At 40.6% G+C, this 238191-nt stretch overlaps 2 protein-coding genes and 2 long non-coding RNA genes across 5 annotated transcripts; 2 read left to right on the forward strand and 2 right to left on the reverse strand.

Moving 5' to 3' along the window:
- Positions 1 to 24672: 24672 nt before the first annotated feature.
- LOC140487837 (uncharacterized) lies at positions 24673 to 60891 on the forward strand. The gene is made up of 3 exons (XR_011962950.1): positions 24673 to 24772; positions 60315 to 60397; positions 60584 to 60891. It is a non-coding gene; the product is annotated as an uncharacterized lncRNA (long non-coding RNA).
- Positions 25208 to 29178, reverse strand: cldn5a (claudin 5a). The gene has a single exon (XM_072587133.1). It carries the CDS (start codon positions 28961 to 28963, stop codon positions 28313 to 28315), a length of 651 nt encoding a protein of 216 aa, XP_072443234.1. The 5' UTR covers positions 28964 to 29178; the 3' UTR covers positions 25208 to 28312.
- LOC140487836 (uncharacterized) lies at positions 34513 to 75818 on the reverse strand. The gene is made up of 3 exons (XR_011962949.1): positions 75655 to 75818; positions 47811 to 47889; positions 34513 to 35600 (listed from the first exon to the last, which is right to left on the reverse strand). It is a non-coding gene; the product is annotated as an uncharacterized lncRNA (long non-coding RNA).
- A 3623-nt stretch (positions 75819 to 79441) lies between these two features.
- On the forward strand, positions 79442 to 208924 carry LOC140487838 (septin-2). 2 transcript variants are annotated; one of them, XM_072587134.1, is made up of 14 exons: positions 79442 to 79588; positions 88833 to 88995; positions 91183 to 91235; positions 104058 to 104157; positions 106911 to 106997; positions 108772 to 108895; positions 133492 to 133626; positions 135347 to 135464; positions 159994 to 160095; positions 161218 to 161363; positions 174063 to 174146; positions 184445 to 184502; positions 201400 to 201510; positions 206267 to 208924. In XM_072587134.1, exons 3-13 carry the CDS (start codon positions 91215 to 91217, stop codon positions 201478 to 201480), a joined length of 1056 nt encoding a protein of 351 aa, XP_072443235.1. In that variant the 5' UTR covers positions 79442 to 79588; positions 88833 to 88995; positions 91183 to 91214; the 3' UTR covers positions 201481 to 201510; positions 206267 to 208924. The 2 variants fall into 2 exon arrangements, with proteins under 2 accessions (XP_072443235.1, XP_072443236.1); XM_072587135.1 differs by lacking the exon at positions 91183 to 91235.
- The last annotated feature ends 29267 nt before the right edge of the window (positions 208925 to 238191 follow it).

Consider the following 238191-nt stretch of genomic DNA (forward strand, 5'->3'; position numbering starts at 1 on the left):
GGATGCTGCCTAACCTGCTGTGCTTTTCCAATACCATGCTTTTCGAATACTGTCAGTATGGAGAGTGTATCTAAGTGAGCATCATTGAGATAAACCTTACCCAGCCTTAAGTTCTTATTATCATCTGTACCCAGACAGAGTTGCTAACAATACAAATTTTAAATGTTTAGCAAAGCTTAGGAAGTGGAAGTTCAAATTACTCCATGGTAATTGGGGAACTCTAAATTCAGTTAATTATTAAAATCTTGAATGAAGAACTAGTCTCAGTAATGATAATAAAACTACTGGATTGTTGTAAAAACCCATCTGGAATCTACCATCTCTGCCCGTTTAGGCTTGCGTTGATAAGGGGAGGTAGGGGTATTATCTCTGGACTGTTGATCCAGATAGTGTTATGGAGACCTGGGTTCAAATCCAGCCACGGCAGATGGTGGAATTGAATTCAATAAATATCTAAAATTAAAAATCTAATGATGACTGTGAATCCATTGTCGATTATAAGAAGGACCCGTCTGGTTCACTAATGCCCTTTAGGGAAGGAAACTGCCATTCTTACCTGGTCTGGCCTACATGCGATACCAGACCCACAGCAATGTATTTGACTCTTAACTGCCCTCTGGGTAATCAGGGATGGACAATAAATGCTGCCTAGCCAGTGATGCCCTTATCCCATGAATGAAAAAAGAATAAGTAGCAAGTAATATTTGTGCCATAGAAGTGTCGGGTAATGACTGTCTTTCCTTGATAGGTAAGCATTGCCATCACACATAGTCATGCTGAGGTTACCATTGACTGTAACTGGATTAGCTATATAAAAAGGGTGATAAAAAGGAGCAGGTGACAAAGGCAGAGTGTATGGTGAAGAATAACTCTTCCCCTTGATTCCCGCAAAGCCTGCCCACTGACTACAAGGGTAGCATGTCATCATGCTCTTACTTGCCTGAATGAGGGTAGCTCCAACAGGACTCAAACTCCACGCCATCTGGGACAAAATAGCTTGTTTGACCAATATCCCTGTTTTGTATTCAACAATAAATGCTACCTCTTGCCAGCGGTGCTTCCATACCCATGGATTAATATAAATAAATTATTTTATATAACAAAGCAATTTTTCTCAAAACATTTAATTCTTCACCTATTTATCCAGAAGGGAAGCAGTCTTCCTTGTTTGATGCAATCTAAATGTGCCAACATTTTCTTAAGAACTTCAAAGAGGTGGGAGGACATTTAATGACTTCAAACTACATCAAGTTGTGCAGCTGTTTCCTGACTTCCTGATAATTGGCAGTATGGCAAACTAATATTCATTTGTGCCTTACAATCCACATTCTGTGTTAATTGAATGTTGAGAAAAGATATTTCAATTGCATTCGGCCTCCGCACAGTCACTTGACTTGGTGCCCAGAAAAGTCTCCACTGTTCAACAGAAGAAATTTAACTCTTTCCACAGAAAATTTAAGAGATTATAGTCTGACCTCTTCAGGTAGTTTGAATCCACATCAAATTAGACTCTTTCTTAATCTTTTACTGTGGTGATAGAAATATGGTTTTGTAAACTTGTTTGTATTGATGTACAAGTTTGAATTATACTCAGTGGATTTCTGATCTGTGTTGAGTTAGTTGTTGTTGGCATGTGTGGTATTTGACACGCCAATTGGCCTCAGCACCCTTTGGAAAAATTGATCCAATGGCTGTCTTGGATGAATCAAGACCAGAATCAGACTTGGTTGTGAAGCATCAGTGTTAAACAGCCTGCGAAGGCTCACAGAGAGATTTTTCACAAGAATGGCCGACCTGGAGTGTGATCAGCACTCAAAGAATTATAGTCCAGCCAAAGTCAACACCTTCAGCAAGGAAGAGGAGGAAATCATTTTTTATGGCATTTGTTACTATTGATCCAGGAAAAGAAGGAACATGTGACAAAAAGGGTCATTCACCCCATCCCGACCCTTTGCCAAACCTTTACCTTTCAAGGACCACGTGCAAATACAGAGAATGTTGCTGCTCAGCACATTAATACAGTCTTATACATTATCTTCATCTCTGTTGCCATTCTCAATACGACAACAGTAATGTGTATTTATACAGGAGCTTTAATATAATCAAACCTCCCAAAGTACATCTGAGGACAACGATGGAACAACATTTGACATTGAGCCACAAAAGATCAAGACAATATGTTTATATAATGACTTTTATGCAATAAACTGTTGAAATGTGCTTCATAAACACATTTATCAAAAGAAATATTAGTGCAGATAACAAAAATGACTTGCATTTTTGACAATACCAGGATGGCCCAAAACCTTTTTGCAGTCAATGACATATTCTTGAAATGTAATCACAATTTTAGGAGCCAATTTTTTTTTAAATAGAATCCCTACAGTGTGGAAACAGGCCCTTCGGCCCAACAAGTCCACACTGACCCTCCAAAGACAAACAGCAATGTGATAGTAATTTGTTTTGGTGATGATTGAGGAATCATTACCTTGCCAAGCTCCCCAACTTCTCTTTGAAACAGTGTTGTGGGATCTTCTGCATCCACCTGAGAGGGAACACAGGGTTTTGATTTAGATTCTCATCTGAAACATGGCAACACCACTAATGAAGCAATGCTTCCAAACTGTGTTGACTCAGATTTTTGATGAGGTCCTGGAGCTGGAAGATCACTGTGAGCTGTCCTCACTTTCTCCTTAATACAATTATTGACATATGTGCAACATTAATAGTTAGAACAATTGCAAATTTATTTCAGCAGGTACCAACATGTACGAAGTATAAGCTTGTCATTCCATTCTGTTTCCCTCTTCACAATTATTTTATTGAAAATGCCAATCTGGTGATTCACTGAAATTTCTTACCTGGATCTGATGTGAAATAGTCTACTGAACAGAAACTGACCCTTCGGTCCAACTCATCCATGCTGACCAAGTTTCCCAAAATAAACTAGTTCCATTTGCCTGCATTTAGCTTCCCAAATTCCAGTCTCCTTACTCATGCTGTGATATACCCCTCATTGCTTGAAGTAGGAACATTGACTGCCATGACTTTATATTGGAACTCTGAACCCACAACATTCAGCAAGAAATCACTGGGAGATTCTTCCTGATTTAGAGCTTCTGACGTGATTCATCTGGCTGTGGTCCTTCACCTTTCCTATTTGCTGAATAAGTTCTTTTTAATTCAGTTGGTGGATATATGTGTTGCTGTCTCGGCAAGCGTTTATTGCCCATCACAAATTGCCATTAAGAAGGTGATGGTTAAGCCACATTTTGCTAATGTAGTCTGTGCATTTGGAATTTCCACAGTGTTGTTAGGAAGAGAGTCCTAGGTTTTTGATTCGGCGAAGGCATTATGATATAATTCCAAATGCGAAGGCTCAGAGAGGTGGTAATGTATTTTATAGATCTGCTGCCCTTGTTCTTCGAGTTTGGAGAGGCCATGGGCTTGAAATGTGCTATTGAAGGAACTTTGTGTGGGTCATACACACTGCCATCACTGTGCCTTTGTAGATGCCATGTGAATGGTCATGGATAAATCAGGCAAAGTCTCATTAACTCCAAGGGGCCGTGTTGTGAGCTCCTTAGATATAATAACAAAATAACAATAATAGAACATGCTGCACTGAGAAAAATTGTCTTAATGGTACTGTGAAGGCATATGACTTAACCTGTCCAATGCTTCGATAAGGAGTGCGCTGTTTCCAACACGAATGAGAAGTTAATGGATGGATGGCACCTGGAAAGAACATAGTTCAGGGTAATAGCCAAACAGGATGAAGGTCAACAATAGGGGATCAGAATAATGGTTTCTGCAGGGAGCATCATTTTCATGAATTATTTTGTTTTTTTCTAGTTGAGGGAGAATGAAAGATATGAAGCTGAACCAGTCATCATTTTACATGAGCTTAGATGCAGACTGTTGCAAGCTTAGGTCAGGATGTTAGAATGTTCAGACTCAAGGGTGTAAAAAATAAATATTACTGCCCACCATTCAGATCCAGTGTAATTCCAAATGCTTCAATAAAGGAGGTTGACCACAGCAGATTTTATACAATTCAGGGTAATCTTAGTTTTTTGTAATAGTGTTTAATATTAATCAACATATTTTTGTTAAACTTATTGGTAGATTTGTAATCCAGCAGAACACAGAATATAATCACTAAATATCTGGTGCAATTTACTAGGACTACAATAGAGACTACAATATCTCATAACCACAATATGGCTTAGAAGTCAATATGATGGGAACTGAGCAAGGTTGCCTGCTACAGTTTTCCAGTAAATTCTGTTAGAAAAGACACCAGTAAATGGTGAGTGAGGACAATGATGAGTTTGCTAGTGGAACCTGCCATGCTTGAACAGTTTTACTTTTTAAAAACATAAATTGTTCGTGTAATGTGAGCATGGCCAGAAATGTCAGGAGGCACCACAGAAATGCACCCAAGGAAGAAAAACTATATGAAGCGGAGGACAAGGTCACTGTCGCTGCCAAAGGAAGTCAGGGACAGCATACAAGCAAAAGAAAAAGCATATGATGTGGTGAAGATCAGTGGGAAGCCAAAAGATTGTGTGCACTTTAAAAACCAACAGATGACAACTATAAAAGCCATACGGGGATGAAGATGAAACATGAGGGGAAGCTAGCTAGTAATGTCAAAGAAGGTGGCTCAGTGGGGTGGCACGGTGGCCCAGTAGTTAGCCCTGCTGCCCCACAACATTAGGGTCCCAGGTTCGATTCCAGCCTCGGGCGTCTGTCTGTATGGAGTTTTCACATTCTCCCTGTGTCTGCATGGGTTTCCTCCGGGTGCTCTGGTTTCCTTCCACAGTCGCAAAGATGTGCAGGTCAGGTGAATTGGCCATGCTAAATTACCCATAGTGTTAGGCGCATTAGTCAGAGAGAATTGGGTCTGCGTGGGTTACTCTTCAGAGTGTCGGTGTGGACTGGTTGGACCTAAAGGCCTATTTCCACACTGTAGGGGATCTACTCTAATCAAAAAGGTAGCAAGATTTTTTTTAGACATATAAAAGGTAAGAGACAAGAGTGGATATTGGAACACAGGAAAATGAGGCTGGAGAAGTAGTAAGGGGCATCAAAGAAATGGTGGAGGAACTGAATAGGTACTTTGCATCAGTTTTCACAGTGGAAGACACCAGTAGCATACCAGATCTTCAAGGGAGTTGTGGGCGGAGGTCAGTGTAGACATCACTTGAGGAGAAGGTGCTGGGGAAGCTGAAAGGTCTGCAGGTTAAAAAATCACCTGGGCTAGATGGACCACACTCCAGAGTTCTGAAGGAGCTGAGGAGATTGTACAGGCATTGGTGGTGGATCTATCAAGAATCACTGGAGTCAGGGAGGGTCCCAGAAGACTGGAAAATGGTTAATGTAACACCCCTATTTAAGAAGAGAGGAAGGGAGACAGTAGAGAGGAAACTATAGGCTGGTTAGCCTGACCTCGATTAATGGTAAGATTTTAGAGTCCATTATAAAGGATGAGATTGCGTGCACTTGGAAATGCTTGGGAAAATAGCACTGCTTCATCAAGAGGAGGTCATACCTGGCAAACCGGTTTGAATTCTTTGAGGAAGTAATGAGTAAGGTGGACCAAGGACAGCCAGTGGGTGTGATCTATTGGATTTCCAGAGGCCTTTGACAAGGTGCTACATGGAAAGCTGCTAAATAAGGTAAGAGTCTACAGTGTTAGGGGAAATGTACTGGCATGGATAGAGGATTAGCTGACTGGCAGAAGGCAAGGAGTGGGGATAAAGAAGTCTTTTCCAGGATGGCAGCTGGTGACTAGGGGAGTTCCACAGGGATCAGTATTGGGACCAGCACTATTCATGTTATACATTAATGATCTGGACTAAGGAACTGAAGACATTGTTGCTAAGATTGTGATGACACAAAGATAGGTGGAGGGACAAAATATTGAGAGGATGTTGCGGAACGACTTAGAAAGGCCAAGAGAATGAGCAAAGAGTGAAAGATGGAACACAATGTGAGAAAGTGGGAGGTTATGCACTTTGATAGGAAGAATGGAGATGTAGATTATTTTTGAAGTGGGGAAAGCTTCTGGAAATCTAATGCACAAAGGGACTTGGGAATTTTACTTCAGGATCCTCTTACGGTTAACGTGTAGGTTCAGTGGCCAGTTCAGAAGGCAAATGCAATTACAAGAGCAAATATGACTGCTGATACTGTAAAAGCGTCTGGTCAGACCACGTTTGGAATATTGTGAGCAATTTTGTGTCCCATATCTAAGGAAGAATGTGCTGGCATTAGAAGGGGTTCAGAAGAGATTTGCAAGTTGGCTCCAGGAGACGAAGGACTTGTCATATGAGGAGCAGTTAAGAGTTGAGTGTGTACTCAATGGAGTTTAGAAGGATGAAGGGGGATCTGATTGAAACTGGGATGCCTGGATAGAGTAGACATGGAGAAGATGCTTTTCTAGTAAGAGAGAGAAGGACCTGAGGGCATAGTCTCAGAGTGAAGGGACGACCTTTTAGAACGGAAACCTTTTAGAATTGTTTGTATTGGAGATGTCATTGGGTATGAATTCCTGGGTTACGGTTCAATGTATATTTTGGGACATGATATCTCAAATCCAATGGTAACTTGGAAAAGGTGTAATGAAACAAAGAACCGTGGATGTAAAAGATCTCAAACAAAATCAGAAATTGCTGGAAAAACTCAACAGGCCTGGCATCATCTGTGAAGAGAAAGCAAAGTTAATGTTTTGTATCCTGTTCTGAAGAAGGGTTAGTGGATCTGAAATATTAACTCTGCTTTCTCTCCACAGGTGTTGCCAGATCTGCTGCGTTTCTGCAGCAATTTCTGTTTTTATTGAAAAAATGTCACTTCACTGTCACAGAGATAAAGAAAAGGTGAAGCAATCATTATATTTACTGCCAGTTCTTTGGTGTTTTACATCGGTATTTGTGTGGCTGCAGGCTAGTATGAGGCAGATTATTGTGTTGTGCCTTTATTCCATCTTGTTTGCTTGACCAAATTCTCTTTGATTATTTCTTGCCTGTTCAGTAACCCACGTTTCCTTTCAGGGCCCCTGTTAAACTTTACTTTCCACTCTCTGAATCTTTGGAATTCCCCTCTTGTTTATTAAAACATTTCCAGCAGGTCAGCAGAAAAGAAAGAAATCTAAGAAATTCTGCTATGGGCTGGAATTCAACACTCTGGGGTTGGGGGCGGGGAGAGGAGGAGATTGAAGTACTCTCGTGTGGAAAATGAAGATTCTTCCCATCAGCAAAGGTTCACACTGGGTCCTATAGACTGACTTCTACACAGATATCCTGCAAAATGTATTGCAAGAAGTTCCATCCACAAGACTACCCAGCTAAACCTATATTCTTTTTAATTTATTCATTCATGGGAATGTAAGCATCACTGGCTAGTTCAACATTTATTGCCCATCATAATTACCTTTGAGAAGGTGGTGGTAAGTAGCCTTTTGTTAATTCACTCGCAGGATGTCGGTGTCTCTGACTAGGCTTTCCCTTTTATTGCTCACCCCTAATTTCCCAGAGGGCACTTAAGAGTCAACCACATTGTGGCTGTGGAGTCACATGTAGGCACTAGATCAGGTAAGGATGGCAATTTCCTTCCCTAAAGGACATTAGTGAACCACCTAGGTTCCTCCTCTGACAATGGTTTCATGGCCATCGTTAGACCCTGACTTCCAGATTCATTATTGAATTCAAAGTTCACCAATGGGAAGGAGGATTTGAACCCAGGTCCCCAGGACATTAACTGCCTTCTGTATAATACTACCAGGCCATTGCCGTTCCAGTGCTGTGTTATGTAGACACCTAGATTCCTGTTAGGAATGAAGTTCCAGATTTCTGATTTAGTAATACCAAAGGAACATGCAAACAGTTCCAAGGCAGTATGGTGTGTAGCTCTGTGGTAAATGTTCCTGTGCTTCTGCTGCCTTTGTTCTTCTTGGGTGGGGACAGAGGTCACTGATTTGAAATATGCAGTCAAGGAAGCCTGAGTAAGTTTCTACAGTGCACCTTGAGGACAGTAGACACTGTGTGGTAGCAGGAGAGGAAGTGAATATTTAATGTCCTGAATGGTATGTCAATCAAACAGGTTAGCATGTCTTTCCTGGTGTTGAGCTTCTTGAGTGTCATCGTTGCTGCACTAATCCAGTCAAGGGGAGAGTACTGCATCCCCTCTTGCCTTGTAGATGATGATATGCTTTTGTGAGTCAGGAGGTAAGTTACATGCTGGAGAATCTAAGCTTCTGATCTAATCGTGTAGCCGCTCTGGTTATATAACTACTCCAGTTGCACTTCTGCTCAATGGTTACCTTCGAGATGTCACCCATGGAAGAATTCATTGATGACAATGATGTTGAACATTAAGGGTAGGTGGCTTAGTTCTCTGTCATTGGAGATGGTCATTTGTGTGATATGAATTTTACTTGCAACCATTGGCCCAAGATTGACTGTCATCCAGAATTTATTGCATGTAGATGCAGATTATTTCAGTGTCCGAGGAATTGTGAATGGTGCTGAACATTGTGCAATCATCAGCGAACTTTCCCCACTTCTGACCTTATGAGGGAGTGAAGGTCTTTGATGAAGCAGCTGAAGATAGTTCAACATAGGACACCACTCTGATGACCTCCTGAGGAAATGTCCTGGAATTGAGATGACTGATGACCAATTATCTTCCTTTATGCTATGACTCTAACCAATGGAGAGTTTTCCTCTGATTCTCGTTGATTTCAATTTTGCAATGACTTTTTGGTGCCACACTCATTCATATGCTGTTTTAATACTTAAAGCAGTCACTGCCCCTCACTTCTTGAATTCAGCTAGTTTGTTCACATTTGGTTTGATCTCAAAAGCTAAGTGTCCCTTATAGAATCAAAACACAGCATCAGCGAACAGAATTTTTTTTTTGAGTAGGTGCTACTTGATAGCATTCCTATTGACATTTGCCATCATTTTGCTAATGATTAAGAAGAGCCTGAAGGGGTGGTAATTGGTTTATCTTCCTTTCTCCTGACAGGACGTAGCTGGGCAATTGCCCACTGGGTTGACGCCAATGCTATAGCTACACTGCAGCAGTTTGGCTAGGAGTGCAGCTATGAAATGTAGTGTATGCACACCCATGTTGCCATTCAGGGAGAGTTTCACGTGTTTGATAGAATGATGATGAAGAAATGGGAATAAATTTCCAAATTAAGATGGTGTGTACCTTGGTGGAAAATCTGTAGGTGGCTTTGTTCCCAAGTGTCTTTGGCATTTAACTTTTCCATAACTGACCCACAGGTTTGGAAGATGCAAGGCATATCATCTTAGTTGCATGGGAGATAATAGGAATAATTAAAACTAGTGCAAGAGCGTCAGCTGCCTGTTATACAGTTTTCCAGAGATTTATTTCATTGGAGCAACAGTAGCATTGTAGCAGGCTGAGGCTGGACTGAATAGTTCTTTTTGTTTAATTACACTTCAGACACATCAATGCTAAATATATGTACACATTTGTATATGATTATGAATATATACATGGTCAGTGTACAGGATGTTGGTAAAACATTCAAAATAAGTACTGTGAGCCCTGGTCACCTCAAGCATAAGGATTCAATTGCAATGGTCATTAGAGGCAGAATGATTTTCCTGAGACCTATGTTTCCATGAATCAAGTGACATTATGCTGGGTAACTGAAAAAATATCTATTCTCACCTGATGTATTGACTTTAAAATACATAGCTGTGCATGGTCTTATTAAGTTCGACAATGGTGGTCTTGAGATATGGTTGTCAAGAGGCTTTGTCAATTGACTAAGCGGAATTATCAAAATCATTGTAAGATTTGGATAGAATATTTAGGAAGAAATCGAGGTACAGAATATAGAATGAAACATTTAATGCAAAATAGGTGATTTGTTAGAACAGATACAATTAAATGTGAATGATAGCCATTACAGGAGATATGGTTGCAAGGTGACCAGGGATAGGATGAGGGGTGTCTGACATTACGAAATTACAGAAAGCTGGGAAAAATCGATGAGATAGCCCTGTTAATTAATTATGCTATTAGTACAGCAGTGGGTGATAAATTTTGTTCAAAGGAGCGAGGAGAAGAATCAGTTTGGTAGAAATAAGGAATAGGAAAGTTAAGAGGCCAAGTGTAGGAATAGTTACAGGGGCTCAAACAGTATTTACAGGGCAGGAGACATTTTACAAGAAGAAATAAATGGGCCATATAAGAGGATACTGTAATAATTATACACAACTTTAATCTATTTGTAGATGAGGTAAACCAGACCAGTGAATATAGTCTAGAAAATAAGTTCATAGAATGTGTTTGAGAGAATTCTTTAGAGCATTGTCGAGGCAACCGGAGAATAGGCTATTTTAGACTTAATAACAAGCAATGAGACAGGATTAATAACTTCATGGTAATGAATCCCACAGGTAACAATAATCATAATATGGTAGAAACCCACACTGAGTTCAAAGGACAGAAACTTGATTTAAGACTAGCATTTTAAATGCAATTATAATGGCAGGAAAGCAAAACTGGTTAAAATGAAAAGGGTATCTCGGCTAAAAGACAGGATAGTAAATATGCAGTAGCAGACTTTTAAGGACATATTTAACTTTCTGCAAAGATTTATCCCAGTGAGAAATAAATCAATCTTTGAGAGGGATGCATCAACTATGGCTAAATAATGAAATTAAGGATAGCATCAATCTGTACAATTTTGTGAGGGGTAGAAATGGGTCAGAAGATTGGATAGATGTTTATGACCAGCATAGAATAACTTTTAAAAAATGAGTTTGAGAGACAGATAACAAATAATATGAAAATAGGTATTGAGTATTTAAAAAGGAAAACAGTAACTAAATGTTAGTCTTCCAGTGTGTGAAGTCTGGGGAATTGTGAATAGAAAATCAGGAAACTGCAGAACCATTAACAAGTATTTTCTGTCTGTTTTCTCTATAGAAGACATAGAACCCCTTCTAAAGACAATTGACCATCAAGAAATGAAGGAAAAGGAGGCACTTAAAACAATCATTATCACTAGAGAAAATGTGCTAGGAGAACAATTAACCCTAAAATCTTACAAATCCCAGGATTAAAGAGCATGCATGCTATGATTATTAAGAAGTAGATGCAAAGATAGTGGGGGCTTGATTATAATTTTCCCAAGTTCCTGAGATCCTCAAAATGACTCAGTTGATAACAAAATAGCTAATTTAACAGGATTATTCAAGAAGGGAAGTAGGCAGAACATGGGAAATGGTAGGCCTTTTGGCCTAACATCTGTTATAGGGAAATTGTTAACCTCTATTATTAGGGAAGTAATAACAGGATATTTCGAAAATCAAAATGTAATCAAACAGAGTCAATGTGGTTTTGTGAAAGGGAAATTGTGTTTAAGTAAAGTATAAGAGTTTTTTTCTTGAGAAACTGATAAGCAGAGCAGATAAAATTGTTACCTGTGGGTTTGCAGTACTGAGATTTCCAAAACTTGTTTTGTAAACTGCCACATCAGCTGTGACAATACTAACTGAATGCTTTTCGTGTGGGATAACACATTAGGATAGACAAAGGATTAGTTCACCAATAGGAAACATAAGCAGGGACAAATAGGTCTTTTTCCAGATTGCATCTGTAATCAGTGGAGGGCCACAGGGATCATTGCTGGGTCCTCAACCACTTATAATCTACATCAATGACTTGGATGTAAAGATAAATACCTTTGCTGATATCAAGATGGGGAAGAAAATAAAGAAATCATCACCCCTTGATTAGGAGAAGACCTTTTCATCTGGAAAGGGATTAAGAAGGATTAGGTGAGAGGACACAAATTTGCGTTTTTAGTGTAGTGTGAAAAAATGTAAACACTTCTGCTTTGACAGGAAAAGCAGAATGCTATTTAAATGGAGAGAGATTTACAGAACTCAGAGGCACAGAGAAATCTGAGTTTACTGACATATGAAGGTCAAAACGTTAGTTTACACATACAGCAAGTGATCATGAAGGCAAATGTAATCTTGGTTTTTATTGCAAGGTGTGATGCAATATAAAATAGTAGATAATTCCTTTAGCAGTTGTACAGGGTTTGGTGAGACCGTGTCTGGAGTACTGTGTGCAATTTTGGTCTCCTGATTTAAGAACAGATATAATTGTGTGAAAAACTCACTCTTGGGATGAAGAAAATTATAACAGGCTGGGCCATTGGACTGGAGAAGAATGAGAGGTGATCTTATTGAAACCTGAGGGAACTTGATGGGTTCTGAGAGGATGTTTCCTTGTAGAAGAAACCAGAACTAGGAGATTCAGTTTAGGATGAAAAGGTCTTCTCCTAAACAAGGGGTGAAAATTTCTTTATTTTCTCTTACAGGATTGTAAATTTGTGCATCTTTGATCCCCAGAAAATAGTGAAGGCTGAACCATTGAATTAATTCAAACCTGACCTAGATGGATTTTTGTTTTGGTGAGGGATAGACAGTTAGGTGGAGCTGAGACCACTCTCAGATCAGCCAAGATAATAATTGAACAGCAGAGCAACCTTCAAGGGCTAATGGCTTGCTGCTCTTAGATCCTGCCTTTCTATGTAACCAGTGCACTCCAATTTAAGGTGATTTGCAAACCAAGTTGGCATAGAGCTGAAGAATGTGCCTGACTCTAAAATGAGTATGTGTTTGTCATGGCTCCTTTTCCTTAGATACGCGTAATGTATTAGCATGAATACAAGATTGGTTAACTAAGAGAAAGCAGAGAGTGGGGATAAACAGATTTTTTTTTGCTTGGCGATCAATGGCTCGTGGTGGGTCTCAAGGATCAGTAGTAGGACCCCAATTGTTCACAATATACACAGATGATTTAATGTTGGTGACCAAGTGTAGTGTGTCAAAATTCAAAGATGACACTAACATGAGTGGTAGAGCAAAGTGTGCAGAGGACACTGAAAATCTGCAGAGGGACATAGATAGGTTATGTGAGTGTGCAATTGGAATACAATGCTGGTAAATGTGAGGTTATCCATTTTGTTTGGAATAATAGCAAAATGGACTTATTTAAATGGTGAAAAATTTCAGCATGCCAGTGCACAGAGGGAGCTGGGTGTCCTCCTGCATGAATCACGACAGGTTGGTTTGCAGGTTATTAGGCTGATGAATGGACACTCCGTAAGCAATGTAACCTGTATGCCTCTGTCCAAGTCTTTTTGATCTGTACATCCTTGCTTGCTATGATCTGTCTGTATTGCTCGTAATCAAAGCTTTTCATTGTATTTAGGTGACAATCGGTACACGTGACAATCGGTACACGTGACAATCAATCAACCACTGCCACCTCCACATCATGATGTTATTAACTGGCAGAGGCGGCTGGAGGGGCCAGATGGCCTCCTTCTGCTCGTCCTTCTTATGTTCTATGTTCCTGTGCGTTGCGCTTCATGAGTGTATCATTCTGAGAATTATTCTGCAATGAGTTGGTTTAAAGCTGCTCTGTTTGAGGAAGAAACCAAACACAGCCACCAAAGTCGTCCTGAACAACATCCATTGTAATCTCCAGAAACTGCTGCTAATTTATGGGCAGCAAGCCCCCCCCCCCCCCCCCCCCACCCCCAAAACAATTGTGAAAAATGAGCAGAGCATCTTATTTTGGTTGTGATATTATTTGTGATGTTGATTAGAGCAGTGGGCAATCTTCACTGCGCTGCGGTGAAAAGGTCAGCTTCCGTTTGAGGGCAGTCTGAGAGGTCTCAGTCTCAGATGTGACAGCGTTCCAGACAACCACCGGTACCTTCTTCTTGTTTGGAATACATTCAGTTCCTCGCCGCCACCGTTTTCCTCTGAAAATGGCTTAGTCCATGAATAAACCTGCTTGACTTTTTAGTCCGTTAGAAACTCAAGTGATGTTAATCAGCAGTTAACATGCCCTGGGTATGGCGTGAATGCCAGGGCTAACCATAAACAAAATGCTATTGTTTCTCCGCGGTGCTTCAGTGTGCACACAATTCTCGCCAGTTCATGGGAAGTACGGAATCACCTTGGGAGCCAGCTTTTGTATTCGCCACAACAGAATGTATCTGGGGAGAGGTGGGGGATTTTGCGCCAGACTCCTGGCTCCGTTATAATGTGCGCAGGGATTATTTGAATGGTGTTGTGACCATCTTGTCGCTTTGTTATTGCAGTGCTCAGGTCTTTTTTTCATTAACTTGTGATCCAGAGGGCATGTGGACGCCGAGTGGCAGATTTACACCCACTCACCCCAACCCTACAGGGAGTTCACTCTCTCAGACTCAATAGTCGGTGGATTCCTTTTGAAATTCGGGATTGTTCCAGATAATTCCCTCCCTCAGTGAGCCTTGACTACGGCTGTCCACGAGACAGACATGTAATGGAAGATTGTGAAACGGTCACAACACACAACAGCAATCTCGGTTTGTTCAACATGTATCAGTTGCATGCATGGCACTGTGATCTTTTGCTATAAATTCTGTGTTTTATAATCCTGCTCCAACGCTCCCTGATGAAGGAGCAGCACTCCAAAGCTGGTACTTGCAAATAAACCTGTTAGACTTTAACCTAGTGTTGTGTGATTTTAATCTTTTTATTTGCAATTTAGCGGTGTCCTTTATGCTTCTGCAAACTCAACTTCTTGATGTTGAAACCCTGTGTTTGAGCGTTAACCCCATCGGTGTGTCTTCCAATAAAGCCATTTCTCTGTCATTAAACAGTCCTCGCATTCCCCACTCCCTCCCCGCGGAAGTCTCCGTTGCAGATGACTGACTGACGCGGTGCAATTAGCAATGGTGATTTATCATTGACTGGATAGACACAGGAAAACAATCGGAAACTTGCAAGGCTGTGTTTGAATAGACTTGTGAAACCGCACCTAAAGACCTTGTGCACCCGAAGACCATGTGAATGATGACAAGGGGAGATTTTGAATGAGTTTTTTTCCCCATCAGTTCTCCCACATTCCCTTTATATATATATATATATATATATATCCTTGCATCCCTTTCTCTCCTGTCTGCCATTGTTTTAATTCTGGATTAGTGGTGCTGGAAGAGCACAGCAGTTCAGGCGGCATCCAAGGAGCTGCTCCTCGGATGCTGTCTGAACTGCTGTGCTCTTCCAGCACCACTAATCCAGAATCTGGTTTCCAGCATCTGCAGTCATTGTTTTTACCTCTGCCATTGTTTTAATGCCTTCACTTCTTCCTCCTCGTGTTTACTCCTTTGTCTCTTTCTTGGAATCTATTGTCCTCCAGATTTTTGTCCTTTAATTTCCTCCTTTTCTCTATCACGTCCCTCGACACTTTTTTTTAAAGAAGAGAAATAATTGGCGAATGGGGCCCACTAACTAACCCGTGAACTCTTTGTTCGGATGAAGCCACTTTTAACTTTGCTCTGGGCCTTCTCATTTGCCACAAAGCTGTCACCTGCAACTGGTATTTCACACCATTGCAACTGAGCTCCCCCTTCCTTTAAACCTTATTAACCGATGCATATATATGTTTTAAAATCTAAATGCTTCAGGAAGGTGGTTGGGAATCCATGCTCTGAATCTGGCTCATGCAACCCTGACCCATTTTCTTGAGAGTACAATCCGCCAGGTCATGTAGGAACTGACACTTGGAAAATGCATCTGTGACCAAATTATAAAGCGCTGCCTGTCTCCAGGCAACGGGGCAAGTCTCTACGGTTGTCATGGCATCTCTCCATTTCAATGACGTTTTGGAATGAAGTGTTTCTTTATCTCGCTGGAGTCTGAAAAGCTTTTTTAGAAATTGCAGCTTTCAGCGAATCTGGACTGAACCTGATGCAGTGCCAATGCTCCTTTCCCTGGGATAATCCCTCTCTTTCTAAAGCCTCCTCCGCTTTAGAGCAACTCCCAACCCCCCATTCAACCCCCAGCGCTATCCGTCCCACCCCCAGCCCAATTTCGTCAATTCCTTTGTCCAGTCGGTTAGAACTCACACCAATTCAATTTCAGAAGTCACCAGGCGACTGGAGCATGCAAATATCCACTCGGTGATTAACAAGTTGCAGTTTTTTAAAAATCCTATTGCAAAAACAAAATACAGTGGCTGCTGGATGCCTGAAATTAAACAGCACATCTGGAGCATCTGTGGAGCAAGAAACAGAGTTAACCTTCCGGTTCTGTGATCTTTTAACAGAACTGGGAGATATACAAGGGAATACAGCATGGAAACATATTCTTTAGTCCAAGTACTCCACGCCAACCATGTCCCCAAACTGAAACTAGTCCCACTTGCCTGCGTTTGGCCCCTATTCCTCCAAACCTTTCCTAGTAATGTCCTTATCTAAATGTCATTTAAATGTTGTCACTGTACCTGCATCCACCACTTCCTCTGGATTTTCATTCCACACACCAACTACACTCTGTGTAGAAATGTTACCCCTTGTGTCCTTTTTAAATCTTTCTCCTCTCACCATTAAAAAAAAAGCTCTCTTGTTCTGAACTCTTTCTCCTCAGGGAAAGGACCTTTGTTATTCACCTGATCCGTGCCCCTCATGATTTTATAAACCTCTATAAGGTCGCCTCTCAATCTGCTACTCTCTAGTGAAAAATGTCCCAGCCTATCCGGCAACATTCTGGTCAATCTTGTCTGAACCCTCTCCAATTTAATAATATCCTTCTTATTACAGAGTGACCAGAACTGCATATGATACTGCAGAAGAGGCCTCACTAACATCTTGTAAAGCTTCAACATGACTTCCGAACTCCTATACTCGATGGTCTGAGCAATGAAGGCGAGCATGCTAAACTCCTTCTTAACTACCCTGTCTACCTGTGACGCAAATTTCAAAGAATTATGTACCTGAACACTTCGGTCTCTCTGTTCTACAACACTACCCAGACCCCCTGTATAGATCCTGCCCTTCTTTGACCCAATTGATCAAGATCCCTTTGTATTCTTAGGTAACCTCCTTCGCTGTCACCACACCACCAGTTTTGGTGTTATCCACAAACCTACAACCACACCTCCTATGTTCTCATCCAGATAGTTTCTTGACTATCAAGGGTTACGCAGAGAAAGCGGGAGAATGAGGTTAAGAAACTTATCAACCATGGCAGAGCGGACTCAATGGGCCGAATGGCCTAATTTCTGCTCCTATGTCTTATGGTCAAATAATTTATATAAATGACAAATGAAAGTGGACCCAGTACTGACCCCTGTGGTCAGTAGACCTCCAATCCAAAAAAAACCCCTCTATCACCACCCTCTGTCTCCTTTATAGACAATTTTGTATTCAAGTAACATGCTCACTCTGAATCCCATGTGAACTGACTTTACTGATTAGTCTATCATGCGGAACATCCAAGTTAACAACATCTACCGCTCTGTCCTCATCAAGCTTTTTGGTTACTTCTCCATAAAGCTCAATCAAGTTTGTGAGACTGGATTTCCCTCACACAAAGCCATGCTATCTCTAATCATTCCTTGCCTGTAAATCCTATCTTTCAGAATCTCCCCTAACAACTTACCTACGACCGATGTCAGGCTCACAGACCCGTGGTTCCCAGGCTTCTGCTCACAGCCTTATGATAGACTCTAAACAAATACAAAGGGATGGAAAGGAAGGCGAGGAGGTAAAGTAAGCTGGTTAGGTTGGAAAGTGGGAGTGATTGATGACACACAGCAAAAGGAGGTGACGGAATAAGGAGGGAATAAAAGATGGGTCTGGACCAGATGGAATTGGGAAATGTAGTCAGTCGGGAAAGAAATAAACTGCGATCTGGGAATAATCTTTGATCTTTAGTATAAAAGCTTATTGCGTGCTTTTTCTTGCCTTATACGTATCTCTGCATTTGCACAGAAGAAAAAGGTGTCGAAATATATCAAATTAAAAATCACACAACACTAGGTTATAGACCAACAGGTTTATTTGGAAGCACTAGCTTTCGGAGCGCTGCTCCTTCATCAGGTGATTGTGGGGTATAAGATTGTAAGACAGAATTTATAGCAAAGGTTTAAGTGCGATGTAACTGAAATCATATATTGTTTGTTAAGTCTCTCATCTTTTAGAATGACCGGATTGGTTTCAGTTCCTTCGTTTGTAAATCGCAGAACTCTTTTAAAGTTACATTCTCAAGGGAACTTTAACAATTGGTGTCATGTCGGCCCAGCTAATGCACTGAAGGTGTGGGGTGCCCTGTGTGAGACTGTCTGTGCAATAATATTCAGGCTGATTCTAATCTAAAAAACGGATTTACAGAATCTTACATGGATTTATGCAGTTTTTGAGGAAAATAAAATTCTGCAAGTACAAATTCAGCTCACAAGCTTATGTGTGTATGTGTGTGAGTGTGAGTGTAAAGGCGTATAAGTGTGTGAGAGGGTGCGTGTGCATGCGTGAGTGTGGGAGTGCATGTGTGTGCATGAGAGAGAGCTTGTGTATCAGAGAAGATCTGCATTGGTATATGGGTCTGTAGGAGTGTGTGTGTGCCTGTAGAAGTGTTGTGTAGCAGTGTGTGTGTGTGTGTAGGAGTGTCTGTGTCTGTGTGTGTGCCTGTCTGTGAGTGTGCATCTGTGTGTGTGTGTGTCTGTGTGTGTATAGTACAGTGGGGTCAACTGTAGTGTGACATAAACCCAAGGTCCCGATTGAGGCCATCCCCATGGGTACCGAACTTGGCCTTCAACCTTGCCTGTCCCGAAGTGCGACTCGGAGGATGATCAGCCGAAGGTCCGAGGTTGAATGTCCTGGGACATTCAAACTGGCCAAGCAGAGGCTGATAGCCATGTTCGGTACCCATGGGGATGGCCTCAACTGGGACCTTGGGTTTATGTCTCACTGCAGGTAACCCCACTGCACTACACACATACGCACACACACACACACACACAGAGACGCACACTCATAGACAGACACATATACTCACAGTCACAGACACAGAGAGACTCCTACACACACACACACCTACAGACACACGCACCTACAAACACACACACACACTCCTACAGACCCATACACTCACGCAGACCCTCTCATACACAAGCTCTCTCTCATTTGCCCACACATGCACTCCCACACTCACACGCACACACACCCTCTCACAGACTTATACCCCTTTACACTCACACACATACACACACTCTCTCACAGACACTCATAATCCGCACCCTCCACTCCCCCCCCCCCCCCCACCCCCACCACCAGACACCCACATGCGCGCATGCACACAAGCATGTGGGTGAATTTGTACTTGCAGAATTCCATTTTATTTTGCTCAAAAACTGCATACACCCATGCAAGATTCTGTTAATCTGCTTTTTTAAGATTAGAATCAGCCTGAACATTATTGCACAGTCTCACACAGCGCACCCCACACCTTCAGTGCATTACCTGGGCCGACATGACACCAATTGTTAAAGTTCACTTGAGAATGTAACTCTAAAAACGTTCTGCGACTAATATGTGAAAGAACTGAAACCAACATGGTCATTCTAAAAGATGAGAGACTTAACAAACAATCCAGGTTTTTTTCAATATACGATTTCAGTTACATCTCACTGTAAACCTTTGGTATACATTCTGTGTCTTGTGATCTTATATCCCAAAACCATCTGATGAACGAGCAAGGCTTTGAAAGCTAGTGCTTCCAAGTAAACCTGTTGGTCTATAACCTGGTGTGGTGTGATTTTTAACTTTGTTCAGCCCAGCCCAACATTGGCATCTCCAAATCGAAATATATCTGACTTTCCCCGTATTTACTTACTAATCAATCTATTCAGCCATGTTACTACACACCACTGGGACAGGTGGGGCTGAAACCCCAGTCTCCCCAACTCACTGCACCATATTCCGTGCTGGTGATGTCTTTATTTCTCTTTCACCGCCTCAAACCTCAGTCCAGCCTCAGACGTTACTGAAGATACTGACTCATCAGCTAGACCATGAGAATAACAACCATTCAAGAGCCCGAGTTTCAATTTATTTTTCGTCACTTTTAAGGAGGAAAATACGACTGCAAGCAATAGAAATTTGAACTATAACGTATTTTTTTTGTTTATCGAAGGGCTTTTATCTTTGCTGTCGAACTCTGTAACTTTATAATGAGGTTAATAAGGGCAATTATGTAAGTCCCACCTTGAGAGAGTAAATACCTCAACTCTAGAGTAAAGCTGTCACCTCAAACACAGTCAGGCAGCATACGCCTGAGCAGACAGTCCAAGGCGACCAAGACTCATAATGTCATTACCTGGGTGATGGTCAGTAACTCTATTAGCATGCGGTATAATAGGGATCCTGAATTATAAAAAAAGTGTTGGGGGAAACTCAGTATGTTTGGCAGGACTGTTCGACAAAGAAACAGAGTTAACGCTTCGAGTCCAAAATGACTCGTTTTCCTATCCGGGATTGCATTCCTTTTCCCACTATAGGGTTTACCAAATAAAATGTGTGATTTTTAATGTGAACGTTACGCTGTCGATACGCACCCCTATCGTTTCACAAAATTTCGGTTTTCTGGTGATTCACAACAACAGAAGAGCAAGATATGGCAGATGCGGAAATGTGAAGTAAAAAACAGAAAATGCTGGAAATGCCCAACGGATTTGACACAATCGTGGAGAGAGAAACACAGTTGACGTTTGAAGTCGAAGGGGGAATCTTTACTAATACTGTCAAACAAAATATTATGACTAACACTTACAAAATATGTTGATCTTCCGAATTTTGCTTAAGTTGTCAACTCATTTCGTCGAACGGAAACTCTTGGAATTTGTGCTTTCTTCCAAAATATATTGTACTGCGTCTGAGTTCACATCATTTCTTCAACGTTATCCCAACTCCGGAAAAAAACAGTGATGGACTTATGGAGCTTCTCAAGGTTTAATTATACTCTCAAATATACCTTTTCCCTTTGATACACAACCTTGGTTAGGAACCACATAAAATGACTTTTATTCTCGGACACAGACCCTTCGGTCCAACTAGCCCATGCCGAACATAAACTAGCCCCACCTACCTGCTCCAGGCCCATAGCCTTCCAAACGTTCCTATTCTCGTACCTATCCAAATGTCTTTTAAACATTGCAATTGTACCCACCTACACAACTTACTCAGGAAATTCATTCCATCTGCGAACCAAGATTCCAAGAAAACTTATTTTCTTGGAATCTTAAGGTAAATTATCCCCGAGACAGTAACTTTTCCCAATGTATCTTAGCATTCCCAATTTCACCTTGCCAGAGGATGGCCTCACGGAGTTTGATATCTGGGATAAAAGTGTTTATAATTAATTAGGAGGTCATTCTTAGGTGTACAGTAGCTCTAGTTGTGCATTTTGTCTTGAAGATTAACAAATATTCCTGAACGGATTTACAAAATCTTTAAAAGACAACATCTCAAATCCAAATCATTGCCTTCTTGTTGATGTTTTAGACATTTCTTTGAATTTGTAAAGCTTCTCGACTCACGTTCACCAGCATTTTTCAAAGATCACTTTGTAATTCGGTGAAGCATTCTTTTGTATCAAAGAATTAGTTTTGATTCCGTTATGCGTTATAGTTTGATGGTGAAGGTAATAACCTTCTCAATGGCTTCCGCTGATGCAGAGTAACCGGTTGTGATACCACGAGAATGGAACTCCCGACCCAATGCTTAGGGTGTGGGTGATGGTCTAACTGTGGGCACAATTTGGATAGTTCCTCGTGTTCCACTCATGCAGCACGTGGTCATTTCTTCTCTGGTCTGTTGTGAAATGGTTGAAACTTGCCCTGATTTTCCCTGGAGAGTTGAAACGCCGGATAGCATCACTCAGGACAGTTACAAGGGCTTGGTGGGTGATGCTTACTATCAACCAGGAGATCTACCACCAAGAGGTGGAGTTGTTAACTGTATATAGAGTGTGGACTGTGATCGAACAAAATAAGCGCATTTTTTTTCTCAATCTAAGAAATTGAAAACTGCAAATTCATGGAATCCCGACAGTATGGAAGTAGGCCATTCAGCCCACCGTGTCCACACCGACTCACCAAAGACCATCCCAACCAGACCCACCCCATCGCTGTAACCCATCATTTTCTATAGCTAATCCACCTATCCTGCACACTATAGCACGGCCAGTCCACCTGATCTGCACACCATAGCACGGCCAGTCCACCTGACCTGCACACTATAGCACGGCCAGTCCACCTGACCTGCACACTATAGCACGGCCAGTCCACCAGACCTGCACACTATAGGACGGCCAGTCCACCTGACCTGCACACTATAGGACGGTCAGTCCACCAGACCTGCACACTATAGGACGGTCAGTCCACCAGACCTGCACACTATAGCACGGCCAGTCCACCTGACCTGCACACTATAGGACGGCCAGTCCACCAGACCTGCACACTATGGGACGGCCAGTCCACCTAACCTGCACACTATAGTACGGCCAGTCCATCTGACCTGCACACTATAGCACGGCCAGTCCATTTGACTTGCACACTATAGTACACTACAGTATAGCACGGACAGTCCACCTCACCTACACATCGTTGGACTGTGGAAGCAAACCGGGGCCACCGTGCTGCTGCATTGTCAGGTGTAAAATTGTGTGTCTGCAATTAGAGACATGGTTTCCAGTCATTAGAATTTCATTGTGGACACAATGAAAGGTGGCTTACCACAGTTTAATGGGTTAGTTAACCACAATATTTCCAAATTAATTAAAAGCATTTTTAATAACTAGACACAGATGAAACGATCAAAGTAACACACCCTTATCCAAACTCTGGCAATCGATGGCAATTTTCTGTGTTCTTTGTTTTGCTCCTTTCTTTCAACAGGAGTATAACTAAAAGAAAACACAAACTGAATCGTTACAATATTCTCACACTGATTTTTTCTACTCTGTAGACTCTTTAAAAACATTATCCTGCAGCGTGTGATCACAGGGAAGGAACTGAATCTTACACTTATCGTTAATTCTGTTTAGTGCTTTCGCACTTAAAGCCAACTTACAACCAACGAAACCACATTTGGAAAACAATCAATTGCAATCAAGACTTACGGAGTTACCTTTCAAACATGGTAAGGAGGTGCCGGTGTTGGACTGGGGTGGACAAAGTTAAAAATCACACAACTTCAGGTTATAGTCCAACAGGTTTATTTGGAAGTTCAAGCGTTGGACGCGCTGCTTCTTCGTCCTGCCCCACTTGATGTCCTTCCGAATATACCCGTTGAACTATACCCAGGCGTTGTGTGATTTTTAACATTTCAGACAGATTAATGTAATCAGTTTGTAACTTCTCTATTGGCTGTGATACGGCTAGAGGGCATTTTAACACTTAGATCAATAACCTACTGCATACATACCAGTCAAAATTAAGGAATCGCGTTGTCATCGTTATTATAGTGGGTAAGGTGCAGCCAGCTTGCCCACAGCAAGGCCCTACAGAGATGAGAGGAATTACAACTTGATCTGTTTTTTGGCGGTGGTGGTTGAAAGTTAAATCAATTTCAGTTCTTCCAATGCTGTAATGGATGATTAGATCCACAGAGCTGACAAAACGAGAGACCTCAACTTGCTGTTTTATCAGACATTCCCTTCACAATATTGCATTCACCAGGTCAGTAATCCATTGAAGCCTCGTGTTAGAGTATGTGTTCACACTCATTGGGTGCGTTTTAAGGACATCATGTTGCAACCACTGGGCCATATTGGCAATTGAGAGAAAGGGAAGCAAGCATTAATCTTAGAAAAATGATGGGTATGTAGCTGGAGAAGACTAATTCTGTACTATAGTGTGCAGGTCAGGTTAGAATGTAGGACGCTTTTGAATGTGAGAGTTAGAAATTGATCAATCTTATTTTATCCAACCAGCAGAATTTCCCCAATTCCTTTGATGCCCTGATGTGAACTAAGGCAGAAGTAATCTGCAAGTTTAAGAGAAATTGAAATTATTCATCTCAACAATTAACTGAATGAAACGTATTAACCCATTTGGTAAACTCCCTTCCGCACAGTAATAAACAAGCACGCCAGAAAGCTAACCATATCGATGTCCTCCCAGGAGTGCTGCTGTTTTCACATCACAGGAGGGATCGCTGTGCTAGGTCCACTTTTGTTTGTCGTTTATGTAAACGATTCGGATGAGAGTACGGGGGAAAGGCCGGAAGTTTGCAGATGCCACCAAAATTGGTGGTATAGTGGGCAGTGCAGAAGGTTATCTAAGATTACAAGGAGATGCTGAACAATTGGGTCAATGGGCTGAGGTGGGGCAGATGGAGTTTAGTTTGGATAAATGTGAGGTTAAACAAACAAGGGCAGGACTTACACAATTAATGGTAGGGTCCTGGTTGGTGTTATCCAACAGAGAATCTTCGGCGTTCAGATACATAAGTCTTTGGAAATTGCGTCACAGGTAACCGGGGGTTGGGGGGCGGTTAAGAAGGCGTTGGGCACCCTTGTCTTCATTGGTCGGACCATTGAGTTTCGGAGTTGGCAAGTCCTGCTGAAGTTACACAGGACGCTGGTGAGGCCTCTTGTGGAGAACTGTGTGCAGTTCTGTTCGCCCTGTTATAGGAAGGAAATTAGTAAATTGGGAGGGTTCAGAAAAGACAACCAGGATGTTGCCGGGAATGGAAGGTTTGAGTTACAAAAGGTGGGCTAGGAGTTTTTTTTTCACTGGAGCCTACGAGGTTGAGAGGGGTAAACCTTACAGAGGTTTATAAAATCCCGAGGGGCATAGATAAAGTGAATCGCACGAGTCGTTTCCCTGCGGTGGCGAGTTCAAAATTAAGGAGCATATTTTTAAGGTAAGAGGAGAAAGTTTTAAAAAGGACACGAGGGTTTTTTTTTTAACACAGAGAGTCGTTCATGTGTGGAATGAACTGCCAGAGAAAGTGACGGATATCGATATAGTTACAAAAGACAGTTGGAGAAATACATGAATCGGAAAGGTTTGTGGGGATATGGGGCAAATGCAGGCAAATAGGACTAGTTTAGTTTGGGAACATGGTGGACATGGTCTATTTGGACGGAAGAGTCTGTTTCCGTGCTGCAAGGCGCTTATGTCACTAAACAGAAAGTGCAACAATCTCCTGTCTCTGAACGTTATTATCAAAATTGCTTCAGTCTCAACCTTTCCACATTTCAGAGCTATTAGCAGGGAAAAGTTGACGGGTCCGGGGGCGGGGGGGATGAAAGACGTTCAGCGGTTTCTCAACAAACTCAGCAGACAGGCGAAGGAATAACAATGATTTGTTTTAATGTGTATATTGTGAAATGGTATACAATGGCATAGAAATCATCGAACCTGTACATTAGTCGGTCAGCGTCCATTAGCAAAAGTGCAAACGGTGAAGGCAGAGGGTTGCAATTAATTATTAGCCATGTTGCTAAAAGTTGTTATCGATGGGTTTCGTGAAGAACCGAGATCAATCTGACCGGACAACGTCCAGGTGCACGCAGGCCTTTTTAACCGTTGACGGCTCATTATGACAAGTCCCGCTCAGTGTTTGGAACCTTGTCTCCGTTGGCCCAGGATCAATTCTGTCACTGAATTAGGAAGGAAAACCTGGAGGGCGAATATATGTTTAAAATCCCCTATCCCACATACAGCTGATGAAGAATGTAGAAGCGCAAATACTCCATCTATGTATAAAATAAATCAAAGGTTTATTTGATTTATATATATAAAATAAATCAAAGGAACCAAACCGGCAGGCCTGGTTCTTTCCAGTCTGGGAAACACGCCCACACGGTACAGACGACCTGCAGCAACAGCATTTTGGTTTTTGGGATGGAATCTACAACCAGCCTAGGAGCGCAATCCAGAAACACGTTGTGCAATAGAATCTTAGCGGATAGGAACATAATTTTGAACCGACCATGGGATGATAAAGTTGCGGGGCAGGTGGGACTTGAGGGCGCAGAGGTAGGAAGAGTATCAAGGCGCCACAAGATCTCATGGGTCAGGACAGCGTGGATTCACTTCATTTTTGGTTGACTTTTTCGCCTCCGGTTTCCCTGAGGGAGATTGCGTCACTCGGGGGGACACGCCTTACGGTGGAGAGCCATCAATAATTTAAAGGCTCCTTGAGCCCCCTCATCCTGTGACTAAAATAAGGGCAGCTGAGTTGGGAGTGTGGGGCAATGTAAGACAGGTTTGATTTAAAAAAAACCTTGTTGGAGGGCATTTGTTAACGTCTTCAATGGTGGACAATGTAGGGCTTTACTGGAATAATTTATTCCAACAATGTGCTGAGGAAAGGTCACTGGACCCGAAACGTTAACTCTGATCTCTCTCCATAAATGCTATCAGACCTGTTGAGCTTTTCCAGTAATTTCTGTTTTGGTTTCTGACTTCCAGCATCTTTCGGCTTTGGTTAGTATAATTTAATCGAATTGGGGGCAGGTAGCTTGCAACTGCACTTGGGAAAGTGGTTTTGCCGGGACACGTCGGGGCGTCTTAGGTCATCCAGAATGCTAAACCATTTAAATTGGCTGTCTTTCATTTTGGGGTGGCGGTGTATCAATGGTCGAAAAGAAATTGGCTCCTCATGCGTACTTTCCTTCCTATTCAATGTCTTGAGGACAAAAATTGGACTCTGCGCGTATTAGGCTGCCAGTTCTGCATGTCCCGTTTGGCCCCGGCGTTGAAACGAAGTCTAGATTAGAGTGGTGCTGGAAAAGCACAGCCGGTCAGGCAGTTTACTCAAGTGCTGCTAGAGCTCGGGCTTTGATTGGGGGCGCTTTGCTGGATTGGGCTGGTCTGAGCCGGTTCTTGGGGGGGGGGTGGGGGGGGTGGGATTCGGTTTCCTAGTGAGAAGTGGCATCGCCGGTAACCATGGTGAGAAGCCGCTCGCCAGCCACTCACATGGGTATTTCTGCTGGCCATTGTCTGATTCTGAATCAAAGACAGAAGCTGCCGGGGGCTGGGGGGTGTAGATGTAGGGAGTCTATGGAGCAGAGTGAGGGGGGATGGTGGCTGATTCTCCGCCTCCAGCTCACAGAAATTGTGTAGATCAATGTTGGTACAAAGTGGCAGAAACCTTCAGAAAATTGAGATTAAATTTAAAAAAAACTGGACGTGGCGCAGTGGTAGTGTCCCTTCCCCTGTACCGCGAGGTCCATTTACAAGTCTCATCTGCTCCAGAAGCGTGTAATAACAGGTTGATTAGGGAAAAAATTATTAATCGCGACATTAATACTCTTCCAACCATCAACATGCATTTTTTGTCATCTCTCACTCAGTGATGATACAGTCCCAATATGCACGCCGCCAGCGAAATGACTGTCCCCATCACATTCACTGTCGAGGGAATTTCTCACATCCCAACATTTACTGCATGTGCACAGCGCGCTCACTGAATAATACTGTCTACATTAATACTGATCACAGGCACGACTTACTGGCTACATCTCAAGTTCTGTCTCCCATTCTCTCTGTGTCTTTCGTTAATATTGAGCTCGGCATCTGCAGAGAGCTGCTCACTGCCGGATTGACCAGCCGACAGATGGGTGTCTGAATAAAGGAATCACACTTGGGGTGGGAGGTAAATCTGTGAAAATAAACAGCGGCCAACCGCTTGCTCCAAAGACGGCAAAGAGAAGCGGTTGTGGGGTCGATCGCCTGCAGATTGGATGGCGAAGTCTAATTGGGACAATTAGACGGCGCACAAACCAGACGGCGAGCTCACTCTCCGCCGAGATTTGTCTCGAAATGATAAGCCTAACTGCACTCAGTCCCGAACGGACACGAAAAACTGACTGCAGTTAGCTCTACCATTAAGAGACAGAACTCGACACACAGTTTGGTTAAAGTGTCAAATGGGAGACCTACATCTATGAACTGATGCCAGGTTTGGGTTGAAGCTGTGATGACCGATAGCTAAAGGCGGTGACGGAGACACACTCTACCCCCTTCCACATCGAAACGTGCGGATGAATCCCACCGAAAGCCCCGCACCCTGATCCCCAACCCCTCCAGAAACCGGTCTGGAACCCAGTGAAGGCAGAGGCTCGCTCGCACTTTTCACTCATGACCTGCTGACGGAAAACTCCATTCGCAAATCAAACCGCACAAACTCCGAACGACTGCTCCAAGAGTTCTTTTGTTTTAACGAACACCTAACTTGTTGCAAACTTTCTCTCGGGGGCGCGCGTCTCCAAAAGTTAAATCAAAGCTGTAGATGGATAAAGGACACCAGTTTTGTTTTGTTCTCTCTCGTTTACAATACAAATTCATTAAATAAAAAAAAACTGCCCGAAATCAGCAGGAGTAAAGGAATCAGGTTGGGAGCTCGGGTTTCCCCTGGTTGTCCAATGCTGGTCTCCCCAGGCTCTCTGCGGTTTCACACATAATTCCTCTTGTCATAGTCCCCGTTCGCCGATGCTCTCCTCGGGGCCGTGTACTTGACGGCGAACGATGACTGGTCTTGCTTGGGGGGACAGGAGCAACAGAGCAGCGAGCCCCCGATGAAGAGGAGAGCGCTGGCCGTCCAGCCGACATACAGGGCGGCCCCCATCTCCCGCTTCTTGGAGACCGGCACCACCGGATCGTAGAAATCTCGGACGATAGTGTTGGCCATCCAGCAGACCGGGATGAGAGCGAGCAAGCCGGCCACGATGAAGATAGCCCCGCCACTGATGACAATCCGAGCCTTGGTGGTGACCCCCTCGGTGCAGTTGGTGCACTGGGCGCCCAGGATGGTGACCAGTAAGCCAATGAGCCCCAGGATGGAGGCGATGACGGTCAGCGCCCGGGCGGCCTGTTGGTCCCGCCCCAGAGCGAGCAGCGAGTTGTAGACTTTGCACTGCATCTGGCCGGTGCTCTGCACCACGCAGTTCATCCACAGTCCTTCCCAGACGGTCTGAGCGACGACGATGTTGCTCTCGATGAACGCTGTGACTTTCCACATGGGCAGCCCGCACGCCAGCATCACCCCGAGCCAGCCCAGGACGCACAGTCCCAGGCCCACAATCTCCAATCCGGCCGATGGCATCCCCGCGGGCGACTGACAGATTCCAGGCGAAGGCTGCTCAGTGTCGGCGGCTCTCCGCGCCTCCCCTCCGCTCCTGGCGAATGATGGGCATCGCTCCCGCGCTCCTCAGCAACCTCCCCTCCCTCTGTCTCTCTCTCTCTCTCTCTCTCGGCTTCACAGTGAGACCCCGCGGGCCTCGGCAACTGGATAAGAAAAGCCAAGAGGACGGACTCAGCCCACCAATCGCAGCCAAGCCCTGAGCCCGAGAAACCAATCCATGTCCAGAAACAACGGAGCGATGCTGACCACTGCACGCGGGCGGTGAGGAAAAGGCGCTAGTGCAGCACCAAAACCCAGAGAGAAGTCAGAATTCACACTCCTCTCACCCCGCCCAACTCAAACTCCGAGTGAAATTTTTAAAAAAATCTTCAAAGGCATGTTGGAAGAATAGATGACTATGTAACACTCAGACAGGACAATGAGATGGTGTCATGAGAGTGATGATTTTGCCCCAATGGGCACTGGGATAAATCCCATTCTCGGTTATATACGGCCCCATTGGGAATTGGATTAAACCCCAATCTCGGTTATATACAACCCCAAATAGGCACCTAAACCCCATTCTCGGTTATCTACAGCCCCATATGGGCACTAAAATTCTATTCTCGGTTATCTACAGCTCCAAATGGGCAGTGGATTAAACCCCATTCTCGGTTATATAAAGTATAGCTGTCTCGTTTGAGTGTGAACATAGAGTAGGAGAGGATCCGAAGGCAGAACGGCCAACAATGCACATGTATCTAACACGGAGAGAACGCTCGGATAAAAGTTTCACGGCTCTTCACTGAGGGGTAGTGCTGGCCGAGCCACTGGAGGGGCGGCTAATGATCAAAGTGTTGGGCTACAAGATGCGTCTTAAAGGAGGAAAGGAAAAGAAGGCGCGAACGTTGCCTGATCCGCTCATCATTTCCAGATGTAGTTTTGCTTTAATTTTTCAATACTCATACAATCGCCTGTGTTTACTTACTAACGCACAATGATAAAGCGGGGTGGAATGACGAGAAGCGGATCAGTAGGGGAGCAAGTTCAGATCAGTCAGAAAGTAGTCACAGAAGGAAATAAGTGTCTATCGAAATGGATTAACGGTGAGATTGTACACCCAATCACACACGTCCACATTCTCACATACACGCTCCTTCATTCATACACTCGATTACACACACTCCTTTACACAAACTCCTTCATTTACTCACACACAATTATACACACATCCACCCACTATTCCTCACGCACACCCAAGCACTCATTTATTATTACACACCCAGAGACACGCACACAATCCTTTACGCTCGCTATCCCACACACTCATCCTGCCCACAGTCATTGGCACACACACTCGATCATGTTCATTCACTCACACGCACAATCACACCCATTCACTCACACACACTCACACAAAGGGATCAATGATGTCAATTCACACTTTACTGACAAAGTAGAACGTGTACTGACGCTGCGAGTTTGAGAGTTGAGACTGAGCAAATTCTAAGAAGAATCAATGATGAGAATATGGATATCGGGAAAGGGGCGACGAGGGTCTGTCGTTATGTGGAGAACTGTAGGAAAAGAAACCTTTGGAAATGTTCACTATAAATTTATTACAAATACCAGAAGCCTTACAGTCAAGGTCCAGACATTGGTGTGCGCTGTCTTCAGCACTGGATATAAGAGGATTAGACAAATTCTTGCTCGGGCTATTTTGACGCCATGCCAATACTTTCAGGGCCCAGGGAGAGGTCATTACATCACGCGGAGGCAATAGAGCCGTGTGTGCTTCTGTTTGAAGCCTCGGTTACTAATGGTTAAAATTCGGAGTTGGGTGCCTTCCCAAAGAGTGATTACCAAGAATCTGCGCGAACTTTATTCGCCTCCCTTGTTTCCATTTTAAAAGGGAGCAAATGAGGGAAAATAAAGTAAGGAAATCAGAAATCCCCGCTCCCGGACAACGAACAGAAGCTGGAAACGGAACGGCGCTTCCGGAGCTTCACAGCGGCTGCTTGTAATTCACGTGAAGGAAATCCAAGCGGCGCAGACTGATTCCTGTCACCAGAAACCTGCTGGAAATACATATTAGGAACGACAAGAGCCTCTCTGCTCGCCTGTCAGCTTCATTGTGTTGCTGCAGTCAGTGTAGGAACCTAGAGAGAGGACCAGCAGAAACCGGCAGTGTCAAAAAGAGAGAATTCGATTAGCTTTACTTTATTGATATTAAAGAAATTCGTAGTAAATTCGCCACTTTTGTGAAGTGGATAGTTACAATATCCTGCAGAGATCCTGAGCGGTTTGTGTTTTGCTCACGAGTGGACAGCAGCGACCACAGAGTGAGGACAAGGTCAATGATGTAGAAATTCTGGATCATAGTATCCTGGAAGCAGGCCATTCGGCCCATCGAGTCCACACCAACCCTCCGAAAAGAATCCCACCCAGACCGAGCCTATCCCATAACCCTGCATTTCGCATGGCTAATCCATCCAACCTGCACGTCATAAAAATCGAAAGAACTGCGAATGCTGGATATCGGAAACAAAAATAGAAACTGCACGAATGCTGCCAGACCTCCTGAGCTTTTTCAGATTTTTTTATTTAAGTTGCACATTTCTGGAGAAAAATGTACCCAGACATGTGGAGAGCGTGCAAACATTCCCACAGACAGCCGCCCGACGCTGGAATCGAACCCCGATCAGTAGCACTACTAATCACTGAACCACCCTAAAAGCGTCACGGGGACAGAACTAGGGACCATTTCACACCTCCACTCTAACACTCTCTCAACTCCCAACTTCGGCAAATACCGAAGGAGGATCAACTAGGCGAAAGTGGATACTGCAGATGCTGGAGATTAGAGTCAAGATTAGAGTGGTGCTTCGGGCAAGTAGAGACGTTTCGAGCAGGAACCCTTCCTGATGAAGATCGGTTTTCCTGCTCCTCGGATGCTGCCAGATCTGCTGTGCTTTTCCAGCACCACTCTAATCTTGACCGAAGGAGGATCACCGGACCTCAAAGGCTAACGCTGTTTTTCTCTCTCTCCACAGATGCTACCAGACCTGCTGAGTATCTCCGGCGGTTTCTGTTTTTGTTGTCAATGTGGGCAGACGTTGCTGTATAACATTGGGCTTGATTTGGAGATGCCGGTGTTGGACTGGGGTGTACAAAGTTAAAAATCACACAACACCAGGTTATAGTCCAACAGGTTTAATTGGAAGCACACTAGCTTTCGGAGCGACGCTCCTTCATCAGGTGATAGTGGAGGGCTCGATCGTCCTGATGAAGGAGCGTCGCTCCGAAAGCTAGTGTGCTTCCAATTAAACCTGTTGGACTATAACCTGGTGTTGTGTAACATTGGGCTGTGGCTCTTCACTCAGACCGACCTCTGCTGCTCATTGCCTTACATGGGCACTAGCTCCACGCCAACAGCTGGATTTTACAATCTGCCTCTATAATCCCAAATTCTACAACATTAGTCACCCCTCTCCCATTAGAGGGATAACCTGGGAGAAGCACCTGAATTTTATTTCAGATCTTCTAGGCCACTGCCCGAAACTCTAGAACTGACTCCTCACTACCTTCGCTTCCTGATTCTTTTGTTTTAAAATCTCTCTATTTGACCAAATTTCCGAGTTTTGGGCCTGCGTCTTTCTTGTTTGATTGCATTCCTATGAACACCTTGGAACATTCTCTGAGGAAGGGTCACTAGACCCGAAATGTTAACTCTGATTTCTCTCCACAGATGCTCTTAGACCTGCTGAGCTTTTCCAGCAATTTCAGTTTTTGTTTGGAACTATGCTAAAGATACCATATAAAGACAAGCTGGCGTTACAGTTGGAACCGGAGATTCCCCTTGCGGTTTTAATCAATAGAACGAGGAAAAGGAAATCTACATCAATGCCAAATGCTCAAGATGTAAGAATCAGCTCCGAGCTGGGGTAGTGAGGGGCAGGATGTTCAACTTCGGGACACTTACAGCTTGGGAACGCTGACCAAGCGAAGCCACTCAAAGGACAGCTTGGTGATCACACCCACTCATTGTTTGGGGGGACATTTCCGTGCTGTATGACTACGCAACAGACTCTTCAGTCCAACCAGTCCATGCCGAATATAATCCCAAACCAACTGATTTGGAGATGCCGGTGTTGGACTGGGATGTACAAAGTTAAAAATCACACAACACCAGGTTATAGTCCAACAGGCTTAATTGGAAGCACACTAGCTTTCGGAGCGACGCTCCTTCACAATCACCTGATGAAGGATCGTCGCTCCGAAAGCTAGTGTGCTTCCAAACCAACTAGTCTCACCAGCCTGTTCCTGGCCCCTATCCCTCCAAATATTTCCTATTCATGAATCTATCCAAATGTCTTTTAAACGTTGTAATTGTACCTGCATCCACCACTTCCTCAGGAAGTTCATTCCAACTGCCCTCTGTGTAAAATATTTCCCTCCTCTTTTTAAAATATCTCATTTACCTTAAAAATGTTCCCAATTTGAGGGAAAAGACAACTACCACCAACTCTATCTATACCTCCCATTATTTTATAAAATTCTATCAGGACACCTCTCAACATCCTATGCTCGAGTGAACAAAGTCCCAGCCGATCTACCCTTTCTTTATAACTCAAACCTTCCATATCGGGCAACGTGGGGTTAAATCTCTTCTGAACCCTCTCCATCTTGATAACATCCTTCCTATAACAGGGCGACCAGTACTGGATACAGTATCCCTGGATAGGCCTCACCATGTCCTGTACAGCCTCAACATGTCAGAATCATTGGTGACCTTTAAGCGGCAATTGGATAGGTACATGGATGGGTGCTTAAGCTAGGACAAATGTTCGGCACAACATCGTGGGCCGAAGGGCCTGTTCTGTGCTGTATTGTTCTATAACGTCCCAACTCCTATACTCAAAGGACTGAGCAATGAAGGCAAGTGTGCCAAACGCCTTTTTAACCATCCTGTCTATATGTGAGGCAAACTTTAAAGAACGGTGTACCTGCACCCCTAAGTCCCTCTGTTCTACAACACCAACCAAGGCCTTACCATTAATTGTATAATCCCGACCCTTGTTGTTGGATCAAAATTCAATACTCTGCCATTTTGAACGCCATCTGCCACTTTCAGCCCATTGACCCATTTGACGAAGATCCTTTTGTAATCTTAGAAGACCTTCTTCACTGCCGACTATCCCACCAATTTTGATGTCATCCACAAACCCATTGGGTGCGGGCTACACTGTGCTTACTTCTGGCTGAATGGCCGGACAGATATCACGTTTGATTGGTCAGATAAAAAAAATCACATGAGCACAATGATTTTCCGCCCTCATCCAAGCGAACTCTCAAGAGATGTTAGCCACTCAGAATATTATAAAACGTAGTACTTTAACTATGTGTTTCTGGTTTCATGAGCAAACGAAAGCAAAACTATTCCTAGATTGGATACTGTGTGGAATTATAATCACGATTAGGTTTGTTATTCAGTTGGAGATTGTGAGTTGCAACATTCTGCATCTGGTGGACTTCGTTGTTACAATGGAACGTCTCTGTAATAGTTTTGGTTTAGAGAACATGAACGTGACATTTTACTGCCGAACATTATTTGCAAGTTAGAATTAAATTCGTAACGAAACCCATGTAGGATGCCCTCAAAACAGCATCCTCTACTTATAAAGGTGAAGTTGTCCCACTGTCTCATTAGAAAGAAAGAAGCACGTGGCGGGTGCGTGGTTGGATAGTTGAACCTGAGGGTACCTGAAGATTACCTCAGCCGGTCGGGGAATTATTAACGTAGACTACGTTGCAGACCATCCGTGATTATCCATTCATCCAACTGAGTTCACCAACTCTCTGCCCTTTACTTATATATATGCATAAATAGAGAGGTAGGGAAAGACAGAGAGACATAGTTTCTACAATGTTGCAACACATTTCTGCCCATAAAAAGATAAACCGTTCCAAAAGTAGCTAATACTTTTGCTACTTTAAATGAATAGAAGTTCATTTTAAATTCGTGAAACGTTGCCTTATTTACCATTTAACGGGGTGGGGCTTGATGGGACCGGAAGTTCCGGTTTAATTAAAGTGACAACAGATGACACCATGGAAGTCATTGTTTGATTAATGATACAGATTAGTGCAATATTATGAGGAAAATGTTATTGTGACGTACAGTTAATAAGAAACAATGATCTACTCAGGGAAACATACAGACCCAGAATCACAGGGACATTTGTAAGACATAGAGTGGAAACTAATGATCAAGGCATCTTGCGAGTGTAATGGAAACAAAACAAACAGAGAACGCGTGAAAATATGATTGTGCAAAGTTTCTTGCGTGTGATTTTAGTGCTCGGCAGCGAAGTAACGCTCTCCAGTAAAAGTCATTTCATGGCAGTTGTGCTCACAGCATTTCCCAAACCCTCTCTGCTTTTGACATCCAGCAACGTTACATTGTGATTCCTGTTACACTTATCAGCTGCAGCATGCATGTGTGGAATGGGGCAGAAAAGATCGGGAGGGCTTCCACCTGCAGCAACGAAATCGTTGTCCCAAATGCAGATCTGAAGAAAGTCGCTTCCTCGACAAATTGGTCACGTGATTTGCAAATCTGCAGGTGGAACAAATTAAGAAACCAAAAGGCAAAGTTTACCAGATAAAACCATCAGTTGTACAGCATTGGTTTCGAAAAGCATAAAATATATGAAAAATGTAGAACAACGAATTTTTCTACCATAAGACACGTGAAACGACAAAACGTCTTTTTATGCAAAGTGACGAATGTTTAATCTGCATGGTAGACAAAAGACACATTTTGAGCTGTAGCTAGATATACCGTTTCACACATCTCTGGAAGATCCAGTGCTCAATTCTTTGTCTCTGCAGCATTTATTGATCTAAGCTACCAGTGGCTCAGTAGAGGTCCAATTCAAAGTTAAAGGGAGTATGAGTGAATGGAAATCGATCGATTCGGTGAAGGTAATAAATGGACTGGAAAAACGACATGAGGATAACAAAGGGCAACAGATCCACGGCGTTGTGTCCGGGCCAAAGTTGAAACTGACACATTCTCACAGAGCGTCCTGAATCTTTGGAAGTCTTTTGCTCAGGGGGCAGTGGACGCAACGTCTTTGAATATTTCTTAGGCAGAGTTAGAGAAATCCCTGATGGGGAGCGGATGAAAGATTATGGGGAGTGGATAGGCAGAATTAGGCAGTCATCGGATCAATAATGATATTATAGAACTGTTCCAAGAGTACGGAGGTCTACGAGAGACAAAAAAAAGCAAACGTTTATGCCTTTGACCAGCAACAACAACTGAAAAAAGTAGCTAGTTTGTAACTGTCAGGATGAAATAGACAATTTACGCTTTCTATAACATCATGTGACAAGTTTGTCGCAGTTCATTGCCAATTGAAAAGCTTGCAACTGAATGTGAAAATGAAAAAAATTAAAACGTCTTTGATGAAAAGATGCCAGAAAGACGTCGGCCTAGGACAGCTCCGCGGGAACTGTGAATGCGGAGGAGTTGGAAAGCGATTTAAGTATGGAAAGATAAATATTTGAACAATTCGTTAGCAATAACTAGCCATTCTGTAATACACCTACATCTCTGACGTTGGCTTAACCTTTTGAACGTTGTAGGGGTTGGCCATTTGTTTTTCAATATTGAAGATCAGCAGCAGAGAAGTGAGATCTCAGGTTCAGGAGCACAGTGCTTAAGGTAGACTGTGTCTGCAGATGTTACATAAACTTTGCATGTGTTTATTTTTCTATTGCAATGCACAGTGAACAGGTGTTACACCCGAAGTGCCAAGTGTTCCCTTTTTATTAACTCACCGGATGTAGACGTCACTCTCTGGGCCCGAACCATTGTCCAACCGAAGGTGTCCGTGGAGGTGATGGGGACCTGCCTTCTTGAAGGTAAAAACAATGACTGCAAATGCTGAAAACCAAATACCGGATTAGTGGTGCTGGAAGAGCACAGCAGTTCAGGCAACTGCTCGTTGGATGTTGCCTGAACTGCTGTGCTCTTCCAGCACCACTAATCCAGTACCTGCCTTCTTGAACCGGTCCAGTGTGCATCCATAATGCTTTGATGGACGGAGGTAAGGGATTTTGATCCAGCAGCACTGAGTGAGTGGAGATATATTTTCAAAGTTAAAAGTCACACAATACCAAGTTATATTCCAACCGGTTTATTTGGAAGTACAAGTTTTCGGAGCGCTGCTTATTCGTCAGCTCTGAAAGCTTGCACTTCCAAATAAACTGGTTGGACTATAACCTGGTGTGTGATTTTTTAACTTTGTCCACCCCAGTCCAACACCGGCACATTCACATCATATATTTTCAAGTCAGCATAGTGAATAACTGCGAGGGAAACCTGCAGGTTGTGGTGTTACATATATCTGTTATTCTTGTCTTTCGAGATGGTAGTGGTCATGGGTTTGTAAGGTGCTGCCTGGGGAGCCTTGATGAATTTCTGCGGTGCATTTTGTAGATGTATACACTGCTACTGAATGTGGGCAGTGGAGAAATTGAATGATTGTGGATGTGGTGCCAATCAAGCAGCTACTTTTGTCTTAGATGGTATCAAAGTTTAGATTAGATTACTTAGTGTGGAAACAGGCCCTTCGGCCCAACAAGTCCACACCGACCCACCGAAGCGCAACCCACCCATACCCCTACATTTACCCCTTACCTAACACTACGGGCAATTTAGCGTGGCCAATTCACTGTGGGAGAAAACCAGAGCACCCGGAGGAAACCCACGCAGACACGGGGAGAACGTGCAAACTCCACACAGTCAGTCGCCTGAGGCAGGAATTGAACTCGTGTCTCTGGTGCTGTGAGGCAGCAGTGCTAACCACTGTGCCACCGTGTCGCCCGCATGGTGATATTGTTCTTAAGTGATATTGGTGCTGCACCCACTCAAGTACTCCTGACTCAAGTATTCCATTGTACTCCTGACTTGTGTCTTCAGGACGTCAGTTACACTCTGCAGGATTCCTAGCCTCTAACCTGCTTTTTTTTTTAAGCCATTCACACTTATGTGACTGGTCCAGTTCAGTTTCTGGTCAATGTTAATCCGCAGGATGTTGATAATGGGACACTCTTTGATGGTAGTATTATTGAATGTCAAGGGACAATGGTTAAATTCTCTCCTATTGGAAATGGTCATTTCCTTGTACTGTGTGACACAGATATTACTTTCCAGTTGTCAGCCCAAGCATGGATATTGTCCAGATCATGTTGCATTTGAACATTGACTGCTCCAGTATCTGAGGAGTTGCAAATGGTGTTAATCATTGTGTAGCCATCAACAAACATTTCCATTTTAGAACTTTGGATGGAAGGAAGGTCATTGATTAAGCATCTGGGGATGGGCCATGTAGGGAACACTTGATTTCCTGAAGATTCCTGTTTCATTTACCACAACCACCTTCCCTTGTGCCAGATACGGTTCCAAACAGCAGAAAGCTTTACCCTAATTCCAACAGACTCCAGTTTGCCAAAACCTCTTGATTCCACATTCGGCTTTCAGCTCAAGGGCAGTAACTCTCATCTCATTTCTGGAGTTCAAACTTTTGTTCATGTTCAGACCAAGGCAATATTGAGGTCAGAAATAGTGTAGCTCTGGAACCAAAAGTGAGTGTCAATGAGCAGGTTATTGCTCAGCAACTGCTGCTTGAAAACACTGTTGATGACACCTTCCATTACATTGATGATCAAGATTAGCCTGGTTGGGTCATTATTAGTTGTGTTGAATATATCCTGTTTTTTGTATACCCTGGACATTTTACCACATTGTTGGAGAGATGCCAATATTGTAGCTATACTGGAACAACTTGGCCTAGGGGGTGTGGGAAGTTCTGGAGTGCAGGCTTCATTTATTAATATTATTTATTAGTATTGGAATGGTGCAGCATCCAATGCCTCGAACTATTATCATGTAGAGTGAATCAAATTACCTGAAGACTGGTATTAGTGATGCTGGGACCTCAGAAGGAGGCAGAGATTAGATTAGATTAGATTAGATTACTTACAGTGTGGAAACAGGCTTTTCGGCTCAACAAGTCCACACCGCCCTGCCGAAGCGCAACCCACCCATACCCCTACATCTACCCCTTACCTAACACTACGGGCAATTTAGCATGGCCAATTCACCTTTCCTGCACATCTTTGGACTGTGGGAGGAAACCGGAGCACCCGGAGGAAACCCACGCAGACACGGGGAGAATGTGCAAACTCCACACAGTCAGTTGCCCGAGGCAGGAATTGAACCCGGGTCTCTGGCGCTGTGAGGCAGCAGTGCTAACCACTGTGCCACCGTGCCGCCCATAAATTTGCATTTCTGGCTAAAATTGTTGTGAACGATTCAGCCTTACCTTTTGCAATGATGTGCTGGGTTCCCCCATCATTAAGGATGAGTATGTTTATGGGGCGGCCTCCTCCTCCTCCTCCTCCTCCTCCAGTCAGTTGTTTCTTTGTCCACCATCATTTCACGACTGCAGAAGCTACATTTCATCCCTTAGTTGCAGAATTATTTAGCTGTATCTCTTGCTGCGTATACTGTTCAGTTTTGCAAATAGTCTTGTTCTGTAGCCTCACTAGGTCAACACCTCAAGATTAGGTACACCCACTCCTGCACTGTGTATTGAACAAGAGTTGATACCTGGCTTGATGTTAATGATAGAGTGGAGGATATGCTGGGCTATGAGGTTGCAGATTATATTGGAGTACAATTTGGGTGCTGATGATGGCTGACAGTGCCTCATGGATAGTTAGCCTTGAGTTGCTAAATCTATTCGATGTCTATCTCTTTTAGCACAGTTGGTAGTGCCACAGAACACAATGGAGTGTATTCTCAATGTGAAGATGGGACTTTGTGTCTGTTATGTGTTATTGTTGTGGCGTATGCCGGAACAAGAGTTCCTTTAAGTGATAAGTCATGTGACCCCTGGTGAGTCATCAGCAAGATTCTGCAGACTTGTCCTGTGCTTTTAAAGAGCACACAAAAAAATCTCCCACTTCAGTTGCATCCAATGTGCTTTGGAGCCTAGTAATGCCCAGTATAGAATAGTCTTAAGAACTGTACGGTGGTCACTCTTACCATACTGTAATGGATTGATGTATCTATGACAAGCAGATTGCTAAGGATTAGGTCAAGTATGTAGTTTCCTCTTGTTGTTTCCTCACCATCAGCACGTTCAGCTACTGACAGAGCATATTGCAGCACTGATGAAAGAACTTGAGGACCTTAGGCTCATCCGAGAGAACGAGATCTTTCTGGATAAGACCCTCAGTGAGGTTATTACACCGACCATACCAGAAAAGAGCAGAAGAGAGCAGACGATAAGGAAGACAGAAAGGAGACAGGTGCAAGAGACCCCGGGGGAAGTACTTGTCAGGAACAAGGTGAATCTTTTGGAAACAGTAGAGACAGATGACACTGCCAGTCCGTGAGGTGGCCAGGTCTGTCAATCAAAAGTTGGCGTGGAGGCAGAGTGGAAGAGTCGGACGTCGCACAGAGCCGTGGTAATAGGGGACTCCATAGTGAGAGGAACTGACTGGGGCTTTTATGGCAGCAGGCGGGACTTAAGGATGGTGTGTTGCCTTCCTGGTACCAGAGTTAAAGAAATCACAGACAGAGTGCAGGAAATCCTTAAGGACGAAGGTGAAGACCCAGAGGTGGTGATACATGTCGGCACAAACTATGTCGGGAAGAAGAGGAGGAACATACTACAGTGGGACTTTGAAGAACTAGGAAGAAGGCTGAAAAGCAGGATGTCCAGGGTGGTTATCTCTGGTTTGCCTCCAGTTCCTCGGGCTGGGGAGGCCAGAAACAGGGAGATAATGGACTTGAACATGTGGCTGGGCAACTGGTGCAGGAAGCAAGGGTTTAAATTCTTGGATCACTGGGGTATATTTTGTGGCAAGCATAAATTCTGCAAGAGAGACGGTTTGCACCTTAATAGGTTAGGGACCAGCATTCTGGCAGGCAGGTTTGCTACTGCAACACAGCTACATTTAAACTAAGTAGCGGGGGGGGAGGGGACAAACTGGATGTTTAAAAAGGAAATTGAAGGGAAAGTTAAAACAAGGGAAGTCAAGAAAGACAACTGTATCAATGAGACAGAAAACTCAAAAAGGGATCATGCTGTAAGGTTGAGTGAAATAGGAGTTGATGGGAAGGGTGAGGGCAGTAACAAATTAAAAATACTATACATGAATGCACGAAGCATTAGAAATAAGATGGATGAGCTTGAGGCTCTTTTGGAAATTGGCAGATACGCTATTGTGGGGATAACCGAGACGTGGCTTCAAGTGGACAGGGCCTGGGAAATGACTATTCAAGGCTACAAGTGCTATCGTAAGGACAGACTGACGGGCAGAGGGGGTGGGGTGGCCCTGTTGGTAAGGGATGATATTCAGTCCCTTGCGCGGGGGGAACCTAGAATCAGGGGATGTAGAGTCAGTGTGGATCGAGCTGAGAAATTCTAAGGGTAAAAAGACCTTCTTGGGAGTTATCTACAGGCTCCCAAACAGTAGTATGGATGTCGGATGTAAGTTGAATCAGGAGCTGAAATTGGCCTGTCGCAAAGATGTTACTACAGTTGTTATGGGGGATTTCAACATGCAGGTAGACTGGGAGAATCAGGATGGTATTGGACCTTAAGAAAGAGACTTTGTGGAGTGCCTCCAAGATGGATTATTAGAGCAGCTGGTGCTGGAGCCTACCAGGGAGAAGGCAATTCTGGATCTGGTATTGTGCAACGAACCAGAATTGATCAGGGACCTCGAAGTGAAGGAGCCATTAGGAGGTAGTGACCATAATACAATAAGCTTCAATCTGCAATTTGAACGGGAGAGGGTACAATCAGTAGTGACAATATTTCAGTTGAATAAAGGGAACTATGGAGCTATGAGGGAGGAGCTGGCCAAAGTTCAAAGGTGCAATACCTTAGCAGGGATGACAGTGGAGGAACAATGGCGGATATTTCTGTGTATAATGCAGAAGATGCAGGATCAGTTCATTCCAAAAAGGAAGAAAGATCCTATGAGGAGGCAGGGGTGGCCGTGGCTGACGAGGGAAGTTAAGGAACATATAAAGTCAAAAGAGAAAAAGTATAACATTGCAAAGATAAGTGGGAAAACGGAGGACTGGGAAGCTTTTAAAGAACAACAGAGGATTACTAAGAAGGAAATACGCAGAGAAAAAATGAGGTAAGAAGGTAAACTGGCCAAAAATATAAATGAGGATAGTAAAAGCTTTTTTTAGGTATGTGAAAGGGAAAAAAATGGTTAAGTCTAAAATTGGGCCCTTGAAGACAGAAACAGGGAAATATATTACCGGGAACAAAGAAATGGCAGAAGAATTGAATTGGTACTTCAGATCTGTGTTCACTGGGGAAGACACAAACAATCTCCCAGAGGTAACAGTGGCTGAAGGACTTGAACTGAAGGGAATTTATATTTGCCAGGAATTGGTGTTGGAGAGACTGTTAGGTCTGAAGGTTGATAAGTCCTTGGGGTCTGATGGTCTACATCCCAGGGTACTGAAGGAGGTGGCTCGAGAAATCGTGGATGCATTGGTGATTATTTTCCAGAGTTCGATAGATTCAGGATCAGTTCCTGCAGATTGGAGGGTGGCTAATGTTGTGCCACTTTTTAAGAAAGGTGGGAGAGAGAAAGCAGGAAATTATAGACCAGTTAGTCTGACCACAGTGGTGGGAAAGATGCTGGAGTCTATTATAAAGGATGAAATTATGACACATCTGGATAGTAGTAACCGGATAGGTCAGAGTCAGCATGGATTTATGAAGCTGAAATCATGCTTGACTAATCTTCTGGAATTTTTTGAGGATGTAACTCTGAAGATGGACGAGAGAGATCCAGTAGATGTAGTGTACCTGGACTTTCAGAAAGCTTTTGATAAAGTCCCACATAGGAGGTTGGTGAGCAAAATTAGGGCGCAAGGTATTGAGGGCAAGGTACTAACTTGGATTGAAAGTTGGTTGGCTGATAGGAAACAAAGAGTAGTGATAAATGGCTCCATTTCGGAATGGCAGGCGGTGACCAGTGGGGTACTGCAGGGATCAGTGCTGGGACTGCAGCTTTTGACAATATATGTTAATGATATAGAAGATGGTATTAGTCATAACATGAGCAAATTTGCTGATGATACTAAGCTGGGTGGCAGGGTGAAATGTGAGGAGGATGTTAGGAGATTACAGGGTGACCTAGACAGGTTAGGTGAGTGGTCAGATGCATGGCAGATACAGTTTAATGTGGATAAATGTATGGTTATCCACTTTGGTGGCAAGAACAGGAAGGCAGATTACTACCTAAATGGAATCAATTTAGGTAAAGGGGCAGTACAAAGTGATCTGGGTGTTCTTGTACACCAGTCAATGAAGGAAAGCATGCAGGTACAGCAGGTAGTGAAGAAGGCTAATAGCATGCTGGCCTTCATAACAAGAGGGATTGAGTATAGAAGCAAAGAGGTTCTTCTGCAGCTGTACAGGGTCCTGGTGAGACCACACCTGGAGTATCGTGTGCAGTTCTGGTCTCCAAATTTGAGGAAAGACATTCTGGCTATTGAGAGAGTGCAGCGTAGGTTCACGAGGTCAATTCCTGGAATGGTGGGACTATCTTATGCTGAAAGACTGGAGCGACTGGGCTTGTATACCCTTCAGTTTAGAAGACTGAGAGGGGATCTGATTAAGACATATAAGATTATTAAAGAATTGGGCAGTCTGGAGGCAGGAAACATGTTTCCGCCGATTGAAGCTTATTGTATTATGGTCACTACACTGATGAGTGAGTGCCGAACCAGAGGACACATCTTAAAAATACGGGGTAGACCATTTAGGACAGAGATGAGGAGAAACGTCTTCACCCAGAAAGTGGTGGCTGTGTAGAATGCTCTGCCCCAGAGGGCAGTGGAGGCCCAGTCTCTGGATTCATTTAAGAAAGAGTTGGATAGAGCTCTCAAGGATAGTGGAATCAAGGGTTATGGAGATAAGGCAGGAACAGGATACTGATTAAGGATGATCAGCCATGAACATATTGAATGGTGGTGCAGGCTCGAAGGGCAGAATGGCCTGCTCCTGCACCTATTGTCTATTGTCATCAGCCAAAGACCTAGTCAAGCTGCTGTGTCCCTTTAGGACCTAACCAGCTTGATCAGGAGTGTTGCTGCTAGGACATTCTGTGTCCTTGCCACCCTCAATGCTTCCTTCAAGTGAAGTTCAACATGGAAGTGTACTGCTTCATCAGCTGCTGTGGGGGGGGGTGGGATTCTCAGTAAGAGTCGTCCTTGGCTATGCTTCACTGATGCTATGACTTTTTATAGGATCTGGAATCAATGTGTCCTAATCATTTCTTGAACAGTTCTCATCCTACTCATTTTGATTGCTATGAATTAAAATTATTGATGAATCAAATCAGTTATTAGGCTGCCTAGTGTCCACTTACTGCTTCTTCTGAGAGTGAAGGAATGTACACAATTAAGACAAACAAAGGGCTTCCCTGTTCCAGTCCCTAATTTTCTTCACAGCATTAGTATGTATAGAACAGTCAAGGCCCAAGAGAAGCAGGTGACCAGACCTTTTAAGGTAGAAACTCATACCAGTGTATTCCGATAGATATTAGCAGGATACCTGAATTTTAACACCGATATATGTGTAACTGTAGCCCAACCTGCACCTACAGAAGAGACAAATGGGAGTGGGGAACCAGTGAGAAAAAAAATTGCCTAAGTAATCTCCTTTATGACATTGCATTCTTGTTTGCACGAGGTACTTCCTGTTGTCCTTGCTTTTCTCACATTTATTTTTAAAAACTCTTATAACAAGGGCTTCAGTGGTAAGGCCCTAATTGTCACTGAAGAAATGCTGATGTGTCTTAATCAGTGTCAGGTGGTAGAAGTGGTCCTCCAATGTTATTAGGTTGTGGTTGCTGGATTCATGACCCAGTGACCATGAGGATATTATATGTATTCAATTTGGGATGATGTGTAACTTGTATGCGAACATATGAGGTAGTATTACCCATCCCATAAAGCTGATGGATATTGCAGGATTGGGAGGCAGTGTTGCTGCAGTGCACCTTGCTGATAGTGTCTCCTATGGCTACAGTGTGTGACTGAATGATATCCTGCTCAAATATTTGCCCAATTAGTTTTGGTCATGTTCATGGCAGTCACTTGTAGAAGCTCAATTTTGGATTCAAAACAAAGATGGATAATTGTTGGATATTAAGGATATCGAGAGATATGGATATCATGTGGAAATATAGTGCTGAGCAGAATCTGTCATGATGGTACTAAATGGTGTTGTAGAGTTCAACAGCACACTAAAAGGCCCTTCTGCCCATCAAGTCTGCACTGATCAAAATGAAATGCCTAACTATTCTAATCCCATTTTCTAGCATTTGGCCCATAGCCTTGCATACCTTAATATTTCAAGTGTACATCTAAATACTTCTTAAAATGTAATGTGGGTTTCTGCTCTATCACCCTTACAGGCAGTGAGTTTCAGATTCCCACCAGTCTCTGGATGAAAAAACCTCTAGGCCAATGTGCATCAATTTTGTTGTGGGTGAACTTCCACTATTTGTTGCACAGAATGAAATTAATGAACACTTAGAAAAGTATGGGCTAATCAGAGAGAGTCAGTATGGATTTGTAAAGAGCAAATCAAGCTTGATTAACTTAATTGAACCTTTTGAGGGAATTACAGAGTGTGTAGATGAGATCTCCTCTAAACCTCCTGCCCCTTTCCTTATATCTGTGTCCCCGGATATTGACCTATTCACCGAGGGGAAAAGTTTCTTCCTGTCTACCCTATCTATGACCGCAATCATTTTAAACATTTCATTCATGGGCCCCTTCAATTCCCTCTGCTCCAAGGAAAACCATCACATTCTGTCCAATTTCTCTTCATAACTAAAACTCTCCAGCATCATTCTGAAAAATCTGCTTTACACCCTCTCCATCCTACCATGTGGATTCCAGAAGTACACAATTAACTGTGGACTAACCAACGTTTTATGCAGTTCCAGCATAATCTTGCTGCTCTCAAATTCCATGCCTCGGCTAAAAAAAGGTAAATTTCCTTCTTGAACAAGTCATCTACCTATCCCATTAACTTAAGGGACTGGTGGATATGCACACCAAGGTCTCTTTGATCCTTAATGCCAACGTCCTACCATTTTTCATGACTGTTTGTCCCTTGACTGTTTGTCCTGCCCAAGTGCATCACCTCACACATATCTGGGTTGAATCCCACTTGTCATTGATCAAACCATCTGACTAGTCTGTTTATATCCTCCTGTAGTCAGAGGCTATTCTCCTCACTATTTACCACCCCACCAATTTTTGTATCATCTGCAAACTTATAGATAACCTGCCTACAATCAAGTCTAAGTCATTTATATATACCATAAATAGCAATGGCCCCAGCATCAAACCCCGTGGAACTCCACTGGAAACAGGTTTCTAGGTGAATTGGGCTCAAAGCCTACTCAGTTTTCTATGCTCATATTTTGTTGCAAAGCATCACATGGTCTTACAAGCAACTTTGAAACAAAAACAAACCACTGGCTTTTCAAAACTTCCCAATTTTTAAATCTTCTTTTGATTCATCAGTGAGTAGTTACAATATCTAGAGGGACTGTCTTATGAGAAGAAATTGAGCAGATTGTTCTCTATTGGAACAACTACAGGGACAATGAAAGACAACCTTATTGAAACATACAAAATTTTTAGGGGATTTGACAGGGTGGGTGTGGAAAGGTTATTTCCCCTTATAGCACACATCCTATTATTGTTCATTTTTTTGTTTTATGTATTACTTCACATTCCACCACCATTCTGTCATCTACACACACTATAATTCCCTCAAAAGGTTTAATTAAATTAATCAAGCTTGATTTACTCTTTACAAATCCATGCTGACTGTCTCTGATTAGGCCATACTTGTCTAAGTGTTCACTAATTTCATCTTGTGCAACAAACAGTGGAAATTCACCCACAACAAATGTTGGCTTAGAGGTTTTCAGCTTACCTCTTTTCTGAATTTAAAAATGAGTTGATGTCAAGTGTGAGTCAAGCTACTTGAAACAACATTTCATTGATCATAGCTTACATTTACAACGTTAGCAGAGGCTTGCCAAATTATTTTAATGAAGGCTGTGAACCTCAAATGTGTTCCATATTCAAGCTTTACTACATACTTTCCAGGGCCAGTCTGGCAATATTTAGCCTTTCCACATTAGCAAATGGGGAATGGTGCAGGCCTGAAAAAATAGGTTTGTAGTAATCAAAAGGAGTAGAACCACATCTGATTGAGAATATATGCTTATGCCACAGAGTTATGATCATTGGGAAATGTATAGGATTTGATATCCAGTCAGGGCGAACCAACTGAGAGAGAGAAATGAAGGAAGACCTATAATTAAATAGTGCCTTTCAAAGTGCTTCACAACCTATAGAATATTGTTGAACTGTTCTAACATTGGAAAGAGAGCAGTCATTTCCCACAAGTTGCAATGTGACCATGGCCTGACAATATTTTAGTGATGTTGGTTTGAGCTATAAATAAATGGCTAGGCCACCAGAGAAAATCAATTTGTTCTTCAAAAAAACCCCTCATATTCATATTTGTGATTCAGGTGTCCGAAATGCCTTAAGGCTCAATTGGAGAAATATCCAGGTTTCTCGCTCCTGATTCTGCATGCAACGATGACATCAGGCAAGAAAACAATGTAGACAATTATAATATTAATAGCCCATGCAGTTAAATCTTTTGCTCACCCTTAATGCAGGACAGGTACTTGCTGAGTACCAGGTTAACAGTTGACTGTAATAAGTAGATCACAGATTGCACCAATGTCTGTAGGAGGGTAGAAAACAAAGAAAACTGTTTCAATGGTATCCATAATCACATTTTTATAAAAAAAAGGTGAACTTTTAATTTCCAGTGTGAAGGCTTCTAGGTTAAGCTATGTCCTGGGTGTAGGCTGCATATCTGCCATTGGAAATGTTGTCCAGTATCAACAACAGAAGAAAATAAGACAAATAAACACAAGAAAATGTTAACATTGTACCAGTACAATTAAAAATAAACACATTGCAGTGAGTTTGTCAAAACTTGAAAGGGAAGGGATAGTTTCATGTTTTGGAAGAGATTCTGAACAAACAAAAAATGACGCCTTAATTGGACAACAGTTCCTCTTTATAGAAATGAAAACACCTGCAGCACACTTCTGGAATTTTTCTATTCGGGTTCCCAGCACTAGCGGGTTTTCACTTTTATCTTACAAAGACAGGATTTGATGTAAATATATATGATCTACAGAAATGTTTGTTTGAAACTAGCCACAAACTTACAAACTGCAAGGAAAGCAAATTGAATATTTCCAGGGTCTTCCTGAAATAGTCCATCCACTTCAGAGACAAACCTACCAAACAAGCTGACAACATTTAAATCTGAGCACCCCTTCATTAATTCACTGCCTGGCAAGTTAGACTACAATAAGTGTTAATGTTTCAAAGATGTTCCTTACATCAACAGACCAGTCAGAGGCGGAGAGATAAATCTGAAGAAAGAAATTTCCTTAAAAGGATGGAAGACAAAAGCCAGCTCCACAAAGGTGTCTGTCACTATTTCACCATGTCCTTTACAATCAGTACCATAATAACTGAAGAGAAATGCAGAAAGCACGGTCATTATCTATCTGCATGCTCTAGCTTTTCTTATGCTCAACGTGGATTCTGTTGTATATTGCAAGACATTGGTCAGACTATACAGGTATCCCCCGCTATCCAAAGTAGAGTGTTCATGAAACCATTCGCAAGCCAAAATAGTGTAAAGTGAAGGAGCAATTCCCATTAGTTTGAATGTGAAAGATTTTTGAACGTTCCCAGACCGAAGTAATAACCTACCAAATCAAACCAAATAACACATAAAACCTAAACTAACACTAACATATAGTAAAGGCCGTTGGAGGTTGAGGTGGTGGGACGTACAGGAGACAGGGGTGTAGGCGACAAAGGAAGAAGGCAATCTTTTAACATCTCAGCGTTGTCTGAATTCATCGAGGCAGGCAGGTCACTAACGATTACACTTTCTTCTACGTCTGCCTGCCTCGATGTCAAAGGTCAAGCATTGTCATCTGCTGATGTGGAAGGCTTAGAATACAACAGTATGCTGGACTGCTTAGCTTCACACATTCTTCTATCACACAGTTCTTTGTAGGCACTCAAAACATCCTGCAACCGTGCCCTTTCAAAATTAAAGTCATGCTTTTCCGCAAACATTGCAGCACTGTCAATCGTAGCAAAAATCTCATGCAAGTGCTTCACATTCAGTTCCTGGACAACTTCACTTTTGGACCATTTGCATTCAGTTTCGATTCATATCCTTTCCTTTTGGAATTGCATCAAGTTTTCATCTGTCAGTTCTTGGTCATGGGATACCAAAACCTCTTCAACATCACCTTTGTCAACTTCCACAGACCCAGCATCATTAGCCAAAGTCACTGTACTTATTGCTTCTGGTTCTCAGCCTTTAAAATCATTCACTGCTTCAGGACACAGTCTTTTCCAAATGCCATTTATCATGAAGACTGTTAGAATATCGAGAGCATCTCCAAGGTTAGCAATTGCCAATTGTATATTGCACTGTTTCCAGATCTCTTGCAAAAGTGCTTCGGAGTTGCCCTGTCTGTCAATAGCACTTACAATAAAAGGCATCACACTTTGCGTATAGTAAGCCTTAATTGTGGCTATTAGGCGTTGGCCACACGGTTGCAGCAACGATGTCGTATTCAGCATTAATAACAAACACTACTGTTAACGCCATACTTGGCAATGCCAGGTGGATGAGCAGCACAGACAATTACAAGACACCTATCATCAAGGTTATTTTATCGACAGTATTTTTCAACTAAAGGACTAATGTATCCACTCATGTACTCAGAAAAAAAATCAGTTGGGTATTCCAACCGCTTGGGTGTGAACGAAACACAACAGGAAATATATCCGTATCAACACCTTTAAGCGCCCTCAGATTTTCTGAATGGTACATTAGTAGAGGCCTAAGGACAGCATCTTGGTGGCATTAATAATAGGCATTAGGATAAACCTGTTCTTTGATGTTTTGTGTCCCTTAGCCTGCTTTTCTTCTATTGAAATAAATGTCTTGCTTGGCAACTTTTTCCAATAAATTCCAGCTTCATCACAATTAAACACTTGCTTATACGAATAACTACCTTCGGTAATTACTTTCTTCAGTTCATCTGGGAACTTTTCGGCAGCTTCAGTGTCAGCTGAAACACTCTCTTCCGTAACCTTAAAGCTAGGAAGCTGCCCTTACCTAAAAAAAACACGATCAAACCACCCATGACTACCTTTAAATTCCACTTTCGCAACACTTTCATCACCACCTTTCAGTACTTTCTGTTTCAGCTTATTAAAAAGACTGACTGATTTCTCCTTAAGTATAAGATAACTTAACGGAACAGTACACTTTGTACACCCATCAATCCAGTCAAGCAATAGACTTTCCATTTTATCCATGACTAGATATCAACTAAAAGAGACCACTCTGCTACTAGCAGAACCAATAGTAACTTCGGCAGCTTTCAAGATTCTTTCTTTCTGCTTGTAAATAGTACAAATGGTGGATGCAGGCAAGTTCAACACAAGCACAATATCTTCATTTCATTGACCATGATCAAAATGCTTAATTACATCCAGTTTTACACTAAGTGTAACAGTCTCACAAGCTCTCTCAGGCACTTCTGATACCTTAGGACACATCTTGCTAATAGATGCACAAAATAAATCGAGATAAAGCACAGATGCTCACAGATACAGTTCAAAGCTAAGGCGGCTTGTTGCTAAAATGCTGAGTGTAGTTTCCAGGGAAGGTGTTTGGCGGCATCAATCTCGCTGCATGCACTTTTTCATAAAAGCGAAAATCCTCTTTCAGTGAGCATAAACAGGTACTGAAGTATGTCTTTCGTAAAAGCGTTAAGCAAACTTCGAAAAGTGGGGGATACCTATAGTTAGTTTTACGTCATTGTTGTAATGGGCCATGCAACATTTAGAGCTCAGCAATCATCAGGATCATTTTAGAGATATTTGAAACCCGAGGATGCCTCAAAGCTTTTTACTGCCATAAGAAAAGTACTTCTGAAATGTAGTTGCTGTTGCAAAAAGGGGAAACAGCAGTTAATTTATGCATTTCAAAGTCCCAGACACAATTTTTCTTGAGTGATGTTGATTGAGGGATAAATAATCACCAGTGCACCTGCTGAGAGAGCGGATATGAATTGTAGTTTGGTTGAGGCATTTCTGGAGAATGGGAATCAGCTAGTAATCCTGCTTTTCTTTGCTGTCCATTCAGGCCCGTTCAGGGAGACAGGGTGGTGACAAGATCAGGCTTGGCTGCAAGGCCCAGAACTCACTATTACACAATTTTGTCGTTATCTTACTGTGCTGTTTGTCAGTTGAATTCCAGTGAGAACAGCTGGCCACAGGCCAACTTTACTTATAACTGAAGTGCAGGATTGTGCCTAGTGGGTCTGGATTCAGTTTGGCTCAATGAATATTGAAGAAAATAGATTAGTTAATTTTCCCCATGCTATACTTGCACTTTGTCCTGAGATTTTGCCCTTAGACTCTAATATCATCTGGTTGTGAAGTTCAGGGTGATAGTGATAGCAATATCAAAACTACAAATTATTTATCTTTTATATTGGGTTTTACAACATCACACAACCCCTTCAAGCTTCCCAGCCAGTTATATACTTTTATAGTTATTTTTGTAATGTTGGGAATTTTGCTTTAATTTGTCACACACTAAATGCCAAATATTCAAATGCCCAGTAGACTCATTTAGTCAGAACACAAATCCAATTTGCAATATTTTATTCAGGCAGCACTGATTCTTTTAAATGAAAGATACCAGACTGGGCACATTTGGATTCAACAATTAGCTCGCAGGAATTTGCAGAATATTTCAAGAATGTCTCTGCAAGCTGTTCCTCTACAGCTCAGAATGCACTTCCATCTGTAGGCTGTAAAATTGTGCCATCAAGAAGTGAAAGGAAACCAGCTGAGGGGAGGTGCCATAGATGGAGAAGGGTTCAGAACTGGGGTAGAAATGTAAATTGGAAAGGGAGTTCTTTATGAGATGCGAGAGGTATGTAAACCAGGAAGAGCTTGCAGAATTGTGGAGTTCAAGACAGGTAAAACTAAGGAGGAAGAATGAAATGGAGGGGAAAGTGGAATTATGGGAAAAGTGCACAGATTGAGAGAAATTGAGAATTTGAATGGAAATGTGCAGATATTTTAGTTGTCTAAGAAACAAAAGTTCAGCAGAGCAGTGACCAGTTGTGCGGGTAAGAAAATTAACAAAGAGAGAGTTAGAGATACAAACCAAAGGTTAAAGAAGGACAATTTTTAACTTGCTTGTAAACGCCACAGTCATCTTGAACCTGCATTGACTCCTCCTTCTCTGTACAGGCTCAGGATTTGGGGAGGGGCTGAAGGGTGGACACAGGTTCAAGCTTGGGGTTCAGAGATCTCTCTTTACCGATCTTTGAACAAAATGTTCTTGTGTAGTCTTACATAATATCCTATGCTATTTATCCATATTTGGCTTTAAATTAGCTGTACTTTAAAAGTGTTTTTTTGTCTAAGTGTCAGAAGTGTAGCCAATATACAACCCTTGTACTGCATTTCAATGAGTCCTGACTGGCTTCCTTGTTGATGTTGTTGCCAGCATTCAGAAATGAATTGTGTGAGAAGGCAGCTTGATATGCAACCAACTCGTCTTTTTTGTTATTATTCTCAGTGCTTTCGTAGCCTGGGGGATGTGGGCAAATTCATGTAGCAGATTTTTTCTGCTGACGTTTCAAAGTGGTCACGAAGGTATATTCGGGAAGTGCACCCCATGGAAATGCATTGTGTACAGTGTATTTGTCCTGATGCATTAATGGTAGTTGAGTGGAGGAGGGATCAGCAGTCTTAGAAATTTTAATCTTCAGCCAACTGGTGTTCATTTTAATAGAGTTTGGGACGTCAGGCATTAAAGCGACCACAATTCAAACAAGCTGGACATTAAAAACGGCAGTGTAACGTAGTGACCAGATAAGTGATCCTTAGGTGGTTTCTTTCTACCAAGAAATCTTTTCTCTTCTTCCCGCCTCGCTATCACAGAACTTCCCTTTTGTTGTCCATTTCATTTGCATAAAACCCATTACATTTCTATCTTCCTTAATTCTGAGGAAAAGCCTTTGATCTGAAATGTTAACTCTGTCTTCTCACAGGTAGTGCCAGACCTACTAAATATTTCCAGAATTTTATAACTAATGATGGCAACCATTCAATGAAAGAACAAAGCAATGTAAAATAAACATGGATTATTACCAGCTTCAAACATTTCTGATTTTTTAAAATCTTGGAATTCTTTGTACCAATTTACATAAATAACTTGTTTATCTTCTGCCCCATGGGCTTGCCCGCCTGGAATACTGGAAGACAGAGGATCTGTAGGATACCAGGTAGTTCTGGTATACAAAATGTTCCATGTTGACCCACCATCGGCATCTGCAGAGGCCTATGTATGGCAGATGGGGTGTTCATGAAGGCTTCTCTCCACAAATGAGAAGCTAACAGGCCACTAACAGAAGCACACGGTTGACTAATTTTATTGTTGAATGCTAATTCAGAAGCAGCTCAAATAGAGCTAGTCATGAGTTCAACAGTGCTGCATTTAAAAATGTGAGGAAAATGAAGAAGGTTGTACTGCAGAATAGTCAAACAAAAGCCTGACATAGTTTGCTCACAGAATCACAGCTTTCAGCTGAATACTTTAAACTTCTTCATGACTATCTGTGGATACTTGCTGTCCCAGGACAAGATAGACAGTACAGTGGTCAGGAGAGATTGACCCTGCAAGTCCTCCTGATTTACCCCAGACCTCTAAATTTACAACCTGGACTCTGCCTGAGGATGTAGAAAAATTGCCTAGGGATGTCCTATCTACAAAAAAAAAAGGAAAAATTCATCCCAATCAATTAATTCCTCAGCAGTTAACTCTTAACCATCAGCAAAGTGAAGAAGGTGTCACTTACAGACTTACAGGGTTAACACACCAGACTTGCACATCAATAATCTTGTCACCAATTGTGTTCCATCAGGTCTACTCCAGACCTCAGCCCAGATTCGTCCAAAAGTGCTGAGCTTCAGTGGTAAGGTGAAATTTACAATACCTGTCATCAAGGCAGCATTCCACTGAGCGTGCCATCAACAGGCTCTCGTAAAACTAAAGAAAATCAAATTGGAAAAGGACTGTTGGGAGTGACATCATCATTCATTATATAAGAAGTGTTTCCTTGTGTCACCATGGATCCTTTTCCCAATCATAATAAATCAAATGTTCCCTAGTTCTTGATTATTCAGTTAACATAAATCACTTTCCCCAGCCACTCTGCCCAGACACCACATAATTGTGAAAATGTCTATCACCTCTGCTCTGAATCTTCTCCAAGGATAACAACTGTAACTTGCAGTCATAGAGTCATAGAAATGTACAACACTGAAACAGACTCTTCGGTCCAACTTATCCATGCCGACCAGATATTCCAACCTAATGGAGTTCCACTTGTTAGCACCTGGCCCATATCCTATTCAGAAACCCATCCAGATGCCTTTTAAATTAGGAATTGTACCAGCCTCCACCACTTCCTCTGGCAGCTCATTCCATACACGCACCACCGTCTGCATGAAAAAGTTGCCCCTGAGGTCTCTTTTATATATTTCCCCTCCCACCCTAAACCTATGCCCTCTAATTCTAGACTCCCCCACCCCAGGGAAAAAACTTTTGCTATTTATCCTATCCATGTCCCTCATGATTTTATAAATCTCTATAAGGTCACCTCGGCCTCAGACACTTCAGGGAAAACAGACTTAGCCAATTCAACCTCTCCTTTTGGCTCAAATCCTCCAACCCTGGCAATATCCTTGTAAATCTTTTCTGAACCCTTTCAAGTTTCACAACATCTTTCCAATAGGAAGGAGACCAAAACTGCACACAATATTCCAAAAGTGGCCCAACCAACTTGCTGTACAGCAGCAACATGACCTCCCAACTCCTTTACTCAATGGTCTGACCAATAAAGGAAAGCATACCAAACACCTTCTTCACTATCCTATTTACCTGTGACTCTATTTTCAAGGTGCTATTATGAATCTGCACTCCAAGTTGCCTTTGCTCAGCAACACTTCCTAAGACCTTACTATTACAAGTCCTGCTAAGATTTGCTTTCCCAAAATACAACACCTCGCATTTATCGAAATTAAACTGCCATCTGCCACTTCTCAGCCCACTGGCCATCTGATTAAGATCCCATTGTAATCTGAGGTAACCTTCTTCAGTGTCCACCATGCCTCCAATTTTGGAGTCATCTGCAAACTTACTAACTATACCTCCTATGATCACATCCAAATCATTTATATAGATGATGAAAAGTAGTGGACCCAGCACTCTACTGGTCACAGGCCTCCAGTCTGAAAAACAACACTCCAGCACCACCCTGTGTCTTCTAAGTCCAAGCCAGTTCTGTATCCAAATCATTAGTTCGCCCTAGATTCAATGAGACCTAAAATTGCTAACCAGTTTCCCATATGGAACCTTGTTGAATGCCTTACCGAAATCCATATAAATCACGTCCATCACTCTGCCCTCATCACTCCTCTTTGTTAATTCTTCAAAAAACTCCAAGTTTGTGAGACATGATTTCCCATGCATAAAGCCATGTTGACTATCCCTAATCAGTCTTTGCTTTTCCAAACACGTGTACACCCTGTCCCTCAGGATTCCCTCCAACAACTTGCCAACCACCAACATCAGTCTCACTGGTCTATAGTTCCCTGCCTTGTCCTTACCACGTTTCTTAGATAGTGGTACCACATTAGCCAACCTCCAGTCTTTCATGCTTCTAAATGTTCCAATAAATTGCATTATTCTGAGTTTTGCCCCATGGTCTGGAACAACATAATAGCTGTGTTGTGTGAACAGTTGACAATCTTCTGCACTACATAATGACTCAGACACCATAGTCAAGATCACTAAGCAATAAGTCTATGAGTCATACTTATGAGTCTGACCTGAGGCTTTAACGACAATACATTCAGGTTCTGCTCAAAAGAGCATTCCAAGTAACTAAAGTCATGGAACAGCAAATACAAGACTGCTGTCTGATAGGGCTATTTTCGCACTAATTGGCCTGAATCGCAAAATAAAGTGGAACAAGCAGGTGACCGAAGATGAATATTTGAGATATAGTGCTTACATATTTATGTTCACTTTAATCATAGAATCAAATAAGCCTCACCGCATGCAAGCAGGCCATCTGGCTTGAAGTCCACACGAATTCTCTGAAGAGCATCCCATCCAGACCCAACACCCTACCGCTATCCCTATAACTCTGCATTTCCCATGGTTTATACACCAAGCCTGCTCACCTCTGGATACTATGGGCAATTTAGCATGGCCAATCCACCAAACCTGCACTTCTTTGGACTGTGGGAGGCAACCGGAGCAGCCGGAGGAAGTGCACGCAGAAATACGGAGAATATGCAAATTCCACACAGACAGTCACCCGAGGCTAGAATTGAACACAGGGTTGAGAGGCAGTAATGCTAACCACTGAGCTATTGTGCCACCCAAGGTGGCCAAAAAAGAAAAATATTTTCTTGAGAAAAGTACTCAGCTGATGATAAACAAAATTTGAGCAATGAAAGAACCTTATCTGGGTTAAATGGAGGGTTCGGATTAGGGTTACAACTGTAAATCAACATACACAGACTTGCACTTCGTTTCTGCAGTTCCATGCAGAACAATGGGCAGCAATCATAAACCAACAATAAGTAAACACTGAAATTGAAATGCATTTCTATAAGGAATACAACAATTATTGCAAGGTCGATTATGGCAAACAGAAAATAAATGGCAGAGTTTTAAAAAATTAGAGTGGGAAAAGTGTGGACAGTATCATTCCAGAGGGGCCTGCATTTGGGTCACTCCGGTTTACATTATATATTGTAATTTGGCATAAAATAAATGGAACAATATAAAAGTACGCTGACCGACGCAGACTGGGAAACAACAAATTCTAACAAAGTTTATGGAAGACTACAGGTAGTGCATGAGCAGGGTGAACAGGTTGGTATCAGATGCAGGTTAAAGTTGAAAATTGTGGAATGAAATATTCGGAAGAGAGGTTATAATGAATTAAAGGAACAGAGATTTAAGTGTACACATGCTCTAGCCATTGTGACATGTTATGAGAGTGGATATAACGTCATGTGGATTTCACTCATCAATGATGTGATACTAAACAACCAGCACTTAAAGTGGTCACAAAAAGAATCAAATTGTAGATAGAAAAAACTAAAATATCAATTTTCACAGAATGGATAGAATACCAAGTTCTTTGCTACAGAATAGCTGTCCTGAGAAGAGATTTTTAAAGGATTTGGGATGCAAGCAGGAAAGCAGAATTAAATCAAGCGACCCTCACAGGCAACAGCAATACAAATTTGATGAGCCAAATAGCCTGGTTCTATGCCATCTGACAGAGCGCCACCCGCAAACAGCTGTACTTCCTGCACAAATGCTGAAGGAAACAGGTACTACCGAAATGTCTTAAATACAAACCTCCCCTTAACACCCCACTAGCCAAAAGGATAGCAGAGCAAAATGGCCGCAGAATGCTTAGAGAAATGATTAATGATGCCCACAACAGACTTCGTAAGTACAGCTGGGTAATTTTGCGCCAAAAAACTTCAATCACTAATACAACAGACTATGAATGGACAGACACAGTACAAAAGCCATAGACATTTGACAGCAACAAACATAGAAAATGAAAAAACTAGACCTGCAGAAAAAACTAGACAAACCTACACAAAATAACAACACAGAAGCATGGATAAAAAAATCTTATCTGACTGACCCTTAACAGACGCTGAAAAAGCTGTCTTAGTAAGAGGATTAAATTACAACTTCTGGGATGCAGACAAGAAAGGTTTCTTTGCAGCATTAGAAACAACACTGAAAGACAACCAACTCACAGAGGAAACCCAGCAAACAATCAGACAGTCGTACCAACATTAAGCAGGAGAAAGGAAAGAAACACACTCTATACAGAAGAAAGGACAGTGATAGAAAAACTAAAATATAAGATAAAAATATTGTTATCCTACCTGCAGACAAAAGGACGCTTGACAGTCATTTTAAATCAAAGAGACTACATTGAGAATGTGAACGCACTACCTGCAGACACCAACACATACCAACAAGTGGCGATAGACCTGACCCCACAACTAGAGAACCGATTCATAGCCCTACTCAAAAAACTTCAGAAATCTGGAGAAATAAATAAGACCAACTTCCAAAAAATGAAACCAGATGGATCCAACACACCATCTTCTATGGATTACCCAAAATTCACAAACCAGGAGCACCCCTCAGACTCACAGTCTCGCTACCTTGAACACCAACTTACAGATTGGCCAAGGAAATACACCAAAGACTAAAAAAGTTAGTAGAGGACTCACGCCACTCCATCCACTCCACCTAAGAATTTCTGAAGACCACACCAAGGTAGCAGAGGATGAAATAATGGTCTCTTTTGATGTAACAGCCCTGTTCACATCCATCAACATCAACGTGGCCAAGGAAACACCGGCTACATTATTCGAAGGGCCAAAAACACAGACACCAAACACCAACTTCATCAGCAACGACAGTATTGTCAAGCTAGTGGACCTATGCTTTACTACCCACTTCATCTTCAACAACAAAACGTACAAACCAATGGAACACCCATGGGATTGCTGATATCGGGGTTCTTAGCAGAGGCAGTCATGCAGAGACTCGAATAAACAGCTCTGCCAACCATCCAACCCAAGCTTTGGGTCCGCTATGTGGATGATACCTTTGTCATCACTAAATGAAACAAATTAGAGGAAACCTTCAAGACCATCAATAATACCCTTCCTAGCATAAAAATTCACTAAAGCAGGGGAAAGCAACAACAAACCGCCATTCCTAGATGTCGCAGTAGAGCGAACAGCCAATGGGGAACTTCAAGCCAGCATCTACAGGAAAACAACACATATGGACCAAATATTGAACTACAGAAGCAATCATCCCAACATCCACAAATGAAACTGCATTAGAATATTTTCTCAACGAGCCACCTCACACTGCAGCACAGAGGAACTATGCAGAGCAGAGGAAAATCACCTATACAGCGTATTCAAAAAGAACGGGTACCTAATGAACACAGAGTGCCGATTTCTCATCAACAAATCCTAACAAGTGGACAAAACCCGTCCAAAAACCCAGCCACTTTCTCCTACATCAAAGACATCTCAGAAATGTCTGCCAGACTACTTAGACCCCTTGGCATCATGATAGCCCACAAACTAAACAGCAGCTACTGAACTTGAACTTTAACTATACAGACAACAAGCAAAACTAATGTCATTTACAAAATATCTTGCAAGAACTGTAACAAACACTACATTGGACAAACAGGCAGAAAACTAGCCACCAGGATACATGAATATCAATTGCCACACTCTCTCAGTAGTATCCTTACATATGGATGAGGAAGGACACCACTTCAACTGGGCCAATGCATCCATCCTAGGATAAGGCAAACAGAGACACACACGAGAATTCCTAGAAGCATCATTCCAACTGGAACTCTATCAACTAACACATTGACTTGGATCCCATTAACCACCCGCTGAGAAAAAGAAAAGGAAATGACATCACCATCAGAAATTGTGTCACCACAGGAAATGACATCACAACCCTGGGAAACTCAAACATATAAATACAAAGCGGGCTACACCACCAGTGCTTTATTTGAAGATGTTACCTAGTATGGTAACGAAACATCTGAAAAATGAATGTTCCAGTTCAGCGAGCAAACCTACATCCAGTTCTGAGCTTTTTCAGCAATTTGTGTTCTTGTTTCTGATTTCCAGCATCTGCAGTTCTTTCGATTTTTTTTATTAGAGAACAGGCTAACCGAGAGGGGGTATTGTGCAATGAGAAAGGATTAACTGACATTCTTTAGCCGTAGGTCTGTTAAGAGAGAGTGACCACACAGTGAGAGAATTTTTCATTAACATGGAAAATGAAGAATTTGAATCTGACACTAGGGTCCTGAATCTAAACAAAGGAAACTTCACAAAGACCATGTATTTTTATTTTGTTTCTTTTAGAACTGTGGATTGAAATGGAGAAAGAGCTGTTTTAACTCCAGTGATTGAAAGGATGGCTGCAGTTTTGAAAAGGAAGTAACCTGGTGAGTATTGTAAAGAAATGCTCAAACAAGCAGTTATTTAAAGTTTGACTTGCAGATTTGGAGCCAAGGAGATGTTTTGGTGTTGCTTTTATTGGTAACGAGAAGTTGATTGGTCTATGAACTAGTGATCGGTTATCAATGACCGAGACCTTTTTGCCTACTAACAACTGTGTGATTGATTCTCAGGTTAATGAACAGTTTGGAGCTGGGCGCAAGTTCCAATGAGAGAATGAGCAAGGGAGAGAGACAGAGAAAGGGAAGTGGTCAGTTCTTCCCTAGCTTGGGAGTGGTCTTCTGTTCTCTGCAAAATTCACTACAAACCTGAAGAAAATGAGTTTATCCTTCCTGCAACAGTAGTTGTAAGCTTTTACTTCTCACTGAAAATTCAGAGACTTTTGATAGGGAAACTGGCCATCTTGTGTCTCTGACCAACCAGTGGAAGCATCCAGAGAAAGATGACTGAAATGTGCTGGCCATCAGATGAATAATAAATATCTCAGCCACAGAATCTGGGAACAAAGACTACTAAATTGTGTTTTCAGTTTTTCTCCTCTGTCCATGATCTATTTTACCCTGTCAGTTTGTCTGTCTCCATGTGTGTCTGGGGGAATTTATAAAGGGAGTAGTGTTTTCATCAGTCGTGATATATACTGATGTTTTATAACTATTTACCCATACCTAGAATTCAATTACTTGTAATAAATAGAATGTGCAAACCACGTTTCAAGAATTACTATCAATCTTGCCCTGAAAAATAGGTAAATTGGGACCTTTATGTACTTTTAAAAATCTTTAACTTTTATGATGATTCTGGGAATAGTGGGGTTGATTTTCAGCATGCTAACACCATGACTTGTAACATCTATGAGGGTATGAACCATGAGCTGGCAATGATGAATAGGGAAACCTTACTAAAAAGATTGGTAGTGAATAGACAATGGCTAACATTTCAAGAATGTACACATGAATTACAACAATTATTTTTTCCTATCTGCTGCAAAAACAGGAAAAGTGCTTCAAACACGGCTTACAAAATAAATTAGGGATAGTATTAGATCCATAGAGGGGATAGAAAAAACAGCAAGCTTGAGGATTGGGCACAGTTAAAGTTCAGCTAAAAAGGACAAAAAGATTGACCAAGCTGGGGAAAACAGGCCAAGAGAGTAAACTTGCAGGAACATTAAGGGTTACAGAGTAGGCTATTTAGGATTGAGATGAGGAAACCTTTTTTTCAGTCAGAGGTTGGTCAATCTGTGAAGTTCACTATCACTGGAGGTCAGGTGACTCAGTATGTTCAAGAAGAGATTCATTGTTTGTAAATGTTAAAAAGCATCAAGAGTCACAGAGAGAAAGTGAGGATATGGAGTTGAGAAACAGGATCAGAAGGAGACAGTAGGGTCCAAGGGCCAAATGGCCTACTTCTGCTCCAAATTTCTATACACTCCTCATCTTCCAACACTATTCCTTTTCCTCTCACTCAGCTAACATCTTATCCAAGGCCACTGCAGAGCACTTTAAATAAATTATTTTTGGAAGTTTATGGACAGCACATGAAGTGCATCATTCTTATCAAAAACTCAGTCAGTTAAATGTGATTTGTATTGTATGAGTTTATATTGCCTTTCCTTAATTAATTCTCCAAATCACTGTTAACTTTGCTTCAAGTTATTGTTTCTAAACGCTTTATTCAACAAGTGAAGTTAAACTGACTGTTCTATAGTTGTTTGGCTTATACTTGCAAGCATTTTAAACAAGTGGAAAACATTTGCAACACTCCAGACTTTGGGCACCACTGCAATATATGGACAGTGCTGCTCCTAATTACTTCAGTATCCTTGGGGTGAAAGGAACACCTGGCGATAGCATCATTTGAAGAATGGGCCAAAGGACCACTTGAAGTTGGTCAGCAACATCAGACTTGGGAGTTGGAGAGGCATTGGATTTGCAGGGGAGCGCCTTGCAATGAATGAATATAAATCATGAGTGAGTCCTGAGACTGACACCAGCTAACTGGGAATCAGAGAAACATGCCACTCAACTGCTTTGGACCAGCTCATGCTAAATTCCAAAGGAGAGAGCACAATATAATGCTGACATTCATGGAAAATCTGTAAAGTCATCAGCTGATTTTAAAAAAAGCTTGTTATTATGTCTTAAAATTGCTGCAATTGCGAGAGGTGTGTTTTTTTAAGAGCAGTTGTACTTGGATTTAACTGAGAAACAGCAGGAATAAGATAAAATCAGGATCAATTCAACAAATAAATAAGTACAGTAACCTCCTTGGTATGCAATAGGTGCATATGGAGGGTGCCAGTGACCTGAATCTGCCAGTTGTGTCAGAAAAACTAGTAATAGGTGGGAGAACACAATTCATTGTTACCTCAAGATGACAGTGCATTTTAAAAACGAGTGGTAAAAACCAATGGCTCCCATGTGAATCTGGGAATTCTTACTCTGAATACACAGTGGAACATTTAAGGTCAGTCTTGGACTAGCTTTAAAGATGGCATGATGACATTATTGGCCATTTTGAATGGAAATAGTTGCCTAATCTTGCTGTTTGTAGAGTGAACCTCTCGGATGGTAAAGATCCTACTGCTGCTAAACATTTTAACCTCCTAGTTCTTCTTCAGTGTAACAAGTGTGCTTCATCAATAACCTAACTTCTTCATCATAAGGTCTAAAGTTGTTTTTTTTTTGATTATTGCATATTTATCAGTATCACTTAAGACTCTTCAGATACAGAAGCAATTTGCATCTAAATATAGCAAGACCAGGACAATATTCAGGACAATATTAAACTTTTGTCACACAAGTGTCAGGTAACTAACATCTCCAAACAAAAAGAATCTAACGCTTGTCCCTTGACATTCAATGGTGGTATCATTGTTGAATCACCCATTATCAATATTCTGAGGGAATACCATTGAAAAGAAACTAAACTGGACTAGCCGTATAAATGCTGTGTACAAGAGCATGAGATATGCTTGAAATCTTGTAGCAAGGACCTTATAGAGATTTATAAAATCATGAGGGGCATGAATAGGATAAATAGACAAAGTCTTTTCCTAGGTTGGGGGAGTCCAGAACTAGAGGGCATAGTTTTAGGGTGAGAGGGGAAAGATATAAAAGAGACCTGACAGGCAACGTTTTCATGCAGACGGTGGTACGTGTATGGAATAAGCTGCCAGAAGAAGTGGTGGAGGCTGGTACAATTGCAACATTTAAAAGGCATCTGGATGGGCATATGAATATGAAGGGTTTGGAGGGATATGGGCCAGGTGCTGGCAGGCGGGACTAGATTGGGTTGGGATATCTGGTCGGCATGGACAAGTTGGACCGAAGGGTCTGTTTCCGTACTGTACATCTCTATGACTCTATAACTCACCTTTTAACTCCCAAAAACATGGCCACAAGGTACAAGTCAGATATACCCTCCATTTTCAAATAAATTCTTTAAAATTTTGCCCAGAGTCTTTGAGTATTTTAAAATCACAGGCAAATAAATTCTTGGGGTCTCAAATCATTGGTGCTAGCCAGGAATGTGGAATAATTAGCTCAGCCATGATCTTACCAAAAGGCAAAGAGGCTTGAAGGGTCGAGTGGCCTACTGTTGCTCCTAAATTACATGGTTGTTTCTATGTGTTTTCCCCAGCTTACCATACTCCGCTACAGATACTCACCAATCAGTTGCTCTTTTTCTGCTGACATCACTTTCTTACAGGGACAATAACTGAAATGTTTAACTAAAATCTTATCATATTATGAAATCTTAAACTATAATTTCCTGAAAATATTTAGAACCTTCTTGTGTTACTATCCCATTGGTATTTAACTTTACCAATATCCCTTAGATCACATTCATTGATTGGGCACTGATTGTAATTAAATAGGTTTTGTTTTGCCAGTCTTCCATCTCATGAAGTGATAGTATTTGCTTAGTGGTCAGCTCTGGATTAAATAAAGTCTGGTCTGACTAGGAGGCCCACTTTGGTATGGAGTCTCTGTTAAAATCTGTTGCAGGTAAATGTACCGAGAAGCTGCAGAACTTGCTGACCTTTTTTTTTCAAAAAGGGGGTCTCTTCTCATCCATTCTGACTTTCATTACCTCTTCTGATCACCAGTCATTGTTTCCTAGTTGTCTCTGTCAATGTCTGTGATTTTCCTACCTTGGTGCCCTTACAGTGAAGATGGGAATATCTAGCCAGTTGTGACACAGTGTGATTAATGTACAGAAGGCCTTTTGGCATACATAATGTTTCAAATCACCAATCCTATCTGATCTATGGCATACATAAAGGGGAACTTTTAGTTTCTCAGCAAACTTGATCTGGTTATGGAAACAATATTTTAACTTTGAACAGAAGTTCAAAGTGCTTTGAGAATTCTGGAATCGCAACCAATTCCAGCAGTAAGGTTGTTAGTATTGTTAATGAAACTATCAGTGTCAGTCTGGTTCTGTTTGTAGAAGATGTGCCTGAGTGAGAAGGTTGGTTAAAGCCCCATTCCAAGACTTGAGCACATAACTTAGGTTGGCACTTCACTAAGGGAGTCTTGCATTATTAATGATGATAACCTTAGATTGACAGATATTAAAATGATGCACTATGTACTTGTTTTATTAGTTAAGGTAGATATTAGAGATGCTGTAGTAATTTCTGCAAGTTATTTTTTTTCTTTCCACATTTCTGGGCCCCCGCACACATAGAACACCTATTGTGTGGGAACAGGCCAGTTGGCCCAACAAATCCACACCAACACTCCGAAGAATAACCCACCCAGACCCATTCTTCTACCCTATTACTCTATATTTACTCCTGACTAATGCACCTAACCTACGCATCCCTGAACACTACAGATAATTTAGCATGGCTAATTCACCTAATCTGCACATCTTTGGATTGTGCGAGGAAACCGGAGCAGACACAGGGAGAATGTGCAAACTCCAGACAGACAGTCATGCGAGGCTGGAATCGGACCCGGATCTCTGGTGCTGTGAAGCAACAGCGGGAACCACTGAGCCACTGTGCCACCCAAACCTTTGAGTTTAAGACTATTCTTTCAAGAAAAGTTCAGTTTGAGGCACATAATAGATTGCAATGAATTACTCTAAACTGCATTGCTCATTGTAACAATACGAGGCACAGTATCCTAGGACACCACATTTAGATGGTGCAAAGAGCAGAAAGAAAGCTGATGTAATTCTCAAGTGACTCAGCTGCCTGTCAGAAGTTGGCACACCAATATGCAAAATATAGTACCCTGCTCAACAGATTTGAATAAAAAGACAAGTTTATTTTAGTTTGAAGTTGATCTGTTTTTTTTTGCAGCATCCCTCTCTTCCCTCCTTCTCCCACTTCCGCTGTGGCCTCCCAATCTTCAAACTCCCAAGAAACATAAAAGAAGCTTAGTTGCCAGGGCAATTTGTATTAGAGATAATCAATGAAACAAATACTGCAGTCATTTTACGCATCGCAGTTGGCACCAACAACAGCATGCTGAGAGTGCATTTAGCTTCCCTTTTTATGACAATGGTTGGAGTATTTTTGACTGAAATACCAAAAGATTCCTTCCATTGCATCTTCAGTACTGAGTAGGAAATTGATTTTAATTCCTCATCCAAAGGAGATCACCACTTTGCTTAACTGGAAGTTGTTACATTAAAAAAAAATATGTTGCATTAAATTCTGACTGTGCTGAATTATGTACAGTGCTGAAATTGAAATTATCTGAAAATTCACTTCCATTAAATACAGGACAGTATATTCTTGTTAAGATGAAAGGAAAGACTGGTAGGTATAGGGAATGCCAGTGACTAAAGAAATTGAGGGTTTGGTTAAGAAAAAAAAGGAAGCATATGTCAATTATAGACAGGATAGATCGAATTAATCCTGAAATAAGTATAAAAGCAGTAGGAGTATACTTAAGAGGGAAATCAGGAGGGCAAAAAGGGGACATGAGATAGCTTTGGCAAATAGAGTTAAGGAGAATCCAAAGGGTTACTACAAATACATTAAGGACAAAAGGGTAACTAGGGAGAGAATAGGGCCCCTCAAAGATCAGCAAGGTGACCTTTGTGTGGAGCCGCAGGAGACGGGGGAGATACTAAACGAGTTTGTTGCATTAGTGTTTACTGTGGAAAAGGATATGGAAGATATACAATGTGGGGAGATAGATGGTGATATCTTGAAAAATGCCCATATTACAGAGGAGGAAGTACTGGATGTCTTGAAACACATAAACATGGGTAAATCCCCAGGATCTGATCAGGTGTACCCGAGAACTCAGTGGGAAGCTAGGGAAATGATTTCTGGGACCCTAGCTAAGATATTTATATCATCAATAATCACAGGTGACCTGCTAGAAGATTGGAGGTTGGCTAACACGATCCCCAATCAGTCCTTGCCTTTCCAAATACACATACACGCTGTCCCTCAGGATTCCATCCAACAACTTGCCCACCACTGATGTCAGGCTTTATGGTCTATAGTTCCACGGATTGACCTTACCACCTTTCTTAACTCTCCCCACTTCACAGCTATTTGAAAGTAGAGTTGTAGGTAGGTAGGATAGTGAAGAAGATGCTCGGTATGCTTTCCTTTATTGGTCAGTGTATTGAGTACAGGAGTTGGGAAGTCATATTGCGGCTGTACAGGACATTAGTGAGGCTACTTTTGGAATATTGCATGCAATACTGGTCCCCTTCCTATTGGAAAGATGTTGTGAAACTTGAAAGGGTTCAGAAAAGATTTACAAGGATGTTGTCAGGGTTGGAGGGTTTGAGCTATGGGGAGAGGTTTAATAGGCTGGGGCTGTTTTCCTTGGAGTGTCAGAGGCTAAGGGATGACTTTATAGAGGTTTGTAAAATCATGAGAGGCATGGATAGGATAAATAGACAAAATCACTTCCCTGGGGTGGGGGAGTCCAGAACGAAATGGCATAGGTTTAGGGTGAGAGGGGAAAGATATAAAAGAGACCTAAGGGGCAACTGTTTATGCAGAGGGTGGTACGTATATGGAATGAGCTGCCAGAGGAAGTAGTGGAGGCTAGTACAATTGCAACAGTTAAAAGGCATATGAATAGGAAGGGTTTGGAGGGATATGGGCCAGGTGGGACCAGATTAGGTTGGGATATCTAGTCGGCATGGATGAGTTGGACTGACGCATCTGCTTCCGTGCTGTACATCTCTATGACTCTATGCCCATCTTTGGACTGTGGGAGGAAACCTATGCAGATATGGGGAGAATGTGCAAACTCCACACAGACAGTCATTTGAGGATAGAATCGAACCCACATCCCTGGTACTGTGAGGCAACAGTGCTAACCACTGAGCCACCGTGGCAATCCTAAGCGCTCCGCCAAAAAGTATTCTGTTCCGATAATCCGTACATTATTGTGGCGCATTGACAACATCCGGTGATCAGAATAAATACAAGTGAACGAGACCTGCTGGCTCAAAATCCTGCAATTCTCTCCCTAAGGGCATTGTGGGTCTACCTCCAGCACATGGCCTTCAAACCATCTTATTAAAAACAGGTACACATTTCCTATTGCTTTGGAACTGGCTTGTGCTGACTAGATGTCCAATGGTCAGCTTTGGAAGAGTCTCTCTTTGAGTTAAACATTGGGAAGGCTGCATGTACCATTTCTGGCCCAAGGTCTTCTCCCTAATCAATCTCAGCTTGAACCAATTTGCAGGTCTATTTTTTTCAATTCTGATCAGCAAATTTCCAGTACCACCTCCCCAGCTTGACGATTTAGTCACCTCACAATAATTCCCAACTCTGCCTTTACATCTCCTGCTGAATCTTAATCTCTCCACTTTTTCTACACTTCCAGGCCCTGTGGCCCCCAATGCAGTTCTTGCAGGCCACCTTTACCACCCTCCATGAACTCCAATTTCTCCAAAATCTGCTGCACATCTCTACATCAGTACTTACTGTTTATTCATCACCTCCATTCTTACTAGTCTCTAGTATTAGTTTCTTATCATTCAAAACAAAATCCTCATCTTTAAATCATGCCTGAATCATGGCATTCCCACCATTGGCAGTAGAACTTTCAGATATTGAAGCTCTACTCCCTGGAATTCCTTCCCAAAACACATCACTGATAAAATAATGGATCACCGTCCTAATCTCTACTTTTCTGGCTTGGTGTTCCATTAACACATCTCTGGAATGTACTATAATCTTTTATACTTGCAGCATTTTATTAAGTATTTTAATCCATTACCTGGCTTGGTACTGAATTAATTCAATGAATACAAAAGGGATTGAAAATCTGCATCAGTCATTGAAATTATGTTCCTGTGTAGTTAACATGTTGCAGCTAATAATGAATTTATTGTTTGGTTTGGTACAAGAGGGATGTGAGATTTGTTCAGATTGGCAGATTTTGAAATATTAAGAAAACAAAATCATTACTTATGAATATTGTTTTGTTCTAGCAGAGTTGTGGAGTTTTTATTATTTTCTGTAATTTTAAAGCTTAATTCCTATTCTAAAATTACAATTAATTATACTTTTATCAGTGATAAATTTGTATCACAGTGAAAAGTGTAAAGTAAGGTGATAGTGGGCTGCTATGATCACCTGCTGTGGGCGCAGTTTGATATAACTGTGTGTGTTAGACTATTTCAGGAGGGCAGATAAGAGGTGGAGTGCAACAACACAAAGCACAGCAGGTTTCCTTCCCTAAAAGGATATTATGGAGATGTTGGATTTTTTTTGGACAATCCAATAGTTTCACTTAGTCCAGATAGTTTTTCCAACAGAATTCAAATCCCTAAACTATTACTGTGAGATTTCAATTCATGTCATGTGGACTTTTAATTTAGATCTTTGAATTACTCATGCAGTAGCATAATCATTGCAACTGAAACTTACTTAACCAATATTAAGTCAAGATTCTTCCTGTTCTGTGTTTTCGCATTGGTTTACTGGTTAAGTCATTGAGGATGTCCTGTTTTATTCAATGTACACTTTTCAAAGATAAACAGCGATTCAAATTCACTTTTGAACAAAGATGTTTGAAGATGTGGTAGAAGGCAACAGTTAATTCTGGCAATGGAGTGATATTAGGGTGTGGTTAAGAACTGCATTATTTGAATTATATCTCTGAATCATTAATCACCGACAGAACTTATATAAACATTATATTTTCGTACCAGTTTTTTTCCCCCCAAGAAATGCGGGTGAAGAGTGAAGGTCAGTGCAAAAAGGGAGGTTTCCCGTTAGTTCAGCAAATTTCTGCATTTTGTGGTTGAGCACATACTCCAGGGTGGTCCCTTCTTTAGTTCCCTGTTTGTGCTGAGTTAACTGACCTCAGCAAAGTTGGTGGGGAGACAGTAGAATTTACCACAACACCCATGGGGCTATTATGATAAGTCAGACTTTGTTAAAGGACTCAATTTTCTGAAACGGATTTCCAGATTTTCTGCCACAACTTTGGCCAAAAATGGCTGTAACGCCATTTCTTGGGAATTGCTAATGTACTGCAATCACAACTGCAGCAGATTGGAGAAGCCCTGCAGAAGTTCAAGGCCACTGGATGCAACTTTTATACCACTATTCCTGTTGAGCTGGTGAGGACAGATTTGACCTTAGTTGCAATGGTCCAGTTGAAATAAATTAATAATATTAATTCTGGCAGCAAAGGGAAACATGGGAATATAGAAAATATAGTAGGCAAAAAAAAACCCCTCACATCTTAATGGGGCTGCACGGTGGCTCGTGGTTAGCACTGCTGCCTCACAGCGTCAGAGACCCGGGTTCAATTCCCCCCTTGGGCAATTGTCTGTGTGGAATTTGCACATTCTCCCCATGTCTGCGTGGGTGCTCCAGTTTCCTCCCACAATCCAAAGATGTGCAGGTTAGGTAAATTGGCCATGCTAAATTGCCCATAGTGTTAGGTGCATTAGTCAGGGGTGAATGTAGGGGAATGGGTCTGGGTGGGTTGTTCTTTGGAGGGTTGGTGTGGACTTTTTGGGCCAAAAGGCCTGTTTCCACACTGTAGGGAATCTAATCTAATCTGCTCTGCCATTTGAAATTTTGGCTTATCATCTACTTCCATCTTGCTATCTCCATGTTCCTTTTTATTAGCATCTAGAAATCTATCCATCTCTGCCTTGAACTATTCAATGACTGAGCTTCCATAATCTTGCAGGTAGAGAATTCCAAAGATTCTCTGCCTTCTGAGAGAAGAAATTCCTCCTCATCTCAATCCTAAATGGTTTGCCCCTTGTTCAAAGATTGTACCCCCAGTTTTAGATCCCCTGCCAAAGGGCAGGAAAAAAAATCTTCATCTGTCCCCCCATGTACTCTTTTAAGAATATTGTAAGATTCAATGAAATCACCTAGTGCTCCTATTTTCTATGTTACAATGGCTTCCATTGTACATTGGCATCTCAATTTCATAACTCTTGTTTCTCACAGTCTCACCCCTTCCCACATCTGCACCTCTTCCTGCACTGCTCTCGGAAAACTCAAGAATTATTTAAAATATGAATGTAGGCTCTTATGCATCATTCATTTCTTTTATTCCAAAGTGGTCAATTCATTATCAGGTAAACCCTAAGCACTTGAATTTTGTCCTAAACTCTGTCTCACTCTCTCTTCATTTAAAATACTGTTTAGGAACTACTTCGTTGAATTAGCTGTTTGTTACCTTTCCTAATATGTCAATGTTAGGCTCATTTTCTTTTTTCTCATGTGACACACTTTTGAATTTCTGGCGTGTTAAACACACAAGATCACAATCACAATCACAATTGTGATTATCATAAACCAGTCACTGGATGAAGTCAGGTTGGAGTTTTACATACAGTACAGTAGACTAGAGGAAAATGAAAATTGAAGTTTTAAACAATTTCACTTGGAAAGAATGGGTTAAGTTGATGATGTGATGTTTCTTCATTTCAATACAATGAAATATAAACTCTCATAGATTCTGTGGATTATTCTACTTTCATTGTTGAAAAACATTGTTCTTCGTGCATCCCAGCAATGGTGAAATTCTGTTATTTTTCCTCAAGTTTTCCTTTGAAACCACACGGTCCACTCAAAGAGTTCTCATTATAAGCCTCAGATATTGAACCAACTATTGTGGCACTTGTGGTAAGAGGCAACAGTAGCTTTGTAACTGAATGAAAAGGGTGATTGGATGATGGCAACAGATGGATTGTTGGATGGATCCCCCGAGAAACAATGCTACTTGAAATAGTAACAATAAGATGTGGAATCTGTGAAGAAAATGCACATCACTATGAAATTGGAAAACAAAATGCTTGTGACAGTGTTTCTTTTTCTAATCTCTTTCTTGGTTTGTTATTTTTCTGGTGACTCTTATCGCCATTTTGCTTCCTGACTAAGACACAGAGTTACTTGCGTTCCACTTTTTTTTCTGTCGATTGTTCTTTTGCTTCTGCTCAAACAGCTTTTTGGAAATTATCTGCTCTTCATATTTTCCCTATTTCATCTTTTTCTCCGCTCTCAGGATCACAGGGTTCTGCACTTGTTGCCACAAACCAGAGATGAAATTTATGTAAAGTGATGACTACTTCCCTCCCCACCATTCACACTTGTAAGCATTGAATTGTGCTGGCATGCAGTTTGTGAGTTGCTGGATATCTGCCAGATCTTGTTGAAATACTAACCTTCAAGCACAAGACCAAGGAGCAAATGTCATTAAGCTCTTTGCCTTGGTGATATAGAGGATTAGAGGGAAGCAAATGGGAGGGAGAGGATGTAACGGCTAAGAATTATCCTTTCCTTTTCAACACTTGTCTGATTATTTCCTGCAGGGTGCAATGGACACTGTTTGCTGATCAAGGGAAACATAGGCTAATTTTTATTTTAGACTTAAAGTTTGATTGTCAGGGCCCAATGCACCTCCAGGTCATCAGTTAAAAATGGCCCTAACTGCCTGCTCATCTGAAATCAGTAGAAAACTCGAGGATTGATCCTGGTACCTCCCAGTAAATCTTGTTGCACCACACTTGTTGCATATGCTTAGGTTCCAGTGTCTAACTTGCCTGACCCAATGTAATAGTTGGACCTCTGGCAGTGTCTCATGTACTTTTCTTGTACTAGTGCATATTTAAAATGGCAAAGTGTAAGAAGGATATGAGTTTCAAGAATTGCTGGGAAAACGACAAGTTGGTTTCTCATCAAAAACCAGAAAGCCCTGGAAAATCTAATAGTTGACAGTGATATTTTCAAAATGAGGTCAATGTCACATGTTTATTGTTATCTGCTAAATAATAAAAGCACCATTCTTTTAATGTTACTTTTGTAATTTTACAAATCCCTAGCCTCTATTCTATTAGTCCTCAGACTGTTCTTCTTTATTGATATGAAAGGATTGAGATGTACACAGTTGCTATAGTTATTTTTTTGATTTTTTTTTGTGCTACATTAATAATCAAGTTTCTTGTGCAAATCAGTCACACTGTAATCTCCCACGAGTGGTGCTGCAATGATATTCAGTATGGAATCCCACAGATCCTTTGCTTCCTTCATAGTGATACTTCAATGATTCATCCACATGCTTCACAAATGCCTGACAGAGCTGTTTAGCTATGTGTTTTTTTTAATTAAGGTTAAAATAAATTGAAGTAACAGATTAAAAAAAAGACAGATGTATAACTTTAAAATTGTTACAGAGTTGCTCCCTGATCAACTGGCCTTGCTTCACTTGTCTCGACTCTCCATGCATCACATCATATGAAGTCTGCTACCATATGCAAAACATATGGTCAAAACTGAATAATGCAGCTCAAATAGCATTGTGATCTAGATGTCTTCAGCACAATTGTACTTAATAGAGTCATAGACATGTACAGCATGGAAACAGACCCTTCAGTCCAACCTGTCCACGTCGACCAGATATCCCAACCCAATCTAGTCCCACCTGCCAGCACTTGGCCCATATCCCTTCGAACCCTTCCTGTTCATATACCCATCCAAATGCCTCTTAAATGTTGTAATTGTACCAGCCTCCACCACATCCTCTGGCAGCTCATTCCATACACGTACCACCCTCTGCGTGAAAAGGTTGCCCCTTAGGTCTCTTTTATAGCTTTCCCCTCTCACCCTAAACCTATGCCAGTTCGTTCTGGACTCCCCAATCCCAGGGAAAAGACTTTGTCTATTTACCCTATCTATGCCCCTCATAATTTTTTAAACCTCTATAAGGTCACCCCTCAGCCTCCGACGCTCCAGAGAAAACAGCCCCAGCCTGTACAGCCTCTTCCCTGTAGCTCAAATCCTCCAACCCTGGCAACATCCTTGTAAATCTTTTCTGAACCCTTTCAAATTTCACAACATCTTTCTGATAGGAAGGAGACCAGAATTGCACCCAACATTCCAACAGTGGCTTAACCAATGTCCTGTACAGCGCAACATGACCTCCCAACTCCTGTACTCAATACTCTGACCAATAAAGGAAAGCATACCAAACACTTCTTCACTATCCTATCTACCTTGACTCCACTTTCAAGGAGTTATGAACCTGCACTCCAAGGTCTCTTTGTTCAGCAACACTCCCTAGGAACTTAGCATATTTTGCATCAGTATTTACTGTGGAAAAGGATATGGAAGATATAGACTGTAGGGAAATAGATGGTGACATCTTGCAAAATGTCCAGATTACAGAGGATGAAGTGCTGGATGTCTTGAAACGGTTAAAGGTGGATAAATCCCCAGGACCTGATCAGGTGTACCCGAGAACTCTGTGGGATGCTACAGAAGTGATTGCTGGGCCTCTTGCTGAGATAGTTGTATCATCGATAGTCACAGGTGAGATGCCGGAAGACTGGAGGTTGGCAAACGTGGTGCCACCATTTAAGAAGGGCGGTAAAGACAAGCCAGGGAACTATAGACCGGTGAGCCTGACCTCAGTGGTGGGCAAGTTGTTGGAGGGAATCCTGAGGGACAGGATATGTACGTCTTGTAAGATGTGGGAGTTTAATGAGAGTTTAAGGGTTACTGTGGACTATATCTGCCATTAATGCTGTTGGATGCGAATCAGCTCAGATCGAGTGGATTGGTTGGAGAGACAAATAGAAGCGATGAGGAATTTGCAACAGCAACAGTATGTGATGGGTGGCAGTTATACTTAAGAAGTAGTTCACTAGATTTTAAGTTTGCTTGCTGAGCTGGAATGTTGGTTTTCATGAAAACCAACTTTTCAGCTCAGCAAGCAAACTTACAACCTGAACCTCAACCTGAGCTACAAATCTTCTCAAAGATCGCAAGTGGTCAATAAGTTGGACCAAAATGCAAGGAACTAATGTGCAACTATAGAAGAGAACAGCTAGAACCCTGTTGGAGAAATTCAGCCCAATGAATCAGAGACCAGAAATGAGGATCGCAGTGAAATTGACAAGCGGATTATTAAACAAAGTGGTATCGTGGAAGATAAATTGACCAGGCTGACACAGAACTGATTCTCTGCACAGATGGTCAGAATGCTCTTCACCGATCAGAAGGTGCAGGCAGGCTTTATAGGGGTACAACACAAAGGTGATAATTGTAAAGCAGTTACAGTACAATAGTGAAAATTGTAAAGCAATTAAAACAAGAATAAATCGAATGGAAATTAATCAAGCGTCTGGCAGCAGCAATTCACTCGTAATTGACACAGGAGATTCCAGCCATCTCTTAAAGTAGGTGAGACTGTCTTCTGAAGGATTCTTCATTCTATTTCTCATCCACATGACTATGTGTAAATATCCCTTCTCCTGGCATTCAGGTGTGTCCATTGTGTTCCTCCTCCTAGCGAAGGCTTCCGGGGTCTCTCGGTCTGCCTCTTTATGTGGTACCTATTTCAATGGGAAATGAGCCTGTCCTTAGGGTATTGGGACCACAGTGCCAATCGGGCTGGGAGCTTACTGTGAAGGTTGTTTGGGAAGTGTATTCTCTGGTATGGGAGTAGCTTGGCCATGTCTGGTTTCTATGTTATCCTGTTTGGCGTTGTGGGTGTGTTCTGTGTGTGTTGGCAGGCTTGATCTCTGTGTTTCGCAGACCATCTTCTGTGTTTTTTGTGTAGTCATGCTGTGAGTGGGCAGGGTAGGAAATCTTTCTCCCACAACCCTCATCATGGATATCATACAAGACTGGTTCCTATGTGTGCAGCATAAGTTGTCACAAGTGCAAGCAACAACATAGTTTTACATGTATGATATAGGTTACTTTACAACATGCAACTGCAAAATTAGATTTTCACCGCTTGTGAGGAAATTAAATTGTACTCACAGAATGATGGGAATCTGGAACTCACTGCTGTAACAGTGGAAGAGGTAGAAACTCAACATTTAAGAAGCATTTTGATGCTCACTTATGATACCAAGGCAAATAGGTTAAGAATAGTAGGCCAATAGGTGTTTGTTTTTGTCTGGCACAGACTCGATGGGCTGAATTGTCTGGAAATAAAGAAGAGGAACCAGGTGAACGTGGCAAACAACATAACACTGAAACTTTCCAGCTCAGAACTAGGTATCAGCTCAACAGGGTCTGATTAAAGTAGTGTGACTTTTCCCATGCATTCCAATGAACACTTTGTGGAAGCAAACACCAAAGTGCATGGGGTAGTATACCAGTAATTCTTTTCTTGCACCCATTGTTCTGCTAAAGTGATGCATGGATGAAAACATTTGAGAATCCTATTTATATAGTATTTATAATATAAAACATCACAAGATACTTTACAGGGAAATTACAATTCAAACTTTGTTACTGAGCCACATTATGAGAAATTAAGTTAGATGACAAAAGCTTGGTCAAAGAGGTAGATATTAAGGAGCATCATGCATATTGGAAGACAGGTAGATAGATCAAGAGATTTAGGGAGGAAATCCTACAGTTTAAGGCCTGGGCAGCTGAAGCACAGCTACCGATGGTGGACTGATAAAACCCGGGGATGTTCAATAGCATAGAAATAAAGAAATGCAAATACTTTGGAAAGCTATTGGGCTGCAGCAATTATAATGATTGGGATGAGTAAGGACTTAAAAACCAGAATGAGAGTTTTAAAATCAAGGAATTGCCAATTTAAGAAAAAGCTCAGATGGTTGATCAACAGCTCTTAATGCATGTTAAGACACACACAGCAAAATCTTGTGCCATCTCAATAAGTCATGAGAAATGATAATGAATTATTTTATCAACGATACTTTCTTGTTTAAGTTTTAAAATGGGACTTTACTGAACTAGAACATGACCACTGTCAATCACATGCAAATTGACTATAATTTCAGGAAGTTCCAATCAGCATTACCACGAAAAAGCTAAAACCACGATCCACCTGGAGTTTTATAGACCTTCTAATGAGTGGACATTGCAGTCAAACAAATACCAAATAGCAATGGACACGATATCTCCCCAGCAGAGACTGAGAATAAATGAAAACTTTAAAAACTCGTCATGCCTGAAGAAGCACTAACAGCTCACCATTTATTTCATGCATTAAATAGCGGGTTTCGACTGGAGGAATAGAAGCTTTACTTCATTATATTTGTGAAGGTACTAATGATTGCATTTACCTCTTAAGGTGAATACTGGACACGACCAAAGCAATAGAAGAGTTTCGAGTTTACTGTTTACATTGAGTCTACTTGCAAAGCCTTACATTGAAAGCCAGACTCTAAGATGAGCCACATTTGCCCCAAGTTCAATACCTGCTCAAACGTAGTTCTCTGGAAGATTCCAATAATTGCAGGAACAGTGGATTAAGTTTGGAAACCATGATCTTGCTGTTCCTTTGTCAAATTCAAAGGAATTTTGAAACTTCAGCCAACTGCACTGACATGAAAACTCCTACAGAAAAGAATCTTGACCGGGGCAATCACTTTCTCAACTCATAAAAAGTCAATGAATTAATATCTGGCTTATGTTATTCTTAATTATAACCTTTTCCTTTCCCTTTTCTTGTTTCCTTATATGCTTTTATTAAATGTTGTGACAATCATCCACCAATTTTGAATGCATGTTTAAACGATACTTCTGTTGTAAATCTTGGTAAGAGTTTGTTGGACATCATTTAAAAACTTTCACAATCAGAAGGTTTGGGAGAAACAAAGAGCGCCCTATTTCAAAGGGAACTGAATGATATTAAAAAAAACTCAACTTACAGTCATATCAGAAGAAAAATGAAATCATTCAAATTATCACCTCCCTTTCCATAAAACATGATTGATCACAAGCTTACAGAAATTAGAATGTAAGTGGCTGGCCACCATTCTATTGGAATTGTCAAGTCCAGAGGCAACAAAAGCATGGAAGATGGTTTCAATAACAAACAGGACAATGCAATATTATTAAGATGGGAAAAAAAATGACACGCATGAGGCCAGAAACTAACTTTGAGGTTAAAAATGACACCTAGGTTGAAAGCAGTCTGATTCAGCTTCAAACAGTTGCCAGAAAGAGAGGTTGATTCAAGTGACTACAGAACAGAGTTTGTGGCAAGAACTGAAGTCTTCCCAATATTTAGTTGGGAGAAAAGTTCTGTTCATCCTGTACAGGGGAAGGCTGACAACTTAGAGAGCATGGAAGAGTCCAAAGAAGAGATGGCAGGATAGAGTTGCTGTCCAGTGCCTGTATGGAAACTGATCCTGATGTTGCGACATTTATGAATATTTGTAGGCTCAGGTTGTGGTTCAGGTTGTAAGTTTGTTCACTGAGCTGGGAGATGCTGTTATTCTAAGACAAGAAATAGGAGGGAACCAAGCATGAATCCTTAGAGGACACCAAAAGGTAACAGTGCAAGAGAAGCAAAAAAAGCCATCTTGGTGAATCTCTACGATTAGATAAGAATGGAATCAGCTGTCACAGTTCCACAAAGCTAGATGATGGTGTGTAGAGGTGTTTGGAGAAGATATTGTAGTGACCATGGTCAAAGACTGCAGGCAGATCAAGAATGGAAAGTTTGCTTTTGTCATCATTTAGGATATTATTTGTGACTTTAAGAAGTTATTTCACTACAGTGATAGGTCAGTAACTTGATTGGATGAAGTCAGAGGTAGAATTCTGGGTAAAATGGGAATTGAATGGGAAATGGGAGGTGATAAAACATTCAAAAGCTCTGGAGTGGAGGGGAAACTTGAAGATGCCACTGTATTACACAAATATAGATATATTTTGTTAAGGATAGCAGTGAATTTGAAAGAACAGTAAAGTACCTGAGGAGGGTCAATTAATCATTAACAGTATCTGCCAGCACAGGAGTCAGGAAATGGAATTCAGTAGTCAGCAATTTAAATGTATAAGTACAAGTTGTAGGACTGGGGTTCCACAGATAAGGTGAGTTTGGAGAAAGCATCACGGGAGACAGGAGAGAAACTCAAGAAAGATGCATCTAAGGACCAGGATAAAGAAAGATTTTTGGGGAAGCTTGACCTGGTGAGCTGGGGAAAGGGAGGACACTGCCAGCAACAGTTGACAGTTCCAAACATAAAGACAAAAATACTCAAGCTCATCTCACTTAGAGGTGGAGATAAGGTTCAAGGACATGGAATGTTTGGAGTTTAGTTCCCTATCGAGAAAATTAGACAGGATTACCTTTGCAATTAAGATAATCCTGGAAAAGTGAGCTTTTTTGGCAAAAATGTGCACGTGAGAGAAAGTAGTTTAGTGTTTTGAATGTTCTCGACTGATATGGTGGTGAACGGCTAGGCCAGTTGTCCAGCAATGTATTTGGATATAGTCCAAGAGATTTCAATATTTTACCACCTGCCTCTCATATACTCAACACGTTAAACACCTTTTTTTGTATACCACAACCACATGAGTACATAAATATACATGCAACTGTGAATGACACTATGAATTTCAATTTGAGGTAGTATCCTGGTGATTCCAGAGTAATGGACAATGTCTTTCCAGTATGACAGGCCTGTCTCCTGTAATTGGAAATGCTTTCTGACTTAAGAAGACAGACCTAAAAGGATAAGCAATCCAACATATAACATTTATTCTTATAACCAACACAATACCTCCGCCGCGAAGGCTGCCGGGATACTGGATGAATGGTGGCGCGGAGCGTGCCGGGATCCTGGAGGAGAGTCTGCGCAGTGCCTGACGGGATATCAGCTGTGTGTCCCAGAATCTGGCTCCTTATTCCGAGTGAGGTTATTGTGCGGCCTCAGGGAAACGAGTTATATAAAGCTGGGGGCACTGGCTTACCTGTTGGGTATGTACCTTGTAGCGTGGTCGGTTGCGAGGGAGCGGAGTTACCCTGAGGCCATGACATGGACGGCCGAAGGCTACATAGGGAGGTCCGGGATAAAGAATCTACCCGCCTGAGAGAGGAATGTGGGAGGAACACTGAGGGATGGGTGGGGAAGTAGAGGAAGTGAGGGTGGAAATACCTAACGTAAGAAAGAAAGGCTTAAGGTGAGGAATGGAAAAGAGAAACTACAGATTAGCGTGAGACAAAGCAGTTTCTAATAACTTCATCCTTCCATCGCCTCTCTTTTATGGGTTACCTCTATATCACCACTCTTGCCTCATTCCACTCCTGTCTATCCCAAACAATCAACATTACCCCTTCCATCAGCTTGAACGACATTGTAATCATCTCTGTACCCCTTTGTGTTGGTGTTTGCATTACGCGAGGCTAATGATAAATCCGATTTAGCTCAACTGTCACTGTCCCCGACTGCTAGTTCGACATCAAATTTTGGAACTCAACGGCAGCAAGGCCGAACTAAACCTCTTCCCTTCAATGTGCACCTTTGGTGCTAATTTTAATGGTGTCCTATCCTGTTTGCTCAGACTGCCACCTCTCATCCATTTGAAAGAAAGAACTCCATTCATAGGGCATTGTTTATATATTGTAGATGTCTCATGCATGTCTTAACAGTGCAGGTACTTGAGGTAGATTGCTGACTTCCATTTCCAGATGATGAGCAGTCTATTCTCCCTACCTCAGTCAAGACTGATCCTTTGTCACATAAAGGAACAGTTTCTCCATTGACAGCCATCCATTGTTGTTTTCTGAGCTCCACCCTATATGAACTTGAACCCATTTGGAATTCTGCTGTTTGCACTCTGATCTGCATACACATTCCTGTGTGTATACCTCTGGTTTCCAGACTACAGCATTTGATTTCAAAATTTTCACACTTGTTTTTTAAATATCTATGGAGATTTTCTCTCCCTGTTTCTCCCTTATTTACTCTAATCAATTGTGCATTCCTCCACTTTGAGCAATGGTAGAGGTTTTAACTGACCCATCCAGGGTGCAGATCTTCCTCTTATTAATGTTGATTTCTCTTTGTTGTGACTCTTATTTTTTGAAAATCTTCAGAAAACTCAAATTCTGAATATGTTATTATCCATTTCCTAAGTTCTGATGTTCAACTCTTTCCTGTTATGAGCCTTTGGACATGAAGTGAAGGGTAGTGTATGAATGCGACTTGTTAGTATGTGGTGGTATCACAAACTGTTGAGAAAATCTGGCGTTTCAGTAGCAGATGTAATGCAGAAAAGCTGTGAGGAAACAGTCAAATTTTAATCTGGAACCATATTTTCGACAACCCTCATTTTAGGTAATGATCAAAATGTTTCATCAGTAATTTGCACCTTTGTCGCAGGACAAGGACTGTTAAGATCAAAATGAGTTGAACATTTGGCTTTGATTTTGATTTACTACTTTTGTTTTCTTCTTGCTGTAAAGTGAACTTTGAATAAACTTCAAAAGTATAATCAGAAAATCTCAAGAAGAAGTTGTACACAATTTAGTTGATGGACCATATTGTGCTAGGCTGGTTGTAGGCTGTAAGTTTGGTTTGGTCTTTCTGCAGTGAATGCATTAGATATAATGTGGAAATTAACCAGGAGAAAGTAAGGACTGGAGATCAGAGTTGAGAGTGTGGTGCTGGAAAAGCACAGCAGGTCAAGCAGCATCTAAGGAGCAGGAGAATCGATGTTTCGGGCATAAGCTCTTTATCAGGAATGAGGCTTGTGGATCGGGGTTGAGAGATAAATGGGAGAGGGTGGGTAGAGGGGAAGGTAGCTCAGATAGTGATAGGTGGATGAAGGTGAGGGAGAAGGTGATAGGTCAGAGGGGGGAGTGATGGGCAGGTTTGGAGTGTTGTGCTGAATTGGAGGCTTGGGACTGGGATAATGTGGGGGAAGGAGAAATGAGGAAGCTGTTGGAATCCACATTTATCCCATGTGGTTGCAGGGTCCCAAGGTGGAATATGAGGTGTTCCTCCTCCAGGCATCGGGTGGTAATGATTTGGCGGTGGAGGAGGCCCAGGGCCTGTATGTCATTGACAGAATGGGTGGGTGAGTTGAAGTGTTCAGCCACGGGGTGGTGGGGTTGGTGGGTGCGGGTGTCCCAGAGATGTTCACCAAAACCATCTGCCAGAAGGTGTCCTGTCTCCCCAATGTAGAGGAGGCCATACTGGTTGCAATGGATGTAGTAGATGACATTGGTAGAGGTACAAGTAAATTTCTCACGGATGTGGAAGGATCCCTCAGGGCCTTGGACAGAGGTGAGGCGAGTGGTGTGGGCCCAGGTTTTGCACTTCCTATGGTGAAAGGGAAAGGTGCCAGGAGTGGGTTGTGGGCCAGTGGGGGGGGTGTGGACCTGATGAGGGAGTCGTGGAGGGAATGGTCTTTTCGGAGCACTGATAGGGATGGGGAGGGAAATATGTCTCTGGTGGTGGGGTTTGTGTGGAGGTGGCGGAAGTGGTGAAGGATGATATGTTGTATGCAGAGGTTTGTGGGCTGGAAGGTGAGCACGGGGGAGGGGGGGTTCTGTCCTCATTTTGATGGGAGGGGTGGGGTTTAAGGGTGGTGGTGCATGAAGTGGAGGCGATGCACTGGAGGGCATCTTCAATCATGTGGGAAGGGAAGTTGTAATCGTGTGGGGGGGGGGGCAACTGGAACTTTGAGGTGGAATTTGTTATTTGGGGAACAGATGCGGTGGAGGCAGAAGAATTGGGAATAAGGGATTGCATTTTTACAGGAGGTAGGGTGAGAGGAGGTGTAGCCAAGGTAGCTGTGGGAATCGGTGGGCTTGTACGATATGTCTGTGGTTAGTCAGTCACCAGAGATTGTGATGGAGAGGTCCACGAAGGGGAGGGAGGTTTCCAAGATGGTCCAGGTGAATTTGAGGTCTGGTAGAAGGTGTTGGTAAAGTTGATGTACTGTTCAACCTCCTTGTTGGAGCATGAGGCGGCACTGATACGGTCATCGATGTAGCGGAGGAACAGTTGTGGGGTGGTGCTGGTGTAACTGTGTAAGATGGACTGTTCCTCATATCCAACAAATAGGCAGGCATAGCTTGGTCCCATGCAGGTGCCCATGGCTACCCCTTTGTTTGGAGGAAGTGAGAGGATTGGAAGAAGTTGAAGTTGAGGACCAGTTCAGCCAGGCAGATGAGAGTTTCAGTGGAAGGGTACTGTTTGGGACAGTGTGAGAGGAAGAAATGGAGGACTTGGAGACATATAATGTGGAAACCCCTAGTCAGGAAAAGAACCCCAGAAAATAAGGTGGTTCCATGTAATGTAGAAAATAATTATATCTATGTTTTCTATGGTAAAGATATTGTTTTCCTTAATGCTTGTATGTTTTTATATAAGCAAAATATTTTCAAACCACAATAAATTAAGCTGCAGAGGAATGCATCGCATGATTGACTTACTTTATTTGTTTTGAATTGGGTAGGATTCTTTGATTCATAGCAGCTATTTGCAATCTATTATCTGTTTGTTCCAAATATTCTGTTCTGAAGGTTGTGACCTTTGTCTGTGAATAGTTCACCAATGCATTGCATCAGTGGCTATTCTTTCTCGATCTGCCTTTCTTGATCTGTCAGCATGCTATTCCACCATTGACAGATATCATAATTTAACTCTTAACCTTGCACTTGCCAGGTGGGATCAGTAGATTGTGATTGGGAGTAGATTCCTTGCCACATCAGTCCCTTTTAGTGTGCAAGGGCACTGGGCCAGCATTTCAATCCAACTACTTTCCAGGCTAAAATCAAGTACTTCAACAGACTTGCCAACAAACTTGTAGCTATCTTGTTTGTAGTGTATGGAAGGTGTCACGGTGGTTCATTTCTCTGTTGAACCATTAGATGAAATAACACTGTAGGGTTTGGTTAATCCAGATTACTTCAGTAGATATTACATAATATTTTATTGTTATCCCTATATCTTCTATGCTCACTGAGCTCTGATGGTTCAGACTAGGTCAGGCTGAATTTGTACAGTTGGCAATGTGCTGAGTGAGGCTAGAATTTACTGGAGTATGAGTTCCTGTTGTCTGATGTTCACGTCATCTAAAATATTCTAAGTATGGCAAGTGGCTCAGAAATATGAAAGGCTTAATGTTCAGTTTTTGGAAAAGAGGCAAATAACCCAGTTCAAAAGTGTAATTTTGTATCCATCCGAGCAATGTGAAACTGATTCTGTCACTTTTGTCTCATTGACTGTGATAAATTAGTATTCATCTCAGAAAAGTTTAAATCCTAGCCTATTTATTGTATCAATATGTTTTCCTGATTTTTTTGGTAGATGGTGTTTGTAGGGCAAATCAAGTATCACAGGAATGTTGTCCTGAAGCTCTGCTTAACACACATTTGTGTGTGGACCCTTGGCAATTTGACTGAATGAGATTTCTTTTTATTGTATCATTGAGAGATTTGGGCAGAATTAACTGATATGCAGAACATCTCATAAATGATGAGAGGGGATTGGCAAGCTTTGATATCCAATGTGACCTGGATGTCCTCATTTTTAAATCACTGGGAACTAATCTACTTGTGCATCACACAATTAGGAAGGCAGGTGGTACAAAGGCCTCTATTGCTACAGGACTTGGAGCTACGATTGAATAAAGCACTGGTGAAATGCGTCCAGAATGTCGAGAGATGATTAGGGCTCTTTAGTCAAGGGTATGTCCTCCATCGAGGGAGCACAATGAAAGTTCACCAGACTAATGTTTGGGTTTGTAGGCCTGTCCCCTAAAGAGATATTGAAGACACTGGGTCTTGATGCTCTGGAGTTCAGCAGAATGAGAAGTAATCTAATTGAAACTTGCAAAATTCTTAAAGGACTGCACAGCATGGCTGCAGAAAGGATGTCTCCCGAAAAATGGTGTTCTCGAACCAGGGAACACTGTCTCAGAATAAGAGGCAAGCTATTTTGAACCGAGATAAGGAAGAATTTCTTCACTGAGGGGTTAGAATCTTTTGGAATTCTCTCAGCAAAGGCATTTGAAAGCTTAGAGTCATTGGATATGTCGGGACAGAGATTGATTTCTAGGTACTAATGAAAGCAAGGGATATGGAAATAAGCAATACTAGCATTTACAATGTGGAAAATTGCCCAGATGTATCCTGTTTGCAAAAAACAGGACAAATCCAACCTGACCAATTACTGCCTCCTCAGTCTATTCTCAAATCATCAGGCAAATGATGGAAGGTGTCATCAGCAGTGCTATCAAGCAGCACCTGCTTAACAATAACTTGTTTAGTGATGACTAGTTTGGGTTCTGTCAAAGTTACTCTGCTCCTGACCTCATTATAGCCTTGGTTCAAACATGGGCAAAAGAGATGAATTCCAGAGCAGGGGTGAGAGTGACAGCCCTTGTCAGAAAAGGTTATATTTGACTGAGTGTGGCATCAAGGAATCTCAGCAAAACTGGAATCAGTGGGTTGAGAGAAATTTTCTCCTGGTTGGTGTCATACTGGGGCACTTAGGAAAATGATTGTGTTTGTTGGATATTAGTCATCTCAGCTGCAGGAAACCTCTGCAGGAGGTTCCTCTTGGTCCAACCATCAATGACCTTACCTCCATCATAAAGTCAGAAATGGGGATGCTTGATGATTGCACAATGTTCAGTACCATTCACAACTCCTCAGATACTGAAGCAGTCCATATTCAAATGCAACAAGATTTGGACAACAGCTGGTTTGGATGGAAAAGTAGCAAATAATGTTTGCTCCACACAAATGCCAGGCAATGAGAATATCCAATAAGGGAAAATCTAACCACTGCCCCTTGATTGTCAATGGTGTTGCCATCACTGAATCCCCCACGATCAATATCCTTGGTGTTGCCATTGAGAAAAACCAACTGGACTCACCATATGTGCAAGAGTGGGTCAGAGGCTAGGAATATTGCTTCAATTAACTCATCACATGACTCTGCAAAGCCTGCCTATAAGGCGCAAGTTAGGAGTGTGATGAAATACTCCCCACTTGTTTGAATGGGTGCAGTTTTAACAACACTCAGGAAGCTTGATGCCATCAAAGACAAAGCAGCCTCCTTATTTGGCAGCATAGGCACCATCATCTACCCCCTCCACCATTAGTGTTCAGTAGCAACAGTATGTACTATCTACAAGATGCACTGCAGAAATTCACAAAACATCCTAAGACCGCACCTTCCAAATACATTGTCACTTCTATCGAGAAGGACAAAGGCATTGGATATACCTGCAGGTTCCTCTCTAAGCTACTCACTATCTTGACTCAGAATATATCACTATTTCTTCATTATCCTTGGGGTGAAAATCCTAGAATTCCCTCCCTAATGTGCATTGTGGATTTACCTACAACTCATGGACTGCAGCCATTCAAAAAGGCAGCTCATCGCCACCACCTCAAGGGCAATTAGGGGCAGACAATAAAAAACAGATCGCCACCAAAGGTCATTTCCGAACAGTGTATTAAAAAAAAAGCAATAAGATCAGTCATAATTTGAATTAGTAGAACATGAGCTGCTATCTTCAGGCCATTCAGCCAATACTATCTTCTGAAGGTAAGCAGGGAAGATGATGTAGTCAATAATAACCACGTTCGTGAGCTAAAATTAAAAAATAATGGGCATCTGAAGTGACTTGAGTTCCTAAAAGCGCTCTCATGATCTCTAATCTGCAGTTACTGGATTTCAAATAAAATTAAAATAAATTACAGAGGTGAGAGATGGGCAAGAGATAGTTTTGATGTTGCGTTTCAATCTTCATGAAATGTTTGAATTTTAATTATATAAAATTTTATTTGTTGGAAATGTAATTGTTTCTATTCCCATAATGTTTTGAACATCTTGTGTATCTTGTTGCAAAATCCCATTGTTAGATTACTTTGTGAATACAAAGCAGATGTAGTTAAGTCTTATTTCCTTTTTTTTCCCATTGCTCCTTTTTATGCGTTTGTACATTTGTGGTTTGCACCCCTTTGGGAGCTGAGCGCTTGAATGTGGGATCTCACTCCATTGTGCAATATAGTTGAAATCTGAGTTTTTGTTTTGATGTTTCAAAATTGCTTTTATTGAATTTTAACAACCACAGTTGTTTCGTTAGCTTTATTTTGGAAGAGCATCTGGTAGGTAAACACATTTAATTTATTATTCAGTCAGTAAGGAGTAAGGACAAACAATGACAGCATAGTTAACCATGATTCTCAAAAAAAAATCTTTTTAAGCCAGCAATTCTACTGGAGAGTAGCAAAAACAAACCTTAAATTGCTATTCGATAGAGGTAAAGGGCAAGACTGAAGTTTGTCTTAACCATGTATTGGGTTCTTCTGGAGTCTGTATTATAGACTGAAATTAGTGAATTGTAGAATGGTGTGGCCTAACTAGAAATTAAGAGTAAGGGTTTGTTATGAATAGGTCATATCTAACTTAATTGATGTAATTTTCCAAGCATTGACATTGTACTGGGATAATTTCTGTTGGTAAGAGTCTGTTTTGTTTAAAGGCAGTGCATTGACTCTCACAAACTCATCTTGGCAGATACATTAATGCAATAATGAGGTACATGCTGTCTTTTGGATAAGATTTTAAACTGAAGGACTGATCATTGATTTGACCAATGTCATGAGAACAAATTATCTACATCACAGTGTGCACATTGGAGACTGTGTTTCCCTGCATAACAATAGTGACAGTGATTCACAAATACTTAATTTGACTCTTGAACATCCTGTGATTGTGAAAGTTGTTATTTAAAGCAAATTATTTCTTTTACTGCGAACTAGGCAGCACATTAAGTCATCCTAATATCCTTCAAATGATGATACATTGTTAATGATACTGGAAGAAAGACGATAAATGGGAACAGACAATGTTAAATTTGTAATCAAAGTTTTTCAAATTTGTGCGCATTTATAAAGAAAGGAATAATACCAACTTGTTTCCACAGGTTGGCAAATAAAATTTGGGCAAAGCTCAGAATTGCAAATGGAATGAAAGAGTTGTGTGTCAGAAGGAACACTGAAGCAGTTGCTTATTAGAGCATAAATACTTTACCACAAACAGCGTTGAGCTGAGACTAATAATATTGTTTAAAAAGGAACTCGTTTTTGAAAAGGCAGAGCTTTGAAGAAGTCAAGGGAAGAGCAGGGAAATGGCATAAAATTCATTAATTCCTGTTAAAGAGCAAACAAGTGCAGTATACAGATATAGTGGATTCTTGGCAAAGCTTGTCTCTATACTGTAATCTTAGTGGTGCTATTCTCAGTTAAAGTTTCTTTCTGAACTAACTGAGTTGGGGACCTTGGAAGCCAGTAAATGGCATGAAGCTGTTTAGTGATGTGACAAACCAGTGATTTATCTGTACACCACAGTGCTGCGCTTAATGGCATAGCTGATTCTGAAGACTTTTAATGCTAGGTGACAGTTCTCTTTGGCAGCAGTTCACCTCATGGTGGCACCATGCTTGTGACCCATGAAGTGCATAAGCATGAGTGTCAGCATTTGATGGTTAAAAGTACCAGGATATGGGAATGTTACATAATGATTGCTATTTTGCAGTAGATGTTAAATGCTTCTTAAAATGTATAACTCTGTCGCTTAGCTACCTGAGCCTAGTGGGCTGGCTTCCAGGTCTCCGCTGTGTTGTTTCTCAGGATGACATTATGGGACAACACAGGTTTTGTTATTCATTTTAATGCAGGAATGCAACTATTAGTCCTGGGAAAATAGTTGCGTTTTTCAGGACTGCTTTGGCATAAACATTCAAACACATTTGAAAGTGTATGCTGGCCTCAGTATAGAAGGGAAATGCTCTGGATATATTGTATGTGTTGGTTCTTCAGAAAGACTGAATGTGACTGTGGGTATTTCTTCTTTCAAAAATGTTAAAACTTAAAATATAATTTAGCATGCTTTTCTCTACTGTTGGGCTGAAATTGTTTTCTTATTTTTCTAAGAGAATATTTGATTTCAAATATTAGATGGGTCTCCAGTTATTCAGCTTGTGTGATATTCAGTTAAGAGAAACAAACTAGTGGGTGGGAAGTGCAACTGTTTGTCTACATGAACTTATACAGTAACCCAAAATGTATGCTACCACCAAAAATGAATTTCTACCTGTCGATTTGCGTATGTGGTAGGACCCCAGTAACAGTATGTCGACATGTAAGTCATAAGTAGTAGTAACATTTTTTTTTCTTTTTTCTCTACTGCAAGGTTGCTGAGGCCAACTGAGTACCCTGATTTCTGTCGCTTAACTCGCTAACGCTTGGGAATCGGACCTAAAAGCTGTCTGAAATCTGTTAACTACTACAGAACATTAATCAATCAACTGGAAAGCTTTGCTTCAGTCTTTGCAGTGAACAACAAAGTATCAGAGGTACAGGAAAATCTTATAAATGATAAAAGAGAAGAACATTAACCAGGCTAATCTATTTTTGAAAAAAAAATTGTCTGCTTGCATGTTTTATTACTTTGTGACCACAAATTATAAATAAACCAATTAAAAGGCTTTTGAGATTGTGATTCGGTTGTTTCTCCCTTGTCCCAGCTCTGTCCCTGGGTTGAGATTGCTGCTCCAAGTGCTACCTGGGATGCTGGAATTATCATGTGCCAAGTTTAGAGTCAGCTGCTGCTACAAATATGGGCATATAGATTTGTAAAGGAAACATAAACCTAGGCACAGCATGTGTCACTTAAAATAGAGATTGAATTACATCTGCACTCCAATTCAACTTTCCCTGCTCTCTAACACAGCTTCACCTGAAGACTGAACTTAGTCATTGCATAACATTGTATAAGAAGCACTTAATTTTTTTTAATTTATAAATTTCCCCATCACATTTAAAAATGAGGCAATTTATAGTTTTTGCTGTGAAAGTGTTGTCTATGAAATGCCTCAGGACAATTTTGTGGAATGTATTGTAAAAGAAAATGACAGTTGTTTAAGTGCATCTATGCTGTGAATGAGCACTATGTGATGGTGAAACCCACTGAACCTTGGAACTCCAATAGCGTGATTAGTTTGGAGATTGCACTAGGCAATTACTGACAGAGCCTCACATTAAACAGTGTAGTGTTCTCTAAAGCATATACATGTGAAATATGAAGTATTATGTAGAGGAAATATTATATGCAGTCATTCCTCTCTATCTGCAGTGGTTCTGTTCTGGAGAATTCCCTGTGAATAATGAAATTCGCGAGTGTGGAGCTCATTAAAAATAGGTTAAAAATCATGGATACGCGATTTGGCCCACAGTTGTTAACTTTTGTTATTTTTAGGTGTGGATAGGTGAATTTTCCATTCGTGATTTCGTGGGCACAGGGTACTGTAGACTCTCTAATTGTGTCCATGCACCAAACTGCCAACTAATCCGCTGAACTGTTGCAACTATTTCATTCCCATAAGCCTTGTTAGTCTGCTGAGATGATGTGGAGGTGCTGGTGTTGGACAGGGGGTGGACAAAGTTATAAATCGCACACCAGGTTAAAGTCCAACGGGTTTATTTGGAAGTACTAGCTTTCAGCGCTGTTCCTTCCTCAGATAGTTGTGGAGTTTTATCTTACATGTGAGATAGCCAGTGGGATTTTGCACCAACTTAGCAGTTGTCAGGAATGAAAAAAATAAGTGTTTTTTATTTCTAGAATGCTGTGTAACGTGGGAATTCCAGGTTGGTTGTGGAGCTAGACTAGCGTGGAAAGCGTGTTTTACAGAATCACAAACCTGTCCGTTATAGAGCCTCCTGTGCTTTTCACAGTCTGAGAATGCAGCAGGTGTTCTGTGCTGTGACCAGCTTCTCAAAATACCCTGTATTTGCTTATGATAAAAAATATATGAGCTGATATGCAACAAGATATAATCTTCAAGGTAAAGTAAAGGATAAAATTAAATCTCAAGTTGATATTATTCTACCTGATTCACCTGCATTTGGTTATCTGTGCAAAGAATGGACAAAATCACCAACCTATTAACTTAAGGAGGTGAGGCAGTTAGTCATGCTAGTACTAAAGGTTATGTCAAAACATTAGCAGTAATATCATTCGGCAATGACTACATATTCAAGTCAAATAACATAATCTGACATTTATGCCAAATCTGCAATGAGAAATGTTGTGTTTCTCTCTGCTAGCTCAGTTATGATATATATCCTGAGCTTTAGTGCTGTGGTGAGGTCTTGCCTAATGTTCCTGTAGTAGTTTTGAGCGCCTCATCCCAGGCCAGAATATGCTAAGATGTGCTTTTATTACAGCCCTAATAGTGGTTCTGAGCAGAAGTTTTACTTTGGGAGTACAGCTGGTGCATTTGATGAACTGAGTGGCTATCAGTTCCATTTCTGTGCTTTGACCTATAGCTGTTAGTGATTTAATTGTACCATTGTTTGTACTGAATCGGAAATAACATGGTGTCTAAACATGTAATTAATTCAGAAATTGCCTTGTGACTCTAATTTGCTATGCTCTATCCTGAAGATGTGCCCAATCCATTTTATGAATGCTGAGATCCTTGATCTATCTCTTAATATCTTACGTGCTTTTATTTTTTATTTGTATTTTATTTTTCGTGCAGGTTGTTGTAATCTGTGAAATTAACAGCCCAATATGTCAACTGAAAAGGCAAAGGTGAGTTAGTTTACTGTGTAGCAATATAATTGCACTTCCCACCCTGATTCTGGAAGAAAACAGTAACAACTTCAGTGTTGCACAGTGAATTACTTTTATGTGTTAAATGGTCTGGGGTGACTACTGAAGAATGATATCAATGATCATTGCACTGTGTTAATGTGACATAGTTTGGCAGATGTGCTTGTTGTTTGCATGTGAGGGGATTACAGTTAGTTTAGTTTTAGTTTATGATCTGCAGACAACATAACAGGAAAGGTTGGGGCAGATGGCATATTATAAGTAATGGTCTTGAGTTTAATGTCACATATAACAGGAGGAAAGGCATGAATTCTCAAATCATGCTTGTGCTTAACCACTTCATTTAGGGAGACAGAGGTTTGTATTCCAATTCTGGGTTAATGGGAGAGAGATGATGGGTCTGCTCCCATAACAGATTATCGTACGATAAAAATTGAACTCTGAATTGCGCATCCACATGGCCAATTTCTATTTGATTTATCTCACTGTTAACTATTCTCTACAAACAAAAGAATGTGAAGGAAGAGCTGGAATTTATCCTTGATTCCCTAAAATTAATGTTTAGGCTATGCTTTATCTAAAACTGATCTATGATGAGACAACATTTTATTTGTTCAAACCTCACAAACAGAATAAAAGACCTTGTTGACATTTTGGATTAATTATCACAGTGCAAGTGTGCACTGGTTCCATGTACTCTTCTGTATCATGAACCTGAATCCAATCCCCTCTATATTAAAAAAAAACATAACTGGAAATTCTGAGCAGGTTAGGCAGCATCTGTAGAGAGAGATACATTTCCATAAAGGTTCACACTGTATTTCGAGGACAGCTATGTTTGCTGATAAGAGTGCATATGCACTCTATGCCCTGCTTAAACATGTGGGTGGGGAGAACAGGGACAGATGGGAGGGAAGAAGGAGCAGAGAGGTGGGAAGCTTGTTTCTGCAAACCCCCCCTGGCTTTTTACCTTCTCCTCCATCACCACTCCTTGCCTCCTCCTCTGTGCAGGAGGTCAGTAAATATAATAAGAGGAAAAATTTGAAATAAACCACAGAAGAGAAGCAAAATGGATCTGATAGGTTGTGAAACTGTTGAACACAATGCTGAGTCTGGAAGATTGTTAAGTGCCTAATAAAGAGGAGGAGTGCTGCTCCCCATGTCTGTGTTGAACTTCACAAGAACAAAGCACTTGGCAGAGGACAGAAATATCAGCATTAGAGTAAGGCAGAGAATTGAAATGACAGACCACCAGAACTTTAGTCAAGCTTATGGACTGAATGGGGGTGTATTGTAGAGCTGTCACCCAAACACTTGCCAGTATTTACTCTGTCCTCTCTGCTATATTCGTTGCATCTTTTCTATTATAAAACACTTGATCACCTCTGCTTCACTGAAAAATATCTATTGCAAACAATACACAAGATTTCTGAGCAATCGTAAGCCCATTATAAGATCCCATATGAGTCTGATGCGAAGCTCTGTCCAATCTGGAAAACGTAGCAGCAACTGTGGAATGAGCTTCTAGAAGAATTAATTCAGATTAATCAGGTTCATTCAACAGTGCACACAATAAGCTTCTCTTAAATTGTCCGTGTTTGAGCTGACATGATTAATGACCATTTTTAAACCTACTTTTTGTCTGAGATTCCTCTTTTTCTGTAGAACATTATGCCGTTTTACTGTGCAGTTAAATAACTGACATTTCTTGATGTACTCTGAGCCTTTTGAAAGGTTGTTTTTTCATAGAAATTTGCAAATTCAGTGTTATTCAGGCTTCCATTCATTGTTGAGAATTCCAACTCTGGAAGGAACCCCTATGTAACCTCTAGGAATGGAAATCATTGCATCATTGCATCATTGTAGTTCAAGTATCACAGTCAAATCAACAATCGCCTCCATAAACTAGTTCTCAATTATGCTCAGCAGCTGCAGTGCATGGATCATTTCTCAATTCTTGACTTGATGAGTGAATTTTGTTATTCTTTCCATCTCAAAGGCATTCAGTAACACTTTAACAAATCCTGGATCAATAAATAAAAATCTATTTATGAGCAGAGCTTCAGATTGTGAATCATAAGAGGCCCTAATGTAGCATATTGTTTGTGCTTTGTCCAATCATTCTTTACCTTGCATTTGCCTAGCTGACCTCACATACATTCTTCAGGTCTTTTTTCCATTTTACCACAAACAACTTCCTTTCACGACTGTGAAATTGGTTATACGTTGTGACAACCATTAACCTGGAAGAAGAACAGTAAGGAAATTTGCAGTATTTAAAACGTGTCTGTGGGATGTATAATGTTTTTAAGCATATTTGTTTATCTTTTTAAGAAAAATGCAGTTTAACTTTCTGGGACAGAAACTAGTTGTCCATACGATTTAAGCAGCTCTTGAGTTGGAGGCAGTACCAACAAGAAAAAGATATTATGACAGTTTCTTAGTTGATTGTCACAAAAAGCTGGAAGCAGAAGAGAATTAACATATAGATGCTGGAGCTCCGAGGCACTGTTTGAGTGAGCTAAAAGAAGTCTGATGTTGGGTAGGCTGTGAAAGTAGTTTGGAAATATTCAAAGGTTAGGTGATTTACCAAGAGTGACCAAGTAGTGAATTTGGTGTTTGGTTTTGGTCAGATAGAATGTTATTCTGGAGAGCTATACCATCGGACTTTTGTGATCCCAGGGTAGTGAATTTGTAGAAATGTGTATTGTTGATGATAAATGTAAAAGCTGTTGGGAGTAGGACTCCTGACCGACACTGTATAAATAAAGGAGATCAAATTGTAGAGCTATATAGCTACATATTGTCATCCACAAGCAATATCCTCTCGTGTGTTTGTTTAATTTGTATCTTTGTTGTATTGACTGTTTAAAGTGAAATTTGCATTACAACAGTAGCTACATATTTGATCAACCAAATAGCTTGGTTTTGGAGCAGTTAGTAACTCTACAATGAGACATAAGGCTTAAATCTTCACTGGAAGAGAGCAGTTCCACCCAAACATTCTCACTATTCACTGAGGTTCCCGATATTGTGTGACAGGAATCTGAGGACCTTTGATCATCTGCCCTGACGGCTTCTAGTGTGTGCAGTAGTCATGAAGATAAACTCTGCTTTCATGAATTCAGTTGTCTGTGTTATTATGTTGAATTTATATCTTGGGACAAAATATATTATAGAAGATATTGCAAGATGTAAAGTATTAGTTCAGAAATTTTCTTTTGTAAACTATGTCCAGCTTTTGGCATTTTCAGTGAAAAAGTCAATATTCCTTTGGGTACGTAGTACTCAAATATGTAAATTATATGTTAAAATTATCGTTACTGGGATTACTATCTTTGTGTTCTCCTTTGTCAGCCATAGCTCATAGTCGCACTGATGAGTCAGAAATTTATGTTCCAATTTCTCTACATGATTTGAGCGCAAAAGTCTAGGGCTGATGTATGTCAGAGGTGTTGACTTTTGGTGAGGTGTTAAACCAAGATCCTCCTGTCCCCACCAGATGGGTATAAAAGATCCAATAGCATTACTTCAAAGAAGAGCAGGGAGCTTATTGATGTTCGTGAGCAAATTCTGATAACTACTTTGTCCAAACAGCCCCAAACTGGCCTTTGCACATTACAGTAACAACATTTAAAGTATTTCATTGACTCTAAAGTACTTTCACACATGCTGATGTCATGGAAATAGCTAGACAAAATACAAGTCTTCCTTTTTCCCATCTTGCATCTTGATGCCCCATATGGAGCAAATTTTCTGAGCAAAATTTACCAGCTGATGTCCTCTGGATCAGGTAATGAGCAACAAAGGAGCTCATCAGCTGGTTTACCCACGGTGAAAATGGTCCTTGCTAAACAGGTTCAGGACAATCCAGGGCCTCAGTTACAAACTGTTTATATCTTTCACTAATTCATACGCAATGCTGTAATAGCTGAAATTTGCAATATCAGTGCAATATGTAAAGTTTTTTTTTGCCCGTTAATTCATGAATGACTACATTATTTCTGATTCCTGTTAAAGTGAAAGTTACAAAGAGTAAAATTTTGTTGGTAATTTCTTTGGGGGTCATGAAGTAAATTTGGTTATCTTGATTTATGGTTCCCCAGGACGATTGTAACAGCATTCTTGAGAAAAAAGTACGTTTGTACGGTACATCAAACATGAGTGGATTGTGTTCAGCTTTTCTGGTAAACCACAATTAAAATCATATCTTTTGTGTTTTTATTTAATTTCCAAGTTGGTGGAAAATTTCTGTGTCGTGTGTTGTTTCATTGTCACTTTATAGCATTACATGAAGACACATAATCAAACATTTAACAGTTTCAGAAGCTGAAAGTGTGTGGGTAGTATGATGTAGACAGATGCTAACTTAGTGCCAAAAATGAGTGAAGACTTGCTTTCCATAAAGTTATATTATGCTTAAGCCTCTCTGTATTATCATTGGTATTCCTTGCAGTGGGCTATGTCCATTCTATTTATTTCCCAGCCGTATACAGTGGAGTAATATGCAGTCAGTTCTGCTATAACGTGGTAGTTCCATTTTCGTGTCAGAAGAAAATTGAGTAATAACCATTTAAATTAATGGGGTTGGAATCGCTTTATAACTAATACACTTTAAAAGCTTGCGCTTTAGGAACAGTGCCCCAATTTGTCAATTGTGTTATAGTGAATTTGCATTAATGAAATGCACGTTACTGCAGAATGACATGTAACAACTATGGAATAGTCCAATACAGAAGAAGGTCATCTACTTCATTGCTTTTTAAAAGAGCTAACCAAGACTCAATCCATTTAATCTACTTCCTTTTACTTTCTATATCCTTTGCAATTTTGCCATGATTGAGTCTTTAGCCAATTAATTTAGCCAATGAAAGTTAATCTCAGTAGACAGCATGGTGAAGAAGGTATTTGGTATGCTTGTCTTTATTGCTCAGTGCATTGAGCAAAGGAGTTGGGACGTCATGTTGCGGCTGTATAGGACATTGGTTTACTTTGGGATTACTGCATTCAATTCTGGCCTCCCTACTGTAGGAAGGATGTTGTGTAACAGGGTTCAGAAAGAATTTATAAGGATGTTGCCAGGGTTGGAGGGTTTGAACTAAAATGAGAGGCTGAATTGACTGGAGCTATTTTGCCTAGATCATAGGAGGCTGAGAGATGACCTTACTGAGTTTTATAAAACCAGTTACTATGGCTCCCTGATAAGTATGTACCAGTCAGGCAGGGAGAAAGTTGTCGAGCGTGGGAGCTGTGGTTTACTAAGGAAGTTGAATCTCTTGTCAAGAGGAAGAAGGCGGCTTATGTTAGGATGAAATGTGATGGTTCATTTAGGGCACTTGAGAGTTACAGGTTAGTCAGGAAAGACCTAAAGAGAGAGCTAAGAGGAGTCAGGCAGGATCAAGGATAACACTAAGGCTTTTTATTGGTCTATTAGAATAAAGTGACTAGAGTAAGATTAAGGTCAATCAAGGATAGTAGTGGGAAGCTGTGCATGGAGTCAGAGGAGACCGGGGAAGCAGCAAATGAATACTTTTCGTCCGTATTCACACTCGAGAAAAAAATGTGGTCGAGGTGAATACTGAGATACAGGCTACTAGACTAGATGGGATTGAGGTTCACAAGGAGGAGGTGTTAGCAATTCAGAAAGTGTAAAAATAGATAAGTCCCTGGGCCAGATGGGATTTATTCCAAGATTCTCTGAGAAGCCAGGGAGGAGATTGCCAAGCCTTTGGCCTTGATCTTTATATCGTCATAGTCTACAGGAATAGTGCCAGAAAACTGGAGGATAGCAAATGTTGTTCCCTTGTTCAAGAAGGGGCGTAGAGACAACCCTGGAAATTATAGACCTGTGAGCCTTACTTCAGAGTGGGTGAAGTGTTGGAAAGGGTTATAAGAGATAACTTAAGAGATTCCCTTCAAAGTGAACAATCTTCCTAGATCTTCCTCCTTTGGAATTTTGTCAAAGAAAAATGCTGAGAATGCTGGAGATTTGAAATAAAAGCAGGAAGTCTGCGACTGAGCAAGTTTGGTGGCATATTGCAAATTTCTCAAGTTGAATACTGCTCCCCCAAGTCCACGTATATCAGAAATAGTGGGTCTAGTACCAGATATTGGAGAAGACTATATAAACCTCCAAATTTCTGATCACCTAATTATCACAACTAAGTTTCTTCTAAGTTGAGTGGCTGTGCAGCTGCTCTGAAGGTCCATGCAGGGTGATCACCATGCCAATGATGTTCCCAGCATTGACTTCTTATTTGGGATGTTGCTGCCATGCATGGATCTTGGAGTCCCATGCAGAAGAACCAAAACAGTTAAAGCGATTGTGAACCACAGGCCTCTGTTTTCTGTCCCTTAACGTGGAGGAGCCGGTGTTGGACTGGGGTGGACAAAGTTAAAAATCACACAACACCAGGTTATAGTCCAACAGGTTTATTTGGAAGCGCTGGCTTTCTTAGCACTGGTCCTTCATGAGATAGTTGTGGGGGGAACAGTGCTCCAAATAAACCTGTTGGATTATAACCTGACGTTGTGTGATTTTTAATTCTGTCCTTTTAGGTGTTTTTTTTGTTTCTGCTCTACAACTAAGCATTCCTGCTGATAAATCTGGTATGGACTTTTAGAAAGCATATATAGAATGTCGAGTAGGCACACATTTTACCCTCTCCTGTTACTCCAACAAAACATTCAAAGGCAGTTTGCTCTGAATTTCATGTTAGCTCTCTTTAATCAGTGCATGGTTGTCTAAGTGGCTGTTAATTTTTTTCCAGAGTTTCTAGTATCATTCCCAGGCATTTGAACTAACTGACATGTAATTACCAGATTTAGCTTTTTTCCCTTATTTTAAAAGCATGTACAACATTTGTGTTCTCTGACCATTCTCTCGTGCATTTTGCATAAGCTTTAGATATGATCTACTTTCCTGTAGAAGCCCTTCTCCTATCTGATTTTGACTATGATAGTGTATGTGGTGTAGAATGGTAAACATATCTGAGAGGGTAAATAGTTAATCCCTTTCAATAAGATGTCTGAAAAAGATATGATTTTGCTGTACATATTTCACTCCTGACTGATAAAGATCAAACTAATGTTTCCTAAGACTTGGATGAAAACTTATAAATTAGTTAATTAAGAAGTAAGATCAATAACAAGATTAAAACAAGCATTGTGTTTTTGCTGCATTTTAATACATTGAGTTTTAAAAACAAACTATTTTTTGTAATCTTTCTAAACAATTGGGATCTCATTTTGTAGAACTCTTTTAAGTACAAAATTAACCATTTAAGTTCTCCATTAACCATCATTATCTTGTGATCCTCCACAAAAGGAACTAAACTTCCAAGTTTCATTTATGTGCTTGATTCCCGTAACCTTAGTTTGTATGGTACTAGATGGTCAGAAATTGTAAATTGGTTGTAAAACGGTGAAAAACTAAGTTCACAGGTATTGGGACAATCACCTCAAAAGCAGAAAAGCCATTTATACAATTTCAAAGTAGTGAAGTTGAGCATCTTGCTCAAGGGAATAGGCCACATAAGACCATAAGACGTAGGAGTGGAAGTAAGGCCATTTGGTTCATCGAGTCCACTCCGCCATTTAATCATGGCTGATGGGCATTTCAACTCCATTTACCTGCACTCTCCCCGTAGCCCTTAATTCCTTGCGAGATCAAGAACTTATCAATCTCTGCCTTGAAGGCATTGAAATTCCTGGTTTCCACTGCGCTCTGTGGTAATGAATTCCACAGGCCCACCACTCTTTGGCTGAAGAAATGTCTCCTCATTTCCGTTTTAAATTGACCCCTTCTAATTCTAAGACTGTGCACACAGGCCCTAGTCTCCCTGCCTAACGGAAACAAATTTCCAGCGTCCATCTTTCTAAGCCATGCGTTATCTTGTAAGTTTCTACTGGATCTCCCCTCAACCTTCTAAACTTAATGAATACAATCCCAGGATCCTCAGTCATTCATCATATGTTAGGCTTCCCATTCCAGGGATCATCCGTGTGAATCACTGCTGGACACGCTCCAGTACCAGTATGTCCTTCCTGCGGTGTGGGGTCCAAAATTGGGCACAGTATTCTAAATGGAGCCTAACTAGAGCTTTGTAATGTTTGAGAAGCACATTGCTGCCTTTATATTCCAACCCTCTTGAGATAAATGATACCATTACATTTGCTTTCTTAACCACGGACTCGACCTTTAGAGAATCCTGGATTAGCACTCCCAAATCCCTTTTTCTTTGGCTTTCTGAATTTTCTCGCTGTTTAGAAAATAGTCCATGCCTGTATTCTATTTTCCAAAGTGCAAGACCTCGCATTTGCTCACATTGAATTTCATCAGCCATTGCCTGGACCACTCTCCTAAACTCTCTAAATCTCTCTGCAGCCTGCCCACCACCTCAGTACTACCTGCCTGTCCGTCTAACTTCATATCATCGGCGAACTTCATTCAGATTATTAATATATAAAGTGAAAACTGCGGCCCCAACACTGAACCCTGCAGGACACCATGTGTCACCAGCTGCCATTCTGAAAAATAATATTTTATCCCAACTCTCTGCCTTCTGTCAGAAAGCTAATCCTCAATCCATGCCAGAGGATCCAAACCCACGCAATGACTATAAACAGATATACATGTAGTCAGTAGCATATTGATAAATATTAATTCTTCACCAAAAAAAAAGCTTTGTTACCTAACACTGAACAATCCTCAAACAAATGTCAGTGCTTATTTTGAAGTGGTGTCTGTGTTCTGAATACTGAGCTGTAAAGATAGTATATTCCCCATAGAAATTGCAGGGAATTCATTCTTAGAAAATAGAAATTCACTGGAGTGGTCTTAAAAAAAATTTAAATTGTTGAACTTAATCACATCTGAGAAAGTGGTCACTAGATTTGTACTCAGCAGGGAACTAGCCTAACCACGGCAGATAGATATCTGCAAGTGTGGAGAGGAGCTCTTCTCCAGTGTTGTTCATCTATTAGCTTTCAGTATTGTTGCCGTAGAGGAAGGAAAGTGTCATGTCAATAAAAGCAGTGTTTGTAGAGTGTAGGTTCATTGTAACTTGTAAATTTAGAAGCAGTACATGTTTACATGGCTGGACTTTGATTTGTGCAGAGTAATTTGTCTTATGAACTGATAATGATCTGCTAGGGATGGGAGAGCGGAGGAAAGAGGGTATTGCACTTTTTATCTTCAATAGACGACATTTCTTTTTGTGTGACACTTTTCTAGTTTTCTTTTCCTCCCAAATTTTGATTTATTGTCTTATTTGTGATCTAACAAGTGATTGTGGGCAATTGTTTGTTCAGATTTGTCTCCAAGTCCTGTATCTTTCTATCTCTGTAGCAATGTTTTCCCTGGCTAAACTGTTGGATTTACTGTCTCCCCATCAAACAGTGTGTGTGCTTTTACTCAAACTGAGATTTATGACCTTGACAAATAATTGGGGAAAACCCTTGAATTTTGTGTAGAGGGATATTGTGATGTATTAATTCATGTTATTTTCATAGACTGAAATGGTTAATTTGATGGATGTCTGTTTTCTTGTGCTCGGAATTGTTTTAGCTGTTGCTAAGGTATCTTCTATTCATTGCGGCGCTCATTATGATGCTGACTGCTTGTTTTGTTTTATCACTGAGGGAACATGGAGTGCTGCAGCACAGCAACCAAAAGTGTTTTGACCTTGTTTTAATCAAACAAAATTGTTCTAAATGTATTTGACTGTTTTTCTTCCATGCTTATGATCCACATATTTGCATATCACAGTCATTGAGAAGTTTGAGTTAAGAAAATCTTGTCAACCTTAAAGACATACAGCATTTCTAGAAGCTAACTCTGGTCTCGTCAGCACAGAATGTATAATACCAGCATGAAGTTGAACGTAATACTTTCATGTAGTCATGTGGCCGTCTGTTGTTTCATAAATTGGAGGCTAACTGCAAAGTTGCAAAGATATTTTGGAATGGCAAAGGTATTCTGAATGTGACTAAGTATTAAATGTGAGTCCCAGTGGATGGATTTAAGGTGCAATATGCTTTTACAAACCTTTTACTGAGCTTCAGATGAAGGAAGTTTAAGTGATTGCATAGTCATCATTTTATGGTGTTTGATTTAATTCCTAGAACACTCAATGTCAAGAATCCTAGCACAGAATCCTACTCAAACAGAAAGGAAGCAATTTTTGTTGATAAATAAACTAGAAATCACTTTGTTAAAGGACTTGTTACACTCCTTGTTCTACAGCTAAGCAGTTGGCAACTTACACTGTACCCCTGAAATTGAGATTCTCAAAGGTGCTGAAACAATAGGCTTCAATTTCATGAGCAGAACTACAGCATACTTTCAGAGGAAAGAGAATTGTCTAAGATTGTCACAGAATCGGATGTTAATTTTTGTATATTAGAACTGATATTGTTGGTGGGGAAGATTTCTTTTATTAATTGTCAAATGTTTGTGTTGATAACTAGAAAGCAAGCTGCTTGAGGTAACAAATCAGTCTGGATCTGTTTCAACCTAAATGTAAAAGGAACCTGTGAAGAAACTATTTGCTTTACATTTTGAGACCAGATATACAACACCACGATCATATTCTGGGGCTGTTCAAACATGTTACAGTAAGGTCTGATAGATCCTGAGAAAATAGTGGTGTACAAGCAAAGTACTGCAGATGCTGAAATTTTAAAACGAAACGCACAATGCTGGAGAAACTCCAAAAGATCTTGCAGCATCTGTGAAGAGGGAAAGAGTTAATTTTTTGAGTCCAATATGACCACCTTCAGAGCTTTTCTGAAGTTTTGGAATTCAGTATTGAGTGCTGGGTGCTGTAAAATGCCTTAGCAGAAAATGAGGTGTTGTGCTTCATTGGAACAATGCAGTAGGCCCAAGACAAATATCATGAGAGTAAGAGGGTTTATTGAAGTGGTAAGCAACTGGAATGTTGGAGTCATTCCTATGACTGAGCAGAGGTGTTCAAAGAATGGTCATCTAGTTTGTGTTTGGTTTTGCCAGCGGAAAGGAGACCTCATTGAATAGCAGGTTTAGTAGTCTAGATTGAAAGAAGTATAGTGTAGGTAAAACATTGCTTCACCAGGAAGCTGTGGTTAGAGCCTTGGAAAATGAAGAAATGAGCGGGGGATTTCATGTCGAAGGTGCCATGGGGTGGGTGAAGACGTGCTAGGAGTGATGCAAAAGTGGACCAGGTTGTCGTGGAGGGAATGGTTCCTGCTAAATACTCACAGTGGAGGCGGGAGAAAGATGTGATTGGTGGTGACATCCTGCTGGAGGTGTCAGAAGTGGTGGAGGATGATTCTTTGGATGCAAAGATGCATGAGGTGGAAAATGAGGACAAGAGAAACCCTGTTGTGGAAAAGGGGGAAAGGGTGAGGACAGAAGTGAGGGAACTGGAATGAACATTGTTGAGGGTCCTGTTAACCAAAGTGGAGTGGAGGGGGCATCCTCAATTGAGGAAAAAGGACATTGTGTCAGAGGCATCTGGTGGAAGATCCCAAAGTTGGAATAGTTACGACAGGGGCTGAAAAACTGGGAAAGTGGAATAGAATGCTTGCAAGAAGTAAGATGTGAGGAAGTGTAGTTGAGGTAATTCATATAAATCATAGAATCCCTACAGTGTGGAAACAGGCCATTGGGCCCAACAAGTTCACACCGACCCTCCGAAGAGTAATCCACCCAGACCCATTCCCCAACCCTATAACTGTCTGCTTACCCCTGACTAATGCACCTAACCCACACATCCCTTAATGCTTTGGGCAATTTAGCATGGCCAGTTCACTTAACCTGCAAATCTTTGGATTATGGGAGGAAACTCACTCGGCCACTGGGAAGATTTGCAAACTCCACAGAGACAGTCGCTCAAGTCTGGAATTGAACCGGGTCCCTGGCACTGAAGTAGCAGTGCTAACTACTGAGCCATCGTGCTGCCCATAATTGTGGAAGTTGATTGGGGGCTTATAATGGATGTTGGAAATGGACAGCCTATCCCCAAAAATGGAAACAGGAGTTGATGAAGCTGAGGAATGGGTCAGAGACGGACCAGGTGAGGACGATGTGGCTGGGAAAGCAAGCTTGGACAATATACCTTATCCAATACTAGGAGGGAGATAGAAAACAACAAAGCTGTACAAGCCAAAACACTCAAATCAAATTTGAACTGAAGCAGAGTCATATCTGCCTCAAAATTTTAACGCTCTTTCTCACTTCCCAGATATTGCCAGATCAAGTGAGTTTCTCTAGCACTTTTTGTTTGTTGTAGTAGAACAGGAGAGTTGTATTGCTTGGTGTCTGCTGTTGAAGGCACTTTATCATTGTTAATAAATCTGGCATGAACCTAAAATAGTCGAGATCAAAATGCCATAACAATGGATGACAAAAGCTACTGTGTTGGGTATTGCTGGTGCAATTGAAATGCCATAGCCATTGGTCTAAACTATAATCAAAAGGAATTTCATCTATGATAGACTTTTGCAATGTTTTATACATCCATTTCAATAACAGACAAAATGCTTTCATTGGCTTCTGTGTGGTCAGGTTGAAATTTTAGGGTGGGCAGTGAATAGTTGTAGTGCATTGTAAATCCTTTGATTGGAGTCTAGCTCTTTAAGTTGGGAAATAGGAAGTGAATGCATTGGGTTGTTTCAAGATGTGAGAGCAGAAAGAGGAGGCAGAATTAAGCTCTGAAGGGAGCTAAAGGAAAATGTCTTGTGCTGCTGTACTTTTCTGCTGTGATTTCATTTCAGTTTGCCAAGATAATTGAAGATTGCAATTGTTCTCTGTTTCTGCAGTTTCCAGATGTTACTGGCTATGTGGGATTTGCAAACCTTCCCAATCAGGTCCATCGGAAATCAGTGAAGAAAGGATTTGAATTCACGCTGATGGTTGTTGGTATGTTATGCTGCCTATTGAGATTATAATTACAGGTGCATTCTTGTACAGTCTGTTTAATTTTCATTGCTGCTGAGTATTGTTTGAAATAATGATATTCATGAATATTAAGGGAGTTGTGGTAAATCTTAGAAATGTAAAATTAAAAAAAAATATTCAACAGCAGTCGTCGTTTATAAATGTAATTATATTTGAATGATGTGAATGAGGTTGAGGACAATGCCCATTAACACTCAAATGCTTGACATCTAAAAATGCCATTCTTATTTTTGTTGTCATACTTCCCACAGCAACAAACTCTGAAGTGGTTTTGTTGTTGTCTTGAATGGGTGCAGCCATTGGGAAGTGACCATAGAGTGCGTGAGTTTAAAGATGAAATCAATTTTTATATGAATGTATAAGCTGCATGGAAACCAGTTTTTTTTAATATCTTTTTATAAGAAATCATGTTATTCATTCATCTCAATTTGCATGTTGAACTAGAATGAACATTGAATTGTTCTACTCATTAAACTCCAACCTGTTCTAAATTTCCCCTGCATGCATGCACGCACAGAGAGTGAGAGACAGTCAAAACAAAAACTGGGTATAAAGAGTGGAGATTGAACTGCCTTCTCAGTCTGTGGTCTCTGTTCATGGATTGTTTTGGTTTATCAGGATGTGCTTCTCTGTGATCCTCCTCCTGCTTTCATTTGTTTGCAGGAGTTACAGGTTGGTGGGTTGACATTTATAAAGTTCTAGCTTACTAATTAAGAGCCATAGCTTACACCAACTGCAGAGAGAAGGGACCCGCTCCTAGCCTTGTAGAGATCTCATTCATACTCTCAAACTGTTCCCTGTCTGGGGGCCAATTACATAATTGGTAGTGTTCTTTAGTCTGAGCCAGGAGGTCTGGGTTGAAGTCCCACCTGTTCCAGGGTTGTGTAATATCCTTGGATGGATTGATTAGAAAATAGCTCCATAATCATATGCAGGTAGAAGACCTTGGTCATTGCTCTGAAGTATTTTGACCTGTCATCAATCAGCACTTGTTGCTGACCGAAGCTTTATTCGTACACACCCCTTGACTTCAACAAACAAAGCTTCCACTATTCCTTGACAGCAGCTGTGTAAACAGCTCTTACAGTGCATTGTCAGGTTACTTTTAAAAAGTGTAGCAGTCCTTCAACAATCCTTGATTTTTATAACTGTTCTTTTCCCAATTCAGTCCACAATCAAATTTACAGGAAAAAAATAAGATGATACAGTCTTTACATGATAGATTGGTAGGGCTCTTGACACATCTATGATGTATATTGCTAATAACTGATAGTGGTAAAGTGGAGTGCTAACAGGCCATGCAAGTCTGGTAGCAATTGCTTTCGTCTGCACTGGCCCAGTTGAATGCTGAATTATTGCTGTCACTAATATATCGCTCCTTCATGGTCCTTATTGTTGCTTCAAGTAGAATAATTATTAATCACGATTGTTTGTGTTGATGAAAGCTTAAACCTTGTTCAATCAATAATTTACTAAGTTTTAGTAGGTTATTCATGCCATAATTACTATTGAACAACCTCTGGTCCTGACAAATTGCATTCTTTCAGAGAATGTGTAAAAGCTATAATTTCCCAACAAGTTAATTTCTACAAATTTTCAAAAAGTAATTCCATACGTATGCTATAATTGTTATTTCACATTCTGTGGTGATTTAATGGTGATTTATATTCCTTTTTTAAATTTTTGATTCCAGTAGTTAAACACAGCATGCCACCAGTTTCTCCAGGGCAGTAAGGGATGGGTAATGAGTGCTGCTCTTGCTAGTGACACCAGCATCACAGTAAAGAATCAATCAAAACTTTCTGCATTGCTGTTTGTGAGAGTTCCTCAGTTTGTTTGCCAGTCAGTCTGATCAGTTGGGCAGCCTGTCTGCTTTCTGTTGTGGTGTTAGATGACAAAAGCAACAAATTGAAACATGGAAAAGACAAACTCTATGCTCTGGACTTCACTAAATCTTTGTGGGCAGCTTTGCTTAGTCAGCAGTGAATGTCATTGTTTTGACGCTGGCTGCAAAATCCGGGCCATTATTGATAATTGGGCACGGTACACATCTTCTATTTGCATATCTTAATTCACGTTGATGAGATTTTAACACATATTCTTTGTTTCTGTAAAAAGTCATATCAACATTGTTTAAACAATTTTATACTCTGTGGTTTCACTGTAGTTGCAATTCTATGGCTGTGTGATGTTTGAGATGTCTTCTCCCTGTAGTTGCTATCTTGCACTCATGACAAGAACTTTCAAAGGCTATGCATAATGCCATGCGCTTTTTAGTAGTAATTGAAAAATGTGATTTATTAGTGATCTTTTTAGATAATATCAGATTCTGTGTAAGACAGCAAAAGTGTTTCTGATTTTTACTTTGTAGCAGTCCAAATGATACTGAAAAGTGTCCATAACTTGCTTTTAACTCAGCAAATTGAGAGTTCTATTCACTTAGTCTTGTATAATTGAACCATTGTAATTTGAAATATTACATTAGTCAGATTGTTTATAGCTCACTATCACCAGTGTAATGTAGGAGATCTCCATCTGGGATAAAATATTTTAAGTTATCAGAATACAATTTCTGTCACTCTGGTAAATAAATTGAACAGCACCAATTGTTCCTTTCTGTTCATTTATTTTTAATGCCTTTTTCTTTATATTTGTATATAATTTCATTTGCCTTACATTTTCTCACTATTATTTTGCCATGTTTCTTCTCTCAGGTGAGTCTGGTCTTGGAAAGTCAACATTAATCAACAGCCTGTTCCTCACTGACCTCTATCCTGAGCGCTATGTACCTGGGGCTGCAGGTGAGTCAATTATTGGAGAGTTTCATCAAATTGCATCTCTCAAACATGGGAATGGTGTCACAATAACAATTTTAAGATCAGTATACAGCAGTGTTAAGATTTAATTGCTGGTTTCTGTTGTGTTAGTAGAAATTGGAACAGACATTCAGAAGTTTTAGTTGGGCCTCTGAAAGAGGGAAGGAAAGATTGTGTGGGCTGTGCTCCTTTATGGCTATTTAGGAGATCTATCCTGAAATATGTTTATGTATTGATAAATACTGAGGGTTGTATGACAGTCTGTAGTTAAATAACCAACCTGCTCTTGCAATCTGGGTTCAAACTGGCAGAATAGATGTTTGACACTGGAGGGCTACAGGTGAATTACACCTGCACCCCAGAAACGAACTTTTCTCATGAAGGAGAAGTGAAAAGAAAGAATCATTTTGCTGTCAGGAAAGGTTTATTGCTGCAGTGCATTTGGAGCTGCTGTTTGTGGTTTTCCTAAAGTGTTTCAGCCTTGTTTGGATTTATAGGTCAAGGCTGATGAGCTGTCTGTCATACTGAAATCCTGTTGCTGAGTGTAATCTGATATCTATAGTACTGGTTATCAAAACTTCTCCATGTGTTTGGAATTAATGTGATCTTTTCAAAATATCATTGTTTTTCTCAGATAATTTGATAATTTCCTGCAGCAAAGGCGTTGTGAGGTAGTGCCATGTTAACTAAACATTTATGTTGGACCCTTTTCCCATATTTCTAAAACTCAAACACCCTCCTCAAAACACAAAAGTGGTGAACATATAATGAACAACAAATATGGAATCAGGTGGGAATAACTTATTCTCCAGAGTAGTGTGATTTACGTGTGTACAAATTGATGTGATGATTCAGATAATATTTTGCCTTGAATTTGGCTTGTTATGGTCCCTGATTCCTTTCAACGCACCCTGAGATATGAATTTCTTACAAGTTGCAAATCTGCACGTTTGAGGAATATAGTCTTGATAGGAATATGTTTACATTCATGTGGCTAATGGTAATTAGTAGTTTGCATAAATCAGGATAACACCTGTCTTAACTAATTTCATGTTGGAGTTGACCTCAGAACCAACACTTTGCAGGAGAGAGACCGGTAGTTTTTTTTTCTTGCCCCCCCCCCCCCCCCCCAACTTAATTCTTTCATTCCACAGTGCAGGCATGCCAGCCTACACCCAAAATGATTTGAGGATTTGGACACGGTCCAGTATGCGAAGCCACACTTAAATTTAGGAATCCGTGTGATGAAACAGATCATGGTATACTGATTACGTATAATTACGTAACTCCGACTTTTCTCAAGTGATTACATTTTTGGCGACAGACAGAAATATAACAGGACCCTGAACGCTGCTGCTTGTGACTTTAAATCTTTTCCTTCAGAATTAACAAGGAAATAAAAAAGCCATGTGTTTAAGAACAGATAAATTTCACCCATAGCACAACGAGCTATAAAGAGCCAAAGAAGGATCTAGCTGATAAATGCTTTTCTTTAAGAAAAAGAGTTTGAATTGAGAAAGTTTTATAGGGCAATTCAAGCTAACATAGATGACTATATATAACTTTTCAGCTTCTCCATTTCACAATATATTTACCTGTTAAAATTAGAAATCAAACATTAAACAAAGTCTTTACTGGTGTGGCTTCCAGAAACTATTGATTTTGGGAGTTACGTAATTATATCATTGGCTGTTTTGAGTAAACTTGGAATGGAGTATGTCTAAGCTGGTGAATTTAGTGTGAACTTTTATTTTCATAGAAAAGATTGAAAGAACAGTCCAAATTGAAGCTTCAACAGTGGAAATTGAGGAGAGAGGTGTGAAACTTCGCCTGACAGTTGTGGACACACCAGGATATGGTGATGCCATTAACAGCCAAGACTGGTAAGTTACCAGTTACTGAAATAAGATCAGTTAATGAACAAGTTTTTTTTTCCCCTTGTTTGTGGATGGACTTGTTAAGCAGCTGAAGGTTCACACTCTTCATTTTAATTCAGTGAAAGAGTTGATACCAGCAATGATGTCGTGGAACTGCATGACAAAGTACTTAAATGCAGTAAAGATTGCATTGCAGTAAAATGAACCACATAGTCAATTGGTTGTGTGAGAAGTTGTTGTTTTTTGTAATGTACTTTTTGTTGTTGAGCACCAAAATTGAATGTGGAAGTGCTTGCGATTTAATGTTTTGAGTGATTGAATCACAGAAATTTACAGCACTGAAGGTAGCCGTTCAGGTCACTGTGTGTCTGTGAATGTTGACAAAGAACTATTCAGCCATATCTCACCTTCCAATTCTTATTTTATAGCCCACTTTCAGGCAGTAAGTACTAGATCCCCGCCTTGCAGTGAAAACATTACTCCTCAACTATCCTCTCATCCTTCTATAAAGTATTCTTTGATCCCTGGTTACTGATCACTTTGCTGAAGGAAATGGGTCTTTCATGTCCACTTTTTTTTGGTCCTTCATAATTTAATGCACCCCAAATTTTCTCTTAACCTCTTCTGTTCAAAAGAAAATTGCCTTAATTTATTCAATCTTGCCCCTCCGTGAAAATTCTCCATTCCTGGCAGTATTCTTGTCAATCTCTTTATCTTCTCCGGTGCAATCACATTCTTCCCGTTAGCATGTTGAGCAGAACTGTATAGAGTATTTAAGCTGTAGACTACCTAGTGTTTTAAACTTCTGGCATAAAGGTCTCTGCTGTTATATTCTATGCCTTTGCTCACAAACAAAATTATCCAGTATGCCATGTATTCACCTGCAGAGATCTGTGGCCATGCACTCTAAGGACCCTTTGTTCCTTGAAACATCCTACTTTCCCACCAATTGTTTTATATTCCTTTGTCTTGTCTTTTTTTATTCCTAAATTACCCATTCTTGTGTTTCTTCAGGCTGCTTCCATTTGCCATATCTCTACTCATTGACCGCAGGAAGGTAACAATAACAAATTAATCGTTTGTGTTATCAGCAAAGCATTTTAAATCAACCCCCAATATTGTCATTGAGATATACTTGTGTTCTGAGAAACCCTGCTGGAAACAACTATTAACTATTGCCTTGCTTTTTGCCACCAAAGTAACTTTGGATTCCATTTTATTTACTTGCACTTGGACCCAGTTTTAATTTTTCAAGATAATTTGCCAGCAAAGCTTAGACAAAATTCAAGTTGATTCCATTTAAATGTGCCATCTCACTGACCTTCTTGTTAAGCCCCTCAAAAATTCAATCAAGTTAGTCAGATGTGATCTTCCCTCAACAAGTTAAGGTAATTGCTTTCCTAAATGCAATAGTTACTGCCCCACAGATTTTTTTTTAAACAACAGTAGCAGTGTTTTGATATCGCATATCAAACAAGAGAAGGTTGAAAATGAGGATCTGAACTCTGCTGTTTCCTTCCTTGATTCCATTAAGAGCATGGCATAGATCACCTTAATCATTTTTCTCTAAGAAAGTACAAAATTAATAGACCAGAAACATAACTTGAGAATTTGGAGAAGATTTGTAGCTTGAGTTGTGGATCAGGTTGTCAGTTTGCTTGCTGAGCTGATGGGTTTCTTTTCAGATGTTTTGTCACCATGCTAGGTAACATCAGTGAGCCTCCGATGAAGCATTGGTGTTCTGTCCTGCTTGCTATTTACGTGTCTTGGTTTGTTGTCGTGTGTAATATCATTTCTGGTTCTGTTTCCAAGAGGTTGATAAATGGGGCCCAAATCTATATATGTGCTAATGGAGTTCCTGTTTGAATATCAGGCCTCTAGGAATTCCTGTGCGTATCCTGTTCCAGGATGGATGCACTGTCCCAGTTGAACTGGTGTCCCTCTTCGTCTGTGTCTATGGATAATAGTGATAGTTGGTCACTAGAACAGCGGTGGTGTTTAGAGATGATACTAAAATATTGCAGTATATCAGGCAAACCACACTTAATACTGTGTTCTCTTCCAGTCTTCACACTGAGGCACTTTGGAGTCAATATAGAGAGGAGTAGCAAAATTGGTTCAATGGACAACAGGGAGATGGGGTGGAAAAATTTGATAATCTCAGCCTTAGAAGAATGCATTTATAGCATAAAGATTTGAAAATATAATCACTGCTCCAGTGGACTTGTATGTTTGTTGTGAAGAATTGGCCCGTTAAGCCTGTGGGTATTCAAGTCAGTTTTCAGAGATTACATGGTTTCAATACCAGAACATCTGCAGGAACACTCATTATTCTGTGGCCAATTAATTAAATGTGAGGTCCATGCATGTGCAGAATAATAAAAGCTGATTGTGAATTACAGCCTTATTTATGTTCCTGGTTGGGTTTTGAATCCATGATGTCTGTTTAGAATTTTATTGGATTCAGTGAAGTAGGATGATGAGAGTATACAAGGTTGACTGTCTTGCAGGCACCTGCAGTAAATTATGAATTTTGCCTTTCCAAATGTAAACTGTCTCTGGAGACTATTTTATTTTATGAATAATGACCATCAACATTTCAGTCATAATAACAGTTTTAGCTGATGAATTTGGAAATATTATCTATGTGCAAGTGCTGTGTATTTTCTACGCAGTGTATTGATATACAAATATTTGTTTTATACAAAGAATTGTGTGCTCTGCTGAACAAAACATTTTGTTGAAGCTTTTCATCTTGCATTCATCAGGATATTTGCAAGAATACCAGAGTAAAGGGAAATGATATTGTATACTCTGATAAGAGTACTTTTTTTTTAGAAAGTGGACTCTGGTAGATGTGTTGCCATATATCAAGTTAGGTGGTGATTGACGGTTAACTGCCAGGCCTTGTTTAAATTTAAACCTGATAGATTAACTTTGACTGATCAAGGCATTATCCTGAGGAATGAACCAGAGAATGGCTGTTGCCTATTTGAGGTTAAAGCAGTCATAATCTGTAGGTGTTTTCTGTTTGCAAAGAACAGGGCCCTCTTCACTAATAAACATAGCTTTCGATGTGTGCAAGTGCACTATATTGTGACCCTGTTGAGAGTGTGGTGCTGGAAAAACATGATAGGTCAGGCAGCATTCAAGGAGCAGGAGAATTGACGTTTCAGGCATAAGCCCTTCCTGATCACCAGCATCTGCAGTCCTCACTTTCTCCTATATTGTGAGTCTGACTAGCAATGTTAAATTGGTTGTCAGCATAATTTCTAACACACTGGTTTGTTTCGGAACGGTTCAGCTGCAGAATGGCATGTAATCACAGGCTGATTGGGTATGTTCAATATCTTGCCTGTTGCAAAGAACTGAAAGGATATACTGTTTGATGCGATCAGCTAGTCTTTGGGGCTTATGATCTACCAAACTGTATAATAGACATAATATCCTTATGGCTGAACAGCAACATCCTCTGCAACTGGTTTGTAGCAGTATGCAATAGCTAGCATCAAACAGCTAGCTTAGTCTGTGGCTAAAACATTTGGAGATATTTTACCATTCCAGAGTAATGTGAATTATCAGTTTTCCGACTAAATGTGACACCTTGATCTTGTTCATCAACCTGTATAATATGCAGTAAGAAATGGCTTTTCAGGGGAGACATTATTTTGTTGGAAGGCTCTGATGCACCCATTTTCAAATTCAAGTTTGCAAGATAATTTCCATTTCCTGATGTGTTAGTTGAGGAATTTGCTGGGGGTTCTCCACAACTGTTAACCAGAGGCCTACAGAGGCAATAAATGTATTGGAATTTCTACAGTCCGCATGCTATAAGACTGGCTTTATCAGCAAGCTGGTAAATAGGACCTGAGCTATTTGCTTACCATTGAAGCTTGATGCAGTAATAGCCTGGGCAAGGCTATTCTGTGAGACAATGGCAACCCTGATCATATTGTATTTCACAGTAAATCTCTCAAATCTGTGAAATGACCTGGTGCCACCACTTTTTAAGGTCTGAAATTTGCCCAGTCTACCTCAAAGTAACATATCTCAAAAATGTGCAGTAGTATAGATCGTTTTCCTTTTCAACCCCTTCCCTTCCCTCCCCCAATTCCCAAGCAATCGTGCGAGCAGCAAATTATCAGATCATGTAATGCCTCAGCTTACTGCTTGTGGGATTGTACGATGTACAAATTGATTGCTATGAAGGATTTGGGACATTTTAAGAGAATAATTGAATGCTGTACAAATGTAACCTTGAGTGCTTTATTTTCAATAGGGAACTTGTCCGGCTTAACTTGTCAAAGTTCAATCTTCTGAGGGGGGGATCCTTTTTATAGAAAAATTTAAAATTATGATAAGATAGAAGCAGGGAGGTTGTTCCCACTGGCGGGTGAAGCTAGAACTAGGGGGCATATCCTCAAAATAAGGGGGAGCAGATTTAGGACTGTGCTGAGGAGGAACTTCTTCATGCAAAGGATTGTGAACCTGTGGTACATATTCCTCCAAGTCTTTCCGATTCATGTATTTATCCAAATGTCTTTTAAACGTTGTATTTGTACCCACCACTTCCTCAGGAAGTTCATTCAACACGTGATCCATCATCTGTGTTTAAAAAAAATTTCCCCTTAATGTCTTTTTAAAATCTCTCTCCTCCGAGTCTTGTGCCCCCTAGTCTTGAAATCCCCTATCCAGGGAAAAGACAACTACAATGAACAGTTCCAGATAATGTATGGATGTGCGATGTTTGGGATTCTCTAGTCTTGTATATGATGATTCAGATATTAGGTATTCTGATTGTGCAAATCCTTTGTGTGAAAGGCAGTTTAAATACATTTCTATTAGATTGCAACATGATATTAAATTTATCTTTAAATGATTAAATCCACATCTCCCTCTGATTCTGACAATGCAACTTAAACTAAGATGAAGCCTTTGTTTGGATGGGTTTGACAAATAACGTGTTGTATTGAGACAACTGGCTTCATTGCAATATTTCAGGAGTATTGCCCATTAAATTCTGGAACGATTTCATTCGTCGGAGTCTGATAAGGGAGTAGCTACTAAGTTCTCACTTGCTGCCAGGATCACAGGCTTAGGGCAACAGTAGCTTTGATTGCTAGCTCAATTTGCGAATCACTGGGCAAAGCGAGCTGGAGGAGTATCAGAGGGTTAGGTCCTTGACTACTTGTCTAGCTGGGATGCAAGAACTGTCTGCGAAACTTGGAAAGGAAGCAGGCATGAGGATCATTTTCTGACTTTGAAGCCAGTTAGTCTAGCTGTTGCTGACTTGACTTGAGAAATATGTAGTGGATTGAAATTTATTGAAAGCTGTTTCTTTCATTGATTCAGCATAAATTAAACTAGCTTGTTGGTTTCTAATTGGCCTCAGCTCGCTAGAGTATTTACCAGTCAACCTGCTGGAACTTAGGTCAAATGCAGCTAAAAATGTATGAGATTAAGGGTTTCACTGTTCTGAATCCAGATTGCGCTATCTGATATGAATGGTTATTGAACAATAGAGGATCATGAAGAACTATGGAGGCATTCATATCTCTGAGATTGAGCATATCTAGTGCTATTAAAATGTTTGTGATGTCTACCTACTTGGGTTATTGTCTAGCTCCCAATAAAACAAGATGCCAACTGCAAATAATGTTGTCTTCCCTCCCTGTATCCCAGTTTTAGCACTGGTCTTTACTATATTTGATCCTTTATTTGCAGTTTTCCCTAACCAGATAAGTAAGTCCCATACAATTGGTATATTTTGTTCTGTTGAAGGATTTCCTGATGTCTGGCTCTTTTTCTTTCTCAGATTTTGATTAAAAATAGAGGGGGTGAATGTCTAGAGAGGGAATATTCTGTTTTATGCTCCTGTGTATTTTTGTTTTAAAAATACATATTTGTTTTTTTTTAAAAGTAGAATTTAAAATTTGCAGTCCCAACAGAGAACAGCACATCAGCTTTCAGGCCAGAGCAGCTGCAGTGATATTTCTTCCCCGTTTTCAGGGAGGCTAAATATTTGATCATTGAGAGAGTAAATCTGAAGCTGTCTGTGCTGGAATTCTCCTGGTATTGAACATGTAGCAGAACACAGCTATTAACATGTGTTTTGAGTTTGGGTGTGGCTGAATTGTAGCCAGAACATGATAAAAAAAAGTGACCTCACTCCACACACAACTGATCAAGGCTGCTTCAGGATGCAGGTGGCTCCTTCCCCATTGGTGTTTTTGGTGGCAGTACTCCAGTGGAACTCAAAGTAATGGCCTGTGTTAGATCTGTAAATTTGTTTTTATTCTAAAACACATTGTCTCTCTTTGCTCCATGTTTTCCTAACAGCACTGTTTTTTTAAAGTTGAGATTTAGTTCCACAGATGCTGGAGACCCTCCAATACATTGCTCAAGCGACTATGTATGAACTTCTAATATATATGAACTGACTGTGGAATGTAGTTAGAATATTGCACTTGAATCTGATCAGATTGTTATGTGAAATATGTACATAGGCACAAATGTTCTTTTGAGGATAGATTACTAAATGTAAGCAGCAATCTGTGCCTTTTTTGAATCCAATTGTTTCTGCTTTTTGAACAAATAACAAAGAAAATTTACAGCCCAGGGACAGGCCCTTCGGTCCTCCAAGCCTGAGCCAATCCAAATCCACTGTCTAAACCTGTCATCCAATTCCTAAGCATCTGTATCCCTCTGCTCCCCACCCACTCATGCATCTGTCCAGATGCATCTTAAATGAATCTACCGTGTCTGCTTCTAGCACCTCTGCTGGCAACGCATTCCAGATACCCACCACCCTCTGTGTAAAGTACTTGCTGCGTGTATCCCCCTTAAACCTTTCACCTCCCGTTATTGAATCCCTCACCCTGGGAAAAAGCTTATTTCTATCTACCCTATCTAGGGCCTGTTTCCACACTTTGTAAGTAATCTAATCTAATCTAATACCCTTCATGATTTTGTAAACCTCAATCAGGTTCCCCCTTAACACCTTTTTTCTAATGAAAACAAACATAACCTACTCAACCCCTCTCTCAACTTGAGTTCAGTGAAATATGTAGTATTGTATTTTGTTATATCCTGACCATATTCTGATAGATATTGAAAATATTATATACTTATAAAAAAAAGTCTCATTGCCTACTGTTGGAAAATGTGGTTTGTCCATTGTTTTATATTTCGCAATATTTAGTTAAATCAACTGTTGATCTTTATGTTCAAACATGAAGGCTTGTGTCAGAATGCACTAGGACTTAAAGGGTTGAATTAAAGTCAGGTTGCATAAATGTGATTTCCATTCTTGATTTTCCAAGGTTACAGGTGACAGATTTGAGATGTGTGGCATGGTGAAATGATTTGATTAGGTGCGTACAGAGAAACCCTGCAGTTTGAAGTCTTCTGGAACAAGGCAATATAATCAGAAAATTGGATCAGCATCTTTTGGAAGTGAAATCAGCAGACTGTTTTTCACTTAGTAGAAATGTGAAAATCTTTTCCCTTTATTACAATTCTTATTACAAAAGGGTATTGAGGAATACAGAGCAAAATGTGCCAATATACTTTAGGTACAGATCAACCATGATCTAATTAAATGACTTGGAGATGCCGGTGTTCGGCTGGGGTATACAAAGTTAAAAATCGCACAAGACCAGGTTATAGTCCAACAGATTTATGTGGAAACACTAGCTTTCGGAGCGCTGCTCCTTCATCAGGTGGTTGTGCACAACCACCTGATGAAGGAGCAGCGTTCTGAAACCTCGTGCTTCCACATAAATCTGTTGGACTATAACCTGGTCTTGTGTGATTTTTAACTAGTTAACTGGCAGGCTTGAGGTTGGCTAATGTGGTGCCACCCTTTAAGAAAGTTAAAGGACAAGCCAGGGAACTATAGACCAGTGAGCCTGACCTCGGTGGTGGGCAAGTTGTTGGAGGGAATCCTGAAGGACAGGATGTGCATGTATTTGGAAGAACAAGGACTAATTAGGGATAGTCAACATGGCTTTGTGTGGCAAACCATGTTTCATAGACGTGATTGCGTTTTTTGAAGAAGTAACAGAGGATTGATATGGGCAGCAGTGGATGTGATCTATATGGACTTCAGTAAGGCGTTCAGCAAGGTTCCCCAAGGGAGACTGGTTAGCAAGATTAGATCTCATGGAATACAGGGAGAACTAGCCATTTGGATATAGAACTGGCTCAAAGGTAGGAGACAGAGGGTGGTGGTTGAGGGTTGCTTTTCAGACTGGAGGCCTGTGACCAGTAGAGTGCCACAAGGATTGGTGCTGGGTCCAATACTTTTCATCATTTATGTAAATGGTTTGGATGTGAGCGGAAGAGGTATATTTAGTAAGTTTGCAGATGACACCAAAATTGGAGGTGTAGTGGACAGCGAAGAAGGTTACCTCAGATTACAACAGGGTCTTGACCAGATGGGCCAACGGGCTGAGAAGTGACAGATGGAGTTTAATTCAGATAAATGTGAGGTGCTGCATTTTGGGAAAGCAAATCTTAGCAGGACTTGTACACCTTACTGGTAAGGTCCTAGATAGTGTTGCTGAACAAAGAGACCTTGGAGTGCCGGTTCATAGCTCCTTGAAAATGGAATCGCAGATAGATAGGATAGTGAAGAAGGCATTTAGTATACTTTCCTTTATTGGCCAGCGTATTGAGTACAGGAGTTGGGGGTCATGTTGCAGCTGTGCAGGACATTGGTTAGGCCACTTTTGGAATATTGCGTGTAGTTCTTGTCTCCTTCCTATCAGATGTTGTGAAACTTTGAAAGAATTCAGGAGAGACTTAGAAGGATGTTGCGAGGGTTGGAGGATTTGAGCTATAGGGAGAGGTTGAAAAGGCTGAGGCTGTTTTCCCTGGAGTGTTGAAGGCTGAGGGGGTGACCTTTTACAGAGGTGTATAAAATCATGAAGGGCATGGGTAGCATAAATAGACATGATCTTTTCCCTGGGGTTGGGGAGTCCAGAACTAGATGGCATAGGTTTAGGATGAGAGGGCAAAGATGCAAAGAGACCTACGAGGCAACGTTTTTCCACAGAGGGTGGTACGTGTATGGAGTGAGCTGCCAGAGGAAGTGAAGGAGGCTGGTACAATTGCGACATTGAAAAAGCATCTGGATGGGTATATGAATAGGAAGGGTTTGGAGGAATATGGGCCGGGTGCTGGCAAGTGGGACTAGATTGGGTTAGGATATCTGGTCAGCATGGATGAGTTGGAGCGAAGGGTCTGTTTCCGTGCTGTACAATTCTATGGCTCTGTGACATTGCTGAGCAAGATGAGTTTTTCCAACAATCAACAGTGGATTCACGATCATCATTAGACTCTTTCTTTCGGATTTTACGGAGTTCAAATTATGCCATCTGCTGTGGCAGAGTTTGAACCTGGATCGCCAGAACATTAGCTGGGTCTCTGGATTAACAACCTAACGACAATACCACGAGGCTATTGCCACTCTTGCATTGCATCAGAATACTTTAGGTAAATGAATCAATACGTTGTTTTGCTAGCGTGTTAATTTCCTTTGCTTCCACTCAGTGAAGACCATTTATATCCATGTATCTTCCCCTAGAGTAATTCGTTTTGCTTCTGGCTCATCTGAAGTCAAGCTCTCCAGTAGTAATTTCACCGTGAATTGTAGTGGTTATTCAAGCTTTATGAAGTTTGCTAAACTTGTATTTACAGCTTAACTGTATTTTACTCCTGTTGGGCTGCTGAGAAAGCAACATCAATGGAGAAATCAATGATTTGCAATACTGCTTTCCCTGCTGTAATATGTTGTAATTTGTCCTGATGTGGTTGCATACCAGCCCTGTATGCTGCTACCTTTTGTGGTTAGTTACACAAATATTCCGCTCTGAATTAACAATCTTAATGCCAATATCACTCGGTTATTGCCACCCTTGCATTGCATCAGATAATTTAGGTAAATGAATCCATTCGTTGTTTTGCTAGCATGTTAGTTTCCTATGCTTCCACTCCGAGACCAAGTTTGCATTCTTTATACTATATTTCTATCTCTGATGGTAGCTAGCTGTTGACCATGGTTCAGTGGTAGCACTTTCTTTTCTGAGTTCAAAAGAAGCACTTGGGCTTCAGACTGACTTCAGCATACACTCTAGGCTAACACTCCATGTTGAATGCTACATACTGAATGCTGGTTTTCAGGTAAAATATTAAACTGAGGAGCTGTCTCTCCTTTTTGATATAAAGTTCTTAACGTGTGATTTAAAGACAAGTGAGGGATTTCTTCCATGGCCAATATTTATCTCAATAGTATCATCAAACTGATTATCTTGTAGTTTTCATATTTGTATGTTGGCATATGCTGTGCTTAAATTGGCTGCCATATTTCTGACATTCAAATAGAGATTTCACTTCCAAGATACTTAAGTGGCTGTCTTTGGGATATCCTGAGATATTTTGGGATATCCTGAGAATCTTGAATGGTATTTTATAAATGCCAGTTACTTATTTCTCTGGTGATGTACTCAGTCTGCCAGCAATGAACTACCAAGGTAAAGTTTGAGATGATGATCTGAGAACACTGAATTTCTTTTCGGAATTAAGGATCAAATTGCGAAACTGTACTGTTATAAGGGTTGGAGAAAGTAAGTGCTGGAAGTCGGATAATATGTGGGCTGGAAGAGCATAGCTGGTCATACAACATCAGAGGAGCAGGAAAGCTGACGACCTAAAAGACCTGATCTGAAACATCGGCGTTCTCCGATATTGTCTGACCTGTTGTGCTTTTCCAGCCCACATTTTATCAACTCTGTTACAAGGATTAGCTGCTAGATATATAATATTGTGACAAATTTTTCTTTTTTGTAAGCATTCTTATTGTGTTGCAGAAGTCAGCAATCTGTGAGATTAAAATATTCAAGGGGCTGTTATTCTTGGCTGCTCAAAAGTATTATTTACATGCAATTCTGCCTAGAAAAGGGACTGGACTAGTTTCAAAGTTTTTATTAGGTCACTCAGGCCAGTTCACTGGTCACTGCAGAATTCAAAGGTTACTGGACTGAAACAATGAATCAGTATGTGCATAGGTGAAAGTGAGGACTGTAGGTGCTGGAGATTAGAGTGGAAGAGAGTGGTGCTGGAAAAGCACAGCCAGTCAAGTAGGTCTGATGAACAGGAAAATCAACGTTTCAGGGTATAAACCCTGATGAAGGGTTTGTACATGTGCATTTGTGTGAGAGTGCGAGTGAGAGAGCGTAGACTGCTGGGAAGGCAACTGAATTGCACAGGTTCTGTGCAGGGGACCCATTAAGAAGTCCGCAATGCAGTAAATGTTAGTGTCAGCAGTCCGGAGAAGTCCTGGGAGCTGTGGTGGCTGTGGGATAGGGGTTGAAAAGCCCACAAGCATTATTTGCTTGATGCAACTGAAAGTTTAGTGCATAGACAAAATGATAGAGGGGAGCTTAGACCCAGGAAAGAAGGATGTTCAGTCAGGACAAAAGCAGTCATTAAAACAGTCCATGACAGATCAATTCTTCCAAGAGGGTTTCAAGGCCACATCAGCAAAAGTGAGGAACTGTAATTCCTTGTGAAGTTTAATGAAATTTGACAATCCAGCATGTCTTTAATATCTCAGGGGATTGCTAATCAATCTGTGTGATATAACTTGACTTAATTTGCTATTTAATATGTTGTGGAGTGCTTAATTACAGTCGATAAAATATATCTCCCACATTCTGGGTGTTAGAATAAAAGTTATACATCTATTGTAGATTGTATGAATATTCTAACTTGTATAGGAATGTTTATTGTTTGTTCAAACTGTGGAACCTGGTAGTTTTATTCTTTTAGTATGCCTTTTGGATCTCTTGTGCTGTCTACTTTTAACAAAAAGAAATTACTGATCCTTAATTAGATGATAATATAACTTTAGCTGTAGGGTCTAGGATTGTAGCAGTATATATCATATTCTCTCAACTTTAAGGGCAAACCTTACAAAAGCTGCTGAAGGTGAAAAATGCCATCACCTCAGAGTGCACTGCAGGAAATCCTAAATTGCTTATACACTTTGAGGCTATTCATTTCAGTGGATAGGAAAGTGTGGAATTTGCGCACTTCAACAATAAAGGCACCATTCCAGAAGTACTTATCAAAATCCTATCAAAACTACAATACTTTGGCTGTATTTTGTACATTTTGTTTTCTAGTTGGATGTCATTGGATGCTTGGAAAATATTGGAAACTTGACAGTGAATTTGCACATAACAATATGTCACAAGCAGTCACAATCTAAATGATCAGATAATCTGTTTTATAACTGTGCTGATGCAGAGAGTAAATATTGGGGAGAATTCCCCTTTAATTTCTGTTCAATGTTAAAATAGGAATATTTCTATTCTGATCAGGACTCTCAATATTAGAAATGGCTCTCAACATTGACATACAGAAACCAACTATGGACTATTGACCTGTGGAGGAACAGCCATATCTCCAAGGCTAGATTTATTAACATAGGTTGAATTCTAAATTCTGCCTGGGGTTGAATTTATCATCTAAAGTAGGTGTGCTTGCACTTGATCTTAGTAGGGGTGTAATTAAGTCCACTGGTGAAGTTAGACTAACTGTGCTAGTTGTGGGTGAAGTGGTGAATTACTTTACTTGATTTGTTTGTTTGGAAGTAATTCAGTCAGTGATTTTAATCCTTGACCTTGAGTAAGCTCTTGGTAGGCAGACTGACTACTCTTTGTTCCTGAACTGATGTTTTAAAAGCCAGTGGAAGGCTGTACTTGCAGTGACTATTCTTGTCAACATATATAGTTCCAGTAACCATGCTGCTGAAATGAGTGAACTTGTTGCCAACAGGTTCTGGTCATGGACTGAAAGCTTGCACTTGCCTGGAACAGGCAAATACATGACTACTTTTGTTTTCTTCATGCAGATTGTAAGGTAAAAATTGGATTGCAAGTCCATGCAATGATGCTTGTCCCAGCTCTGAACTGGCAATTCGTGCACAATAATCAGCAAACAGAAAATCTCGAAGTACATCCTTGGAGACTTGGGGTCCAGGAACGTTGTTAGATTGAGCAGCTTCCTGTCCACACAATGTCCGATTTTGTTTCCACAATCACTGTTATGGGAAGCATCAAAGAGTATTGTGGATAAAAATATGCTGAAGAGGCTGTTGCAGTCCAATTTACCTCCAGTGACTGGAAATGGGTCCAAAGACACAACATGACCCAGGACGTATACAAACATGTTGGCATGGTACTGTTGTGATCAGTTGTTTAGGACAGCCAGGTTTCTGCATTCTCTAAATGCAGACACCCTATCAGAGAATCTTTTTCTGAAAACGCAGTCTCTTGTAATAGATCCTGGTCAAGATGAGAGTGTATAAGGTATGAGCAGGTAAGGAAAGAGTTAAGTTTAGGGTTGCTTGACCAAGACTCAGTTAGCATGACTTTGACCAGGTAAGAACTTGCTGTTAACAATGAGGTGCTGGAGGCAAGGGTAGTGCTTTAACGAGGTAAAGAATATCCATTGTGTAATGCCAATTTAATGAGATGTGGAACATCCTTTGTGTAATGCCTGATGGCTTAATCTTTACTGTTGATGCTCACTGATTGTAACAGTCACCCAATCAATATAGATGTTGCTTTATTTGGAGGCTGCTCCCTGTAAGTGACTATATAGTTCCTTAAGAATCTGCTGTTCGAGAGAAGACCGAGAGCTCATGTCTTTGTGTACATGGGAAATTGGTCTCTCTCTCCATGGCTTGGAGTAAAGGTCAAGAAGGTAGAGCCATACTGTGTCTCTGAGTGTTTGCTTTGACTGATACAGGGGTACAGAAATGGGACGCCAGCGATGTTGCTGTAAGCAGTTGAGAAAATCTCTAAACCTTTGCTGGCAATAGCGAGAGAGAGAGACACACACACCAGATTACTCCATAATCGTTGCAAGCTTGGCAAGTTATTTTCCTTTGGTGCAGGTAGTCATTGGAGTGGCCTTGATTATGGTTGATTGGTTTTTAGCGCCTACATAGACAGAGAGAACAGTGAACTTGATCGAGCATTGATCTACAGCCTCAAAGACCAGCTAGAACAGAATCAGTTCATGGATCTTTGCTATCTTACAAGAGTTTGATGACGTTTATTGTTTTAAGTATTGAGGGAAATTTGTCAACAGAATAGTTGATGGCAACCTATTGATTGCTGCTTCTTGAATAGATGAAGGCCAATTTGAGGATGTGTCTAAAGAACCCTGCCCACCTCTAGAATTTATGCTTATTCAGTGAATAGTTTTGACTCATTGAGGATTGATCCAGTAAATTGGGAACTGTGGACAGAGTACAGAACATCATAAATCTATTCCATCTGTACATGATTAAATATATCTATTTTGTTATTCAGCCAAGTATTTTGCATCTCTCTGAGCTCATTTCTCATTTCTCTGTTTAATTTCGTCTGTCAGGTGTCTGCCCCTCTGATTATGCCTCAATTAAGTCACCTCTTAACCTTTCTAACAGAAACAGCCTCAAGTTTCCTCAACCTTTCCTTGTTTCTCCCCCCCCCCCCCCCCACCATACCAGGTAACATCCTAGTAATGACTTGGACCCAGAAGGCAACAGATCGCATGGGACTGTCAATCTTTGCTGCAAGCTAGACTATCTATCCCGCAAACTATTGAGTAAACCATTACTACCACCTTTCTAATCTGCCTGCCAGCTTGCTTCTCTTTTCTCAAAGAGAAGTAGTCTCATGCACCATGGTACTGTGCTCCATGAGTCATCCATCCCTAACTCAGTCGGGTCGGTTTGTAAATAGGCATTTAAGATTTCATGCCTGTTAGACAGCTCCAAGAAGCTCTGGGTATCCTGGACCTGCAAGCAGTAAATGAGATGTTCTGTGAATGCAACAACACTATATTAAAGTCACAGAAATATACCACAGACTTGTGAAACATTTACCATTGTTTTAAGAAGTCGTCAACAATGTTTCTAACAAAGATTATGACTCTCCTCCATTTGTAATTCAGCCACACTGTTCTGTTGAAGTTTCCTTTCCTTTGCGGATTTTTAGATGATCTGGGACTACTTTAAATGCAGTGTCATCACTTGCATGATGAATTTAAATTTGGGCTAACAGTGAGGAACCTTGCAATGCAAATTTTTAAAGGAAGATTGAAATGTAATAGTTGGGAAAAACAACTTATTTGAATTCCCAGCTATGAAGGTTTGGGTTGCTTTTATGCATTTAGAAACAAACGTGCTTGCAGCAATTTTTCTTGCAAGTATGACTTATTGTTATATGCACCAATTGTTTTTTGGACGTGCTCCCGTGAGGAAATCATGCTGGGGAGTGAATTAGTGCAAATATAGCTGCATTACCCTGAGTAATTGTGTATGGATTTTGCACTGTATCATGTCAGGATTCCTGTAATTCCCAGCCAAATGCATTATGTTGTCAGTTTGAGAAATAGTCGCCTGTCTGCCAACTCCAACTGTTGGATACGAGAGACTGGCCTTTTGCTGTTCACCACACTGTCTGGGAGAATTTCAGTAGATTCCTACAACTCTTGTGGTGCTACGTTCTAATACCCAGTCTGTGTCTACCTTTTCACTTTGACCCTATTGAATTTTGCCCGTGTGTTTCCTCCCATGGGACAGTTAACTCAGTAGTGTGAGTAAGTCATCACAATGAATTCTCTTCCTTTCAATTGTGCTGCCCTATAGAAATTTTCACCAAGGGGTGTGTATCACTTCATTTCATATATAAAGCACAAACTTGAGGCCCGATGAAGTCATTGTGGCCTTTATCGTTTGCTGAGACTGTGGGATCTTGTCACATATGTTTGCACTGTGAATGTGGAGTTGGTAGTCACGGGATTGGAATGTTCTTCTTGTTCCCAGGTTACTGAGTGGTATTTTCCATGAATTCATTTCCACCAATAGGAATGGGAATTGAAAAGAAAGCATTATAAAAATGTTGGGGGATTGTTCCTGCATTTTGAGAAACAACATCACACCGTAGTCTCATACTGACTGATATCCTATAATAATGGAGGCATTTGATCCATTGTGCCTATACGTATTCGGAGAGTCATAGTCATAGAGTTGTACAGCATGGAAACAGACCCTTTAGTCCAACTGTTCTATGCCAAACATAATCCCAAACTAAACTGGTCCTTACCTGTATTGGCTATAACACAATTCTGGCCCCATTAGTTTAAATGGCGCAGCTATTGCACAATTTTCTTATTACACAAGAACGGAACTATTGTGTTATATTCGAACTGACTGTACCATGAACTCTCTCTATACTTCTCATATTAGTCCAATTTACCTGCTCTTTCTCCATAGTCCTATAAATTTTTTCATTCAAATCTTTGTCCAAGATGCTGTAAAATCAAGCCTTTTGCTCCCTAAGCCGGGTGATAGCTCAGTAAGTAGATATTATTCATTGCCATACTGCTGAGCTGTAGGGATAAAATAATTTATCTCCCAATTTGGCAGCAGTGTGCATGTGACCAGCTGAATGGTCTCCTTCTGAATTGTAACACTTCGGTGATTCTGTAGTTGACAGTGGAGTGAAATTGACTTAATTTCACCTTGACTGGTGGAAGAATGGAAAGAGGTTAAGTGTGAATCCTGCTTATGATGTCCTACAAGCACAAATATCTGAGACACTATTCATGAGTGGTTGCCATGTTTGGTTACCAGACTAATACTTACACAGTGACATGTATGTAAAGAGTTCAGAACTTGGTGAGGTATCATGAGTGCACAATCCCTGCATAGTGGTACTTGAGCATGAATGTCTAGCTGCTTTAGAGAGGGAAAGGTCCAAAAATGAGAGAATTTGGATGTCATGTGATGTTTTCCCTTCTAGGAGGAGAAACTAACAGAAGAGTTATAGTCATAATCATAGTCATAGAGATGTACAGAACGGAAACCGATCCTTCAGTTCCAACCCGTCCATGCCGACCAAATATCCCAACCCAATCTAGTACCACTTGCCAGCACCCGATCCATATCCCTCTAAATCCTTCCTATTCATATACCCATCCATGTGGCTTTTAAATGTTGCAATTGTACTAGTCTCCACCACTTCCTCTGGCAGCCCGTTCCACACATGCACCACCCTCTGTGTGGAAAAGTTGCCCCTTAGGTCTCTTTTATATCTTTCCCCTCTCATCCTAAACCTCTATCCTCTAGTTCTGGACTCCCCGACCCCAGGGGAAAAAACCTTGTCTATTTACCCTGTCCATGCCCCTCATGATTTAAAAAAAACTCCTTGAGGTCACTGACGCTCAAGGGAAAACAATTCTTTTCAACCTCTCCCTATATCTCAAATCCTCCAACCCTGGCAACATCGTTTCTGAACCCTTTCAAGTTTCGCAACAAATTTCTGATGGGAAGGAGACCAGAATTGCATGCAATATTCCAACAGTGGCCTAACCAATGTCCTGTATAGCCGCAACATGACCTCCCAACTCCTGTACTCAATACTCTGACCAATAAAGGAAAGCATACCAAACACCTTCACTATCCTGTCTACCTGTGACTCCACTTTCAAGGAGCTAGGAACCTGCACTCCAAGGTCTCTTTGTTCAGCAACACTCTCTAGGACCTTACTATTAAGTCCTGCTAAGATTTGCTTTCCCAAAATGCTGCACCTCACATTTATCTAAATTAAACTCCATCTGCCACTTCTCAGCCTATTGGCCCATTTGATCAAGATCCCATTGTAATCTGAGGCAATCTTCACTGTCCACTACACCTCCAATTTTGGTGTCATCTGCAAACTTGCTAACTATATCTCTTATACTCTCATCCAAATCATTTATATAAATGATGAAATGTAGTGGACCCAGCACTGATCCTTGTGACACTCTACTGGTCACAGGCCTCCAGTCTGAAAAACAATCCTCCACTTCCCATCCTCTGTCTTCTACCTTTGAGCCAGTTTTGTATCCAAATGGCTAGTTCACCCTGTATTCCATGAAATCTAACCTTGCTAACAAGACTCCCATTGGGAACCTTGTTGAACATTTTACTGAAGTCTGTATAGATCACGTCCACCACTCTTCCCTGATCAGTCCTCTTTGTTACTTCTTCAAAAAACCCAAATCAAGTTTGAGACATGATTTCCCATGCACAAAGCAATGTTGATTATCCCCAACCAGTTCTTGCCTTTCCAAATACATGTGCATCCTGTCCTTCAGCTGCCAGTCCTGTCCATCCCTGAGCCATGTTTTTATAATTGCTATGATATCCAAGTCCCATGTTCCTAACCATGCACTGAGTTCATCTGCCTTCTCTGTTAGGCCTCTTGCGTTGAAATAAATTTAGTTTAATTTATCAGTCCTACCTTGTTCTCTGCTTTATCCCTGTCTGCCCTGTTTGACTCGCTTCTATTCTCAACTGTACCAGTCTCAGATCAATTCTTTCCTCACTATCTCCCTGGGTCCCACCCCACCATCTTACTAGTTTAAATGCTCTGGAGCAGCTCAGCAAATCTCCCTGACAGTATATTAGTCCCCTTCCAATTCAGGTGCAATCCATCCTTCTTGTTCAGGTCACTTCTACCCCAACAGAGATTCCAATAATCCAAAAATGTGAATTCTTCTCCCATACACCGGCTCCTCAGCCATGTATTCATCTGCTCCACCCTCCTTTTCTTACCCTCACTAGCTTGTAGCACCGAGAGTAATAGAGATTACTACTCTTGAGGGCCTCCTTTTTAAATTCCTGCCTAACTCTGTAATCACCCTTCAGAATCTCAACCTTTTCCCTCCCTATGTTGTTAGTTCCAATGTGTGCAATGACCCCTGCTGGGCCTTCTCCCCCTTGAGACCATTCTGCACCCTCTCTGAGACATCCTTGATCCTGGCATCAGGGAGGCAACACACCATTAAGATTTTTTGCTGCATGCCACAGAAACGTCTGTCTGTGCTTCTGACTAAAGACTCCCTTAACACAATCGATCTCTTAGAACCTGATGCACCCCTCGTTGCATTAGAGCCAGTCTCAATCTTGGCTGCTCGTGCTACATTCCCCTGAGAATCCATCACCCTCTTCATTTTCCAAAACAACATACTAGTTTGAAATTGGGATAGCCACAGAAGACTCCTGCATTGACTACTATCTACGTTTCCCTTTTAAAATCACTGTGTAAGCTATAACCCGTGATGTTCTTCAGGATTTATTTGCCAGTCCCATGGAAAAGATGGTCTGTTCTCATAAATCTGGATATAATGTTTCAGAATTAAAATGATATTCTGATTTTTCATATTCTGTAGAAAATTTGCTGGTGTGATTTTGAGAGACTGATGGTTCTCTGAGAGGAATAATGTAAGCAGCCATTTCAGCCATACAGGACATGAGGTTCTATCAGCTCCACTAGGAGAGCTCCTGCCAGAATTTCTGGCTCCTGTTTGTAATACAAACATTTGTGGATGCTCACTCAACCTCTAAACTTCCATGAGGATGACTATTTCACTGCCTATATAGCAACAGTAAGACCTCTGGAGAATGTGATTGCTGTTAAATAAATGAAACCTTCCTAATTTTTTCATTCACTGGCTTGTGTTTCAAGGGGGAGGAATGGTTTGAAAAGTGCAGACTTGGTGCCATCTTGTTGTTTGGTTTCTTAAGTTCAGTTGTGGGACGTGGACAGCACTGGCTGGACCAGCTACTGCCCGCTCCTTGTTGCTGTTGAGAAAGTGGTGGTGAGCTGCTTTCTTGAACTGCTGCAGAGAGACAAACAATATTAGTACAGAGTCATAGAGATGTTCAGCACAGAAACAGACATTCGGTCCAACTCGTCCATGCTGACCCAATATCCTAATTAATCTCATCCCATTTGCCAGCACTTGGCCCATATCCCCCTCAATTCTTCCTGTTCATATACTTGTCCTGATGCCTTTTAAATGTTGTATTTATACCAGCCTCCACCACTTCCTCTGGCAACTCATTCCATACATGCACCACCCTTTGCGTGAAAAAGTTGCCATTTCAGTTTTTTGACCCATCAACAGTGAAGGAACAGTGACATATTTCAGGATGGTGAGTGTCTTGAAGGGGAACTTGAAGATGGTGGCGTTCCCATCTATCTGCTGCCCCTGTTCCTCCTAGATGGTCATGATGTTAGAAGGTGTAATCTGAGGATCCTTGGTGAATTTCTGCAATGCGTTTTGTGGGTAGCGTACACTGTATGTCAATGGTGAAGTGACTGAAATGTTTGTGGATGTGGTGTGAATCAAGTGGGCTTTATCTTGGATAGTGTCAGCAGGGCATTACTAAATAAGATGTAGAAGAAATATGTAAACAATCAGCCAAGTCCATATCCATCTCGTTGGATATCCATTTCTAGGTACTAGAGCAGAGTAACTACAAATTGCATGGCTTACTAAGGTTTCTTCAACAGCGTCTCCTAAACCCATAACCTCTACCACCGATAAAAACTTTCTTTTAACCTTAAAGCCCTTTTGAAAATCAATTGCCTAAAATAAACCAAAAGAGAAAATGCTGGAAAATCTCAGCAGGTCTGGCAGCATCTGGTAAGGAGAGAAATGAGCTGGTGTTTAGAGTCTAACTGAGCTTTGACAAAGGGTCAAAACTGAGCTTTGACAAAGGGTCAGTTAGATTCAAAACATCAACTCTTTTCTGTCCTTACAGATGCTGCCAGACCTGCTGAGATTTTCCAGCATTTTCTCTTTTGGTTTCAGATTCCAGCATCTGCAGTAATTTGCTTTTATTTTTTGCCTCAAAAGAAATTGGTAGTTCTAAACCAAATATTTAACAAATTACCAAAAATCTCTTATAGGATGCATCATTTGCATGCATAATAAAATGTATTCAAGTTATGAATGAAAATCTCAACTATACTGATCTCTGAATTATTACTTTTTTGACTTAAATAATTTTAGCTGTAAAATTCATCTTCAAAACAAACTAACTTATACTGCACAGAATTAAGATTTTATTGGACATTGGATTCTCATGATTAAATCCAAGCTTCTAATAGCACATTCAGAATAATTCAGTATGGCGGTTATTTTCGATATAACCAACAGGTTTTATCATTACAAGTGTGGCCTCAGCAGTCAAGCAACTTTATTCCAAAGCATTTTTTGTTTAAAATATTCTTTTGAAACAATAAACAGCATAATGGTTATCACATAATCTTCACAGTAAAATACTGGTCATCTTTTTCCAAGTTACTTTTATTGTGGCAAAAACCTGAAAATACAATCCAACAGGAAAAGGTGCAATTCAAATGTTAAAGCGCTGCAGGTCGCAGACCCCTGACCTAGCAGGAAATAAGGCAGCAGACATGAGGGAGTACCACACTACCTGCAAGTTTCCCTCCAAATCTCTCACTATCCTGACTTGGGAATTTATTACCTTTGCTTTGCTATAGCTGGGTCCAAGTCCTGGAACTCATCAGTAGCATTGTTGGAGTATCTGCAGCAGACAACTCGCAATAGTTCAGAAATATGGTTGGACACAAATTCCTTGAATGCAGTTTGGCAGGGGAAATAACTTTGGCAATGATACCACGGGTTGAATGAGAAAAATGTATATTGAGCATCTTGCCTAAATAGCTATTTCTTATGCACAGACCCTAACATTTAGTATTGGCATCAAGAATTTAAGAAGTGTTTCAAAAGCTCAGCAGGTCTGGCAGCATCTGTGGGGAGAAATCAACATTAGCATTTTGAGTCTAGTGACCTTATTCCGAATTGCCTTTTCCAGCAATTTCTGTTTTTGTTTCTGATTTCCACATTCATGGTTCTTTTAGTTTTTTGTTTAGTATTGGCAAGTTGATTCATGGGGGGAGTGTCATAGATGTACCTAATTTTGCTACCTATGCTTCAGGACTTTCCATCTCAGTGATGGAGTTATGCCTTAACTTTGTCAAACCTGGAGTGCCAAACTGCTACAGTGACCAAGACTGATTAGTTTAGCACAAGCTAAGGTTTAATCTGTGTAGATTCCAGTATTTCCACTCAATTGGTAACTGATGAGGATCTGAATCCTTTATTGAGTGAGAAGATTGTGTTTCATTGTTAGCCCAAGATCAATTTGAAATTCATTCTAGTGTGAGATTAGCACAACTTTGGCTAATACCAAGTAGAGGAAGGAGGTCACAAGTCTGGCCTGCACAGATATGCTGGGAAGGAAAGCAAATTTTCATTGTCATGATCATGTCAATTTTTACAGGACAATTGATAGCTTGCAGTTTCATAGTAGTTTAATTATACAAATCTAATAAATTCAAAAACTGCCAGGTACATCTATAACATTCCCCCCCATGAATCAACTTGTCAATACTAAACAAAAACCTAAAAGAACCATGAATGTGGAAATCCAGAAACAAAAACGGAAATTGCTGGAAAAGGCGGTTCTGAATAAGGGTCACTAGACTTAAAATGTTAACGTTGATTTCTCCCCAAAGATGCTGCCAGTTTTTGATGTAATGTGAAATTTCATTGTATATTACCAGTTTAATCACAGCATAACTTTCCAGTGTTTTTCTGAAGATGATTGGCAAGAAGTACAAAATTGCTCTTTTGTTCTTTATTTTTCCAAGGTAGTTTAAGTAGTACATGCAAGACTGGCTTCCATGTAAGACAAGGGTCTTACAGTGGTTACTCAATTTGTCTGGGTGATGATTCAACAACATTAATGAACCATTACCTAGGTTCTCTTGTCATTTTGGTGTTTTTGAGACTTTGATTGGAATTCTTAATTTTTATTGGTGACACTGTCAACCATTGAGTTGGAGATGGGTCAATAGCCATACTGACACTTAAGAGGCAGCACAGTTTAAGGTGATATGTTTGAATGGGGTGTCAAAAGTAATTGACTCTGAATTTCCTATCAATGAAGGTGTGAAATAAATGGTACTGTTTGTAAAAGAGCAGAGTTCTCCTGATATTAGGTTAGTATTCTTCCTTCAATAACAGTGGGAGAAAACACACAAACTGGTTATTTACCTTCTTTGCTTTTCAATTCGTTTGAAGAACATTGGCTGCTCCGTGTTTTTAAAAAAATATATTTTTTAAGCTTTATGATGTATCTTTGTGGCCATCACATCCTGAGCTGGGACTTGTACCTAGACATTCTGGTCCTGAACTAGGGATAGTACCACTGCATCAGAAGACCCAAACATTAACTTCACCCCAGATGGGATTCAAAGCCACAGTTCCTGGCTTGGCGACCCCTGTGTCTTATCCATTGTGCATTACCTGCTGTGTTGGCTTCCAAAGCATTGGGATGATGTGATACATTTCAGTAGCATTTATTTTTGTATTCAAATTTGAACTAGTGGCACATGGATTTCCTGTGTATCCAAAGGGATTTAATGATTAGCATGTAACTATTTTTGAAGTCATGGTGACTTATTTTGAAAGCATGTACAGGAGCGACTTCCTGGAGTGTAATGGGATTTTGTTTACGTTGGGAGAGTTTACTAGTGAACAAAATAAACAGTGTAGTATTATGCTTTCCAAAGGAAGATTCTGGAATTTTATTTTAGAAGGTTAGGAGAAACGTTCATGATTACAAACAAAACTTTTGGGGTTTAATTTGGGCAGTTCTGCAGTGTACTCAGGTGAAGCTAGACATGTAAAGTAGTCCCCCCTGAGAAAGGAAGAAGATAACCTTAGCCTTAGTGTAAGGAATTTCATTTAGAAGTTCCAGACCACAGTGTTTGGTTAAAACTCTGGAGAGGTTATTTGAAGCTGAGAGAGTTTAAGCTCTGTTTTATACCAAATAAGGGAAAAGGCTATCAGATTCTCTCAGCCAATTGAAGCCACAGCCAGGTCAACCTCTATCTAGGATAGAAAAGGTCATTCTGTCTGGTGTTTGAGTACAGAAATGGAATGCTGTTGGGATTAATGGGATTGTATTTTACTGTGCACAAATCTTTAAATGCGTTATGTGTAAATGTTTTTGCTTATTCTATTTAATCTTCATTACTTTTGCATAATAAATTTCTATTTTGTTGTTAAACCTGAATCTGTAGTATTGCATAATTGTGTATTAGCGAAAAGTTACCTCATTAAATTCAAACCAAAAAAATACAAAATGTAAACTATCAAGCCAGATTCCCACCTTGGATCTGACTTGTCCTGTAATAACATTAACTGGGATCATAACAATGCTAATCAATTTGATCTGAAGCTCATTTGGAAAACGCTGCGAATGCGCAAGGTGCTCGTTCTTTATTACTATTTGTCATGCTTGATAAATGCAATGTCATTCTTAAAAATATGCTAAAGTTAGTTGGGTAGTGAGAGCTGAAGGATCTGAACTCTGACTGCAGCAATTTCCCAAAGAGCGTTTCTAAGATCTCCTTTGCTTTGTAATAAAATTGATAACATATCTACATGAAATCTAGACTCATGTATAAATATTTTCTAATCAACCTTTTTGAAGATGTTATTACACATGTTTTGAACAGGTGGGACTTGAACCTTGCCCTCCTGGTGAGACTCAGTTATGAATAACAGTATTCAGTCCGAAGTTAGTGGGTCAGCATTAAGGCATCTAATAACCCGATTTTGGCATAGTGTGCTGATTGATACCATTGTTTCTATTCTGTTTTTCTGTGCAGCTTCAGACCAATTATTCAATATATTGACAATCAATTTGAAAGGTACCTTCATGATGAGAGTGGCCTGAATAGACGACATATTGTAGACAACAGGGTCCACTGTTGTTTCTATTTCATCTCCCCTTTTGGCCATGGGTAAGAAAAACGTTCTTCATTCTACACTGCTTGTGATTTAAAATATACTTGTCTACGTACCCACCATTGTTGCTGCTACCATGGATCTTGCTTAACGAATTTGCCCAGTAATGCCGTAAATTGCTGTGCCAATCTTGGGTGAAAAAGGCCATCTCTTTGAACATGTCGGAATGGAATTTGAGCAAGAGTAACTTAAAAGGTCATTGTTAAAACCCTTTTGTTTTTTTGAAGCTTCTTTGTGAGACCTTCAAGATGGATACTTGTTTTGATTTTTAGGGGTTACTTTTTCACATTGAAGTTCTCATTTTTCATTCACGCTTGCTCCTTTTATCTCATAGTCTTGTAATGACAGTACCTTCCTGGAATTGCATTGAATCCTTAGGGTTTTCTTGTTTAGAGAGACGAAAGAGCGCAAACATCAAATGTTGGATAAATACATATTATTAAATCTTAGAATCTGAGTTTGGTTTTGTGTCTGGAATGAACTATCAGGAAGTATAGTGAAGAAAGTTTCAATCAAGGCATACAACATGGTATTCCATGATTGTTTAAATACAAGCAGTGTGCTGGGTTTAGGGGTAAGGATGGGAGAATGGCATTAAATAATGTTAATTTGAAAGCTGGTGCAGACGTGATGGGATGAGTATCCATCTTCTGCACTGTAACAATTGTGAGATTCTATGGTAAATGAGGTGTTTTTGTTCATTTGTAATGTATCTCCCATACTCTCCGTCCAGAATGAGATCATATACGTATGATAATCAGCTCCATTTCTCCATCTATTAAATATCCACTCTCTTATTCCCAAACAGTTTATCTTCTACAAAAACATCACCAAATGAACTCCTAAGTGACTTCAGAAATAAACTTTGAGGAGAGGAATTGAAGGTTATAGCGATGTTGTGGAATGTTGAGCTTTATTGCTGCACACTTGCATTGGACAATACCTTTAGTGGTGCCAGTCCACTTTATTGCAACTTGCCACCCTCAAAGCTGTATTTGTCATAACAGTCGGATGAGTTCCTCTCTATGTTGTGTTCCAGGACCCTGGCTTTGTTAATATATTTGACTTGCAATTTTGTCTCATTGCCCAATCAATATGATTTCTCATTCTGGGCCATTGTTCAGAAGATGCCAAAGGCCTCTGTATATGGAGGCCTAGTCATAGAATCCCTACAGTATGGAAAGAGGCCATTTGGCCCATCAAGTCTGCAATGACCCTCCAGGCATCCCACCCAAAACTCCACACAGACAGTTGCCCAAGGCTGGAATTGAACCTGCATCCCTGGCACTGTAAGGCAACAGAGTTAACCACTGAGCCACTGTGCTGCCTCTTGAATTTAAGCAAGGACCCTCTCTGGAGAGGCGTGTATAGTGAACTACCATGTGATGAACATATCCCCATGGGTCATTAGCATAAAACTTCCTTACTCCTGCACAGCATGGGAGATTACTGTATTTTACATTATTGATGTCTACTGAATTATGTAAGTGCTGTTAACATCTGGAACCCATTCTGCTGCTAGCCACAATCAAATTTACAAAATCAGAAGTGATACTAATCCAATATTCAAAAAAATTTCAAGTAATTAAGGACTTTACTGTTCCAGGAATGATTGTCAAATTTGTTTGAAATATTGCATTCTGTTTCTGAAGTTCCAATGTGCCAGTGAATTAAGGGAAGTGTATGCTGTGCTTAACTGTTTATCATCTTGTGCAGCCTAAAACCTCTAGACGTAGAGTTTATGAAGACCATTCACAGCAAAGTAAATATTGTGCCAGTGATTGCCAAGGCAGACACACTGACGCTGAGGGAGAGAGAGCGACTGAAGCGCAGAGTAAGTACTTCTCCTTGTGACCTTTGCAAAGCCTTGGCAGATAACAAAATCATAAGTCTAAGTGAAGTCTCAATTTTTTTTTTACAGTTAATTCTGTTCATAATTAAACATTTTTCAAAGATAAATCTCAACCATAAATGTTAGTTATTTTTACTGGTAATTGGGCATGAGTATCCAAAAGGGATTTTCTGAACTTTTCCTGTCACATTGGGCACAACTCTCCATGGAGCGGGCAGTGATATCACAACTGCGTAGCCTTATAATGTTGCTTCAGAAGCTGTCTTCTATGACTCTTGGTAATAGTCTTCCCAGTATCATACGGGTGTTAGATTTCATTCTGCCCGCATCTGGTGATTATTCCTGCACAGCACACCAGCTGTTTTCAGGCTTTGAGTGCCATGTGTTGAACTGAAATTTTGTATCCATCCAGTTGTGATAGTTTTATGGAATACTGGGAAAACCTGTGGCTAACGTTTCTTCCTGCTGCTTTTTGTTTCCAGGGCAGAGTTGCTTGGGTGTGTTTTTTTTTCTCTCCATATGCTTGCCCTTTGTTTGGGCTTGAAGGTTGGGAAGTGTTATTGTTATAAACGGATTTAGTGATGGCATTTATTTCTGGAGGAAGTATTGTTTTAATGGCCTTAGCAGCAAGATAGGTGGGCCACTCAGTACATAAATTGTAATCGATTGTTGTAGTAGTTGCAAGGAAATATAAAAGTCTTTATCAGTAAACTAAGTTGTTGCAGAGACTGTCGAGTGTAGACTCAGCCATTTCACTATCTCTGTTGGTTGGATGCATGCACAAATGAAGATTGAAGTGCAAGCCTCATTTTCATTAAAATATTGAGGCTTTTCCTGTAACAAGTTACCAACCCATGGAAGAAAAAACTTCCCACCGTTGCTTTTGAAAGAAAAGACATGAATCTAGCCTCTTTTCACAAATGTTTCTTCTAAAGGCTAACATTGATTTACCGCAGCCTACTTGAAATGTACAAGTTGTTAGCCTATTATTATTTTATTTTTGGCTTGTGTTAAACTATGCATCCTGTGAAGGAGCCTTACAAATATTTGTACCAAAACCTATTCAATGACTCACTCGGAACAACTGAACAGAAATGAAAGACCAACCCAGCCTCTGTTTATTATTATCAAAAAATCATAACATTTTGATAGACCAACAGAGACCATTCAGTCCAGCATGTCAATGCTGTCTCTGCTAGGACCTTGGTATCTTTGTCAAACACTTTCTCTTTCAAATGTACTTCAGCTTCCCTTTTGTTTTCTATAGAAAAATGTACTCCTTCTGTTCAGTGTGTACAAATTCTGCATGAGGCACACAGGGTGATCAAGAAATCTGTCGCATTCATGAAAAGACTATGCCTGTATTCTGCAAGAGTTATACAAAAGGCTATGTTTATTTTTCTTCCTGGAGCACTTAATATGTCAATCTAGCTCTTTTTGATAGCAGTTCTGCATTGAGGCAGACATTTGTGGGTTCAAGCTTTGGAGCAGCACTTTGAGATGTAAACCAGATTGACGGTTTAGTGTAATATTGAGGGAGAGCTTTATTGTTAAAGCTGCTGATTTTTAACTGAGTGATAAAACAACTGCATCCATTTGCCTCTTCAGTTGGGAGTAAAAGAAGAACAGGAACTTCTCCCAGATTCATTTATTTCTCAACTACCATAGTACCATGTCGGCGATACACAAATCGGTGGAGTTTGCGCATGATACAAAGATTGGTGGAGTTGCGGATAGTGAGGGGACTTGTCAGAGGATACAGCAGGATACAGATCAGTTGGAGGCATGGACAGAAAAATGGCAGATGGAGTTTAATCCAGACAAATGTGAGGTGATGCATTTTGGAAGGTCAAGAACAGTTGGAAATTATACAGTGAATGGCAGAATCCTTTGGAGTATTGTTATGCGGAGGGTGTGCAAGTCCACAGATCACTGAAGGTGGCAGCGCAAGTATAAGGTAGTTATGGCATGCTAGCCTTTATTGGGAGGGGCGTTGAGGATAAGGAGAAGCAAGTTGTGCTGCAGCTTTATAGAATTTTATTTAGGCTACACTTGGAATATTGCATACTGTTCTGGTCACCATACTATCAGAAGGATGCGAGTATTTTGGAGAGGTAAAAAACACGGCTTACAAGGATGCTGCCTGGTATGGGGGATTTTCGTTTTGAAGAAAGGTTGGATAGACTGGGTTTGTTTTCACTGGAGCGCAGGAGGTTGAGGGGCGACCTGAAAGAAATTTATAAGATTGTGAATGGCATGGACAGAGTGGAAAGAGGCTTTTTCCCAGGGTGGAGGGGTCAATTACTAGGTGGCACGGGTTCAGGATGGGTGGAAGCTGGAGGGGTGGGTTGTGGAATTTTAAAAGAGATGTATGAGAGACATTTTTCAAACAAGGTGTAGTGAGTGCTTGGAGTGTGCAGCCAGGGAAGGTGGTGGAAGCAGACACAATAGCAGCATTCAAAAAGCACCTGGATGAAAACGTGACTAGGAAGGGAATAGAGGGATACAGATCCTGTAAGTGAAGACAGTTTTAGTGTGAAAGGGCCAAATGTGTTGGCACAGGCTTGGAGGGCTGAAGGACCTGTTCTTTTGATGTATTGTTTTTTAAACTTTATAACACCAGTTTAAAATCATGTTAATTGTTCAATGCTATTGACTGAGATCATTGCAGCACATTAGCCTTTTTGTTTTCAAATAGTGACTACACTTTAAAGCAAATCTTTGGAGTGCTCTTGGGTGACCTGTGAATGTGAGTCTCTTGAAAATGCAAGTTCTTTCTTAAATGTTATATTGGTAAAGTGCCTTCAAAAATGATGCAATTTGGCCAAGAACAAAATTGAATGCTAAGGCTGACCTTCAAATTACACCATATCAGCTCTTTCCTACTTTGGAATACTTTGTGTCCTTTTCAACAATATTTTTGAGAAAGAGATTGGGTTCCATCTGAGATTTAAAATAGTGATGAAAAAGGATTGACCAGATCTAAAAGTTGAAATTCTCAATTGGAGAAAGGCCAATTTTGATGGTATTAGGCAAGAATTTTCAAAAGCTGATTGGGGGCAGATGTTCACAGGTAAAGGAAAGGCTGGAAAATGGGAAGCCTTCAGAAATGAGATAACGAGAATCCAGAGAAAATATGTTCCTGTTAGGGTAAAAGAAAAGGTTGGGAGGTATAGCGAATGCTGGATGACTAAGGAAATTGAGGGTTTGGTTAAGAAAAAGAAGGAAGCATATGTCAGGTACAGACAGGGTAGATCGAGTGAATCCTTAACATATAAAAGCAGTAGGAATATATTTAAGAGGGAAATCAGGAGGGCAAAAAGGGGACATGGGATAGCTTTGGCAAATAGAGTTCAGGAGAATCCAAAGGTTTTTTACAAATACATTAAGGACAAAAGGGTAACTAGGGAGCGAATAGGGCATCTCAAAGGCCAGCAAGACAGCCTTTGTGTGGAGCCACAGAAAATGGGGGAGATACTAAATGAGTATTTTGCATCCGTATTTACTGCGGAAAAGGACATGGAAGATATAGAATGTAGGGAAATAGATGGTGGCATCTTGAAAAATGTCCATATTACAGAAGAGGAAGTGCTGGATAACTTGAAATGGGTAAAGGTGGATAAATCTCCAGGATCTGATCAGGTGTACCCTAGAACTTTGTGGGAATCTAGGGAGGTGATTGCTGGGCCTATTGCTGAGATATTTGTCTCATCGATAGTCACAGGTGAGGTGCCGGAAGACTGGATGTTGGCTAACGTGATGCCACTGTTTAAGAAGAGTGGTAAGGACAAGCCAGAGAACTATAGACCAGTGAGTCTAACGTTGGTGGTGGGCAAGTTGTTGGAGGGAATCCTGAGGAACAGGATGTACATGTATTTGGAAAGGCAAGGATTGATTAGGGATGGTCAACATGGCTTTGTGTGTGGGAAATCAAGTCTCACAAACTTGATTGAGTTTTTTGAAAAAGTAACAAAGAGGATTGATGAGAGTAGTGGTAGATGTGATGTGTATGGACTTCAGTAAGGCTTTGGACAAAGTTCCCCATGGGACACTGGTGAGCAAGGTTAGATCTCATGGAATATGGGGAGAACTGGCTTAAAGGTAGAAGACAGAGGGTGGTGGTGGAAGGTTGTTTTTCAGAATGGAGGCCTGTGGCCAGTGGAGTGCCACAAGGATCAGTGCTGGGTCCTCTAATTTTCGTTGTTTATATAAATGATTTGGATGTGAACGTAAGAGGTACAGTTAGTAAGTTTGCAGATGACATCAAAATTGGAGGTGTAGTGGATAGTGAAGAAGGTTATCTCAGATTACAACAGGATCTTGACCAGATGGGCCAATGGGCTGAGAAGTGGCAGATGGAGTTTAATTCAGATAAATGCAAGGTGCTGCATTTTGTGAAAGCAAATCTTAGCAGGATTTATACACTTAATGGTAAGGTCCTAGGGAGTGTTGCTGAACAAAGAGACCCTAGAGTGCAGGTTCACAGCTCCTTGAAAGTAGAGGTGCAGGTAGATAGGATAGTGAAGAAGGCGTTTGGTATGCTTTCCTTTATTGGTCAGAGTATTCAGTCGAGGAGTTGGGAGGCCATGTTGCGGCTGTACAGGACATTGGTTCGGCCACTGTTGGAATATTGCATGCAATTCTGGTCTCCTTCCTATCGGAAAGATGTTGTGAAACTTGAAAGGGTTCAGAAAAGATTTACAAGGATGTTGCCAGGATTGGAGGATTTGAGCTATAGGGAGAGGTTAAACAAGCTGTGGGTGTTTTCCCTGGAGCGTCAGAGGCTGAGGGTTGACCATATAGAGGTTTACAAAATTATGAGGGGCATGGACAGGTTAAATAGACAAATTCTTTCCCCTGGGGTCAGGGAGTCCAGAACTGGAGGGCATAGGTTTAGGGTGAGAGGGGAAAGATATAAAAGAGACCCATGGGGCAACTTGTTCACGCAGAGGGTGGTATGTGTATGGAATGAGCTGCCAGAGAAAGTGGTGGAGGCTGGTACAATTGCAACATTTAAAAGGCATTTGGATGGGTATATGAATAGGAAGGGTTTGGGGGGATATGGGCTGGGTGCTGGCAGATGGGACTAAATTGGGTTGGGTATTTGGTCGGCATGGACAAGCTGGACTGAAGGGTCTGTTTCCATGCTGTACATCTCTATGACACTATGAAACTGGCAAATGACATTTGAAAAAAATCAAAATACATTCCTGAAGCAAGGTCAAAGGCACTGCAATGCAAATTGCAGAATTGTCTGGTTCAGACCCATAGTTATAGAATCATAGTGTCAATAATGGAAAAACATTGTTGTTGTGTTCTATAAAGGAAGCAGTTGGATTATGATGAGTAAAGTCAATAAGATAGAGCTTCTGTTTTAGGTGTAATTGGCAAAATTACAAGCACTGTCAATTATGTCTCTCCTAAAATTGTTTGCATTATTGCAAACACAAAATCTTCAACTAATTAGCACAAATTTCATATAACTAATCCTCTATTTTGTTCCATTGACAAGCTCTCTTTAATATATTAAAGAGTGGTAAAGCAGTGCAATCTTGGCTATCACTGCAAATAAACATTTTAGTAAGTGTGCTTAGATCTCTATCTGTGAGTAACTTGCTTAGAAGCATTGCAAAATGTCTTAAGTTTGTAAATGTTAATTAAAACTCTTTTGATGGAACAGTGCTTGAAGCATGCTGCCCGGGGAGATTAAGATGGTTAGCTCTTTTGTAGTCTGCAAATTCACAGTGGGATAAATGGCTTCCTCTGTTCCTTATGTTTGAATAATTTATACTAGTGATCCTAAGAAAGTAAGTACAATTCGAGCAGCCTTCAAGAAGCAGCAGTATGTCGCAGTTTCAACAAAGGGTTGTAGCCAGTTTTGTGGGGGAGGCCTGATTTGGACAAACTGAAGTCTGAACCAGTAGAAAGGTTGTGAAAAACAGTGTATAGCACTTATGGGTGTAACTTTCTTTTTAAGCTCTTCAACTTTTAAACTGGTTCAGCTGAGTGCACTGGAAATGCAGGTACAAACCTAGTGAAAATTCTCTCCCAATATGTTTTTAGATTTGTATGGGTATATAAATGGTAGGTTCTGTCAGTGATTGTTTTATGACATTCTTGGAAAAAAAATGCCCTAAATTGGCAGCTGGTAGCTTTCTCAACAAAAAACAACGATTTGCAAAGCATCTGAAGACTCACTAGAATAAAGGAAAGTGTTGTTTGTGACATTAAGCATTAGTTAGAGGATAAAGATCATGTAGTATAATTTAGAAGTGGCCAAACTCATGTCCCACAAGTCGCTTCTGGCTCTTCTGTGGGCAAATTTGATTTATCCAATGTTTGTTCAGGTGGCCTGCTAAAATATTTCATCCCATGCCATAGATACAGAATAAAGAAAAAATATCTGTCAATTCAGTAAGTAGCTTTGCCTCTGTTTTGGTTAAACTAAACTGTTTTTTAAAAAAAAATAATTTCCTGAAAGAAATACCCATCTCGGAGAATGGGAGAGATGTAATTAGCAAAAGGGAACAGAACAAGAAATTTGTAAAAGGGCTTATGGCGAACCTTTATTAAGGATTGGTTTTAGCTCTAGCTGAAGTAATTGTCCAGTTCTGGCCATTGCACTTTAGGAAGGATGTGGAGGGATCGGAGAGGCTTCAGAAAAGTACAGGACTGAGGATTTTGGTTACATAGATAGCTTGGATAAGTTGGGGCTGTCCTCTTTGGCGAAGAGGATGTTGAGGAAATTTGGTGGATGTTCAATGAAATTATTCTGCATCTGGCAAACTGTTCCCATTGGCGAAAGGTTCAGATTCCAAGTACACCAGCTAAAGGTGAGTGGCAAAGAACTAAAGATGAAAGAAGAAAAATATCATTACTCAGCTGTTGATTAATACTTGGAATCCATTTCCTGAATGTGATGGAGTGAGATTAAATTGTAATTTTCCAAAGGAAGTTGGATAATTATTTGATATAAAATAAATGGTTGCGTTATGGTGTAAAGGTGGCACAATGAGATGAGGTGAGTTTTACTTAGAGAGCTAACATGAACATGGAGGGCAGAATGTCATCCTGTGCGAAATGCGTTCTTTAATTCTGCAGCGGAGTTCTGTCATTTTCTATGTGTAATTGATATCTAACAGTATAAGGTGCATGTGCTTTTTGGAAGATCACTGTTTCACTTTCTCAAAAGCCCTTTCGTTGCTTTGTTCCAAATACTTTTTAAAAAAAATTGAAATAAAAGCAAAAAATGCTGCAAACATTCAGCAGGCAATACTTGTGGAAAAAGAAGCACAATTTACATTTCAGATTGTTAATGTATTAAGGTAATTTATTTGCATTTAGAGTACTATATTTAGAGTTTATGAAAAGATTTGTAGCTCGTGTGCTCGTTGTTGTGGTTCTGTTCGCCGAGCTGGGAATTTGTGTTGCAGGCGTTTCATCCCCTGTCTAGGTGACATCCTCAGTGCTTGGGAGCCTCCTGTGAAGTGCTTCTGTGATCTTTCCTCCAGCATTTGTAGTGGTTTGAATCTGCCGCTTCCGGTTGTCAGTTCCAGTTGTCTGTTGCAGTGGCCAGTATATTGGGTCCAGGTCGATGTGCTTATTGATTGAATCTGTAGATGAGTGCCATGCCTCTAGGAATTCCCTGGCTGTTCTCTGTTTGGCTTGTCCTATAATAGTAGTGTTGTCCCAGTCGAATTCATGTTGCTTGTCATCTGAGTGTGTGGTTACTAAGGATAGCTGGTCGTGTCGTTTCGTGGCTAGTTGGTGTTCATGGATGCGGATCGTTAGCTGTCTTCCAGTTTGTCCTTTGTAATGTTTTGTGCAGTCCTTGCATGGGATTTTGTACACTAAATTGGTTTTGTTCATGCTGGGTATCGGGTACTTCGTTCTGGTGAGTTGTTGTCTGAGAGTGGCTGTTGGTTTGTGTGCTGTTATGAGTCCTAGTGGTCGCAGTAGTCTGGCTGTCAGTTCGGAAATACTCTTGATGTATGGTAGTGTGGCTAGTCCTTTGGGTTGTGGCGTGTCCTCGCTCCGTTTTCTTTCCCTTGGGCATCTGTTGATGAAATCGCGCGGGTATCTGTTTTTGGCGAATACATTGTAGAGGTGTTCTTCTTTCTCTTTTTTTTCAGTTTTGGTGTGCTGCAGTGTGTTGTAGTCCTTTTGAATAGTGTCTTGATGCAATTTCTTTTGTGAGTGTTGGGGTGGTTGCTTTCGTAGTTCAGGACTTGGTCTGTGTGTGTGGCTTTCCTGTATACCTTTGTGGTGAATTCTCCGTTCGGTGTTCTCTGTACCATCACGTCTAGGAATGGGAGTTGGTTGTCCTTTTCTTCCTCTCTAGTGAATCGGATTCCTGTGAGGGTGGCGTTGATGATCCGGTGTGTGTTCTCTATTTCTGTGTTTTTAATGATTACAAAGGTGTCATCCACATATCTGACCCAGAGTTTGGGTTGAATTTGTGGTAAGACTGCATTACCACTTCTGCTATTAGTCCAGAGATGGGTGAGCCCATGGGTGTGCCGTTGATTTGTTCATATATTTGGTTGTTGAATGTGAAGTGTGTTGTGAGGCACAGGTCCAGTAGTTTGAGTACATCGTCTTTGTTGATAGGTTCAACGTCCTGTTGTCTGTTCTATCAACAGACGATGTACTCAAACTACTGGACCTGTGCCTCACAACACACTTCACATTCAACAATCAAATATATGAACAAATCAACGGCACACCCATGGGCTCACCCATCTCTGGACTAATAGCAGAAGTGGTAATGCAAAGACTAGAACAAACAGTCTTACCACAAATTCAACCCAAACTCTGGGTCAGATATGTGGATGACACCTTTGTAATCATTAAAAACACAGAAATAGAGAACACACACCGGATCATCAACGCCACCCTCACAGGAATCCGATTCACTAGAGAGGAAGAAAAGGACAACCAACTCCCATTCCTAGACGTGATGGTACAGAGAACACCGAACGGAGAATTCACCACAAAGGTATACAGGAAAGCCACACACACAGACCAAGTCCTGAACTACGAAAGCAACCACCCCAACACTCACAAAAAAAGTTGCATCAAGACACTATTCAAAAGGACCACAACACACTGCAGCACACCAGAACTGCAAAAAGACGAAGAAGAACACCTATACAATGTATTCGCCAAAAACTGATACCCGCGCAATTTCATCAACTGATGCCCAAGGGAAAGAAAACGGAGCGAGGACACGCCACAACCCAAAGGACTAGCCACACTACCATACGTCAAGAGCATTTCTGAACTGACAGCCAGACTACTGCGACCACTAGGACTCATAACAGCACACAAACCAACAGCCACTCTCAGACAACAACTCACCAGAATGAAGGACCCGATACCCAGCATGAGCAAAACCAATTTAGTGTACGAAATCCCATGCAAGGACTGCACAAAACATTACAAAGGACAAACTGGAAGACAGCTAACGATCCGCATCCATGAACACCAACTAGCCACGAAACGACACAACCAGCTATCCTTAGTAGCCACACACGCAGATGACAAGCAATATGAATTCGACTGGGACAACGCTACCATTAAAGGACAAGCCAAACCGAGAACAGCCAGGGAATTCCTAGAGGCATGGCACTCCACCACAGATTCAATCAATAAGCACATCGACCTGGATCCAATATATCAGCCACTGCAACGGACAGCTGGAACTGACAACCGGAAGCGGCAGATTCAAACCACTACAAATGCTGGAGGAAAGATCGTAGAAGCGCTTCACAGGAGGCTCCCAAGCACTGAGGATGTCACCTAGACAGGGGATGAAATGCCTGCAACACAAATTCCCAGCTCGACGAACAGAACCACAACAACTGTATTTAGACTCCTCCAAATGTGACTATTGAATATAAATTGTAAATGTTTCTAGAGTTGTCTGTATGAAATGTAAAAATGGTACCATGAGAAAAGTGCAAGCCCACCTGAGGTTTGAATGCTGTTTTTGTATCTTGTTACCACCCACTCTTCTAGACAGATGTAAGAAAAACGCTTGCCAATGGGAAATTCCTTTCAGCCAATCCCTCCTTCCCCACTCTCTCCCTTTCATCAGAACATTTTCTTCCCCACTCTCTCCTCTTCATCGGAACATTTTCTTGCCTGTCTGTCTGATGTCAATGCCACTCTGCTCCACGTTCTGATAGATCTTTTAAACTGCTGCTGCACACAATCAGTCCAAACCCTTGTACATTAATATTTTCATGAATCAGTGGTTCGGCCTTCAGCTGCTTAGGTTCTAAATTCTGAAATTCTCTCCAGAGATCTTCCACCTTTTTCCTCCTCCTGTTGCTTAAGATATTCTGTAAACAAACATCTTTAATAAAGTTTTGATTTCACACCCTACTGTCTCATGTTAGTTTCAGTCTTGATCTTATGTAGTACTTGGGGATGGTGTGCTAAGTTCATGATACTGTACAAATGCAAGATGTTATTCCTTCTCCCTATGTCCTCATTGTCAAAATTAAGAATTGTTTAACTCCTACTATAAATCAAAATTGTATGAACTGCTCACCATCTTGAGCCTAGTAAAAATCTTTGTTCGTAGAACTTGAATTTGATATCACCTAATTCTATTTTTCAGATTTATCTAGCCCTGTTTAATTCTTTTAAGGCTTGATGCTTTCCTATATTATTCACCTGTACTCTGCTTTTTCAAATAAAGAAAACTGATCAGTCATGGACCTTCTGAACCCTGGTGTGTTCTAGTAGGAATGTTAAAGCAGCTTCTAATAGTCATATGCTTAACAGGAACGGGGGAGACACACGGGCACATTTTTGAATAAACATACACAGCATGAGCTTTTACAAAGAAATGATCAACATTTGTTTCAGAGCCATTCTGCAGCAAAAGCTTTGTGATCTGTAAACTAATATTTAGACTTATTGTTTCTCATGAGAAAGTTAATTGTGAGAAGTCAGACTTTTGGGAGGAGGGTATTGAATTAAATAGACTGTTTCGGAAAGAGAATGACAGGCTTTCTTGTGTTGTAAATCTGTATTTCCTCGGGAAAGCTGAAGGCAGATACGGCGGTAATAAATATTTCAACAGCCCTTGTTGGGGCTTTCCCTGCATTGTTTCAGCTGGCGTTATCTGAAGGATCATTGCTACAACAACGATTTAATGTTTTTTTTCCTTGGGAAAGCTATCAGATAGTTGCTGGAATGGAATATAGTTAGACTGAATGTCATAGTTGCTTAACACTTAGCAAGCAGTGTTTTTTTTCCTCAGGGGAGCAGAAATTTGTGATTTGCATGCCTGTACCTGGTGGCTATGCTGTACTATAATAAATGGACCGCATCCCTTCCCTTTGAAATTTGGAGGCCTAATAACAAATTATTTTACGACTGCATGTGGAATGTTGCAGAAGGGGGAAATTCATTTTGGGTTAGGAAGTGGCACTGTTCAGTCATTGACGTTACAATGCTATCTCTATTTGTAACATCATTCCTGCCGATTTTTTACACTGTGTGTGACATTGCCTGGAGGTAAGCGACACAATTTGTAACACAAGACACTCCGTAAGATAACGTGACACTCTTGTTCTTAACAGGAAGGAATGGAGAGAGCATCTGCACTTTTTCCTTGCCTCTCACTTATTTGTCACAAGATATACTTTACAAAAGGACTGTTTCAAAAATTTTTTAAAGTTGTTATATGATATAAATAAGTAGATTTTCTGGAAAGTTTAATATCAAAGGAAGGAATGAATGTTTTTTACACAATAACTGAAATGTGTTTTATTAAAGGAAACTTTCTTCCTCGTACACAAACGTATATACCCAAGAAAAGTATCTTCTCAAGAATTTAGATTATTAAGGGCTGAAAAAAAAACCCAAGCCACGTCATTAATCAGTCAGTTTTAAGATGAAAATTAGATTAGATTACTTACAGTGTGGAAACAGGCCCTTCGGCCCAACAAGTCCACACCGCCCCGCCGAAGCGCAACCCACCCATACCCCTACATCTACCCCTTACCTAACACTACGGGCAATTTAGCATGGCCAATTCACCTGACCTGCACATCTTTGGACTGTGGGAGGAAACCGGAGCATCCGGAGGAAACCCACGCAGACACGGGGAGAATGTGCAAACTCCACACAGATAGTCGCCTGAGGCGGGAATTGAACCCGGGTCTCTGGCGCTGTGAGGCAACAGTGCTAACCACTCTGCCACCGTGCCGCCCATATGTCACAGACCTGAAGGGTTTCCCTCTCCGGGATATTTTGAAGCTACCTGAAGTTTGCAAGTTTCTGGGTTTTCATATGAAATTCTGACTGAGCTCCTGTACGGAAGCAATATACTCTTGAAGTTGAAAATGAATGCTCCTGTCTGCTGACTACCCAAGTTGACTGTCTATTTAGGAATGATTCCTATCTTCATGTTGGTGATCATTCTATCTGAGTGATCACAGATTGACTTCTTCTGACTGTTTCTTGGATAATGTGTTATCCCAAACTAGTTTTGGTCATGTGCCTACACATTCAATACTCTTATTATCCACACAAATGATCTACTATCATAAGTCATTGACTCATGATGGGGAATGAGTGGCAGCCATTCACACCTGCTTGTGAAAAAATGGTTGGTCCATGCCTCTGTTTGTTAGCCTTCAATTTTTCAGGCAAGTCTGCAGTGAATTTCTGTAAATTACTGGGCGGCATGGTGGCTCAGTGGTTAGCACTGCTGCCTCTCAGCACCAGGGACTCTGGCTGGATTCCAGCCTCGAGTGAATGTCTGTGTGGGGTTTGCACATTCTCCCCATATTTGCGTGGGTTTCCTCTAGGTACTCTGGTTTCCTCCAAAGTCACTGTCCAAAGATGTGCAGGTTAGGTGCATTAGTCAGAGGTAAATATAGGATAGGGGAATGGGTGTTGGTGGTAACTCTTCGGAGAGTCGGTGTGGACTTGTTGGGCTGAAGGGTCTGTTTCTATACTGTAGGGAATCTAATCTAATATCCAGATCATAGGACATGTGAGTTTCACATGTGATCTTGCATCCTAAATGTCCCTTCAAAAGAAGGACTTCCACATTAGCTCTTGCCTGTACAGAAATCAGCAAAAAATCACTTGACCTCTTGGACTCCATCTTGAGTCAAGGCAAGTCATCCATATTCCATGTTGCTTTTGGAAAAAAAGCATACATATTTTCATCATTTAATGTGAGCCTGTTATGCACTTTGATGAGATTGTTGCCTTGAAATTATTACAGAATTTTCTTTCAGTTTGTTTTTTTCAATAGCTTGGAACCTTTCCATTTTGGTTCTGGTTTCATACCATTGTGATAACAAGAGTACTCCTTATAGCATTGATAACTTTTATTATTCTTTAGCAAGTTCAAGTTAACTGTAATAAACTAAGCATTTTACACATGCTACTTGGATCTTTGACATCTATTCTTCTTAGCATTAAACTTGTTACAGCAATGGCTGAGTCCAGTGTTATCCTATTTTATGTTCAGTCACTGGGAGTTCACAGCTGTTTTATTATCTATGCATGTAAGTTGCTGTTTGTAAATTAATGTTCTGGACCTTGTGTTGCTGCAAATCAAAGAATCTTTCCTGTCCAAACACTAGCTGAAAATCAATGTTCACTTTACATTTTACTTCGCAAAGTATGTTAATACAGAAATCTGTGATAATCTGCAAAATTATTTGTTGTTGACAGCTAGATTTTCACTTTGAAGACTGGCATTTTGTTTTTTGTAGAACATTTTGCTCCTGTTTCAAGATGTACTTTGACTGCATGAAAGCCTTTCCTGAACTGTCTACGCTCCTTGCATCAGCAGTGTTTCAGTGACTCATGACTGTGAAGTGTGAAAGTATTATCAGTGATGCTGACTGAAGTATTCTCACATTCACAGGGCACTTTCTGCCAAAAACCTAACTTTAACATTCAGATTGAGTATTTGTGAGCTACTTTGAGCTATGTTTTTGACTGCCTATAGTTGAAAAACTCGGTTCAAAATGTGGTTTGGAATCTGTGTCCACATTCACTAAATGAGAATTTTATCAGTTTTGGACAAGTTAGGAATAGTATTCACAACTCGGACTCTATAAAGTTATCTCGCCAACATATGGTTTAATGAATCAAGGAGGAGACCAGCTGAGGCTAACTATGTCATAACTGACAAATAATGGTATAATACTGAGGATACTGGAAATCTGAAATAGAAACTGAAAATGTTGGAGAAACACAACAGGTCTGACACCATCTGTGGGGAGAGAAATAGAGTTAATATTTTGAGTGTGATATGACTCTTATTCAGAACACATCTTCTGTTTTTCTCTCTCTTTAGATACTGCCACACTTGGTGAGATTCTTCAGCATTTTCTCTTTATATGTCATAATCCTTTCCTTTGCCAGTGTAAATATTTTAAATCTGTACAGTATTATGCTATATCTCTGGAGAAATAACTTCTTAGATAACTCATACCGATCCAGTAGTGTAAAATCCTGTTCAAATTCTTGACCCTTTGAGGAAATTTATTTTCTACATTGGTTGTAGAAACCATTTTGGCATACTGAACCCTGACATCCAAAAACTATGTGGCAATATGCCTTCTTGGAAACCTGATCATAAACTTGAAATTGTAAGAATTCAGTTTAACATTTGGAGAGAAAAGAAATTAGCTGAAGGGTACTCTATTGGCAGTTATCTCTCGGTAGGGCACATGTTGAGTCAGATATCCAAGAGATCTTTGTTGGAAATCTAGTAAATGACCTGTTATGTTTGCCAAACTTGGGAGGTGTAGTGGACAGCAAAGAAAGTTATTTCAGTGTACAGCAGAATTTTGATCAGATGGGCCAAGGAGTAGCAGATGGAATTTAATTTAGATAAATGTGTAGATGCTGCAGTTTGGAAAGGCAAATCAGGGCAGGATTTATAGACTTAATGGTAAGGTCTTGGGGGGTGTTGCCGAACAAAGAGAGGTTCATAGCTCCTTGAGGCATACCATTTGGTATGCTTTCCTTTATTGGTCAGAGCATTGAGTGTAGGAGTTGGGAGGTCATGTTATGGCTGTACAGCACGTTGGTTAGGCCACCTTTGGAATATTGTATGCAATTTTGGTTTCCCTTCTATAGGGAGGATGTTGTGAAACTTGAAAGGGTTCAGAAAAAATTTACAAGGATGCTGCCAGGTTTGGAGGGTTTGAGCAGTAGGGAGAGGTTGAATATACTGGGCTGTACAATTACAACATTTAAAAGGCACATGGATGAGTATATGAATAGGAATGCTTTAGAGGGATATGGGCCAAGTGCTGGCATATGGGACTAGATTAATTTAGGATATCTGGTCAGCATGGATGAATTGAACCGAAGGGTCTGTTTCTGCGCTGTACAACTCTTATGACTCTGTACAGGACTTCCTGCAGTTGAAGTTTTTAACATGCATTTGGAAGTTAGCTGAAATTTGCAAATGACACTAAACCAAGATGAGTGGTTGAATCTAAGGAGCTAAGTGTTGGGCAAAATATGGAGATGCAAAGGAGGAATAAAATGCCACTATTAGTAATACTCATTGAATGTTGTTGAAATAGAAAATCATAAGTAAGAACTAGGGAATGGACATAGGGAATGTTCAACCACTGCAGAGCAGCAATCAACAATACCGTTAGCATTTTCAACAATATGATCAAAAGAACAATGAGCAAGTCAGAAAAGGTTTGTCAAAAGTATGTAGTGTTGTGGTCAAATTGCATTTTCAGTGATTCTTCTCCCCACTAAGTATTTGAAATTCATTGAAACTTCGAGGAAAGAATTCAAGGAAAGAAACTTGTTGCTTTAAAAACAAGCCATTTTTCTTTTTTTTTCTACCCCTTCAAGGTTTTTAACCTTTTAGGGAACCCAAGTAGGAATTAGCTATTGTTTAATGAGTCAATTAGATGAGCTTTCCTATCCCACAGATGCTGGTATTACACAGTCAGAAAATATAATCGTAATTGCAACAGTTTGCCATACTAAATTCTAGGTTAGTATCTATCCCAGCACATTGTAACAGAAGGGGTTACATACAAGTCCAGAATTTACTACTGTTGTAAGTTTTGATAACTATAAATAAGAAGAATAATTCTAGAGGATGACCCACCACCCATAATTAACTACAAAAGTTAAAGGTGGTGTCAAAATTAAACAAAAAGCATGTAATTGTGCAAACAAAGATGTTACATCAGAAGATTGGACAGAATATTTAATAAAGCAAAGAACGATTAATTTTTCCTACAGTAACTTTTTACAATATGAAAGCTAGCTAGAAATATTAAAGCAGTAAAATGTTCTATAAAATATTTTAAAAATGAGAGTTAACAAAATGATCTTTGGTCCTGTAGTCTAGAAAATTAATAATGGAAAATACAGAAATGACCGATAACTTGAACAGATACTTTGCATCAGCCTTCACTCCTGAGGGTAAGGTTTTGTCCTTTAAAGCAGTTAGAAATCCAGAATTAGAAGGGAGGGAAGAACTCAGAAAATTACAGTCATCAGAGAATTGTAACGGAGTAAATTGAAGGAGTTTTGGGCTATTAAATGCCCATTCCTGATGGACTTCATGCTAAATCTTCCTGTATTCAGTGAAGATCTTATCACAAATGTGACTCCTATTTTCATAAGGGAAAAGAGACCAAAAGCTTGAAACTACAGACTAATTGTTAGAAGCTAGCCCCTAAATAACTAATAGGGCACTTATGTAAATTCAGGGTAATCAGGCAGTGTTATCATGGTTTTGAGAAAGAGAAACTGATTCTTTAATCAATCTCTTGGAGTTCTTTGAAGAAATGCCACTGCTATGGATAAAGGGGAACCAAAGGACAGAGTATACTTAGATTTCCAGAAGGCATTTAATAGTGTCAGATGAAAGGTTATTGTGCAAGTTGAAAGTTCATGGTGTAGATGGATAGCATATTATCATCAATAGAAAATTGGTTGGTTAATGGGAAGCATAGAGTAAATATAAATGGACCATTTTTGGATTGGCAAAATGTGACAAAAGGTGTACCACAGATTACTCTGAAGCCTTGGCAATTTACATTTATATAAATAATTTGGATGAAGTGATAGAAGGTTTGGTTACCAAATTTGCCAGTGAGACAAAGATAGGTCAGAAGTTGGTTGTGAAGAGGGTATGAGACTACAAAAAGAGTTTGATACTTGAAATGAGTGGGCAAAGATCTAGCAAATGGATTATAATGTGGGAAAATGTGAAGTTGTCCGTTTTGGTGCAAGAATAAAATGGAAGTGTATTACCTAAATGGTGGGAGATTGCAGGAGTTGGACCAAAGGGTCTGTTTCTATGATGGGAAGCTCCTTGACTCTCTCTTACTCTATAAACTCTGAGATGCAGAAAAATCTAGATGTCCTCATTCATGAATTGCAAATATGTTGATGCGAAACATAATTAGGGAATCTACTAATTGTTTATTGTAAGGGGAATTGAATACAACATTAAGGATGCTGTGCTCAATTTAAACAGGGCACTGGTGAGACCACATCTATAGTATTGTGTAGAGTGTTGGTCATACTATTTAAAAAGTAGGTAAATGTATTGGAAGCAGTTCAGAAAAGTTTAATAGCTTTAAGAGCTAAATTTACAGATTAATACCTTAAATGGGTCGGTTGTCTAATGAAGTTTTCTTACAGGCTTGTATTTTCTGAGTTTAAAAGTGTTAGAGGTGACTTTTATTGAAAAATTGATTATCCTGAGGTATCTTGACAGTGTAGATATGGAGAGGATATTTCCTCTTAGGACAGAATCTAGAACTAGATGTCACTGTTTAAAAACATGGTGTTGCCCATTTAAAACAGATGAGGCAAAAACAAGTTTATCTTAGAGTCATGAAATTTTAGCACTCTTGAAATGAAAAAGTGGAAGGAGCAGATTATTTAAGTATTTGTATGGCAGAGGTAGAGAGATTCTTGGGAAGCAAAGGCGTGAAACATTTTCTGGGTAGACAAGGAATCTTGAGTTTGAGATTCGATCAGCCATGATCATCATCTTGGCAGAGCAGTTTTCAGGGGTTGAATGGCCTACACTTCCTTTCTGTATGTTATTTAAAATAGAAAATTCCTATCATGAAGGGTTGAATTCCAAAGAGGCTTGAGAAACTTGGGCATGTGTAGTTGTTATGGCAAACAATTGATGTAATATTTTATAGTTACATAAACATAGACATTATATGGAAACCGTCAATTGAAAGATTATTTACAAGTAGAAGGTTAAGGCTAAGACAAAGAACAAAAGGTTGCACTCATAAAAGTCCAATTTAGGACTGAGACCAGACTGTTATTCAGATAAAGAGAAACTGATTTCCAAGAAGAGTAGTCAAGGTATGTGCTCCTGAATCCTTTAAACAACTGGAATGCTATGATGAGGCTACTATTTTAGTCTTTCTTGAAGGATAGACCAAGTTGAGTCAGATGGCTTTCCTCATTTGATGTTTATAATATGGCTGATTTGAATGACAGCCACAACCATAAATAGCCCATGACTCAATTTGTCTTTCCATTAAATTTAATGAAAAATTTATTTTTGCTAGCTCTGATCCATGTATTTAAAATGAAAGATTGCACATAATCATTTGACTTAGTTAGCAGAATTGTTCAGTATTGTCTTGTTCAAGAAGAGCAGTTGTAGGTTATCTTTTACTACATTATAAAACAGCTGCTGAAGCTTATTGTCAGAATGAAGAGCTACAGTTTTAATTGTTTCAAGGTCATCTGTGTGTTGGCAACATTCTGTACATAGTTTCTGTATAGAACATTGTAGCAGGCTGTGCTGAATGCAGTGCAAAAACAGGAAAAAGATTGTTTTACACTGATAGCAGATGTCAAGTATAGTACATGTGTCTTTGTGGGATTTGGTGGTCTCTGTCTTATCTGCTTTGGGTGTGTTAATTGTCTAATTACAGCAATGGTTGAAGCTGTTATGTAGCTGGCGTGAGTCGATGTTGAGCAGGGATATCAACTGGAATGAGACAGGAGCCAGTGTCTCAGTGAGACCCCCACAGTATATTTACATGTGGGAGGTCAGGAAGATCCGTATTCCACACGAGGAAAGATAAGGAGCACCAGAGAACATTCCTGCATTTCAGACTTGAAAAGGGGACATATCTTTATTGATAACCAATGCCCCAGTGCAGCCACTGATAAATTCCTGCTACTTGTCATCTTTGACTTAAACTAATTTGGCTTAGGGTGAGAATTTTAATGTCACTTTAGTGCTGAAAAATAAATTTCAGACTGTCTCCTGTCAGAGTAGTGGTGGTATCCATCAAAACATTCATGTGCATCCTAAAGGGGAATGAAAAGTCAACATTTTGGACTCTGCAAAGAGTCTAAGTCTTTTAAATGTTTCAATGAAACCTAACCAAAATGGGCAATACTTGAAAAACTACAGAAGCTATGTATTGGAGGAAAGACCTGATTGATGGATTCTATCCATTTTCCAGGCACTTCCTTTCAAGTAATTTCAGCACACATGCAACATATGCTGTATTGAATTTTCCAGACCACCTGCAGGCAGGAAGCAGGAGGGTGGACCCATAAGTGAGAATGTTGACACCTCATGTCCTACCATCGGCACCTCCACTGTCACCATTTTAAAGGTGTTGGAGAGATGGTTGATATGGTGTCCACCCATGCACTAATTAGGCCCTTAAATGGGCAATTAATTCCCAATCAAGGGCCTCCTCACTCTATAGCTCTGATTCATAACATGCAGGAGAAGCCTGTGCTTACAGTTTGGCCTGGTAACTTTAAGCTCTTGAGCTGCTTGCTAGTCAATAAAGTGGTTGGGGTGAAGTGCCTCCTTTCATATCCCATTTTTCAATTGAAAGACTCTCCACTGCTTTTCCTTCCTGTGTCTATCATCTTCCTCTTGTCAACCCCAGCCCCAAATCTACTTGCCTGTGTCTGGAGGTGTTCACTGCTTCCCTTCCTTCAGGGCCTCCTGCCATACTGCTAGTGATCTCCAATCCTGACAGGCAGGCTTTCCTCTTGGAGATGACTGTAAGTCCTGCCTGACATTAATTAAAGGGTGGTCACCTTAAAAATTAAAGTGGGGTGATCCAGCTAAGTAGAGGTGGTAGACCTACAAAATCTATTTTGGGCTGAGGTCAACCTGGTATTGTATGTAATAAGGTAGGTATACCAAGTTCAGAAAAAATTAGCTGGATCCTGTACACTAGTTGAAAATTATTTAACTTTAAATTCAATTCATGATGAGTGAGTTTTGTTATTTTTGCTGATATCTAGTTTTGAATACATGATTTATTTTTAAGAAATGAAGTACATTCTTGATCCTTTTTCCTAGATCAATTATTTTGGTTGTTTTCTATCTGGAACTGGAATCTGAATGCTTTCTTGCAGCTTCTAGTTGCTATGGTGATACATCCTATGAACTTTTTTGTGCTTTTGAATGGTCAAGTTATATTGGCTATAAACAAAGTGAAGTGGCAATGTTTAATGTTTCTGTTTAGAATGAAGTCGTTTCCTTGACAGAAATGAATTAGTATTGATTTGTAGACAGTGTAAATGCCATACACATTAGTTGGGCCAAATGCTGTGTATTCTACTTTGGGATATTTTCTTCCTTGATTACTGAAATTTAGGATTTCAATCTTTGTCCATGTAATCATAGCTCTATTGAGTTGATAGAGGATATTTAGATTCCAGCTATTGGTTGAGAAGTACCACAACGTCAAAGTAAATATTAATTTTGATGCTGGTCATATATACAGTAACTGAAATTTTACACCTTTGAGTAATGTATTTTTTTTCTGAAGACAGTTTAATTATGTATTCAAACTAGAAATTATTTTGCTGCCTCACCATGCTTTTTGGATTATTCACATTTGTCTTGGGGAAAAATTTGGTAAAATATCATTTTACAAAATTTGTTTTCAACATATGGAGTGTCTTGACCATATATTCTTTCATCTATACTGACATTTGCTGCTTGTTGTTTGAGTCACATGCGTCAGGAAGGTGCCTTCAAGTCTTCAGACATTCCATTTCCTGTCAGTACATCTGCTACATGTATATTAACCCCATCACCCACCCACTGCTCAGATATGAAATTGTTCTCATTTTATCATGGGTGCTCTTTCTGTTCTGATGTATTTTGTTTGGCACATTTGCCTCAAAGTAAGAAGGTCTGTCAGTACATTTATTTTCTCAACATTAAATCTATGCTGATGATGTATGACTGGCTGAATGTTGCAATATTGGAAGTGCCACCTCACTGTCAAGATGATAGTCCTGGTGTACTTCAGAATTCATGAGAAACCTTTTTGTAAGAAAGATCAAAGTTCTCCATTTGTCTTGACCAATCAATTGTTCTCCAATTTCAAATAACCTCCCTTCCCATCACCTAACTCCCTTCCCAGCCCCTCCCCCTCCCTTCTATTCCTCTCATTGACCCTTCCTTTTAGCCACCAACCGGCTTGATTCATTCCTTCCATCAACCAAACAGGTCATACCTTCTACGTATGTTTGCCTATTCCCACCTCACCACCCCACCCTCATTGTCTGCAGTTCCCCTCACACCCACCCCCAGTCCTGAAGAAGGGTTACACCCGAAATGTTGACTTCTCACCTCCTGATGCTACCTGGCTTGCTCTGTTCTTCCAGTCTCCTGCTTGTCTACCTTGGATTCCAGCGTCTGCAGTTTTTTTTGTCTCTAACCAATCTATTGTTATTGGCTGTCAAAAAAAATTAACTGTTATTTGAGATCTTGATACTTGCAATTTGTTTTGGTAACCACAGCCAGACAAATTCATTTGTTCCTCTTTAACCTGACCAGAGATGTCACAGCTGTATAAATGCAATTCTTTTTTTCCTTCTGTCAACATTGTGAAATAATTTTAGCTGTTTGAAACCCAAGGCATTGACACTTTCAATGCGTATTTTTCTCTTCTAAAAATAAAATGCCCACCACATAGTAGTGGGACTGGGTTGTTTGCAGTTGCCAAAATGTTGAGGAAGATAATGAAACGTTATTCGCATTTGGTGGTCGTAGTAGCTTTTCGACACACCTCTGTGCGTTAGATTGGTTATTAAATTAGTCTGGAATATCAATAATTCTTGAACTTTTTTTTTCTTCTGTGAACAGGAGCAGGCCATTCAGCCCTCGAGTCTGTTCTGCCATTCAGTGAGATAGTCATAGAGATGTACAGCATGGATTGTTGACATAATTTGACCATTCAAAAGCACCAGAAAGTTCATTGGATGTGTCACTATAGCAACGAGAAGCTGCAAGACAGCATTCAGATTCCAGTTCCAGATGGAAATAAAGATAATTGATCAAGGAAAAGGATCAAGAATACACTTCATTTAACAAAAAATCATATATTTCATTCCAAACTAAATATCACCAAAATAACGTTCTCCTGTATAATACCTTTTGTGTGGTGAACATTTACATGAAATTTTGAAATTTAATATCCATATACATTCAAAAAGATTATTCACATTTTAGTATTTTTGTAGCCCTCTTTATGATTGTCATGTGCTCTGAAATAGAGATTTTGCTGATTTGACATTGGAAGCTTAATAGCAGAGTAACAACTCTTTTATATTTATGACTACTATAAAATGGGAGTTTCAAAAAGTAAAGTTCTGAAAGAGAAACACAGCCCACTTCAATTTCTGGTTTTAACAGATGCAGGAAAAGGGGTAGGCAACCAATCCACTGAGGTATTTACAGTCATTTCAGAATGTGGTGAGGCTGTGTATCTTCAGTTTCACAGTGTTTCCAGTTTCAACCACAGTTAGCTGTGTTTCCCTCTATTTGGAAATACAACAAGCAGCCATCCTCCCCAAATCAGGCAGGAAACCTAGAGAGAAAAGTGAAAAGGCATCTTGCAGTTACTGCAGGATATTTTGGACCTCTTGCCTGTAGGAGTCTAGCTCCTAAGTCCACCCTTCATTCTTGCCATCAACAGACCCACCCGAAAGACTTATGAAATACGTTCTGAAGATAGCCTCAGGGCTAGTTCTGCAGTTGAGAACTAACCAGTGATTTATGAAGGTTCAGCACAATGTCTTTGCTAATGTATGAACATTCGGTCTACTGTTTTAGATGGGCTAAGTTTTTGGCCAGGATTTTCCATGACCAGTTGGGTTAGGTGCATGAGTAAGGAAGGAGGGTTAAAAGCAGCCTCCATTATTACACAGAGGGTGTATAGGGAATCTGCTGGTAAGACTTTAGTAGATTTGCCTCTTCATCCTAGGAATATGAGATGCAGAAAAGGAAGAAGTGGAAAAATTATATGAAGGTCCCCAAACAAAACAAAACTTCTCAGAAGAAATAGATTTTGTAATTATTTATGGAAAGTTTTGTTTTTAAATTCACTCATGAGACTTGGGTGTCACTGGCTGGTCAGCTTTTATTGCACATCTCTAGTTTCCCATGAAAGGGCGGTAGTGAGCTGTCTGTGTGCAGCCAAAAGAAATTACAATGCAAACATTTTACCTTGTGAACTGTTTAGAGAGGTTTTAGTATCAATTTTTTTCAGTTCCATAGTGGTCACAAATAGGAAAGACCAATTTTCTGTACTGAGCATGAGTTGTTGCTCTAACCAAGCCTTCTAATGTCACATTTCTCAAGCCAGCAAAATCTCTCTTTCAGAGCACATGACAACCATAAGGAGGGTGACAGAAAATTTCAAAATATGAATAATTTTTTGAATGTGCAAATTTCAAGTAATTTGTTTGTTACACAAAGGTATTAAAGAATAATGGGCCAAAGGCACGGAATTCCCACCTGAGCCATTTTGAACTGTTTAAAATTATCCCCATTGTGTCCAATTCTGGACTTCGCATTTTATGATTTCAAAGACTTGGGAGTGGACGCAGAGTAGATTATTATAAGGATATGGTACTTCACTTGTGTAATGTGATTTAAGAAGGTAAATTTGGATTATCCTTTAATGCAGGAAAAGCTTACAGGTAGGTTTTTAATAAAGGTGTTCAAATGTTAGGTCCTACAATAAAGTAAATAAAATGAAACTTCCCATTGGTAAAGAGGGCCATTGGTAACCGGAAGAGATAGTTAAAATAATTGGTAAAAGAACCAAAGAGGAGAATTTTAGTTGTGCAGTAAAATTATGATCTGGGATACATTGGTGGATGGAGATTTAGTTGTAACTGTCAAAAGGTAATTGGATACATGCTTTAAGTACAAAAATCTGGAGGGCTATGTGGAAAGGCATGAGATTAATTGAAAACATTTCAAATTGCCAGCATTATGAGTTAAATGGTATGATTCTATGCTGTATGATTCTACAATTATTGTCATCTCATGAGCCAGCCTGGTATCCCTTATGTGTAGCAATAAATAGTTTTACTGTTCAACTTCTGTAACTGCAGCTCTCTTGTTAAATATTGAAGTAATCTGCATAATAATTGAAATTTTGCAAGCTGTTTATTTGACCCATCCTGGGATTTCTAATTGTAATTTGTTCCATAGATCCTCGATGAGATCACTGAGCATGGGATCAGAATCTACCAGCTTCCAGATGCAGATTCTGATGAAGATGAAGAATTCAAGGAGCAGACCATGATTCTGAAGGTGAGACACTAAAATAATTGGTAGTGACCAACTACCATATTGTAGAAGCAGACAGGCCCAGTCAAGGTGGGAAGCAAATTTGAATGAAGTGGAGCAAAGTTCCATTTGGGTGTAGAGAATGGAGTCTTTGGGGGAAGTGTAGAACTGTATTTTTGAGTTAGTTCCACTGAGGCAAGCAGATCCTTATATTGTGTTGCTGATACCACACGGAAATGGAATCAACTCGCCTGTAGAGAACAATTTACAGTGGATCAATCAAGCTCCTGCTTGGCAGATAGAAATTAATTGTTGGGATCCTTTCAGTCAGAAAACCTGGTCATTCCCTAGGTTTTCTCATTTTAGTTTTCACATGCACAGTCTGACAACAACTTGCTGCTCTTTTAGGTATGAGTTATATGTTTTGTACTGAACCTTTCAAACCAAGGGGTAAGGAGAAAAGTTTAGGTGTCCAGGTACCAAAGTCATCAAAATCTAGTAAATGGATGCAATATTTTAAAAGGGTAATGGATTGTTTTGCCATTATGTCAAAGGCAATGAAATATAAATATTTCAAAGCTATCCAGAGTTGTAAAAAGATCTACTACTCTAGATCAAGTCGAAGTACTGTATCCTGAACTATGCTGTACAGCATAGAAACATGCATGAGGGAGTGCTATGCAGGTTCAACAGAGAGATACCAGGATTTAAAGCACTAACATTTGAGGACATATTTAATAGACTACTATGCCCTGTATTCCTGATGAAGGGCTTTTGCCTGAAACGTCGATTTTATGGCTCCTCTGATGCTGCCTGAACTGCTGTGCTTTTCCAGCACCACTAATCCAGAATCTGGTTTCCAGCATCTGCAGTCATTGTTTACAGTCATACTATGCCCTTGAGTGTAGAAGATTTAAAGGGTTATCTAACCATATTGTATATGGTTAGAGGTTTTGATAGGGTCAGAAAATTTCATCTGATTGTGTACTTCAAAACAGGCTGGCAAATCTTGTGTATTGCAGAACCATGACTGTTGATTGAATTAACATCCGTTGTAATCAAATTCTTGAAATAATAGTTGCAAGGCACTAAATGGCCTAATCTTGTTTGAATGCCCACCAGATCAATAGATCCCTTTCCTTCTAGGCCAGCGTTCCCTTTGCTGTGATTGGCTCCAACCAGCTGATTGAAGTGAAAGGTAAAAAGATCCGAGGTCGCCTGTATCCATGGGGAGTGGTTGAAGTGGAAAACCCAGAACATAACGACTTTCTCAAACTCCGCACAATGTTGGTGTAAGTATCTGTCATTAATGCAATGATACACTTTGTACCACAACTTCCATGCAGTCACAGAATCATACAGCACTGAAACAGACCCCTCGGTCAAAGTTGTTCATGTCAACCAAGTTTCCCAAATTAAACTAGTTCCACTGCTTGCATTTGGCCCAAATCCTTCGAACACCTGCCTATTCATGGACCTGTCCAAATATCTCTTAACTGTATCTGTATCTGCATTTACCACTTCCTCTGCCATTTATTCCACATACTTTGTGTGTTAAAAAATTGCCCTGCAAGTCCATTTTAAATCTTTCTCCTCTCACCTTTAAAAAATGCGCTCTTGTTTTGAAATCCCCAACCCTAGGGATAAGGCCTTTGCTACTTACCTTATCTAAAATTTTATAAACCTCTGTATGGTCACCCCTCAACCTCCTGTGCTCCAGTGATAAAAGTCTCAGCCTGTCCTTATCAGTAAAATCCTCCAGTCCCAGCAACAACCTTGTAAATCTTTTCTGAACTTTCTCCATTTAATAATATCCTTCTTACAGGCGACCAGAACTGTACACAGTACTCCATTTACCAGCATTCTGTACAATCTCAACATGACATTCCAATCGTGATACTCAGTGGTCTGTGCAATGAAGGCAAGCGTGCTAAAAAGCTTCTTAACTACCCTGTCTACCTGTGACACAACTTTCAAAGAACTATGCATCTAAAGTCCTAGGTGTCTGTTTGAAAACACCCACCCAGGGCCCTACCATTAACTACCAAAAGTTCCTGCCCTTGTTCACTTTATCAAAATACAATACCTGTCATTTATCCAAATTAGAATTGACCTGCTGCTCCTCAGCTCATTGGCCCAATTGATCAAGATCCCTTTGTAATCTTCAATTACCTCCTTCACTGTCTGCTATACCACCAATTTTGGAGTCATCTGCAAACGTATTAATCATGCCTCCTAAGTTCTCATCCCAATTGTTTATATAAATGACAAACAACAGTGGACCCAGCACCAATTCCTGCAGAACATCACTGGTCACAGGCCTCCAGTCCACCACTACCACCCTCTGTCTCCTACTGTCAAGCCAATTTTGTATCTAATTGGCAAGATCTCCCAAATTTCATGTGATCTAACTTTACTAACCAGTCTATCATGCAGAGCCTTGTTATAGGCTTCACTAAAGCCCACGTACACAATGTTTACTGCTCTATGCCCATCTGTTGTTTTGGACATGTCCTCAAAAAAACTACAAGTTTGAGACATGATTTCCCATGTGCAAGGCCATGCTGACTATCCTTGATCTGTCTTGCCTCTCCAAATACATGTAAATCCTATCTCTGAGAATCTGCAGTACACAACCACCGAACCAATAATAAAGCTTTGTCAAAATAAACTATTTCAGCTGCAGATGCATATATGATAGTAAGTAGGATCCTGCTGGAACGATGTGCTCTGCTGCAACGGTAAAGTATTGAAGTGCTGCTGCATAGAGCCATAGAATTCCAGTTGCTGCTTCTGGTCCCAGTTGGCACTTTAACAGAACACAAGTTTGAATGAGCTATTAGTGTGTCTGCTCTTTCATTTCCGGGATTGCATGACACATAAACAATATTACAATATCTGTGATTAAAGAGGCACTGCCAGTGGTGTCTTCTAGTTCATTGCAAGGAAATGATCCTTATGCAGAGACAGCTCGCATGCAAAATGTATGTTTCAGAAATCTTGACAATACGTTTGCTTGCACAATGCACTGATATTTTGACTTCAGTCTCTTTGCAGTGTCAAGGTAAAAGCTATTCACCGTTTGTTTCAAACTAAGTAAGCCATTCCAAAAAGCATTTTATAATGAGACTTTGCAATCTGAATTCCAACTCTGGTTGTGTGCAACCAGAATTCTAACTGATTGTAACTGAGTGCTGTTAAATGGAACGTGAGTGAGCCACCTTGCTTACACACAGGTTAATTTGATTTTGGAGTGGAAAAATTTGCTCTATCATATTGTTTCCCTCTCTTCCTCTCCTGATGTCTGATTTAAATTCATACTATTTGAATTTGCTGTTGCTTTGAGTTTGAATGTTTCATTGTATGCTAAATGCTCTGTCCACAGAAACTGTAGCCAGAATCGAGAGAATGTTGTTCATCACACATGATTAATTTGGTGCTGTGGCAGAAAGGGAAAGCTGATTATGGAAATTAGGATGGAGCTGTAGGAAGGATGCATGTTGTTCTAAGGGATAACAATAGTTGAAAATTTTGTTTATCTGTACATTTCGGTGTCTTTTCCACACCCAAGGCTGGTGTCTGGTGTGCCCCATACTTCATCTGCGCACGATTCCCATTCTTTCACATCATCTCACCACATTGTTCTTTAACTGACTTGTTACCACCTAAATTTCCAAACCCAACCAACCAAGAATATTTTCTTGTGAATTCTGTTCCTATCAACTTCAATACTTTTCTTATGTGCATTAAAATTCTGTCATTAATCATTCTTCTTGAACAGCTAATTTTTAGTCTAATACCATCATTCAAACTGTCAAGGCCAATTTTTCACAGCCAGTTGATTTGGTCAAAAACTCTTCCATGATTACTACCTTGCATTTAACATCTTTTCGTTCTTTTGTCCATGTGATTTGATTACTATCACCTTTCCTTACTCTGTATTATTCAGTCAATGAGTCAGATTTTGGAAGTTTTCTTGGGTAGGTGCTTTCATCACTTCATTCTCTGTACCAAACCCCTTCAAGTCACTCTCTGTTTCATACTCTCACACATGTACACTCTTCATTTATATGCATATACTAAATATTTATAGTAAACGTGCTAAGTTTATTAATCTCTAGACTGTTGTTAATTCATCCATGATGTTTCTTTTAACTAATTTTGAATCAATGGAAATCTGGCTTTGTCTTATATAGCACAAAGGAAGATGGTTGTTGCCATTGAAGGTCAATCATCTTAATCTGACATGTCACTGCAGGAATTCTCAGAATAGTTTCCAAGCTCAGCTGTTTTCAGCTGCTTCATTATTGACTTTTTGTTCATCAGAAGGTCAGAAGTGGGATGTTCACCAATAATTACATCATGTTCAGCCCTATTTGCTACTCCACAGGTATTGAAGCAGTCCATGTCCAAATGCAGCAATATCTGGACAAGGTCTAGATTTGGGCTGACATGTTGTAAATAACATTCATGCCACACAAGTGTCTGGCACTGGCCATCTCCAGAAGTGAGACTCTAAACTACTACTTTTGACATTTAATGGCAGTAACATTGCTGAATTCCCCAATATCAATGTAATGGGGATTGCTATTGAACGGCCCAGAGCAAAAATAGTTTGCTTGATTGGCACCACATCCACAAACATACGATCCCTCCACCAACAAAGCTCAACAGTAGTATGTACAATGCTCAGAGAAACCTCTATTATTCGACTCTCCCAATTTCAGATTATCCGGCAAGGTCCTGATGCTTGGCTAAACTGTGTTATCCAGCATTCAATTATCCAACAAAATACTTCCCGCCCGTGTTGTTCAGATAATCAAGGTTCCTCTGTACTGCAGTAATGCACCGAGGCTGCTTAGACAGTGCCTACAAAACCTACAAATGTTGACACCTAGAAGATAAAGTCTGATACATGGGAGTGCCTGCAAGTTTCCCTCCAAGCTACGATTTCCTGACTTGGAAATTTAGCATCATTCCTTTGGGGTCACTGGGTCAAAATACTGGAACTCCTGCCCTCATCGCATTACCAACACAAATTGGACTGCAGTGGTTCAAGAAGGGAGCTTGTCACCATCTTCTCAAAAGCAGCTAAAGATGGGCACAAAATTCTAGCCCAGCGAGAGATGCCAACATCCCATGAACGAACTTTAAAAAAGCATTTCACAAAAATTGTAAAAAAAACTATGAGCAGAAAAAAACAATGTATTCAGCAGCCCTAAACTCAAAATGACTGAGAGAAGTAATTTTCAAGTTGAGTTATACAAAGATTAACTTGGTTTTCAGAAGAAATCTACAGTCGGCTAGCTGCGGGTCAGTTATATGTGGATTTTAAAAGGGCAAATTGAATGCTTGGGTGAGGCTTAGAAATTTGGCATTGTGCCTATTTTGACTGATTTACTCTGGGTAATTGAGACCGACATTCAGTGGTAATGCGGCCTTCTCTTGTACACCAAAAGCTTTGGATATATAATTCATTTTGTTGTGAGCTAGGCACTCAGTTTTCCAGCTGATTTTTGAGTTTAATGCATTGGTCGTTTTTGGAGCCTTGTAACATTAATGTTATACTGCAGTCCTCATGAAAAATTAGATGTGTTAGTGCAAGCATCATGCTTGATAATGCAGTTCACACCACCCAATAGCACCCATGCATACTATGGGAGACCGCTGAAATTAACCAAATACCACTAACAGTTTGCCATTACTGTGGGTGTCAGTTATCAAGAGAGTGCATGTTAGCTTTTTGGGGCTCTTTTTTTCACCTATTTGACATGTGGTGAAAAGTGGAGCTCTGGAAAAGTGCAGTATGTCCGACAGCATCCGAGGAGCAGGAAGTTCGACCTTTCAAGCCTAAGCTCTTAAAGGACTTATGCCTGAAATTTCCTGATAAAGGTATTATGCTTGAAATGTCGATTCTCTGCTTCTCGAATGCTGTCTGACCTACTGTGCTTGATCTCCAGCATCTGCAATCCTTACTTTCCCCATATTTGGCTGAAATCAGAACCACATGTCAATGTCAGCTCTTCAAACAGTTTTAATCTGCTGCTCACACCTCGTTAAATTGAGATTCGTTAAATTGAGTTTTTTTTCAAAAATATGATACTTTAATTTCATGGCTGTTCAAAACAGTTTCTTATGCAGCATCATGGTGTGCCTCAGTACATTTGCCATAAGTATCGTTAGTTGGTTACTTTTTTGGCTTTACTGCATATATTGAGTAAATTGCATCAATTCCAAATTGTCGACTTTGACTGCTGGGGTCTCTAAATATTTTGACTGTAGGAAAATATGCAGCAGTACATTTCAAGGTTGCCACATGTGTTGCAGATCAGTTGGTGTGAACTGTATTGTATTGTGGGAGAAACTGGCATTCATCGTAACCTTGTATCTAATAGCCGTCCTCTATCATGAGGAGAATATAAGTATCAGATTGTTGTCATGGTGCTGGTGTGACAATGTAGGAAGGAATTACAATGTTGCAACTTCAACTTTACCTGAAGTGTTATTCCTTGAGATGTATCTGTTTCTTACAGTAGACTTCTTTTGCAAACTTTTCCAGTGAGTAGCAGAATCGTTAAAATAGGAAATTCCCTGATTTGATCCTGTGTTTATAATTAATTACTCATAGCATTCAGAATAGCGTTTAGACCTCAATGTCCTTTGTATCCTTGAAAATTTGATCAGGGTTCCTATTCTTAGTTGTTATTGAGTACCCTTGCTAGAAATAGACATATATGGAAATTAGGTGAGAATACTATGATCCCTTCTGGGGTAAAATGGCCTGAAAGAGCTTGCTGAGTCTTGGGCATAAGTGTAAACAATGCAAGCAGAATAGAAACTAGCCAGGAAGCAGGCCTTTGGGATAGAAAATGGACAAAAAAAAGTGTTATTTCTTTGTTTCTGCACCATCATTGATAAAATTTGCATTTTAAATGGTCGGCTCTCTTGCAGAATTTGAAGGAAAACTGATTTTGTGATGCATTCCTAAATTTTTCAATTGAAGATTAATCAGCTATCACACAATTTCTGTGGTGAATTAGTACCCTCTGTCGGTGGTGGGTGTAACTGTGGAGCAGCAAGTGCCTGCTTCAAGCAGCCTTTGGCTTTAGCTCAGAAATGAACTGTGGAGGCAGTTCAGGCCAGTCATGCACTCACTTTTCTTTTGAAGTGTTTTCTTCCAAGTATGCTACTTGATTGGACAATTTGAAAGAGGCCTCAAAAGACAGATTGGCACAAGATCAGTGAGTGGCTTTGAATCCACTTAATATGCTTAGTTCTAGGAAACCTATTTTACTGACTTGGAATAAATTCACTGATCCTCCTGTAGGTCTCCAACTACCAATAAAGCTTGCAGATAATCTAAAATTTGGGTACTTTGGATCATATATTAAGTGTTGCTGTGAAATTGCTGGGAGAAATTCTTCTCCATTTCTGATTTAGAGGTGCTGGTGTTGGACTGGGGTGTATAAAGTTTAAAAATCACGCAATACCAGGTTATAGTCCAGCAAGTTTACTTGGAAGCACTCGCCTTCGGAGCGCTGCTCCTTCTTCAGGTGATTGTGAACTCCACTAGTGGCTCCACCTGATGAAGGAGCAGCGCTCCAAACGCTAATGCTTTCAAATAAACCTGTTGGACTATAACCTGGCGTTCTGTGATTTTTAACTTTCTCCATTTCTAGCATTCGTTTGTGAATTATTGGATTAGCTGGCCCCCTGGTGGCTTTCAGGGTTGTAGTCATCAATTTACACAGGACTAGAACATAAGTACCTGAGTTTGGCAGATGGCTAAAGCTAAGTATTCAACAGTTTTTTAAGCAGTAATTTTTAAAAAAATAATTCATGGGATGTTGGATAGGCCAGCATTTATTGCCTATCGCTAGTTCTTCTTAAGATGGTGATTGTGAGCTGCCACCTTGAATTGTTGCAGTCCTTGAGATTTAGGGACAGTCGCTGTGTTAGTAGGGTGGTGTTGACCCACTGACAGTAAAGGAACAGTGGCATCGTTCCAAGTCTGGATGGTTTGCAAGGGCAACATAGAGGTGATAGTTTTCCCATTGAATTTGCTGCCTTTGCCCTTCTGTGTGGTATCAGTCTCGGGCATAGAAGGTGTTGTTGGAAGGAGTTACTTTTGGTGAGTTACTATCGCATGTCTTGTTAATGGTGTACACTTCCACTGTGCTTCTAGTGAAGGGAGTGTATTTTTGTGAAGTGGAAACCATCTATGTTTACTTCAAAGTAGTGTTTTCTGAATATTGAAGTAAACTTAAAATGCAGGCTCAGCTGCCCAAATGGAAAGGCTGGGAGATGGGTTGTTCTAAAATAGATACATGTAACAATTGGCTATTAAAGGGATACCTGAGTTTTGGATGCTGTTTTGACAACAATTCAAATTTAATCAATTACTTTAAATGCCCAGGATACTGAAACCCAATCATGTTGGAATTTATTGTTTTGGCAACATTGGACCAATGACAGGAAACTATGTTGGGGGTCTAAAGAAAGGGGGCATTTTGAAAATTGGTCAGAGCAACTGCTGTAGTGCTGTAGAGCCGGAGTGCTAATTGCATATCTTAATATCCTACACTCCAAAGAAATAAGAAGGAACTGCCTATCAAAACGTACCTTTTTTCCTGTAAAAGCAGTAAAATGAAAGAAGAAAACACAGATCAGCAGACAGAAGATTGAAAACATTGGAGAAAACAGACCATGTGGACTGGAGGTTAAGTTAATGTAATGTTTAATAAGTGTGTTTAGGAACATTAAGTTAATAGAATTGTGTTCAGTTAGGGGAAAGAATTCAGTTTGTTGATAATTTTGTTTAGTGTTCTGTTAGGAAAATAATTTTTTGTTTTTCTTTGAGTAGTGGAATTTAGAAGTTCTCTTTCACTCTCTCACACTTTCTTAACAGATTATGAGGCGAGGCAAGCTTTCCTGGGTGTTTGGTATAAATTAACAGAGAGATTCGACCTCCGTGTTGTAATAATATGTTGAAGATGGTGGTTTGGGTGCTTTATCTGGGATGGTGTTGAGTGTTGATGGACCAGCACTCATCCAGACAAGTGGAACATATTCACACTCTTGAAGAGAAGTGGTAATGGCACTGGGTTTAGTAATCCCAAGCCAAGGCTGATGTTCTGGGATATGGCAAATGATGACAATTGTATTCAATAAGAGTCTGGGATAAAAAAGCTAAGCTACTCTGTCCATGAAAACAGGGTTGATTGTTGGGTTAAAGAAAAACTCATCTGGTCCACTAATACTTCAGATTACAAAGGGATCTTGATCAGGTTGGCCAATGGGCTGAGAAGTGGCAGATGGAGTTTAATTTAGTTAAATGTGAGGTGCTGCATTTTGGGAAAGCAAATCTTAGCATGATTTATGCACTTAATTCTAACGTCCTAGGGAGTGTTGCTGAACAAAGAGACCTTGGAATGCAAATTCATAGCTCCTTGAAAGTGGAGTTGCAGGCAGATAGGATAGTGATGAAAGTGCTTGGTATGCTTTCTTTTATTGGTCAGAGTATTGAGTACAGGAGTTTGAAGGTCATGTTGCAGCTGTACAGGACATTGGTTAGGCCACTGTTGGAGTGTTGCGTGCAATTCTGGTCTCCTTCCTATTGGAAAAATGTTGTGAAACTTGAAAGGGTTTAGAAAAGATTTACAAGGATGTTGCCAGGGTTGGAGGATTTGAGCTATAGGGAGAGGCTGAACAGGCTGGGGCTGTTTTCCCTGGAGTGTCGGAAGCTGAGTGGGACTTTATAGAGGTTTATAAAATCATGAGGGACATGGATAGGATAAATAGACAAAGTCTTTTCCCTGGGTTGGGAAAGTCAGAACTAGATGGCATAGGTTTAGGGTGAGGGGTAATGATATAAAAGACACCTCAGGGGCACCTTTTTCATGCAGAGGGTGGTACATGTATAGAATGAGCTGCCAGAAGAAGTGGTGGAGGCTTGTACAATTGCAGCATTTAAGAGGCATTCGGATGGGTATATGAATAGGAAGGGTTTGTAGGGATATGGGCCAGGTGCTGGCAGGTGGGACTAGATTGGGTTGGGATATCTGGTCAGCATGAACAAGTTGGACTGAAGGGTATGTTTCCGTGCTGTACAGGTGACACGGTAGCACAGTGGTTAGCACTGCTGCCTCACAGCGCCAGAGACCTGGGTTCAATTCCCACCGCACGTGACTGACTGTGTAGAGTTTGCACATTCTCCCATATCTGCGTGGGTTTCCTCTGGGTGCTCCAGGGTCCTCCCACAGTCCAAAAATGTGCAGGTCAGGTGAATTGGCCATGCTAAAATTGCCCGTAGTGTAGGTGCAGGGGTAAATGTTGGGGAATGGGTCTGAGTGGGTTGTGCTTCGGCGGGTCGGTGTGGACTTGTTGGGCCGAAGCGCCTGTTTCCACACTGCAAGTAATCTAATCTAATCTGGACATCTCTGACTCTATCCTTAAGGGAAGGAAATCTACCATCTTTACCTGATCTGGCCTACATGTGACTCCAGATACACAGTAATGTGGTTGACTCTTAACTGGATGTGGGTGTGACTGGTCTAGAGGGCATTTAGGGTTGGACATTAAATGCTGGCCATATCATATCTCAATTTTTTTTTAAAAATGTGCCTTGATGGAGAGTCACGGAGTGAGTTACTTGCCACAGAATTCCCACTGTGCTAAGTTCCCTCATTCCTTTGTCACAATATTTATAAAGCTGGTCCAGGTAACTTTCTGGTCAGTGGTAATCCTTACAATATTGACTTGTCAACTGTCTGTTCGCAATTGCATTCATAATTTCATCATTAAGATCTTTGCAATTTCATAAGGTGCAAATGTTAATTGAGACTGTTTCAGTTTAGCAGGACAAGTGACTGATACAGAGTAAGAAGTTACTAAATTACTTGATAGTGGGTTTGCTCAATATTTTCTGAGTTTTTTGGTAATGAGCAACAGCATTTGCCTGATGCAGACTCTGTGGATGCTTAATTAGTGGAAGTTTTACTACCCTCATTTTTCCAGTACTTGATAGAATCATAAACACATGCTATTAAATATTTTCTTTTTTATTGCATTCCCATTCAGTGCCTTTACCAATTAGATTTTTATTCTATATATCAGCAGTGTTATTGAGGAGGAGAGATAACTCTTATGGATGGATACTGTTGGCTTAAGCTTGTAAAGGAGTTCTGGAAGATTTATGAAACTATTTTGGGTGTCTTGTGGTTTCTGAGTTTTCTGTTATTTTGGAGTAACAGATCAACTAATGGAACAAATAGGAATGCATAAAAAGGGCTTAAATGAGTTCTGAGTTTTAATGAGCCCTTCAGGAAAGTGAAAGTGAGGTGTGTGGTATAAGCATGACTACAGGTGGGGTGTTGTCTTTATAGACAAGAGTTTGGTGCTGGAAAAGCACAGCAAGTCAGGAAGCATTGAGGAGCAGGAAAGTCGATGTTTTGGGCAAAAGTTCTTCATCAGAAATGAGGCCATTCCTGATGAAGGACTTTTGCCAGAAACATCTGCTCTCCTGCTCCTTGAACGCTGCCTGACCTGCAGTGCTTTTACAGCACCATACTCTCTAATCTCCAGCATCTGCTGTCCTCACTTTCACCGTGTTGTCTTACTAACCTTCTCCAAGGGGAAATCTGCCTTCACTGCTGGAGTTTGTTGTCTTTACTAGTTTGATGTAGCAGTTGTGAAAAGAGTGATCGAATCAGGCACCTTTAAGCAAATTACAGCATGAAAGGAGGTTAGTTGGTTTAGCCTGTATCTGCTATTTACTGTTATGTTCTATCTCCCCATGACTCTGTACCACTTGTTTCAAACATTTATCAACCCTTCTACAAAAGGCCACAAGAAATAGGAGCAGGAGTCGGCCATTTGGTTCCTCAAGTGTGCTCCATCGTTCAATGATGCCATGGTTGAGTTTCGTCGTCGCCTCAACTCTACTTTCCTCTAGGTTCCATGTACATTAATTCCTTTAGAGTCAAAAAATCTGTTAAATTCACTCTTGAAAATATTCATTAGACCTGTATTTAGAGCTCTCCATAATAGAGAATTTCAAAGATCCCCATATCAGAGAAATTTCTTCTCCTCAGTCCTAAATGACTAAGGGAGATGATGTCTCCTAATTCTTGACTTGCCAACCATGGGACCTCACCATCTATCCCTCAGAAACTGAATATTTCAGTGAGATCTTCCCATATTCTTCTCATCTCCAGGATGCATAGGCACGGTCTACTCAATCTGTCCTCACTGATAACTCTCTTGTTCCAATAATAACGCTAGTGAACCCTTACCCTCCTTTCTCCTCATTTCTATGGAGAAATTAAAACTGTTACTGTATTTTGGGCATGGCCTCAGCAAAGCAATTGTAGCAAGATTTTCTTAATCTCCTATTTCAACCCACTTGTAATATATGATATGATTTGTCTTCCTAAATGCTTGCTGTACTTGTATATTTTTGTATATGGGCACTTGGAGGCCTATGAGTGCCAATATTTAATGCTTGTTTATCACTTAAAACATTTATCTACTTTTGTGAGATTAGTTTAATATTCCTACATTTTCCCAGATTATACTCCATCTGCCACCTCCCTGAGCTCTCTCCTATCCTGTTGATAGCTTTGTGCAGACTTTGTTTCACAGCTTAGTTTCCCAATGGACTTTCCATTCTTAACAGCTGAGATCCATTACGATTTAATGTTTCGAGTCTGGTAACCAAGAATCACTGGACTTGAAACATTAACTCTGTTTTCTGCCCACAGATGCTGCCAGGCCTGCTGAGTTTGTGTAGCGATGTCTGTTTTGTTTCGGATCTCCAGCATCCACAGTTCTTTGTTTTGGTTGTACGTTACAATTGGTCTCTTCATCTAAATCACTAGCGTATGTATAATGTAATGTAAATAGTAAAGTTGTCAGCACTGATGCTTGTAGCATTTCACGAGTAACAACCTACCAGTATAAATAAGACACATTTATATTTGCTCACTTTTCTATCATTGACCATTCTTCAATCCATGCTGTTACTCTTAATCCCATCAGCCCTTATCATATTTATAAATATGAGGTAAATTTTCATTGACTCCCTTTTGACAGTCCAAAAATACTGCATCATGTAGCACCCTGCTATTTACATGTCATAAAAAGATTTGTCAAACATCCTAAACTCTGCTGATTCTTTCTAATCATATTATGATTTTCCAAGTGCCCTGTTACCATTTCATCACTTCCAAAGGGACAGTGGCCTTGATCTCAGCCACTCCTATCACAAAGCATTGATTCTTTTAACAACTCTTGGCACAAAAAAAATCATTTTGCCTCTCCTTCCTGTGGTAATTTTAAATTACATCTTGCTTATCAGAGCTTATACTCTGTTAAATCTAATCTTAAACATCTGAATGCCATGTGAATAATTCAATAACTAGATTCTTTGTTAAGGCAATTAGTTTTGCCTCTCTCGTATCACCCTAGTGAGTCTACTGCACGGACTCTTCGATTTAGAGGCTTCTACAGCATTACCTGTGACTGAACTATTGCTTCGAAGAAATGCAATTATTCTAGTGCCATCCTTAGCTATAGCATGTTCTGACGATCTGCATTAGGTCAAAGCAGAGTATCCTCAGCAGCGTGGTTTTGGTGATTTCATGCATTGTGGCAATACAGCTGGCCTTACTACATCAAGCCTGGGAAAGAGTCAGCTGCAGTTCTTACTATTTTTGATGCTTTCAGGAAAGTGCCAAACTTGTCAGCATTGGAAATGGACAGAGTTGGACCCTTAACAATTGAGTGGCTCCTAAATTCTGTAATTTGACATGATTGACAATGTGGGATCACATAATTAAGTGATTAGTGTGTCCAAGAAACTCCACTAATCCCACCAGCAAGACACTCCATTTTCAGAAGATGATGGTTGAAAATATAAAAGCAATAAAGAGGAAGAGAAACAAATTGACTTTGTAGAATTATATCTTTAAACCTTTTCTGTGTTCTTTCAGGACGCACATGCAGGATCTACAGGAAGTCACCCAGGATTTACACTATGAAAATTTCCGCTCTGAACGGTTGAAGCGTGTTGGCAGGTGAATTATGATATCTTTAGCACCTCTTCTCTTAATCAAATTTGTATTTCTGTAAGAAAACCTTTTTACAAAGTTCATTTTTCTGCATACGTAGTGTCTGGTAATGTCGCTAGACTAGTAATTCTGAAGTCCAGGCTCATGCTTTGCGGCCCTGGATTCAAATCCCAGTGGGTTGGAATTTAAGTCCAGTTTAATAAAATCTGGAACCATGAAACTATCATCAATTGTCATAAAACCCATCTATTTCAGTAATGCCCTTTTTAAGGAATGAAATCTGGCATCCTTGCCCAATATGACCTCTGTGACTCCAGGTTTAAAGCAATATGGTTGATTCTTAACTGCTGTCTGAAGTGACCTGACAACACTTAGTCCACCAGTAGTTAAGGATGGGCAGTAAAGTTTGCCCACATCCCATGCATAATTAAATACGAATACTACTTACCTTAATGGGTGAATGCTTCAAGTTCAAAGATTCCAGTATCTTGATGGTTTAACTAGGTATGTCAAATTGTAGACATCATAATTCCACTCCTGTGTCCGCACAGAATAAACCATTTGAGCTGGAATATTGGATGATGCTCCAGTCAGTAGCTACACTTTTAGTCTACAAGTACACTGTTTTGAAATATGGCTTCTATGCACAAGAGAACTGCTGCGTGTGACATGAATCATAACCATTGGATTTTGAGCTCAGCCTTGGGGTAATGGCAAGGAACCCTCTTAAGGAAAACAATGAATGTAGGTAAAGGCATGCTAGAAATTAATAAATACCCATAATAGTAGCCTGTCATTTTGTGAATGATGAACACTGATAGCTTTCGTGGAACAATGAATTTGGATGGTCATGTACACAAATTGCTTGATGCTGGTGTAAAAAGTAACCAGAAAGGCCAATGAAATGTTGGCCACTGTTTCAAGAGAGTTGATACAAAGGGGAGGTGGTAGAGCCAGAGTTGTATAGCGTCTTTACCTGTCATTGAATTCCAGTGACTGAAGACTGAAAGGCGATCTAGTTGGGGTATTTAAAAGGGTAATATATTCATTGGGAAAGGAATGTACAAACAGTATCCTCTAATGGTGGAAATCCCAAACAAGAGGATATTATCTTAAAATTAGAGCGAGGCCATTTGGAACAGAGAACAATTTTTTTTCTCTCATTGTAGTAGAAATTAAGAAGTCTCTTCCCATGTGGCTATGGATGGTGGGCCGATTGGAATTTTCATTGAGAAAGAGTATCAAGGGATATGGAGTTCAGGTGCAGTGCAGGCATGATCTGCCTAAATTATAGAATAAGATTGATGGGCTGATTGGCTGACATCTTGCCCCTTTATTCTAATGTGTGCGAATTGCTTGTAATGCTCAAAGTTAGAGATGAAGCTTTGATTTCACAAGGGAACACTGGGAACACAGTGAATTCCTAAAGTAATGCACAAGGAAACAGACAGGCTTAACCCTTGTTACTTTATCTGGTTGTATGGAGCACTACGTAGCCCTGTGGTTACCTTTCCCACGGACAGAATTTAACTTGGATATAATGTCCCTGTGTTTGAATGCTTCTCAGTCTTTACTGTCAGAGCTGTCAGATGAATCGTTCTACCTAATTAAATGTTCCAGAGTAAATACCATATTAATAATAACGTACTCAATATCCAGTAGCAGGTACTCAATCAACAGCAGGACTCTAGGAAGTCCAGAGGAACAGAAGCATCTCAGGATGCTTGTCCACAGGTCTCTGAAGGTAGCAAGTGTCCCATACAGAAGGCATATGGGACACTTGCCTTTATCTGTTGTGGCATAGATGATAAGAGCATGGAGTTAGGTTGAAGCTGTACAGAACTTTACAGGCCACAATTCTGTACTGCAAACAGTTCTGGTTGCCACAATGCCCGGTGGTACAGTGGCTCAGTGATTAGCACTGCTGCCTCACAGCACCAGGATCCCAGGTTCAATTCCAGCCTTGGGTGACTGCAAATTCCACACAGACATTCTCACAGTGTCTGCGTGGGTTTCCTCCCACAGTCCAAAGATGTGCAGGTCAGGTGAATTGGCCATATTAAGTTGCCCATAGTGATAGGTGCATTAGTCAGAGGGGGGTGGGTTACTCTTCGGAGGGTCAGTGTGGACTGGTTGGGCCAAAGGCCCTGTTTCCACTGTAGGGAATCTAACCTATAATCATACAGGAAGGAGGTGATTGCGATGGAGAGGTGCAGAGGAGATTCATCAGGACTTTGCCTGTGATGGAGCATTTTAACAATGACGAAAGGCTGACTAACTTTGTTAAGGGTTGGTCAAATAAGATTTTTTATCCATGTTTCTGTGTTGTCTGTGTTGTTGTTTTGTGTACATTTGTCTAGCTTTTTTCTGCAGGTCTTTTTTTTCATTTTCTATGTTTGTTGCTGTGTAATTGTCCATGGCTTGTTGTACTGTGTCTGTCCATTCATGGTCTGTTGCATTAGTGAGTAAAGTTTTTTGGCATGAAATTTCTTGGTGTATTTACAAAGTCCGTTGTGGGCATCATTAATCATTTCTCTAAGCATTCTGTGGCCATTTTGCTCTGCTATCCTTTTGGCTAGTGGGATGTTAAGGGGACATTTGTATTTAAGACATTTCGCTAGTACCTGTTTCCTTCGGCATTTGTGCAGGAAGTACAGCTGTTTGCGGGTGGCGCTCTGTCGGATGGCACAGAACCAGGATATTTGGCTCATCAAATCTGTATTGCTGTTGCCTGTGAAGGTCGCTTGATTTAATTCTGCTTTCCTGCTTGCATCCCAAATCCTTTAACAATCTCTTCTCAGGACAGCTATTCTGTAGCAAAGAACTTGGTATTCTATCCATTCTGTGAAAATTGATATTTTAGTTTTTTCTATCTACAATTTGATTCTTTTTGTGACCACTTTAAGTGCTGGTTGTTTAGTATCACATCATTGATGAGTGAAATCCACATGACGTTATATCCACACTCATAACATTTCACAATGGCTAGAGCATGTGTACACTTAAATCTCTGTTCCTTTAATTCATTATAACCTCTCTTCCAAAAATTCCACAATTTTCAACTTTAACCTGCATCTGATACCAACCTGTTCACCCTGCTCTTGCACTACCTGTAGTCTTCCATAAACTTTGTTAGAATTTGTTGTTTCCCAGTCTGCGTCGATCAGCGTACTTTTATATTGTTCCATTTATTTTATGCCAAATTACAATATATAACGTAAACCAGAGTGACCCAAATGCAGGCCCCTCTGGAATGATACTGTCCACACTTTTCCCACTCTAATTTTTAAAAACTCTGCCATTTATTTTCTGTTTGCCATAATCGACCTTGCAATAATTGTTGTATTCCTTATAGAAATGCATTTCAATTTCAGTGTTTACTTATTGTTGATTTATGATTGCTGCCCATTGTTCTGCATGGAACTGCAGAAACGAAGTGCAAGTCTGTGTATGTTGATTTACAGTTGTAACCCTAATCCGAACCCTCCATTTAACCCAGATAAGGTTCTTTCATTGCTCAAGTTTTTTTTTGATCAGTAGAGTACTTTTTTTTTAAGAAAATCTATTTTCTTCTTCTGCCACCTTGGGTGGCACAATAGCTCAGTGGTTAGCATTACTGCCTCTCAACCCTGTGTTCAATTCCAGCCTTGGGTGACTGTCTGTGTGGAATTTGCGTATTCTCCGTATTTCTGCGTGCACTTCCTCCGGCTGCTCCGGTTGCCTCCCACAGTCCAAAGAAATGCAGGTTAGGTGGATTGGCCATGCTAAATTGCCCATAGTATCCAGAGGTGAGCAGGCTTGGTGTATAAACCGTGGGAAATGCAGAGTTATAGGGATAGGGGTAGGGTATAGGGTCTGGCTGGGATGCTCTTCAGAGGGTTCGTGTGGACCTCAAGCCAGATGGCCTGCTTGCATGCTGTGAGGCTTATTTGATTCTATGATTAAAGTGAACATAAATATGTAAGCACTATATCTCAAATATTCCTCTTCGGTCACCTACTTGTTCTACTTTATTTTGCGATTCAGGCCAATTAGTGCGAACATATCCCTATCAGACAGCAGTCTTGTATTTGCTGTTTCCATGACTTTAGTTACTTGGAATGCCCTTTTGAGCAGAACCTGAATGTATTGTCGTTAAAGCCTCAGGTCAGACTCATAAGTATGACTCATAGACTTAGCTGCTTAGTGATCTTGACTATGGTGTCTGAGTCATTATGTAGTGCAGAAGATTGTGAACTGTTCACACAACACTGCTATTGTGTTGTTTCAGACCATGGGGCAAAACTCAGAATAAGGTGGCATCCCTCATTATAATGCAATTCATTGGAACATTTAGAAACAGCTACAAGATAATACAGTTAATATTGTGCATCAAACTACAGATGGGAAGTCTGGCCAGCCAGGGCCCCATGGGGAGATCAAAACGAGAATGCGAACAAGAACATAATACCCACCCAAGGAGGGAATGTGTTGACGCATGTCTTGGCTTTGGTGAAATATGTTTTCCAATGTACTTCTCAGTAACCCTGCATCTGTCTGCCTCTGCCTAAGTATTTTTATTCTTCTACTCAGAGCGGAAATAACAAGCTGAAGTATGTCTCTTGGTTCAAATTCAAATAAACTTCACAACTTACTGCTTCAGGATTGGTTGAAATGGCCCAATGTGTATTTTAAAATGTTGTCACTAAAAATGTTCTAGACTGAACATCTAGGAAGACATTCAGTTTTCTGAACATTGAAGGTGTTGCTCATGAATGCACGTTATTTCAGGTTATCCTTCAGTAAAAATCTGCTCTTTCCATAACTGGAAAAGCTGGCAATTTTTCAGTATTTCTGCCTATTCCATGCACTTCCAAATCCATTCAGTTGCAAGACCTAAATTTAAGAATAAAATTCAAGTTTCTTTACATCAAATAAAAGATTTATTTGAACTTGACAAGTTGCTCAATTAAATGTAACTTAAGTTCACACTAATAACCTCCATCTGCACCACATCTGAATTGGTGATTTACTGAAGATACACCAGAGCTTCACGCAATATCTCCTAACTGCTAAATTTCCCTTTTTTTGACACTCTTGTTGCATGAGCTCTCTCCTGTTCAGAACTGTATGGTCTGGTATCATGCACTGAAAAGCAGAGGGCAGTATTTAGCCATTCTGGCATTCAGATGATCATATGATTAAATCCAGGTTTATCATAGTGTCGTCAAACTGGAAAAATAACAGAATCATGGGATATCAGTTAATTCATAGTATTTTTTAGGAAAATCCCCTTTTTGAGGGGCAGGTCAATACCATTTTTTTAATTCATTCATGGGATGAGAGCGACACTGGCTAGACCAACATTTACTGTCCATTACTAATTGCCCAGAGGCCAGTTAAGAGGCAACCACATTGCCACAGGTCTGGTGTCTTAAGTAGGCAAGACCAGATAAGGATATTTTCCTTCCCTAGAGGACATTAGTGAACCAATCTATGATGATTTCATGGTCATCATTAGACACTCAATTTCAGGTCTTTTTATTGAAATCAAATTTCACCATCTGCCATAGCGGGATTCAAATCTGGTTTGCCAGAACATTAACATGGTCTGTGGATTAATAGTCTAGCGATAATAACACTAGGCCATTGCTTCCCATCCTGTGCTATTCCTCCATGCTGTTCTTTGCTTAATACCTAACAATTGGGAAGAGGTAAATACTGTCCACGGTGTTTGCTTACTGGGCAGAAAAGGGAGGTCAGCAGCTGAACACGTGTTGTCCATCTTTAAACCAAGGCTGTAATGAGGTCAGGAGCTGAGTAACCCTGGTGGAGCCCAATCTGGGAGTCACTGTGCGGGCTATTGCTGAGCAGGTGCTGCTTGATAGAACTATTGATGGCACCTTCCATCACTTTACTAACGATTTGAGAGTAGACTGATGGGGTAGTGATTTGGCTGGGAGGATGTGTTCTACCTTTTTCTGTGCAGGATGTACCTAGGCAATCTTCCATGTTGTTGACTGATGCCAGTATTATGACTGTATGTGAAGAGCTCAGCTAGAAGAGTAGCAAATTCTGAATCTCAAGTCGTCAGTCCTGTTGCTGGAATATTGTCTGGGTCCATATACTTTGCAGTGCCACCAACTGTTTGCAGATATCATGCAGACTGAATTGAATTGCCTGATGCTGGGGATCTCTGGAGGCCACCGTGTTGTTTTCGAGGAAGATCCGACTCCATCAGTGGGGCAGCCTTCATGTGAACATAACTGTGATGAGAATCCATGCAGCTGGAACTGTAGCAAAGGGATTAACTGAATAGAGCAAGGAAAGGTGAAAAACAAGAAAGCAGCAAGCACCTTGGGAGAGATTTCAGTTTATTTGTATCAGGAGAAAGAGAGACTAAACAGAATATGGTAATGATGAAGAAACAGACCTGGAGAAGCAAAAGTCATAAAATATTAATATGCAAACTGAAATGAAATTATATTAATGAATGGGGAGCAGGAGAGGTAATTGTGACTGATGTAAATAGAAAATCATGTTGTAATACTAATGCCTGAGCTTTGACTGGGTTGAGATTTAAAATATTCTTGTATAGGTAAGGAAAAATGTGAGCAAGGTTCGCTATCTTAATTAGAGACCATATTATAGAATGTGAATGAGAGGATCTAAATTGAGAAGTAGTCTAAAGAGATTCCTTTGGAATTGAGCTAAGTAAAGTGATAGGATTGGAAATGCTTCCATAAATGCATTCTAACTCATCAAGAGGGGAAAAATAAATCAAGAATGTAATTTTCAGAGAACTTAGAGGGGTATATTAGTGACAAAGCTATAATTGTGGTAACTTTTAATTATATACAAGACTAGACAGAGATAGGAAAAAATGTTAGTGATGAAAAGAGAGAGGATTGTTGCGATGCATTTGCCATATTTTCTCAAATGATCTGTTGCAGCTCTTGGAAAGAATGCAATCCTTAAAAATAGAAAATAATGGGTATAGATGTTGCTAACCTCTGGCGAGAGAAAGAGTCAATAATTCAGGTTTTCTGAGGAGATTCTGGCATAGTGGTAATGTCACTGGGCAGGTATCCCAGAGGCCCAGGTTAATGCTCTGGGGTGACAGATTCAAATAGCATAGTGGCAGCTGCCAAAATTTAAATGAGTTAAACTGGAAAATTAATCTCAGTAGTAGTGACCATGATCGCTATCATCAATTGACATAAAAACCCATACAGTTCACTAACATGCCTAAGCAAGTCAATCTGCCATCCTTCCTCAGTCCGGCCTATTTTTGACTCCACACCCAAGGTAATGTAGTTAACTCTTAATTGTGCTTTGTAAGTCACTTTGTTTGAGGACAGTTTGGCTTGGACGACACATGCTGACCCACCAATGTTACCCAGTATCCACGAAAGAATAAGGAGAAAATAAGATGTGTCATGGATCGTCACCCGGTTTCAGAGAAACATTTTGACAGGAGATAGAAAATGTCAAAATCTGGTGTATTTTAGTCGAGGCAGGGAAAAAGAATGGGGTCAAATTTTAAACTTGAAGTAATTATGCTAACAGGGTCGATAGTTAAAAATTAAAGTCAGCCAGTCCAAATGTAGGGAATATCTTTGAAAACTACAGAAAGTTAGCTTAAAAAGATAAAAAAGGGATGTTGAGAGAAACAGCTGAAAAGTAGAAGGAGAGGAGGTGATCTAGGGGTGTTTTTGTGACTTGAAGCCTGTGTCCAGTGAGATTCCAGAGGAATCAGTGGGTTCTTGCTGTTTGTTGTATGTAATTTAGACCTGAAAGAAGGAGGGTTGATTAGTAAATTTATGAATGGTATGAAAATTGGTGAAGTGGTAAGTACTGATCTGAATAGCCTTAGATTACAGGAGGATATAGATGGGCTGGTTGGATAGGTTGATCAGTGGCAAATGGAATTCAATCTGGATAATTGTGAGGTAATGCACTTAGGCAGGCCAAACAAGGTAAGGCAATATATGGAGTGGTAGGACCTTGGGAAGCACCAAGCATCAGACAGATCTATGTGTGCATGTTCACTAACCCCTTAGGCAGTGATACAGATTGATGAAGTGCTTAAGAGGGCATATGGGATACTTGCCTTTGTTGTTTGCGGCATTGAGCTTAAGAACAGGGAGGTTATGCTGGAACTGTATAAAATGTTTGTTAGGCCACAGCTAGAGTATTGCTTGCAGTTCTGGAACCCACATTACAGGATGGGTGTAATAGCACTGGAGAGGGTCCTGGGCTGAAGACTTTTCGTTGTGGAGAGAGATTGGACAGACTAGGGTTGTTTTCCTTGGGCAAGAGGAGATTGAGAGGGCACGTGATTGGGATGTATAAAATTTGAGGATATGAGGTTGACAGGAAAGAACATTTCCCCTTGGTGGAGGGATCAGTGTCATAGAGTCATAGAGATGTACAGCACGGAATCAGACACTTTGGTCCAACTCGTCCATGCCGACCAGATATCCCAACCTAATCTATAGTGCCACCTGCCAACACCTGGCCCATATCCCTCCAAACCCTTCCTATTCATATGCCCATCCAGATGCCTTTTAAATGTTGCAATTGTACCAGCCTCCACCACTCCCTCTGGCAGCTCATTCCATAGACATACTACGCTCTGAGTGAAAAATTTTCCCCTTGGGTCTCTTTTATATTTTTCCCCTCTCACCCTAAAGCAGTGCACTCTAGTTCTGGACACCCCCCACCCCAGGGAAAAGACTTTATCTATTTATCCTATCCATGCCCCTCATGATTTTATAAACCTCTTATAAGGTCACATCATTTCTGATAGGAAGGAGACCAGAATTGCATGCAATATTCCAACAGTGGCCTAACTAATATCCTGTACAGCCACAACATGACCTCTCCACTCCTGTACTCAATACTCTGACCAATAAACAAAAACATACCAAATGCCGCCTTTACTATCCTATCTACCTGCGACTCTACTTTCAAGGAGCTAAGAACCTGCACTCCAAGGTCTCTTTGTTCAGCAACACTCCCTAGGATCTTACCATTAAGTGTATACGTCCTGCTAAGATTTGATTTCCCAAAATGCATCAGCTCACATTTATCTAAATTAAGCTCCATCTGCCACTTCTCAGCCCATTGGCCCATCTGGTCAAGATTCTTTTGTAATCTGAGGTAATCTTCTTTGCTGTCCACTGCACCTCCAGTTTTGGTATCATCAGCAAACTTACTAACTGTACCTCTAATGTTCACATCCAAATCATTTATATAAATGATGAAAAGTAGTGGACCCAGCACCGATCCTTAGTTTTGTGCTAGAAAGAGCACAGCACAGCAGCTCAGGCAGCATTTGAGGAGCAAGAGAGATGATGTTTCGGGCTGAACTTTTCATCAGGACTCTGAGTCCTGATGAAGCATTAAGCCCGAAATGTTAACTACTTTGCTCCACAAATCCTGCCTGACTTGCTGTGCTCTTTCCAGTGCCACACTTCATTGACTCTGACTTCTCCAGCATCTGTAGTCCTCACTATCTCCTGGAGAGATCAGTGATCATGGAGCAAACATTTAAGGTAAGAGGCCAGAAGTTTAGTGGAGATGAGGACTTTTTTTTTCAACCAGAGGGTGGTGGGATTATGCTTCTCACTTCCTGTAGGGGTGATAGAGGCAGAAACTGTCAACATTTAACAAGTATTTAGATGTGCACTTGTCATGCCAAGACATACAAGGCCTTGGGCCACTTGCTGGAAAATGGGATTAGCATAGTTAGGTGATTGTTTTTGACCAGCTGTTACATGAACTGATGTCACACCTATTCTCATTCTTTCCAGTTATATTACTGGCAGGAAAATGTAACAATCCTGCTTTTGTATGGACCTGATGATCAGGTTAATACGAGTCATTTATTAAATATACATGTATGTTATACATGTGTATTAATTATATATAAGAACAGTGGCCATCTGGAACCTTAAAATTTTTAATTCCAGAAGAAACACAATGATAAAAATCCTAAACTGCTAGTGGAATGACTCTTCGATGTAGTATTTTCTTTAATCATACAATTCAGTATTTTCATCCATTAGTCCAGCTCAGTTCTGTTTTGAAATCCCTTTGTCATGTCACTATTTCCACCATTTTTTATAGACACATATTGATTATATGAGAGATGGTCATGAATGCATTTGTGCAGGTTTCTCTGCAAATAATTTCCAATTGTACCTAATTGACATACTTACCAAGGAAGAATCCAGCACAGGAGGGAGGTCACCATGTGGGATGGGCAGGTGACCTTGAGTTAGACAGATTTTTAATTTGCTCTCTCTGTTTCTCACCAGGGATGTGGAGGATGAAACAGTCGACAAGGACAAGATTTTGCTGCAAAAGGAGGCTGAAGTGAGTGTCCGTTTCTAACAGGGTGGAAATGCAGGAAAAACCTTGATCATGAACATTTTCAGTACTGAACGCACAGACTCCAACGTAGCATCTGAAAAAATGTTTTTTCTGATTCTGAATAATTTATAATTAGCAAAACAGGAAGCCGGGCTGAGTTTAGTGAGTTTCTTTGCTAACAGCTGCCTCAACGATTCTTCTTGTTGTCAAATGTGCTCTTTCAGTAATTGACTTTTTGCTGCATTATGTACAAAGCTGGACAGCTCTATTCAAATCTTGGTAATTGAAGGTAATGCAACATGCAACTGTCTGGAGGCAGTTGGAAAGGTGTTTGGAGCAGGAATAAGAGAAGTGAGGCAGTGGGCAACGGTAGGGCGGGCTGGGAGAGGCAGAACGGAGAAGGTGGTCATGGAGGGGGAGGGGGTGGGGGTGACTGAAGGGAAAATCAGGTGAAAGGGTTGCAGGGGTAATTGGGGTGGGTGTGCACAGAAGGAAATGGCCATGCTGGTGGAGAGATGAGGGGACCAAGAGCCAGGGGAGGAAGGAAGCAGAGAGGTGGCAGAGGGAGGGAAAGGGACAGGAGTGTGGGTGAGGGAGGATTGGGGAAGGGAAGGGAAGAGTGGAAGGGATCAGGACAAGGAAGGTAACTGCAAAGCAAGGTGGCAGGAGAGGGAAGAGAGTAGAGAAAGAATGGAGAAAAGGGAGGGAAATGAGAGTGCGGTTAAGGGGGAAAGAAATAGTGAAGAAGATAGGTGATAGTGGGGAAGAAAAGAACAGCATGGGGAATAAACCTGTATGGGGAGGAGGAAATGGCAAGCAAAAAATGGGAAGATCAAGGGTGGAGGATTATGTTTATTCTTTATGCATCACATCTGTCTCACTAGCAAGGCTATCTTTTGTTTCTTAACATGAATTCTGTTTGAGAACCTAGTGCTCACCTGTCTTGTTGAAGCCCTGACATTTGTGTGTTGTCAGTGGACCTGCAGTACAGTTAGAGAGGGAGCTCTGTTTCGGGTGTTCGAAGGGAAATGTTGAGGTCATGGCATTCCATGTATTTTTTCCCTTGTTCTTCTGTGATAGAGATTGCATGTTTGGAAGATGCTGTTGAAGAAGGCTTGGCAGGTTGCTGCAGTGCACTTTTATATATAGTACACACTGCTGTCAGTCAACATTGGCGGTGGTGGATGAATCAGCAAGCAAGGCTGCTTCGTCCTGACGCTGTTGAGCTACTTGGGTTTTTCGAGCTGCACTCATCCAGGCAACTGGGAAATATTCCTTCACATTACTGGCTTGTGCATATTCAGTAGTGAACAGGATTTGTCGAGGCAGGAGGTGAGTTCATTGCTGTAGAATTCCCAACCTCTTGATCTGCTGTTGTCGCCACTGCATTTTTATGGCTGGTCCAATTACGCTTTAGGTTCATGGTAGCTCCCAGGATGTTGGCGAGATTTTCTGCAATGATAATGCTGATGAATGTGAAGAAATTGTTGGATTCTCACTTCATAGAATCACAGAATCCCTACAGTGTGGAAACAGGCCAATTGGCCCAACAGGTCCACACCGACCCACCAAAAAGTATTCCACCCAGACCCATTCCCCTATCCTATTACTCGATATTTCTCCTGACTAACACGCCTAACCTACACAACCCAGAACACTATGGGCAATTTAGCATGGCCAATTCACCTAACCTGTACATCTTTGGACTGTGGGAGGAAACCCAAGCACCCGGAGGAAACCCAACGCAGACATGGGGAGAATGTGCAAACTTCATGCAGACTGAGGCTGGAATTGAACCCAGGACCCTGGCGTTGTGAGGTAGCAGTGCTAGCCACTGGGTCACCGTGCTGCCATCACACTTGTATGTGTACAAATATTATTTATCAGCCCGAGGCTGAATGTTGTCCAGGTTCAGAAGAGAGGAAAAGGAGGTGGAAAGTGTACTTTGAGTCAACAGATTAGGTTTGGGTAGATGCAATGGTGGAGCAGAGCTGAGGGATCCTGTAACCTACTTCTGTTTCAGTTTCTTCTTGTAGTTAAAGTATTTTTCCTAAACATGGAGATTTCATTACATACTGAAGACTACTATTGATGCTCTTTTGATATAAAGTGATGTAGAAAACCTGGATATTTGCTGTGAGGTATTAGAGTTGCCTGATTGTAACTGCCAGTATATCTTCACGGTTAGAGTAGCTGGAACATCTCGTAGGAAAAAAGTCCTGCAAGGTTAGTTAAATGCACCAATGCTCTGTGCTGCCTATTCAAATAGATATAGTTTGCTTCTCCTAAAAGTATGCAGTCCCCTACGTCAAAGTCGGGGTGAGTTAAAGTTAAAGAGGGTTAACTGGTTCGTTTAAAACAATAGGTAAATTATGCCAGTCATGCCTTTAAATACTTTACACACAAATCCCTCCCAGGACTGGATAATGAGTGCAATTTTGGACTAATGTATTATGATAGAATATGACTGCTGACTTTTCATTTTGTTCACTTGAGAGGGTAGAGGAACCCTCAGGGCTTAATATCTCATCTGAAAGAGAGCACCTTCAGCACTACAGTGTCATCTAGAATTTTGTATCCCATCCTGCAGTGGAATTTGACCCAGGAACCCTGTGAGCTGGAGGTGAGAATGCTACCAACTAAGCCAAATATGCCACGCAATACTGGAGAGAGAAAGTGAGCTAAAATGGTGGAGAAGGAGCAGGCATATTGTTGCCAGTGTCACTTCATCAGATTCACAGGTTTTCCTAATCAAGGAAAAAGAATGTCCTGTAGTTGAGCTCTTCAGTTGATTACTGCCATCCAGTCAAACAGTTACACTTGGAATTAATCCATTGTTTTCTGCATGCATCCATTCTAATCTAATTACTCTGCTCTGAGATGTACTAATTTTTCGCATGACTTGGCATGTTGCCACGTGATAGTTCGACTTTAGCTGCAAAGCAATTGCACGTGTGTGTGTGTGGATGTGAGGAGCACTCTCATTAATCTAATCCCATGCATACAAGCTGCTTACTTCCTTAGGGAGCAGAGACTGATGATGTTGCTGAGGTACAGTTAAAATAGATATTGAGATGAAGACTGCTTTCTAACCATCGTAACACTCTAGCGTTTAGTGTGATTGTGATGTTTATTCAGTTAAGAGGCTGCAATGAGCTGTTTTTCTGGTTCAGTTCATTTCTGTATATCCAGAAATGTGGAGAAATATGTGGCCAGTGTAAATGGGTTTGCTGCTGTCCTTTTCAGTTCAGGGACCTAGTTGCAATCTGATTCAGGCTGATAGGATGAATGCTTTTCTCTGTGTTCACTGTAAAAGCTCCATGTGAAGACAATTTGATGACATTTCAAAGCATTTTCTGATGGGTCCTTTCACAATAGAAAGATGTCCATACTTCTGAGCAAATTTGCAGACATGTGCCATCTTGGTCAGGGGATAAGCAGAATAGCTTGTGCATTAAATGGAACTGGTTTAGAAAGTATGTTTGAGGTTGAAATTTAGCTGTCAATGTACAGTGAAGATAGTTGGAAGAGTTACATTGGGTGCTACAAGAAGCAATACTATAAAAACATCAGCGTATTTAGTAATTTTGTGTGGTGACCAGAGTGATACTTCCTGGTGTTGAAGTCAAGCTTTTGTGCTTTGTTTCTTTTTTGCAACATGTTCACTGAGTTCTGAATGCTGGTTGAAAAAAGCATTATATTTATGGGTCTTTAATTAAGGACACTCTCGTTGCACAACCCACATAACCAACATATGGTCAGGCTTTTTCCCCCTCCTTTTATACAATGAACTATATACAAAATGTTCTGCGTTTGACAAAAAAGGGTGAATTGGAGTAAATCAAATTCTTCAGAAATCTGTATTTTCAGAACTACGTTTTTAGTGGAAGGCTAAGTATTCTTTCATTGAAACAAGTGGATATTGGCAAGGCCATTGTTATTTTTATTCTCCCACAACAGAGCTCTTTTTATATGTTGAGCTGACATACCTAGCAGTCTCACCTGAAGGAAGGAAGGTAACCACATTTACCATAATAGACAGCTTTAATTTAATTGCTTCACGTGATGAGGGCCTCAAAGTTGCATCTTTCAGCTGTTCTGAAATGTGTCTTTATCAGTAGAACACTTTGTGGATGGGCTGGGAGGAAATCAGCTGACAGTCTGCAGCTTCTGGGAAATTTTTGAAAAAACAAACTCTTTCTTCCTTTCTTGAGAAGTTCCTGGGTTTCTGCAATAAATGGCTTGTCATGATGTACTGGCAGAAAAATTATTGCCATACAGCATTAATTAGATGATGACTTTGCTGATTATTTTGATGCAAATGCCAGCTTCAGACTTTAAAGGTTGGATTTTGAAGTGATTTACATTTGTTGAAAATTCAGCTTTACTGTTAGGCTGCAAGGTAAAAGTCTACCCCTTTATAGTTTTCTCCTCTGAGCAGGAACTGTATAATTTGTACAAGTAAAACAAAAAAAGCATTGGCACAATTTGTATTGCCCTTGCTTATGTCTCAGTGTTGTATGTGGCATGTACTCCTGCAGAGCACATCACGGCCAGTGAGTGTGTTGCATTTTAAGAAAGTTCTGGTGACTATGAAAAGGCAGCCATGAGACACTGACTGATAAATGACACAACCTGAAGAAAATGTAGACCCAGTCACTCTACAAACCTAACCATTAAAAAGTAGATGTTAATTCACTAAATGCTTACCATGGTATGGTAAGGGTACTAGGAGAAAGTGAGGACTGCAGATGCTGGAGATCAGAGCTGAAAAATGTGTTGCTGGAAAAGCACAGCAGGTCAGGCAGCATCCAGGGAGCAGGAGAATCGACGTTTCGGGCATAAGCCCTTCTTCAGGAATGAGGAGGGTGTGCCAAGCAGGCTAAGATAAAAGGTAGGGAGGAGGGACTTGGGGGAGTGTCATTGGGAATGCGATAGGTGGAAGGAGGCTAAGGTGAGGGTGATAGGCCAGAGAGGGGGTGGGAGTGGAGAGGGTGGGAAGAAGATTGCCGGTCAAGAAGGCGGTGCTGAGTCCAAGGGTTGGGACTGAGATAAGGTGGGGGGAGGGGAAATGAAGAAGCTGGAGAAATCTGCATTCATCCCTTGTGGTTGGAAGGTTCATAGGCAGAAGATGAGGCGCTCTTCCTCCAGGCGTCGTGTTGCCATGGTCTGGCGATGGAGGAGGCCAAGGACCTGCATGTCCTAGGCGGAGTGGGAGGGGGAGTTAAAGTGTTGAGCCACAGGGCGATTGGGTTGGTTGGTGCGGGTGTCCCAGAGGTGTTCTCTGAAACGTTCCATAAGTAGACAGCCTGTCTCCCCAATGTAGAGGAGGCCACATCGGGTGCAGCGGATGCAGTAAGTGATGTGTGTGGAGGTGCAGGTGAACTTGCGACGGATATGGAAGGATCCCTTGGGGCCTTGGAGGGAAGTGAGGGGGGAGGTGTGGGCGCAAGTTTTGCATTTCTTGCGGTTGCAGGGGAAGGTGCCGGGAGTGGAGGTTGGGTTGGTGGGTTGGTGTGGACCTGATGAGGGAGTTGCAGAGGGAGTGGTCTTTCCGGAACGCAGCATGACATCGAACAATTCGAACAACATCAAGCACACCAAGGTTATTAATTCTGAGATGAGAATAGAAAAGATGAGATATTTTTAAATTTGAATCTAGTTTGGATTTTCTGTGTTGGCAGGACTTGATTTGCCTGATGATCTCCCACTACACAAAATTTGACATATTTCTGCAATAATGACATGGATTGCAATGTGGCCACTGACTCCAACTATCTTTCGAATAGAACCACACAATCTTCTGTCACAAGAGAAAGCCATTCAGCTCATCATGCTTCTTGTTTGTATGCCACAACTAGAGTAGACCACTTGACCCTCAAAGCCTGCTCCATCATTCAATAAGATCATGGCTGATTTTAATCTTACCTGTTACATTCCTGCATATCCCCCAGAATTTTTCAGCCCTGGGAAATCAAGAATCTACCTATCATAAAAATATTTTAAAATTCTGCATCTATTGCCTTTCATTTGAAAACCCATCCAATGTAATCCTACAATTCAACTTATTGTTGTCTATAACTTCTGTCATTGATGTAAGTGCAGTATTGGGTGACTTATAAAAGTTTTCACTGTTTTTAATATGAAAGTATACGTGACAATAAATTTCTATTGTATCCTATTCGTTTACTTCAAAACTCAGAAAATTGCTCCTCCTCAAAAAATATCCAGTCACCTTTGAACATTTGCCATGGAATCTGACACCACCCCACTTTCAGGTTCAAAATCACAATAAGTCTCAAGTTTTTAAAAAAAATTTCTCTATACTTGTCCAATGCAAAGTTCTACCAGACAAGCAAGATCAAACATCTCTGTTCTCCTGACCTAACTGAGGTCTTTTAAGTTATGAAGGTTTTGATAAAATAGACGCAGCAAATATTACTTGTGACTAGAGGTGATCAAAGTAAAATAGTCAATTAAAATTCAAATTGGGAATTCAGAAGGAAACTTCACAATGTGGTGTAGTAGGAAGTTATGGGAATGATGGAGTGGGCTGTGGAGACAGTGAGACCATAAAGGATTCAAAACCCAGGATGTGAACTTAAACATGCCAAGATCCTGTGTAGGTCAGTGACAATGGAGGAAGGATGAACCAGACATGCTGTGTGGGTAAATTGGTGGCAGTGTTTACGTGAAATGAAAGTTGGGATATTGGCAGAGAGAGCTTTGGAATAGTCAATACTCGAGATAAAGCCATGGATCAAAATTTCAGTAACTATTGAGCTGAAATGGAAGTGAGGGCAGAGTCAGATACTATTATGTAATTGGAAGAAGGCAGTCATATTATTGGAGAATCATCTGTATTCAAAAACAACACATTTACAAAAGAATAGCTTTAGTGTGAGGCAGTCAAACAGGAAGTAGGATGCAGTCAGTAACTTGTACTAGTGTTTAGTTAGAGAAATTGCTTACCTGGCATCCACAGCAGGATGAACAAAAATGTGACAAATTAGAGACAGTTGAAGGAGTCAAGCAAGACTGAGGTAGAGCTGGTGCTCAAGAAAGCACAGAAACTGCAAAGCTGCATGAGAGGTTGGTTATATTCTATTCACTATTAACTATCAAATAAATTTCAAAGAAAGTGAACAGTTTCTGGTAAACAGATTTTACAGGCATGTAGAAGCAAAGCAGCTTCTCTAGCTTGCACAATCACTCAATTAGGTCATGGCTGATCTGTACCTTAATTTCATTTACCTGTTTTAGCTGCATATCCCTTGATACTTTATATTCTGCTTCAGTAATTGTAACAGCTGCTTGCCTGAAGTATGGATTGTGACTAGGAACCTGTCACAAGTTGAATGCTTTGATGAAAAGTGAGGGAAATGGGCAAGAACTTTGACATTTTATCCAGTTACTTACTTATAGCCATGTAATAAAATCAAGTGGGATATAAATGCTGAATCTATTTGCTCTTTCTTAAATGAAGGGAAATTAAGCACTGGTCAAAATCAATAACTTTATTCCTTATCACCCTCTTTGACTATTCTGATCTTTGGAGGGCTGTTGTATCCTACTCATTGTTGCTCCAATGCTGTGACATTTGCACATTCCAATGTAATATGTTCAGCATCCATAAACTCTTCTGTTCGTCTCCTTCAACGCTGCTGTACACAAATTCTGTTGTTCAGTATCATAAGCCTCTCCCTGAGCCGCACTAATTTCTATTTACTTATTACCCCATGTAGTACTTTATTTAAAAATTTTCTACCTACTGTGCTGCACCAGTGTCAGGATAACCAATTCTTGTTCTCATTGCAAGGACAAAACCTGCAATATATGTCTAATTATCAGTGAGATCAATGTTCTGTAGTGTTCCATACTTATTTAAAGATAATTAGCCAGAAACTTGTGTGAAATAAGCTCCCATTTAAGTTAATTCCCTACTATGGCCTTGTGTTTAAATGTTTGCAAAATATACCTTGGAACTAGTTTTTCCAAATAATTTTAAACAAAAGAACACTTGCCACAGGGTAGCTTGCTTCTGAAAAAGGCCAAACTTTCCAGAATTTCTGGGTTTGGGGCGTTAAAATATTTCCACTTTAAAGTTCACTTTAAGCATTGCCTATGGCTTTCATTATGTTTGATTTCTGTCACTTTTATCTAGATGCAAGACTGTTATGTATATGGTTTGTGTGATAGTTCTAAATGCAACCATTTAAGATCAGGTAATGGCATGGTCTCCCAAAAGTTATCCATTTTTCAGTTAGTGTAGAAAGCTGATCTGAAACCTGACACTTGAGGGAGCAGAGGGAAGAGAGGAAGTCTTAATTGTAGTCTCTTTGGTTGTTGATGCTTCAAATCACAAATCACAATATGTCTGTATAAAGCATCTTTGGAAGAGTAACTGTGATGTTTACAGAGGTATGCTGAAATGAGAAACTTGTCTTCAATTTGCTCATGTGACCTGGGAAATGGAATCTCTAAAACATTCTCATAAATGTGCTCAAGGAGAGAACCTATTGACCACAAGCTACATTTGGAATTTTTATAAAGTATTACTTATTTGCTGTTTGTGAATTTGGAGTAATAAGTAATATGTGCCCATGACTTCTATTTTTATTTTTTCATGGGATATAGGCGTCACTCTCTCAACCATCACTTTTTGCTGACTTATTTGCCCTTGAGCAGATAGTAAAAGGCTGTCATCTTGAACCACTGTAGTCCATCTGCTGCAGGTACACACCATTACAACTGGAAAGTGGTTTCCACCATTTAGATTCCATAAGTGAAGGAACAGCAACAAAGTTCTAAGTCAGCATCGGATGTGGCTTGCAAGTGATAGTCTTCCTTCTAGGTAGAGGTTATTGGTTTTGAAAGTGCTGTAATGCAATTTATAGATGATATATACTACTGTCAGCATCATCCAATTCTGGTGGAGGGAGTGAACATAAGGACAAAAGAAATAAGAGCAGGAGCAGGCCGTCTGGCCGGTTGAGTTTTTAAGGTGGTGGTTGCCTTGAATGGTGTCAAGCTTTTTAAGTTTTCAAAGAGTTGAACTCATCCAATCAAATGGAGACTATTCCATCATGCTCCTGATATATGCCTTGTAGATAATGGACCAGCTTGAGGGAGTCAGGACGAATTATTCATCGCACAATTCCCAGCTTCTGACCTCCTGTTACCACTACATAGTTAATTCAGTGAGCTTCCAGCAACTCATCTAAATAACAAATGATTTAGGAACAATGCATATTCGACACCATTTTTATTTAAGTTTCTTATTTAAACACAGCATTTTTGTAGCTTGCAGACATTTGTGTGATATTAATGAAAGCATCTTAGTGGGCTGTTTGGCCTGCAGACAAATATGGTTTATGATGCAGGTAACTTGGCAACTTTAAGTAGTTTGGGACTGACTTCCTCTGGTTAGGTGTTATTTTTAGAAATGCACTCTCCAGTCTCTTGCCTTTGTATACCGTGCTTTACTGCGTCAGGAACATGGCAATTGCAGCAGACCTTATTACAGACCCTCATTTGTTTTGATTTGTGGAATGTCTAGGTTTTTATAAATGTTTCCATTGACAGAGCTGCTCTGTAGTGTCTAATGTGCTAAACCACGTCCTTTGAAAAAAAGTGGAGATTTGAGGATGACTCCACAGGGAGTATTACCGCCCTGAAATTCTACAGATTGAAAACATCACAGGATATGGGGATAGTGCAAGAGAATGTTGTTAAAATAGAAAATCATTGAATGGTGGAGCAGACTTAGAAGGTTGAATGGCCTACTCTGACTCAAACTACTTTTTGTTTCTTCTGTTCTTTTACAACATGGGATCATTTCTTGACATTATCAGCACGATAAATAACTTCAAGTCGCTGTATGTATAAGTGAACAAATAGCAAACATAAACATTTGCATTTATGTAATGCTTCTCACATCCTTAAGGATGTCCCAAAGAGCTTCACAACTGTTATGGTGTATTTTCAAAATATAACTGTTGTGGAAAATGTATTGACCAATTTCAGTGCAGCTAAATCCCACAAGCCGCAACAAGACGAATGACCAGGTCAATTGTGTTTTAAATGTAGGCCGAGGGATAAATGGTAGTAAATATATGAAGAATTTAAACGCTGCATGAAATGAAATGAAACTATCTCTAGCTTTCCTCCTCATCCTTGCCCAACCCAAAAAAATGGATAAAAGAGAACTTGTCAACTTGTCGTTAGCTTAACTTCAATTATGACAAGTTGCAACTAAATTAATATTTTCTGATTCTGGTAAATCCAATCTGTTAATTTACACTGATTAAAAATTAGACTTTCCTGAGGTTTCATAGTTAAAAATTGCATTTATATGCTCCATAATTTATGAATCTGTATAGTGCATTGTGGCATGAAAGTTGATGTGGCACCTGAGTGCACTAAAATACTGACTTACAAGTGCAAAACATGAAATGGATGATTTAATTATTAACATAATCCTAACCAGGCAGCTGTCCTGCATCTCTCATGCATATATTTCCCTTTTGTGTGTTTTCCATGGAAACATCATTGATATAAACCTTTTGATTCGTCCATTTAAAATGGATATGGGACGCTAGTAGTGTGTTGGGGAATTGGCAATTCTCAAGAGCTGCTGGAATGAATGTTAGGCTGCACACAAATTCCTTCTGAATGTTGTTCATGAGATTTGTCTTTTGAATTGTGTGCAATTTTGAAATTGGATTAGTGGTTGTGGGAGGCTGACATTGTACCGTCTGTCCCTTTTTAAGTTATAAGCCAGCTGTGTCCTTAATGCTATGGTGAGCGAAAAGTTGTGAAACAATGACCTGATCATTGCTGAGTAAGTCATAGCAACCTGGTTAATGCAGAGCCTGCCCAGGGGATGCCCCCAATAGCAGACACTAGAAAAAAAACTGATAAATTCAGCCACGATGCTATCAGGCTGCATTTGAGGATTAAGTTCCCAACACTTTGTTTTCATTAAAAGCTTGTTTTTGCAGTTACTGTTATCTGTTATTCATACGGACAATGATAAAATGCCATCTGTGTGGCTGGAGGCTCGTGTACAGTGGCACACCACAGGGATCAGTGCTCAGTGCCTTATTGTTTATGTGTATCTATATAAGTTAGTTTACATATGATATGAAGATTAGCTATATGAATAATAGTGAGGAGGAAGGTCTTGGGTTACAGGGAGATATAGATGCATTAGTCAGAATGGCAGATAGAATGTAACCCTGAAAGGTGAGAGGTGATGCAGTTTGGAAGAAATAAAAAGGCAAGGGAGTACTCAATGAATGAGAAGACACTAGGAAGTTGAGGAGCAAAGGGATTTTGGGATGTTTGTCCACTGATCCCTGAAGGCAACATGTCAGGTTAAAAAGGTGCTTAAGGTGGCATATGGGATACGTACCTTTATCAGTCAAGACATAGATTATAACAGCAGGAAAGTTACGTTGGAGCTGTGCAGAGCTTTGGTTAAGCCACTGCTGGAGTACTGTATGCAGTTCTGGTCAACACACTGGAGAAAGGATATGATTGCACTGGAGGGTGTGAGTGGAGATTCACAAGGATTGGTGTAGTTTAATGTCAAACATAGAATAGTAAAGCACAGGAACAGTCCCTTCAGGCAACCATGTCTGTGCTGACCATTATGGCATTCTAAACTAATCAGCTGGTCAGCCTGCACATGGTCCATATCCCTCTATTCCCTGCCTGTTTATGAGTCTGTCCAAATGCCTCCTAAATGTTGCTGTTGTATCCGTCTTTACCACTGTCCCTGTCAGTACATTCCAGGCACCTACCACCCTTTATAAATAAAAGTTGGTTTTAAAAAAAAATTGTCATGTACATCTCCTTTAAACTTTCTCCCTCTTACATTAAACTTGTGCCCTCTAGTATTTGACATTTCCATCCTGTGAAAAGACTCTGACTATCCATGTGATCTAGTCTTCTCATAATTTTATATACTTCTATCAGGTCACCTCTCAGCTTCCGGTGCTCTAGCAGAAACAATTTGTTTATCCAACCTCCTTATAGCTAATACATTCCAATGCAGGCAACATCCTGGTAAACCTTTCCAAAACCTCCACATCCTTCCTATGGTTTGGCGACCAGGACTGCACACACTACTCCAAATGTGGCCTGATTAAAGTTTTTCATAGAGCTGCAATGTAACTTGCCAACTTTTATACTGAATGCCATGAGTGATGAAGGCAAGTATTCCATGTACCTCCTTCATCACTTTATCTAGTTTCAGGAAGCTATGGGCTTGCATGCCAAGGTCCCTCGATATATCAGTGCTCCTAGGGATCCTGCCATTTACTGTACTTTCCTCTTGCATTTGACCTTCCAAAATGCATCATTTCACACTTGCCTGGATTAAATTCCATCTGACATTTCTCTGCCTAGCTTTCCAACTGATTTACATCTTGCTATGTCCTTTGACAACCTTCCTCACTATGCACAACTCCAATTTTCGTGCCATGGGCAAATGTACTAATCAGACCAGCTACATTTTCATCCAAACCTCTACAATGAAGAGTAGCTACAAAGAGAGGCTGAATAACCTCAGGTTGTTTTCTTTAGGGCACACAAGACTGAGAGGGGGACCTGACTGAGCTGTATAAGATGGAGGGTAGTTGAGGTGAGAAACGTCAACATTAAAAAGTACTTTGAGCAGTTGAAATGTTGTGCAAGTGCTGGGAAGTGGAATTAGTGTAGATGGGTTGGCACAGACTCGATGGAACGAAGAACGTCTTCTGTGATGTATGACTTTAACTGTACTGTTCTCAGTTACTCTTTGAAATCCTTTGCCTATTGAAAACCGTGCCTAGTCTTTAAAATACTTGCATCTTGCGCAGACATCTTAAACTGTCAAACATCTCCTGTTGCTTATTTGAGCCTAATGATGCTCAGTCTTGACTTGAGTCTGAACTGAGCTTCCAAATTTTCATCCTCCTATTTCTGAAGGGGGACCGATTGTGACCTGGCCAATGGCTGAGTATATTTTCCCACTGGCAAAGCTTTCACCTCAAGGTTTGACTTTTCAAATGGTTTTTGCTCAACATTCTTCCAGCCCTATTTGAGGAATCAGCAGCTATATATCCTAATCCTAACCCCACATTCCTTGTACTTCTGCTCCTATAATGACAAATGGACTACACTTATGGTGTTGCAAATTTTGAAGAATTACAAATTACATCATTCTTAGTGATGAGAGAAGATGTATATTGGCTGGCTTAATGGAAAATGCATTGGCGAATCTGGCATCCTGACAGGTTGTTGCCAGAAAGAAAATTGCATATCTGACCTAAATATGGTTAATGGGTATCCTGTAGTTTTACAACAATTGGAGCTTTCTGTCAAAGGTATTGTGAAAAATTCCTGTCTGGGACATGTTTCTGTATCTCCAGTAGCAAATGAGGGAGATCCTTGATGCAATAGGACTGCCTCTGGTGCTCAGCCAGAGTGTTGAGGAGGCAACAGATTCACATTGCTTTGCGAACATTGTTCAACATGCACATGGGTATAGTTCTGCATACAGCTTTAAGGTATATATGATTTATTTTGTTAGGTATAGGCCAATGACTGTGTAATTGTATTGAATTCAGCAAGGTTTTATATTGTGCCTTTTTCTAACGCACAGCTAACATTAAGCACTTCCAAAACCATTAAGTTCTGTGCTGTAAATGTATGGTTAAATCAATTATTGCGGGCTTTCTAAAATGGCATTCTCCTTGCATTCTAGCAGTTGCTTCAACTAGAAATGGACCTCTATGTGCTGATGACCTTTTGGTGCTGTAGGCTGCTGATATGCTAAAGCATTGTGAATGTGGGTGGTGATAGATGACCAATGGCATAGGAACAATTTTGCTCAGGCACAGTGCATTAAACGTGTGATTGGAACTTTTCTTTCCCAGAGAATGGGGGAAGTTCATTCAGAGCTGTAAGAAACATCTCAAAATCTTGCCCTATGCCTGTCAGACTGTGTGCTGAATCAGCATGCAGGGGAAGGCAGGCACCTAACTGTTCTTTGCACTAACACCAATGATGTTTCTTCATCTACATTTCAATCTTGCAGCCATTATCTGAACTGCAAAGTAATTTTTCTATCCAATCCCATGGTATAGGCCAACTCCTGCTGACTGCAGACATCGTGTGAGTGTCTGGAAATGGTCCTGTTAACTCCTGTGGTACTTTTTTTAAAGGTTCCTTCCACATATGCTCTGCAGGTGTATACCTCTCTTTCACTTTCTAACCACAAGCTTTCTTTACTAACCTCACAGCATAGCCATTCTCTAATAAAAGCAAAAACCAATCAAAACTTTGACCCTAGGTATATGCAGCGATACCATTGATCTCCATTTGAATTGCACAGAATGGCTGCAGTCAATGATCTCGTCCAGTAACCCCTTGAAACCAATGTAGGCTGTGAATCCATTGTTACCCTCATTTTGCAACAGTTGAAATGTAGTTAATACACAGATATTTTAATTTATTTTTGGAGTAGGGCACAAGGAGAGAATATTTCAACTTTAATAGAGTCAGGCTAACCAGATGTCAGAACAGTGCAGTCAATACGATACAATAATTGACCTATTATAATTCAGAGTCCATCACTATAATCCATCTATTATAGATAAAGGCTGTGAATTCCACAGGGGCTTCTTGCCTGCGTCTAAATCGTTTCTGTTTTTACACTTTGGACTGCGAAAAGGGTACCTGTAATGATTTCATATCAAATGTGTTTAATTAAAGAAACGATATTTCTCCATTTTGTGGAGCAAATTCTGCACAAACAGGAATAGATGTTTCAAAATCAACATTCATAAAATCCAAAACAGGAAAACCTTGTGGTATAAGAAATGTAAGGTAGAGGCACAATACATGTAATGGACTGCAGTTGCTAAGGCTTTGGGAACTAGATGGTCAGGCAAAAGCTGCAAATACCTGATGGGGATTAATTCGAAGTCCCAGGCTTCTACCTGATATTCGAATTGCAGAGTGCCAAACATTTCTTGCATTTCAGCATTTCTCAGTCTCCCTATCCAAAGGGATTGTTTAAAGTAGCAAAGGATCAAACCTTACTGAGCAAACCCTATTGAGTTGTTTTCCCTTTATAAATGCATTGTTTTTTCTTCAGATTTGATTGTGTGATATTTTACACTGATGTTGAAATCTCATGTGTAAGCTCTTATTTGACATCCTGTTGGTATGTGAGCATTTATTGTCTCCTCAGTAGCTTCTGACAATCATTCGTCCTTGTTTTTTATTTGATCACTCCAAGCCTATCTAATCTGGCATTTCATCAACAAGAAATATTTCTAATCTGGCTCCTGCTCTAATATCAGACCTGATGAGCCCATTTTGTCTTTGTTCTGGCCCTTACAATATTTAATTATTCAGAGAGCTTTCGCTGACGATACTGCTTTTTTTTTACTCTTCACTGCTGTGCAGGCTTGCCCGCTGAGGACAGAATTAAATATTCTCAGCCAGTGGTCTGGAATTTAATTTCATTGTGAGTGTTCAGCAACCCTGCAAGAAGGGGGCGGAGCTGTGGGGGTCTGGGGGAGGTGAGTAGGAATAAGTAGCTCAAGTGATTGGTGGTGCTTGCCACTGGATGGCACAGTACTGTCAGAGTATGAATGCTGAGGAAAGCTGGAGGCTGACCAGCACTCAGCAGATTCTCAATGATGCTCAGTTATATGCATATGACAATGACCTATTCCAGTGCAGTAAATTGAACTGTGAGCATCCATTCCATCTGATTTCTGTTGCTACAGTATAGTGCCTAAGACTAAATTCTTCTACAAGCTCCAAAATATCTGTTCTATCAGTGTATTATAATGGTCAAGTCAGAGTCTGTTTGCGAGCACAGACAGTTTCACTAGTGCCGGCATGTCCACATCATTCAAGATACATTCTGTCCATCTGAGACCATTCTCATACGATGACCAGTTCCTGAGACTTAAAATAAATTGTTTTAAGCAGAGACTGTGATTTGCATTCAGAATCCAGATCTGAATCTCCATGGCATTTTTAAAAATGTTAGAATTTGTCTCCCTGGAACAAAGTCACTCATCAACAGAACCTTACTAATGATCGGCATAAGAAGCTGCAAGCTAAATATGATATTTTAGAGAATGTCGCATAAACTGAGGTGTGGTTGTGAAAATAAATGTTTTAGCAGCATTAAGCCTTCTCAGTTAAAATGCCTAAATGCACCAGGGTCTCAAGGCTGCAGTTTTGCCACTCTAACCTACAAACCTTTTCTTGAGGCAGGAGTTACAGAAGCTGCTTATCCAAATCCATTTGAACTGCTGATCTACTCCAGAGGGCTATTTTGAGCTCTTTAAAAGCATATACCATATACTCTTCACTGTTCAAGATTCATAGTCTTCACATTCACTATAAAATAATCCTTCTCTGACTCTACATTTCCCCCCTACTCCCTATCCTTGTTATAACATAGTCTTTCAAAGTTTGTCATTTTGCTTGTTTACACTGAGTATTTGCATCAGTGAATAACCATTAGATGGAGCATAAATATATTTTAAAAATGTCAAGAAATAATGTCTGTTCTCAGTGGGAGCCATTTATTGAAGCCTATTTTTAACAGGTGATGTTTTCAAATGTATCGCATTCATAGTCCGAATATTAGTGAAATAACTGGCTAGTTGTTAATGTACGTGCACATCACGATCCTGAAAACAAATCTTTTTGGACTAGAAAGGTAGACTGTTTTTCTTTATACCTGCTGAGTTTCTCCAGTATTTTGTTTTCAAAAGGGTATGGTGTTTTGCTGTGTAATTGTTGAATGGCAATCTTTATACAAGTTTTTGTATTGAACTGTGCAATAATATCATTTAAATACCTAATTATTACCTCCTCACAGTTGCGCCGAATGCAGGAGATGATTGCTCAGATGCAGGCACAAATGCGAATGAAGCCTGCAGATAATGGAGATGGACACTGAGTGATAAACCAATTCTGCTTCTAGTTACAGGTAAGAATTGCTGTTAATCTTAACTCAACCCTAACTCTGGAACTGAAATTGTGTCAGAATGAGTTAGTTGTGAGGGGTTTCATTTCAGTCATCTCTCATTCATGTAAACCCAGCTTCTGAGTGTCCATTCAGTTAAACTATTTTCTCATGAAACTAGCTCTTGGGTCTTTACATGCCTGAATCATCGTTCATTTAACCCATTTGTCAGGGTTTCATAAACACAGACACATTTTATTCGTGATTACTCTAACTATAATCTATTTCTCTAAGCATCCTCTAAACGTCTTGATGGAAATGCAAAGGTCTGGAATGTCCACTGGGATTTTCCTGATCTCTCAATTCCAACAGAAAATGACTGAAACTCTCCAGATATGAGCATTAATGGCCACCTTCAGCTCTCTGGCAAGTTCTGCTGGCATTGGGATTTTCAGAACCATAGGGGTCCATTAAGGACTGTCTCCATTTCTAAATTGTGAAAAGGCAGTTGACATTGAAGAGTTAATGTGGAGCATTTTTCAACCAGAGCAAAAAGCACAATTGTGGAACATTTTGTCCTATTGTTGGCTGAATGGAGTCTGATTGCAAAGTGCAATCAAAGAAGCAACAGCTGGAAGGCTGCTGCGAGAAATGATTTATTTTTTCATAAATGTTTTGGATTGTGTAGTTCTACCACAGAGTTTCTAATTTGGGACAGGAATGTATGTGAAAATATGAGACTTGGGAGAAAATGGGGAAACTGTCAGCTGCATTTACAACAATACCCCAAAGAATCCTCCCACTGCTCCTGTTTAATTGCTTCCACCTCGGCATGTTTTTCATGCTATCCAATCAGGCTGTTGTGTGGTTCTGTGGAATTTGAACTGTGGGGCTGGGCAGAGGTCACATGGACCCACCGATATGTCTGACTTTTTTTTTGTTGAAATTGTTTTGATGCTGGGTGGAGGTGGTGGGGGAGGGGGTTGATGTTTACATTTCAGAATGCACTAAATTACAAACTTTTGTTGTATCTCTGAACAGCTTCCTTGTGGTGCGGGTGATTTGGGTTATCTTATCCCCAGATAAATGCTATAAGCATTTGACTGACACAACTGTCAATGGAGTTGTGGCGTCCTCACAAAGCTAACCGTGTTGTTTTCCTTCAGATAAAAACTGCAGCAACATTCCCACTATTCTCAGCTCTGGAATTGAAATTCCTGTAATTTTAGTCTTTTTTGGAAATTGTTAAATCATATGACACAGGAATCCATTCAGCTCCTCATGCCTTTGCTGGTTTTTGATAGAGTTCCAATTAGACCATAAGAAATAAGAACAGGAGTAGGCTGTTGCACCATTCCTTAGGATGATGGCTTAATCTGATTGGTACCCCTCCCCTGCGCTTTCACTATAGCCCTGCAAGTTTTTTCATTTTTACGTTATATTTCCAATTCTCTCTTGCAACTGAATCTATTTCTAATAGGTTTTCAAGTACAGTGCTGTATTCCAGATTGTGTAAATTTTCAAATCTTCAATTTCATAGAGTCATAGAGCTGTACAGCGCAGAAACAGATCCTTTCGTCCAACTCATCCATGCCGACCAGGTATTCTAAATTAATCGAGTCCCATTTGCCAGCATTTGGCCCTTATCCCTCTAAACGCTTCCTATTCATGTACCCATCCAGATGCCTCGTTCTTTTGCCAATTAGCCAGAACATGTCCCCTCTGGTTACCAATCTCGTATGAGTGACAATGGTTTCTCTGTGACAAGTCTTTTGACTTCTAAATGCCTCTAGTTAAAATCCCCCCTTTACATTCTCTGCCCTAATGAAGGTAATTCTTGTCTGTCACACAATTAAAGTCTACAGTCGTGGTTATAATTCTGGGAAATCTCCCCACACTCTGCCCACGTCCTTAGCAGGGTATTTTTTCACTTTCACTAGGCTCAATAATAAGTAGCCGGTCCACTTTGTCGATTTGCTGACCCATGACCTGGAAGGAAGCCATCAAAGTTAGAGACATGCAGACTAATGACTTATATGATTCTACTCCAGTATAATTCATCTAAATCTTTGGCAACAAGAGTAGATCAGAGTCTAGGGGTTCTGCAGCCTCAAGTGCAGCTCCAGCAACATTCAAACTTGACTCTATTCAGGACAAAGTGGCCCTCATGATTGGCACCCCATTCACCACCTTCAGCATTGACTTGTCACGATGGACAGTGGCAACAATAGGTCCCATCTACAAAATATACTGCAATAATTCATCAAAGGGCCTTGAGTGTACCTTCCAAACCCACCACCACCTGCAAGTACCCCTCCAAGCCACTCACCATCCTGACTTGGAACTATATCACCATTCCTTCACAGTTACTAGCTCAAAAACCTGGAACTCCTTCACTCTTAGCATTGCGGGTCTACTTACACCATATGGATGTCAGCAATTCAAGAAGGCAGTTCACCATCACCTTCATGGGCAATAAATGCTGGCATTGCCAAAGGTGCCTGCATCCCATGAATCCTTGTCACAGCAGATTTTTATATTTTATTTAAATTCAGTTTTTATTAAACTTGATATATAATTTTTTTTGGAGGAAGAACATCTCATCTTCCTCCTTGGAACACTTCAACCCCAGGACATCAATGTGAGCATCACCAGTTTTCTCGTTTCCCCTCCCCCTACCTTACCCCAGTTCCAACCTGCCAGCTCAGCACCATCACCATGACCTGACCTACTTGCCAATCTTCCTTCCTACTTATCTGCTCCACCCTCCTCTCCAACCTATCACCGTTATTCCCATCTCCATCCACCTATTGCAATCTTCGCTACCTTCTCCCTGGTCCCTCCTGTTTATCTCTCCAACCCGGAGGCTTCCAGCTTCATTCCTGATGAAGGGCTCCTGTCCGAAACGTTGATTTTCCTGCTCCTCGGATGCTGCCTGATCTACTCTGCTTTTCCAACACCACTCTAAATCTTGACTCTGATCTCCAGCATCTGCAGTCCTCGCTTTCTGCTATAATTTTGTTGCTTGCTTCATTAGAACCAAACAGCACAGCAAATCTCCTTTCTTTGTTCTTTAGAAAACAAATCCAATTACTTATTCCCATGCTCTTCCTACCTCACAGCCGTTCAATTTTTCAACTTTTCAAATGTGCATCCTATTCCATTTTAAAAGCTGCTGTTGAATCTGCTGATCCAGCCCTCTTAGGGAAGACATTTGAGGTTAACATAACTTGCTATATTTGGAAAAGCATTCTCTCCTTTGTTTTTGCAAAGGTTTGAAGTTCATCCAGGAGATGAACCAAATCCTCATGGATATTTTAATCAATAATCGAAAAGTGGGAATCATTCCTCTAAGCTAATGAACTTCTGAGTTCATGAACCCCCCTGGAGCCTTGGCAGCAAGAAATATGAAACTAAAACATCAGTGATTCAGCCTCTAGTCTGTGCTGAATTTGCAGATATCAGTCAGGCATAATTCATCCACTTGACTGTAGTCACTTCATGTTTTAAAAAAAGAGCTAGATGAAACTCTGAGATCCACTTTTGCAACATCTACCTATAAAAATGTATTCGACTCCTAGGAGTAGGTTCCACTCCTGCCTCATGTAGATATCTTCAACGCAAGTGAAAGGCAAGATTGGGCGTGGATTTCTGCTCTAAAACTTAATTGCTGAATGCACTATTCAATGTGGGACTCAAATATAGAAGTGTGAGCCTCTGTGGCTGTTTTAAGTCAGTTGATCGTTGTCAGACCAATAATAAGGATGTTAACGCATTTGCAAGGAGAAATAGATTGGCATAGAACCATATTTATGATTGCAGGGTCTTTCCTGAATAAGAGGTGAAGACAGGATCACCATCACTTAGTGTTCGCCACAGAGGAAGAGCATAACAGCACTCTCTATACAGACTCTCCAAAGAATGTTAGGGCAGACAGAACTATAGACTGACATGATCTTCAGAGATTTTAAATAATAAAACATGCAGTAGTGTTGTCTAGAAATGAGAATCTGAGCAGAATGCAGCAAAGTCAAGATGGACGTTTGCACTTTGACATTTTTTGACATCTGATTCAGAGAATCATTGAATAATGCAGTATAAAAGGAGGCTTCTCAGCCCATTCTATCTGTGCTAAACATTCCACCCCTGCTCCTCTACCACCCCACCTTCCCCCATTAACCTTTGGAGTTATTTTCCCAATTCAGCTAATTGTCCAATTCCTTTTTGAATGCCAAGTCTGGTTCTATTGCCTGCCATCTTAAATTCAGTTACTGCCCTTTTGCTATTGGAAGCAGTTTCTTCTGATTCACTGCATCAAAATCCCCTTCACAGTTTTGAACACTACTGTCAAGGTGGTTCTTAACCTTCTCTGCTCTGAGGAGAAGAGCTACAGCTCCTCCAGTCTCTCTGCACAGTCTACCATTCTATCTGTGGAACTGTTTTAGCAAATGTCTTCTTCACCTCTTCTTTGATGTCCTTTATAAAATGTGGTGCCGAGCGAAGTCCCATAACTGTGGTGAAAACTGGGAATTTTGTCCCTCTTGTCGTTCATACTAATTAATTGTTCAGTGACATTTTGGCATAATATTAAGACTCTTGACATCGTAATAAACTTTACATCATTTTTACTTGCTCAGATAATAAATTACTTTGAATGGAATGTAATTGTTTTCGTACGTCAGTCTGAGTAAAAATATTGTATGTGATACCTGTGATGCATGTAAATGTACAATGATAAGGCTGCTGGCTGTTAGTAACACCATTGTGCTTTTCTTTGTAGGGAAGTCCCATGGTTGCACACACTCTTGATGTGTCTCGAATTCAATGCTGACTGTATGAGTTTATGGCAAAACAGAAGAGGAAACAATCTTCACAATCCTTGCATGGAATTTCTGTATCACTCTCTTGTAATCTCAAATATGTCTTTACCTTGCCTATTTGTATTTGATGTTACTTGATCACAATGGGAATATTTCTACGGTTTTTATATAGTTTGTAAACCTTCATATATAATTGCTGAGCATGCTCAAGCTTTCACAGCCATATAATCCCTTTCTTCCAACTGGCAGATTTTGGTCTGTTTCACTGAGCCTTTGTCAACATCATACAAATGATCATCAATGAGGTGAAACTATAGCTAATAGTGTAGTCCAATGGAATCCCTGAAATAAAATAATCTTCAAGCATTGGCTTAAATTCAACAAAAACAGCCAGAATATCACCCTCTCTTTAATTTGCCAAATAAATTATAGTAAAAAATGCACTGCTGACAAAGATCCAAAATGCCAACTGAATTAAATATCATGACCATTCTCCTTTTCAGCTAATTGGCGCAGTTGCTTTGTGTCACAAGTAATATACCTACTGACAAGTTCACCGCTAAGTGAAGATAGTTAATGGTGGTTATTCCCTTCCCCATAATTATTTTTTAGACCTTGATGAAGGGCCAAAGTAAACCAATGGTTACCTATTTACTTGCCAATCTGCAACTGATGCAGCTTAAATGCTTACTCGTGATCTGTTGTCAATGCAGACTATTGTCGAATTACTTTACATCAGGTTCATGCCTCAAATCTTCGTGCCAGCAAAGCTGCTTTTAGAAAATTCTATAGGCTGCAATTTGAAAGTCTACAGTGAAACTTCATAATTCGATAAGTTCAAAGAGTGAAATTCAGACATACCACAGATTCCCTTAAATGCTGGTTTACTGAAACATCAAGGTCTAGCTGTGCTGTGAGGTTATTAGCATTTCATACATTTATTAAATGTGCATCTCCAATCATTCCCTTCCACAATTTAGCTATCTTAGGTCTGTAAAACATGCTTGTTCTTTTTGGTTCACATGATGGAAATCTTGCACAGAAGTCAGGAGGTTGAGAATTCATGTCTCAATTCTCAAAGACTTGAGCCTTTAATCTATTGCTGATGCACTTAATATTGAGAGAAGACTGCATTATTGAAGATGCCACTGTTTGGAATAGATTTTGTTCTTTAGTGGCTCAGGTGAGCAGTCATGGTCCATTGCAAGAACAAAGTATTCTCTCAGTGTCCTGCCAATGGTTTTCTGTCAGTTAACACTAGCAATAATAATTACCTGTTTATTTACCTCACTCATATTGGTAGCACCTTGCATTGTGCAAAGTGGTTATCATGTTTGTTTACCTAACAGGTTCTGCACTTCAAATTAATTAATTATCTGGGAAGCACATTGAGAGATTTAAGTGTTCCGGGTATTACATAAATGTAAATCTAGCTTTTTGAACATATCTTAAGCCAAACTACGTGCTTTAGTATAATTGGTGCAGAGTATTCCAGAACTTCTTTCTTGGTTTTTGAGAATAACATGGCACCCAGTTTTCCCTCCTTCCACAAAAACCAAAACAATTAAATTACTTTGGCATTTAAATCAATAGAATTATGCTATTGTTAAATTCTGCTTTAAAATAAACATTTAGATGCACTCTGAATCTGTAGCTCCATTTATTTTTCTGTTTTGCACAATAAAACCTTATATGACAATATATAAATGGAAATGCATAAAATGTTCTGGAATTTCAAAGTGCAAGATATTTAAGTTCTACACCTGTATTTCCATTGATGCTTTAATTTCAATTGAAACAGTTAAAGCAAGCTTATTGCTTTTCTTCAGCTAACAAAACTGTTTGTTAGGTGATGGAGCTGCAGATATTGTGACATTATTGTCAGAGAAAGATCATTTACTTGATTTATACCTCGTGCTGTGTGCAACTTTTAATGCAATTATTATTTGGTTACAGCATAAAGTTATAACACCAGCTCTTTTAAGTGGCTGAGTTTAACATTAAGGATCTTTTCAGCAGTCCAGCTGCTGCCCATAGAGAGGAACTGGGTGTTTCATGCCTATCTCCTGAGCCAGCCTAATATACAGCTTTGTTTTGAAAATGAAGAAGCTTCAGAAACACTAAATGACTGGTTAGTTCTTCAAGGGCCAGTTGACCAAAGGGTACCACTACCTCGGTTCTTTGCAGGTGGAAAACTCCTGACCTGCAATGATTCTGAGTGTGGTCAAGATGCATTGCATCGGCGAGAATGTTGCTGCTTCACGTAACCATGGCTTTTGCAATCGTGCGGTTGCTGTGTTCATGGTGTACAAGTTGAGAATACTACATAATGAGTTGCATTCCATTTGAGCTAGGAGGGAAAATCTTGGATCCTTAGTTAAGTGTTAAGTCATATTGTTTTCATAGGCACTGTTACGTTCACTAATTGCCTCATGATTGACGGTTATTTTACTTTCCTTTGGTAGGGAAATGGGATTGATTTTGTTTGGCTTAATGCCAATAATCTGCCTCTCTGAGCTTTTGTCAGTAATTTCAAACATTCACAAAAATGCTTTTATCTTTATATACTATGTTTGTTTTTGTATTAAGTAGTCAATAATAAACTGTACAGGACAGAACCAACTGAGTCTTTGATCATTTTCTTACATTTAACCAGCATTTTACTCAAAGCCTCTATCAGTCGAGAGAACAGGGCTTTGCTGCTCACTGGCTCTTCAATAGATTCCAGGTGACTAGAAAGGACAAAACTGCGTACAGATGTTTTTGCTCCTTTTGTGTTTGTAAAGTAGGGCATTTAATAATAGCCATAAGCAGCAAAAGCTTGTTAATAATGTCTGTGATATTAAGGCCTTAGATCTTTCAAAAAAAGTGGTAATGAAGGATGTCTGCATTTATAAAGATATTATTCACTGCTATGGCTTGATTTCCAGAAGTAATCATTAAGATGTGTTGATACTAACTGAGTGAGTGAGATGTATGTGCTCCAATATAACATGATTCTATGGAATGGATTGAAATATGGTTCCTTGTTTGCAGACTGTGCCCAGATAGTTACTCAATGATTTATTAAAGGAAGTTGTGTTGATATTTCCTCAATGGTCTTTGGGAGGTTAGCCAAAACTAAACTGAGGAAATAGCTTCCACTTAGCTCTTAGAAGCAGTTAGTTGGCTGTGCAGTGGATGTGTAAGCAATCATCCAGTAACAACAACATTTTAAACCAACAAATTACAGGAGATTTTTGCAGCTAGTCTGAACCTATTTCAAATAAGGGCGAAATCTGACTTGGTCCAATTGCACAGTTTAAATTATTTTATTCTCAAAGGCATGTCTAAGCAGCTGCTTAGTTTGGGAACCACTATTTTGATACATCTCATTGCATTTCATCTGACAAAGGCAGTCTAGTGTTAGCTGCTTCACTTAGATGCTTTTAAAATTGCATCGTGCTGAATAGTTACAAAACAAATGTTACTTATGTGTTAAGTAGAAGGAAGGAAAAGATTAGAGATTAAGTTGTTCAGAGCCTCATGAGGTTACTTACAAAGTGAGATTGAGCAAGCCCTGGGTGCAAGTTTCCAGTCAGGAACTAAAAGGAGAACACAACAGTTTAAATAGGAAATGTGAGGTGTTATCAAGGGGCAAAATAGGGAAAATCGTAATATATAGCCTTTGAGTTTGTATTTGGTGTCTGTAAATTTCAAACTAGTATAAACAAGCAACAGTAATCATTTTGAACTGCACAAAAATTCCACAAAAACAATTGTGTATACTGCAGACATGTCTGCTGCCATATAATCTATGTGCAAACTTGTCAAGCTTACTAAAATAACAATTAGCCTTTGTAGTCTCAAAGGGGAACACATAGCCATCAATTGAAATATATGTTCTTTTTTCAATCCTTTTGTTTGTAAAACAATGCGCTCTCTCTAAGCCAATGAACTGAAATTGCTGGAGAAACTCAACAGATCTAGAATGGAGAGAAATCAGAATTAACGTATCAAATTCAGTGACCCTTCTTCAGAATGATTTTTTTCTGAATGTAGCCGCACCCATCTAGGCAATTGGAAAATATTCCATCACTTTGCTGACTTGTATCCGAGAGTTGGTTAGGTAGGTTTTGTGGAGTCAGCATTGACCACTTGTTGCAGAATAATGAGACTTTAATCCACTCTCGTGTCACTGGCAACCACACAGTGTGAGATTCTGCATTTGCAATGCTAGTTGTCATTGAGTGTCATTGGGCTTACTTTGAGTGCTACCACAGGTGACTTGTTAGTGTCATAAAAAATGTTAGAAATGTAGACATCAAAACATACAAGGTAGGAGGAAGCCATTCGAATCTGCTCTGCCATTCATCGCAATCATGGCTGATTGTCCAACTCAATAGCTTAATCCTGCTTTCTCCCCATAACCACCCATTTGCCCCAAGTGCTATATCTAGCCACCTCTTGAATAGAACATAGAAAAATACAGCGCAGTACTGGCCCTTCGGCCCTCGATGTTGCGCCGACCGAAGCCTACCTAACCTACACTAGCCCAATAACCTCCATATGCTTATCCAATGCCCGCTTGAATGACCATAAAGAGGGAGAGTCCACCACTGCTACTGGCAGGGCATTCCATGAACTCACAACCCACTGAGTAAAGAATCTACCCCTAACATCTGTCCTATACCAACCACCCCTTAATTTAAAGCTGTGTCCCCTAGTAACAGCTGACTCCATACGCGGAAAAAGGTTCTCACTGTCAACCCTATCTAAACCCCTAATCATCTTGTACACCTCTATCAAATCTCCCCTAAACCTTCTTTTCTCCAATGAGAACAGCCCCAAGTGCCTCAGCCTTTCCTCACACGATCTTCCTACTATACCAGGCAACATCCTAGTAAACCTCCTCTGCACCCGTTCCAGTGCCTCCACATCCTTCCTATAGTATGGTGACCAAAATTGCACACAATACTCCAGATAAGGCTGCACCAGAGTCTTTTACAACTGCAACATGACCTCAGGACTCCGGAACTCAATTGCTCTACCAATAAAGCCCAGTACGCCATATGCCTTCTTCACAGCACTATTTACCTGGGTGGCAACTTTCAGAGATAATGTTTTGGTATCATCTACTTTCAGTGGTAATGAATTCCACTGCCTCACCACTCTCTGGGTGAAGAAATGTCTCCTCATTCCTGGTCTAAATGGTCCACTCCGAATCCTCAGACAGTGATCCCTAGTTCTGGACACACCCACCATCAGGAACTTCTTCCCTGCATCTACCCTGTCCAGTCCTGTTAGAATTTTATAAATCTGAGATTTTGCTCCCCCTCCCCCCGACTCATCTGACCTCCAGCGAAAACAATCCCAATGAGTCAATCTCTCAGATGTCAGTCCTGCTATCCCTGGAATCAGCCTCGTAAACCTTTGCTGCACTCCCTCGAGAACCAGAGCATCCTTTGTCAGAAAAGAAGCTGTACACAATATTCTAGATGTGGCCTTGCCAAGGCCCTGAATAACTGCAACAACACATCCCTGCTCCTATACTTGAAACCTCTTGCAATGAAGGCCCAACATGCCGTTTGCCTTGTTTACCACCTGCTACACTGCATGCTTACCTTCAGCGACTGGTGCACAAGTACACCCTAGTCCCGCTGCACACTCTGCTCTCCCAATTTACAACCACTCAGGTAGTCATCTGCCACCTCGTTTTTGCTTCCAAATTGAATAACCTCTAACTTTAGTCAAATTATACTGCATCTGCCACTGATTTGCCCACTCACCCGATCTGTCCAGATCATGCTGAAGGATCTCTGTATCCCTGTAACAGTTCACTTTCCCCCACCCACCCAACTTGGTATCATCTGGAAACTTTGAGATGTTACATTTTGTTCCCTCATCCAAATCATTAATATATGCAGGTATTGTGAATAGCTGAAATCCCAGCACCAATCTCTATGGCATCCCACGAGTTACTGCCTGCCAATTTGAAAAGGGTCCATTAATTCCACTCTTGTTTTCTCTCTGCAACCAGTTTTCTATCCATCTCAATACAATTCCCTCAAACCCATGCGCTTTAACCTTGCACAATAATCTCTTATGTGGGACTTCGTCAAATGCTTTCTGAAAGTCCAAATATATGGCTCCCCCTTCTCAACTGTACTAGTTACATCTTCTTAAAGTTCTAACAGATTTGTCAAGCAGAAGTTCCCATTCTAAATCCATGCTGACACTGTCTGATTCTGCCAAGTGCTCCGCTATAAAGTTCTTGATAATAGATTCGAGAATTCTCCCTATTACTAATGTTAGGCTTACTGATCTGTAATTCCCTGGTTTCTCTCAACCTCCCTTTTCAAATATTGGAGTAACATTAGCTACCCCAATCTGCAGGGACTCTTCCAGAGTCTATAGAATCCTGGAAGATGACTACCAATGAATCCACTATTTCTATACCACTTCCTGAAGTACTCTGGGATGTTGATTATCACGCCATGGGGATTTATTCACCATCAATCCCCTCATTTTGCCCTGGACTATTTCTCTTCTAATATTGATCTACCTCAGTTCTTCCCTCTCACTAAATCTTGCATTCGCCAATATTTCTGGTATTTGATTTGTGTCCTGTTTTGTGAAGTCAGAACCAAAGTATGCATTCAGTTACTCAGCCATTTCTTTTTCCTTTATTATACATTCCCCCATTTCTGTCTGTAGGGGACCTACATTTGTTTTTACTAATCTCTTCCTTTTCACATACCCACAGAGACTCTGAGTGTCTGTCTTTTATGTTCTTACGAGCTTACTTTCTTACGGTATTTTCCCCTTCTTAATCCAGTTGTCCTTCTTTGTGTTCCAAACTACTCCCAATCCTCAGGCTATTATTTTTCTTGGCCAATCTGTATGCTTCTTCCTTGGATAAGATGCTGTCTCTAATTTCCTTTGTAATCCATGGGTTGGCCTCTTGCCCATTTTGCTTTTATGCTGGACAGGAATAAACAGTTGTTGCAGTTCCCCCATACGTTCCTATGTTTGCCCCTGCCTATCCACTGTCATCCCTTTAAGCAACTCTCCCCAGTTGATCAAGGCCAACTCATGCTTCCTCCTCAGAGTTTCCTTTCAGCAGCCCAGATGAGATCCTTAACCTGAGCAAGGCAGGCAACGCAACCTTCAGGACTCTTGATCCTGGTCACAGAGAACAGTGTCTATGGCCCTAAGTGGATTCCAACCTGGCTTTCAAAAGGGAATCAGATAAGCACCTAAACACAGCGGCTGCAGTTGTGGGAGAAGGTAGTGTGGCTGGCAGAGAGTTGGCAAGGACATGACTGATTGATTGAATGGCCTCCTTCTGAGCTGTGACTCATTTAAGATTTGCCAATGATGCCCACATCCTTTGAATGAGGAATAAATCTGCAACCACTTGTTAGAAGCGGAGATCATGTCAACATTTATGGATAATTTACATGTTTGGGGGAAAAATGCAATCCAGCATACAGGATAGGCATGTTATTAAACCATACTGCACACATAAGGATAAAAGCTTTGGAATAGGCCGAATGGCCTGTTTTAGTTTTGGGAAGGTCAGAAACTCTATCAGGATTCTTAACTGAACAGAAATGAGTAATGGAATGGACCAATCTAGTATTTACATATACATTAAACCTTGAAATCTTAAATGGACGCACACCTAATTTATCTGTAGAGTTTTGCATGCTGCTATTTATTAACTGCGTTCTCTGAGTTATCATTGTTAATCTCTACAAAATAAGCATTCATCTTGATTGAATTTGTGATTGACACTTTTTAAAAATTGTACTTGCAGTGATTATAGTTGTCAACTGTGATCTTCTAATTTCGTCTTAGAATGTTACCTATGCTGAGGAGCACTGATAAGAACATGTTTAGATCTGTATTTAAAATCAATTTTAATAATAAACTGATCAGCTGTCATTGTGTACCTTTGAATTTTTTTTTAACTAATTTGTGGGACATGGGCAGCATTGGCTGGGCCAGCATTTAGTGCCTGTCCCTCCTTGCCCCTCAGAAGGCAGTAAGCTGCCTTCATGAACTGCTGCAATCCACATGCTGTAGGTTGACCCAATGCCTTTAGGGAGGGAATTTTAGAATTTTGACCCAGTGATCATGAAGAAACAGTGATGTATTTGGTGAAAATGTACAATCAACCTATTGAACAGATCAAGGATGGCGGTGCTGAAAAGATTCACTGAAATATGGTTTATATAACTTACAAAACAAGCTCAACGCTAAGGCATGCCCAGAGGTTTCTTTCAACATTTGTAAAATGTTGTGAAATTAAAACATTGGGGGGGAAAAAAATCTTTCACAGATCTCTGTTACAAAGAATCAAAGAAAGAAAAATGACCATAATCAAAATATTAAAGACTTGGCTTTTTAAGGGCTAATTCCATTTAATTGCTCTTTCATGCATATTCAGTGAATTTATTAAATTATTTTCTGCAAGGTTTGTAATTGCTGGCCAAATGGGATTTATCTACAGGAAAGTGATTTTAAGAAACCTCACACTGTTGTTGTATATTCTTGTTCTTGTATATTGTATAAATGAGGAGAAGGCTTCTTAGAAGACTTTGATTATTTTTGTCACATCTAACATTTCAATATTTTACTCACTTACAAAGTCCTCTGGCAAGTGTCCCAGTTTTCTAAAGAAATCCAGTCTATGACTTTGCATACTTTTGTCATCAGGGGAATCGCAATTGCTTCACTGGCGAAGTACCCTTTTTGAGAAGGATGGCATAGCTGAAACAGCTTGTGCTGTAAATTCTTCAGGAGAAGTTCATGCAATAACTTAGTAAGATTCTGTTCATCAGCCAAAATTCTGTGGGAAGTTTTATTTTTATCAATGACATCTCCAGAACTCTAACCGATTATGTCTGTGTTGTCCAAAGTACAACAATGAAATAAAACTAGTAGTGACAAAAAGCTTCACTTTTTTTCCAAAGGACATAATCATCTAGTTCAGCCCTTGCTCAGTTTAGACTTCTGTTTTTAAAAAAATGAACATAGGTAATTAAACTTTGAAATTTGATTGAGAACAGGAGTTGGGTGGCTGTGAAGGTGGACGGGGGGGGGGAGCTAGAAAAGGGAGAGAATGTTTTTGAACCTTTCAACAGTGGAATTATTAGCTAACTTCTTCAATGAAAAGTTTGAACTCACTGAGGTAATGAATTAAAGGCATAGTCATACAGCACCGAAACAGACTCTTCGGTCCAACTTGTCCATTTCGATCAGGATTCCTAAACTGAACCATTTGCAAATGAATGTGCAGTCTCTGGTGTAATGCTGCAGGGATTCAGGAGGTACAATGGAGGGAGGTGGGAATGTAATGGATGTTTTTGCCCGGAATGTTGTAAATTGGATAATTTAGCTTGAACAGTTTTCTTGCATGAAGATTTACATTTATGTGTTATCAGATCTTAAAAAATCTCACAGACAGTGAATTACTTGAGATGCAGTTACTGTGTTAGAGATAAATGTATGTAACTGTAACCCCACTGGCACACAGATGAGATTGCGGTGATTACTTTTTGGGCTTAGAAATGTGTGCCAGTTATCTTAAAACACTGGTGTCTGAGAAATTAATGATTTGGAGATGCCTGTGTTGGACTGGGGTGTGCAAAGGTAAAAATCACACAACAGCAGGTTATAGTCCAACAGATTTATTTGGAAGCACTAGCTTTCAGAGCGCTGCTCCTTCATCAGAGGTTTACCTCAGATTACAACAGGATCCGGACCAGTACGGCCAAAGGGCTGAAAAGTGGCAGATGGAGTTTAATTCAGATAAATGCGAGGTGCTGCATTTTGGGAAAGCAAATCTTAGCAGGACTTATACACTTAATGGTAAGATCCTAGGGAGTGTTGCTGAACAAAGAGACCTCGGAGTGCAGGTTCATAGCTCCTTGAAAGTGGAGTTGCAGGTAGATAGGATAGTGAAGAAGGCGTTTGGTATGCTTTCCTTTATTGGTCAGAGTATTGAGTACTGAAGTTGGGAGGTCATGTTGCGGCTGTACAGCACATTGGTTAGGCCACTGTTGGAATATTGTATGCAATTCTGGTCTCCTTCCTATCGGAAAGATGTTGTGAAACTTGAAAGGGTTCAGAAAAGATTTACAAGGATGTTGCCAGGATTGGAGGATTTGAGCTATAGGGAGAGGCTGAACAAGCTGGGGCTGTTTTCCCTGGAGCGTCAGAGGCTGAGGGGTGACCTTATAGAGGTTTACAAAATTTTGTGGAGCATGGATAGGGTGAATAGGCAAAGTCTTTTCCCTGGGGTCGGGGAGTCCAGAACTGGAGGGCATTGGTTTAGGGTGAGAGGGGAAGGATATAAAAGAGACCTAAGGGGCAACTTTTTCATACAGAGGGTGGGACATGTATGGAATGAGCTGCCAGAGGATGTGGTGGAGGCTGGTACAATTGCAGCATTTAAGAGGCATTTGGATGGGTATATGAATAGGAAGGGTTTGGAGGGATATGGGCTGGGTGCTGGCAGGTGGGACTAGATTGGGTTGGGATATCTGGTCGGCATGGACAGGTTGGACCGAAGGTTCTGTTTCCATGGTGTACATCTCTATGGCTCTAACCTGAAGGAGCAGCACTCTGAAAGCTAGTGCTTCCAAATAAACCTGTTGGACTATAACCTGGTGTTGTGTGATTTTCAACCAAGAAATTAATGCGTTCCTTAAAGCTTCGTTTAATGCTGCAGTGATGATGATTGACGATATTGATGAATTCATCCAGTTCTGTTTCTGTATGAGGCCAAAGACGCCATACACAAACACTAATATAGAATGCGACTGCATCATCTAATAAAGGAGACAATGAGAATTTTTAAAAAAGAGGCCCTAAAGATAAAAAAAAAGCAGACCCAGAGAAATTCTCAACAGGAGCTGTCAAAACAAAATTTTAATCAGGCCTACACCCCGAAGTTGCTAGACCATTTTTGCTGCTGGCCTTTGAGCTTTTCTCCAGTAGCAAGAGATCAATGAAAAGTCCATAGAGAGTCAAGGCCCGTGTGCAAACGTTTTCAGCTCAATTACTACAAATTTCCATTTCTGTTCACCAACCGTCTGGCCAATCTGTGTCGCTGGGGGCAATGTAATGACATCAGAGAAATACAAAGCAGCCTTTCTCACCAGCTGCCTCCACTCTTCTTCCCCTCACCGCCCCCCCAACCCCCCCCCCCCCCCCGCACCAAGCAATTGCCTTGCAATCAACAAAAAACAGCCTGCACAGTGGGTGTTTGCATGTTCCTGTGGGGCTTGTAAACAATGTAATTGGGTTTGGGACACAGGGCACCTGGTACATGTGAGACACCTCCAAAGGGATTATCTCCTTGCCTGGAGTGGGAAGGTCAGCAAACAGTCAGGCAAATGACAACACAGTGGGATCTGCGTCAAGGATAATGGGACATTCCACTTACTAAGGGCAAGAAACACATGTAGAACTCACAGTGAACAGCTCAGAATGTTGCTCTATTTTTAAATTCCTGACTTCTTTAATCATTTCTGTTACCTGACTTTGTAAATCACTGCTTCTCAGCACGGACCAGCTGTCAGCAGCTCCCGCTGATTTTGATGCATTTGTATCTGTAAACGTATTTAATATTCTTCTTGATTATGCCATGGTAAGGATTAATTTTGGATGTAACATGATTCCCTTTTAGATTTCTAGTCTTGTTGGACATAACAGCCTTAAACTGCAGTACAATTGCTGAAGACAGGGAAAACGGAATATTTATCTGCTAATTTGGTGCTGCTTTGAAGATAATTTAAGGTCTTCATTTGCAAACTGAACATCAGATGAGTTGATTCTTGCAAGACCCATCATCAGTGGAGGATGAGCCATATGATGTTCTATTCCTGATGGAAGGAGCTGTTTCCTTTAAGCTTAGCGTACTCTGCACAGTTTCTCACACTTTGCTGCAAATGACAAATTCAGAGTTATAAATCACACAACACCAGGTTAAAGTCCAACAGTTAAATTGGAAGCACACTAGCTTTCGGAGCGACGCTCCTTCATCAGGTAATTGTGGAGGGCTCGATCGTAACACAGAATTTATAGCAAAAATTTGCAGTGTGATATAGCTGATATTATACATTGAAGAATTGATTATCTGTTAAGCCTTTCATCTGTTAGAATACAGTGATAGTTTCACTTCTTTCATGTGTAAATCACAAAACTTTTTTTAACAGTTGCATTCTCGGGTTAGCTGTTAACAATGGTGATAGCTAGACAATATGTTGAAGGTGTTAGCCCCCTGAGTTCTCTGTCTATGACCTGATGTTTAGATTGATTCCAATCTAAACTTTGGATCCAGTCCTTCAGAGCTTCCTATGCGCCCTCATCCCACGTACTTCTCGTGAAGGCGACTTCTACTGCCTTCCAAAGGTACACAAAGCCAACACACCGGACGTCCCATCGTGTCGGGAAATGGGACCCTATGTGAGAATCTCTCTGGCTATGTGGAAGGCATCTTGAAACTTATTGTACAGGGGATCTCCAGCTTCTGTCGCGACACTATGGATTTCTTACAGAAACTCAGCACCCATGGACCAGTCAAACCGGGAATATTCCTCATCACAATGGACGTTTCCGCACTCTACACCAGCATCCCCCACAAGGATGGCATCGCAGCAACAGCCTCAGTACTCAACACCAACAACTGCCAGTCTCCAAACACCATCCTACAACTCATCCGCTTTATCCTCGATCATAACGTCTTCACCTTTGACAACCAATTCTTCACCCAGACACACGGAACAGCCATGGGGACCAAATTTGCACCCCAATATGCCAACATTTTTATGCACAGGTTCGAACAAGATTTCTTCTCTGTGCAGGATCTCCAACCGACATTGTACACCAGGTACATTGATGACATTTTCTTCCTCTGGACCCATGGCGAGGAGTCACTGATAAAACTACACAGTGACATCAACAAGTTTCATCCCACCATCAAACTCACCATGGACTACTCTCGACTGTCTGTCTCATTCTTGGACACGTGTGTCTCCATCAAGGACGGACACCTCAGCAGCACACTCTACCGCAAACCCACAGACAACCTCACAATGCTACACTTCTCCAGCTTCCACCCAAAACATATTAAAACAGCCATTCCCTATGGACAAGCCCTACGCATACATCGGATCTGCTCAGATGAGGAGGAACGTGACAGACACCTAGAAGTACTCAAGGATGCCCTCACAAGAACGGGGTACGATGCTCAACTCATCGACCGCCAGTTCCGATGTGCCACAGCAAGGAACCGTAATGACCTCCTCAGGAGACAGACACATGCTGCGACTGACAGGGTACCCTTCATTGTTCAGTACTTCCCAGGGGCTGAAACATTACTCCATGTTCTTCGTGACCTGCAACACATTATCAATGAGGATGAGCACCTCACCAAGACCTTCCCCACACCTCCACTACTTGCCTTTAAACAACCGCCAAACCTCAAACAGATCATTGTTCGTAGCAAACTGCCCGGCTCTCAGGACAACTCTGTACAACCCTGTCACGGTGGACGCTGCAAGACGTGTCAGATTGTGGACATAGATATCACTATTACGGGTGGGAACATCTCCCACCTTGTACATGGCAGGTACTCATGTGACTCAGCCAACGTTGTCTATCTTATACGTTGCAGGCAAGGATGCCCTGAGGCATGGTACATTGGGGAAACCAAGCAAAGGCTACGACAACGGATGAATGGGCACCGCACAACAATAAACAGACAGGAGGGTTCCATCCCAGTTGGGGAACACTTCAGTGGTCCAGGACATTCAGCCTTGGACCTTCGGGTGACCATCCTCCAAGGTGGACTTTGGGACAGGCAGCAGAGGAAAGTGGCCGAGCAGAGGCTGATAGCTAAGTTCGGGTTCATGTCACATATTGCACTACACACAAACACACACACACACACACACACACACACACACACACACACACAGATATTCCTACACACACACACTCTCACATACACATGGATACAGATACACACAGACGCACACAGAGACACCCACACACACCCTTATAGACACACACACTCCCAAACATGCACCCCCTCACAGACTTAAGACACTCTGCACTCACCCCCCCCCCCCACACACACACACACACACACTCACTTTCTCACACTCACAACCCCCACCCCAGACAGACAGACAGACACACAGACAGACAAAGACCCACATGCACCCACATATATTTTGTGTGGTGAATTTTTTTGTACTTGCAGAGTTACATTGCACTTTGCTCAAAAACCACATACATTCATGTAGAACTCTGAGCTCAAAAACTGCATGAATTTATGTAAAACTCTGTTATCTCACTTTTTAGATTGGAACAGAGAACATAGGGGGCTAACACCTTCAACATATTGTCTAGCTATCACCATTGTTAACAGCTAACCCGAGAATGCAACTTTTAAAAAAAGGGTTTTGTGATTTACACATGAAAGAAGTGAAACTATCACTGTATTCTAACAGATGAAAGGCTTAACAGATAATCAATTCTTCAATGTATAATTTCAGTTACATCACACTGCAAATTTTTGCTATAAATTCTGTGTTACGATCGAGCCGTCCACAATCACCTGATGAAGGAGCGTCGCTCTGAAAGCTAGTGTGGTTCCAATTAAACCTGTTGGACTTTAACCTGGTGTTGTGTGATTTTTAACTTTGTACACCCCAGTCCAACACCGGCATCTCCAAATCATGACAAATTCAGAGATCACAGCGGGTCAGACAGCATCCATGGAGAGAGAGTAAGCTAACATTCTGAGTCGAGATGACTCTTGATCAGAGCTGACATGAATTCTGGAGCGGGCAACTGTCTGACCCACTGTTATCTCTAACATTTTGTTGTTTTCAGTACAGATTCCAGCATTGCAGTAATTTACTTCTCACGCTTTGGTTTTGGATCTTCATGCAGTGGGCAATTTTGAATCACCATTTTCATCAGTTTTTTCTTCAGCAGAATCAAGCAGGAATTAGAGTCATAGAGACATGCAGCACAGAAACAGACCATAGGAACAGAGATCACCATAGGAAATGACATCACCAACCCAAAGAACCCAAACATATAAATAGAAAGCAGGAATCATGAGCAATGCTTCGTCTGGAGGCTCACTGAAGATGTTACTTAGTATGGTGATGAAATGTCTGAATATGAACTTTCCAGCTCAGCGAGCAAACCTACATCCAGAACCTCAATCTGAACTACAAATCTTCTCAAAACTCGCTAACAGAAACAGACCCTTTGGTCCAACTCATCCATGCCGACCAGATATCCCAACCTAATTTAGTCCCATTGAGCAGATTTGAGTAAAAAAGAACTGCTGAAGATCTGAAACAAAAACAGAAATTGCTGGAGAAGCTCAGCAAATCTGGCGGCATCTGTGGAGAGTGAAACAGTGTGAACATTATGACCCCTCTTCAGAACTGATAGTAACTGGGAAAAGGAAGTATTTATGTTGATGATGGGGGTGTGGGGGGGGGGATGTGTAAAAGTGTTGAGTGAGTAGGTAGAGACAAAGTTGAGAGAGGGAGAATTGAGCAGATTTGAGTTCTCAACAGAAAGGACCAGCACCCTGAAATCTCAATACAAAATCAAATTAGCCCAGACGCTGGAAATCAGATATAAAAGCTGAAATAAATTGTTTCAAATTCTCAGTGGGTCTGAAGGCAAGGGTGGAAAAATCCGATTGATGTCTTGAGAGTGTCCTCTTCCATTGTTGGACTAATGGTCATGGTGAAAGAGCAGTCTACTGCAAAAGAAAATGGATTTTGGGCCCATTGATTTATCAATTTCCATGCATGCCACCTCCATGAATTGTAAGACAGTGAGCTATCCTAGTTTTGTCATTCCTTCATTCACTACATGTTCTTCTCATTTCAGTTCTCTGCTCTGTCACTAATCAAGCCCTTCATCATTCTCACTTCCCTTCTTGTTTTCAAAACCTTCCTTGAAACTCTTCAACAGTGGTTTTAAGTCCCTCTGTCATAAATCTCTCTAACCTCCCTCCCCCTTCCCCAACAATGTTTTTTTCTTTCTGTTTTCTATCATAAAATGCTTCACTTTCTACATTTCACAAATATCATCAGAACTCATGTTGCAACATGCCAGAATTCAATATAGCTTCTGAGATAACTGAGTTATCCCAAATTCATAGCTACAAGTTAAGACAGATAAAGATAAGAATGTAGCACAGGTGGGTTTCAAACAGCTGAGCGGAGAATTGAGGGTGGAATATTTAAAACATCAGGGAATAGATTAAATGTCGTCTTGGGCTGATTAACCTCCCATGTCCACATTCCTGTTACGCAGTCTGTGTTTGAAGATCCATAAAATGACAACAGACGAGTAAAACCTGCCTCATCTTGTCCAGTTGTTGGTGATGACACTTCCTTCAGAAACTTCTTTCAGGAACCTCCTTCAGCTCTGCTGAAATGACCTGAATTGCTAACTGTTTCTGTCTCCATGGACGCTGTCAGCTCTGCTGAGTCTTCCCAACAGCTTCAGTATTTATTTCCAACTTCCCACATTTGCAGGGCTTTGCTTTTGTCTGTAAGTGAAAAGTTTGTGTGCAAAGGGAGAAGAAAACATTCAGAATGATTTAAAGTGAAGACAGGGGTTGATCAGATCTCCATCGAAAGATATTTTTCTTTTGTTTTGCTGCATGTACCCCACTCATTTTAACCATTTTTCAATGATGTGTGATATTTAATGAGGGTACAAAAACTGTTCTGATGACGTGACATCCAGACAGGAAACGTTGGCTCGCTCTCTCTCCACGGACGCTGCCTGACCTGCTGATATTTCCAGCATTTTTTGTAATCAGTATAAAAACTGTTATTATGAATTAAGAGAAGGAAGTGCAATTTGTTCACATGTATTTCGTGTGGATTGAGAGAACTCCTTGACTCTCATGTTCTTAATGCAATGTTAGAAATGCAGGGCAGGTACTTCAGTATAAAGGATGCGTGAAATATTGCATGTTACATACAGTTGTTCTGAGCCAGATTCCAGAATTCCAGGATTTTGACCCAGCGACAGTGAAGGAACGGTGATTTGTTTCCAAGTCAGGCTGGTGAGTGGCTTGGAGGGGAAAATGCAGGCAACGGTGTTCCCATGTAGCTGTTGTCCTTGTCCTTCCAGATGGAAGGCCATGGGTTTGGAAGGTGATGTTTAAGGATCTTTGGTGAATTTCTGCAGTGCATCTTGTAGAAAGGACACATTGCTGCTACTGGGTGTTGGTGGTGGAGGGACTGGGTGTTTGTTGATGCAATGTCAATTAAGCAGCTGCTTCATCCTGGATGGTGTCAAGCCTCTTGAGTTTTGTTAGAGCTGCACCCATTCAGGCAAGTGGGGAGTATTTCATTGCATTCCTGACTTGTGCCTTTTAGATGGTGGACAGGCTATAAGAGTCAGGAGATTTATTATTCAATGTATTATTCCTAGCCTCTGAAACCCCTTTTGTAGCTGTTGTGTTTATGTGGTGAGTCCAACTGAGTTTTTAGTCAATGGCAACCCCCAGGATGTTAATAGTGTGGGAATCTGGTGAAGATAAAACCATTGAATGTCAAGGGTCATTGGTTAAATTACCTCTTATTGGAGGTAATCATTGCCTGGCCCAAACCTGGCTGTTGTCCAGATCTTGTTGCATTTAAACTTGGACTGTTTCGATATCTGAGGAATCACAAATGGTGCTGAACACTGTGCAATCACCAGCGAACATCCCCATTTCCGATCTTATGATGGAGGGAAGGCCATTTATGAAACAGCTGAAGATGGTTGCACCGAGGACACTACCCTGAGGAATTCCCACAGAGTTCTCCTGAAGGTGGAATGGCTGATCTCCAAAAATCACAACCATTTTCCTATATACCAGGTATGACTCCACCTATTAGAGAGTTTACCCCTGATTCCCATTGATTCCAGCTTTTCTAGGGCTCATCGATGCCACACTCGGTCAAATGTGGCCTTGCTGTCAAGGACTGTCTTGTTGTGTCATTAGTTGTTCAGAGGAAATTTGAACTTTTTAAGAAGGTTATCAGTTTCTATGAAGATTGTGATAGTGAACAAAATCTTGTCCTGAGATGGGAGAACCTCTAGTTCTAGACACTCCAGTCAGGGAAAACAGCCTCTCTGCTTTATTTAAAAACAAAATACTGAAAGCAAAAAGGAAAATGAATTCTGAAGGAGAGTCATATTGGACCCAAAATGGCATCTCTCGTTCACTCTGCACTGATGCAGCGTGACTTGTCTCTCCAGCAATTTCTGTTTGTAACTCAGTTTTACTTGTTGTGTTTTGTCTTCATTACAGCTTACTCTTTGTCACGGTATTTTATAAATGATGAAAAGCATGAGTGGACATATTCCTTTTGCCTACAAAGAGCAGGATTCTGTTTGTGAATAGATGTAGCTTGTATCACCTGCAAATGAACCGCACAGTGCTCCTGACTAGTAATCTTAAATTGGTTTTCTGCCTAATTTATAATGCAAGGAGGATTATTTAGTAACTGTCGCCTGGTTGTGGAATCACACCTAATTTCAGACACTCTCTGTTTTCAAGCACAGGCAGATTGACCACAATTGACACGTTTACTTCACAGAGGAAGGAAGGAAGGTTCGACATGGCTCTCCATTCTTTGAGACAATAAGCCCTACAACTATAGAAGCAAATTACTGCAGATGCTGGAATCTGAACTGAAAACAACAAATGCTGGAGCTCACATCAGGTCAGGCAGCATCTGATGAAGAATCATCTATACTCGAAATGTTAGCTTGCTCTCTCTCTCCATGATTGCTGTTTAACCTGCAGTGATCTCCAGCACTTTTTGTTTTCACTACAATTATAGAGACAGCATTTCCTACTCATTCTAATTGCAACACCCTGCTCAGTCAGAATCAACCTATGTGGTTTGAATTGATTCTGGTAACTAAGACAATTTATAGTTCTTGGTGTATCTCCCTGCCTACCATAGTCAGAGCAATAAGATTCTCATGCGGAATAAACTGTGGTTTCTTTTGTAAAACTGGTGTTTTTGTGTCTCAGTCCTGATGATGGCATGACTAAAACTTAGACTTCATATTTCCTCTTAGTATACAAGGGACTGTGTTGGCCTGGTCAGGGTGGGGGGAGATTAGAATAAGAGGAAGTGATGAATATGGGTTCAATTATAATGTTTAAAAGATATTTGGATAAGTGCATGAATAAGAAAGGTTTGGAGGGATTTGGGTCAAGATCAGGTGGGTGGAACTAGTTTAGTTTGGGAGCATGTTCAGCATGGAGTGGTTGGACCAAAGAGTCTGTTTCTGTGCTGTGTAACTCTATGACTGTGTGAAGTTTTGTATGTTACAAAGAATCTATGCTGGAGTCCAATGGGGATACAGCAACAAAATAAAAGGAAATCAAAAGCTTTTGCCATAGCTGTATAAGTCCCATCAAAAAAAAGTAATCACATGGTATTTCTCTTAGCTCTGTGCTTCTCATGGAATCATCCTCTCAGCACCAGGAGTATGGTCTTTGGTGGGACATGGTCAATGCAGCTTTTTAAGAGACAGTGACATCTTGGTGAGTCTGATTGAGCTCAACAGTTGAAAGCAAGACACAGTGCTGTTGTTCTCGACTTTGCGTGATCAGTTAATAATGGTGGAGAATGAGCAGCCTATTTTCCATCTGCTATGGTTCTCATATCTAGCTAAGAAGAGAAAGAAATTGGGGGATATTAAATGGACTCTCATTTTGCTGTCACTTATCTCCTATAATTGTACAATTTCTGTGCCAGTGAGTAGATCGTGATGATCAACAATTGGTTCGTGATGAATATAATTTCAGTGACAGCGATGCAGTGACATTTTTTCAGTATGTGCACTGTATTTATTCCTGAATTTTTACTTTTTTTTAATGATTCCCCAGGCACTTCAAACAGTGATGCATCACCCCTTCTGACAGATAAAGAACAAGCAAGTGATTGAATATGAGATGATCGCAAAATGATCAAATAGTGCCAGTGGCTACACTTCAAAAAGTACTCAATAGGCAGTAAATTGATTTGGGATATCCATCTTCATGAACAGCACAAAATAAATACAAGGTCTTCTGTCCAGAACTAAGTCAGTACATCAATTGTGAAAACTGATTCATAAAATTACTGAGCATTTTTCACTTAAACCCTCCTTAATATTTTGGGGTGCTCCGCAACTGATAATGGTGGTTGGGACAGACAAATAATAAAATGGTGCGATTCCTCAAAAGTCAGCTGAAATTGCCCCTGTCAGAAATAATAATATTTATTAAAACTTCTAACTATGGTTGGTGGATTGTTTGCTTCTTAACTCTGCTTAGTCAAGCATTATCCAGTCTAACCAAGCTGATGTGGCAATAGTCTTACACAAAATGACTTGTTCAGCTTTCATAACATCGATGGAATTGTCCTGGTGGTCCTCAAGATTAATGACTGGCTTATGATCAGAAAATTTCTTAATGCTTAAGTTCAATCTTCATGCCAATGTTGAGGATGGCTGTGGCTCATGAGCGTGCTCTGGACTTTTTCTTCAGGCTTGCTTTCCACACAGTGCTGTCACTGAAGTCTTCCAGTACACACTGTCTCTTAAATTCGATGTTATTACATGACGTTCTCCTATAACGCGTGTTTTGTCGATGCAATCTGGCTGTAAAGTGATTAGTAAGTTGGGGAATGATTTTTTTTAGAACATGAACTTTGAAAGTGTGTGTTGGCCATAATGCAATTACATCGCCAACATTTTAAGTGTAGTTGCATTGAGTGATTTTTGTATTGCATGGGGTCACACAGGAACGCAACTATCACATAAAAGCACTCACTTTCATAAATTAATGGTGTTGGAACATAGGTCTACATTTAGCAGCAAATTGCTGTTCTTATAATGCGGTGGATGTTTAATTTCCTGAACAGGTATAAAACTGGAGTTGCCCATTATAGAATCTGTCAAGTTTTCATTTCCATCAGCCTACAGCTCGCAGATGACAAGTTGAAAAGTGAACTCAATAGCTCAATGTTTTCCTGTCGCCACCAGTGCTGTTACCAAGAAATAGTGCAATTTGCAGGTGGTAACATAATAGATGGAAAACAGTTTAATATGTAAGAAAGCCAAATATACAAAGGGAAAAAGCAAGACACAGGAGCCACAGTTTGGCACTGTAGAGATTAATGCACAGGAAATGCAGTGTTGCACAGACTTAACAAAAATGTTAATGTTTCTCTAGGGACATGGAAGGGAGAAGCAGTTCCCAGCATCTCCACTTAAAATAATAAGAGCTGTCTTTTGCTTTTCTCTCAGTCTTTGCCCAAATTTAATAATGTACCTTAAAATAAAGCATGAGGCTGCAGCTCAGTGCTAAAGAGACAGGGGTCAGCCAGTGAAACTCAGCAAATCTCCTTTACACGGTCCCTTTTCATAATGACTATTTACAAATACTAAGTTTCTCTGAGACTCTCCAGGCCTGAAGCATAAAGTGATGCCAAGAAGTTAAATTCATCTCTATCACCAGACTTAAGTTTTTGAATATTTCAAATTGTTTCTATTATTTTATATTTTCACTTTCTTTCTTTAAAAGTGCTTTTTCTTCATGATTTGTTTCTCATGAAATTGTAATGGTAAAATTTCTTAGCAAGGCAACAAGGATAGGAGGAGAAAAAGTTACAGTAATGAAGGCTAATGCTTTAAATAAAATTCATAGATCAGAGGAGAACAAGGTTTAATGTCAGATTTGGCTGTTTCAAACATGAATAAAAAGGTTGGATATTGACTTTGGCCCTGAAATTTGCACAATTGCTCTAACTTTAACATCTATCCTCTAAAGGATACGATGATTCATCCTTACAAAGAAATATGCACCCTTCGTTTCCCTGATTTGGAGGTGCCGGTGTTGGACTGGGGTGTACAAAGTTAGAAATCATACAACATCAGGTTCTAAATAAACTTGTTGGACTATAACCTGGTGTTGTGTGATTGTTAACTCCATTTCCCTCATATTTGCTTCACAAATGGTTTATATTATTCCTACTGAATCTCTTGTGTCTTTACACATTGGCATTATGATCCTGGCTGACGTTATTATTAGACAAGGTGGATCTCAGACAGAAATCTGCCTTGAGAGATTATATTTTTTTGTTTTGGTTTGGTTTTAATGAGGTGATTTGTTACTGAGCCACAAACATGCAATGTTGCAGATTTAACTTTGTAAAGAAAATAGAAGCTTATGACGCAAAAGGAATGAAGGAAAAACAGATTAAACCAAACAATTTACATATAACACAAGTTTAAAATGTCTAAACACATGGCAAACTACTATCCCATTAAGAATATCACCACTCCTTTACAGTAGTCACAACAGAGTGAATTGGCCTTCTCTATCACATCCATAGAGCTTAATTTAACTGTGGCTTCAGCTTCCAGTCTTGAGAATCTGACCGACTGTTCCTTAAGGCTATCAGTGGGTGGCATGGTGGCTCAGTGGTTTAGCACTACCCCCTCACGGGACCTGGGTTTGATTCCAGCCTCAGGCAACTGTGTGTGCGGAGTTTGCATATTCTCCTGTTTTGTCAGGGTGCTCTGCTTTCCTCCCACACTCCAAAGATGTGCAGGTTAGGGTGAATTGGCTATGCTAAATTGCCCATAGTGTTCAGGAATGTGTAGGTTAGGTGCATTAATCAGGAGTAAATGTAGGGGAATAGGTTTGAGTGGGATACTCTTTGGAGGGTCAGTGGGCCTGCTTCCACGCTATAGGGAATTTTAAGATAACTGAGCTTACACTGTCTGGGCTCCACTGGAAGGCAATGGCCTAGTGGTATTATCACTTGACTATTAATCCAGAGACTCAGGTAATGTTCTGGGGGCCCAGATTCAAACCCTGGCTGGTGGTGGTGGAATTTGAATTCAATTTTAAAAATCTGGAATTAATAATCTACTCATTTCCGATTGTCGGGGGAGACAAAAATCCACTTCAGGGAAGGAAATCTGCCTGGTTTGGCCTACATATAACTCCAGACCCACAACAACGCAACTGACTCTCAATTGCCTGTTGAAGTGATCTGGCAAGCCATTTAGTTGTACCAATCACTACCAAGTCTCAAAGAAATGAAACCAGATAGATCACCTGGCATTGACCGAGGCACTGGAAAAAACAATGGCGGAAAAAGCAATGGCAGAAAAAGCCCTGTTGATCTGGTCTCCCTCCTACAAGAAGGATGTTATGAAACTTGAAAAGGTTCAGAAATGATTTACAAGGATGTTGCCAGGGTTGGAGGGGAATAGGCTGGGGCTGTTTTTCCTCGAGCATTGGAGGCTGTTTCACCAATGACTTTCCCTCCATCGTAAGGTTCGAAGTGGGGATGTTCGCTGATGATTGCACAATGTTCTGCACCATTTGTGACTCCTCAGATACTGAAGCAGCCCATGTTCAAATATAACAAGATCTGAACAATATTCAGGTTTGGGCTGACAAGTGGCAAATAACATTCATGCTATACAAATGCCAGGCTATGACCTTCACGAATAAGAGATAATCTAACCAGTGCACCTTGACATTATCTGAATCCCCCACTGCTAACATCCTAGAGTTATTATTTATCAAAATCTCAACTGGACTCACCACACAAATACAGTGGCTATAAGAGCAGTCAAAGGCTAGAAATACTGCAACAGATAGCTCACTTCCTGACTCTCCAAAGCCTGTCCACCATCTACAAGGCACAAGTAAGGTATGCAATGGAGTACTCCCCACTGAGTACAGCCTGGATGAGTACAGACCCAACAACACTCAAGAGGATGACGCAATCCAGGACAAAGTGGTCTGCTTGATTGGCACTATAACCACAGGAATCCACTCCCTCCACCACCAATGCTCATTAGTCGCAGGGTTCAGAAAAGATTTACAAGGATGTTGCCAGGGTTGGAGGATTTGAGCGAAAGGGAGAGGCTGAACAGGCTGGGGCTGTTTTCCCTGGAGTGTTGGAGGTTGACGGGTGACCTTATAGAGGTTTACAAAATCATGAGGGGCATGGATAGGATAAATAGACATAGTCTTTTCCCTGGGGTGGGGGAGTCCAGAACTAGAGGGCATAGGTTTAGGGTGAGAGGGGAAATATATAAAAAAGACCTAAGGGGCAACATTTTCACACAGAGGGTGGTACGTGTATGGAATGAGCTGCCAGAGAAAGTGGTGGAGGCTGGTACAATTGCAACATTTAAAAGGCATTTGGATGGATATATGGATAGGAAGGGTTTGGAGTGTCATGGGACGGGTGCTGGCAGGTGGGACTAGATTGGATTGGGATATCTGGTCGGCATGGATGGGTTGGATCGAAGGGTCTGTTTCCATGCTGTACATCTCTATGACTCTATGATGCCAGAGCTGAGCTCACATGTATGTTGAAGAACTCTATAGAAATATAGCCACTAAAACAGGAACACAGGAATGCTTGGAAATGTTGAAGGTTGTGATAAGAAATCAGGAAATGAATCACAGCTGAAAGTTCCATGCAACACAAAATGAGTGGAGATTTTCCAGCCACCAGTTAAAGTGAAAGATGACATGAAACAGCACTGGCATACCTTTCACCCACAATGCAAAAATTATTAAACAGCGACAGATTTGATCAACAAAACAGTGGGACTGTGAGTGGCTACACTTAGAGTCATAGAGACATACAGCATGGAAACAGACCCTTCAGTCCAACCCATCCATACCGACCAGATATCCCAACCCAATCTAGTCCCACCTGCCAGCACCTGGCCCATATCCCTCCAAACCCTTCCTATTCATATACCCATCCAAATGCCTCTTAAATGTTGCAATTGTACCAGCCTCCGTACCACCCTCTGCGTGAAAAAGTTGCCCCTTAGGTCTCTTTTATATCTTTCCCCTCACCCTAAACCTATGCCCTCTAGTTCAGGACTTCCCCACCCCAGGGAGAAGACTTTGTCTATTTACCCTATCCAGGCCCCTCATAATTTTGTAAACCTCTATAAGGTCACCCCTCAGCCTCCGACTTTCCAGGGAAAACAGCCCCAGCCTGTTCAGCCTCTCCCTATAACTCAAATCCTCCAATGCTGGCAACATCCTTGCAAACCTTTTCTGAATTCTTTCAAGTTTCACAACATCCTTCCAAAAGGAAGGAGACGAGAATTGCACACAATATTCCAACAGTGGCCTAACCAATGTCCTGTACAGCCGCAACATGACTTCCCAACTCCTGTACTCAATTCTCTGACCAATAAAGGAAAGCATACTAAACGCATTCTTTACTATCCTATCTACCTGCGACTCCACTTTCAAGGAGCTATGAACCTGCACAACTTCTATCACAGTTGGGGGAGTCTGATACAAAGTAAATTCCACCCTAAATCTATCCAGATTACAAAAAAAAGCATACGTTTGAAAGCCTTGAAGGGACATTTTTTAAATGTACATATCTTATTCACAGTCTCAAGAGTGATATTCTAAGGAAACAGACTCTTCGATCCAACCAGTCTATGCTGACTGTAATCCTCACTTATCTGCTGCTGGCCTATATCCCTCTGAACCTTTCCTCTTTGTGTACTTATCCAAATGTCTTTTAAAGTTTGTAATTGTACCCACATCCACTATTTATTCTTGAAGTTCATTCCACCACAAGCCACTCTCTAAAAAAGTTGGCCCTAATGTCTTTTTTGTGACTGCATTAACAGAGCTCACAGAATCTTGTGACTTTGCACAATGGAAAAATGATTGAATTAAAGCAAGCATTCTTTTAGCTATAGGAGATCCTGTGGTGAGAGCACATCTACTGAGAGAGGAGAATCTTACTCTCCAGAAAGTGAGCACTTGGCCCATGTACCTCTAAACCCTTCCTGTTCATATATCCATTCAGATACCTTTTAAATGTTGTTATTGTACCAGTCTCCACCATTCCCTTTGGCAGCTCATTCCATATACATACCACCCTCTCTGTGAAAAAGTTGCCCCTTAAGCACCTTTTAAATTTTCCTTCTCTCAGCTTACGCTTATTTCCTCCAGTTTTGGACTCCCCCATCCTTGACTTTTCACCCTCTCTGTGCCCCACATGATGTCATAAGTCTCTATAAGGTTATCCCTCAGCCTCCGATGCTCCAAGGAAAATAGCCCCAGCCTATTCAGCCTCTCGCAATCACTCAAACCCTCCAAACCTGGCAACATCCCTGTAAATCATTTTTGAACCCTTTCAAGTTTCACAACATCCTTCCTATAGCAGGGAGACCAGAATTGCATGCAGTATTCCAATAGTGGCCTAACCAATGTCCTGTACAGCTGCAACGTGACCTCCCAACTCCTATACTCAATGCACTGACCAATAAAGGCAAGCATACGAAACATCTTCTTCACTATCCTAATTAGCTGCAACTCATTCACATAAATGTTTGGTTAAGAGGGGGCACATCCAGAGGTGTACATGGCAGCTGAAGAGATAAAAACGTTCCCTCTGCAATATACAACAGGTTGGTCTCGTCAGGTCGGCAGGCGATAAATGATTTCTGATTGTTTAAATGATGACTGCAGAAGGAGAACATCAGGACAACATAAAGTGCCATATAGACACTGGTGCGATATCCTGAGCTTCACACTACCTGTGTGAAGAGACCTAACATGGTGATCCAAAAGTGAAGCCCTCAAAAATAAGGTTGTGGCTCTACAATGGCACCACAGCCATGCCAGGAGGAGTAATTACTCTGAGAGTCAAGAAGTGTTGTGCTGGTAAAGGACAGCTGGTCAGGCAGCATCTGAGGAGCAGGAGAGTTGACGTTTGAGCAAAAGCCCTTCATCAGCAATGTCATTCCTGATGAAGAGCTTATACTTGAAGGGTCGATTCTCCTGCTCCTCAGGTGCTGCCTGACTGGCTGTGATTTCCCAAAACCACTCTTTGACTCTAATCTCCAGCATCTGCAATCCTCTCTTTCTCTTAATTAGTCTGAGAGCTGAACATAATGACAGGAGCAACGATCTGGAGTCCCACATCATAGATGGTAAGTAAAAAATGCTCATCTCAGCCACAGCACATGTAGTGTTTGGACTGGTAACTCTCAACAAGCTAAAAGAGATTTACAATGTGTGACACTGCAGGCTTCTATCTTACAGACAGTCCAAACAAGATAGATGTTAATAATTACATTAAACATTACTTCACACTCATTTTTCAAGGAGATGAACACTTTTCTCAGCTTTTCCCACAAGAAGCAACTGGGAAGCTGTGCATCATTCTTGGTTCACCCCATTTGGAAATGACTGTTTCCCGACAGGGCACCCAAGGATATTGTTGCCAGAGGGAAGATCCATGGCCCAGAGGATCAAGAAACCAAGTTGGGAGCAGAGCATTGGCCCAATGGATAGACACTGGGTCAGAGGAATGTAGGAAGGCATTTAAATTAATTTAGTCTGCTTTTTGAGTCAGACTGTTAATCGGACAAGCAATAATGACCCTGAAACTGATGCATTCCAAATCAAAGCTGAATAGCATTGAACATGTTTGTGAATACAATTCGAGGTGTTGGCCTGGGAACACACATGGTCATAAGTGATTGGAGCTTAGCTCACTGAGCTGAGGAGACAACCACAAATTGAAAGTAAATGCGATCCATAGCATTCAAATGAAGAAAAGAGAAAAATGGTTGGGAAGAGCTACTCAGTTTGTGAAGTGCAGTGTTGGTCACAGCAGATTTATCCAGAGTGTCTATCCAGACAAAATGCTAACAAAAATATTTGGCAACCACCAAGATATAAAAATTACAACAGAGGTAATGTGAAAGTAAGCATGGACATTGTTAATTTAAACAAAATGCAATGTAGCTTTTGGTTTACATAAACTCGCATAAGCAAAAGTAATGAAAGTAAAAATATACTATTGATTATCAAAACAGTGATGCTGATGCGGTCTCCGGTATAATGGTATACAGATGTTTACGATGCCATGAAGGGGTTCGTGTGGGTCTTCATGTCATGTTAACTGTAATTTATGTAAAAACTCAAAGCTCTGAATATGTCGAACTGTTGGCACAGCCTGTGAGTTTGAGCATTCATAGAGATCTTGCGGAGGGATTTCATGATCTGAAGAAAGGGAGAAAGGAAGGCCATGTCCAATATGTAAAATAGGAGTCATACCATTCCCCAGTCCGTGTAAGTACAGTGCAGGCTTACATTCAATGTAAAAGGACCAGCAGTCTATTCAGTCCAATTGTGAATAATGATCTACTCCAGCCAGTGTCCTGCTGTATCAGTGTAGGGCAGCCAGTGCTCGACCCAATCCAGTGTGACACAGCTAGTCCCAACTTCATCTAGCATGACAAGTACAGTTCCCTATCCAACCAGTGTAAGATAGCCAGTGTCCTAGCCCATCCAGTGGAAGACAGCCAGTTCCTAACTCCATCCTGTGTGAAACAGATAATGCCCAGTGTAACAAAGCCAGTGCCCTCCCCTATCTACTGTGATAAGGTCAGTGCCCTCCCCTATCCACTGTGAAACACCAGTGCCCTCCCCTATCCAGTGTAATTTGGCCAGTTCCCTCCCCTATCCACTGTGAAATACCAGTGCCCTCCCCTATACAGTGTAACAAGGCCAGTGCCCTATCCCTTCCAGTGTATCAAGGCCACTGCCCTTCCCTATACAGTGTAACAAGGCCAGTGCCTTATCCCTTCCAGTGTAACAAGGCCAGTGCCCTTCCCTATACAGTGTAACAAGGCCAGTGCCCTATCCCTTCCAGTGTAACAAGGCTACTGCCCTTCCCTGGACAGTGTAACAAGGCCAGTGCCCTATCCCTTCCAGTGTAACAAGGCCATTGCCCTTCCCTATACAGTGTAACAAGGCCAGTGCCTTATCCCTTCCAGTGTAACAAGGCCAGTGCCCTTCCGTATACAGTGTAACAAGGCCAGTGCTTTATCCCTTCCAGTGTAACAAAGCCAATGCCCTACCCCATCCAGTATGACAAGACCAGTGCTCTACTTTACTCAGTGTAAGGTAACCAGTGATTGATCTCGTAGATTTCCTTCAAAATCAAGATCACTTGCTTTTCACTTGCTTAACAGTTGAAAATGTCCTTTAATGTTATTCTTAATTTGGCCTTGAACTTGCAAAGGGCAGTGACAATTCAGCCATATTGCTGGTGGTATGGAGTCACATGTAGGCAAGACCAGGTAAAGATGGAAAGTTTCCTCTTCTGATAGACATTAGTGCACCAGATGGGTTCATACAACAATTCACAATGGTTTATCATTGACATTTGCTGACCTTTATATGCCAGATATGTTTTGTTAATTGTTGAATTCAAATTTCACCATCTGCTATGGTGGGACATGAACTCATTTCTCTAGAATATTAGCCTAAGGTTCTAGATTACTAATTCAGTGACATTACCACTCTGCCACCACCTCCCAGTTTCTTTACCCTGACCGGCTAGGCCTCAGTTGGGCCTCAGTCTGTGTGGAGTTCCAAGCTCTGGAGCTCCTTCCCTGTACCTCTATCTTGCATTTCCATTTTCCATACACCCCGAAACCTACCTCTTTGACCAAGTTTTTGGCCATATAACTTACCATCTCCTCATCTGGTTCTGTGTATGATTTTGTTTTATACTATGCAGGTGGCACGGTGACTCAGTGATTAGCACTGCTGCCTCACAGCTCCAGGGACCCGGGTTCAATTCACACCTCGGGTAATTGTCTGTGTGGAGTTTGCACATTCTCCACATGTCTGCGAGGATTTCCTCCGGGTGCTCTGGGTTCCTCCCACAGTCCAAAGATGTGCAGGCAGGTGAATTGGCCATGCTAAATTGCCCGTAGTGTTAGGTGCATTAGTCAGGGGTAAATATAGGGGGGTGGGTTTCTCTTCAGAGGGTCGGTGTGGACTTGTTGGGCTGAAGGGCCTGTTTTCACACTGTAGGTAATCTGTAATATTAACTATGCATATGAAGGGCCATCTTATATTGAAGGAGCTAAATAAACGTAGGTTGTTGATCTTACGTGACATAACCAGTTCCCTATTACAAAATGCATCATGTCCTGCTATAACTAGTGTAATATTAGCAGTGCTCCTCTCCATTCACAGTGATGGGACAGTGCCTTGCTCTTTCCAATGTGACCATTCAATGTAATATACAGAGGTTACAACTTGCCTTATTCAGAGTGTCAGGTTTCTCGGTGGGGATATCAAAGACATGCCAATGTACAAAGTTGTTTTGTTTTCATTCACAGCATGTGGGCACAGATTAGCATTTATTGTCTATCCTTGCTTGCCCAGAGGATAGTTAATAGTTAATCATGCTGCTGTGTGTCTGGAATCACATGCAGGTTAGACCAGTTTCCTTCCCTAAAGAACATTAGTGAGCTAGATAGGGTTCCTCCTGACAATTGGCAATAGACTCATGGTCATCATTAGACTCTTAATTCCAGATTATTATAGAATTCAAATTCCACCATCTGCCTGTAGTGTTGTGATGAAAATCTGATATCAAAAGAAATATACAGTTGCACTCCATTATTACATTATTTTCCCACAGGGAAGTGTAAAACAATCTAAAGAGATTGATGCAACATTAAATTTCTTTTTGAAGAGGTGACATGATCCCAGCTTCACCTTATTGCAAATCACAACCGCTCGTGGTAATCTGTTCCAGGGAGACTAATGCTCTGTTGTGTGCAATGGCTGATCGTCACGGAGGTAAAACGTCTTTGGTAAATAGAAAGCACCACAGGCATGCATTTGATTCCTGTTTTGTGACAAGCTAAACTTAAAAGCCGGTTTAAAAACATTATGGAATGTGAGATTATTGTTTGGCTTGGCATGGTGCCTTGGGACTAATATAGCAGCGTTTCAGAACCCAGTCCAGGAAAAGTGTTTGCTTCAAATACAGACATATTCACAAGGATAAAAAAAAGGCTTGCTCTCACTCAAACAGACTTTGGAATTTCTTCCAATCTTCCCTCAGATATGAAGGAAAAGAACCCAGATTTCACAACCTGTATACGAATGTTCTGAGAGTGTGTGACTGCTTTTCAGTTGAGTATTTAAACCAATGCCTCACTTAGCTGTTCAGGTGGACTTAAACAATCCCATAACATTATTCAAAGATTAAGGGAGTTTTCCCTCACCTACTGGCCAATAATTATCCTTCAACTAAAACATTATACAGTTCTTTCACATTTCTGTCCATAGGATCTTCCTGTGTGCACATTGACTGCTGTTTCTTGAACAGTGATGGATTTTAAAAGTACTTCATTCACTGCAAAATACACTTAGCTGTCCCGAGGTTATTAAATGCAACACAAAAAATGCAAGCTTGTCTTTAATTTCGAAATCTTTAAAAATGAAGAGCAGTTTTCAAGTCATGACCAGTGAGGTATATCTGCCAGCTTATGGACATACCCAAATAACAAGTTTTACCGACTCTTAGGTGCAGTGCTGAGCAATTGTTGCTTTGTCAGAAGTGTCATCTTTTAGATCGATATTAAACTCTGATCTCATCCACCCTCTCAGGTAAATGCAAAAGATCACGTAGCAACATCTCAAAGAAGCACATTTCGGTGTCCCAGCCAAAATGTATCCTGATAGTCAACAAAGATAAGGTAAAGTATCTGGTTGTCATTAAATTTCTGTTTGTGGGAATTATTTGTGCACACATTGTCTGCTATATTTCCTACATTTAAAATGTTTTGACAGTACCTGATGGCTTATAAAGTGATCTGGAGTATCCTGAAGTCAAGAAAGATGCAACATAAATACTTCCAGAGTTTCTTCATAGCAGCAGTGGCACCCTATTAAACAGTGCAAAAAGGACATTGCCAGGCAAGAAGGACTGGATAGAATCTCTTGATC

Source organism: Chiloscyllium punctatum, chromosome 17, assembly GCF_047496795.1.
Source record: "Chiloscyllium punctatum isolate Juve2018m chromosome 17, sChiPun1.3, whole genome shotgun sequence".
In the NCBI taxonomy this organism is placed as follows: domain Eukaryota; kingdom Metazoa; phylum Chordata; class Chondrichthyes; order Orectolobiformes; family Hemiscylliidae; genus Chiloscyllium; species Chiloscyllium punctatum.

Coding starts and splice junctions, on each gene's coding strand:
- cldn5a (XM_072587133.1), bottom strand. CDS start 28,963: ATGCCATCGGCCGGATTGGAGATTGTGGGCCTGGGACTGTGCGTCCTG.
- LOC140487838 (XM_072587134.1), top strand. CDS start 91,215: ATGTCAACTGAAAAGGCAAAG. Junction 161,364..174,062: donor AAACTCCGCACAATGTTGGT/GTAAGTATCTGT, acceptor GTGTTCTTTCAG/GACGCACATGCAGGATCTAC. Junction 174,147..184,444: donor CGGTTGAAGCGTGTTGGCAG/GTGAATTATGAT, acceptor GTTTCTCACCAG/GGATGTGGAGGATGAAACAG.